The following is a 283,585-nucleotide window of genomic DNA, read 5'->3' on the forward strand; positions in this document are numbered from 1 at the left end:
TTTGGCTCGACATGGAAACATGGGTTCAGATCGCTTCATCATCTCACTTGATGCTCTAATTCAATTTAATTGTAAATCCTCCTGTTAACGGGTGAATTTGTACCTAACGAATTAAGACATAAGCACACACATAACACAAGTGTTTGAGTGGTTCACCCATAATGGGGCCACATCCACTATAGTTATAGCTTTGTATTGGTATTTGAATATGGAGATTACATTGTACATGAGAGAGATATGGAAGAGAGGCTTGAGAGCTCTAGTAGAAGAGAAATAGAAAGCTTGTGAGAGCTTTGGGCAGCTCTTGGAGAAGTGAAGAAGTAACAGCCGATGGTCCCTTTGCTTGGAGGTGGTGAGCTTTCTTTTATAGTCCAAGTTGGAGTAGATAAGGTTGATTGATGGCTGGGACCTTTGCATGGCTAGCTACGCCTTGTTTGGTGGGATGTGACTTATGACAAGAAGGGTTATCCCTTAATTGGTGGGATTTGCTTAAAGGGGGGAGGTGAGGTCAACAGAAGCCTCCAAGCTCACAATCGAGAAGAGCTTCTTGGCTGGGGACTTTCTAGTAAAACCAATTTTGACCGAGATGAGCACATATCTGTTGAGGTGGTGAGGCCAAGCCGAGCACACATGTGTGGAGATAATAAGGCCGAGCCGAGCCTTAATTAGTGGGATTTGCTTAAAGGGGAAGGTGAGGTCAACAAGGTGCCAACAGAAGCCCCCAAGTTCACAGTCGAGAATAGCTTCTTGGTTGGGGACTTTGTAGTAAAACCAGTTTTGACCAAGCCGAGCACATATCTGTTGAGGTAGTGAGGCTGAGCCGAGCACACATATTGAGATAATTTTCCCTCTTTAAGTATGGCGAGACATATTGGAGATGGTTTGGCCAAGCCGAGCTCACATATGGAGATAATAAGGCCGAGCCGAACACATATGAAGATAAAAGGGACCGAGCCGAACACATAAGGAGATAATAAGGCTGAGCCGAACACATATGGAGATAATAAGAGCCGAGCCGAACACATATAGAGATAATAAGGGCCGAGCCGAACACATGGAGATAATAAGGGCCGAGCCGAACACATATGGAGATAATAAGGGCCGAGCCAAACACATATGGAGATAATAAGGCCGAGCCGAACACATATGGAGATAATAAGAGCCGAGCCGAGCACATATCACATGATTTTGTGATGTTGGTGTTGTATGATGATATATGCCATGTCATAATGGCGATGTATGTTGTGTCATGGTTGCAATGTATGCCATGAAATGACAGCGATGTATGCTATGTCATAATGGCGATGTAATGGATTTGTATGTCATGTCATGGTGGCGATGTAATGTAGATGAATATATGTTATGACATGATGGTACGAAGATAATGCACACTAGTTAGTAATTTAGATAAAAATAGGTATGTATAATCCCTTACTTGCGTTGAGATAGTCATTACCCGAGCCGAGCGAGCGCATATATGGGGAATTTTCCTTCTTTTTTAGCATGGCAAGACATATTGGAGATAGCGTGGCCGAGCCAAGCTCATATATGTCAAGATGACGAGGCCGAGCCGAGCATATTTCCATAGATAATAAGGCCGAGCCAAGCACATATATTGGAGATAATTTTCCTCCTCCTTTAAGCATGGCTAGACATATTGGAGATGGTGTGGCTGATATACATAGTGTCCCCCGAGCAGTGGCGGATCCAGGAATTTTTCAGAGGAGGTGCAATATTTGAAAGGCTAAAAACTAAAAACTAAAAAATAAAAATAGACAACCAATACCATGACTAATTGAAGTCTATATCAATTAATATGAACAAAATCCATGCCAATTTACATAATTAGTATACCAAAATTCATATCAAATTATCAATTAATCTAACAAAAATCAATATTAATTAATCTAATCAAAATGAAAATCAAATTATCAATTAAACAAATAAATCAGAAAATAATAAATAATAATAATAATAATAATAATAATGAAAGACATATTTTTTTTATTTAAAAAAAACATAAGGAAAAAACCCATAAGAAAAAACAACATTAAAAAAAAAACATACGAAGTCAAACTTGCAACTTGGTGGAGAGGATGGGTCTTCTGTATCAACAAGAGCCTACTCCCCTTCAACGCCACGCCCAAGCCAGGCTTCTCTTTTTTGGTAATTAAAATCAAATTAAAGTCTTCTTTCAAGACTCCTATGCGTGGAAGGTAGGGTTTCTTCTTCATCTTGCTTTTTATTTTTATTTTTTATTTTCAAATATTTGGCTTGGTCCAAAAACGCATCGTTTTGGCCAGGATTATTTTTTTTAAAAAGAGAGATGCGCAGCGCGCACAGCAAAGAAGAACACAAAGAATGTCACTCAGTCATTTGGTCAAACAGTTGGTGGGCACTTGCAAAGACATCTGGTGACTCCATAGCTTTTTCCGACGAGGGGAGGTGCAGCTGTACCTCCTTGCGCCTCTGTAGGTCCGCTAGTGCCCTCGAGCCCCCAAGTTCTTTAGTTAAGAACTTGCTATCGACTGGGAACCTTAAAGTAAAACCATTGTTGGTCGAGCTGATCAACTTGTGCTTTGGTGGGGAGAGCTTTTGATCGAGTAATATGACATGGAGATTGAGCATGCGAGATGGTCGAGTAGGTCATGCGACCTGGTGGTTGGCCATGCAAGGTGGACGGGTCGGTCGTTTGACGTGGTAGATGACCATGCAAGGTGGTCGGGTCGGTAGTTCAACGTGATAGATGACCATGCCAGGTGGTCGAGTCAGTCATTCGACGTTGTAGATGACCTTGCAAGGTGGTCGAGTCAGCCGTTCGATGTGATAGATGACCATGCAAGGTGGTCGGGTTGGTAGTTCGACGTTGTAGATGACCATGCAAGGTGGTCGGGTCGGTCATTCGACGTGATAGATGATCATGCAAGGTGGTCGGGTCGGTAGTTCGACGTTGTAGATGACCATGCAAGGTGGAGGGCGACCATGCAAAGTGGTCGGCGCTCATCCTCGGTGGTTGGGTCTGCCATGCAAGGTGGAAGGCGACCATGCAAGGTGGTCATAACCTGGTTCATGTATCGACACATAATAATAATAATATAATATCACAAGATGTTATGACATCCCATCACAGATATTAAGTTGAGATATCATACCTAGATATTTATGTTTAGATATTTATATCTAGATATTTATGTTTAGATATTATTTTATGGTAAAATCACTAAATGAGAGAAGAGATTTCTCATCTTCTTCGAATGGTGTCAGACCTAGCACAAAGGAGCATGGAATTGAGGAGGTGGAAGGCACATGGTATTGATCATGCCTAGAGAAATGGATGAGATTGCCGGCTGGGTGTTTGTATTTGGAGAAAAGCCCCCAAGTCCAGTAATGGTAGGATCTATCTTGAAAAGTTTTGGCAGAGGAGACACATGGATGTCTTCATAGTTGCTTGGTGTATGGGTCTTTTTCTTCCGGCAGCTACAGATGGGCTGGGCCGCCGTAAAGAGCGAAATATGAAATTATCCCCTTGTGTTTGAGTTCGAAGATTAAGCCCCAAGGATGTCTCGAAAGGGTAGTGAGGCCTTAGAAAACTCCTTGGTTACCCTCACCAATGAAAATAGCAACAAATTACAGATAATTTCTTGGCTTGGCATGAGAAGCTTGTGGTATAGGAGCAAAATTGTCATGAGTTTAGCACTGAAGAGAAAACTAAGTATTCCTGGGGGGGGGGGGGGGGAAGGGGTATTAATGTAGGAGATGAAGAGTTTACAGAGAGGTTTGGCTGTGAATGAGGAAAAAGAGAGGAATGGGTGGCTTGAATATTATTTCCGGCAACTTGACAGCGACTCTGTCAAATGCTAGAGCAGCCTGCCAGAAAGGGAAAAATGAGGGGGATGAGGAGTAGAGCACGAATTTTGCTGAGTTCTTGCAGGTAGGAGAGGAAGCTTGCTCCTGGATTTGTGGTTATGGCTAGTGGTGAAGTATTTGGTGTTTTGGGTAATTTTCCAGTAGCTTGACAGAGGCTCTGTCAAGTGTTAGAATAACATGGCAAGAAGGAAAACTGAGGAAGGAGATGAACTAAGCACGAAAGTTGTTGGTTTTGAAAGTAAGAGAGGAAGCCTACTCTCTAGTTGTGTATGATTCTCGTTAGGTGGAAGAGGCCCTATTTATAGCCGTTGTAAGCCATCTATTTTCAAGAAACCCTAATGACTTCCCTCCTATTTTACCAAGCTTTCCCCTTCCTTTCTCTCCTCATCCTTTCAACCATCTTCTTGTGGTGAAATTTACTCTGCTCCTTTGCATAAAATTAGGGATTTTGGGAGCTCAAGGCCCCCTTTCCCGCGGCTGCCTCTGTGAAGAATGTCTATTTTCATATATCTCTTTTCTCCTCTTTCCTCTTCTTTCCATGGCCAAATCTGATGGAGAAAGGAAACGGGTATGTCTGCTGGTTCAAAGGATGGCATCTTCCCCTTCGCGCCACTATCCCTTGGTCCTTCGGATGTTTCAGCTTGGAACTTGTTCCTTTGCCTGCGCTGGAGCCTCCCAGCAGCTCTGCATAGTGGACCTCCAAACTTCCCTTCGTGGCTTCTGTTTTTTCAGTAAGGGGCTGAGGCTTTTGCTACTTCTCATTTCTAATTGTATGGGCCTTCTAAGATAATGGGTTGGTTTGTCAAAATGAATGGGCTAACCTCAACAAGTGTTGGCCTATTTTTTGTTGAGGTGTTGGGCTAATTTGGTTAAGCTAATGGGCTATTTCAGTTGGGCTTTTTGGTTGGGATATTTTCTCTTTGTGCTCACCCACATGTTTGGGCCTAAGAAATGGGCCTGAGTTCCGAGGCTCCCAAGCAACCCCGGGACTTCCATTTCTTGGCCCATCAATGGGCCTCATGTCAACTTATTACCATCCATACCACAACCCACTCAAGCAAGCCCAAGGCATTTTGCGTGGCTTGGGCCCACTTAAGTTTGTAGCGTGGCGTGTTGCTTATTTGCTTGGCGTGGCATGTGTGCAAGCGCATATGACGAACTTTCGCATGCCCAAATCGGGTTTCTTCTCGGTAAGGTATTGCATTGGGTCGAGAATTTATTTGGGCCGAACCGTGGATTTTTTGGGCCTCAACACTTGGCTAGAGCAACAGGTTGGGGTGTTGTGATAGAGAAGGGCATTCTTCATGTGTCACAGGCCTTGTTCAAACCAAGAGATGAGGGGCTGCCTCCAATCAAAACAGATTTTCTGGTGAACCTCCTGCCTGCTCAAGGTGCATCCCGGCCAGTAACAAAAATGGTGAAAACAACATGGATCTTTGTTGCGCTTCCCACAGACGGCGCCAAATGTTAACGGGTGAATTTGAACCTAACGAATTAAGACATAAGCACACACATAACACAAGTGTTTGAGTGGTTCACCCATAATGGGGCTACATCCACTATAGTTTATAGCTTTGTATTGGTATTTGAATATGGAGATTACATTGTACATGAGAGAGATATGGGAAGAGAGGCTTGAGAGCTCTAGTAGAAGAGAAATAGAAAGCTTGTGAGAGCTTTGGGCAACTCTTGGAGAAGTGAAGAAGTAGCAGTCGATGGTCCCTTTACTTGGAGGTGATAAGCTCTCTTTTATAGTCCAAGTTGGAGTAGACAAGGTTGATTGATGGCTAGGACCTTTGCGGCTAGCTACTCCTTGTTTGGTGGGATGTGACCTATGACAAGAAGGGCTATCCCTTAATTGGTGGGATTTGCTTAAAGGGGGGATGTGAGGTCAACAGAAGCCTCCAAGCTCACAATTGAGAAGAGCTTCTTGGCTGGGGACTTTCTAGTAAAACCAGTTTTGACCGAGCCGAGCACATATCTGTTGAGGTTGTGAGGCCGAGCCGAGCACACATGTGTGGAGATAATAAGGCCGAGATGAGCCTTAATTGGTGGAATTTGCTTGAGGAAGGTGAGGTCAACAAGGTGCCAACACCTCCCATATGATTTCAGGTTTGGTTTCATTAGACCTGCAACTAAGCTTTAGTTTTTATGTTACCCACATATTTTAGTCACATAAGGTTTGAAGATTATTAGTTTTTAGTTTTTATTTTTATTTTTGAATTAGAGTTTAACACTATTAGATTGAAGTTGAGTAAAATGACATCTCATGGAGAGAGCAGCTGGGTTACAAGTGAAGAGAGGTAAATCTTCAAATCTAAAGCACTGGGTTACTACTTTATTTGTTTTCACATTCTAGTGTTAAAAACCTCATAGATTTGACATATTTGTTTCCACGATTCATTGAATAAGAGAGATTTTTTCATGGCCTGAATTTGATGTGATGTTTTGGATTTGAAAAAAAATTATAGGAATGCCTTAGCATTGCTTATAGGGTTGCCAGTGCCACACCCAGTGGCGGATCCAGGAATTTTCCTTGCAGGGGTCAAAATCTAAAAGGTAAAAAAATTCTATACAAAATAGAACAAAAAAATACGATAATATTATAAGAGATGTCTTTAGAATAAAAATCTATCATCTTTGATAGCTTTTCATTACCTTCCTGAAAGTCTAACGCTTGGTGCCTCCAATCTTCCAAGCAGAAGATTTGCATTGCCCGGAAGAGAGAGAGATTAATTGGGTCAGGCTTTTAAATAAAAAGGATATAATTGTCTTTTCAGTGATTAATATATGGTGGGCCAAAGAATCTGGGCCTCCCCTTTGACCAAATCCAAAACAAAATTCAATTCCTAGGTATTAAAAACAAAACAGAAATATTGTTTGTCTCAAATACTAATTATTAAGGATAGTTATGTCTAATACCTAATTTTTCAGGCCTACCCCGCATTAATATCCACATAAAATAAACGATGAGTTTTATGTATATTTATCATCATTATAAATACCGAGTACACGTGGGCAACAAAAACAAAATACAAGCACTGCTTCACCTTTTCAAAAGTCATATTGTCAAATTGACTATCAACACACAATAGCTAGCTTATCCAAAAAAATGTAATCTTGAATGAAAGTTCATTTTAGAAGTTCCAGACCTCTGTATCAGTAGTGAGGGTGTAAAATGTTCGACCAAGAATTATGACCCAACATTGTAGAACACCTTTGTGGATCCTTTCTTTGTTCGTATTTGAGAAACCTGAACAAGCAACGAAATACCTCACTTCATCGACGGAAATAAGAGTAGACCAACATATTCCTACTTTAAACACTCAATTCATTTCATGCTCATGTTTGAGAGAAATTTTGAACATCGATTTATAAAAATGTTGAAGCCAATGGATTCTTACTGTAACACTCTTGATCTCTGAAATATCAGAAACATGGGTGACACCACACGGGCAGCCAGGACTTTCCCCTAGCTTCACAATGCGAGGAGTGCTGCCCTGGAAGAGATCGGAGATGTAAAAACAGTAAAATTGCAGTTATTAGTTAGCTCTAAAATTTGAAAGCTCCTGCAAGTTCATGTCTATAAAACAGGCCTAGTATAAGGAATAACCTTGGGAATGTAATCGGGAAGGAAATCACCACACAGTTAACACGCTTCTGCATATGGTAACAAGGCAGCAGAAACCTTAGAGAAATATAGTAAAGCATTAGAGCCAAATCCATTACCACCAACCAAGCAACTTTAAATAAATATTGCAAGTTTGCAACTCACTTTCCCTCCTCTCGATATTAATGCATTAGCTTCTAGCTCCATATCTTTTTGTGGAACGGTGCCTTTGTATTCCACATATGGCCTGGCAAGAAGTACATTATAAGTACTAATTTCAACCAAATTACAAAGGATTTCCAAACAACGACAGCATTGTGTCTCAAATAACAGAAGTTGTTCACATATTCAGGATCATTGTGCTGCTTAAGGCTTGGGGGCTGTTGCTAGGCTTAAGAGGAAGGAACATTGTTCTGTTAGGTGGAAAAATTTTAGGACCTCACATTTCCCATATTTGGATTGAGAGGAATTGTGTCTTAGAAAAACAGCTCATAACTTCTTAAAGGGTTGTGGTCGTCATAGACTCTGCTCAATAGTTGCCGCCTAAGGAATGTAAAAAGAATTTCATGAACGTTGTCGTCAACGGTGAATTTGATACAAACACAGAGAGAGTATAAGGGAAGGTGTGGGAGCAAATTTTCCACAAGTTCTTGATTTCATTGTCTGTAAGACCTGGTAATCTTCCAGCGATGAGGGACCACCTAATCATCACCTAATTACTTAGTATTCAACGTGAAAATATATTTAATATGCATCTTGGGTTCTTAGATATATTAATTGGTTGAAATAAGACAATATGAGTTCGATCTCTCTTTGTTGTTGAATGTTTTGAGCGTTTTGGGTTATTGAGATTTGTTCGATCTCTCTAACAAAAACATAGGGACCAAGAATTTAAGGGAGCAAGAACACGTCTTGTCTTTTGAACAAGTTAATTTCAAATCATAACAATTGTAAAATTTGACAATTTGATATAAATGAAGGGAAAACACTTGATGCAGGATGCCTGTTCTACATCAACACTGGCCTATCAATTTGAAATTCAAAACAAATAATGATCAACTACTCAAATTTGCAATAAACTCTACCAATAGCAACGAGCATATCCTAAAATTATATATATACTACAGCTAAATCCAACCAGACACTGTTCTTAAGCACAGTATAATTACTAAAATGCCCCTCATTTTACTGTTGTCTCCCATTTTATTGCATCCTCATCGCAGTAAATTGGCGAAAATACCCTCCACTAAACCTTTCCTTCTCTTCCCTATTTGCCCTTTCCCATTCGTATCTCTTCCGTTGTGAACGATTCGTTTGCTCAGAGAAGGCGTCCAGTTCGAACCAGCTGGTTGGGCTGTTTGGGGGGCAGCCATGGAAGATCTACGTTCACTATTCTGCATGCGTGGGGGGCCGTTGATTTTCATTTAGGGAGGCGGCGCTGCCCTTTTGGTCTTCGTCTCATGGATTTGTCTTTGGTTGAGATAGAGATTTGTCTTCGTTTCTACAGCCTTCGTCTCATACGTCTTCCATCTTTATTGCTTGCGAATTTTCGCATCATTTGTCTTCAGGTATGCATCCGTCAACTTTTTAACAGATATTTTGGTCTTCATCTCATGAATTTGTTTGTTGGCTGGTAGATTTTTCATCCTTTGTAGAGCGTTGGTGTCAGCATGTCCCATCTTTAGGGTATTTTTGATTTATTTTTACGAATTTGGGCTCATTTATTTGGTTAATTTGATTTCAGGTTCTTGGGTAATCCCTAATGCTATATAAGAGCTAAGGTATTTATATATCACAACATATTGGTGAGCTAAGGTATTTCCAAGGTGCTCACTTTCCGACTCCCCTGGGTCCTATCAGGAAGGGGATTGAATCTCACAGATTAGCTCAGGTATTTCCATCGTTCTTACTATTAATTTTTTTAATCAATTGTCGATTCAATGACTTTGCTCTCTGGAGAAATCTTAGAAATGGAAATCATTCCTAATTTCTGTTTTGGTTGCCGATAAAACACTGGAAAGCAAAGACCAAGCATGCTTTAAAAAAAAAAAAAAAAATCCTTTTTTTTTATCTGCTTTTGGTTGCTGTATCCTAAATATGGAGAAAAAAAATTAATGATAAAACACAAGGAAAAGAGAAGTGAAGATTAATCAGGTTTTGACAAAATAGAAATTGGGAATGATTTTATCTTAACCTCTATTGAATTTGGTTTTCATTCATTGTCCTTTTTCTTTTTTATTATTCTGGGGTTCTTGTCAATCTATGAGTTAATAATCATGTTATTTGGGTTTATCAATTATGTTGTTTGATAATAAAAAAAATGAGCTTTCTAACCCTAAACCCTCTAATATGAGTATATTGTTGAATCTTTTGGGTGTTTTGTTGAGGTTAATTTTAGGATAGAGCAATGGATTGAAACATCTGAGCATGTTGTTGAATGTTTTGAGTGTTTTAAGACTGATGGAGAGAGAAAAATAGAGGAGAATAGTATCTGTATAGAGTTTTTTTTTTCAATTACTTATAAGATTTCTTCATATAAAGCCCTTAACTTAATATCTGTTTCTATTGAGATCCCTTAGTTTTTGGTGGATGTTGGCGAGTAAGTGTGTTTTCTTCCTGTTATTGACACTGAACCCATTTTTCTGGGAGGCCATAACGGTATAAAGTAGGTATAAATTCAATAAAAATGCTTCTGTAGAGGACTGTTGTGTATGTATGGAATTTTGATCTTTGTGGAAATATGAATGGTTTGTTAGAAAGTGTAACCTTAAATTCATATGGACCACATAGTTGGAATTTTGCGTTCTTAGGTTTATTTTTGTGCAAGTCTTCGCATCATGGCAGCTGCCTTTGTGCAATTTATGTTTTACTTTGAATCACCTGAACCTGATCATCTTTAGCAGTACAATTACCACCTTCATCAGCGCCATCATTTTTAGCATTAATCTTGATGCGACGTGGTCTTGCCTCTGGAACTCTCTTACTCAAATTAATTTTCCAGAAGTTCTTGATTTCATTGTCTGTAAGACCTGGTAATCTTCCAGCGATGAGGGATCACCTAATCATCACCTAATTACTTAGTATTCAACGTGAAAATATATTTAATATGCATCTTGGGTTCTTAGATATATTAATTGGTTGAAATAAGACAATATGAGTTCGATCTCTCTTTGTTGTTGAATGTGTTGAGTGTTTTGGGTTATTGAGCTTTGTTGATTGTTGAGCTTTGTTGTAATGATTAAACCTTCCGTAAAATTCATGAACATACTTTGTAATGAAATGTGACTGAGCCCCAGAGAAGAAGTATGGTCCATTAAGAAACTTCAACAACTATCATGTGGTCAGAATTTGCTAACTCTAAGATCTTTCAATAATTTATAGAATCTACTCTCGGATTGACTGAGTATATAAGAAGACTAGGGAGTCCACTATGGCAGCTTTACACTGATTATTATATTATTTTTTTGCTGTATGACATTTATATTATTTTCTAGCTCAATATTGCTACCAAATATCATAGCCAATATACAAATCAGCATTGTGGAATCATGAGTCAACCAAACGTTGTTGTAGTAACTTTGGAGTCTCTAAGACATTCTCACACAGCAATGGTTGTTGTAGTAACCTTTCTATTTATATATATACTAAAGCTCAATGCAACTAGACACTGTTCTTGAGCACAGTGAATTTACGAGAATATCCCTGTTTTTAACTGTTGAGCTAGCTAACTCATTTTCTTTCCTCGCACAGTAAAATCACGCATTTTCCCTTGGCTGATCCCTTTGTGTTTTGCGCGTTTTGCCCTCCCTCATTCCAATCTAACCTAGCGCCTGTTCTTCAGAGGCGCTTGGTTGGGTTGCAACTGGCTGGTTTGACAGCTTCAGGGGCAAGGATTGGAGAGCCGGGTTGCTTCTTCGATGTTCATCTGGAGTCGAACATTTCCCTAATAACAACTTTATGTTTCTTTTCCTTCCGAACCCATCAAAGCCTCCTCCTCCTCCAAAACCCTTCCAAATTCCCAAACCCCCTCCATTGCCATCTCCACTGCAAATTTCTTCGATAACCAGATCCAGCGGCTGAGGCAATATCTTGAGGTTGGACACGATAACAAGCATCAATTGGCGCAACAATCTTGGTAATCTTAGAGACCGAGCTCGCCTTTTATTCTTCCTTGCACATACAATCTGTTTTTGGGTCTGGATTTGATGACAGAGTGAAAGCGAAACGCTAAAAACTGGAGATTTTGGTACAAAGATGGCGTTTTGAATCGAAGTGTTTCTGAAGAATTTGTTTGTTGGCTGGGAGATTTTTTGTCCTTTGTATGAATTTGGGCTCATTTATTTCGTTAAATTAGTTTCATTTATTTGGTTAATTTGATTTCAGGTTCTTGGGTAATCCCTAACGCTATATAAGAGCTGAGGTATTTATATATCACAACATATTGGTAAGCTTCAAATCAGGTTCAATTTTCTCTATTAATTTTAGTTTTTATTCTTTGACTGTATTCAAATCTTTGATGACAACCACGATTGATTGTTGCATGTCTTCTTTATACGTGCATATTCTGTCTGTAATTATCTATTTCATAATTGATTTGATTATCTGTTTTTATCCTTTGGGTTTGTTGGGATGTTAATAAAATTTTGTGCTTTTGCAAAATATTGGTTCATCCTTTCAATTTATATGATATGAATGTGTACTGTCTGCATATGTTACTCGGTTATTTTTGGATTTGTCTTTGTTTCTCACACTCCATCGAAGTTTCACATCACTGAATGTACTTTGTGGTGGTTTCGTTATGATTCACAGAATGAACGGGAGCTAAAAAGGGAGAGGAGGAAACAGTCTAATCGAGAATCTGCTAGAAGGTCCAGGTTGAGGAAGCAGGTATGAAAGTTGTGAAGGTTCCATGGTCCAATATTTTTCTTTTAGTATGTGTTCATGAATGGAGATATGAAGCTAATGCTTCTTCCTTCCAGGCTGAGACTGAGGAACTTGCACGAAAAGTCGACGCCTTATCCGCGGAGAATGTGGCACTTAAATCTGAAATAAGTCAATTGACTGAGAATTCTAGCACACTGAAGCTAGAAAATGCTACATTAATGGTACATCCATATTCTACATGCTATTTCCTAAAAATTTCTTTCCTCGGAGATTGATAAAAATTTCTACCTCATTTATTTTTGGCTAACTTACCCTTTGTCTCAACATACTAGGATAAACTGAAAAATACACACGTAGGACGAATGGAAGAGATTATGATGAACATTGATGATAAGAGGTCCAACCTATTAGTACTGAGAACCCACTGTCGAGAGTTAATAACTCTAGTTCCATTGCGAGGGATGCTGAGAAAGAGGGTGACATGTATGAAAAAAACTCGGGGGCTAAGCTGCATCAACTCCTGGATGCGAGTCCAAGGGCTGATGCAGTTGCTGCTGGCTGATCGATCGACCAGCATACATGCAGTTTCTTTAATTCTGTAGTTTTGGCATATTACAAGCCCAAAATTACTGCTAACAGTAAGCAGGAGAAATGTGACAGCTGAACAGGATTGTTACCATGGTGAAAGTTGAGGCCCCTAATTGTTATTTGTGATTAGTTATCTCATTGCAGAACTAATGTTTTTTCTTCCCTTTTTTCTTGAGTAAGAGACTAGAATTCAGATGTGCTGAAATGGCCACAGAAAGGTGATGATGTACATTGAAGAGTTAGAGATTTAGAATAGAAAAACCTTCATTATGCTGTGTGAGTGTGGTGTAAAATTCAGTTACCAGTGATGTGATGACTATGCAATTTGAATGAGCATATTGTATGTTTTTTTATTAATTATTCTTTCTGTTTTTAAGATTTTAATTAGTTACTTTAATCCCTCAGTTTGTATTGCTAATTGCAAATTGTGCTGGGCATATCCTTAGAGCTTTGTAGTTCATGATACTCAAATTAACTGGATCCTTAATCTCATTAGTTAGTGACTTGCACACTAGACACAACTTAGCAAAAAACTTTTCTGTAGCATCAATGTTGTCATTCACGTAAATTAGTATCACATTGCCAGATATGCACGTTGTTTGACGATTTATGAGCTGAAATGAGATGTGCCACAATTTGGTATGTACATGCTGCCGCTAAGTTGTGGTTTGATTTGATATTTGTGGAAGTTTTGCAATGATTTGATATTTTTATCTCACCCACACATTTGGTATCATCAAATTACTGCTATAATCTGCAGTCAGTCACATCCTACATCATTGAATGTTCTCCAAATTGATTACAATGCCAATGCCTCATTGTATCTGTTTTCAAATAATTGACATCTTTCTTTCTGTATCTGTTTTCGAATAATTGACATCTTTCTTTCTGTTGGTCCAATACTCATGAAGAATTTATAATGAATGTCAAGGAAAGTGACAGTGATTGTTGGAGATGTATGTTTTTCTCTGTTATTACTTTCTTTGTGTTGTATTTTGAATCCTAAACACATGAACTCACAGCATCTTTCCTTTCCTTTTCTTCTAATATAATTAACGTCCAACTACTATTCTCGTTTGTTTCCTCCAGATAGAAATGATATGGCATGATGCTGCAGATACTTCTGGTTTTTCAAATTTTAGGAAAGGATCCACAGACACAACCAAGTGGCCTCAGTGGAAGTGACGACGGTTATGTGTTATTTAACTGCTAACATATCAAAGAGAAAGGTATTGTATTGATTAACGTTCAAAGTCTAGGCATTTTCATTCATATTAGCATTACGATCTGATGATCTCAAAACCTCATATTTTGTTTACTCTTCCTCTTCCTCGAGGTTTCCTAGCTAGCTAGCAGCTATTCTCTTCCTTCCTCTTTGCTTTCCTTCATCTTCCTTCCTTGTCTACTTTGACTCCTCGCAATCTTGCTAGGGTTTAGGCCATGTCTTTTTGCGCATTACGTACAGTGAATGCTGTTGATTATCCATTTGAAAACCTATTGCTTTATTCTTGTTGGGTAGGGATGTTGATGATATGGTGGAGGCTTCTAGTTATTACATATGAGCTTCCATTTCATTCCGTACGTCCTTCATCACTTCACTTGGGTAGGCCTATTAATCTTCTGGGCAACTTTATAATGAACCCAATAACTCGCTCAGCCTTTTAAACCCTTGCTTGTTGCCCCTCGTAACTCCCCACAAGCTTTAATAATCCCTTTATGTGTTTGAAGAAATAGCCTGTTGATGGACTTGGGGAGTTACAATTCCTCCTCTCTTTTTTCTTCCCTCTTTTGTAATGCACCAATGCGTACATCATTTTCTCTAGTATGTTCATAGCTGTATGTAATGGAATTGGAGTACTTTCATCTTCCCTCTAACAGTTCATCAAACATCAAGTTGGCATATGTTTATGGTGTGCTATTATATTGCTGCATTAGAACAATCTCATAGTGCTTAGTTTTAGGAACCTAATAGGTCTTCTGGCTGGAATATTTAGGGTTTGTGTTAATCTCATTAGCTTGTCGGATTTGCACTCAATTGTAATTGCATGAATACTTGTAAAATGGTGGAAAAAGTAATGAGAGAAACTTGGTAGTTTCTTGAATACATTTCTTCGACTACTTTAAGAAGGGGAACCTGGTAAAGGCTGGATGAACTAGAAGGGTGTGAAATACGTGATGATCATCCTGAAAAAGTCAATACCGATTTCACCAACTTATGTACAATGCATATATGTGTATGGGGAAACTAATGCATGTTTTTTATGGAAACTTGACATGTAATGTAAGGACTGGAAAACTGTGAAGCAAGTACTTGACCATGTTTTGATTAAAAACAATCATATATGTATGACAGTATTTGTGGGAGTTTCAATACACGAATGTTGTATGCTTGTTGGTTGATGGAGTTTTTTGAACATGTGTCTTTGGTATTTTTGGAATACACACTGGTGGAGTTAGGCTTATCTTCCTTTTGTTACATTAGAAGTCAAGGGCACATTCATAACTTGTCGGATGAACGATGAATAATATTACATAACATGAACTGAGTGCTTGGGACAAGACATAGGCTAGTTTCTTCTTTTTTTTTTAAAATCAATAACATAACATGTCAGTGACATATCCAGAGATTTCCCTGGAGATGTCTTCTTAAGGTAGGTAGTGGGGCAAGGGTTGGCTACAAGCTAGAGCCCAAATTGTGCAGGCCTTTGTTGCCTTTGGGGGTCCAAAAAGAAGTCAGTTAAACTACACCCCCTTCACATTATCAACTGAGAATGGTTTCTTTCTGTTAACTTTCCTTTCATATGAACTGACTATATTTAGCCTAATTCAGCACCGTAGCATGTACTGATAGTGATACTGTTGATGACATTTTGGTGAAGTATCTCATCATTTTTTTGGCAGGATGGACATGACACAGATGACCCGAAACAGAGCACTGCTGATATGACAGCTTTTGTGAGTTCCAGTTCAACTATCTTTCTTATTTTGTTCATTATAAATTAATTGTACTACTTCTACATGGGCATGTGGATGAGTGTTATGCATGTAAAGATTAATGACTGTGTGGCCCTATTTGTGTCTAGTAGTCTGGAGAAAACAATTTTATATATAACCATGTTGGGCAATGAAACCGTTCAAAATGAGGGTGAAAAAATATTTAGAACTGAACGATGAAGAGGTTATCAATTAGTTAATGTTGATGAATTCGTTGGTTTGCCACTATTCCCAAATGTAGGTATTTTATTGGTTAATCAATCATTGGCGTTTACTTTATTCAGGGATATACTAGGTAGTTTGATTTAAATGTGTATGTGATAATTTGTCACTCCATTTGCCTTTGCTCAATCTCTGTTTTGGTTTTTGCAGGTACAAAATCTTCTTCAACAGATGGTGAGTTTGTTATGTGTTTGTGATGACTGACTCTGTTCAATGGATTGTATGGCTTATGTTTTTTAATTTTGCAGCAATCCAGGTTCCAGACAATGTCTGACTCCATCATCACAAAGAATATCCTTTGTTGTTTTGCTTGCCAATTACAAATTGATATACATATTTATTTTACATTAGTTTTATGACTTATCTTTAGCTAGTTTTATGATTACATATTAGAAAACAAATTTTTTGAATTGGCCCGTGCTAGCAGTTGTTCTTTCAGTAGTGAAGCATGTTCATTTGACATATGTTTTTTTTTTCTTTCTTTAATCACATTTGACTTATTCTATGTTGGAGATTTTGAATTTCTTTTCAAAGGGCTGCAATGGAGATAGATATGAAACTATTATTATTAGGTGTTGCTCAAATATAGAAACTTAATTGATCTCATTGATTTGAATTATGTTGTTACTTGTTTCCTTGACCACCATGATGCACTCGATGAGATGGGCAATAGGATCGATGAGTTGGAGCAGAGCATCAATGATCTCAGAACCGAGATGGGAGTCGAGGGCTCACCATCTCCTTCAGCCCCTTCGAAGTCAAATATCGAACCCAAGTCAGCTGATGATTCAACCAACGAGTAGCCACGGCATGCTGTGTTGCTTTAATCAAATAGTGTGTCTACTGCCCGGCTTTTGAGTGTTTATTTTTACTCTTTCATTTGAAATGGAAATCATACTATACACAGTATCTTGGATCGGATCAATGCTCCATGGATTTGTAAGACAAGGCCAAGTTTTAATTCTCATTTTGTAACAGAAATGTAGGAAGCCCTTGGATGGATTATCTGTATTCAAATATGCTGAATTCCTGGTTCATTTTCAGAGATAGAATTGCTCTCCCTCATTCATATTTTCGTAATGCATCTTTACAGGTGTGTGTGATTGCCTGACAACCCATTTTCTACATTATAATTATTGATGAAGTTTCTTATTTTATAGCACATAATCAGGGAAAATCGAAATAAAATAATTTGCTAGGAAAAATAAAAAGAAAGCTTGCAAATTTGTGGCCGTCCAGAACTATTGATTGTGGTCCTGTGATTCTAAATGTTGATTTTTATGATTCATATGGGTGGGTTTATAGATGGCTAATACGACAGAGACATATGAGGTGTCGATTAGATTTGTCTCTCACAAAAGGCCTAAAAGATGCCCATAACATAATGGTGTGTGAGAGAGAGAGAGAGAGAGACCTCACACATTCACTCATTTCGACCGCCGACGAGTGCTTTACTGCATGTGGTGTGGAATTTGCTTTTAATTGTGGAAGGCAATATAATAAGATTCCATAATTTCAAAACATCTTTTCATATTTTGAAAATGCCAATGAGAATGCGCTGGAATTGACCGTTGGCCAACAAGAAGTTCCATTTTTATTTTCTTTGTGCGCGTGCGTGTGTGTATGGCTATTTCCATTGCTTTCAGAGGAATGACACAACCATCATATGCATGATTTTTTTGAGAATAACAATTTTGATTTGAAACACGGAAGCGTCAGTTGCACGTGAGCACGTAAAATTTATTTTGGTAAGGTTTACCTTATTTTTCATAGGACAATATAATAACATTTTCCTGAAAATAAAAATTTGTTTAATAAATATCCAGCCAAAAGTGGCAATTTCTCATGATTTCAATCTCACAGCCGACACCCCCCCAAAAATAGAAGAAGAAAAAAATCCATAGCCAAAACAAAAATCATCTACATCTACGTGTTGTTGTCCTTGTTTGCACTATAGCAAAGACAGTTGTATACTGCAAGGATACAGATGCCTCGAAATCAAATCTCAGTCATTATTTGCTCATTGCCTCAAAAGCTCACAGCTAGCAAAGCACCTTTCCAACCCAATACACACACGCGGTTTCTGGAATTTAGCTCAGCCCCCCATATATGTTTTTTTATTTATCAACAGCCCACAAATATTATTTTCTCTAATTTTCTTAATCCAATATTAAGAAAAAACTTGTAAGTTCGAATCCCTTTCCGTAATGAAAATTAAATAATACAAAATGAAAAAGAAATCATACCCAAAATTATATATGACAATAATGCTAATATTACAAGCACATCCATCCACAATTCAACCAAATAAAAAAATAAAAAAATAAAAAGAGAGTAGCAAATTTGGTATTTTAACATTACAATATGACACGTCAATAATTTTGTCTAACCATTATTAAAATCTCATCAAGTATATAACACACAATAAGATAACCCCATAAATAATATAAACTTTTTTTTTTTTTAAATAATAACAGAAAAAGGGAGGGTAAAAATTAAACAAATAAAATAAAATAAAAACAAATTAGTGCCTGCAGCGAGTTATGGCGCTACAGCCGCGAGAGTAGGGATTTGCCTGAGCTCCAGGTCGGCAGTTGTAGTAGGACGCGCCACGTCGCGAGCAGGGGACAGTGTTCCTCCTCAGCGCACCGTAGCTGATGTACCGGTTCGTGGCTAAGATGCGCCGGCTGATCTCCGACTCCATCGGCAGCTCCAAATCCTCGTCCTCAGCTATCAGTCCTCCCGCTGATCTCGTGGAGACCCAGCTCAGCTGGCCCAGCTGGTGGCCTCCACTGAAATCGACGGCTGCAGATGAAGCATGTACTAAATGAGCGGCCAAGATTGCGCAGATGAAGATGAAGGCAAAGAGTGGCGGTGTTCTTGAGCTAGAGCTTCCCATTTTGGGGGTTTTCCAATCTGAATTTTGTTTTTGAGAGGAAATGGTTTGTGGGGTGGGTTTGGGATTATAAGTGACCGTTGGTTTGGAAATGCCACTGGTTTGGGGAAGTATTTACGGGGACATGCCACTTGACCTTTACATGACTGATTTTGCTTCAAATTTAAGAATGTCAAAGACTTTATAGACATCCACTAATCACGCTTTTTGACTTCATTTTGTACATTTTAATTGAAATTGGGACTTTTGTCCTAATTTATTAAAATTAAAAATTAAAAGTTAAATACAAAAAAACACAAACAAGAGCATCGCAATCGTGATGGAATTTAAACATTAAAAGCCAGTTAGTGGCCAACCAATGTGACAATGAAGGAATGAGAAGAAGGTGGCAGTTGATAATGCCATTTGGTAAGAGATAAAACCTCCAACTTCCATCTTCAATATGAAGTAACCTAATGCTCATTATTTTATATTTTGTTGAGTAATTTCTTGTGCTCCATATCTTATATTTTGATCACATGAATTTAGTAATCGATTACGTGGTTAAATAATGGTAATTGCCTCCATTTAATAGGAAGATGTCTTATGTTCGGCTCATATATATAAATGCAAATATGATATCTTGTGATAGTAGTCTCCACTTGGTTGGATATACTCTCAAGTTAAACTCAAGTGGCTGCAAAGACGATATGTATATTTATATGAATTTGATATCTAGTTGTGACTAGTCTCGTTAGGATAATTATTATGTGTGCATTATTCCATCATAAAAGCATCTGTATAAATATAGCAATCGCAGCCTTGAAAAAAAAGTTGATAATTTAAAGCTTGAACTTGTAAATGCGATCTCTCTCTCTCACCCACTTGAGTTAGTGTATTAGGGTTGTTGGAGAACTCATAAATCTAGATGCTTGAGATTGATTTGAGCAATCTAGAAGAAGGGAGAATATTTAATCCCACAACCATATACAATATTGAACCAACGACTCAATCTCAACAAACTTGCAAACCAAAATTTACTGACTTGGAATCTCCAACACAATCTAACTAAGCAACTTCTACAACTGCAAACTATATGCCAAGCTTAAAAATAAGTTCTAAATTGCAACTCTTCCTAACTGGGCCTAGAGTCTAGTAGACCCATGATACCTATGCACTTGGGCTGGGTGTTGGGCTGGTGTGACAAATTCAATATCCATAAGAGCATGTCCAGCGTTAGCATCAAACCGGGCAGGAGGCCCCCCAGTCAAGCCCAGCGCGAGAGAAGAAGCCCAGGCAAGCCCTGGTCCCACCAACCTGGGCAAGCCCACAGGCAAATCCTGCCTGGGCTTCAGCCCGAAGGTGCTGACGTCAGCGTGATGTTATGTTGACGTCAGTGAGCCAAAAAAATATTCAAAAAAATCGAAAAAAATTTAAATTTTTATATAAAAAAAACCAAAAAATTATGGATGTTTTCCCAATAAATACATAACAATTTTATTCACTTTCCACACCAAATCTTCATACAAACTCTTCTCCTTCCAATATTTTTTACTTTCCACTCACATTTTTCTACTACTTTCCAATAAAAAAAGCATGAAATAATATGACTATTTATTAAAAATATTTGCACATCAACATCACAACAAATATTAATTAAAACAAACCTTCATTTATTGCAAACAACACACAAAATAAACCATAATTAAAATCTTATCTGAAAATTTAATTTGAAAATTTTATCTAAAATTTTAGGTGATAAATTTATAATAAATAGTGACACGTGGCAACCGAAAATATTATATGAAAAGCTTATCAACATTAATGGTTTAAAGTATAAAAAAATAGAAAATAAAGTACAATGAATAGTATTTGCCCTTGCCTTAGCCTTCCAAGGGTGGAGCCAACTAAGGCAAAAGCTGCCACTATTCATGTGAATAGTGGCAGCCCTTGCCTTGCCTTAGCCTTCATTGGTGGACATGCTCTAACAAGTGGGAATTTTTTTTTACCTATAACGGGAATAACATTGTTTTGCTATTTTCGGCTAATAACACAATGACATGTGAAAAAGTTATTCTACGTGTCACTGCGTTATTGGCTAGGGATAGTAAAAAGTGCTATCCCGGTTAGATGAGAGTTTCTCTCAACAAGTGGGGATGCTTGTATATTAATGTTCTAAATCCCTGTATCTTGAATGTGAAAAACATAACTTTTTTTTTTTGAAATCCAAAAAAAAATTACACATGAGATTCCCTAGGGATCTTAGTTCCAAACATATCCATACAATATAATTAACATCTACCGGAAAATGACTAAACCAAATACAGGAGTGCTGATAATGATGTCCTTTAAAGCATCTACCACCATATTAGATTCACGGAAAATGTGAGTGAAGGAAATCTCCGAGAACTTCAGGGAAAAGAGAAAAGTCATTTGAACCGTTGGGTGCTCTAGTTGCCAACTTAGAACAAAAGCTAGCTCTTTTCTGTGGGCTGTTGACCGTCTAGCTAGCTCTTTACTATGGGCCTTTTTAAAACCATCTTTTTATGCTGAACTTCCTCTTTAGGTGGGGTTAGCAATTGGTTGGAACTCATACTGTGTTTACTAATTAAGAATAATTCCAATTACAAAGGATTTATGCGTTTATTATTCCACATCAAAGAATTAAAAAGTAAATAAGGCTCGTATAAAATCAGGAATTCAATTTTTGATCTTCGAGGAATTCAATTCTTAGGTGGGAGGTATATTGAAAATTCGACTTGAGCACAACTATGATGTTGTGGAGATTCGAACCTGAGACCTCTGGTCTGTAAATCAGGACCCTTTTTAACTAACCTAGAGCCCATTGACATAAACTAATACAATTAAATTGGAAAAATAGTCCAAAATCTCAAGCAGCATCAAACATGAGATAATACTTTTGAATTATAAAAATATTCCTTCCCGCCCCGCTCCTTATCTTCTCACCTCCTTTACTATAGAGAATAGACATAGATTGCAGAAAAAAAAATTCCCATAATTTTAAGCATATGGCCCTCCAAACATGATAGTATCTAAAATAGGTAAAAGCCGTGGCATTGCTAGGTCATTAGATTATAGTTTTCACATTTGTCCATCTAGTCCTGGTTTTAAGTTTATGTAAAGGAGTAGTGTAGGGGGAGCACACGCCTCTGAATTGTTTATTTGCATGTTGTGACTTGTTTACTATAATTTTCAGTCTTGCTCACTGCAATTGCTGTCTGGTTTCAAATATAAATTAATCCAGTATGGGTTTTTTTCCTCACACTTGCTTCTATAAATAGCACTACGCGCAAGCCAGCCTCAAGTGCTCAATCAGATCAAAATGGCAAGCTTATTGTTTACTTCCTTAGCCTTGTTGCAGATCATCATGGCAGTGGTTCTAGATCTAGTCAAACCAGCCATCTCTGTGCCTTTGAAGATTGGTTTCTACCAGACTGCATGCCCCTCGGCTGAGACCATGGTCAGAAATACAGTCACTAAGGCACTTGCCGCAGATCCTGCCATGGCTGCTGCCCTCATCAGACTCCATTTCCACGACTGTTTTGTAAGGGTATGTCACTTCTGATCATTTTCTTATTATATGCAAAATATTTATTATATTTTCATTCGTACAAAAATGCTTTCTTTACCAGACTGATTGCCTAGATTATGACCATTGGTCCTATATTTGTTTTTTGGAATGTGTAGGTTCACGTATATATATACTTTAAAAATCAAACGTACAATACAAGCGCGAATACACATTTGTTACTAATTTTTGAAAAATACAGATAAAAGTCACATATTATATAAATAAATATACTATACATAAAAATTATAAATGAATAATATTAAAACACTATATAGGGGCCGAATTTTTATCAGAGTTTTTAAAATATTATCGAATAATACACCTACATATTTTTATTTTTCTCTTTTCGTATTTTTTTAAAAAAACTATGGTCTAAGTTTAGAGTATGACAGATGCGATCGTGTTTAATAATATTATGCAGGGTTGTGAAGCTTCTATTCTGCTTGATTCTAAGCCGGGAATCCCAGCAGAGAAAGAAAGCACGATGAACAAAGGCGTCCAAGGCTTTGAGGTGATAGACGAAGCCAAGGCGGCGATAGAAGCCCAATGCCCAAACACAGTTTCCTGCGCAGACATCATCGCCTTCGCGGCCAGAGACAGCGTTTTTGGTGCCGGCGGCCTCCTCTATGCTGTCCCTGGCGGAAGGCGCGACGGCTTGGCTTCGTTGATCGACGAAGCGGCCGAAAATCTCCCCGGTGCATTTTTCAATTCGACAGAGTTGAGGGGCAACTTTGCAAGAAAAGGGCTGTCAATGGAGGAAATGGTGACGCTCTCTGGAGCTCACTCCATTGGAGATTCTCATTGCTCTGCCTTCTCCAAAAGGCTTTACTCTTTCAGTGCAAGATTTCCACAAGACCCTTCGATGGATGCGGCTTATGCTGAAACTTTGAAATCTAAATGCCCAAGGCCTCGGAATTTGACAGATTCTGTTGACCCAGTTGTGGCTTTTGATCCCTCAACGCCGGCTCTGCTTGATAACAACTACTACAAGAACTTGGTGAGCCACAGAGGGCTTTTGGCTTCTGATCAGGAGCTTTGGAGCAGTGGGTTGACGAGGAAGATGGTGAAGTACAACAGGAACCATCCAGGTGCATGGGCCTCTAAGTTTGCCGCTGCAATGGTGAAGATGGGTTCCATTGATGTGATGGTGGGGAGAAATGGAGAAATCAGGAACAACTGCAGGGCTGTGAATTAGGAAGCTCTTGTTGTGTGTGCCTGCCTGGCTACGTAGTGCTCGCTCAAAATCTTATTTCAAACTAGAATTTTATATTTTAAGAGCCATGTAATTTAATTTGAGTTTTTTCAATTTTGGGCATGTTCCCCTTGTTTTGGGAAGTTCATTTTGATTTGAGATTGTGGACGTGTATGTTATAGTTTGTTTGATATAATAGTTACATGTTTGTGAGGTTTAATCAAGAGTTTATCTTACTTGTCGTGTGACACTATTTGTACCATATTTACTGACTACATTGCTTATCACCTCTCTAATATAGTTAATAAATATGGTACAAATAACATTATTGATTCGTAAATATGAGTTATACCAATTAGCTAAGGTAGCGTGTTGAATCTGAGTTGAATCTCCTTCCCCATATAGGTTAAGTCAATTGACTAAGACAATGTGTCCACCCTTTTGCACTTGAATTCAATCTTCATTCCTGGAGAGTACAATATCACTTTGTCAAATAAAAATTATAATTGAATATTCGAATTTGGGTTTCTCATTTAACAGTCCGCTAACATAAAATTGATTATTTTAAAATCATAAATTTAAATAAATAATTTGATGTTTGAATTTTAAAATATTTAATTTTGATTTTTTATTATTATTCTTAAATTCATGGTAAAGTTAGAAGCAACTTCTATACAATCAGCCCATTCAAGATGTGGTCAAGATGGGCTTTTAATTGGAGAAGCCCGACCTTTTTTTTAAGTTCTCTGGTAGGCCCAGTTTATAGTTAGCGCAGCACCAGTTCTCGCTTCACATTTCATATAAAACCAAAAACCCCTTCAGAGTTAGAAAACCCTAACGAACGCAGAGCACTACAGTTCAGCAGCTGCCGCCACCACTTCTCAATCTCATCTCTGTTCAAAGGTAGATTCTTTCTCTTCCTTACATTCTGAATCTTTCAAAAATATTATCAGTGATCCATCATCCGACCAGTCCACCGATTTGAGAAAATTGAGATTTGTTTGTGTGTTCGTTGGATTTGGATTTTTAGGGTTTCAACTCAATCGACAATATGCAGAACGAGGAGGGACAAATCACTGAGCTTTACATTCCCAGGAAATGGTATTAAATCTTATTGCAATTGAAATTTTTGTATCATTGTTTTGTTTGTGTGGTTGTGATTTTTAGGGTTTGGGCTAAAATTTTGTGGTGTTTGGATGCAGCTCGGCCACAAACAGGCTGATCACTTCAAAGGACCACGCGTCTGTTCAGATTAACATTGGGCATCTGGATGAGAATGGCATCTACACTGGCCAGTTCTCCACTTTCGCTCTCTGTGGCTATGTCCGCGCTCAGGTTCATCTTCTTTCTTTCATTTCAGTACTATTATGGTAAATATTTGTGTTTTTTTTTAGCATATTGTAAGTGTATATGCTAATAGGAATGTAGAATGATTGTGGGTATTGATTCTGTTGTCTTTTCATTAAGATTAATCTCGTAGAATGATTGTAGACTGCACTTCTCATCCTGACTCTGAGGAAAATAACATACAAATCATTCAAGTTGGATGCGTATCTCAGCACTTAGTTTCTTCATTACATTAGCAAGCAGTTGCATTTACATCGTCAGAATTTTTTCAACCACTATGGATTCACTTCTAATTCGAGGATGCCTTTTACCGAATCGAATATCAGAAGAGCCAAGTAAACACAAACATATGTTGGGATCCCATAATCAAACCGAAAACCCCAAATAGTACACACAAGCATCTAAACTTTTGTAAACTTAGTTGTCTTAAGATTTTCCATGCTTCTAATAAAGTTTAGATTATGAGGGGTCGGTTAATTAGGTTTTTGAATGGTTCTTTAATGACAATGTTGTGTTCGCTTTTTTGAGTTCATAAATTTTTCACTTTGGGGAGCCCATTGGTTCCAGTTCTGATTCGTTGCATGATTTCTTTTATTTTTCAGGGAGAGGCTGACAGTGGTCTGGACCGTCTCTGGCAGAAGAAGAAATCTGAAGTTAAACAACAGTAGAGAGAGATGATTTTTCTTATGTGGTTTCTTTTCTGGACGTCTCTTATCGACAATGGAAGTGTTGTTTTAGTGAACTAAAATATATTATCTTGAGCGTTTTTCTTTTCCAATTAGTAGTGAATGTTGCAACTAGCTCCCAACTTTTTGGTGTTCTTGAATTGGGCTGTTCTTTTGACTGCGAAGTAGTGAAACTTTTACTCCTTGGAGTATTTTAAATATATGCCTCTGCTTTACGTCGCTATTTACACTGGTAATGCATGATGATTGAAGTCCAGGGCAGTATATGTTTTGAGAGCTTGTGACTAAAGATTTGTAGTCGGCAATTCATATCTATTGCTTGTTGTGCCTGCTTTTGCCAGTGGCACAAATTAAGCTACCACCCTCTGCCTTTGCCTTTGCTTATTATCTCTTGTGGGCTGTTAATTGCTTGTAAAGATTCATGTGTTGACATAAAAAACTGGTATTGTTATTGATCAAATAGCTTAGGAAATCATATAGAAATTGGGAGAATCTAACATTCAAACGTTGGTGAGTTTTAAATTGATTAAATAGCTTGCAGATGAGCTTACTGATTATCTAAAGTTTACAAGATCACCCCAATAATTTAGAATGCCATGTGGGCAAATGTTGCCCTTACAAAAACATTAGCGTGCAACAGAGAAACTGGTGTGGATTACGCATCCTATCCATACACATCAATCCATTCAATACAGAGGGGTGCAACTGTCGTTTAATATATCACAGAAAATATTTACTTCTTGATGCCACCTACAGGAATTGCAGCTGCTGAAATTTTCATGATCAAGAGGATCCCATCCTCGCTCGACTGTGAAAACCTCCTGTCTATTTCCACAGTCGCTGCATGTTTTCGAAACGGCACTCTCATGGCGGGCTTGTACAATTTTACCCACCACCTTCCTGTCAGACCACATGTTCCAAACAAGTCCTTTAACCCTCTCCCTGCATTCTCTCACGCTGAATCCTTTCGGTTTGTAATGATTGAGAGAATACAGAAGCTCCAGGCCTTCCTGCTTCGCCTCTCCCCCGAAACACACCAAGATGGTGCCGTAAACATACGTCGCTTCTACATGACCCTTCGAGGCTGCTTTCTTCAGACACATGATTCCTTGTTGCACCCTCTTGCCTCTGAAAAGATCTCGAAGCCCTTGTCGGTACAAGGCCTCCACGTTGCCGCACTTTTTGCAGCGTTTCAGAAATTTGGAGAATTTGTCGTCAAACCTCCAAGAATCCAATGGGAATTTGCTCATGTCAACGCACTGGAATATGTAGTCTTCTTCAGCCGTTTTGTTGAAGTCCTTGCAGCTTAACTTTGCCGAGTAGAGATCGTTGAAAGAGTTCGAAGCCACCTTTGCAAGAACTTCTACCAAAAGCTCCTTCGGAAGAGATTGCATGATGCGACTCTTGCTGTTTGCTGCTTTCTTCTTCATTGACCTTGTGAGAGGCGCCATTGATGCCTGATAACAAGAACATTCTAGTTATTCATTAGAACAAATTAAAGCTTCCATATGTTTGTAAAAAGGGCAAATAAAAACCCTTAAATTTGGCAAACTCAAGAATATATTAAACTAAAAAGAAAGCCAAAAACATGGAGGTAGAGAGAAACCACAAATTATTTCGGTGAAAATAAGCTTAAATAAGCTTCCTGATCAGAGTTGGACAGCCTGACGTTGTTCTGCTTCCTAACGCGACGTCGTTTTTGCTTTCCAATTTGCCGTTTGCTGGTAGTCCTTTCAAGTTGGATACTGTTTTTCTTGTAAGTTTGGCGTGTTATTTGCGCTCTGGTCTTATGAATCCCAGTTCTTCACCACCCCCAAAAAAAAAAAAAAACACCAAAAACTGAAACCAGAAGACTTCCCCAAAGACATGGGACAACCGACACCAGCATGCAAAATAAAAGAGGAATGTACGTACGTGTGATTATATATCAGACACAAACACAAACCCTTGTAGGGTTAGGACAAGAAACACCGAAGTCATATGAAAATTGGATTTCCTAAAACAAAATTAAGGCGGTGGTTAACTTGGCTAAATTGGTTTTCTTGCATACTAATAATACTAGATTCTTAACTTATCTAATTAGGACTGTTTAATAACATTATAATATACTGGACCGACCAATACCATGACATGCCTTCGTTGGGCGGCCTGATTACTAATAATATTAAATACTAAGTCTGAACAAATGAAAATCTATCTCTTTCTTTTCTTGCAAATTTTTGTGTTTTTGTTTTTGAAGAAAAAAGAAAACACAATCTCAATTTATATGGGATTCCTATGCTCATTATGAGATCCACATTCATCAATGACCGATATTAATTTAGGCCATGCATCCACTACTCGTCAATAACCCCAACACATTCTGTGTCAACGATGAATTTTAATAGAGTTGTGCTAACATCAATTGCAACACAAGTCATAGCGTGAAACATTTTCCTCTTTTAAATTTCTAGGTCATATCAGAACTCACTCCTCAACTGCTGAAAAAGCTTCACAAGCTGACAACCAAAACGTTGAACATCTTGTAAAAAAATATGGCATAAACATAATATGGTCACAAAGCTCTTCTCAAAAATATGTGCGCAGGTTGACAAGTCTCACCAATTGGGTTGCTTCAGCTCATTCAATCATCAACATTATAACTATATTATATCTATATAACACACAATTTTCTTACTATATGAATCGAAAGAAAATGTTATTTTCATTATAACATTATAATTATAATTTGTAATTTTTTTTATACAATATAAATGATATTTTATTTTAATTTAATCTAAATTACGGCGAGGGATTTTGTGGGGATGATCACATCCACTTTAGTCAAATTGTACAACAAACCAACTACGTAATTAATGGTCAAAAGTTCAAACATGACCTTCTATATAGAGCCGTCATTGCTACGCAACGATTTCCGAGTTCTGAACGCGGTAGTGACTCAGTTTTGAAATCGGTGTTCTGTGAAAGCCATGGCTTCGAGCAGCTTGATCCCCACGAAGCTCGATTATTTCGACGACATGTGGAAGCTCCAGTCCAAAGCCACAGTGCTGTCTTTATCCAAAGTTAGTTCCTTTTCTTCACTTCAGTCTCACATACTTCTTCTTTTTCAGCTTCACTTTCTCTCTGATAAAATCTTAGGGCTTTAATTCCTTTCTGTTTGTTTTCCGAGAAAGTTCAGAGAAAAATTAGTGCCATTCGTTAAACGAAAATCGAAAATCACTAATTGAATTGTGGTGTGTGCTTTGTGGTTTTGAAGGGTGAAGATGGACGAACCGCTTTGGTATTGGACCGTACGATTTTCCATCCACAAGGTGGTGGCCAACCTGCCGACACAGGCTTCATCGCCGTCGCAGATTCCTGTCTCAAATTCGTAGCAGAAGATGTACGGTCAAAAGACGGAATAGTAAGTAATCAAAATTTTAATATTTTCTTTATTTTTGTTATGAAAAAAAGGTTATCTTTATGATTGGTGCTTCACTCAATTTTGGTTAGGTTTACCACTACGGTTTTGTTGAAAATTCTGTTGAGGAAATGGAATCAAAATTTGAGAAAGGGAAAGAGGTGTTCTTGCGTGTTGATGAGGCTAGGCGCAAGCTAAATTCTAGGTACCCATATACACAAAGAAATAGGCTCATTTGATTAGTTAAATTTATGATTTTTTTTTTTGTGTGGAGAAATTTGGAACTTGCTTGTGTTGTGTTGATTATAGGCCATGTTAAGTTTTTGAGCAAGTTTGATTGCTTACTTGCTGATTCATTTTTCATATTTTAATCATTATGTGCAATTGTTTTTTGCAGGCTTCACTCAGCTGGGCATTTGCTGGATGCATGTATGAGAAATGTGGGATTGGGTGATTTAGAGCCAACCAAAGGCTACCATTTCCCTCAGGGGTATGATTTTGTTCTGCTTTATTGTCTAATTCTTGGATTAAAAAGTGTGGGTATATTCCTTCTTTAGTTCTGCTTCTGCAAGAGGATTTCTTCGTTAAGCTATTTAATAGAGAAGCTAGCCTCTACAATTCCTCTTTATTTTCTCCTCCCACTCCACGCTGCGTCCTCGCCTTCCCTTATACTCTTTCTGTGTTTGTATCAAATTCACTGTTGACGACGACGATGTTCATGAAATTCTTTTTACATTCCATAGGCGGCAGCTTTTGAGCAGAGTCTATGACGACAACAACCCTTTAAAAAGTTATGAGCTGTTTTTAAAAGACACAATTCTTCTCAATCCAAATATGGGAAATGTGAGGTCCTAAATTTTTTCCACCTAACAGAACAATGGTCCTTGCTCTTAAGCTTAGCAACAGCCCCAAAGCCTTAAGCAGCACAATGATCCTGAATATGTGAACAACTTCTGTTATTTGAGACACAATGTTGTCGTTTGGAAATCCTTTGTAATTTGGTTGAAATTAGTACTTATAATGTGCTTCTTGCCAGGCCATATGTGGAATACAAAGGCACCGTTCCACAAAAAGATATGGAAAGTAAGCAAAAGGAGTTGGAGCTAGAAGCTAATGCATTAATATCTAGAGGAGGGAAAGTGAGTTGCAAACTTGCAATATTTATTTAAAGTTGCTTGGTTGGTTGGTAGTATGGGATTTGGGTCTAATGCTTTACTATATTTCTCTTAGGTTTCTGCTGCCTTGTTACCATATGAAGAAGCGTGTAAACTGTGTGGTGATTTCCTTCCCGATTACATTCCCAAGGTTATTCCTTATACTAGGCCTGTTTTATATACATGAACATGCAGGAGCTTTCAAATTTTAGTGCTGCAAATTGTTGAGTGCTAACTAATAACTGCGATTTTACTTTGTTGCATCTCCGATCTCTTCCAGAGCAGCACTCCTCGCATTGTGAAGCTAGGGGACAGTCCTGGCTGTCCGTGTGGTGGTACCCATGTTTCTGATATTTCAGAGATCAAGAGTCTTACGGTAAGATCCATTCGCTTCAACATTTTTATAAATCGATGTTCACAATTTTTCTCAATCATGAGCATGAACTGAGTGTATAAAGTAAGAATCTGTTGGTCTGCTCTTATTTCCGTCGTTGAAGTGAGGTGTTTTGTTGCTTGTTCAGGTTTCTCAAATACGAACAAAGAAAGGATCCACAAAGGTCTTTTACAATGTTGGGTCCTAATTCTTGGTGTAACATTTTACACCCTCATCGATACAAAGGTCTGGAACTACTAAAATGTGACGTATTTTTGGATGAGCTAGCTGTTGTGTGTTGATAGTCAATTGACAATATGACTTTTGAAAAGGTGAAGCAGTGCTTGTATTTTGTTTATATACATAGAACTCATCGTTTATTTTATGTGGATATTAATGTGGAAAGCCTCAAATGGATAATAAGGTTCAAGGTACATGATTTGTAAAGTTGAAAAAAAAGTTCCGGGTTATTCGCAGCAATGGTCCCTCAACTATACCCGTAGTTACACTTTGGTCCATCAATTCAATTATTAGTTGCGGGGGTCACTCAACTCTGTGTTCCGTTGCACCAGTAGTCCTTCCGTCAAGTCTGTTAGTTTTTTCCGTTTAAAATGATGACGTGGCAAGTATCTGTGAGAATCTCATAGATTCGTGAGGGGCAAATCTGACTTTTCAGTTAGCCTTCTTCACCTTAGCAGCCTCCAACCCTGCCATCGTAACCTCCAATCTCCCCCACCTTAGCCGCCTCCAAGCCTTCATACCCAGCTCAGTCGTTCAAGGGCTGGTTTGTAGTTTTCGTGTTGTGCTCATTCTGCAGTTTTCAATTTGGGGGTTTGTTTCACTCCCGACACATGACAAATTCTCCACCGTCAGATTCCATCTCAACAAGCACAGATCCAAAACCATTGGTGTAGAACAATGGCGAAACCCACAAAGCTCAACTCCATCATCAACCTCCAGATGCAATCTTAACAGCCAAGCCACCAGGTTCTGCAGAAAAGACCCAAGAAGAGCTCTTGCTCTTCCGCTTCTTATAGTCCCAGCAGAAGAACAAATCACAAAAGAAAGGCCCAAAATAAAAAAGAAATGAAGGGATTGAAATGGGAATTTAGGTGGAAATCAAAAGACCCAAAACCAGACATAGAGAATCATCAATTACGAGGCATGAAACAATCATCAATTAACCAAGTTCATTCCAAGAAAGGGTAAACAAACCTTTTTGATTGAGTGCTTGAGATTGATTTGCAAGAAACAAAAGAGAAAATAAACTTTGAGAGCTGAGAGAGAGAGAGCGAAGAGGGAGCTGAGAGAGAGAGCGAAGAGAGAGTTGAGAGAGAAGAAAAAAGTGATAAAAAGTGTTCAATAGGCAATAAGACAGTATTTATAGATAGTATTTGATAAATGATTATAAGGTGGGTAGTTTTTGGTTATTTATTATTTGATTCTTGTGGATGAATTTCCAAATTTACCCTCACTTTTGACAGAAAATTTAACAGACTTGACAGAAGGACTGCTGGTGCAACGAAACACAGAGTTGAGTGACCCCGGCAACTAATAATTGAATTGATGGACCAAAGTGTAACTACGGGTATAGTTGAGGGACCATTGATGCGAATAACCCAAAAGTTCCTTGGCAAAGACAAGGAGCATACTTTGTCTCAGACATGCCGAGGCCAAAAGCATCGCCATCGTAAATTTGGATTTCATAGTTTGACCTTCGGCCTCAAGTTTCGATCAACACTTGGAAATTTTATTCGGCTGCTGGAAGTTGCAAGGCATATGCTGGGGTACAAGGAGATTTACCGGTGTGGTCCACAATCCACATCTGGAAAAAAATGCATGGAAAATAAAATATTTTTATTTGAGGTCCATATTCTTTAGGTCTTTTTCGTAAATTTGCATACGACGAAATCATCGGAAATGTATAAATGAAAAAAATTTGGTACGCACTTCTGGTTTTGTTTTCTTTCCGGTCAAACACTCTCTTTTGTCTCTTTTTCTTGGGGTGGTTCAGCTTTCTTTGCGGTTGAAATCTGCTGCTTTTCTCAGCGGCGTTTGGCCAAGTCAAATCCACTTAAAACACAGAAGGTTTGATTGGGGAAGTTTAAAGCCATTTTCTTTCTTTCATATGGACCTTTGGTCGACAGTAGCAGCCACTATAACATCTCATGAACTATTAGCAAACCCAAATAGATCATTTGATTGAGACGTTGGTTGACCTTAAACACTTAACCCGAAGTTTAAATTTACCCAAATGAGAAAAGAAGGAAAAAAAAAAAGGTGTGCAAATGACTGCTAATAAGAAATTATCTTCAAATTAAGAGCTTTCTTTTTTATGCTTAATTTTTGTTTATGAGCTCATCAGCCCAATTGAATTATTTAATTGGAAAAACTATAATAACAAAATCCAATGGGTATATAAACACAATTGTAGTCTAGCTGTGATCCTTAAAAGAAGGAAAAATTATAATAACGAAATATCTAAGTGCAAATTATGATGTCAATGTTAACAAACCAAAATTGACCTTATTCAAAACTAGATTTGGGGTGTAGATTTTGGGAGGGTGTGCCTGCAGGGTTTGGACATTATCTACTGGAAAATTTGAGTGGGGTTGCTAGAGCCAGAAGTTTGTATATATAGTTTTATTTCTGAGTTTCGGCACCCTTAGAACCAAAAAAACAATAATTCGACCTTATTTAATTTCCTGACCTTGTATGGAAATATAACTCCAAAAAATCTATAACCATTTAAATAAATCTGTAACCATAAATAAAACTTTAATTAAAATAAAAGGAAAAAAATAAAAGGCAATCTTAATAACAATAATATTACGAGGTTGCATCACCGAGACCCAGTTTTTGTTTTTTTTTTACTTGTATTTTGAATTGTGTTATTTCAATGAAATGTTCTTTTTCTGAAAAAAAAAAAAAACAACAACAACAATATTATCTGGAGGAGATATTTCAGTTTATTTTCTTTTCTTTTTTCGTTTTTTTTTGTTTTTTTTGTTTTTTTTGGGAAGGGAAAGATTGGAGAAAGAGAGTTAAGAAAGGAATAATAGCAGGAAGGAAGCAAAATATCGATAGAGTTCAAATAGAACTGGGAAAACGGCATTACCGGTAGGAGCGAATAGACAAAAAGCCAAAACGCCAGCCAAAGAAATTCCGCTAAATTCAGCAAAGACCCTTCCTCACCATCCATTCCCTTCGTCTTTTATGTACCACCCAGATACAGATTCTCCACTACCTCTTTCTATCTCTTTCTCGGTTTCTCTCTTTCTCAGATCTGCTCTTGCTTGTGCTTTTCTGCTTTTTCTTTCCAAAGTCTTACCCTTTAACACTCCCTCTTACTATACAACAACCCATCACTCTTTGTATATATAAGTTACATAGCACAAGTCACATTCTGGGTTTGTTTCCATTTCTCCTGTGGGCGCCTCTTTGTTGAAGACAAATAAGGTGAGGTGGGTTTCGAATCATAACTCTGTTTGTTTTGTTTTTGTATGATAATGCATGATTATGTTGTGTGTTTTGTCACTGTTGGATTGTTTCTCTTTTGTTTCTTTGTTTTTTGATTCAGTTTTAGCTTACTGTTTTGGTTCTTAATAGACGGTTGTTGCGTCTGGTTTAAACTATCTTTGCTCTGTTTCTGAACCTTGTATTTGATTGAATTTGCTTATTCTTTCACCCTGTTGGTTTTGTTGGTTTTTGTTGCGTTGGAAGGAATCACTTTTGAACCTTACATATATAGCCAAGTATCGATCTTTTGGTGTAGTAAAAGGTGCATTCTCATACAGGATTGCCTTTTGTTTTTGAATTGTAATTATTTTCTTATCCAAGGGAGCCCAAAGGGGATTGCTCCAAGTTTAGTCTCTTTCCCTTTGGAGGCCAAAGGGCAGGGCGTTTCAAACTCTGGCCTTGGTGTAAATGTTCTTGACCACTAGAGCTGCAAGGCTCCATAAGCTCCACGTTCAGTTGATCAGATAAATTTAATTCCTTTTCTTTGTGTGTGTTATTCTTTTGGTTTTGAACACGCGTATTCTTGTGGCTTATAGCACACAAAATTTCCCTTTCAGTGTTTCACTCTCTCACACCCAACACAAAGAACACACGTTTTACATCATCATCACCAATCTGTTTAGTTGATATTACTCTAAAAATGGACTTTGGAAAAAGATTGGATTCAATTACATGTTCATGATATTTGAAGAAAATTTGGTATTTGTGCAATAAAATATGATCAGATCAATTCCAAGTTTCTTACAAATGTTTGAGGTAATGAATAACCTAAACGTTTGTCTTTTTTCAGCTATAGACCATGCGAGGAGGAATTATGATTAAACCTGAAGGAGAACTAAAAGTAAGCTTTGGCTATCAATGCAATAGCAACAGAGACAGTTCTTGTGAGGATTCTGATGAATATGAAACCCTACCTGAACTCCGAAGGAACAGTAGTTTCTCTTGCTTGTCTGGTGCTGCCTTAAGTGCCAATGCTACTCTGGCAAACACAAATATCTGTAATGGTTTGATAGGGGCAGAAATACTTCCCAGTTGGGACTCCCCTAATTCATTTCGTAGGGTTCCCTCTTCCCCAACTCTTTCAAGGTTGGACATACTATCATCTTCTCTTCAGAGTAGTATGTCAAACTTAAGTTGCAGTCCATCTACACCTGATTCTGATTCTTACTTAATGAAATCCATGAGTCCTCCTTCCAGAAGTGAAGGTTTTCTTAATGCCATGGAAGTGCAAGTGGCAGGTGGAGCTGCTGGTGAAGACAGGGTTCAAGCTGTCTGTTCTGAAGAAAATGGGTGGCTCTTTTGTGCAATATATGATGGCTTTAATGGAAGAGACGCAGCTGATTTTCTGGCTGGGACACTGTATGAAACCATCGTGTTTTACTTTAAATTATTAGACTGGGAATCAAGTCAGGAATCCATCAAAGCTTCTAGTGGTCTAGATTTAGATGGGTCCCTTCCATATATAGAAGATGATAGCAATACTATTAACGAAGAAAGATTTCTATCCCAAATTTACACAGACAGGGATTCAAGTGTTGACAATGTCTCCAAGAATGCTCCATGTGCTAAACCAAAAATATCCACCGATTCATTTAGGCATGGGGTGCTTGACAGCCTCCAACGTGCTCTTAGTCAATCTGAGAATGACTTTCTATACATGGTTGAGCAGGAAATGGAGGATCGCCCAGATTTGGTTTCTGTTGGTTCTTGTGTTTTAGTTGTGCTTCTACATGGGAAAGATTTGTATACACTTAATTTAGGTGACAGCCGAGCTGTTTTGGCAACATATGGTAATGGTGATTTCATAAATGGGAGTGAGAGGCTAAAAGCTATTCAGCTCACGGATAGTCATACAGTTGATGACGAAGGTGAAAGAATGCGAGTTTTGTGTGATCATCCTGATGATCCCATGACCATTGTGGCTGGAAGAGTAAAAGGGAAATTGAAGGTCACTCGAGCTTTTGGGGTTGGTTACTTGAAAAAGGTGACTACTCTTACCGTTTAACAATTATGTACCAATGCCAAATTGGATATTTTTTTTAGATTAACTCTGACATTATCTGGTTAGTTACTGATTCTATTTTCCTACAGAAAAAACTGAATGACGCATTGATGGGAATTCTTCAAGTTCGCAACCTTATGAGCCCACCATATGTTTCCACTCAACCATCATTGAATGTGCATAGAATATCAAAATCTGATTGTTTTGTTGTAGTTGGGAGTGATGGTTTGTTTGACTTTTTTACCAATGACGAGGCGGTAAAGCTTGTCCATTCCTATATCTTGAGCAACCCCTCTGGTGATCCAGCTAAGTTTCTGCTGGAGCAGCTTGTAGTAAGAGCAGCCAATTGTGCAGGTAGACCTTCTGACATTTCATGTGAAGATTTTGTTGTCATTCCAGTCAAATTACTTATAAGTTGTTTCAGTTTAAATGTTGTTTGTTAAATTCTCGCATAATTTCTTCTTCTGAACTGTTTGAAGAGAACACTTTTGGGGATGGCTCAACAAAACTCCAGCTTTGATACAAATATCTTCCTGACAACATAACTGATTGAAACATTTTATACCAAATTTAACTAAGATGTTATTTGACACTGATCATACAGCCCAGACACCACACCGCACCACACCCTAAGGCATGCATACACATTTGATTCCAGAATTTGGTATACCGTTTTCAGAAAAGTAAATACCAGTACAGAGTTGTTTAAATTTTATTTTAACTGAAAAACTAACTAGTCTATGTAGCCAATAAACTAGTCTATTATTTTTCACTGCCCAGGTTTTTAAGCACTATATTTTTGTTTCAGGTTTCAGTATGGAAGAATTAATGAATATTCCAGCAGGAAGGAGGAGGAAGTATCATGATGATGTACCTGTAATTGTGATTATTCTGGGTACAAATCAGCGTACTACGAAGGCATCAACGTGCGTGTAAGATTTTTTGCGGTGTAATATTTTTTACTTTTGGCATTCTAGTTTTAGGTTTCAAATTGTATATATTGGATATCAGATATGCCCTTCCTCCTGCTCTATAATGATCGTTATCATTATCCATTTTTGTTTGACAAAAACTACTTGATTGCATTGATCTGCAAATTGCTGATCTTTATTATCCTTTGAGAGGCTTGTCAAAGAAGGCACATAATTGTCTGAATCTTTATTATTGTTCACAAAACTTGCAAGCATATATGTATCCCATATGAAGCAATTGCTCTCAATAAATTAAAATTTAGTGTAAAATGCTTTTTAAGATTATAAAAATCTGTTCCCTCCTTGTAATTATGTCAATGTGATCGCAGTCTCTCTCTTGAAATCTGTTCTTTGGCTTACCAGCCTCTCACAATTCTGAAAGTGGAACTACTGTTGATACATTGCTCACTCTTTATTTTTATTTTTTGTTGTTGTTTTTTCTGCTACCTAATTGATTTCTTCCTACAAGAGTTTAGGTCCACAAGCAAATGATGCACTGATGATCAAGTGTGTGCTTCAGATTTCTGATATTTGTCAATGACCAATAGAACTGTGGAATTGGAGATGATCATGGATGCCTCTTTTTTATGATAGACAGGACAAGTCCTTCAGATAATTAGCAAAAAAATTAAGTTTCTTTAGACCTCAAATAGAAATGAGTGGCATGAACTTCTGTGCCAAAATGGGTGGCCTTCATTCAACATGAGAATCACAAGCACAAAGTTGTCTTTCATGTGCTCAGATCAATCATATCATATTATTGTTGTTTATGAATCGTCCGGTTCGTGTATCATTCCCAGCCAAAGGCCCAAAGTCAAAGTGTTTCCCTTTTCCCACTACTTCAAAAGAATATGTTCTAGCAAATATTCAAGTCTGTGGGGCACATAACTAATATGTTAATAAACTTAGTTGTGATGCTGTTTTTTTAACCTAAGCTCTATTAGAATCTCAAATGGCAATTCAAGGGAATCAATATATTCTGTATTTTCCAAATTTCACAATGAGGAACCTGTAGTGAATATTCTACCCTGGAAAAAGGTGAAGCAAAGAGAAAAATGTTGTTGATGTTAGGGGGGACATAAGACCCCACTACTATTCTTCACTGCTGGAATTTTTAGTAAACTGTGTAAATAACGGATACAGTTGATTCGAACTTTCGAATATTGAGAAAAAGAAAGTACCACTAAACTTAGAGCAACGCGAAGCCTGGCTTATCTAGTATAAAACATGAAATTAACTAATCAAGGACTAGTGCTTACATGTTTTGTCAAGTCTTAACCGTTCTGATTACTCCCATTACCTACTAAGTCCCTCTCTTGTGTTACATGTTACAAAATCATCTACCTTCCATTCCCTACAGCTGCTTCTGCTTCTATTATTAACATTGACTTGCACTAATTTTCAACAAAGCCCAAAGGCAAGCCAAAAATCACATGATAAAACACCCATTAGCATTTTCATCACTGAAAATCTGCAAAATGTCCAGACATGTTGCCTTCTTCATCACCCCATCAATCTCTTGATGACTAGTTGTTGCCCACGTGTACGGTGGTGATGGAACATGATAAAAATTAGGAGCCAAGCTCATGCTAGCACCTGCACTGCCACTCGCAACATGCACCAGAGGAGAGTTGTAATCCATCGGATACAGGTATGCCTTCTGACATGTATGGCTGCGATCACCTGGATGATCCAGAGGCTGAGATCCTCTGCTTGCAGGTGCACCAGAGCCTCCTGTAGAACCCAAATTACCCCCCCTGCTGTTCTCATAATCTTTTGGCTCTTTGCTTTTCTTCTTTTTGCTGACACTACTTTTCTCACTTTCACTGCTCTGAAGCTTCATGGCCGGAAATTCCTTGCCGCCGGCGGTCATTTCCGGCGAAATATCACCGGAAACCTTAGGTGGGTCGGCCTGAGTAGCAGTACTTGCTCTGTTTTTGGCAGAGCTAAGCTTGAGCGCTCCAACTTTCTCACATGGGTTCTGCTCATCACTGTGATTTGGGCCTTTCTGTTTGTCCTTGTTCTTGGCTTTCACGGAGTGTTGGTCTTTGCCAGTGAGATTTCCAGGCCATAACTCTGCTTTCTTACCTGCTTTCATGATCAGCTTCTTGATGAGGGTCTGAACGTCGACGTTTCCAGTGACTGTAACTCTGTTTTGCTGTGAGTCAATAGCTGTGGTGTAAACACCTGCAGAAATTATTAGTCAAAGAAATATAGTCCAAATCTTATGTTAACAGTAACTCTTTTTTTATTTGTTGATTTTTTTTTTTAAAAACAAACAAAAAAGAAAGTTCTTTTCTTTTTCATCCAAATGTGTACCATCAATTTTTTGTAGAACTTTCTTGACTTTCCTCTTGCAACCTTCACAGTGGATAGAAACTCTCAATACCCATGTCTGGAAAAACCAAAGAGAAGTAAAAGTTAAGGACTAAAATGGTAAATATCAAGCTAGAGAAAGAAGAACAGTAAAAACTCATGCATCATCAAACAGAAAAACAGCAGAACAAGAAAGAAGGAAAGATGAAGAGGAGAAATGGGCTTGTTTTGTGCATGTAACAGAGAAGTGTACCTGATATTTGAGTGATTCTGAGACTTGTTGAGCTGAAACTAGGGAAGCCATTGGAAAGAGAGAGCTAGCAGCAGCATTTACCAGAGCTTAGAAGGAGAGCTAAAGACACTGAAGAAGAAGGTTCAGACTGGAAGAGGAAATTAAAAGGCGAGTTTTGAGTGAGACAATTAGAGTGTAGTGGCAGAGAGCATGGACGATGTGGTCCGCAATGTGTACACCTATGTAACATCTAAAGCTGCAAGGAGCTCAGCTATCAAAGTTTTTTTTTGGGAAAAAGGATTTTCTGCAGTTTTGCCTCTTTTGTATATTGTCAATTTAGCTCTTTAACAGTTTTTTTTAGTAAATTAAGAACTCCAATTGTTTAAAAATCGCCAATTGAGGACCTACCGTTCATTTTTTCAAATTCCATCCAAACTTCCGTCTAAATTAAGGGTAAATTCGTAATTTAAAGAATTTTTATTTTTATTTTAAATAAAATGAAAAACCTCACCTACCCAGCCCCACCGTTGATGCATCTCTACCCTCCACGCCCCTCTCTGTCTTTCTCGCCCCTCCCATCTAAATTCTAAACTCACCCACAACCACCACATCCAACCCCATCACCATTTTCAACTTAAAGCACACACACAACACTCTTCCCCATAACCCCAAGCTCTCTTTGTCTCTGTCTCTGTCCCTCTCATTTGTATATAGAAGATAGTTCAAGGTTTGAAACTATTACCATATAGTGCATATCAGGCCCATCATCATCAATTACTACAAGAACACCACCTGTTGGTGCTCCAGTAGACACGATTTCTACCTTTCCCCCAGTATGCATATGCAATAATGCACTCTCAATTAAATTGTTCAGAGCCTGTCGCAAAGCAGGTTCTTCTACAGCAACTTGCAAGTTGATAGAGGGGGAAGAGAGAGAGAAAGGGAAAAGATAGAGGGGTAGAGAGACAGAGGGAGAGAGAAAGAGGAGGGGATGGGCAGCGGCGATGCTAGGGTGGGGTGGAGGCGGGCGTTCATGAGAGGGTAGGGTGGCGGTGGCTGGCGATGAGAAGATGGTGAGGTGCTAGGGTTTGGGGATGAAGATGAGGGATGTTTTTTAAAATTTTTGTTTATCATTTTTCATATTGTTTTTAAACAACTATTTAATACCACTATTTATTGACCCAAAAAAAAAAATACCACTATTTAATTTTCCGCAAAATTACAAATTTACCCTTAATTAAACGAAAAAGTGAATGGCGTTCTTAAGAATCTGACGCAGAAAATCCTTGAGAAAATGACATAAAGATACCCCTATTTTTCTCAATCTTTACTTCTAGCTCTCAAGAAAAATGATGTATATTATAATTTCCAAGAGAAGCAGGGGTAGTAATTTAGATGTTTTACTTGTACAAAACCAATATGTCTTTGTTTATAGTTCAACATGTTATGTCATTGTATCGTTGAGATAACTCAGTACATTAAGATTGTTTAAGGTGAAACTAATATATAGCTCAGATATGTTTCCATATTTTTGCCCCAAACTACAAAGCTTTGTGGATCACATGCACTTATGTCAGGCTCCACGGTGCAAACATGACAATAGTTTGGATAAGAAAATTAACTAGCATTCTTTTTTTCCTGCAACGCCTGTAAATGGAAAGCTAGTTTGGTCTTAGTCCTTTTTGTGACAGCACCTAATCTGTTGCTTCCCAAGGAGATTGAATTCAAGTTCAGACCTACCCGCTCAGTTGTCCACCAACAACCACAGCCTCTCAAAAAACAACCAAAGATAATACAAATTATAGGAAAGTGGCTCGTAAGAAACTTGTAACTCAAGTGATTAAAAGCATTTATTTATGTATTTACAACAAATTTAGATCCAGAAAATAAAGCAACTCAAAAGCAATAAATGGACCTAGGACTAGACAACTCGTATTCAATCAACAGTAAAGAAAAGGAAAAAAAAAACAGCTACATTCAATTTAATTTCCTCCTTTGGATTTTGGATATAAATATTCCAACGACCCCCAATTCCTTTTCATTATTAACGTTCAGGGAAGCTAAAATCAAAATGCTTTGCATGTACCAGTGCTGATGAATGGGGCTTACATAATCATTACGACAACACTAAATATATGCTCATGCATTCATGAAGTTCATTTTATACCATTGTAATTTGTATTGCATTGATGATAGTAGGAAAAATGTTGATCGCTCACCAACCATCCTATTGACTAGAAAAACCGTCTTGCAACAGGGTGTGTATATCCCTCTTCCTATCACTCGTCATGTGACTCCGGTGTATGTAAGTTTTTCTTTTTATCGACCTAAGTATATCACTCGCAAGTGACTAGTGACCCCTATATATGTAAGTTTCTCTCTATCGACCCAACCCAAGAGTCAAAGCCACATGTGGTAACTTCACAAGTTACAACCCCAGTTTCAAAATGGTGTCACTACTTCTCCCTATCTGCATGCAAAGAACATTAATTAACAACTGTTGACCTAATTCAATTGCATTTTCACAAGTTGATACAAATTTTCTGGACAAACAACTGACCAAAGATGCTACGAGGGCGAAAAAAGAAGATGGATTCTTGAGGGATTAAACCGTTAAGTAAACACGCTATGTTTTGCAAAACACTAATTAGCTAATGTGTTCTCTATCTTTAACATTACTCAAAAGAACAAACCATAATCTAGTAAGGACCGAAGGAAAATTGATGCTTTGCATTTTGCACCCAATTGTAACACTGACTGATCGCCCAACAATGCATCTATTTTTCTTATAAAAATCCAAATTGAAAAGCATTTGTGAACCATGAAATGGTAGCATGGATGCAAGTTCTAATGGAAACCCATGATCCCATTGATTACCGATAACACCGATAATGAGTATTAATTGATTAAGCATTCCTAAAACAAGAAAAAGTAATTCATCTCATATTCAGTGTGTATTGGCAATGGAAATCCACAAATGAGAGTAGAAGAAAAGCTGCATAGAGAGAGAGAGAGAGAGAGAGCTGCTTAAATTGAGGATACTGCATGCTCAAGGGTAAAGCCTATCTAGCTCTCAGCTTCTTTAGTTCCAACCTCCTTAGTTGAAACATTTGATTCTTTGTCACCATTTTCTTCAACCACAGTATCTTGGGTCTCTTGGCCTTCTTTTGTTATCTCCTGAGGAACGGCAGGGAGAGGAGCGATTGAGGAATCAGAAGAGTTGGCGGCCATTTGAGATCAGCAACGATTTCTTGTGTTATTTGAGTTTTGGGGTTTTTGAGTTTCAGTGGGAGAGTCAGTGGGATGGGAGTAGAGGTGTCAAACGGGACGGGCCGGCCCAGCACGGCACGAGCCCAGCCCGTTTAAATGAGGCACGGCACGGCACGAGCACGAATATTAATGGGCTGTGCTCGGCACGGCACGAAAACTTGGGCCGGGCCGGGATCAAGAAATAGGTCCAATGGACCAGGCCGGCCCATGGCTCGACATGGGCCGGGCTTGGCCCGAGCCCGCTTCAAGCATGGCACAAGCCCAAGCACGGTCCAAGCACGGCCCATTTAGCATTTTTTTTTCTTCTCAAAAAGTCAAAATGCAATAATTTGACATCTAATGTCATTGTTTATATGTTTTTTTTTTAAAAAAAAAAAAATCATAAACATATATTTGATGTCTTTCATTTTAGGGAAATTACTTGAGTCCTTAGTTAATTAAACATATCAACTACAAATTAATTAAACAACATTGGACTTGATATCTAATCAATACATATGACATATACGCTTCTCCTATAATCAAAGCAAAACATTTCTTCACATATAAAATAATAAGTTGTTTAAAGATAAAAAGTTCAAGTGGACTTTGCGGAGTTGGACATTTTTTGCCCTCCGCCCCTTCATATTGTTTGGATGTTTGATTGATTAATGTTTTCAAATAGTTCATAATTTCTTGTCTCTAATTATATTTTTAATGTTTATAATTTGAATTATCTAATGGAAAAAAAAAATCAAGTGAAAAAAATTCAAATTAAATGGGTTGATTCTTGGGCCCGAGTATGGGACGAGCACGAGCACGGGCACAGCATGAGCCCGGCCCGGCCCGTTTGAATATGGACATGGGCTTTGGGCTGGGTCGGGATTAATGATCTTATTAAATGGGCCGGCACGGCACGGCCCGATAAATTAAATGGGTCGGCCCGGTACGGCACGAAAATGTTAAAAGCACGAGTTTAAATGGGACGGGCCGATCCGGCACGGCCCATTTGACACCTCTAGATGGGAGGGAGGAAGTGCAGAGAGAGAGAGAAAGAGAGAGAAACAAGTTAAATTTAAAATTTTGAAGTTTTGGAGATGTCAAAGAAGTGTTTACTGTTTGACTTTTTGACTGTTTGATTCACTATTCGACTTTGTGTGGAATTAATTTGTCGGCCTTGAGATGGGGTGACGGAGGGATCGTACCATTCGAGCCTTATTTTTCATGCTTTTCCCGAAGGTCTGGAGAAAGCTGCAATCAATAGGATTTTCCTAATCCTCCCTTCCTGAAAGGAAGAACGTGAAATTATTTTTTCTTTCCGTAGGGACCAGAAGATTGGATCTAGCCGTAAGAAGAATGCTTGGCTGATAAATTACTCACTTCTTGGTCTTCGTGTCCTCTATGTCCAAAAACTAAGAGAAGAAAGACAATCGTTAGTCCTTGAGCCAATTTATTTGGTGTGAGCCAATTTATTTGGTGTGAGCCAAAGGGTCTTTGATGCGTAAATTAGTACGATTATACAAAGAGAATTAGGGTTTATTAGTTCAAGGATCAATTCCCTTTTCCAAGAGATGGAGATTGGTTTATATTTGGTAATTTAGTGGTTGATTTACCACCGTAGGAGGCTACGTGTTCGATGTGGATTGGGGGTGTCAAGACCCGTTGATGCGCACGTCAAGTCAATTAATCGTTTGACTTGGAATGTGTGAGATATTTACCCAAAGTGAGTAAGCATAATCTCCTTGATTACCACATCTACAGTTATTGAGGATATACTCAAGATTTAAAATTTGAGCTCATCTTTTAGCGGTGTGCTGCATAAAGATATGTCATGTTGAGCTTATCCCCTTAAGCCTTGTATGGCATGGCCAAGGTTAGACAGATGTCCGGGCCCGCATTGGACTAGCTTGTCCATGGCTTTTGCCCAAAGAAAGGCATTGGAGGCATTCGTGGGCAGTTTGGACTCAAGCAGAGCTCATGCTCTCATTACCATGGTAGTGGAAGTGACTTCTACTAGCTTTGGGGTGATAATTTTAACTACCCTTATTTAATGCTTGATTAGATGCTCCGTATCTTTGCGAAATTCTATAGAGAGAGTGCCATATATAGACTCCTTATGTAGACCTTTATATTAGCCACATGATTATTTCATTAAACTTAAGTGAAGTTGCGATTCAGATGAATCATGCGACTAATATGAAAGTCTACATCCATGATTCATATATGGCACCCTCATCAAAGAACGACTCTCGCATCTTCTCTCGCTCTTTATCAAGGAAAATTTAGTCCACGTCGTTGGTTTTTTTAATTTTTAATTTTGATTATACATGACATCTTGTTTAGCATACGATTATTTGCTCACACAGAAGTCATATACATCCCCTCAACAACCGGCCCACACATGAAATCTAACCAATACAATAATTTTTCTTTCAAAAAAAATAATATTAAATATTGTTCTAACTATAAGTAGTGAGAGCCTCTCTCTAATGTGAGATAAAGGGACCAATTTATGATTGTGTTGGTGTTTTTTTGTTGGAAAATTTGCTTTATTCAAAACATAGAAGGCATCTTAAGAAAAGAAAAAAAAACCCAAACGTAAGAGACAAGAACAAAAACGTAATCTTAAAAAGACATTGGCGGCCCTAAACCATGATTGGGTTGAAGTTGGGCTACGCATACCTCCACTATCCTCCTCACAAATTATCCAATTACTTCAAGCCTTCATGGGATTGCATAGGAAGTTGCTAAAGCCCAATGCTACTCTAAAGTTTGTTGTTGTTTCGCCTTCATGAGTTGTTACTTAATCTCTATAAATAATAAACAATTACAGTCTTTTATAGACGCATAAAAACAATAGATTATTATAAATAAACCCAATTCTAGACATGTATTTATAAAAAAACCCACACACTATTTAAACATAGAAACACACCCAAAATCAACAATTGTATATTTTTTTGGGTGTGTTTATAAATGAGTTTTGAGTGTGTAATGATGGATTTTGGGTGTGTTTATAAAGTGTTTTTGGTGTTGGGTGTTTTTATAATTTCAGCCCCCATTTTGGGTGTTTTAGTGAAACCCCCTAAAAACAACAATAATGATAATCGAACGGCTATAAAATTTTGAAAGGTGAGGAAAAAGCAGAAAGGCGCTAGTGCATTGCACGGCTGCCCCGCTGCCGGCTTTTTATAATTTAGTAAATCAATTGTGTTTTCATTTTATTTATTTTCCCATAATACCCTCCTCTGGAAACATCGATCGCCATTTGTGTAACATTCCACTTTTCGCCCAATCAGGGGTGTTGTCGTCATTCCACTATAAACCAGTCAAAGCCGAGACATCAACGGCACAATATAATTACAGGTCCTTTACGACTCAGGTCCACCCAAAATTAATATTCTAAAATTAATCTCTTTATCATTTTTTTTTTCCCTGTCCCTTTTTTTTTCTTTTTTTTTTTTAGTCAAATAAAGTAAAACCAAAAGCTAAATTCTTACTTCACAGGAAAGAAACAAAACCAACCAGAGCCTACAATTTGTCTGCTTCCATCTCCCTCCTTTCTGATCTCCCTCCCCCCAGCTGAGAGCGAGCTGACTCAGTGCGAGGAAATGAGTCAGGAATCGTTCATATACAGCTTTGTGGCCAGGGGCACAATGATCCTGGCCGAGTACACTGAGTTCACCGGCAACTTCCCGGCGATTGCGACTCAGTGCCTTCAGAAACTGCCGTCCTCCAACAACAAGTTCACCTACAGCTGCGATCACCACACCTTCAATTTTCTCGTCGAGGATGGCTATGGTGCGTAATTCAATTCTCACCTTTTAGCTAGCTGATCTCCCTCTATGTATCATTTTCTTTTTACTTTCTCTCGGTTCCCAGGAAGCAAACACTCTGGGAGCTTGAATTGCATGTGGAAGTAGTTGGATCTAGTGCGAAACAGTACAATTTTAGTATGTATGATCTGGTTGTGCTTGGTTTGTTGCTGAAACTTGAAAAGCAGTGAACTTTTTTAACTGGGTTTTGCTTGGTTTTCTGAGCTTCTCATAAATTTTGGTTTTTTAGCTGTTTGAACGCTGAGAAATGGAAAAAAAGATTAAAATTTCGAATTTTGAGTTGTTTTGCTTTCCGACAATTTAAAAGAGTTTGTATTTCAGCTCAGTTTAGTAGGATTAGAAATCAGTTGAGTTCTGGCATCAAGCGTTAGTTAAATTGTTCAAAAGAATGGAATTCTATGCAAGTAATTGTAGAAGTTTAAGGATGGAAGAAGTACTGATTTAAGGAACACCTTTTGTTTAATAAAGAATGCGAATAAGCTCGTCCTTGTTTAGATTCTGGAAATTCAACTCCTATTGTGAATTATTATTAATTCACTTTCAACAGAAGAAAAACAATTATGTTATTCTCTAGGATTCGTATCGCAGTCTGTTACTTTATGTTCGTTTAGTACTAGAACCTATATATCACATCACACCATGCATCCCACTAGTATGCAGCCTTGAATATAAATGAATCCTCCACAGAGTTTTAAACCCCTCACCTCACTATAAATAAGTATCTATTAAATTAAGGCTTATGAAAATGAGTATCAGTTTGTGGGGGATCAACAGCTTAGTTGATAAGACATATTACCCCACATCTATGGTGGGAGTTCAAATCTCGACTCTAGACTTTTGGCCTCCTTCAAACGAAAAAGGAAAAGTAGTTTCAGTTCTAGCATTGTGCGGTTGTGTCAGTTGGCAATTGAGATTACCTGTGAATTCATGTAAACATAGCACAAGCACAGGAGTTTTGTCATACAGGTCTTGGGGTTGAACCATTTAAATAGCTAGATGTTTGTTTTTATGATGTTTTATGCCATTACTCTTTGCATACAAATCTTTCATTGAATAAAAGCTTTATGTTATTTCTGAAGCAACCATTAATGCTAGTTCTTAGTTTCTAGATGAAATGGTATTTAACGAATCAGTACTGCAATCTGTTATTCTCTTTTGTTTTCTGTATGCGTCTATGTGTGTGTCCAAGTCAGTGCACTTTCAATCAGTAAGTTTTAGTGGGCAATGTATGTGGCATCAAACCTTATATACAGTGTTTTATTGAATTTGCAGCGTACTGTGTTGTTGCTAAAGACTCTGTTGGCAAACAGATATCTATTGCATTTTTGGAACGAATGAAAGCTGACTTTAGAAAAAGATATGGGGGTGGTAAAGCAGATACGGCTATTGCCAAAAGTCTTAACAAGGAATTCGGGTATGTTCATTCAAGATAGACTTTATGTAATATATGCAAGTATCTCTATGCTTTTGAGGGCATTTTTCTGTCCAAGTGGTCAACTAAGATGGATTTGTAAATTACAGACCAATTATGAAAGAGCACATGAAGTATATTATCGATCATGCAGAAGAGATTGAAAAGCTATTGAAAGTGAAGGCGCAGGTTTCAGAAGTTAAAAGTATAATGTTAGAGAATATTGACAAGGTAAATAAACCTCAATGAGTTAAACGTGGTTTCTGTTCTCAATTATAGTGCATATTTTGATTTTTCTTTTAGTTAGTAATTTTCCATCTGCATCTACACTACATGCTTTTTTTTGTTTCTGCTAACATACACATAGGTCTAATTAGTGATGTTGCCACACAAAACTTTTATTTTCTTTAGTAGAAACTGTAGAAACTGTTTCTTTTAGCATACATGGGCCTCTCCCCTGTTTCTAAAATTTGGCCTCCCTCAACATTTGTACTCAGAAGACACACTGATCCTCACTAAGATGGAGACAAACAATTAAGAGTAATGGCGTTATCAAAGAACTAAAATGTATTTATTATCTTTAATCAAGTAAGTTGACGAATTTAGCCTATCAAAAATCTATGAAATATTGTATAAAGCAGACTTATATTAGACTGCTGAGGTCACAATGGATCAAAATCTTCCGGTTAACATTTATTTGTAAAAGAAAAGTACTTGAGAGAGTTGTGACCCACCAGTTGTGGTGTCAATTGGCTTCATCATGAATGTATGTGATCTATTCATGGTGGTGGTGTTGGGGTTTTCTGAGGCTGGTGGAAGTCATCCCACATCTATGGTGGGAGTTCAATTCGCAATAAAAAAGCACGGAGTATCTTTTGGAGATTAACTTTTCCAATAATTCTTTTGGCAAGGGAGTGATCTGCGTTTCAACCCATACCTGCCAAGCTTTTTCATAAAGGCAAGTTAAGAAGTCTCTTTATCATAGTCTGGCAAAAAAAAGAAGTCTTTTAGATTTAGTTCACAACCTCTTAAACAGAGGAATCTCAAACTAAGAAGGAACATAAAGATATAGAGAGGCAAGGAGATCTTGCTGGTTCGTTAGTCTATTCTTTGAGTGTGGTTTTGTAGTTCACAGATTCCATGGATTGTTGGAGAGGGGCTACTGGGGCTTCTGTGATGCTGTAAATGTTGCTGTGCTGTGTGCGTTGTCATTTGATATTCAGTTAACTATTTAAAATTCACCTGAGTATAATTCTTAGAAACAAATGGGAGGTCCCTGTATTTGTACTATATTGCAGTGGAGTTTGGAGTGATTTACTTGTTTAGACCAAACCATTTCATCCAAGGACCAGAGCATCTGGTGCTGTAACTGGAAGATGCTCTCTCTGCTTGGAGGTAAATTTGCAAACTGAGTGTTTAGTTAAAGAGGAGGGGTAAACTAAGTTGCCCTATGCTACTAGCATTAAATTTTAATTCATTTTTCCTTTAACTAGGCCTGGTGGTGCTGTATGCGTCTCTTCTTTTTTGGCAGTCAACATCTTGCGTGTATCAACCTTGCTTTATTAACTTCATTTCATCATTTTGAAGGTTCCTTTCATCTGTGTCGGTTTATTATACCCTCCTAACTAGGAAATAGATGTTGCATTTCATGTTAATTCCTCCCGTACATGTTTTTCAGGCCATTGATAGAGGGGAAAACCTGACTGTTCTTGTTGACAAGACTGAAACCCTTCGTTCTCAGGTAAGTTGAGGCAAGAGAGCAACCCTGCCCTTTTATCTGCCATATATATCTTAGTTGAGTACTGAACACCCTTGTGTGTTGCACTTTTCAGGCCCAAGACTACAAAAGTAAGGGGACTCAAATCAGAAGGAAAATGTGGTATCAAAACATGAAGATAAAGTTGGTCGTTTTCGGAATCCTGTTGCTTCTGGTCTTGGTAATCTGGGTTTCAATTTGTCATGGATTTGACTGCACAAACTAGTAATAATTAGTCACAAAGCTTTGCGTTCAAATTATACCATACATGGGCTTCAATTCAACTTGTGTTGAAAAAGGAGGGAGGGAGGGGAGAGACAGTGAGAGAATTCTTACATTCTGGTCTTTATCAAATTGTTCGTTATGTTTCTAGATTTTATTTCAATACAGCAACAATGCGAATGCGGTTTTGGTGATTTTTTTTATTTTTATTTTCAAAATTTCAGTTGACTGATTAGATCAGAAGATCCCGCATGTGTTCCAAAAGAAAATTTTGTGAAGATGTTATACAATTCAATTCACTTCAATTTTTTCTTCCCGACTCTTTTAACATATAGTGTGACTTTTATGATATGGGTTCTACAAACAAAGAGTTGGGGAAAACAATCTAGTTTGGCAGGTCAAACCAAATAAATGTTGTTGATGAAAAACGCAGTCTGGTTTGTTTGAGACATCCGTTAAAATTGGAACGATGCATAGAAGATTAGCATGGCGGGAAGCATAGAAGATTAGCATGGAGGAACCATACATGGAAAATTAGCATGGTGAACGATACATAGAAGATTGGCATGGCTCATGCGCAAGAATGACGCATGAATCGGAAATGGTCCAAAGTTTTTGTTTAGAAAAAAGAGAAAAAAGACAACAAAATGACAATCTAATGAGGGACTGATTAAAAGCGGACAAATATTAATGACAATCTAGTGAGAGACTGATTAAAAGCGGACAAATATTAATGACAATCTAGTGAGAGACTAATTAAAAGCGGACAAATATTAATTAGAGTATTCAACTCAAACATCCGATTCCTTCTTTCATCATCATCTTAAGAAAATTTAAGCGTGAAAGAATGGCAGCACAAAACGTCGGAAGGTATAAAAGACAAATAAGTAGAGCTATAGGTTATGATTTAGCAGCACCATAAGTCATGGCCTGCCAACCACACCACTAAACTCTTTAACTAATCATTTTCTTCTGTAATGTACCGACCTTAAAGTAGTGAGAGAGTCCCATGAAATCAAGGCAGGCGTAGCAGAAGAATATACGGAAGTAAAAGTTTGAAAAACAGAACACTCGACCTCACAAATTCAAACTCTGGAACACAACTTTTCTGAAACAAATATTAAAATAAACTCGAGTCTACATCTCGCCCTAATACTACATCCTAATCAATTGGAAATTTCGCACAGAAAAGTGATTTTGGAGCTAGGTTTCCCTTTTGGTGAGTAGGGTTTGGTTAGGGGAGAGACTTAACGACCCCCTAAGAAACCATGGAACTTGTTTATATATATATCATTATTTATATATATATCATTAACGACTTATAGCCAGATATGGATTAGGTCAGTTGACCAATACATGCAGTGTGTTCGTCCTCTTCCATCTCAGTTAGATCGAACCTGATAATGAGTTCATTATTTCTCTTTTCTTTTTTCTTTTTTTATAAAAAATTGGTGAGATTAATAGATGAGGCAAAATTGAAACTGTCAGTTTGTTGACATTAGTTAATACAAACATGTAATGCATATGCTTCCATTTTTCAACATTCCTTTTCTTGCCAAAAGGATAATATATTCAATGTGTGTAGTCCAGTTGGGTCTCATGTGCATGTATATATATATATATACATATCTTCTTCCAAACTGTTTGACAAAGTATTGCATGGCAATGAATCAATGATGGCATTGATATGACATAAGCTTTGACATTGCCGTCAAAATCAAACTCACACATAAGAAGACAGAAAGGATCCCTCTCCCCATCCTTTGTGGATAGGAATCGGATGATATAAAGAAGAAAACAAAGAGCTCCCTTCCCTTGCTAGCTATCAGTTGGCGCCCGATCCTTTCATTCATTCATACTTTGTTGCCCTTTGGAATCAGAAGAAGACCATATCATTATTAATTTGGAGGAACTGACCACTCAATGAAAAGTCAATTCTAGCCCATTCAAACAAGGGATGGGGGATGGCGGCTTTTTGCCAGACGAATGAGAAAACAGATGAGCTCGAATTTGTGCTCTCTCATGACCCTTCATGCATCGATCATGGCCTCTCGCCCGTACGATCTTTTTGACACACGTTGATAAGCCTCTTATCCACACGAGTTTTTGGTGCCTCTCTCTCTTACTTTCGTTTTAGGGTTTGGATAGTGGAAGATCTCTCCTCCATAACGTTCTTTAAAGCACATGTTGCTTGGACATGCATGGCAAATTGGCAAATTGTCAAATTGGCATGATATATGGCTCCAAAAACTCTGGATTAATTCATGCATGGCCATATATCTCGGAAATGAATATGAGAATGTTAGTAGGAAGAAGTAAATTGTGTAAGGATATTAATAGCCTATTAGGGCTTTGATGTCCTTCTCCTTAGGAGGATATACATGTCTTACGGCATATTCCACTACTCTTTGGTGTCCCCTAATATCTTTGTCCCTACTTTTTTTTTAGTAAGGGATCCATGTGTCGTATTCAACTATCATAAATAATGCTAGGTTTATCAAATTTGTTCATTTAATTTATCTATCAGATGATTTTTCATTATCTAATTATCGCATCATTTGGTGATGAGTACGTAGCAACTCTAACTATCTTGCGTCCTTTGAATTCAACTTTCTAAACTTAAAAACAGAATTTGAGTCCAAAACTCATAAAATTTGTTTGGTAAACTTAGTTTTGAAAACCCAAACTAAAAGATAACTCAAACTCACCCAAATACTTGAAAACAGACAAAATCTGTTTTTCTAGAATTTTTTTTTATTCGAGAAACTATTTCCAAGTTGCGTACTAAACAAATTTTTGAATCTTGAAACATGAATTTTAGAACTCCTTGTTTTTAAAGTTTTTAAGTTCCTACTTAGATTACCAAACTCCACCTAACTCTTCATGTTAGCCTAGATTATATACGTTCTAGGTCAAAACAATGCTTGCTTTGTAGGATGAGACAGAGCTTTCAAGAGTCGTGTTAGAGTTGGCAGAGGCAAAAATTTTCAATTTCAATTTCCATTTCTGGCAAAATTTTCCGTTTCGAGTAAAAGAATATTTCAATTTCCCTAAACCCCTGATAAAGTTTCGATATTTCAAGAAAAGACTTATTTTTGTCTCACCCAAAATTAGCCACTTGCTGACTTTGCATGTCCATGGCTTTGTATTATTCCCACTTTTGGGCTAGGAAAAACTCAATAATTGCCTCTCACTTGTTTGATTTGTGTAGGGTAATTTGGGGATTTCAATGAATTTTCTCTGAGCGGATAGAACTGGCCATACACACGTGGTGGCACCACGTTGTTGGTAAGCAAAGCAAATGGTTGGCCTAAACGTGATTCACTTTCTCGCACTCCAATTTTTTATTTTTTATTTCTGTTTAATTTCATATTTTGCCCATTTGATTTGGCTTTAAGGTATTGATTTTTTTCTTTCTTTCTTAGATTGGTATTGATTCAACCTATAAGTTGGCTAGAAGCGATATGCTCCCCTATTAGTTATTATCCCCCTTTATATAGTTTAGTATTGTATACTATCAAAAAATGTATAATAATATACAAACAAATTAGATGACATGTCATTGCCCCCTCATTCCCTCTCTTAGTCAAGGCCAATCAACGTGCATTTCTCCAAGAAAATTGAGGAGGAGTTCCTTCTTACAACCAATGTCGTTTTGGCTCCTTAAAATTGAGGAAGAACTCCTCCTCAAAACAAATGGAGTTTTGACACTTGTCAATTAATTCTTTTATTTATTGTGAGGATGTGCTCCTCCTCAATTTACATGTGGTATTCCTAGAACATATAAAAATTTCTCCAATTTTAAGGAGCCAAACCATACTCCAACATAAATCCCATAAAAAAGATAGAATTCATGTGAAATTTTTTCCATGGCGTCTTGCAATCTTACCTATTATGTTACCGGATTCTTAATTTGAACTATAAGGCAAGAATTTCAAACTGGCTATAGAAAGGAAAGAACAACACCAACATAATTTTCATTTAGTTTAAATTTCTTTCTTTTCTAGTTAGAATTTTATCAATAAGGGGCATGGAAATTGCTGGCTCTTCTGATTCTTTTCAAGGAAACAATAGGGCATGTAAAACAAATAAAGAAAACCCAGCAAGAGTCTAGACCCAATTTTCATTTCACAATGATCCTTGATTAATTATAAAATTCAATTTGTACATAACCACAGCACCCAGTGAGCAAACCCTAAACTAAACCCAATTAAATTTCATCCACAAGCCAAGTCGAATCAAACCAAATCAAACCAAACTAAACCAAACCAAAACTCAAAAGTGAACCCCAAATCAGAAAAAAACATACATAAATTATATATTAACACACAATTAAGTCATCACCAAGCACATGCAGCAGGGTAGCTATATATTACAAGTACCAAGGAAGGACTACATGTCCCTCACTTCAAACACATTGCGGTTTTTAACAACGATGTCGTACATGTGCATGGACTTGAACTTGCTGAAATCCTTGGGGAGAGAGATGAGATGGACGGTGGATCTTTTGTGGAACTGGAGAAGGTCTGGGTCGTCGTAGTAACGCTCCCAACCCAGCGACGACAGCTTGCGCTCGAGCACGGCGTAGGAGCTGATCACTTCCTCACTTGGGGTGTGGACCAGCACCTTGCGCCTGGCGTTGGAGCCCTGCATGGAATCCGCCCCGTCCACGAGTCGAACGACGCCGTTCTTGAAAACCCAAACCCCAGACATGTTTGATAATCAAGAGCTTAATTAAGTAAGAAGGCAAAAAGCTGGTAGTGAGTGAGAGAGAGCTGAGAAGGAGAGAGAGAGAGAGTTGTTATGAGACATTGAGCCTGGAGATGTAGTGTATATATATAGAAGAGCGATGAGATGGAAAATGTGATGTGGTTATTATTATTATTTTTTTATAATTTAGGAGAAATAAAATTATGGGCATGTTTGGATGTGGTTATAGTGGGGTAAGGTGGGGCCCACTTGATTGTGGTGGTCTTAGCCAGGATACAATAGGGGTCATGGTGTTTGGGACATGCAGCCATGGACCAGTACCAATCACCTATTTAAGTGTGGGCATAACTCATATATCCTCTAGGAGAGAATCCTTGTTATTTTTCCCCTTTTTTTTCCTTTCTTCTTTTTGTTTTTGTTTTTTTTTAAGGCTTTAACCCCACATTGGGAATCTTTGTTTTGTTTGTGGAAAAAATATTAGGATGGAGACTAGTTATTCTCGAGAGAGCTGGCTAGCAGACTAATAGAAAATGATCATGACTTTCATATTATTTGTGGATTGAATTGTGGGCATAAAAAAACACATATAGCTATCAATATTTGAAAGCTGCCGACGGATTAACTCTGCGGATGTTTGTATGCGGGCATCGGTTAAAGGCAGTTTGATGTTGATGGTTTTGAGTTTTGAGTGAGAGGGTCTCATATGCATGCATGATGTAATTCAATTAGCTAAGGCTACATCATGTACCTTTGGAAGGTGGAATAGTTTGAATTGGGGATGATGAAATTTACACTTATATTCCATCTTCAGAAACAAAGCGAATAACGGAATTTATTTTCTATATTTTAAAAAACACAGCGAATAACGGAATTTATTACATATGTATAGTAAGAGTAATGTTCTCTTGTTATATGTATGTTTCCGAACAAATATTACTTCTGTTTTTCAAAAGTGAACTTAGATTACAAGTTTTGAAAAATATCAACTTTGAACAATGATCTAATTCCCATGCGATATAAGATCTTGTAGATGAAAGGTTTTTGCTTTACTCATTTGAAGTATCACTTTGAATAAAAGAAAAGAGGGAATTAGTGTGGATTTTAATTAATATATAGGAGAAGAATTGGACGGTCATGGAATAAAATTTCTGTAAGAGGGAAATTTGAGATGCTCAAGGCATTGTAAAAGTTTAATGTCTTTTTCCAGAGAATGTGAATGGTTGTGGCAGAGAGATGACTGATGAGCTGTGAAGGGTGGGACCAAAAAGAAAAGGATTCTCAACTCTAGTTGTTGGGAGGGATATTTGGGGAGCTCAGTATAATTCACTTTCCGTATAGATGACCAATGTGAATCCTGCACAGGCCCCCTCTGCCTAACTGTTGACTAGCTACTTGCCTCACCATTTACACATGTGCTATAAATTAAAGAACTTTCCTACGTGGAATGTTAATGTGTCGGTATCTCAAGTTAATTATGTCTTATAATTTTTTATTATATGATAGTGTGTAATTGATTGGGATACAACCGCAGTGACATCCCGGTGTATGTCAGTTTTTCTCTCCCAGTCTCTTCTCCAAATTTTTGTTTTATCTATTAGGCAATTAGGTAATGTCATCATCATGATCTTAATTTGCATTATATGAAGAGACCTCTATAATTTGCATTTTATATTTTCACTAGCTACTTAGAGCTAGGAAATTATGGTATGTGTCTGAGGGGGAGTAACCAACAAAAACTAGGAGCTAGGGAATTCAAAAAAGCAGTTATATGGATTCCAGAATCCAATCCAACCCAAACCAATGGATAGATGGTGTGATATATGCATGGAGTTTGTTGCCCTTTAGGACACACATTCTCTTTTCCACAGTGCCATGATCATGCCCTTGTTAGATTTTGCTTCTTCCTCATCCAGCCACTTGGCCCTGTGACACAGACCCCAGCCAGACCAAACCCAGCATTTTCCCTTCTCATGACAATGAGCTCTGCTTAATTGGGTTTCCAATTTTGTCACATCTTCCTTCATATTCCTCTCAATCTCATAGTTTGGACCACACCAATTTTTCTAAGTACTTTTTTTCCTTCAAATTACTTACCCAAGTACAATTCAATGTCTTCTAGAAAATTTCGGAATATTAATTACCTTTATTATTTATAGATCATTGATGTAGCAATGTCTTCTAGAAATTTCTCTTTACCATTGTCAACGTAATATGTTTATGTCGTCACTTTGTATCTATAGATCATTGATCATGTTGGTTTTGCCATAATATATATAGTTTAAATTCATTGACAACGTAAGTCTGACAAGAGAACATTATGAATATAAATTTACGAGAATTTTATTCCTACCTGTGTTTCATCAAGCCTAGCCTAGAAACTTTCAATTCACCCACGAAAGAATAAACCAAAGGGAATGCATCAAGATCATCATGATGTATATACAAGTGATGCCCCATAAAAGGGAAATTTCCCCCAAAAATAGGTTTGCAGCATGCCACATCAGCTGGATTGAATCTTTTTTCTTCAAACTTTTTTCTGGGAATTCCAAGTGATCTGAGGGAACATTTCTATAGCCCCGACCAGCTTTTTTCATAATGCATAGTTGCTTGGCTTTAACCCTCTATATATCATCACAGTGTCAGTAAGTATATATATATATATAAGAGTCTCCATAAAGTATGGAAAGCTCTATTTCGTGTAACATATATACAACATGTCAACATGCCCATGTGATTGTCCTCCACAATGGCCAATTTTCCTTTTTTCCTTCTTCTTTCAGGTCCTCGATTTAACTAAGCAAGATATTTGTATATCGCCCTTTAAAGAAAAGCAATAACGACCTCTCTTAATCACCAAACAAAAGGCAGTTTATGTGTTCTCTCCTTGTTCACGTAAGTGCATATAACTATGACTATGTGTACATCATGATTCGAATTTAAGGCTCAACATTTGAATGAGTGGATATTAGGATATAATTCCTTTGGAATTCGATTATAGATGACCGTCTAATGAGGTCGGTGATATGTCAAAAAAATGTATATTCTCCGTTCTTTGTAATTAAGCGAGATTTAAATTTGATATCTCTTCCAACATTATTATAAAGAAAAATACATCAGTACTATACGAAGAGCAACATGCCTTGATTTCTCCTAGTGGAGAGGCAAGTGGATACCATGTATAGTGTAAAGGAAAATGGAGTGCCTAGTAATCTTTGTTTACACTTTTTTCCCCTTAAAGTGAGTAATTCCAAATGATTATCCCACTTAATTTAATTAGTAGTATCTTCAATATAAATTACCAATTGCTTTTCATGCATGTGTAGTGAACCTATTCTCCATTATACTTATATAATAATACAATAAAAACTCATTGGCTATTTGGGTTTTTAAAAGGGTGAGTGTTTTGCGAAGATATCAATGGGAATTTGTCTTATAGTGAGATATATAGAGAGAGAACTTCGCTATAAAGAGAATAAAATAAAGCAATAGGAGAAGGATTTGCTTATCTAGTATTAGTTTATGCCTAACTTTGAATTAGAAAGATGGATTTAGGCCAATTACACTGATTTTGAGAATAAAGTAATAAACATTTGGAATGTAGGATCAATTCCCACATAAGAACATAAATTAAGGGGAGCTAAGCTAATTCTTTTAATCATATTCCAAATTCACTGAAAATGACAAGATCGATCATTTTATTCTAATTCTACTAATTACAAAAAGTTTAAAATTGATTTCTTATTATATTATTGGTAAATTATACTAAGTATGGAACGTGACGTTATCTTTGGTGGTATAAATTATTTGGTGCACATTCAGTGGACTAATATTTATAAAAGTAGAAGCAATGGACATAAAATTGGGCTTCATACCTCAAAAGAACATGCAATGCACAATCCCACCTTGTTTGTTAGGGAGGATTAGACCACTGGTGGAGCCAATGCATGCCCAGGGTGGGTACTGGCCCCCTCTTAAATATTGTATAGGCAATTATATGTTAATGATATTGTAAAAATATTATAAAATTCCTCACAAATTCTTAAATGTCCACTATTTTCTTTGCTTCTCTTTCATTCTCATGTCTAAATTTCTTTTGAATTGCATGTATTTTGTTATCACAAAAGAGTGATAGGTTATTCATACAAAAAATAAAGAAAAAAAAAATAGAGGAAAGTGATAAAATTACGGATTTCTTAAAAACTAGGTTGATTTGTCATAAAAGAAAGTGTTTGAATTTTTAAGGGTGCCCCCTCTTACTTAAATTCCTGGCTCCGCCATTAGATTAGACTAAACTAGATTAAAGTGCAGTTTTTATAATGAGGGGTAAAAGTGAGGGGTTATAATGAGGGGATTCAATCCAGTAGTCCAATAATAACTATGCACTAGATTAGATAGCTATTAAGAAACCCCTCATTATAAGCCCTCACTTTTACCCCTCATTATAGCCTCCCTGTAGACTAGACTAGCAAAGTGGCTACATTTCATGTGCAATTAAGGTATAATATGGATATTATTGTCTAAACTTGGAGGGTGAAGGATGACTTATAAGAGGTGATGACTAAAACTTATCCCTTATAATCCCGTCATTTTCAAAAGGATTATGGGGGATAAGTTTTAGTCATCAATCTCTTATAGATAGTCCCTATTCTTAGGCAATATATTTATATTATGTCTTGAATGCACAAGAAATGTATGCATTTTTCTAGTCTAGTTTAATCCAATCTAGTCCTCCCTATTAGATAAGCTCTCAATAGTAAAAGAAGTTATTTATTCACTTACGTAATACGTAATACACGTGAGAAGAGAGATAAAGAAAGTAGGACGTGAAACTAAAATACATAAATTCTTCCCTGAATGAATGAACTTATAAATTAGTAAACTGTTTTAAACAAAAAATTGAGATATGAAAAAACATGTAATTGGGCTTGCGTAAGAACATGGACAAAGGCGTTCGAGGATCAACTCCTGTTAGACGAAATCCACAAAGGGATCTTAGTACAATGAGAAGCAAAGGCCCAAACTCCAAAAAGCTAGCTCAGAATGCTTCTTTGCCTCATGCCTGTCTCTCCTCCCTCAAGACCGTATCTTGGATTGAAGGAGGTCAGCTCCCATGTCCTTGTATTTGAAGACTTGCCAAAGAGACTGAGATTTCCATCTTCTAATGAAGGCATATCTGCCCAAATAGCCATTGAAAAACATAATTCACAATTTTCTTACTGTTGCAAACATATATGTAAGACTTGTTTTTCTTTTTTTGGGGTAAAAAAAATGGTGGCAGGGAGTGTCACCTCTCTGAGCCAGGCACAGGTTAAGAGAAAGCTCTTCACAAGAGGTTCTTTACACATGCGGATGATCGAACTTGGAACCTCATTAAGGATTCCGATCACATTCGCCCAACATGTCTGGCCTAGCCTGTTCAATTTCCCTGGTTGGGCACAAAGTGCAAGAGCATCTCCAACAGATTCTCTATCCTTTAATCCCTAGCTACTTTGGTTAAAAAGAAGGAAAATCCTCCTCCAGCAAACTCCCTACTTGACTCTCTTTTTTGGAGAACCAATTTTTGGCTCTCCACATCTAGCAAGGAGGAGAGAGAATTTGGCTAGGAGGAGAGAGAAAAAGGGAGGGAGAAATAGAGACATTTGGGAGGTTGGTGGGGTTGGTTTTTTTTATTTTATATTTATTTATTTAATATATTTGATTTGCAAGAGAAAGAGGGAGAAAGAGAAGAGAAAATAATAATAAAATATTTCAGATTAGCCAAAATAGAGAACATTGCTGGAGGAAACACATTTTAAGTGGTTTGTTATAATAGCTAGAATTTGGCTAAAATTTATAGACTCTCCTAGAGATGCTGTAATGTGACATACAATTGGCGAGCGATGTTTCCAAAGGAGGGTATTATGGGAAAATAAATAAAATGAAAACACAATTGATTTACTAATGCACTAGCGCCTTTCTGCTTTTTCCTCACCTTTCAAAATTTTATAGCCGTTCGATTATCATTATGGTTTTTTTATGCGACTGTAATTGTTTATTATTTATAGAGATTAAGTCCAACAACTCAAGAGGGCGAAACAACAACAAACTTTAGAGTAGCATTGGGCTTTAACAACTTCCTATGCAATCCCATGAAGGCTTGATGTAATTGGATAATTTGTAAGGAGGATAGTGGGAGTATGGGCAGCCCAACTTCAACCCAATCATGGTTTAGGGCTGCGAATGTTTTTTTAAGATTACGTTTTTGTTCTTGTCTCTTATGTTTGGGTTTCTTATGCTATCCACTGTATTTTCTTAAGATGCTTCTATTGTTTCGAATAAAGCAAATTTTTCAACAACAAAAAACATCAACACAATCATAACTTGGTCCCTTTTATCTCACATTAGAGAAAGGCTCTCACTACGTATAGTTAGAACAACATATATATATATATATATATTATAAAGAAAAATCATTGTATTGGTTAGATTTCATGTGTAGGCTGGTTGTTGAGGGGATGTATATGACTTCTGTGTGAGCAAATAATCGTATGCTAAACAAGATGCCTTGTATAATAAAAATAAAAAAATAAAAAAAACCAACCACATGGACCAAATTTTCCTTCATAAAGGGCGGGAGAAGATGCGAGAGTCGTTCTATGATGAGGGTGCCATATATGAATCATGGATGTAGACCTTCATATTAGTCGTATGATTCATCTGAATAGTAACTTCACTTAAGTTTAATGAAATGATCATGTGATTATATAAAAGTCCACATGAGGAGTCTATATATGGCACCCTCACTATAGAATTTCGTGAAAATGTGAAGCATCCAATCAAGCATTAAGGCCATCTCCAGTCATAGGGCTAAATGTAGTCCAGGGCTAAAAATTTAGCACTCCAAAATATTAATTTTTAAAAGAATAGTGTAGGGCTAAATTTTTCCATCTCCAGCCATTCAGGGCTATATTTTAGGATCCTTTATATTTTATTATATATATCTAGCTATCACATCAACTTACTTTACTATTGGCTTTTAAAAAGCAAATGCATGGGCCCACAAAAATTTGGTCTAGACTAAAGGTGGGCTATATGTGGCCTGGTTGGAGGGCTAAAGGGCCAAATGTGGCCCTCCAAATTTGGCCAAAATTTTATTTAGCCCATGGCTGGAGATGGGTTTTGCATTATTTTAGGGCTATATTTGGGATATAGCCCATGGCTGGAGATGACCTAAATAAGGGAAGTTGAAATTATCACCCTAAAGCTAGTAGAAGTCACTTCCATGTTAATGAGAGCATGGGCTCTTTTTGAGTCCAAACTGCCCATGAAAGCCTCCAAGGCCTTTCTTTGGGCAAAAGCCATGGACAAGCCAGTCCAATGCGGGCCTGGACATTTGTCTAACCTTGGGTCATGCCATACAAGGTTTAAAGGGATAAGCTCAACATGACATATCCTTAGGCAGCACACCGCTAAAAGATGAGCTCAAATTTTAAATCTTAAGGATATCTTCAATAACTGTAGCCGCGATAATTAAGGAGATTACGATTACTCACTTTGGGTAAATATCTCACACATTCCAAGTCAAATGATTAATTGACTTGACATGCACATCAACGGGTCTTAACACCCTCAATCAACATCGAACACGTAGCCTACTACGGTTGTAAATCAACCACCAAAGTACTAAATATAAACCAATCTCCATCTCTTGGAAAATGTAATTATTCCTTGAACTAATAAACCCTAATTCTCTTTGTACAATCGTACTGATTTAGGCATCAGAGACCCTTTGGCTCACTGTTTGGATGTGGTCACCAAATTTTGGCCAAGTCAAGTGGTCTCAATTCCAAATCAAATTAAGGAGACCAATTATCAAACCTAGTCAAGTGGAAACCCAATGGTCTAGCCAAAACAAAGATATTGTTATTCATAATAGCAATAGTCAAATAATAAATAAATAGAATGGCAAGACCCACAAGCTTGGCTTGGGGCCAGCCAAGGGGTTTAAGAGAATGAAGAATTCTCACCATCAAAAAATCAACTGGAATTTTGGCTTCCTTCAACAACAATGGCAGCTGGAATAGTAAAAAGAAAATGAGCAGCTGGGTTTCAGACCTTTGTGTGATATCAAGGAGGCCAAAGTTGGTCGCAACGTTGATATCTGTTTTGAATTGAAAAGATGGCCCCACGTTGATATTTGTTTGAGTTGAAAAGTTGGCTAGTCAAATAGCCAACTTGTTGCTGATCAAGTTGCAAACTTCAATGACGTTTTGGCTATATATATAATACTATATCTGTATATTACAAATCAATTCTCATAAAAGTTGGCTATATAATATAATATAATATATATATATATTTATATATTATAAAGCAAATGGCATTAGTTGGCTAGAGTTTGAACCAATTGGCTGGAGAAAGTTGGCTGGAGTCTGAACCAATTGGATATATATATATATATATATATATATATAAAGCAAATAACGTGAGTTGGCCAAAGAGTTATATATAAAGCGAGTAACGTGAGTAGGCTGGAGCGAATTGGCCAAAGAGTTGGCTGGGGGAGAGTTGGCTGTAGAGATAGCGGCTGGATGGAATGAAAATGTTGGTTGATTTGGAACTGATTGAAACTTTAGTGCGAATGGAGTTGGGCTTTGGTGGTTGAGGTTTTATTATATATATATAAGGGCGGATCCGTGGCACTATATTTTTTACACAAATTTTGACATATTTTTTGGGCCATTAAATTACTCCACTTTTAATGATTGAGATTAAATTTGACATGCGAAATAGTTTTAATGTTTTAAATAAACAATTATTAATTTTATTTTCTCTCTCATAAAAATAAAATAAAATTATTTTCTCTCTCATAAAAATAAAATACAATTCATCTAGCATATTAGTTCCTAGAAAGTTTTGAGAACATGATAATTAAGCATATCCGCTCGCCTGATCAATCGTGGACAATGGGAGGTTGTGCTTGGTAGACAGTTGCTTAAGAGATTTTGGTACAAGTATTTATGCATCGACTGTTGGAGGTTTTCAATTATATGTTGTAATTGTTTGAGGCTATTCTAGTGAATTACTGTAGCTTATTGAAATTGTCTAATATGAGATGCTCCGCTCCAATTATTGTTTGGCTGGGAAAAACAGATTCTTGAAAGAATTGGAAGCTCAGAGAGTAGCTCAGACTATCCCTCCCAATATTATAAAGGGAGCTTCACTAATATACCCAAAATGGGTGTTGAAATTATAAAAAAACCCCATATGGAAAACACTTTATAAACACACCCAAAACCCATTTATTAAATAACAAATTGGTATTGAAGTTACTATATATTACAAGGCTGCCACTTATAAGCCCAACAGAAAAAAACTCAAAAGACACCCAAAATCAACCCAACCCAAATTTATAAACAAGCCCAAACATTTTAACCATCTAGAAAACCGTAACTTTTATCCAAAAAAATGGAAAACAAAACCGTAACTTCCAGCAACTTCAATTAACCATCTTTGCCAAACGTCCCTTCAGTCATCGTCTTCATCAAAGCGTCTTCTTCATCTCTCGAAACCGAAACTCCATAACCACAACCAAGCTTGATATACTTTCAAAAACAAACACCACACACTGACCTCACCTACAAAACCAAGACAAAATTTCAGAGAATAATTTCAACAAGAAAACGATTCAAAGGTAAGACATTTACAAACCAAACCTATACTGAAATTTCAGACATTTACTATCATTATTTTAGTTGCTAGTTTACTGAAATTTCTGATTAATGGCTGTAAAGTTCCAGTATAGGGTAATAACACTGCTTGTTTCCTTTGAAATCCTATTTCTGATGCACGTCTAGCACTGTAAAGTTCCAGTATAGGGTATTAATACTGCTTGTTTCCTCTGAAATCCTATTTGTAATGCATGTCTACCACTGTAGAGTTCCAGTATGTGGTAATAACACTAGTAGACGTGCATTAGAAATAGGATTTCATAGCAAACAAGCAGTGTTATTACCCTAGACTGGAACTTAACAGTGGTAGACGTGCATTACAAATACGATTTTATAGCAAAAAAGCAGTGTTATTACCCTATACTGGAACTTCACAGTGGTAGATATGCATTAGAAATAGGATTTCATAGCAAACAAGCAGTGTTATTACCCTATACTAGAACTTTACAGTGGTAGATATGCATTAGAAATAGGATTTCATAGCAAACAAGCAGTGTTATTACCCTATACTGGAACTTTACAGTGGTAGATATGCATTAGAAATAGGATTGTAAAGTGGTAGATATGCATTATAAATAGGATTTCATAGCAAAAAAACAGTGTTATTACCCTATACTGGAACTTTACAGTGGTAGATATGCATTAGAAATAGGATTTCATAGCAAACAAGCAGTGTTATTACCCTATACTGGAACATTAGAAATAGGATTTCATAGCAAACAAGCAGTGTTATTACCCTATACTGGAACTTTACAGTGGTAGACATGCATTAGAAATAGGATTTCATAGCAAACAAGCAGTGTTACTACCCTATACTGGAACTTTACACTGAAAAACAGAAAAAACACGAATATACTCAGATTCAACTTAAAAAGCATACCTCAATTAATATGAAAACCAAATCGAATATCACAAATTTCTAACCACAGCTCAAACAACAAATCCACAACCAAACCGAATATGAAATCAATCCAAATTATAAACAAAAAGAAACTAAAATCACAATTTAAAACTCAAACGAATATCTAAATACAAATTAGAATGAAATCATAAAATCCAATAGCTTGCCTCCAAATCGGCAATAACAAAAATAAACATATAAAATCAAGAAGAATTGGATCTACAATTGCATATACATAAACACCACAATCTAGGGTGTATTGATTAATTTCCAAAACTCCAAAATCTATCATAACCACATACATAAACAGCTAGAGCACGAAAAGTAGATGAAGTTTCATACCTCGATTGACGGAAACAACCGCCGAAGTCGCCGGAAATGACGTCGAAAAACTCGAAATCCACAGACCTTTCCGAGCTCGCAGCGGCGTCGTGAGTGGTTGATGTGGCTGGGCTTTAGCCCAGACTTGATCGTCGGCCCTGGCCGGTCCTTTTCTGACCAGTCTCACGGCTGGCTGTGGCCGGAGCACCAAGATTGCTGGAGAGAGACGGGAGCGAACGCAGAGAGACGAGAGCGAACAGAGAGAGATGAGAGAGAGAGCGCCCAAATTTTTTCAAATAAACTAATTTAATACTAAATGGGTAATAAAGGTATTTCATTTATCTAATTAAATTTAAAAAGGTAACAGCTGTCAGTTTTGGGTTTTTTTTTTGGTGTGTTTATATATATTGAATGGTATAGGATATATTTATAGTTTTATGTCTAGGAATGGGTATTTCACTAAATTTCTATATTATAAAATCCATGCATAATTATTTTAAGGGACAGCATTTGAAAGAATTAAAAAGTAAAAGTAAAATTTACAGTGCAATGGCAACTTGGCCACAAGTCTGATATGAAGCCAAACAGAGTCATAAAGGAATTGAGAAAACCAGATCGTTTTGCACTTTTTTATTTATAATATTTGTTTTATTAGGCTACAAAGTTCATAATGGAATTGAGAAAGACAAAGTCAGCTAAACCAATCTCGTGCGTGTAACTCTTGAGGGGTGAAGGCGCGGCCGAGTCCAAGATCGGCGATCTTCAAAATCCATCTTTCCTTGTACAGAAGCGATGGTGTTACTGGAGAGGAAGGAGAGAGAAAGAGAGAGTCCCTGTGATTTGTGGTTTAGGTTAGGGTAGGGGTTGGAGTGGTGGTGGTGGTTAGGGTGGCTTTGGGGATGAGAATGGGACGAGAGAGAGAGAAAGAAGAAGCAGAGGCAGAGGAGGAGGCGTCAATTCTCTTTAGAAGAAAGAGAGAGAATTAATTAATTAAAGATAATTAATGAGATGAGAGGGAATGAATTCTTAATTAATATGATATCAGAAATTTAATCCAAATGTATAAATATTAATTAAAGAAACAAATATTGTTTTGTCATGTGAGGTTTAATCTCAACCATTAAAAGTGGAGTAATCTAATGGCCCAAAAATTGTGTCCAAATTTGTGTCAAAAATATGGTATATATATAGAGTAAAATAATTGGTAAGGCCAAACAATGGTCTCACGGGTCGACTTGGAAAAAGTGGGGAGGCCTTTGTGCCTTGAATTCTCTTTATGCCTACATGCAAGTCATGGCCTTATGGCCTATTTGATAAATGTATTATATTTTAAGTAATAATTCATATTAAGACGCCTTGAGGAAGCATGTGGACTCATTGAATTTCCAGCAACATCATGGGATTATTTTCTCAAGATTAGAAGTCCGTCTCACCAGATCGCAAGACAAGTCTCGAAGGTGCGAGCCCAGCCCATAGGAGTAGACCCAACACTTTCGGATGATTTCATGCACATAACGAGATCCATCCAAGGAAAGCAATCAAAGGGAGTGATATCAATTTGAAACATTCCCAAGAAGGAAAGAATCAAGTGATCAAATTTGTAATCCAATGATTTCATTCGAGTCAATTCCGCGAATTTAGGAAGCCACACAAGGAAAGATTTTGAAAGAAGTTGACCTTTGGCCATTTAATGGCCAGCCCATGGGCTAACGAATGCCCCTATATAAACTACATCAGACAAAGAGCAAAGGACCCCCGACATCAGACACAAAAACCTACTTTTTGTCTTTCAATTTTCTATCCCTAGACTAGGTTTTTATTTTCCAAGCAAGTAAACTAGATCAGTTCTTCACTTTCGTTAGTGTAAGTTTAATTTCTTGCATTTTCCTTTACGTTGTTTTAAGATTCAAACTTATCGCTTTATTTTTAATTGTTATTGAATTCTCTTTAAGTTTAATTTAATTTCATATCAATTTATTTTATTGTCTTTATCATTTATAATGTTCTTATTTCGTTCTTCGTTTCATTTACGTTTATCTATTGTTTTGATTTACTTTATTGCATTTTAATTCTTGTCTTTAAGTTCAATCGCATCTTTTAATTTAATTTGCATCATTATCATTAAAATCTCAAAAAATACTAAAATACCCATACGAAACTTAACCATCTTTGACCCCGAGGAAGTGAAAGGACCTAGGCCAAGAGGAGGTTCCTTGCTTGGCCGATCAATCGGTTGGTTAGAAGTCAGAAGCGCGAACATAACAATCCAACTCTTTCCATTCAAGCCAATTAGTGGCTTGGTGGTGGCACACCTAAGCAATCCAAGAGAAGGACCAAAAGTTCCTTTCAACGACCACCTTGGCAGAAAAGAGGGAAACACTCACACCAAATTGATTGGCTCAAGGACTCACGATTGTCTTTCTTCTCTTAGTTTTAGGACATAGAGGACCTTTCTCAAGGCCAGCAAATTAATTCCCCACAAATACTCGAATAAAATAATGTCTTCTTCAATTATTGTCATTGCATGTTCACATGACAATTTGACATATCAATTGGAGATGATCTTAATAGTGAATAATAACAGAAATACCGAAATTCAATTACTAAATGAAGTGGCAAATGAGATAACATTTAGGGTTAATTACAGTTTAGTACTATGTGGTTACACCCTTAAGACATGTTAGTCCCTATGTTTTTAATTTTTACAATCACATATCTCGTTCTTTCTAATTTATTACAATGTGGTTCCGCTGTTAGGGTTTCCGTCAAATCTCTCCGTTAGTTGCCTATGTGGCATTATGGGGCCCACATCTTAACTTTTTTTAAATTTTAAATTGATTAAAATATTAAAAACTTCAATAATAATAAAAATCTTTGTCTCTCCCCTCTATGCTCTCCTCTCCCCGTTTATTTCTTCAACACCCCAGCCAACAACCCAGACCCCCTCCCCCTCCTTCCTCCCGATTTCTCCCCCTCCCCTGATTTCTTTTTCCCCAAACCTTAGCACCCCACCCTCGACCTTAATAACCACCATCTCTCACTGACTTTATCCCACCACTTTCTCCTCGACTTTACCGCACCACTCTCCCCGACCTAACCCCGCCACCAGACCTAACCCCCATCCACCTCACTCTTCACCTTTGACGAAACCCAACTCCAGCCGCACCCCCACTCATCTTCCCAACCTTAGCCACAAAACCCTCCTGCAAAACAACCCAGTTATATATGTTTAATTATGCAGAGTAATTTTTAGGTTGATGGATAGGTCTGATTCGATTTGGTTCCTTTGTGTGAGAATAGGGGCAGCGGGAGATTGAGGAGAGTTGAGGAAATAGATTTGTTGGGCTTTGAGAAAATGAATATGTCGGGAGAGGGAGGATTAGGGGTTGATAGGTAGAGACTGGAGTTTGGGGTTGAGGTAAGGGGAGAAGAAATCCGAGGGGGTGGGGGTGGGTCTGTGGGTGAAAAACCATAAGAGCAACTCCACCCATTTGCCCTTAGCCATGGCAATGGGGGAGCTAGGGCAGTCACTATTCACGTGAATAGTAGTTGCCCTTGCAAATAATAATTTCCGTTTCCACCCGTTGCCATGGCAAAGGGCAATTATTTTCACAACTTTTTTTATCTCAATAATTAATTTGGATAATATTTTCGGATAAGATTTTCGGGTTCCTACGTGTCAATACTATTCATATCTCATAATCGGATACAATTTTCAATTTCAATTTCAGATAAATTAAAAAAAAAAAAAAATTGGCTGGTATTTATAGAAAAAAATTCATTAATTTTCGGGTATTTTTTTAAAAAAATTCCGAATTTTTTCCAGTATTTTATTGCAAAAAAATTGGCTGCTGTTGGATTGGAGGAAAAAATCAGATCGGAGAGCCTAGACGATGCCACGTGGCAACAGAAAAAAAAAATCAAATGAGTGGGCTGACGACAGCACCAGCCTGCGTTTTGGACCTCGGGCCAGGCCGAGTTGCGTGGGACCCACTCCAACCTGTGCTTGGGCTCACCGCTAGAAACCTATTTTTGCAAAAAACTCCCCCAGCCCGAGGCAAGGGGGTCTTGGTGGAACTGCTCTAAGGGTGGGGGGGATGGGTTTGGGGGTAGAGGGTGGCTTGGTGAGTGGTGGTCATAGGGCAAGGATCAGGGTCTTCAATATGCACATTGAAACTGGAAGTAGTAATATAAATCCATCGTTACAGTCTTTATGCTTTTGTAAAATTGCTCCTTGCCTTTTGTTTTTAGAACTTCAAATGAATTTGTAATATTGGTTTCTGTTTATTGTGCAGGTATTTTTTTCTTTTTTTTTTTTCCCTAAAAAATTAATATTTTAATTAATTTAAATTTTTAAAAAAGTGAACATGTGGGCCCCATAATGCCACATAGGCAATTAACGGAGAGATTTGACGGAAATCCTAACGGCAGAACCACATTGTAACAAATTAGAAAGACCGGGGTATGTGATTGTAAAAATTAAAAACATAAAGACTAACATATCTTAAGAGTGTAACCAAAAGTACTAAGCTGCAATTAACCCCAATATTTAATTGTATAAGTTGGGATACGAATTTTGAAATTTGATTAGCTATGTTTGGACCTATTGGAGAGGGCAAGAAGTAGGGGTGGGCATTTCTACCGAAAAACCGACCGAACCGCCCGAATCGGACCGTTTTAGGTGGTTTGGTTCGGTTTTAATACTTAAAAATTAAAGAACCAGCAAAAAAACCGGCCGAACCGGAACTGAATCGGGTTGGACCGGTTTTTTTTCATTTAAACCGTAGAAAACCGAACCGGACTGCATATTTATATTTTATTTTTTTTTATTTTAAAAAAACACGTGTCAGCATATTATTCTTCGAGTCTACTCCATTCCATACTCCTTGCTACACCGGATCCATAGAGAAACTCAGAAACCCTAAGGTTTCGAAAAAAATTTCATTCCGCCTCCTCTTTCTTTCTTCTTCGTTCTGTCTTCCTCTCTCTCTCGCCTCCTCTCTCAGTCTCTCGCCTCGCCTCCTCTCTCAGTCTCTCGCCTCCGCCTCTCTCACTCTCTCTCATCACGATCTCATCACGAACCTCTCAAGTTCTTCCTTCTTCTTTGTTTTCCAGATTTTTCTCACTCTCACTCAGTCACTCAGTCACTCTGCCTCTCTCATCACTCGACTCTCTCGCCTCTGCCTCTCTCAGTTCCTCTCAAGTTTTTTTTCCAGATTTTTCTCACTCAATCTCTCAGTCTCCCTCAGCCGGTTTCGCCCTATCTTTCTCTCAGCCACTCTCGCTCTCTCTCAGCGGCTCTCTCTCAGTCTCTCTTGATCTCTCTCAGTTTGATTTGAGGTATTAATATCAGTAAACCCTAATTAAAAAATTTGGGGATTTTACAATTTTTGTTAATTTTGCTTATGTGATCTGACTTTGTTGTGATTTTTGGTGGACAGAATTGATTTTGGGATGATAGGAAACGATTGGCTTTCTTTTGGGACAGAATTGATTTTGGGATCACAGAATTGATTTCTACGATTTTGGTAATTTCTGGTGTTGTTTCTAGATTGGCTTTTTATATATTTGGGTAATTTCTGGTGTTGTTTATGGGATCACAGAGTTAATTCTATTTATATATTATGACTTTTTATTATTATTTTTTTTTTGCGCAGAACTGATTTGAAGACAAATTTTTTCCAGATTGGCTTGCTGGCTGTGCATATTTTCTGGTATGGAATTGTTGCTGTTTTATTTGCTATTTTTGCTGTGTTTTTGTTATTTTTGGTATGGGTAATTTCTGGTGTTGTATATGGGTTCAACCCATGTTGTTTTTTGTTGTTGAAGTTGATGTTGGGTTTGTGATTAATATATGTTTTCTGTGTGGTTTACAGAGGAGAGTGCGTTTTGTAGCACAGAATGCAGAGCAACGAAGATGATGATGGATGAGAGCAAAGAACGGTGCAGATCAGAAGCTTTAAGATCTGTGGAAGTTTCAGGGTCATCTTGTTCAAGAGATCAGATCTTCTCAACTGGGATTCTTGTGATTTAGCACTGTCAGTACATAGGCGGCTTTACCCTAAATACATTTATTTGTTTTTATTTGGATTTTCTTTTGAACTTTGCAAATATGCAGATTGTGATTGAGATTACTCTCACAATTTGCAATGGTCTGTAATAATGATTTCTGTATTTGGACTTGTGGCGGATGTTGATTTTCTTAGGTTTTATTTTAAGGTATTTTTTAAGTATTTGAATGATGATAAACTTTAGATATGCAAAGCTGGAGAAACTTGAAAATATAGTATATACAGGAAATTGGAAAATTTGAAATGGTCTGGAAATCTGACTTAAAACAAAACAATGGGCCTGGGAAACTTTTTATAAAAAAAAACCTTCAATTGTTGCTTTTGCTGGGCCTCGGCAGACATCCAAACTGACCCAACCCAACCCGCCTAATTCGGGTTTCGAACTAAGTCGAAAATGGGCCTAAAAAACAGGTGCAAGGTTTACATTTGGGCCTACCGACATGACCTATTTTGGCGTACGGTTTGGGCCTATAACCGACCCAACCCGCACCGTGTCCAGCCCTAGCAAGAAGAGTACTGCCCAACGGACAACCAAAACAAAAAACAAAACAAAACAAAGGAAAACGGCACGCATGATGCCCCCGCGCCCGGTTGCATCGGCGTGTGAAAAGAGTGAAACAAACAGTCAAAACGTCGAACAGTAAACACTTCTTTGACATCTCCAAAACTTCAAAATTCAAAATTCAACTTCTTTCTCTCTCTCTCTCTCTCTCTCTCTGCTCTTCCTCCCTCCCATCCCACTGACTCTCCCACTGAAACTCAAAAACCCCAAAATTCAAACAACACAAGAAATCGTTGCTGATCTCAAATGGCCGCCAACTCTTCTGATTCCTCAATCGCTCCTCTCCCTGCCGCTCCTCTTCCACTCTCATCCGTACGCTCATCTTCCCCTTTTTTTATTCTTTCAAATTTTTCTTTAATTTGTGTTGCTTTTATGAATGCTTTAACTTGAAATTTGTGAGGTTGCAGACGAAGGAGAATCTGACCCCCATTGGCTCCAAAATTGCGGTAACTTGTTTTGATCCATTTTTTACAAGTATTTTCTAAATTATGCTTGATATATTCTGTTTGGGCGCTGAGAATGTTTACAGAGGGAATTAGAAAACTGATTATAACTTTGGGTTCAACATTATCAAGGAACTGGAAACAGATGTTTGGTATTCATTTTAATTTTGCCCACAATGTTGTGTTTGTTGCTAGGAATTGAATGAATCGAGGTCTGAGCTGCTTGGCAGAATTCAAGGGTTGAAGCAGGTGAAACTGAGCAATACTTTCTCTCTTTATTGTTTCCTTTTTTCATTAGTTTGTAAAAAAATGGAAGGTCTGAGTTTAAATTTGTGGCTAACTGCTTACTTGTTTATCTGTTTGTTTGGGTAATTAGGATTTGCAAAGTTGGAGGTCAAAATTGGACACTCAAGTTAAGGTCTACCGCGATGTAAGTGTTTATATACTGTGTTTCTTCACACTTGAAAAGCATGCATTTGGGTTTCTGGGTTCCTTTTTCTATGCCACACGGCATTGTCATTAATAGTTCATCTTGGTGGGATGATTTGTTCTTGCTTATAGGATTGGTTAATGTAGATTTGGTTGCTTGTTCTTTGGCATTTTCCATGATCTGTGTAGTTCTTAGTTATGGGATCGTAATATGATTAGTTGTAGGGTTAACTCATCGAAGTTTTTATTGGAACATTAAATCACAGTGTTGTTGACTGAAGGATTCTTTAAGAGACAGAATTTGAAGTTAGGTTATTGATTGTCTACTGGTCCACAATGAATGTCAAGTTGTTTGGTATGCATTTGACTAATTAGCATTTCTAATCACTTTCTGCCTCCATAACTTACCTAATGATGTTGATGTTGATTGTGTGTGTGGGTGTGTGGGTGTGCGGGTGTGCGCATGAGAGTAAGAGCGAGAGGGAGAGAGAGGAGATGCTTGAACTTCTCACCTGTTAAGAATACCCGTCAATAAACCAATGCCTTCTTTTCCTATTTTGAAACTTGGAAAAGCCACAGCGGTTGGTGTCTCTTCCTATTAGTTTAGGGTTATATTTTGAACTATCTCTTCTGCTTGGACCTGAAACTTTCTTTTTCATAAGTATATGGCTTTCTTGTTGCAATTCTTTTTCTCTTCCTTAATGCAGGAGCTTTCGGAACTTAAGAAATCACTCAACACTGAAGTGGATCAGCTTCGATCCGTAAGTGTTGCTCCAGCAAAATTTGTCCAAGTTTAATTTTCATATGTGAATGTTGTGTTAAATTGATTTATTGAAATGAAACTAGGAATTCCAAGAACTGAGGACCACTCTTCAGCAGCAGCAAGAAGATGTTACTACTAGTCTTAGAAACTTGGGGGTATGTTTTCATACCTATTGCTGTGTCTTTGGAGTGAAAAAACTACCACAAGAGCTGAATTAACTTTTTATTAATTGCCGCAGCTGCAGGATGTCTCAGGAGATAAAAAAGAAGGCCAAGAGACCCAAGATACTGTGGTTGAAGAAAATGGTGACAAAGAATCAAATGTTTCAACTAAGGAGGTTGGGACTAAAGAAGCTGAAAGCTAGATAGGCTTTACCCTTGAGCATGCATGGCTTATGTTTATTCCTGAAGGGAAAGAAATCTATGGGGTTGATATGTTGGTTTAGTTAGAACTTGCCACAACCTTGTTGTTGTCTTGCAATAGTGTAGAACTCTCTTTCTGAATCAAATTATGTGGAATTTTGCCCAGTATCCTCAATTTAAGCAGCTCTCTCTCTATGCAGATTTTCTTCTACTCTCATTTGTGGATTTCCATTGCCAATACACACTTAATACTCATTATCGGTGTTATCGGTAATCAATAGGATCATGGGTTTCCATTAGAACTTGCATCCATGCTAACATTTCATGGTTCACAAATGCTTTTCAATTTGGCTTTCTATAAGAAAAATAGATGCATTGTTGGGCGATCAGTGTTACAATTGGGTGCAAAATGCAAAGCATCAATTTTCCTTCGGTCCTTCCTAGATTATGGTTTTTTCTTTTGAGTAATGTTAAAGATAGAGAACACATTAGCTAATTAGCGTTTTTCAAAACATAGCGTGTTTACTTAACTGTTTAATCCCTCAAGGTTGTTTGTCCACAAAATTTGTATCAACTTGTGAAAAAGCAATTGGATTAGGTCAACCGTTGTTAATGTTTTTTTGCATGCAGAGAGGGAGAAGTAGTGACACCATTCTGAAACTGGGGTTGTAACTTGTGAAGTTTCCACATGTGGCTTTGACTCTTGGGTTGGGTCGATAGAGTGAAAAACTTACATATACCGGAGTCACATGATTGAGTAATCACTTGACGAGTGATATACTCGAGTCGATAAAAAGAAAAACTTATATACACTAGAGTCATGTGACGAGTGATATAGGAAGAGGGATATATACACCCGGTTGCAGGACAGTTTTTCTAGTCAATGGGGTGGTTGGTGAGCCCCATTCATCAGCACTGGTACATTCAAGCATTTTGATTTTAGCTTCCCTGAACCTTAATAATGAAAAGGAATTGGGGTCGTTGGAATATTTATATCCAAAATCCAGAGGAAATTAAATTGAATGTAGCTTTTTTTGGTTCCTTTTCTTTTCTTTCGATTGAATACGAATTGTCTACGTCCTAGGTCCAGTTATTGCTCTTGAGTTGCGTTATTTTCTGGATCTAAATTTGTTGTACTGCCTCTTGGGAATCGGATATAGAACCTCAAAAACTTATGAATAAATACTCTTAATCACTTGAGTTACAGCTTCCTTGCGAGCTACTTTCCTCTTATTTGTATTATCTTTCTTTGTTTTTTGAGAGGTTGTGGTTGTTGGTGGACAACTGGGCGGGTAGGTTTGAACTTGAATTCAACGTCCTTGGGAAGCAAGAGCAACAGATTAGGTGCTGTCACAAAAGGACCAAGACCAAACTAGCTTTCCATACAGGCGTTGCAGGGAAAAAAAAAGCTAATTAATTTTCTTATTCAAACTATTGTGGAGCCTGACATAAGTGCATGTGATACACAAATTATTGTCATGTTTGAATGATTTTCTGTGCTTATGGTTTTATTTATATATTTTAAAATTAGTATTAAATTACTGAAATACCCTCGGATGTAGAGAAAATATGAATGACATATGACAAATTTTAACAGAATTTCGGATGAAGTTGGTCCCATATGACAAGTCATGAATTATTAAAAATTAAAATGACATCTCTCTTAAATTATTTGTAGTAAGTATTATTAAGAATAAAGGTGGTTTAGTGTTCGAAAATTCAAAATCTAATTGGAATTATTATGACTTTTTAATTACTGATGAGTTGAGCGGGAGCTTCTAGGTTTTCTATCCAGGAATCAATTCTCATTAGAAGCTCTAGATGACTTATGGCGGTGTCGTGTTTGAAATGGCATCCATGTGTCGTCATTTTTTCTTCTAGAAAAAACGTATTTTGCTTTTGGTTTGGTATACAAGCTATGTGCTTCTTCGACAGAAAAAAAAAAAAGAAGCAATGTGCTAAATAATGCCAAAATTCCTAGTCGACGTTGTCTTCCATACACTTCACCCTCAGATGAAAGCAACAAAATCAGCCAATTAGAGGTTGATATTCTAATAATACTATTCTTGATTACTTTCTGCAGTGACCATATATAGATATTTTTTTTGGGATATTATCGTGCGAATGTCATTGTAATTAGAGAGGAAAGCAAAGAGAGGTAATAGAAAATACATGACGTCCACACGATGATAACATCTATACATCCACATAAGAAAATTTATGTATATATATATATATATATATGGAGGAGGACAAAGTCCTATTAATTTTAGAATAATAGGCCAAGCAATAACACCCTTTCATATTTGATTAATGGCCTTACCTTGAGTTGGTTCCAAAAGGGAAAGGAAAAGGAAAAATATATACTTGACCTGAAAAATGCTTGTCCTTGAGTGTGCAGCCATACATAATATATGTAAACTAAAAAAAAAGATACATAATATGTCATGTACATTATTTTAAAAGTCTTCATTTTGATATTACAAATAAGATGGTTACAAAATAATTGCTATAATGGGGATTTCCCCAAATTAAGCATTTAAAATGGGAATTGGAATTTTGAATTGAGAGGCTAACCATTGTATTTGTATTTTTTTATTCAGGATGCCTTGTATATCCATATTATACCTTGAACACACAAGAAATATATGCATTTTTCTAGTATAGTCTAGTCCAATCTAGTTCTTCCTATCAAACAAGCCCTCAATGATAAAAGATTCACATACATAACACACGTGACGAGAGAAATAAAGAAAGAAGAACGTGAAACTAAAATACATAAATTCTTCCCTGAATTAAAGAATTTATAAATTAGTAAACTGTTTTAAACATAAAATCGAGATATGAAAAAACATGTAATTGGGCTTGCATAAGAACATGGACAAAGGAGCTCGAGGATCAACTTCCTGTTAGACAAAATCCAAAGAATCTTTGAGGGATCTTAGTACAATGAGAAGCAAAGGCCCAAACTCCAAAAAGCTAGCCCAGAATGCTTCTGTGCCTCATGACCGTATCTCCTCCCTCAAGACCGTATCTTGAATTGAAGGTGGTCAGCTCCCATGTCGTTATATTTGAAGGCATATCTGCCCAAATGGCTGTTGAACAACATAATTGACAATTTTCTTACTGTTGCAAACATATATTTAAGAAGCAATTAATCCCTTGGAGAATTGAGGCATTATCTGTTCACATTGTTTTTGAAGTTTTATATTACGTATTGTTTTTGAAGTACTTATTTATACTTTTTTGAGTTGTGCTACCGTCAGTCGTGCGTGGACGCATAATAGAATCTGAGTCATTGATAATAGCATTTATCATGCAATCATGTCGATCATTTGACGATAACACTTACAAAGACGGCTGAATTGAAAACCAGCCTAGATTAAAGAAATAAGTAACAAATAATCATATAATTAATTAAAGAGAGGGAAAGGTTATAATATTGATGGGCGAAACACATCTCTTACATTCGAAGATAGATAGGGCTGCTGTTTGTGAGCACCACCAATGGAGGATGGCCACACCCACAGATTGTTGAACCAGAATTTGATGGCGTCTTAGATTAGCTTATTATTTTATTTCTATTCAACTTCTGCCGGCCTCGCATAGTTTGTTCAAATTGGAACGATCTATATGGATGGATCAACTTCGAGCCAACCGAGGAATGTAGTTGTAGAGTAGATGCAAGTCACAATCTATTGACAAATATAATCAGATTCGGATTTATAAAAGTTAAAATCCAACTTTTCCCATCAAACAAACAAAACGATCTAAAAGACAACTACTCCAAGCCCTTCCCCATTTTAACGCCAAATCCTTGTAAAAAAATCTAATCTGTTTCTTATATCTTAAAAATACCATTTAATTATGTGTTCCCTCCAAAACTCAATTCCCTTCAAAATTTAGCATAATTTGGGGATCTCCAAACATGCAACTTAATATGATAAATTATTTTTGGGATTTCTTAAATTTGAGGAAAGTATAAGGATGGATTGGAGTTATACCTGTCAATGGATGGAATTTTGATCAAAATCCGATAATTAATAGGAGATGGATTGGACTTCTGAATCTGATAATCCGATTACAATCTGAATATGATAATCTGATTATAAATGGATTCATATATGGATTATTATAGTTGATCCGATCCGACTTAATGTGAAGTATAATTTAGTTTTTTTATGCTTTATATTAATATTTTATATGTGTAAATGAGTTATTTTAGTTTTATATGAACTAAGATTACAATTAAAACTAATTTTTATGATAAAATATCAAAAATTGATATAAAAAGTGGGTAAATACAATAAAAGAATGACGCTACTAATGAAATTTTGATTTTTTGTACATCTAAAAATAAATTCGATAATAATCCGATCAGATCTGAATCCGATGTGTAACAAATATGGATTGATAGGTGCAATCCGAATCCGATAGTCCAAATACGATCCGAATAAGATAATCCAATTATAAATAAATGAATTCGAATTTGGATTGAGGTATATCCAATCTGAATCCGACCCATTACAAGTCTAATTGGAACACACCTTACGTCATTTTATCCTAAATTTAAAAGTGGAAGTGGGGAAGAATTTGACGAAGAATTGGAGATGCTTACTAAAAAAATGACATTCAAAAATTAAGAACTACAACTATGCCACCATAACCACCGCCACCACAACCACCACCGCAACAACAACCAAGACTAGCAACACAGCCGCCACGAGTAAATAGTTACATATTTCTAAAGTACCAATATAAACCATTTTGTGAGCACCATATCAATACAAGCTCCTTCTGTGTGGACATCAATACCCAATTCTCATTGATCTTTTTAGTAATTCCATTCATCTATCGGGCTCGAGATTGGGTATCGCTATTCCGGTGGTGCTGAAGGAGTGTAATCATATCCGCGTGGCGGCAGAGCAATCGGAGGCAGAAGAGGATCATACGGTGGCGGAGCATATGGCGGGTGAACATACGGCGGCTGAGCATACGGTTGCTGAGCATCCATCAGCAGATGATGCGGCGGTGGTGCATAAAGCAGTGGAGCGTGCGGGGGGGCCGCCGGTGCAACGGTGACTTTATCGCTGAACTTGTAAGAGAAGTGGAGTTCACCTTTGGGCTTTCCTGATGGTTTTCTGACAATCTGGTAAGCCGCAAACGTCATGGTGCACTTACTGGGGTCAGCCATGGCATCGAAAAGCTCCTTAATGGGAGCAACGACTTGGCCTATGTCCTTGTCGCCGAGGAGGCGGTGCTTGCAGACGAGCCTGAAGAGGAGGGCGAGGCGGTTCTGCTGGGCCAGGCACTCGTCGACGGTGAAGTTCATGGGAAAGTTGTTCCACTTGGGATGAGTGCCGCAGTTTCGGACCGCCAAGGTTTTGGTTTTCTGCTGGCTGCGGGGGTCGCAGCCGAGGACAGAAACTACGGCGTATACTGACATCTTGGTAAAGAAATTGACATCTTTGAGGTCTTTGGCTGAGATGAGTTCCAGTTGTACCGTCCTCTTCTCCATCTTTTTCACAGAGAGAGAGAGAGAGAGAGAGAGGGATTAATTCAAGTATATATGTACTCAAAGCGGCTAAAATAATAATTCGAGTATTTTGGTTAAAGTTAAACATGATTCTTTCAGTAATGGCTTTTTTTTGTGGCTAATTTGTTTAAAAACGGATTCATTATTAAAATCGTAATAAGAATGTAATTAGTATTATATATTATCATACACGAGTCTATGTTGTTACAAAAATCTAAAAAATATATGGTTGACTAGTCTTTGTTTTAAACATAAGAAGGAGGGTAATACAAAAAAAAAAAGAAAAAAAAAAGAAAAAAAAAAGAGAATCATTTGCATCCAAATTCTCCTTTTTATTTTTATTTGTGTTATTGTTATTGTTTTTTGTTTTTATTTTTATATTGAGAAATGGCCAATCAAACACACAACTTTGGATACATGGATGGATACATATACTCTTAATCACTTGAGTTATAAGTCATTTTCAACTTTTACTTGTTAGTTACTTATAATATTTATCTTTCTAAAGAATGATAAAGTAACAACAATTTCAGTATGTATTTGATTCACGTAATAAGTTAAAGAAACATGAGATTTCAATGCCCGTTGTTGAGAATGAAAGTCACAAAATACTCTTGATCCATTTTTTCAATCATAGATAGAGGGATTCAAATTTACATATAGAATTTTATGATCAGCTTGTACATGTATCAATGGATTTGTAGCTCAAGCGATTAAGAGCATCCAATAAGAACCGTTGGATTGTAAAGTACATTTAATCTGAATTGTTGTTTTCTTATCACGTTTTTTCACACAATTCAAGATCCGACATGACAGGATGTGATATCATCTTAAACTGTTGGATCAGATTCTCGTATCTTCATCTCAACTCCCTGATTCTTATCTCAGATGTCATCAATTTTTCTATAAATATCAAAGACATCTTTACCATTACACTAAAAACATTCATCTCATATGAATATCTCTCTCCTCCTCCATGATACAATGAGCCAACAAAACTTGTTTGATATCAATCTGAAGAGGAAATGATGGAGGAGAGATGATCGTCAAATGAGAGATATCACATAAAAAGAATATTCAGAGAAGGCAACACACGCTGGTTAAATTTAGTGAGTTAATGAGCCCTTAAAGCCGCATTATCATCATCAAGACGAATAGTTTGAAAGCAGTATTGTTCCTTCATTAGGGTGAAGACATATGTATCAGAATTAGGACAATATATGGGACGCATGATTGCATTGCCACCCAAGTGCTGAACCATCAATTTTTAAATAGGTGGGCTGGTTAAAATTTTTAGCTTAAAATCTAATGATTTTTTTATTAAAAAATATATATATATATCTTACATTTGCAGTGTGAATCCCTAAAAATTTATTGCCATCAACCAAATAAGCTTCACAAATACAAAGTGAAAAAATATAAATAATTATGTTTCATTTATATATTAGTTGTAAACACAAGAATAATAGAATTGGGTTAACATATTGTTCAATTCTTAAAAGAGAATACAATTTAAATTGAGAGTGGCCCACTGGTTTGTCCTCCATTTGGGTAAGGCTCGGGGGTTCAGCTGGGTTTGCTCCCTAGTTCGAATCCCAATAGTTGCAACACCTGGTGGCCAGCGGCAGGCTCAGTTCCGCGAGTGGGGATTAGTCGAGGTGCGCGCAAGCTGCCCGGACACCTCATGGTACTTACAAAAAAAAAAAAAAATTTCCCTAATGTGTTGTAGTTGATGGTGAACCATATAGGCTTTTTTTTTCCTTATTCAAAATCCTTTTGTCAAAGGTAACAGATAGTTTCCAAAAAAAAAAAGAAAAGAGATATTGGTTTATTATTGTAGTGGGCCATATAGATATAGGTTTATTTTATTTTATTTTCTTCAAAACTTCCCTAGGCTATAGCCCACCACAGCCTTGGCTATGGTTCTGCCCATGTTGCCGCCTTTGCATCAGCCTCTAAGAACTAAGATAGACACACATGTAGGGCCGGCCCTTGGTTAGGGCAACTAGGGCCATTGCCCAGGGCCCACAATTGATTGGGGCACACAAACATTTATTAGTCCACATATATATATATATATATGAAAAAATAAAATAAAAACTAAAAGTGAAAGGGCATATGTGATATTAGTTGAGAGTTTTACTTGGTATTATAAAACAATAATAAAAAGAAGGATGCCAACAGATCTAGAAGAAAAGGAAGTCAACATCCTTATTGTTTTCTCGAGAAGCAAAACCTCTCCATCTGCTGCTTTGCCATGAAATCGATTTTAAATTCTAATTCTCTTTGAAACTAAGTGTGGAAGGAACAAAGCCATACTTTGAGTTGGAACCTGATTATTCTCTCCGAAATTGGGATATGTTTCCAAATGTAATAATTGCTTATAGGATATTACTGACTATATCTGTGACTGTGGCATCTTAAAAAAGAAGTTTTTCTAAATTAAAATTATTAAAATTTTATTTGCGGACCACCATGGCTCAAGATAGACTAAATGGACTAGCTATATTATGCATTGAAAGAGATACGTTGGAAAACATTAAATATGATAATATAATTGATGATTTTGCTTCTAAAACTGCAACAAGAAGACATTTTAAATGATCTTTTGTGATTAGAATTTCATTGCTATTTTTATTTTGTAGGTGCATATGAAGGTGAAGCATAAGATTTCATTATATTTATTTATAAAGGGCACATTCTTAAACTTTGGCCCTGGGCATCAAGCCAAGCTCAGCACCAAGTCTGTGTATATACCTTCAAGCACAAGCATGCAGCACATGCAGCCTCTAAGTTCATGCCAATTGGAACAACTTAATTATGATAAATTCTCCTATGCGCTCAACATATTACATTGAATGCAATACGGGGGGTATAAATGAAAGTTACGAAACAAAATCGATGACTAAGAAATTTTCGATACACTAACTTGGACCTTTTTTTGGGAGCAAACCCTTCTAGCTCTCCAAATCACATAACATTCGAAATTTGACTTTCACACTTCATAGGTTAAGTTTAGAGAATGATTTAAGAGAGAGGAACATACAATCCAAAAATTAACAACAGCCGCCGCAACCACCACAAACACCAACACTAAATACTGACAAGAAGTGTGAGTGCATATCAAAGAGTTGTAGTGAGTTTTACACCCACAAAGAGAGAAACCTCATATCTCCCTAAACACTCTCCTTTAGGCAATTCACCAAGAGCCTTGGTCTTGGGTACGTGGAATCAATGGAGTAACTTTCATAGCCAATCCAACGACCTTGGAGACGAGGAACGTGTAGAATCTTGTTGGCGTGTTCGTGACGTGGAAGCATCTCGGCGGGCTAGTAATTGCAAGCGGTTTTTCACTTGGAATCTTCCGCAAGGTATGCAGTACCTTATTCCGAATATATATTAACGATTATTAACAGTGGTATCAGAGCTTGTATGCTTGCTTTTCGCCATGTTATGATGCATGAGAATGTGTTTTTTTTTTTTTTTCTTCCGCAAGAACTACCATGAAAGCATGAACCAAGAAACTTCGTTTTTGTTTGATTGTTTTTTGATGTTTTCTTTCCATGAAGTATGTTCCTCTATGTGATGAGAACTTACCTTTAAATTTTCGTACAATTTAAAGAAGTGGTTTAGGAGAAAAATTGAAACCAAAGAGCATGAAAAACAGTTTGTTTTCGAGTTTTTTAGAGCATGTTTGTATGCTGTTAAATTGTTTTTCAATGCTGTTTCTTTGCCTTAGCATATTCTCTGTTGCATGAGCTTTCCAATGATATATCGTATGCGTCATTTGGATGCATAACGAAGGAGATAGAGGTCTCCAAAGATGGCCAAATGATCATGAAAATCTGGAAATTTTTTCTGGAAATTTCAGCAAGATGAATAGTGTTCTTCGTGAACAGTGTTCTTTGTGAACACATCCTCTTTGAAGGCGCGTGAGAGCACGTATGCCCTTTGTAGAGCTTCATCTTAGACATACGGAATCCAATCGTGGACTCCTTCCGTCTATTTTTCTAAAAATCATTTGGCTAAGTATCACTTGGAATAAATGAATAATTGTTTGTTTATGAAGTTGCAACATAATGACATGTCATTTAGAAACTAAATATGTTATTAAGTTGTTCATATTTAGCATGCCAAATATGGACTTAAGATTGGTTGAGTTAATTTATGGGTCATACTAGTGGAATTGACTACCCAAAAATGTGTGATGTCTAGGCAAGTTATTTAGGAAACACCTTTGGTGTTTAAGAGGAAATGGTATTTAAGCGAGTTCATCTCCACCACTACTCCCGAAACTTACCTGGTCACATTTTTTCGGTGGACTTTCATTGGTTAACCTATTAAATGGATTCCCAATTTTAGATCTATGAGAGGCCCATGCGCTTTTATGAAACTGCGCAAACATTTGTTTGGTTGGAAACTTTGTGTTTTCTAAGTAGAAATTTGTTTAAAAGTAATTGAAAATGTTTATTTTGACTTGCTTTTTTGGGTGATGATTATAAGCATAGCAAATTTTCGAGTCCAAATTTGTAAGGAAGGATAATTCTTTTCAATTTATTTTTGAAACAAATAGAAATGTGCAAAACGCTAATACTAAAGTCAATCCTTGTGTTGTATAGATAATGGCCACCAAAAATGTTGTTGCTGACCTAAATAAGGGAGACAAGCTTGAGGGTACCAACTATGATATTTGGCATAGGAAAATTCAATATCTCTTGAATGAGCAGGAGTTATTGGAAACATTAACCAATTCAATGGTCGAACCTGAGGTTGGGCAAACGGCCCAACATCGCCGTGATCTTGAAGCTTATCAGACTTGGTTCAAAAAGGATCGTTGTGCGCGCTTTACTATGCTAAGCAGCATGCACAATGATCTTATTGGGGGATATGAAAGCTACCCTACTGCCAAGGCTTTATGGGATCAACTAAAGTTTGATTTTGGTGGTACGTCCACCACTCGACTTAGAAGTTTAGTCCTGAAGTTTGAGGTATACCGCAAAAATCCTAAGCACACGATTCATGAGCACTTAAGGGTGCTTTCTAGCATGATACGTGACTTAAAGGCTGCTGGAAATACCCTCACTGATGAGCAGCAAGTGCAGGCAGTCATCAGATCCCTGCCAGATTCATGGGGCTCCATGAAACAAATCATGACACATAATGAGAATATCAAGAATTTTTCTTATATTTCTCGTCATGTTGAGCTAGAATCGGAGCGCCAAGAGGCGACCAATGCTACTGTCCTTTTCACCCAGGGTGGCACGACTAAGACTAAAGGGTCTAAGCGTAAAGGAAAAGGAAAGACAGATAAGCAGGATGGGGCAAACAAGCTTGCACCAAAGGATGACAACAAAACCAAGCGCTGTCGGGGCAAGCGTGGTGGGAAGAAAGACTTGTCCAAAGTCAAATGCTATAACTGTGATAAGAAGGGTCACTTCGCTCGTGATTGTACTGAGCCGAAGAAGGTATCTTTCTTGACTAAACCTTCCCACATATATGTATGTGAGCATGTTTTAGTTGCTAATACGTCCTCTGGGTGGATTGTAGATACGGGAGCAACCAAACATGTGACTCGAGATCGAGAAGGTTTTTTGGATTATTGACGAATTCCAAAGGGCACCTCTGGTGTGTTCATGGGTGATGGAAGCCGTATAGAAGCTTTGGGAGTTGGTTCATATCAACTTCAGATGCGCAATGGGCGCACATTGCTCCTCAATAATGTGCTCTACGTTCCTGGAATTCAGCATAATCTATTTTCAGTTTTAGAGTGTTTGCGTGATGGATATTGTTTTAAGTTTTCTGCTTTTGGTTTGGATGTGTTATTGGATGGTACAATTGTTGGTCATGGTTTTTTAAGGAGTAACTTCTTTTATTTGGATTTGAATGATTCTGATTACTCATCTTCTTATATAGCTTATGCTGATGTACATGTTGATTCTGCAACTTGGCATGCTAGACTAGGACATATAGGACGTGACAGGATGACAAGGTTAGCTAGAGAAGGTCTTTTAGGCTCACTCGCTAAAGTTGACCTACCTATATGTGAATGTTGTCTGGCTGGTAAAGCTATAAGAAAGCCTTTTGGTAAGGCTAAGAGAGCTACTCAACCGCTAGAGTTAGTTCACTCGGACATTTGTGGACCTATGAGTGTGAAGGCACGTCATGGCGCCTCTTATTTTCTCACATTTATTGATGATTACACGCGATATGGTTATGTCTATCTAATCGCTCACCGCTATGAAGCCTTGGATTGTTTCAAGCGTTTTATAGCTGAGGTTGAGAATCAGACAGAGAAGAGTTTAAAGGCTCTTCGCACAGACCGCAGACGCGAGTACTTATCTGAACAGTTTAAAGAACTATGTGAAAATAAGGGGATACGCAGACAACTTACTGTTCCTTATACACCGCAACAAAATGGTGTTGCGGAAAGAAGGAATAGAACTTTATTAGACATGGTTAGGTCTATGATGGCGCAAGCTAATCTCCCAATTTCGTTTTGGGGAGATGCAATATTAACTGCTGCCTACATTCTTAACCGAGTGCCTTCCCAATCAGTCACTTCAACCCCTTACGAATTATGGAAAGGCGAAAAGCCCAATTTGGGGCATTTGCGCCCTTGGGGATCAGCTGGTTTTGTTCATAATACTTTCCACAAGCATGGAAAGCTTGGCCCTCGAGGTAAAAAACATATCTTCATAAGGTATTGCGAGCACTCGAAAGGCTATGTGATGTATGGTGAACATGCTGATGGAGGAATGACTGAAATAGATTCCCGAAATGTGAATTTCATAGAGAATGATTTTCCTAGTATTGGTGATGCCCAAAAGAATCTTGACCTCCATGAGTTGGAAGGAAGTGAAGATATTTCACAATCTTTAAGCGAGGATGGGGAATTGATTCCTAATCCAGTAATCGCTAAAGAAAGTGACAATGATCTGCAACCTAGTGGGAGTATACCAAAGGATGGTACACCACTAGAAACTCAAGATTTAATGGTGCGCAAGAGCAAACGAGGAAATATTCCCCGTCGATTTTTTGAAATTGAAGGGGAAACTTTCTTGTGTACTCCAATAGATGAAGAAGAGCTTGCTTCTTATAAGGAAGCGCTATCATCTTTAGCTAGTAAAGAGTGGATGACTGCTATGCAAGATGAGATAAGCTCAATGGACAAAAACAAGGTCTGGGAGTTAGTTGACCTTCCGCCTGGGCGCAAGACCGTTGGAAACAAATGGGTCTTGAAAATCAAACGCAAAGCGGACGGTTCAATTGACAAATACAAGGCACGTCTTGTGGCGAAAGGCTATACTCAAAGAGAGGGTATAGACTATGATGATACTTTCTCCCCTGTGGTGAGATTTGCATCTATTCGCCTAATCCTCGCTATTGTCGCACAAAAGGATTTGAACCTTTTTCAAATGGATGTTAAGACTGCATTTCTCAATGGAGATCTAGACGAAGAGATCTATATGGATCAACCAATGGGTTTTGAGGTCAAAGGACAAGAGCGCAAAGTTTGCCGTCTCAAACGTTCTATTTATGGCCTCAAACAAGCGTCTAGACAGTGGAACATTAGATTTCATACCTCAATCATCTCCTTTGGTTTTGAGATGGTTGAAGAAGACCACTGTGTGTATCTAAAACGATCCAAGGAAAATGTTCAGATTCTTTCATTGTATGTTGATGACATTCTCATAGCAGGAAATGACATGGATTCCATTGTCGCCACTAAGAAGTGGTTGTCCGCAAAGTTTGAAATGAAGGACATGGGTGAAGCAAATTATGTGCTAGGAGTGAAAATCATAAGAGACCGTTCAAAAGGACTTCTTGGTTTGTCTCAAGAGACTTACATTAAGAAGATACTTGAACGTTTTCGTATGCATCACTCCAAACCCATAGACACGCCAATGGAAAAAGGATGTGTCCTAACCCTTGACCAATGTCCTAAAAATGATTAGGAAAGAAACCAAATGACCAAAGTTCCTTATGCATCTGCGATAGGAAGTCTAATGTACGCTATGTTGTGTACACGGCCAGACATCTGTCATGCAGTTGGTATGGTGAGCCGTTATCAAAGTAATCCTGGACCTGCTCATTGGAAAGCAGTAAAGAGAATTTTTCGATATCTGCAAGGTACCGCTGATCTTGTCTTATGCTACCATGGTGGCGATTTGAGACTTAGAGGTTACAGCGATGCAGATTGGGCCAATGACAGAGATGAACGCAAATCCACCTCTGGTTATGCTTTTATACTTGGAGGTGGAGCTATCTCTTGGTGTAGCAAGAAACAGTCTTGCATAGCCCTATCCACAATGGAGTCGGAATATGTTGCTTGCTCAGCAGCAGTTCAGGAAGCTGTTTGGTTAAGAAGATTCTTGCAACGACTAAACTATACAGCCAAAACTTGTGAGGCAGTACTTGTTTACTCAGATAGTACATCTGCTTTGGCATATGTAAAGGATCCGAAATACCATGGAAAATCCAAACACATAGATGTCAGATATCACTATATCAGACAGAGGGTAGCACAAGGAGAGGTTATATTAAAGCATATCTCAAGTGGCAATATGGTTGCTGATCCTCTCACTAAACCCATTGCTAGAGATGTGTTCCTTTCTCATATTAGGAGTATGGGACTACGAAGGTTTTAATATACCTATTTTTGTAATTGACTTTATTATTAATGCAATGTTAATCGTTTTTTCCATGGTACTTGTTCTAGAATGATTGATATGGTTTTTGCACAAAGATTTGTCACCAGGCTTGAGTCAGCCCACTCACATGGGAGATTCGCCTTGGCGCTGAGATAGCGAGCAAGATGAGACATTTGTGTTATGTTCTAAAAAGCTTAGACAACATATTATGACATATATGTATATCTGCGCCCAAGTAGGCAGCAAGATAAAACACTTCTCTAAATGTCGCCTTAGTTGGAGCTAAGATGAGACCTTGAAAAAGGAAAGAGGTCGATAATAGAAAATTGCCATAAAATCTATGAAGCCTGTATTGAGCCGAATGTGAGATTCCAGACAGGCACCGAGAGGGTGACTGAGACTAGAACTCAAGTTAGACATTTGTGTAATGTCTAGACTAAGATTCGTATGACGTATGTCCAATTCTTGGACAAGTGACATGCTCATTTTATGAGAATACGTCATAGCATACATTTTATACTGTATGTGCTAGATGCGATCGACAGTGGGAGCGATGAATGAATCCCTGCTTCATCACTATGTGAGCCACTTGGATCATTAATTAAGATCCTAAAAATGTACCCTTAGTTGACTTTAGCCTATGGCATGAAGAGGATGCTTGATGTTGCTACTTTAGCTTGTTTTCCTAGGATCAATTATAAGGTCTCAAGGGGCATGTCTAAGAAAGCAGTTAAGTCTAGTTGGATTGATATAAGCGCTTAAGGAAGGCTGTTCGACAATACACCATGTTTTTGTGACTCATAGCTGGCCAGCGTCTATGTCATATTTGTTGATGACATGTCATGAGTACAAAACATATTTGGGGTGAAGCACTGCTTTTATGAGGGGTTAAGAGTGCTGATACTGGTGTAGTCTGAATAAGTCTGGGGTATGTACGAGATGATTTCAAATGATGCACTTTTATTAGTTTGGTGATGACTTAATAAAATGTGCTCTTGTAGCTGTACGTTTTTTCTCGCAAGGTCGCACGACCCATTTCCTGTATGAGAAGAAGAGTGTATACAAGAGGTTTAAGATGATTATGAGGTTATCACACCCTATGTGGGTGAGTGGGAGATGTAATAAAACAAGGTTATCACACCCTATGTGGGTGAGTGGGAGATGTAATAAAACAAGGTCATCACACCCTATGTGGGTGAGTGGGAGATGTAATAAAACAATGATTATGCACTAATCCTTGTTTTATGGCACTACACAAATTAAGGCACTTAGCCTTGTTTTATGGCACTACACAAATTAAGGCACTTGGCCTTGTTTTATGGCACTACACTAATCCTTGTTTTAAGGCACTAAACCTTGTTTTAGTGCACTACCAACCTAAGCACTAGTGCATGTTTTATGCTCTCTTGAGATGAGCTAAAACAACTCCTATAAATAGATGGAGTGTGTGCAAGTGAAGAGATGATGAGAAGCATTAGTGCATACTCTCTAAGTTGGTGTGTGTGAGACAAGAAGTGTGAGTGCATATCAAAGAGTTGTAGTGAGTTTTACACCCACAAAGAGAGAAACCTCATATCTCCCTAAACACTCTCCTTTAGGCAATTCACCAAGAGCCTTGGTCTTGGGTACGTGGAATCAATGGAGTAACTTTCATAGCCAATCCAACGACCTTGGAGACGAGGAACGTGTAGAATCTTGTTGGCGTGTTCGTGACGTGGAAGCATCTCGGCGGGCTAGTAATTGCAAGCGGTTTTTCACTTGGAATCTTCCGCAAGGTATGCAGTACCTTATTCCGAATATATATTAACGATTATTAACAAATACGAACAGAGTTATCCTCAGCAGCAGACCAATACGCCGGTGGGCTCGGAGTTGCTGGCGTTGCCCCACGGCCAGGGGAGGGTATTCTGGCGCGGTACCGGTACTTGTAAATGTATCCCCGCGGCAGTGCAACGGTCACTTTTTCCCTGATTATAAGCTCCCCACAAATGTTAATGGAGTACAGGACCCTATAGCAGTGGAACTCAACTCAACCATTAGCCATAGACTTGAAAGACATGAAACTCTTTACCAAGATGTCCGTATATGCAGTGTCGTTTCCATCCAGGGCGGCGACTCACACGGGGGAGCAGAGACTCATAAACTCCAGTGGTCCGAAACTGCGGCACTCATCCCATCGTGGATCAACATGCCCATGCAGTTCACCATGGACGAATGTCTGGTCCAGGGGAGCTACCTCGTCCTCGTCTTTGACCTCGTCTGCCTGTGTGATGTCGAAAAGATCTTTCAGGGGAGCAACCGCTTGGCCTATGTACTATGGGGCTAAAATTTGGGCTAATTTCTTTCAAACGCATGCTCTTAAAATCATGTACGAAGTAATAATGCAAATGACTGAATGTTGTTAAAAGATTACAAATTTTAAGAAAAAAGAAAAAAAGTTCAGGTTAACTTGTCTTTTCTGAGCATAGAAGAAGGTTAAAAGAGAGGGGAAAACGCTTGAATAGTATGATACTAGAATACGGTCACATAACATAATTCGTTCACGGTGTTATAAATGGGTGAACAATAGGGTTTATATTTCATACTTTTAGAATAAATTAATAAATACTCATTTATATCATAATTAGTGAACAAATTATACCAAATAATTGTACTCTAAAACTACCCATACTAGCATTGAAATTATAAAATCTAATTCATCGTCAACGACTCACCGTCAAGGCAACTCATGAGTCAAAATCCAAGTTAAATTGATAGATTTTGTCACTTAATTAATTGTAATTTTTACCTTGGAAAAGAATATTGTTGCCACCCCTGATAGAAACGACGGTGCATACGGACATCTTGGTAAAAAAGTTCACGTCTTTCAGGCATTTGGCTAAGTTGAGTTCCACTTCTAGTGTCCTGTCGCTGTACTCCATTTTTTTTTTCACACAGATAAGGGAGAGCCAGAAAATAGGATTTAAGTTTACTCAAAGTTGAACATTATTATTCAATAATGGTTATTTTTTTCAATGTGGTTAAATATGGGCTAATTTATTTATAAACTCGCCTATTATTATTATTATTTTTTTTTTTAATGCAACTCGTCTGTTATTAAAATCATCTGAAGTAATAACAATATAGTTTTTTTTTTTAATACAAGCGAGACAATATTGGATATTGGGGAACGAGAGAATCAAACCTAGTTAATAATAGAAAAATTGACGAATTGTCACAATATTTTTTTTAAGCGATAGTCTAAACTACAGGGGGAGGGAGTTTTTTTTTTTTTTTTTGTAGTTTAGACTATAACTTGTACTCAAAAAAAGAAAGGGAGTATTAGAATTTGTATGATTCCTGACTTTTATGTGTTTTTGTTTTTGTTGCCAAAGTTATTAACGAGAGAGGGGAGGAAAATGCTATGAAATGATTAGCATGATTTTATGTTTGGAAGCAAAACTAGGGGAGTATTTTCCCCTAGTGTTTGGAAAATGCTATGAAATGATTAGCATGATTTTATGTTATTTTTTGTGAAAAGAGGAAACAAAAATAAGGGAAAATATTAGAAATGTTACCTGAACTGATACACCATTTTAATTTTGTCAACTTAACAAACAATTTAAAAGAGATGTCATCTACATTTTTGAAAATCCATGATTTGGCACCTAGCATCAACTCCATGATTTGAATGATTTTCTGTATTTATGGTTTTATTTATTTGTTTTAAAATTAGTATTAAATTACTTAAATACCCTCAAATGGAGTTAGTCCCACATGGCAAATCATGAATTATTAAAAATTAAGATGATATCTCTTAAATTATTTGTAGTATTATTAAGAATAAAGGTTGTTTAGTGTTCAAAAATTCAAAATCTAATTGGAATTATTATGACTTTTTAATTACTGATGAGTTGAGCGGAAGCTTCTAGCTTTTCTATCTAGGAATTAATCCTCGTTAGAAGCTCTAGATTAGAATGGGCCATAAAATTTGGCGGGTTTCAACTTGCGTCCAAGTGTCTACAATGGGGCAATGACTTATGGCGGTGTCGTGTTAGAAATGGCATCCATGTGTGACGTGTCGTCATTTTTTCTTCTAGAAAAAACGTATTTTGCTTTTGGTTTGGTATAGAAGCTATGTGCTTCTTCGACGAAAAAACAAAAGCAATGTGTTAAAATAATGCCAAAATTCAAAGTTGACGTCGTCTTCCATGCACTTCACCCTCAGATGAAAGCAACAAAATAATCAGCCAATTAGAGGTTGATATTCTAATAATACTATTCTTTGATTACTTGCTCCAGTGACCGTATATAACTCTTTATTTCCGGCACAAGATTTTCTTGACCGTATATATATAGATACTTTTTTTTTTGGGATATTATCGTGTGAATGTCATTGTAATTAGAGATAAAAGCAAGAAGAGATAATAGAAAATATATTGACGTCCACACAATAATAACATCCAAACGTTTGCATAAGAAAATTTATGTATAAATATTATATAGTAATATGGAGGAGGACAAAGTCCTATTAATTTTAGAATAATAGGCCAAGCAATAACACCCTTTCATATTTGATTAATGGCTTGACCTTGAGTTGGTTCCAAAAGGAAAAGGAAAAAAATATACTTGACCTGAAAAATGCTTAATCTTGAGTGTGCAACCATACATAATATATTTAAACTACAAAAAAAACATACATAATATGTCATGTACATTATTTTAAAAGTCTTCATTTTGATATTACTAATAAGATGGTTACAAAATAATTGCTACTTGAGTGCAATTATAATGGGGATTTCCCCAAATTAAGCATTTAAAATGGGAATTGGAATTTTGAATTGAGAGGTCAACCATTGTATTTGTATTTTTTATTCAAGATTGATCGGGGTCAAGTTCTTTTACCCCCAATGTACTACTTAAGCTATCAATAAATTACTATCGAAGTTTTGAAAAATATTTTTCCTCGCCACTTTAACTCAAGGTATATACTCATCACATTTCTTAATACTTGACACGTGTCCATAAACATATTCATGGTTAATTTTTTGCTTTGATTTATATACTTATAGTTATTCTTATGAATACGTGTCAAGTATTGAGAATGATAGTGAGTGTACACCTTAAGTTAAAGTGATGAACAAATATATTTCCAAAATTTCGAGGTTCATCTAAAAAACAAAAATACAAATATAAAGCATTGATGATGTCTTGTCACATTAAATTTTTTTCAAAGATAAAAGTTATTATTACATTGACAAAAAGTCAAAATCCAATTTTACCATCAAATACAAACAAAACAATCCAACAAAACTTATACTCTAAACAAGAAGATAAAAAACATACCACACCCGAAAATTAAAAACCGCCACCGCAGCCACCGCCACCACATCCACCGCCGCCACCACAACCACCGCCGCCATCAGATACAATATCTCCGATCAACATCCCACCAAGCACCCCTCCTAACAATCCAGCCCCCAGCCCCATCCCAAACTTATTCTTCTTCTTCTCTTGGACCGGGGGTTGCTGCACCGGCGGGTATCCATACCCCGGGGGCGGAGGCGGGTACCCGTACCCGGGTGGCGGCGGGTATCCGTATCCAGGAGGAGGTGGTGGGTACCCGTATCCAGGAGGCGGTGGTGGGTACCCGTATTCAGGTGGCGGCGGCGGTCCCGTTGAGCTGCCAGCTGGAGGCGGGTAAGCGCCGTATCCCTTCACTGTCGGCGCAGATGGCCCAACCATCGGATACGCCGTCACGGCCTCATAACCCTTCGGCGGCGCTGCTGTTACGGACTCATAACCCTTCGGCGGCGCTGCCGTCACTGGGACGGGGACTTTGTCGCCAAATTTGTAGGAGAAATGAAGTTCGCCTTTGGGTTTTCCGGATGGTTTTCTGACCTGGTAAGCAACGGACTTCATGGAGTTGGGATCAGCTGCTGCCGCCGCCACGGAGGCGAAGAGCTCTTTAACGGGGACGACGACTTGGCCTATGTCTTTGTCGCCGAGGCTGCGGTCGCAGACGAGCTTGAACTCGAGGCTAAGGCGGTTAAGAAGAACCTCGTCGAGGGTGAATTTCATGGGGAAGTTCCAGGTGGGATGGGTCCCGCAGTCTTTCGCCACCTTGGTTTTGGTTTTCTGCTTGCCGTGCGAGTCGTCGCCCTGGAGTGAAACGACGGCGTATACGTCCATCTTGGAGATGAAGTTGACATCTTTGAGGTCCTTGGCTGAGATAAGTTCGAGTTCTAGGGTTCTCTGCTCCATCTTTGAGAGAAAGAGAGATGGGCTTGGAATTTGGAGGTGAGGTTGGGATTTGGGGGGAGAGAAAAGCTGGTAGAAATGTTTATATTGTGGAAGTCTGAAATATTAGGTCAACTCTTGGGAAAGGTGATTTAGGTTAGTTGGCTAAGGTCAAGGCTTGCTTTTGTATAAAATAAAGAAAAGTAGAGGCATGGCTCATTGCTGGGAACATGGGATGAGAGATACCGTAATTAACAACATGCTTAATAATAATAATATATGTTAATCACTATAACACTAGAAGCATTAGGGATAGAGACAGGGAAAGTAAGGTATATTTGATGAGAGGGAATAAGTTTAGTGATGCAGTTGAATCCAAAAAAAGAAAAATAAGAAAGAAGTTCAAAACATGGCAAAAAAATGTTTGATGTTAGCTAGTAGTACTTATTAGTAGATAAAGTGGGGTTTGAGTACGTTAAAAAGGGATTCAATTATATATTGTCACGAGTTCTTTTTTAACACAACCAACTGCATATAATTATGTGTGAATTCACATGACGAGACAGATAAATACATTGTTGTATACGACTCATATTGTTAGTAAGACAAATGCAAATGTGAATTAGCGTTGTGAAAAGTAGTGAACTACACGTCACCAAACAAAAATGCTTAAGGTTTGGTTGACTAGTCTTTGTTTTGAGCACCATACATACGATGCCATAAGAAGGGAGAAGGAAACAGCAGGGCAGGGCACAGTAGAGAAAAGAAGGCGTAGTTGCATTCAAAGTTGAACATATTTTAGGCGTCGCTATCAACTATGGAGAAGTGAAGGTCCATCTCAAATTGATTCCGTCTTCTTAATTGTTTGCTTGTAATACTTAAACTTCGGAGAGAATAGTTAGTATTAAAGTAATAGGACTTTTAAATGTAAATGCTCGGAAAAATAAAAGTTAATAGGTTTCATTCTCGGTAAAGAGATACTCCTTTGACACATATGAAAAAATAATTCATCAAAAACACAAAAAGATAAAATTCTGCACACATGTCACACTATTAGTGGCGGGAATGTAGAAACTCCTACTTACATGGTAAAAAGTGAAGTATTTTCCATAAAGATAGAGGGTCTTTGAAAAGCAAACGAATATCAGAGAGAGGCTAACAAGGCCCCGTGAACTTGCAGGCCCATCTTCCCGCCAATACCCAGTGGGGTCAAAGCTTCTCATGGGCTTCTCTGGTCTTTACGAAATCTGGGTTTGTTGTATCCTAAGCTCTATTTTTATTTGTCCATATATGATTCATTTATATATATATATTTATTCTTTTTTTTTTTTAAAATTTAAAATTTTAAAGAAAGATACTCAACATGACACAAAGGAAAAATTGAAGTGGTATATGAAGGGAAACTCTCGTTTTATAATGTACTAGCCTCTTCGCACGCGCTTCCGCACTTGCAAGAGGCTTTTTTTATATATATATATAAAAAAAAATTATTTTAGAATTTAAAAAGATAATGGGTAGTTGTGTTCCATAAAAAGAGAATCTATTATCTGATTTTTCTTTTTAATTTTAAAATTTTTTAATATGAAAAAGTGTGAATTTACCATATTATCCTCATTTAATCAATAATTTCAATTCTTAATGTTTGCATTAACCAAAGACATTTTCTGGTATTTTGAATGTTTCACCATTCTCTGCATTTTGCTTTATATATATAGATAAAATGTTAATTATATATATTCGACTCATCGTTCTCGTACCTAATATTATTGTTATTGTGACTCGATAAATGAACTTATGAAATAACCCAATTGTGAATCTCTACTACGCAATTAGAAGGTGATTCCATTAGTAAGATATTCGTAAAAAAACCAATAAATATATACGATACACCACGTGACATAAAATTTATCAAATTTTACTATCATGACTCATGTTTATAGTAAGACTTTGATTCTTGCATTTCTCATCTTCGAACAGAACAAATTAATTGCAAACGACCGCTCTAAAGAAAACGTGGAACGCATTCGCGTCTTTAACAATAGTGGCATAAAAAGAGATTGGGCCGTGCTACTTCTTATTTACTATAAGGAAATAAAAAATAAAAATAAAACGAAAGTGAAAAAAATGGAAACAAATATCTGGTTTCAGGAAATAATAAAATATCGTGTGCGGGGTGGGTGCTAAAATGGATCGCTATTGGCGGACGGGAAGGATTCTGTGAAGTGAAAATAGAAAGGCAGGGCTTCCGTTGCCCACCCGATTATCTAGCTGGCCCACAAAAACACCGCCCACCAAAATATAATATCTCCCTCCCTCTTCTTTCTTAAAGGTCGCCGCTGTCTATTCTCTCTCTCTACCCCCCCTCTCTCTCTCTTCTCTCTCAATCCAATAAGGCGGCAAAAGGCAATTCAATGGTGCCCCCACTCTCTTCATTGCCGATTTTGTCCTCTCCAGGTTCCTCCCTTTCTCTATTCAACTTTACCTTTTTCGCGTATTATTTACTCATTGGAACCCTAATCATCTAGCAGGCTCTTGGATTTTGCTTTTGGAATTGGATTTTTGATGTCTCAACTGAATTGCATTTGAACGGTATTGATTTGTTAGGTGATAAAGCTTAGATTTTGTACCTGAGGGAGGTTTTCTTGGCAATGGAAGAGACAGGGCAGCTCAAGCGAGCCTTCATTGATGCTACGGCGGGTTTAATCGCCGGTGGTATATCGCGAACAGTTACATCGCCGCTTGACGTTATTAAGATTAGATTCCAGGTCCGTGAAACTTAGCAGTTAGTAATTTTTGCAGTTTCTGAGCTTTGCCTTGTTTTTTACTGTAGAAAATCCATATTTTTGTTCTTGTATTTGTAAGTTATGCATAAGTTGACGTGCTAAAATGAAAGTGAGAAAAAAAGGTTGTTGAGCAAAATGTAGTGGGTTTTGGGAATGTTTATTTATCAATTTGGAGTTTGGGGTATGCTTATTTCCGTCTATATCTTAAAGGTTGGTGGTGAATTGAAGAAGTTGTTCTTTGTTTTGGTTGATAGGTTCAACTGGAGCCCACCACTTCATGGGCTTTGGTTCGTAAAAATTTGTCTCAACCGTCAAAATATACTGGGATGTTGCAGGCAACGAGGGATATTTTCAGAGAGGAAGGCTTACCGGTACAGTGACTCAATTTCTAATCATGGAACTTGCAATGTAATCGTTATCCACTTGCTCCTTGTGGCATTCTATAGAAGGAGATTTCATTCAGTTTTGCGAGGAAATTTATGTTTTCTCTCAATTTTATTCTGAGAATTTCTTATGACAGGGCTTTTGGCGTGGCAATGTCCCAGCTCTACTTATGGTTATGCCGTATACCGCTATACAATTTACTGTGTTACACCAATTGAAAACATTTGCTGCTGGTTCCTCCAAGACAGGTACTTTGAGAATAGTCAATATCTTTTCCTTCGATGTTATCTTATGTGAACTCTTCACTTCACTGGACTAATAATTTCAATAGTACATGATTCTAGCAAGGGTATGGTAACTGGGACTCAGCATTTGTTTGAAACCCTTGGACTCAACTTTGGATGTGGTTATATCTTATCTTCCCTTATTTTCTTATATGTCGTGATCGTTTGTTTGTTTGTTTGTTCCGATGCAGGGGATCACATACATTTGAGTCCTTATTTGTCTTACATCAGTGGAGCATTAGCAGGTTGTGCAGCCACTGTCGGATCATATCCATTTGATCTTCTAAGAACCTTATTAGCTTCACAGGGCGAACCTAAGGTATAGAACTCAAGCTAATGCATTGAATTTTTACTATGTGTGTGCGTGTATGTGTGTAAATTAACTTTCAAACTGGTTCTCACTATCTATGACTGCAACTGCAAATCTGAGAGCATAGAAGTTAGTGTTAGAATCTTAGATCCATGTTATTCTTTTTAATTTCTTACAAAGTTCTGCATCTTACAGTAAATGAGCTGTCCTTTATGCAATCAGAAGCTTTGAAAAGTGCTTAATATCAAATGTTCTAAATTGCTTTCTTGTCTACCATGGGCAATTCTACTGCTTTTCATATATTAATGGCCAAAAGTTTCAAACTTGATGTTGTAGCTTATTTATGGATTGGACTTAGTTCTTGGCATGGTGGTCTTGAGAGTTTGCTGTGGGCAAGTTTGGTTGGTTTGACCAAGCTTGGGTTGAGACCCTGGTGCATGACTGTATATTAATTGCAAAAAGAATTGGTTGACCGAGACATTCTACACACTTTTGGGATTTAGGGAGGCCTGGTGGGCCTCTTTTTTGCAGGCCTATGATGTCTTTCAGAGGATTTGGTTTGCATACAGCTTTTAGACTACACAGCCTTTAGCTGGCCATTTTTGTTTTTCACTTTGAGGTTTCTTTGGGGTTTCATGTATGTGAAGTAATTAAAGCTATATTACCAATAAATATTAGTACCCTAACTCAAGCCATCTTTAAAATTGGTTTCTGCAAAAACACCAATGTGAAGAGTTCTTTGGCATAATAGGACCGTACTGATATTTACCTTGATTTAGGTGTATCCAACTATGAGGACTGCATTGGTGGAAATAGTTAAAACTCGTGGATTTCGAGGATTGTATGCTGGATTGTCGCCAACACTGGTTGAGATTATTCCTTATGCAGGCTTGCAATTTGGTACATATGACACATTTAAGCGCTGGACCATGGTAAGGTTCAGGTTCTGCTTTATCATTTTCCTTTTTGTGGGTATGAAGTAGATTACTTTATGTCCCCATGCCTTGATGGGATGGGACTATATCTTTTAGACTAGGAAATCAGATTTGTAAATGTTTTGGTTGAAATCAGCTTTGTATGTATATGCTGTGTGCACGTGCTTTCAAACTCACCATGACATGAAGTTCAATAGCTAGTTGTAAAACATGACAGTTTTAATACTTGAATTCAAATAGTGTCAGTAATTGGAATAAAATTGCCCATCGCTTCCAATATGTATTTGTGTTGTGAGGAGGGTTCTTAGATTAAGGAACATATTTTGCAGCATGTTTCTTTCTGCTTAATGCACAACCTATTTGACAACAGTAGCCAGTCATAGTAAGATTTCACGTATTTTGTTATGTTCATTGTAGGCATGGAACCAGTATAGATCCTCCAATACAAACTTACACAGTAGAGAAGATGGTCTCTCAAGCTTTCAGCTTTTCCTCTGTGGTCTAGCAGCTGGGACATGTGCCAAACTTGTCTGTCATCCACTTGATGTGGTCAAGAAAAGATTCCAGGTAGATATTTAGACGTCCTGAGCTCCGTCTCTACTCTAGAACTTTCAGTTAATCTGGATTTTCATGCTGTTTAGCAATCATCCCCGAAGAAAACATCGGAAGGGATATGTAGATCAAAATGCTTTCGTGTTAATGCAATGAGGTTGGTTATATGAATCTTGTTGTTCTATCCCTGCAGATTGAAGGACTACAGAGGCACCCAAGATATGGGGCTCGAGTAGAGCATCGTGCTTACCGAAACATGTTTGATGCCTTGCGAAGAATATTGCAGAGGGAGGGCTGGGCTGGTCTTTATAAGGGAATAGTTCCATCGACGGTCAAGGCCGCTCCTGCTGGCGCCGTAACATTTGTGGCTTATGAATATACATCAGACTGGTTAGAGTCTGCATTGACTTGATCGAACCGTTCACTTTTAGTTTCAGATATTATTTTTGGATTATGCGATTCTTTTGCCCTTCAAGACCTTGCAAAGCCCTCCTCAAAGGAAAGGAAGTGGGCACATTATTTTTGTCACGACTACAGGCCATAAGATTGTAATTAGACTGCAAAATGTTTGAAGATGAAAGTTGAGATTTGGAGCACCAAGATTTTTGTATCAGCATTTTGAGTCATGATTGAATTGTTTCTTTTTCTTTTTCTTTTACTCGTGGAAATTAGCTGGTTACTCACTGCCTCAAAATGAACTTATAAAACAAAATAAAACTTTCCCATAACATATGAAACAGATTCTCAATTTGTGTTCAAATCAAATACCTCAACAAAAGTTATAAGTTCGGTGATTGCCTTTCTCAGAACCCAAACGCTAGGTACAAAATTTCCTACATGTTACAGATGCTGCCAAAGGACAGATTCTCTGATATTTTTCAAATTTGTATGCGAGCCAGTTTTATTCAACAGAAAACCCAACCGGTAGTGCGAGTGTTGCAAAGGAGAATGGTAGACACCAAAGTTATCTACCCATGTCTTCTTCAAGGATTGTTCTTCTGTTTGCTGCTGTCCTCTGGGGGCAGTGATACAAACTGCAAGATCCTCCGAACCTCTGCGACATCAACCCGGAACTTGTCGGCGATTTGGTCCGCCTCCATGGGGCCATTGTGATCCTCAGCCTTGCCCTGATGGAGGAGGATGATGTGGCGCAGCTGGGCCACATTCAGAGTTCCCGGAGCAGCCGGACTCTCCTCGTACCTGCCTGAATCTGGCTTTGTATCTCTCAGCTTCGGTAGAGGCCTCTTATACTTTTCCACCACAAATGCCTGCACCACAATTACATCAATTACATAACCAAAACATGTAAAATACAACAATCAAATAACTAAACTCAAATTCAAAGACCAAATTGGAGCTACTTAGTTTGAACTTAAAACGAGAAATTAAAGAACATGAGAGAGAAACTGACCTCACCCATCTCCAGTTTTCCTCCGGGCTTTGATTTAATTCTACCCACCATTTGATTAAGCATGGCGTCGTAGCTTGGATCTCGTTCTTCAAGTACATTCTCAACGTTGGCTGCTCCTGCTTCTGCGTCTGCTGCTGTTGCTGCACTACCATCTTCAGACAAAAATCAACGAAAACGACGCCGTAAATGTAATGAAATTGAGCTGAGAAAGAATGCGTGTAAAGAGGGAAGGGACAAATTAAAGGCGACAACTTTATATACCAGAATTAAGAGCGTCGCCGGCCTTGGAGATCTCCGCCGATTCGGTGGGGCCCAGAGGAGGAGGCCGCTTATCGACGACGACGGTCTTTGGCTTCGCCGACGTCGGTTCAATGCTGGAAGAGGGTCGGATTCTTCCAGCAGCTCGGCGAAGTGCCTGACCCATTGCCGATTTCTCCTTTGTATTTTCTAATTTCTCCTAAAAATCTTGATTAAATAGAAAAACCCTCTTTAGTTTTTTAATGAATAGAAATTAGAATATAGGGTTTGGAAAATTGGAAAAGGAGGTAGGAGAGCAGAAGATGAAGATGAAGAGCAATGAAGATGGAGCTGTAAGTAGTACACACTGGAGTGGCGCGTGGTGGTCTCCTTATGGACACACGTCTCGCTTCTGCTACTTGGCCTATTGTCCTACACAAGATACCAAAAATTACCATGGCATGCCCCCCATTTCTTTTATTTTTTGCATTTTCGCTCCCTTTTCACCTTTCTCGAAATTTTTCCATCTATATATTTATTCATGTGCACATCTTATTATTATTATTATTATTATTACTTTTAGAGATATTTAGTCATATATTCATTCTTAATACTAATAATATAGATAAACAATATACCATTCAATTTCTATTAAAAAAAACTCAAAAAAATCCAACAAATAACAGCTGGCCCTATTGAATTTAATTTTGATTATTAAATTACTTTGATGCTCTATTGAGTGTTTTAGGTTTTTTTTAATGAAGTTTTGGGGTTGGGTTTGTTTTAAAAAATCAATGGCAGTTTTGTAATTTAAAAGAAGTTAAAAATCTTTTTGTTATGTTATAAATAGGTTTTGGGTTTGTTTCTAAAGTCCATTTCATATATAGTTTTTTTAATAATTTGGGCTCCAATATTTGGTATAATAGTGAATCTCCCTTATTTTTATTGAGCACATCTTCTCATTTGAAAAACTCAGTTTTGAGTTGTTTTATTTTTTCTTGTTTAAATAAAGTTTAGACTATCGCTTGTATTAAATAAATAAATAAATAAAGTTGGAGTTTTGATTTTCGTGTTCATATGATAAAGCGTTGTGCTTCAAATGTTGAAAGTTTGAGAATATTTTGATTAGGTTTAAAAATCAAATTCGGTTTATCAATCATTCACATTTTTATACTAGTTAAAAGCTATTGTTAAAAACTACAATTATCGGAACACCTATAGTTTTGGATATTGAAATATAGTTTTTACGAATCGAAACTAAGCTTGAAGATCATGGGTTTGACATGAGAACCCCAGTTTTTTGCAACTTGGAAACCATTGCCTCTTTGAAGGATTATAACAAAACAGACTAGAAAATTGATTTCTTAGGTATGTCCATTTGCTATTTGGTCCCTCCCCCTGTCAATTTTTCACTTTTTTGTTATAATGTCAAAAAAGAAAACCAAAATTAAACTGCTAGATAGCTAAATGGACCAATCCTGTACATAACAATCTGCAGAATAGTTGGTTTCACACAAAACAAGCTTGATCTTAAAAATAAAACAAAATTAATAGAATTGCATATACAGTTCACCATGTAACATGAGTGATTAAATGGACCAACTCTTCTATCAATTTGAAGATATGTTTTAAGGAAGAATAAAAAATAACTTCATTTTGCATCACAAAATATGGGTAGAATGAATTTTCAATGAAATTGTGTAATCAGTGAAACTGTAAATGGGGCTTTCACATGAGAACGCCAGTAGCCGAGTTCGTTTCTACTAGCATTTTTCTACAAATTACGGGACAAGGACATTCATAAACTCCATGCATTCTTTCTTATACTGTAATTTGCAAGGCACTGAACTGTAATAGGGAAACTTAAACGCTCCATTTATCTTCTGCATAACACAAATCTCTACTCATTATGGATAATTTCACATGTAAAACGATACGAAACTGTTGTCATCGATCTAAATTCAACCACAATGGTTGCTACACTACTATTATCAACTGACAAGCATGTGTGCAGACATTTGATCAGAATGCAAGCAATGCAGCAGTCACCTGACTTTCGTTGACATTATGGGTTGGTATTGCAACCAAAAAAAAAAAAAAGAAGACAACCACTTTAAAGCAAATTGTACATGAGATACAGTAATGATTTATCAAATGCTGTTGAACTAAGAGTTGAGGGGAAGGTAACTTTTAACTCTCATCTTGGCTTTCCGATTCTTGGTGCTGCTTTTTCTGATGTAATGTCTCTTGCAAAGACACTACTAATCCGACTCCCCTATGTGAAATTTGTATGTAACACCATATACAGTGCAGGAGGAAGAAGCGATTGTTAGCTTTGCTATATATCATAACGGTTATGATAGCAGCCAAAACCAGCAGTCTCTGTTGTATCCAGAAGCTCCATGCTCAACTTGTAAGTTGGATTTTCAGCAACTTATGAAACCACGTCAACCTTGCTGAACCCATCTGCAGTACTATTATGGATAGCGGCTGTGGTTTCCTGCATATTGAAATCTGCGAGACTAGCATCAAAACTGTCAGGAACCCTCTTCCTAGTACGAGCACGACGAGATGGCTTGGAGCTGTCCCCAGGAAATGCATCGGTACTCTTCCGCTTCTGCTTTGTGTCTAAAAATCCACAAGCAAAAGCTTCCAGTACCTTAGTGGTCAGTGGTCGATTTCTTGTGCTCTGTCTCCGAGAGTTAATTGTAGGCTGCTGTTCAGAAGTACCCCTACATTCGGAGGATATCACTGAATGGGGTTCATCCAGTTCCTGGCTTGTTTGATCATCTTGTCTTTCTATCATTGTGAAAGGTTCATCAGTTTCAGCATCTAGAGAAATGGGGATGTTCAAGTCAATCAGTGTACGGGGCTGAGGAATCTCATGAGGTTGTTCCACATGCAAATTGTTGCGGCCAGGAATGCCTTCACAACTAAAGACTGGGCTGCCACCTCTAGATGAAGTACTGGTGGATGATAACTTCTCTTCAGATGGGTCCATTTGAGAGGGAGTTTTCTCACTAAGTTCAAGATGGCCTCCAGAGCTGCATGCATCTTGTTGTAATAAGCGACCTTGCAAGACGTGGTCCATGCTGCGTGTGGTCTCTGCTCGACTACAAGCAGCTAATCGACGTCGTTTTGAAACGGGGGCAACATGATTTTTATTTTGAGACACCATTTTCCGGCTCTTTTGGCACTTCATGGCTTTTCTAGGTTGCATGTCATTGCACAAACCTACGTTATCATCCTCGGGAATATTTGCACCTTGGACAAAAACTTGATGCTCCCACTTTGAAGTATCATATTCAAAATATTTGTCATCTTTTCTACCCAAGCGGATCTTTATGGCCTTGGGAACATTGACTTCATCCCTATGCGAACACAAGTTATCAGCAGAAATGGATTTATCTGTTGACTCAGAAGCATCCCCATCATCATCTTCAGAATCACTACTGGAGGTGGGAGTGTTCAATTCAAATGGTAAGCTTCGCAGTTCCCTCACCTTAGATGTCTTCCCATTAGACAGACTTGTATCCACAACCGTAAACTTCACAACATCTCCATTACGTTTTGGAGTACGAGGCTTCAGATAACAGTGGCGTTGCTGATTAGGGAAATCTTCTTCATCCAGCTTTGTTTCATCTGTCCACCCATTTTCATCCTTGCTTCCGGAACTTTTATTTGCTCCCATATCAAGCTCAAGAAGCTCGGGGTCTGAAGCAACTTTACTCAGGACGTCGGTTACAGAATCAAAATAGTGGCTTCCCTTCACCAGTTTCCTTCTTGAGAACTTCTTAATCCCAGGGATTAGAAAGACCAATGAATGCTTGGAACCAGTGGAAAAACCATGGCTAGGCTGCTCAGAGTGCCACCCTCTTGCAAGCAAGCGAGGCCAGACAGCTTCCCAAAATAGATCACTTGATCGGGCTTTGCTTAGCCGGAAGTCCCCTGTTAGAAAGTTGACTATTTCCAATGGTGTAAGTGTGGAGCATGCTTTGCCAATTGGTATTTCTGGGCGAACAGGAACAGCCTGATTGGACTTTAAAGTCTCTGTGGCAATGCCTGTGAGATCTCGCTTCCCTTTACCGATTCCCACTGCCTCCACAAGAGCATTCAATCCAAATCTAGCCTTTAAAATGAATACATACTCTTCTAGTAAAATTTTTCCTTCCCCAAATGTCTTCGATACCTAGGCAATTGGTCAAACAAAATTAGAAGGAACCATACCCTGATATGAACAACTAAAGAGCAAACAGTCATAGCAGCAAAATCCGGGGCATGTCCCAGCTGCCCAATATCTGATTATCTGCATTATAGGATTTCATTTTGAGCAATCAATGTTATATGTTACTGTTAGTGAATCACATGTTACTTCCACATTGGGTAATTAGAGGTATCGTGTCTCGCATCAGAAAACATCTGAAGGACGCAAGTGGCAGATATGGATCCACATGCATCGCAGGCATTTGCTTCTCTTTCTTCATCAGAAAATACAAAGTTCTCTGCTACATTATACATTTCTTATAAAACTCTTTTATATATAATTCATGAATTTTCAAAGGTTCGAAAACACAAGCAAAACAACTAGTTTAGCATACTTTTGTTTGTTTACTTATTAATGTGTATGTGCAGACAGGTTGATATAATTCAATCCACATACCTCAAGCAAAGTATTTTGGCATTCTACTGACACATCAGGAAGCAAACGAGATAACAGCTCCTGTTGCCTTGACCCTGTAAATATTCTGTGTCCAAATATACATTTTCTACTCCTTCTTTTCTGGCATTCTGACCATCTCCTGTATCTGTCAGACCTGTAAAATTTCCCATAGTAGAACGATAATATATCGCCCATCTTTTTACTCCCAACAAATTTCTTCACCAGAATGAGGTTCTTTCCAAAGATATATAAACCAAGAAGAAAGCTGGCTTCTTCTATGTCACTCCAGTTGTCACCAGCGGAACCAGGAACCGGATACCCTCTTCCAATATCGTTCTGATGCATTTCAGTTATCACTTCTTCCTTCAAAACAAACTTTGTTGACTCACCTGATATTACCCCATGATCGAACTTAACATCCATTGGCTCAACTTTGCATTTTATGTTGTCACTTGCTGAAACAATCAGGGTCTCTCTGACATGTTCAGATTTCAGCGACTCATTTTTATTGGATACATAAACTGCATCATGAAAAGCAGTCTCTGGTTCATGCTTTTTGCCATCAACTCCCTCATTGATCCACATTACTGGTATGGGCAACCCCGCTATTAAACCATAGGAACCGCCAGTAGCACTTTCTGCAACAGTTGGGTTCTTTAAAAGCCAGAGATAGTCTGAAACGGCTATTAGAGAGGGAACTTCAACCTGGTACTCATCTCCAACTCTAGGAAGTATCTCAGGGTCACCAAGTACACCAGATCTATCAGAAGCTTCTGGAGAAAATGAATTCTCAGCAAATTCATCCTCATTGAAATCCCCGTGGTGATTTCCTTCAACTGAATCCATCTGCCATATGAGATTGAGGGGAAGAGGGGGTGTGAAATGGTATTGTTAAAGTGGCTTTCTGAGACAACAAGAGAATTAATTTTTTTCCTTTCTTTTCAACAAACAATATATAAGGCATGAAGTTCATAAGAATTTTGAAAATTAATAAATTTTATATGTCAATATGAAATTTTACATTGCTATCCTGATCATATTTTGATACCATATTAAATGATGGCCAACTGGAAAATATAGAAAATAATACGAAAAACATTGCATGCTAAACCATGAAGGAACATCTCCTCTTTCATTATACAATAAAAAGAACATAGCTTTCTTACTAAAATCCCCCAGGATAAAAAAACCGATGACAATATTTTACACTTTTCTGATACCTTCGAAAATTTGCCAGACTCAAATTTTTCATTCTGTTCAATGTAGCCAATCTAAAGGCTTCTGTTTCTAGGATAAAAAAGAACAAGCTAGACATGGTGGTCATCCCTATTTTACAGTCTATCGAAAACGAAGCAGTCCAAAAGCATTTGAACTATTACTGTTGCAGGCTCGTCAAAAACATGCCAGGTAAAGCATTGATTCTAATCCTATCAATACACATTGAAGTTCTCATGCAACTGACAGCAATCAATCCTAATCCTAGTCTATTCACAGATAGAAAGAGATGGGGGTTTTCTACAAAAGAAACTGACAAGTACCAATGTCAAAATTTCAAGACGACTAGATGCAAAGTTACAAAAATATAATGCTATGTACCACCAAATAGAAGAACACACGTTCAAAATAAGCAACAGTATTTCGTGGATAGAAAATAAACAACAAAACAAAAAATATTTTCCTGCATTTATTTTTTAAAAGTTTATTCATACACCACGAATTATCGTAATTTTTTTGTTGGTAACAAATGATCGTAAATTTTCAAAAGAAATAAAAATCCACTAACATGTATTTTTAAGCATCACCCAGAAGAAATACAAGCAAATAGAGCATGACGCAGCAAACTCATAAACAAATAATCAACCCCAGATCCATTTTCGAATCCAGTCTAAAACCGACGCAACCCCACTAGGAAAAACATAAACTTTCATATAAATATCACAAAACCCATTAAGCACATTTATGACAAATAACAAAACTAAACATAATCACAACCAAAACCAACAAAACATCCAATCCAAAGCTTTAAACTTGAACAAAAATAAATAAAACCAACATAGAAAATAAATGACAATAAGCATAGCAAGCACACTTAGACAAACAAAAATCACTGTCCCAGTGAGAATTCCAATACGATCCCATAAAATTCCACTTATTTACTCAACAATGACCCTTAACAAACACAGAAAAAACTGCATTGAATCGTACAAATAAGAAAAAACAGCAGCCCAAAAAAGAAAAGATTTGGTTTTCATTACTATACCTCCATGGACAAAGAAACGAAATTTGAGGCCGAAACCCACGTGAAAGAGCAAGCCTGAGAAAATGGGTCTTCAAGTTTGAGCACCAATTTGCAAGTTATAGATTAAAAATAAACAAAGCGTGAAGCGCACACACGCAGAGACACACAGAGACACAGAGTCTCTGTTTAGAGAGAGAGAGAGAAGAAGACACACATACACACACTTGTACATGAAAATAGAGAGAGAGGAGAGAGAAAGTTGTACCTGGGTTTTATAGAAGCTAAGCTTTCATGACCACGAAGGCTGATTTCGAAGAGGCCTTGAGAGAAAGAAAGAAAAAATATATATGAGAAAGCAAAGTCGTTGTTTCCTTGGAGAGAGAGAGAGAGAGAGAGAGTCTGAGTGTTTTCTCTTTTAGTGAGAGAAAGAGGGGGCTGTGGACCGTTTAAAGAGGTACGAAAGTAATCCCTCCACGCGCCCCACGGCGCGTAATGGATGAGTAGCTTGGATTATTTGACACGTGGCACTAAAGATTCCTACTGCGATCGACCGGCCCAAATTTGCTACATAATGGCCTGCGTAGCCCTGGGCCCAGGCAATAATCTTCTGCCACGTATGTGGGTGGTACGGAGGTCGGGTTAAACGACAGGTCGTAGTGATGTGATTAGAAGCCAGAATTGCAAGCCATGGTGTTTGTTGCATATTGTGGCCCTACGCACTCTATGGCGCGTATGGATAACTAATAGTTGTTTGGATTGCATTTAATTGTAAATTTTTTATTTTTCCAAAATAATCATTCGGAGGGATTTCTTAAATATTGTTTGCGGAATTTCTTAATAAGGAAAGGCTCAACGTTCAATTCACGTGGGGTTTGGTTATTAACTGAGTCAAGCTGTGGCTAACTCGGAGGACATATCCTCTTAAACATGGAGTTAGGTAAAGGGTTAACTTGGGCTTAACTTCATAACTCATACCAAAATACCACACAATGTTGCCAATTAACAAAGGAGAAGAGGTGATTAGCAGCAAATAATATAACATACCAGTAACGAACAATGTGAAGTGAGTAACTGATTATCTGAATAGATAACGTTACGTATGCGTCTGGTTTTATTCTCTTTAACTTTCTTTTTTTCCTTTGCATGTACTGACATTGGATATAGAAATTTTGTCGTGTACCATTAATGGCATTTGAATACGTAATCTGGTTTGTGGATTCGGTTTTATGACACTGGATAGTGCGCACTAAAGCGCATACTGCCAACAAAAGATAAACTTGCATTAGTGTGTGAGGTAATGCTTTCTTACCAAATGATTTGATATATTAGGTTACAAACTACCAACTATGCATTGAGTAGTGTATGAGATATGAGGCAATGTTATGTTATGAGGTTATGAATCCATATAAAATGGTAAGATGGAACATGTTTGAATGTATGCAATTGACATTCTTGAGATATGGTGTAATAAATTGTCTTTGTATGAGATATGAATTCTCTTTTGTTCTCCTTGTTCTTTTTGCTAAATTCAATTATGCCTTTTAAGTATATAATTTGTGACAAAATCTCACAGAAGTAGCTAAAATCACTTCCTAGTTTATGGAGTGGAAGAGTCATTTGTTGCAAATTGCATCCACCGTTAGATCAAATAAACGGCTGTGATCTACCCATTTGCAAAGATGTAGTTTTACTCAGTTTTAAAAAGATAAATCCCTTCATGCTTACCTGAAACCTTTCATGTCTAGTTTCATTTTTTTAAAAACCATAATTACATGCTTAGTTGCTTTGAGAGAGTTGTTTCTATTTTTGGAGATCATTTTATAATGTTGACCTATCTTCTTTGGGAAGGAAGGACAGCAGCAGCCGAGCCAACTCTCTTCTCCTTCTATTTTAAGTAATCGTCTGTGAAACTTGTTGCCTACTCAATTTATTTAATTAGACAAGAAAAATATGACAATAGAGGAATTAAACCAAAATAATAATAATAATAATAATTCACAAACTAAAATAACAATAGAATAATTAATATTAGAGACTTATTACACTGACTTTTGGACATTAACTGATGTGACAATGGTTTCTTTTGTTTTCATTTTATAGCCTCAATATGGATTTTCCACATCAGCTGGTATTCATGATCAAAAGTTGGTGTAATAAATGTGTGTTGTTTTTTGGTACAGGTGATTGGGGAAGGGGGTTGAATCAAACATTCAGGTCTCTGGGTTTCGAATCTTTGTCCACATAAGAGCATCAACATTGGTGAAGGTCATTTCAATTTTATTTCAATAAATTGAACTTTTAATTAGCAATGGTAAAATTCAGTTCATTTTAGAGATCAATATTTCATTTTAGGGATCAATAGTTCATTTCAATGAGCTAACCTACAATAATAACTCTACAACCTCTCTCTTATTGACACATGGACAACATTAGTTTTTAATTTATAAGCTATTTGAACTACACTACTGCAAATGAAACTACAATTCAGTTCAATAGCTGCTAAAAAAGTTCAATAAATTGAACTATTGAACTGTTGAGCAACCATTGCGAATGTTATAAGTAGATATGAAAGAGCTCAACCAACTAATTTATTCCCCATTCGCACGTATGTGCGTGTTTAGTATTATTGAACCGATTGAATGACATCCCAGGCTTACGACACTAATCCTCCTCCATGTATTTGATGACGTTTGCATTACTGTCGGTGAGTTTTCATAGATTAACAGTCATTTAATTACTTGTAGTTGAGTAATACATGATCAATTATTATATTGTGAAACAAATCTCTCTCTCTCTCTCTCTCTCTCTCTCTCTCTATGTGAGCATAGGATAACTCTTTTTTCTTCTTTTTTTTTAACTTTACGTTAGTGAGGAAATAAAAAAGGGGCTGCAAATATCTTCCAAGAAAAGAAGAAAAAAGAAAAAAGAAAAAAGAAAAAAGAAAAAAGAAAAAAGAAAAAAGAAAAAGTTGGTGTGGGTGTCTTAAGTGTCTTTAGTCAATGAAGCCACTCATTCGCTTCTTCCATTCTGTTCGTCTCCCTGCATTTTCCTTTCTTCCTCCACTGCAGGTCACACCACATATCTGCGAAAGAACAAAAAGAACTTCGTGTAGAAAAATTATATTGAATTGTCCTTTTATTTTTATCAAGAAGGATTTCATTCAAATAGAAGAAGAAACAGTGGGATTAACAAACGAAATAAAAGAAATTTGAGACGCTAAAATCTTCACATCATCGATAATAACACGATCAAATGTTTTTTATTTTTGCAAAAAATAAGGTGTTTTTTTATTTAGTTATTTACATTATTGACTATTAGGATATTCTAAATATCGACAAAATATGATTTACAAACTAACACAACGATAACATGGATCCATGCATGATGCATCCATGCATTACATGCATCATGTAGCCGCGCTTCTTGGCCTCTACTTTGAGTTCAAGATTGCGTGGATGTGCTCCCACTCTTCTGTGCCTCTACTTTGAGTTGCTTCTACTCATCTCAACTGCTGCCTGCTCTCCATCCCCGAGCATGATCCAGCTCCGAGCTGAACCTGGTGAACTTGGCTTTCGCCTCAACAAGATCCTTGCGTTTTGGCCGGTTGTCCTTGGATGAGACGGAGCTACGTCTTGGCTGCAGTAGCCTTGTGCCTATCCTGTTCAGCTTGGTCACGCTCAATAATAAACAAGGCTGGCCTCCAACTCCATCTTTGCCCCTTGGTCATGTTTTTCCTTCAGGATCTTGATGGTCTCTCTTGATGAGCTTGGAAGAAAGTGAACAAAGCCTAAAAAACACAGAACATGACATATTAGCCAGAAGCGAATATAAGCAGCTCTGACTGAATGATCTCTTCAGCAGCTCTTTAGCTTCCAGGTTCTTGGACTTGGATTGCGCCACTTTTAGGTCCTTGACTGCCATCCTGACCCAATTCATAAATATTGGGCACATAAAGATAATGACAAAATTACAACACCAAAAATTCAAATCCAGGGCACATCTTCTGCCCATTATCTGATTAACGGCATAAAATGGCTTCATCGTGAGCAACCAATTTCTATGTTTCTATTTTGTCAATCATAAATTTCTTAGCTATCACATCTACCAACATAAAAAATCTGATGGACACAATTGGCAGATAGGATGGATCCACAAACACCACATACTTGCATTTACCTCCCTTTCGTCATCCGAAAATGGAAAGTTCTGTGTTGCATCAGTACATTTTCTCATATGGTTCTTTTATACAATACAGACAAGGATTTTTACTAGGATTTACATAAAATGTACAAAACATGCAACCAAAGATATCTATAAATTCAATTTGAGTAGGCAAGAATCGATAGCAAAAGTTATCAGTTAAAATTGAACTAATGCCCACGCTTATATTGCTATTTTTCCATCCTTGAATATACATAAAACTAAATCTTCGTACAGAACAATATCCAAAGTCCTGTATTGCAAATCAGATGAAAAGAGCTTCAAGTTTTACTAGAGAAAAATTCATACGCAAAGAAGTCATCACATCAATGAAACTCGTCTCTTGCTAATGCTAACAAAAGCATAACTCATGTTGACCAGCATAAGAGTATTAAATTCGCACATTAGAGCAAGAACTTTATAAAAGGAAAGAAAACTTAGGAAAGTACTGGTACAAGGAAACTTATGAAAAAAAAAACATTAGAGAAGTTCAGAATTAAAGGGATGTTAATCTGCCTAATATTTTTATGTATGAAATAATAACGTACTTATATTTTCTACTGTTCTACAATCTTGGACTCAAACAAAAATGTGGCAGACAGTTCACACAGAATTTGAAGTAGAGTAATACTCTTTAAAGTAAATAATTAGTTTAGAAAACTTTTGTTGGTTTGCATATGATTATATAATACAAATGTGCAGACAAGTTCCTATAATTCAATTCACACTGCAAAGGTAAATCGTAGCATAAAAGTTTCAGTAAGATATATTTCCTCAAGTAAAGTATTTTGACATTCTTCTGCCATGTGAGGGAGCAAATGAGATAACAACTCCTGTTGCCTTAATCCTGTAAATATTCTTGGTCCAAATTTACATCTTCTACTTCTCAATTTCGGGCATTTCGCCCATCTGATGTTTCTGTGAGACCTGTAAAATTTTCCGTAGTGGAATGATAATACATGTCCCATCTGTTTATTCCCAACAACCTTCACCTGAATGAGGTTTTTCCCAAAGATACATAAAAACCAAGAAGAAAACTAACTTCTTCTATGTCACTCCAGTTGTCACCCAAGTATCCAGGAACGAACCAGAAAGTACACTATTCTACTACACTTCGGATGCATTTCAGTCATCTTTTCTTGTTTCCAAGCTAACTTCGCCGAGTCATCTGATATTGTCCCATGATCTGACTTACTATTCTTGGTTCAGAATTGGGTTTTAAGTTGTCACTTTCTAGACAACCCGAGTTTTTCCTGACATGTTCAGATTTTTTAGACTCTTTATTGGATGCATTAACTACAACATCAAAAGCCTCTGACTCACGCTCTTTGCTCTCAACTTCCTGATTGATCCACATTACTGGTAAGGCAACCCCATTAGAAAATTATAGGGGCCATCACCAGTGATTTTTTGCATTAGTTAGGTTGTTTATAAAGTAAGATATAGCTGATAGAGGTGGAATTTCAACCTGGCACTCATCTTCAACTCTAGGAAGTGTCTCAGGTTCACCAAAGACATCATATATCAGAAGCTTCTGAAGGAAATGAATGCTTACCAGATTAACCTCATTGAAATCACCATGGTGATGTTCTTCAATGGAACCCATCTGCAGAAAAAAGAAAAAAAAGAAAAGGTACAATTAAGTTGCTGTCTGAGACAACAAAAAACTTAGTTTTTCCTCTCCCCCCCGTTCAATGAACGATGAATTACGCATGAAATTCAACAAAAACAAAAAAAATTGAAAATTGTAGAATGATATAAGCCAATTTGAAATATTCAGTGTCATCCTCACGATGTTCTGACACCGTACGATAGCCAAACAAAAAGGAAACAAGAAGACATGAGAATGCATACTAAAAAAGAAAAACCCATGAAGGAACACTTTTTCTTCCATCTTACTATGAAAAGTGTTAGTTCTTCATCAATCAAGCACCAAGAAAAAATCAAAGACAATTCTACATTTTTCTGATACCTTTCCTTTCAATGGTTCAGTCACACCTAGTTTCAGTCTATCGAAAATGAAGCAATCCGAATGCCTTTTAGCTACTACTATTACAGGCTCATCTAAAACATACCGGCAAAGTACTGATTCTTAGCAAATAGTAATACACATTGAAACTCTGCACTGACAACAATCAATCCTAGACTAGTCAACCACAAATCACAGAGAAGAAGAGGATGAAATTTCTACGAAAGCAACCGAGAAGTACCAATTAACCAAGTTTCATGAGTATTTGATGCAAAACAAAAAGTATAGCACTACGTACCCCCATCTAGAAGAGCACATATTTCTATAAAGCAAGCAACACCCCAGAAGATACATGTGCAAATAGCATGAGGCAGCAAATTCATAACAAAATAATCAACCCCTGAATTTGTTTTCGAACCCAGACTAAACTCAAAGCAGCATCACTGTCAAAACCAAAACTTTGAAACAAATATCTCAAAACCCATTAAGCACATTGATCTCAGATAGCAAAACCAACATAATCTCAACTAATTACACCAACATCATTCCGAGTTTCAAACTTCATGATAAATGAATTAACTCATCAGAGAACAAAATAATGCAAAACAATCACTTACACAAACAAAAACCTTCGACTTCCCTCTGAGAACTCCAACACGATCCCATCATTCTCAAGGAACAGTTCAGAACACACACAGAACGTTGAATCTATATATATAAAGCAAAAGGCAGAGAATGGTGAAACATTCAAAATATCAGAAAATGCCCTTGGTTAATGCAAACATTAAGAATTGAAATTATTAATTAAATGAGGATAATATGGTCAATTCACACCTTTTCATATTTAAAAAAAATTAAAATGAAAAGAAAAATCAGATAATAGCCTACTTTTATGGAACACAACTACCCATTATCTTTTTTAATTCTAAAATAAATGTTAATTTTTTTTAAAAAAGCCTCTCGTAAGCGCGGAAGCGCATGCGGAGAGGCTAGTGGTAGAATAAGCCGAAACAGCTACCCAAAAATAAAAGCTTTCGTTTTGGTGTTAACTTTAGTTTCTTGGGTAAACTGCCGAATTGCCCCCTAAACTTGTACATAACTATCAATTTACCCCCTGACCTTTTTTTTTAGCGAATTAAGGGCTCGAATTAAATTTTATTATCAATGTTCCCCCTGCCGTCTAAATCATCAACATTTCATCCAATTTGCCGTTAAATATGAGGGCAAATTGGTCATTTCATATGTTAAAAATAATTAAATACTATAAAATACAATAGTATGACATATAAAATGAAAAAAAAAATCATTTTAATAAACTCCCACCCTTTCTTCTCTCTCTCTGCAACCAAACTTTTTCTTCCCTCTCTCCCTACGACTCCCTCTCTCTCTCTGCAAACCAAACCCTTTCTTCCCCCTCTCTCTCTGCAACCAAACGCTTTCTTCCCTCTCTCCCTACGATTCATCCAATTTTCAATTAAATCATTTTTAAAAATTATTTTTTTAGAAGAAGATTAAAGAAAAAGAAGAAAATTGACCCAAAAAGGGAAAAAAAAAGAAAGAACCAGCAACCCTATTGCCCCCTCCCCCAGCTCTATCTCCTCCAGCACATCAACCCATCAACCCTAAAACCCCCAGCTCTTGGCCCAGCATTTAACCCCATTTAACCTCACCTGATATGTATGTTTTTGAAAGCTTGTGCTAGTAATAGTAAGAGTAGACAATGGTGGCTCTTGAAATTGATTTGACCAACAAGTAAGAGTAGAGAATGGTGGCTCTTGAAATTGATCTGGAGCTGACCAAACCTTTTGCCATGCGGTTGGACATGTAGCCACTGGACATTAGGCCACCATGCCTTTTATTTCTTTTCTCCTCACAGAAAATTGAAACACTCTCTCTCCCATCCCCATCCCTTGCCCCCAAGATCCAGACCCATCCCATTCCCCAGCCTTGCCCCCCCAACCGAGACCCATCCCCCAGCCCCATCCCCACGCAAGATCCATCCCTAGACCACCACCCAACGCCACCATACAACAACCTCCATCCCCACTCGAGCCTGCAAAAAGAGAGAGAGACACGCGAGATCCATCCCTAGACCACCACCCAACGCCACCAAACAACCACCTCCATCCCCACTCAAGCCTGCAAAAAGAGAGAGAGAGAGAGAGAGAGTAAGGGGGGATAGGTTGGAGAAGAAGACGCAGGGGGTGGGGTGGGTCCATAAGATTTTTCTTTTTCTTTTTTTTCTTTAATTTTTTCAAAAAATATATATATTTCTTTATTTTTTTAATGATTTGATGGATTATTGGATGAAATTTTGATGATTTAGACGGCAGGGGGAACATTGATAATAAAATTTAATTCGAGCCCTTAATTCGCTAAAAAAAAAAGGTCAGGGGGTAAATTGATAATTAGGTACAAGTTCAAGGGGCATTTCGGCAGTTTACCCTAGTTTCTTTGTCCATAAGCATAACATACATCCATGGACAAAGAAACAAAACACCAAAATCCACCTCAAAAGGAGCAAAGCCTGAAACTGAGAATGGGCTTCACGTTTTAGCACGAAAAAGTGTTAAGTTCAAACTCGTTGGAGCACCTCGCCAAGGTTTGACACTATTCACTTGAATAGTGGCAACCTGTGTTGCATTCCTAAAAGGACACAAATTAATGTGCAAACAACCAATTAAAAATACCCGCAAGTGCATGAATCTATCGAAGTATAGATTATGTAAGTACGGGGTCGATCCCACGAAGAACTTGTCGGCTTCCTATAAGTTCTAGTTTGAGTACGTAAAGAACACTAATTTAACACACCACAAATGCACAAATGCAAATTGGAAACTAAAAATGAGTAAAGAAATGTAAAAGAAATGAAACAACAAAAGAAACCAAAGAAAAACAGAAACAGCACTTTCTATCACCCTTTTATCAACCATTTATCACCTGTGAACAGTACCGGTGAACAGTGAAAATGAACAGTGACGACCGGTCGTTTTTGGGCAGATTCATGTGCGACCGGTCTCTGAACAGTAACGACCGGTCGTTTTTGGGCAGATTCGTTTCTCTGTTTTTCCAGTTTCGACCTATATCCAGTGTTTTGCCTATAACTTTCCAACCGTTTATCCAAAATTCACATTCTTTATACGGTTAGATTCAGCACAGAAAATGGAAGAACACAGGGCGGACCAAAAGTCTAAAACAATTACGGAAACAAAAAAAATCAGTAACAAAGACACATAACGTGTCAAACACGCAACTCACACACACATTGGGGGGGGGGTTTGATTTGTTTGAAGTGACATATTTCTATTGCATGAAAGTAAATGGACTTTGAAATTAAATGAGAATGGCAGAGATGAATGATCAAGAGTGGAATTAAAATGTAACAAACACTAGGGTTTCGGAATCCACCCTAAACAATTCTACCACTGTTCATGAATACTCAAGTGATGAACTCTAAACATGTTGTTGAAGATGTTCGCAATCAAGACCAGTACGAGTGGCTCAAGACGCATTGATTCTCTCTAATGTACGTAAAGTGCAGTACGAGTGCTACAATACTTGTGCCTTCCCTATAATCCAATCTAGGTGTGCTTAGTACTTTGATTCAATTACAAGAAAAACCCATTAAGTTCAAAGAAAATATGAACATCACAAGAACCCTAATAGCATGGTGTTTACATTAGGTATTCAAGAAACCAATTCACATGGATGATTCTTACTTTATCCATTTATTGCTTAGGATAACATGAAGATACACATAATCCCAACAATCTCAAGAAGCATGCTTTCAAAGGTGATCAATCAAAGAAAAACATACATCAAGGATAGATTAATTTGGTGAATTGGAATTCATCAACAATATCTAGAAATTCATACACTCAAGCATCAAAACAATAAGGTAATCATGTTTAGGGCTTCAACCTAAGCCCTAGCTATGGAGTTTAGTTGCTCATACTTATTCCAAATACAAACTCAAAACAAAATTAGAAAGAAGTTACAGATTTTGTGAACATGGGAGCTCAAGGTCTTCAATGGTGGAAATCTCTTCCACTCTTTGCTTTGTTGCCCTTGTCTTCCTCCTTGAGCTCCCTAGCTCCAAGCTTCATCTCCAGCTCCAAAATCTCTCCAAATTGTGGAATAATAGAATGCCCAGGTTACCCACGTTCAAAAGCCTCTCATACTTCAGATTGCACTCACCTTTCCCTTGCCCATCAATTTACAGCTCACACTTTGAATATAAAAGTCATTCTTTCCTCCAAAGCCTTCACCCATTGTCCCCTTGCCATGATGAAGCTTTGTCCTTGAAAATATGCTCTTTGCCTCAGAAAATATCTCTTTCACTAAGGTAAATTCTTGTTACCAAGTGTTATGGTAACAAGAAGAATCAAGTGACACATTGGAGGTAAAAGCTGGACTACTTCGAATTTCCAGAGCTGTGGTAACATGCTGGATTGGTTGGATAGGCAATACTTGTCCAATGGAGCTCAAATTTGGATATGTTGTAGTTAACATCCATTGGAACAAGTTTCATGAAGATCTTCACCTCATCCGAGTACCAGAGCATGTTGATCCCGGGCCAAGAAGTTGACCTACGAAAATGAACAAAAACAGAATTTATAACCAATAATGCACTTTTAGCTCATTTTCATTCTAACCAAGGTAAAATCTAAGAAAACACAAAAAGGAAGTAAAAAGCTATAAAATGTCAAGAACTAACTCAAAATAGTGGGTGAATAACATGAAAAATCATGTGTAAAAATGAACCGAACAGCCTGCCTTTTTCGGTTCCACCCCAAAGGGCAAATACTATTCACTTTACTTTATTTTCTATATTTTGTATACTTAAACCATTAATTTTGATAAGCTTTTCAGATAATATTTTCGGTTGTCAGGTGTCACTATTTATTATAAAATTTTCACCTAAAATTTCAGATAACATTTTCGGATAAAATTTTCAAATTAAATTTTCAGATAAAATTTTCAAATTAAATTTTCGGATAAGATCACATGTCCATCAAATTTCAGATGAGATTTTTGGATAAGATTCTCGTTTGCCACGTGTCTTATTTTAGATAAGATTTTCATATATTTATTAAAAAAAAATTATAATCTTAGATTTCAGATAATCTTAGATTTCAGATAAGATTTTCACCTTCTAAAATTGCTCCACGTGTCCCATGTCAGATAAGATTTTCAGATATTTATTAAAAAAAATTATAATCTCATATTTCAGATAAGATTTTCATTCTCTAAAATTGCACCATGTGTCATCTCTATCTTCTAAATCCCTCTATAAAACTACACCCTCAACTCATACCTCTCACACCATATCTTCTCTATTATTTCATTTATCATATTTTACAAAACACATTCTACTCTCAATGTCTAACCTGAGGAGGGTGTTGGAGAGGCAAGAGCAAGAAGAGGAAGAAATCAGACGCAGATGTGCTGAAGAAGATCGTGAGGCTGATGAAGAGGAGGAAGAAATGGTTGTAGCGGTGTGTATGCTCAATGAATCAAGGCAACACCACCGTCGTCGTGCCCCGAATGTGGACCGACATAGACAGTATTGGGGTAAGAATCTCTTGGAAGATTACTTTATCCCAAATTCGTTATATCATGTTTCTTATTTTCGAGAGAGATATAGAATGCAGCCTCATTTGTTCCAAAAAATCATGCATGATATTTGTAATTACGACACATACTTCGTTCAAAAGTATGATGTTGTTGGGGTTTTAGGTCTTCTTCCTGATCAAAAACTTACAACTGCTTTACGGATGCTTGCTTATGGGGCATCTGCAGAGCAGGTGGATGAGATTGCGCGGATGGGAAAATCAACTATCCTAGAGTGCTTGATGAGATTTTGTGATGCAGTAGAAAATCTCTACAAGAAGGAGTACCTTCGCAAACCTATGGCTAAGGACCTCCGAAGGCTTGTACAAAAAGCTGAGGCTCGAGGTTTCCCAGGAATGATTGGAAGTATCGATTGCATGCACTGTCAGTGGAAGAATTGCCCAACTGCTTGGCAAGGAGATTATGAGAATCGAAAGGGCCAAAAAAGTATAATTCTGGAGGCCGTAGCTTCATTCGACACTTGGGTTTGGCATGCCTTCTTCGAAGCTGCCGGATCTCAGAATGACCTCAATGTGCTTGGTCAATCTCCGGTGTTCAATGATGTATTGCGAGGTCATTCCCCCCAGATCACGTACCGAATCAACAATACCATATACTCGAGTGCGTACTACCTCGCCGACGGAATTTATCCTAGGTGGACAACATTCGTGAAAATAATTCCTAATCCTCAATCCGAGAAGGAAAAAAGCTTTGCTGTCTTTCAAGAATGTTATAGGAAAGACGTGGAAAAGTATTTCGGTATCTTGCAAGCTCGTTAGGCAATTATTAGAGGTGCTACTCGGATGCTTGATGAGGACGTGTTGCGAAACATTATGATGACTTGCATCATCCTCCATAACATGATTGTGGAGGATGAGTATGATTATGATGCTCCAGAGGTGTTCGAACCCAATCCCATGAACACGGCGTTGACAAGAATTTATGAAAGGCCGATGAGACCAAATGGATAGCCAATGGAGCACGAACCGTTAATTCGGGATGGTCGATACAATAACCCCATGATTGATCGTTATTAGGAAATGCAATCTTCATATGTTCATGAGAGATGTCAAGTTGACTTGATCGAGCACTTGTGGGAGATGAAAGGCAATCATAGTGGATGAAGTCAATTAATGCTTTGTTTTGAATTATGCTTTATGTTGTGTGTGGTGTGTTTGGAATTATGCTTGTTTTTAATTATGCTTTGTTTTGTGTGTTGTTTGCAATAAATTAAGGTTTTTTTTTATAATTAAACTTTGTTTTGATGTGCAATGTTTTTAATAAATAGTCATATTATTTAATGCTTTCTTTATTGAATAAAAGGGAAGGAGAAGAGTTGTGTGAAGATTTGGTGTGGAAGGTGAATAAAATGGTTAGGTATTTATAGGGAAAAAATCAAGAATTTTTTGCTATATATTTTGTTTTTAAATTCGAATTTTTTTCAATTTTTTAAGCCAAAAAAATGAAGACCGTTAGATTTCTGGAGAAAAACCGATATGAGCGTTCGGGAAGCGCCATGTGGCGTCTTCCCATTGGGAGCTGTCAAGGCTGACTTCACACTGACATCAGCGACTTCGAGCTAAAGCCCAATCAAGAATTGCCCTTGGTCTTGCCCGGGCTGGTGTCTGCCGCGCAAATCTCACGGCATGGAGTTCCAGGCCGAGGGGATATGCGTTGGCACGCGGCTTCCTGCTTTTGGGTGCGGTGCGGTTGTGCGCGGGCGTGCCAGCACGGTCTACCGTGCGTCGAGATGTTGATGAGTGTAGGATGGATAAGTGGTGCGCCTGTTTGAACTCGTCTTCTAATCAAACGATTGTAGCCGAGAGAGGAACTAGTCTCGGCTGTTAGGTTCACCGCCTGAACTACAAGGCCGTTGAGTGATGGTGTTGGTGGTGGGTTTTGGGCGGTGCTCCGGCGCGTCGCTCAGGGAGCGACGGTCGTATGATATATGGGGTGAGTGAACGAACAACAAGGATGGTGCTCCGGCGCCTTGATAATCAAGGGTCGTATGATATATTGATGAATGAATTTTCCTTACAGTCTAACACTACTCCTAGGAAAGCAAGTAAAGATATTGAAAGTGCATTACAGGAAAAAATAAGTTGCTCCGTGGGAGGCTTTGGTTTGGTGTTTGAACCCTTTGAATGTAGCTTGAGCCTTGTATTTATAGGAAGAGTTCCTGGAGGAGTAATCGAGGCTGAAAATCTGCATGGTGGAGCCTGATTAGAGCAAGTGGGTAGTCCAATCGACATTTGGGATCGTGAAGTATGGTGGTGTGACCCCATAAATCCTGGTGAATCTCGGCCGCCGCCCCGATCATGGACTCTGCGCTTCTGGCCGTGGAGACGCATTTATGGCCTTGATAGCTGGTGACCTAATATCTCAAGCTGTCAGAATTCTTGTGAGAATGTCTACGTCTAATCACTCTGATCCTCATCACCAAATCCTGACCTCAATCACTTCCCACCTTTCCTCGTGCATTAAATGCTTATTCGTGGTCAGTGGGTTTGCTGCAATAAACAGAGGCACTACTTCATTAAATGAAGCCTGGGACCCTGTTGTCACGTGATGATTCGCCTTTAATGCCTTTGGCCGTGATTTTGCTCGGCCTCGGCCTCGGCTTGCACTCGAGGCCGAGATGATCATGCCTTAGCATTTTTCTTTTGTCTTCAGGAAGGCAAAGCACCCTGTTGAAACGCTGCATTTCAGTTTTACGAGCAAATGCCAGGGCCGAGAAAAGGGGCTCCTTCGGCCAGCTTATGGCCGTGATTTATTAGGCACAAACAGCTGGTGGGCCCCAGGGCTTGCCCAGGCTTCAGGCTGCGCGCTAGAGGGTGTAACTTGGGCTTGGGGGGCCTGTTGCCAGGGTTTGGGTCTAGCGGTGGAGGTGCTCTTAATAAGCTATACAGACTTATGGTTTGGCCCAACTTTAAAGTGCTAATTATGAAAAAGTGCGTTATAAAAATGTAGGGTAAATTTCACTTTACTACCAGCAAGTTTCACGAGATTTAGAATTTGTTACATTAAGTTTTTTTTGTGTCGACTTCGTATCTAAAATTTGATATTCTTACCACTTTCATACCTCAATTAGTATATTCGTCAAATCCTTCATTAATAGGCTCATAAAGATCCACATCCACTCATATTGCGCCATGTGAATGGACAAATATAAAAGATAAATAAATTAAATGAATTAATAAACCTAAAAATAAACGTTTGTATTTCCCTTCGACCTTTCACCAACAAAACAAAAAGAGACAAATCACATTTTCCTTTCCTTGTGGTTTGGCCCACTTCCCATTTTGATCCTCTTTACAAAAAAAATACAAACAGTAAACTACTCATTTTTTTAAAGAAACGATAAATTACTCTGAATTAATCTAATCTACAGGAAATGAGATTCAAATTTGGGAGCTAATCCAGATATGTGATTTTTGTGTAATTTTAGTCTTACAGTTTTGTTTACTTAACGATCAAATATGAAAGCCTAACATTAAAAAATAAATAAAGAAGAAGAAGATAAAGCCTACATTTTTGGTTGATTGCGATTTCTAATTTCTTTCTTTTGGTTGATTGCAATTTCTAATTTCTTTCTTTTTAGTATTTTTTTAAAAGATTCATACAGATGTCACAAGTTCATTGGTGGTGGGGATGGTTTGACAAAATTGCACCTAAAATTAACACAAAGTTCGACAGAATTGGACAACATCAACAATATTGGTGTTGGGGACAAAATAAAATATAGAAAACGACATTGATCCATTTTGAAAATAGATGACCAAAATGATGACTTTTGGAAACGTAGAGACCATTATGCCTGAAAACCCTGAATTAATATTCCAACTAGCTTTCACTTCAATGTGAATATTTGCTATAACACTGAACTACAACAAGTGGAGAATATTTCTTTGGGCGCAAAACTAGCAGCGGCCGCTAATCAAGAAGAAAGGACACCATCAAAGGATATATTCTTAAGATTCTCAGTAGATCTTCAACTCATCCTAGGATTTTACTTTATTTTTTTGTTTTTTCTGTTGAACATCCTAAGATTAATTTAATTTAGAGTATTTGCAGTCTATGTGAAGTCTTAATTTGTTTAATTAAGGTTATTTCCACCGAACACTCAATTTGTCCTACGTGCATACCGATTTAAGTGCCACTTAAAGAACAAATTAATTAATTAATAATATGAAGCGTTGCAATAGAGTTAAACATGCTTACGATAGCAAAGGACTCATTAGTATAGTAGTTTGGAGCAATTATTCTTCCAAAAAAAAAAGGTATATTATCGCCCCTATCAATAAAAAAGGTCCTAAAAAAAAAAGTCTAAGATATATTAGCACAAAAGAGGATGTAGTTTAAAAATCACAATCAGTGGATAAAAAAGGTTTTGGGTTGGCAATGTTTATCGGCATAATCATCCTCATCACCTTCAAAACAGGACAAGTGAAAATGTCACCAAGATTAGTCAGTTTCACAAAAGGACAACCTTTTTTATTTATTTACATTTAAATAATAATAAGAAAAACTTGTAACTTGCAGTAACCCAATAAATTGAAATTGAGTTTGAGACAAGCTTTCAAACAATAATATTTGGATATATATTGCTTCCCTTCTTTCCTGTAAGGAGATACGCATTCTTTCCACGAATCACAGTTTGACATATGCAAAAATAATTCACCAAAAACACAAAAAGAAAAACTTATGCACATATGTCACACTGTTATTGATAGGGACGTATAAGCTCCTACTTACACGATAAGAAGGGAAAATATTTTCTGTAATGTTTATAACTAAAGAACCTTTTTCTTTTCCTTATGCTAGGTGCTAATGTCTCTTCATAGCCCAAAGGGAGCCATAAAACTAGAGAGTATGTATGGCTGACTGGATCTTAAAATACTTACTTCCCCACTCATCAGCCGATGAGGAATCTGAGTGTATCTTCTTTATTATGAAATGGAGCCATTGCTCCAATTATATATACAAAGATTGCTTGTCGATTCGAGTGCATCTCCTTTTCATCATATTTACGGGAAGCTAACTTTGTAGCAGATGCGATTACAGATTTCAGCCGTTCTAACTATTTTTTGTTTCTACGTTAAGGACAGACTGGGCAGTCTTGTTTGTGTCTACATCAACTTCTCCTCTTCTGTTTTTCTCCGCAGTTATTTTATTCTTCTTCCTATTTTCTTGTTTTTCTCTCTTCTTGTCAACAATTATTCTTCTCATTATCTCTTATGCATCTTTAATTTGAAATTGAGTATTCTAGGTTTAATTAGGAATGAATTATAATTTGGGAATTTTGTTGAAATTAATTAGGGCTTTGATTTTACGAATTTTGTTGAAATGTTTGATTTGTTGTTGGTATTGTTGAGATGTTTTGCATTGATGATATTATGAGAATTAGTTTTATTTTTTTAGCGTGATTCATGATTACGTTGTCTAGTTTTAGTTTTTGTATTTGTTAAACTTTTATTTATAAATAGAGATGCATTCGAGAATAAAGCTCCTAACGTACCCTAACTAGGTGTATCTTTTTATGTTTATTAATGAAATTCACTTATATTGTCGAGTTTTAGTATGTAAGTTTTACTCAGACGGCATTCGAATCCCGGAACAGCCACTGCGTGCGATCTTTGATTTCCGTTGGGACTTATAATCATTCTAGTAATTTTTATTATTATAAAAACTACCAACTAATTCTAAGTAGCTGCACTGTCCATTTCTACATAACATTACACCCTATTGCCAAGTTTGCCTTTGGCTTTGTATGCGTCTCCCACCAACATGAAAAATAAAACAAATATGAAACGTACTAATTAAAGCCATAAATATGCTGTCGCATGGAATGATGTAAACTTAAAACCTATGTTGCATGATCATTAATTAACTCAATTTCCGTACATAATACAAATTTTCAAAAGATTAAGTGCTTAAAGATTTGGTTTGAATATTATCCACGTGATCCACATGAATTATTATTGTTTTGCATTGACATTAAAAAAATTAAAAATAAAAATTCTGCATCCACATTCTACATTCCACAAACTTTTAATTATTATTTAAACGTATAAAGTGCTCTAAATATTAATGCGGATGGAGGCTGGTATAATTGCAAACATTGATGAGACGTACACCTTGTTTTAAATTAATTAACTTTTATAAAAAAAAAATAAAAAAAATAAATCACAAAAACCTTCTCAGCATCCATTAACAATTAACTGTTTGCATGTAAAGGAATTTTGGTTCACCGAACGGATTTGAGGGTAAATTACTTCCCATGTAATTTTCCAAGGGATGAAAAATAAAAAATTCATTTTCCACGTTTGGTAATGTTGGGAAAGTAACCGAGAGATACCACTTTGTTTCCTTTCCAATGTTTTTTTTGAGTAGAAATGGAAAACAAAGTTTATATAATTTTTCAATTGTACCCATATTAAATCAAATAAAAAAAGAATGCATTTAATGATATATTGTAATTCTAAATTGTTAATGGGGACAAACTGATCATAAAAAATGTGTATTTAATGTTGGCTAATTTTCCCAAACTTCTACATAAGGAGAGAAAACAAAACCCAAGTTGTGACGAGGGCTTCACTCTCCCCCCTACTTTCCCATGGGCCAGACAACGATTTCCCATAGCTAGACTTACCAAACATGAAAAAACAATTTATTTCTCATCCTCAAGTCTCCTTTCCCAGGAACCAAATGGGACCTAAATTTAAATAAAATAAAATACCAGAGATTAATTTGCATAATCAGGAAGGTATCGTTGACATGGTCCATAACCAAATAATTAATTTTGCAGAGAACATCAAACTATATGTATGTGTTAATCGTAAATTAATTATGCGATCCAATTAGATTGAGCTCGATCGAGCGTGGCCCCAACACTAATGCTGACCAGGTCGGCATCAAATATCACATGCCCTATAGAAGAACAAGACATAAGTCACAACTACATGCGCTATTAAAGGTGGAAAATTTTCTCTTTATATATTTCAGATATTTGGGCATGATTCTAATGAAAATTAGATTGTCATCCATACTCTTTTTCTTTTCATTGAACCTAATTAAGTAGATTGGATTTTAGGTTTTGTCCAATTTTTAATTTTTTTTAACTTTTTGAGGTGGAAGATATGATCTCGAGATATCATCCAACAAAGTTGAGAGAAATACCACTAGATCAATGACTACATGTTACTTTTGGTTATTTAACTAGATACAATGCGTACTTTGAAACATATATATGTAATAACAAACAACTAGGTATATTATATTCATATCTAAAAAAATAAATGCTTCAGATCATTAAATTAAAAATACATAATTAACCTCATGGTTTGACTTACAGACCAGAAGTCTCAAGTTCGAACCCCCATGGCATTATAGTTGTGTGTGTGAGAGAAATTCATCTCCCTCTGTAGTTTAGAGTATCGCTTGTAAGTTGTACTCAAAACAAAACAAAAAGACATAATGAGCCCTAGAAGGTATACTCAAATAATAACCTTATTTTCCTTAATTGAAACTTACCTCTACCTTTCGACCAAAAAAAAAAAAAAAAAAAACTTACCTCTATCTACATATACATATAAATACAAGTATTTGATGTAGAGCGTCTACATACATACACATCCATGACATGAATTTGTATATAAATAGGGTGTTGACCTCCCAAGCCACAGGTACAAAAGCTGCAAGTAGTAGCTCATCATATATCCAGAGAAATAATGGTCGACAATAATAATAATATTGGAGCAAGTGGTGCTGCAAATCATGATGAGGACGGCGCTATGATGAAAGACCATGACCAGTTGCTGCCAATAGCCAACGTTGGGCGGATCATGAAGCAAATACTGCCACCCAACGCCAAGATCTCCAAGGAGGCCAAGGAAACCATGCAAGAGTGTGTCTCGGAGTTCATCAGCTTCGTCACCAGCGAGGCGTCGGAGAAGTGCCGCAAGGAGAGGCGAAAGACCGTGAACGGCGATGATCTCTGCTGGGCTCTCGGAGCCCTGGGTTTCGATGACTACACCGGCCCATTACGGAGGTACTTACACAGGTACAGAGAGCAAGAAGGAGAGAGACTATCATTATCAGCTAATAATAATAATAATGAAAATAATCAAGACAAGGATAACAACAACACCGAAGATCAACAACAAAGGATATTGCTCAACCATCCTCATACACAAAGACCTAATTTTTACAAAGGATCAAGTACTAATGGGCTGTAGATAAATTCAGTATGCGCGTGCGTGTGTTTGCTCAAGTATTGAACCCAAATTACTGCGTCTACTTTTTTTTTTTTTTTTTTCCATAAAAGGAAAATTAATTAGTGTCATTGAGAGAGGGAAGTGATTATATTACTAAGGTTGTTTTGGAGTTTCATGGGATTAATTAGGCATGTAATTAAGATACTGATCATGTCTAGTTTAGCCATGATTTTACTGATCATTTTGCTTTTCCATCATGTGTGGGTTGTTTCTCTCTTTATTTTGAGATTTATAAATCTTAATTGGCTTTATTTTGAGATTTATTTAGAAGCTGAAGCAATTACTTTATGGGATATTCGATTGAATTTGCAGTCTATTGCAATTGAAGGTGATTCACAGGTGCTTATTAATTTTACAAAATTCAGCATGTTTATAGAGAAGCCAATATGGTCGCAGACGTGTTAGCACAGCATGGTCATAGTTTAGGACAACCTTATATTTGGTTCTCAAATCTACTTTCCTTGGTTTATCACAGAATTTTGTATGATATACGAAGTTAATTTAGGGTTTCGAAAGATGAACCTGGTTGTAATTTAGTGTTTTGGTTTCAAAAATAAAAAATCTTGAAAATTATTTGGAGTTTCTGCTTCTTGTAGTGGAGTTTCATAGGATGTATAGTTGCCAATAAATTTAAACATCGTCATTAGTCTGTATTTAGGTTAATTACCTATATATATAAGTATTAACACAAAAGTATACTAATCCAATCGAAATGATACTTCATTTTTTAGTTCATCAACTTCAATGCAACTCGTATCATGATCACCGACGCATAATTAACATCACTCTCTGTGATATATATATATATTGACTATAGGACAAGCGTCTAACGTTGGAGTTTGTTTAAATTAACCTAAAATGTGGGAGCTGCCAGGTTTGGGACCACAATATTCAGTGGCCAAAACCCAATTTAATTAGGCCATGTTTACGTGATTCATTGTATCAGGTCATCTTCCTAAACCACATAAACACAAAGGAAGAGTTAAAGAAACAATTAGGGTTTCTGGCTATATATATATATATATCCTTTAAGTGCTTCTTACAAAAGTATTCTCAAAGCAAACATATCCCAAATAATCTAAGCTAAATACTCTTTTATTTGTTTTAGTTTTTTTTGGTGATTCAGCGTAATTAGATTATAAAGTTATATCAATTTTTGTAGTGTTTCATTTTCTAGCACTTGTATTTACATGAACTTTTCAAATCTAATAGTTATGTGAAATGAAACATAGCAATTTTTATACTTGAAAGCTGAAACAATGCATCAAATATTTTACTTCTTATAATCTTATGAAACCAAAATCATCAACCTAACAATCTTCAATCATATAAAACAAATATTCCACATTCAATTGCAGTTGCTCTTGTTGCTAGTAGTGGGCCGTTGGCAATATCGACACTAGCAACCAAAACTCTCTTCTTTTTTCCTTCCAATAAAAGTGCACCCAAAACTCTCTTCTTAAATTGTTGCTACTCATTTGCTGAAGGTTTGATGCACCAACAAGAGTAGATGTTCTATAAAGCGCTAAAAAAATGTTGAAGCGTTATAAAGATGTCCACGCCAACAAGAACCTACGTATGTCCCTTCACTCCATGGTTCAAGATTATCTTCAAAGGAACGAATCAACTCAACGAGAGATGCAACGTAACATTGATCTCGAACACATTAAGAAGAACATTAATAATGATGGGTCGGATATTGCCCCTCTCCCACCTTTATCAATACAAGAAACAGAAGTATATGTTGAGGTGTCCAATATTCCCAGGGAAGATGTGAAATTTTTTCTTAAAAAATAGAATCGATTGTGTTGTCCAATCCTTCCAAGAAAAAAAAAAGACTTCAAATTCACTGTGCCTTCCAGAGGTAAGAGTCACACGCTCTTCAAGCGTCACTTAGGCCGTAGGTTGTTGACCAAACATGATACAAGACATTCCTCCTATGGTACAAATTCAGAGTTATGCATGTCTACCCTTTTCATTTTGTTGACCATCTATAACCAATGCTTCATTGGTAAACCATAGTACATAAAGAAACGTAGGATTTATTATATTGATACTAACCAATTTAAGAGTAAGTACGATGTATATAGAGTAATTGATGATGTATGCTGTTTGCTAAGCTGCACAAGCCCGAGTCTTAAGGTTATCGGTCCATTTACCTTCGTGTGCGATGATACTCCTCATGATTGTTCTTCAAGTGCCGAGGAGATCACATCTTGTCATGGTATAGTTCATACTAGTTTCAACAACTGGAAGGTATCATTCATCTTATTGGTTGAGAAGAAAACGGTGTTCCACGATTTAGCCTAGGCAAAATTTCATGAAAATGCACTACACCAAAACTTGTATTCAACAACGGGCAATGAACATTGCGAATGCCTTTTGACAATGCACTTGCGAATGTCGTGTACCTTGATGTTGTTAAAGTCTTGCACTTTTAACAACGTCTTTTTGATGTTGTCGTACATATTAATGCATGTTGTTTAAACTTATTTCACAACGTTCGAAAACTTATTTGACAACCCTCCAAGGATGTGGTAAAAACTACCACCCTCTTATTCTTTTAACATCTTATGAGCGTTGCAGATCATGTTTTCACAACACACTTTCAACGTTGTCATATTGTTATCCACAACATGAATATGAGCATTGTCAAATCCTGGTTTTTATATTAATAAATTAAATTAAATCTAAAAATCATATTCATCCAAAACATGTTCCAAGTTTAAGTCATTCATGCAAAATGTCTAATATCATCCATATGACTTCCAACAATATGATTCATAAATAAAGTATAATTCAGATCTATTAAAAAAAAGTATTAACACTCATATAATCATACAAATGTCATATGAACTCCAATACCATTGCAATTTATACAAGCTTTCCTTGTGCTTCCAACTTCACAATCAAACTGCAAAAGCAGCTTGCAAAGTAAGCTTGCTTAACAAGGTGAGCTTGGATAGATGATCAACAGAGGGAGTTCCACAATTGCAAACTTGCTTCATGTCAGCTGATCGGTTCATAATTGTATATCATTTTGTACCCTTCTAGCTTATGATTTGGTTATGTTTTTGAGTTAAACTTGTGCTTTTAATCCTTTTTGTATTTATCTTTCAGCTTTAGGTAACAATGATGGCTTTGGATATGAAATGATGTAATCCATGTATGTTAAAGCCTGATTTGGATAAAGGGATGAAGAGCTTAAAAGACAAACTCATTTTGGCTACAGCCCCCTGCCAGTCCAGTTCCGTAGGTCATATTGTAAGCTTTGTTTCAGCAACCTACACAGCTCGGATGAGGCAGCATTCTTCATGAAAGTTGTTCCAATGGGTGTGTACTATAACATATCCAAAATTCAGCTCCATTGGATAAATCTGGAGTCCGTTACCTAGCAAACACAGAACCATGCTCAGGATGGATCTTATCAGCGCGGAAAATGAGTTAGCAATTTGTTTCGGCCTTAACTTCTTCCTCCGACCTTGGATTGGCCCAAATAACATATGGCTGGAAAGAAGACATTCTGAAATTCAATTTCGAGTGCTTAAAGTCCTAATTTGATTAAGAGAAGCCCAAGTTGTAAGCCCTTGAAGTTGCTGGTCATGCTGACCTCAGCATGTGCTGGTTGGATGCTTGGTCATGGTGAGCTAGGTATGAGCTATCATTTCTGGTTGGAAGCTTGGTCATGGTGACATGAAGATGAGCTAGGGCTGCAGGTGGGATCTATTGGTGAAGTGCATCAACCAATTCATCTTTTATAATGCAAGTGTTGTATGCATTAGCCATATTGAATTCAGATTTATCACTCCCCTCTCCCTATAAATACCACATCCATTCCACATTCAAGACACAACAAATCCTAGGATTCACAACCCCACAATTCACTCCAACCATCCTCAAACACTCTCAAAATCCCAAACACTCCAACAATCACCAAAACAACTCCAGCAAACCTCTCTTCCATTTCCCTACGAATTTCATCTTCCTTAGCCATCACCACTCACTCAAACTCATCCCAAATCACCTCCATATCCTTCATCATCTTTCGAGAAGTGGGGAAGCTCTTGGAGAAGCATTAGAAGTGGAGAAGCACTTGGAGAAGCCTTGGACACCACAAGAACTTCAGAAAAAGGGTTTTTCTACTCTTATTGCATTCATTATGTTTTCTCATTTCTGTTCAAGTCTCTTTTCCATTATGAGTAGCTAAATCCATAACTAGGGCTTCAATGTAACCTAACATGAATATTCTGGGTTTATAAGTTTGGAGTTTCAAGTTTGATTCATGATTCATGTTCTTATTCATTATGCTTATAAGTTAACATGCTTGTTTGAATGATTGATCACCATTAGAACTTGTTTGTTAACTATCTTGGTTTGAATTAAGAGTATACACCATGCTTTAATTCGAATTGAACTATGAATAGGAAGAGTATGTATGGACATTCGACAACAGGGATTAGATACATACTTGGTTGTTTAAAATGTTCTTCTATGCTTAATGGGTTCCTAATGCTTAATTTTAGGTTAGACAACAAATGATCAAATTAGGGAATTAGGAACACAAGGTTAGGACCAAACACCATGGCCTAATCATACTTTAGCTAGAATCAATCTTTGAATCTGAATTAGACTTGTTACTTGAATCTTTATAACCCAGAATTGAATTGTTATGGTGATTCGAATGCCCTAGTCTCAAAATCTGTTTTCCAACTCTTAAAACCACTCTTTGTTACATTTGTTTACTTGTTTTTGTTTGAAATTTCATTTTGCTTCTTTTGTTCAACAATCACAACCACTCTTGTTTTAAATTATGTTTTAGACATAACCTCCTACTTTCTTGAATTTGGGAATCTAAGTACATAACTAGTTTTAACTTCTCAGTCTTCGTGGGTACGACCTCGTACTTGTCTTGCTATACTACTAATTGCCCCGTACAATTGCGAGTTAACATAATATTAACAACAAATTTTGGCGCCGTTGCCGGGGACTGAACGAAAGTTCTTCCCTGGTTATGTGCCCAAGGTTACCCTATTCTTTTTAGTGTTTCTAATTAATCTAATTTTCTGTTTCAGGTAGTTTATGTCTAAAAAGCCATTACTTGAACAAGTGAGGTCTTCGTTCCAACGTTCTAGATCTTTGAACGCAGGACCATCATTGCAACCCAGACGAGTGACCTCTGAAATTCAGAATCGTCTAGAAAGGGAGTTGTCAACTACAAAAGAGCAAGCTCTTGCTACATTTACAAGTCTTGCTCTCCACACTGAACTGCCTGGTTCTTCACTTTCAAATTCGGAAGCAAGTTCAGACCAAGAAGAAGAAGAAATGATGGCTGCCATTGAGTTCATGGGAGAACTTGATATCCCAACAATTCCAGCATCTCCTTCAAGCATTTTGCTGCCCACTGTAGCTCGAAATTATGAGCTTAAATCTTCTCATCTTAATATGCTGCCTTCCTTTTATGGTTTACCTAATGAAGATCCATTAACCCATATAAAGGATATTTTTAATGTTGTGAGTTCTTTTCCCTTGACAGGTGTGACAGAAGATCAACTTCGAATGAGAGTGTTTCCATACACTTTAAAGGATAAGGCGAAGTATTGGTTGAATTCTTTGAAGCCTGGTTCACTCACTACATGGTCTGCCATTCAAAAGAAGTTCCTGGAAAAATACTTCTCCACGCAAAAGACCGACATGCTTAGGGATAAGATCTTGTTATTTGCACAGCAAGATGATGAATCGTTTTGTGAAGCATGGGAGAGATTCAATGGGCTGCTCAACCAATGTCCTCATCATGGGATTCCATTGAAGCTTCAAATGCGTATGTTTTATAAAGGACTAACCCCTTCTAGTCATAATATAGTCACCAATTTTGCAGGTGGTTCTTTTAAAACCAAAACTCCAGAAGAAACGTACGAACTCTTTGAGGAGATAGCAATGGAGACCCAACATACGGATACAAGAGGTAAACGTGTTATTAGTGGTTCTAATGATGCTTCTAGTATGCAGATTTCAAAACTGGAACAAAAGCTAGATGCTCTTCTTGCATTAAACTCAAGAAGCCCTCCGAAGGAAGTGTGTAGCATTTGTGAATCTCATGACCATTCTACCACAGCTTGTCCACTTGGGGCTGGATATCCAGAATTTGTGCAAGAGCAAGCTAAGTTGGTAAATTCCTACAACCAAGGTCCAAGAAATGATCCATACTCTCAAAGTTATAATCCAGGTTGGAGGAATCATCCAAACTTTTCATGGAGAAATACCCAGAATCAAGCAAATCCCCCTTCATTCCAAAGGCCACAACAATCATCATCATCATTGGAAGATATAGTGAAGCAGATGACAATCAACCAATCCAATTTTCAGCAAACTACACAAGCTGCCATCTCCAAATTGGAAGTCCAATTAGGCCAAATAGCTGCTGAAATAACTCAAAGAGTGCCTGGGAAATGGCCAAGCCAAACTGAGATCAATCCAAAGAACCCAGAAGCCAAGGCCATTCATGTGCTCAGATCAGGTAAGATCATTGATAATAATGATAATTCTAATCTTTCAAATGATGTTGTGATTGTAGAAGATAAAGACGAGGAGACCATGGCCACGGAAGAAGAACAACTCAAAACTTCTCAATCTGCTCCTAAGGCCAAATCAGATTCTCAGAAATCCGATCAATTCCAATTGCATAAAAGGGATGACAAATTTGTGCCACCACATCTTCAAGAAGATAGATACGTGCCACCCGCTCCATATGTTCCACAGATTCCATTTCCAGGCCGTCTTAAGAAAGCAAAGCAAGATAAGGCTTTTAAAGAGATTTATGATATTTTGAGTAAAGTTAATATCAATTTGCCTTTGCTTGATCTTATTGAACAGATTCCTGCATATGGAAAATTCATCAAGGACTTGAAAACTCACAAGCTCAATTTCGCTCCAAATGAAGGAGTAAAGCTCGACCAGAATGTAAGTGCTGTGTTGCAAAGGAAGCTTCCACCAAAACTAGATGATCCTGGCAGCTTTGACATTCCCATTAACATTGGAGGCAAGAAGGTTGGAAGAGCCATGTTGGACTTGGGAGCAAGCATCAATGTTTTGCCATATTCAGTTTATCAAGAGCTTGGCTTAGAAGGGATGAAGAAGACTTCAATGCGACTTGAACTAGCTGATCATTCTATAAAATATCCAAAAGGTATTGTAGAAGATATTCTAGTTCAAGTTAATACACTAATTCTCCCTGCTGATTTTGTAGTGATGGACATGGAAGACAATCCAAATGGAGATCGTGTTGATCCCATTCTCCTAGGCATGCCATTCATGGCCACTGCAGACACAATCATCAAAGTGAAAGATAGCACCCTCTCCATGACTGTTTTGGGTGAAACTGTTGAATTTAAAATGCTTAATGCTCTATCTCAACCTTCTATCTCTCTTGATTCTTGCTTTTCAATTGATGTTGTGGATCATGAGGTTTCTTCCAAAATTTTGCAGAGAAAGTCTAATGATGCTCTAGAAGCTGTCTTAACACAAGAAGAGGAAGATCTTTGTGAACCGGAGTTCCAAGAAGTGGTGGCTGCCTTAGAAGTGTTTCCGCCATACCCACCATCCTTTAGGCCACCAATCGAGCCTCTTGGACCATCATCCATGAAATTGGAGCCATCCATTGTCATCCCACCAAAGCTAGAACTTAAACCTCTTCCCAATAATCTTAAATATACATATTTGGGTGCTAACGAAACTCTCCCTGTTATAATTGCTGCAGGTCTCTCCTCACATGAAGAAGAGAGCTTAATTAAAGTTCTAAAAGAGCATAAAACAGCCATTGGGTGGACCATAGCAGACATCAAAGGAATTAGTCCAAGCATGTGCATGCACCGGATTTTAATGGAAGAAGACAGCAAACCATCCCGTGATGCCCAAAGGAGGCTAAATCCCAACATGAAAGAGGTGGTTAGAGCTGAAGTTTTAAAGCTACTCGATGTAGGAATCATCTACCCAATTTCAGATTCTAAGTGGGTGAGCCCTGTGCAAGTTGTTCCAAAGAAGTCCGGAATCACCGTTGTGAAGAATGAGAAGAATGAGCTAGTTCCTACACGAACTGTCACTGGTTGGAGAGTTTGCATTGATTACAGGAAGTTGAACACATCCACTAGAAAAGATCATTTCCCCTTGCCTTTTATTGATCAAATGCTTGAACGTTTATCTGGCCATGCTTACTATTGTTTTCTTGATGGTTTTTCAGGTTATAATCAAATTCTCATTGCTCCGGAAGACCAAGAGAAAACCACATTCACATGCCCATTTGGTACGTTTGCTTATAGAAGGATGCCATTCGGTTTGTGCAATGCCCCAGCAACTTTCCAAAGATGCATGATGTCAATCTTTTCAGATATGGTGGAACGATTCATTGAGGTATTTATGGATGATTTTTCAGTTTTTGGTTCCTCTTTTGATAATTGTCTTCACCACTTGTCTCTAGTGCTTAAAAGATGCCAAGAAACAAATCTGATTTTGAATTGGGAGAAGTGTCACTTCATGGTGAGACAAGGCATTGTACTAGGCCATGTGATTTCAAGCAAGGGAATCGAAGTGGATAAAGCCAAGATCGATCTCATCTCAAATCTTCCACCCCCTACCTCTGTTAAAGGAATTAGAAGCTTTCTAGGTCATGCTGGATTCTATAGAAGGTTCATCAAAAATTTCTCAAGCATTACAAGGCCATTGTGTAATCTCCTTGCTAAGGATGCTGTTTTTGAGTTTAATGAAGCTTGCATGGAAGCTTTTTCTACCTTGAAGAGGGAGCTAACTTCAGCCCCTATTATCATAGCTCCGGATTGGTCTTTACCATTTGAAATAATGTGTGATGCCTCTGACTTTGCTATTGGTGCAGTTTTAGGTCAAAAGAAGAACAAGCTGCCCCATGTGATTCATTATGCTAGCCGGACCTTGAATGATGCTCAAATCAACTACTCCACAACAGAGAAGGAGTTGCTTGCTGTGGTTTTTGCTTTAGAAAAATTTCATTCTTACCTTGTTGGTTCTAAAGTAATTGTTTATTCTGACCATGCAGCTCTTAGATACTTGCTCACTAAGAAGGATGCCAAACCACGCTTGATTAGATGGATTCTCTTGCTGCAAGAATTCGATTTGGAGATTCGAGATAAGAAGGGATGTGAGAATGTGGTAGCTGATCATTTGAGCAGAATTGTGGTTGAAGAAAAAGGAGCAGCTATGCTACCCTTGAATGAGACTTTCCCTGATGAACAACTATATGCTGCCCAAGTCAAAGAGCCATGGTATGCTGATTTTGTTAATTATCTTGCTTGTGGTGTTCTTAGAAATGATCTAACTTCTCAGGACAAGAAGAAGTTCTTTTCCATGGTGAAACATTATGTCTGGGATGAACCTTTCTTATTCAAGCATTGCCCGGATCAACTCATTAGAAGATGTGTTCCAGAAGAAGAGCAAGAAAGCATACTTAGGCATAGCCACGAATTGGCTTGTGGAGGTCACTTTGGAGCTAAGAAAACAGCACTTAAAATTCTGCAATCTGGTTTCTTTTGGCCCACTCTATTCAAAGATGCGTTTAATTTTTGTGTTAAGTGTGATAGGTGCCAAAGGATGGGGAACATAAGTCGCAGGAATGAAATGCCATTGAATAACATACTTGTTGTGGAGCTCTTCGATGTGTGGGGTATTGATTTCATGGGACCATTCCCATCTTCCTTTGGTTATACTTACATACTTGTTGCTGTTGATTATGTGTCTAAATGGGTGGAAGCCATAGCCACCAAAACCAATGATTATAAGGTGGTGCTGAAGTTCTTGAAGGATAATATTTTCACAAGGTTTGGTACTCCAAGGGCTGTCATTAGTGATGGAGGCAGCCACTTCTGTAACAAGCCATTCGAAGCACTCATGAAAAAGTACAACATCACCCATCGAGTCTCTACACCATATCATCCGCAAACTTCTGGTCAAGTGGAAATAAGCAATAGAGAAGTTAAGCACATCCTGGAGAAAGTGGTGAACAATACAAGGAAAGATTGGGCAGCCAAGCTCAATGATGCATTATGGGCTTATAGGACTGCATATAAGACTCCCATTGGAATGAGCCCTTATCGTCTTGTGTTTGGGAAAGCTTGTCACCTGCCAATGGAGCTTGAACACAATGCTTTTTGGGACATCAAGAAGTTGAATTTTGATCTAGACAAGGCAGGCCATGCAAGAAAGTTTCAGCTCAATGAATTGGAAGAAATTAGACATGAGTCTTATGAGAATGCAAAGCTTTACAAAGAACGAACCAAGAGTTACCATGACAGAAACATTCAACGGAAAGAGTTCTCCAAAGGTATGTCAGTTCTTTTGTTTAACTCACGTTTGCGTCTCTTTCCAGGAAAATTGAAGTCTAGATGGCAAGGCCCATTCACCGTGGTCAATGTTTCTCCCTATGGAGCTGTGGAGATTCAAAACCCTAAAGATGGCTCAACTTTCAAAGTAAATGGACAACGTTTAAAGCCATTCTATGAGGGAGTTTCAGCTGGCATCCAAACTGGCTATGTGGTAGATCAACTTCCCTTCGTACCATCAACTTAGCTGATTGCACAATGTCTTGCCAAGACAGTAACTAAGGCGCTTCTTGGGAGGCAACCCATGTGTTCAAGAAGAAGGTGCTTGGTAGAAATCGACCTAATCGCATCAAGGGGAAGCATTTCAATCCTTTCTCTTTACTTGTTTTGTTTTTATTTTAGTCATTTTAAGTTTCTGTTCCTTTTTATAAATAAATAAATATAAAAATAAAAAAATAAAAAATAAAAAATAAAAAATAAAAAAAATTTCTTATAAGCTAACTTTTGGTAACCCCAGTGAGCACCTCCGTCAATACAGTGTCTAGGAGTTCTTTAGGCGACACCTTCGGTGTCTAAGAAGTTTGGGTTTTAAGCGGGACCATTGTGACCCCTCCAACCTTCCCGGATCCCCTGGCTGTGTTTTCTGAGGCCCTTAACTGGTCATCCATGAGTTGCTTATATATTCATTTATTTATTTATTTTTTTTCTCTAAACCTTTTTCTTAACTTTTCCCTTTATCATTTACTTGTTCTCAATCATCTTTACTTTGCTTTAACATTGAGGACAATGTTTAATTCAGGTCTGGGGGAAGGTTTTCAAATTTCATTCATTTGTGTTTCAATTTTTGTTCATTTGTCACTAATTTTTTTGGCGAAATGTCATACAATCGATGCTATGGAGCTGCCATTGAGGTTTTCATATCAGAATTTTGCACTTCACAAAGCTTTGGCTCTTAGAATTCTGGTGGCTAAAGTACCATGCTCAAATTCTTGAAGGAAAATAGTGGAGACTACCCTAGTGAGCTATATCGAGCCTAATTGCTTTCTTGAGAGGGTTTAAAGTGTTCTATTTCTCATCCATACTTATTTTCTTCAATTCACTCTAATTGATCTCATCATTTCATTTTGATCGAATACTAAGGATGATTTTCTTTTGCAGATATCATATGCTTGCTCTCATTCATGAATGAACTCATTGAAGTGATGCTAGGCTATGTGTGTATAACCATTCTATATGCTTTCTTTTCACCCTACCCATATGTGTGTTCCATTAGCCCTCTTGAAGCCAAACACTCAAAGCCTTTTCTTTTATCACCCTCATCATTTTCCCTACCTTTGTATCTCAATCTGAGATACTTAACCTCTTGTAGCCATACCCTATAACTTAGAAATATACCAAGGTGTGCCAAGATAAAGTTTGATGCAAGGAAGTTGCTGCCGTGTACCTAAATGAAATTTGGTGTGAGTCTGTGCAATAAAGTTAAAGAAGTTGCAAATCAAATCAGCAAAGATGAAAGTGTTTCAATATGATCTAAGTGTGAAAAATAAAGTCTATGCCAGGTGATACCATGAAGTTTGCTGCCATGCCAATCTAAATCAATGATGCCTTGCAGATTAATGAAGCATGCAACCTTGGTATGTTCTTAAGTTATTTGTTTTTCCTTCCAATTCTTCCATTTCCCCTAAACCTTAGCCTTTCATTACAACATTGTGAAAGACCTAGCTGATCTTTGAGGATGTATTCATGGGTGCTGGTAAGTATGTGTGTATCTCTATTCTTAGTATTTAATTCCTTTCATGAGATCTAACCAAATTTGTGCTTCTATTTCATACACTCACTTATGCTTTCTTGAGAGAATTAAAACATAGGTTCTGAGTGATTGAGTGTTATCTGTGAGAATTAGAGTCGAAGCATGTTCTCTATTCAAGGTTTGAGTATGCTTGCTTTGAAACTGTGTGCCTTTGAGCTATAGCTTCCACTTGTACACACTGATTGATGACCTATCTTGGCAACTCTATGGTGTTGGAGGTATGACTAAAGTTTTCTTTCATTTTCATTAGTTGTTTTTCTAACCATTTTGTTTTGTAGAGTTAGAAAAACGTTTGTGGGTATCGTATCTGTTAAACCCTCAGGAGACACAACTCCTCCTACTAGGGATGCCTAGAGGTTTAAAGGCTTGTTGCATACGCTCAATGCAATCGAGTTACCTACGAAAGTGGTCTAGTTAGTTTTGTTTTTAACTTTGTTTTGTGTGGTTTTGCTCGAGGACTAGCAAAATCTAGGTTTGGGGGTATTTGATCGGTTCATAATTGTATATCATTTTGTACCCTTCTAGCTTATGATTTGGTTATGTTTTTGAGTTAAACTTGTGCTTTTAATCCTTTTTGTGTTTATCTTTCAGCTTTAGGTAACAATGATGGCTTTGGATATGAAATGATGTAATCCATGTATGTTAAAGCCTGATTTGGATAAAGGGATGAAGAGCTTAAAAGACAAACTCATTTTGGCTACAGCCCCCTGCCAGTCCAGTTCCGTAGGTCATATTGTAAGCTTTGTTTCAGCAACCTACACAGCTCGGATGAGGCAGCATTCTTCATGAAAGTTGTTCCAATGGGTGTGTACTATAACATATCCAAAATTCAGCTCCATTGGATAAATCTGGAGTCCGTTACCTAGCAAACACAGAACCATGCTCAGGATGGATCTTATCAGCGCGGAAAATGAGTTAGCAATTTGTTTCGGCCTTAATTTCTTCCTCCGACCTTGGATTGGCCCAAATAACATATGGCTGGAAAGAAGACATTCTGAACTTCAATTTCGAGTGCTTAAAGTCCTAATTTGATTAAGAGAAGCCCAAGTTGTAAGCCCTTGAAGTTGCTGGTCATGCTGACCTCAGCATGTGCTGGTTGGATGCTTGGTCATGGTGAGCTAGGTATGAGCTATCATTTCTGGTTGGAAGCTTGGTCATGGTGACATGAAGATGAGCTAGGGCTGCAGGTGGGATCTATTGGTGAAGTGCATCAACCAATTCATCTTTTATAATGCAAGTGTTGTATGCATTAGCCATATTGAATTCAGATTTATCACTCCCCTCTCCCTATAAATACCACATCCATTCCACATTCAAGACACAACAAATCCTAGGATTCACAACCCCACAATTCACTCCAACCATCCTCAAACACTCTCAAAATCCCAAACACTCCAACAATCACCAAAACAACTCCAGCAAACCTCTCTTCCATTTCCCTACGAATTTCATCTTCCTTAGCCATCACCACTCACTCAAACTCATCCCAAATCACCTCCATATCCTTCATCATCTTTCGAGAAGTGGGGAAGCTCTTGGAGAAGCATTAGAAGTGGAGAAGCACTTGGAGAAGCCTTGGACACCACAAGAACTTCAGAAAAAGGGTTTTTCTACTCTTATTGCATTCATTATGTTTTCTCATTTCTGTTCAAGTCTCTTTTCCATTATGAGTAGCTAAATCCATAACTAGGGCTTCGATGTAACCTAACATGAATATTCTGGGTTTATAAGTTTGGAGTTTCAAGTTTGATTCATGATTCATGTTCTTATTCATTATGCTTATAAGTTAACATGCTTGTTTGAATGATTGATCACCATTAGAACTTGTTTGTTAACTATCTTGGTTTGAATTAAGAGTATACACCATGCTTTAATTCGAATTGAACTATGAATAGGAAGAGTATGTATGGACATTCGACAACAGGGATTAGATACATACTTGGTTGTTTAAAATGTTCTTCTATGCTTAATGGGTTCCTAATGCTTAATTTTAGGTTAGACAACAAATGATCAAATTAGGGAATTAGGAACACAAGGTTAGGACCAAACACCATGGCCTAATCATACTTTAGCTAGAATCAATCTTTGAATCTGAATTAGACTTGTTACTTGAATCTTTATAACCCAGAATTGAATTGTTATAGTGATTCGAATGCCCTAGTCTCAAAATCTGTTTTCCAACTCTTAAAACCACTCTTTGTTACATTTGTTTACTTGTTTTTGTTTGAAATTTCATTTTGCTTCTTTTGTTCAACAATCACAACCACTCTTGTTTTAAATTATGTTTTAGACATAACCTCCTACTTTCTTGAATTTGGGAATCTAAGTACATAACTAGTTTTAACTTCTCAGTCTTCGTGGGTACGACCTCGTACTTGTCTTGCTATACTACTAATTGCCCCGTACAATTGCGAGTTAACATAATATTAACAACATCAGCCCTAACCTTTTCTTGCCAGGAGGAGGTTGCTAGCTAGTAACATGACAGTCCAAGTGAGTAATAACAGGGTAATGGTTTCATGTCTTGCAAAAAAAAAAACATACATTCTATCTAATGTTCAGTATGGATATGTAAAAGGGCATTCATTTTAATGCAATCAAACAAAACCACCAAACATACTAACTTTTGTAAGCATCCACAACCAAAAAAAAAAAAACTTAAAAGTTGAACACTTCTCCATCAAACATGCTGATCCTAAACTGGCTTGGATTGCTACAGAGGTATCAAATAACTTAGAAAGAGTAATTACTTTGAACCACCTCAAATGCCATTCTTGATAAACTTGTGATTAAAAAATATATCCTTCAATTTTCAATATACAAGCACAATACCCCTTATTGTTGCATCAGACTTTACACATATAAACAAGGATGCAATTTTGTATTATTGTGAATGTAGTTTGAACGTAGTCTCTTATCAACTGTGAAATTCAAAGTAATAGATACCTAAAGTTTTCAAATTATGAACCACACAGGCAGATTGTATACTATAATTTTTATTTATTTATTTAGGAAACAAACATATAACAAAAAAAATTAATGGCAAAAAAAGGATATAATATCAGTTTCTTGTAACTTCTTATGAGGCCTAAGTAAAGTCATCTCAGCACTTAGTAACTAACCTCAGTTAGAGGAAACAAGTTGATTTGAGAAAACACTTCATTTATGTGAACCATTCAAATGAGTCATTCAAATAATTTTACAATTAATAAATTCTCATAAATTATGGGCCATATAATTTTCTAGTCCAGACACATACCCATCAGATTTTGTTAAACACAGAGAGGAGCAGTTTACCTTTAGAAGAACGCAAACAACATTGCAAGGATCTTGGAAGGCAAACTGTAAATTGGCATTTCCAAGGGCCCACGACCAGATAGAAATGGCATGAAAACTTCACAATTTGCTTGCTAGATAGAAGAAACAGAGTAACTAAAATTGCTATAAAATAAATAGCAATAAAGGAGGTGAGGGAGAAGAGAAGAGAACCTGTTCCATGTGATTTGAGGGAACAGATTAGACTGAGATGAAGTGGGTCAGTGGGAACAGGTCGGCTTATCCCATCAAGAGTCCTCAGAGTAGACATGTCAAGGTTCCAAAAGCTTCCGTCCATTGCTAATCTCAGCTCCTTCATCTCAATTTCCATATTACTTGCCACAGAGAGAGAGAGAGAGAGAGAGAGAGAGAGAGAGAGAGAGAGAGAGGGTATGGGAGTTTTAGGGGTTGGGTCTGGAATTGGGGTTGAGGAATTTGGGTTGTTGGGGTTAGGCTTGAAAGGCTATGGAGATATGAAGATGGAAGAGAGCAATAGAAAAAGAGGGAGAGTGCATTTTGGCATAGGATTTTAGGATTTTTGGTTTTTAGGCTAGCGCCCATTTTTCAGTTTGATATTTTGTTTAGCACCAAATATTTGGCATTTGGGGTTGAAATATTTTAATATTAAAAGGATTTCATTCAACAACGTTCATTGAATGTTGCAAAACAGTATTTTGCAACTTGCGCATGAATGTCGTATATGTTTAACAGGAACTACAATGCGCGCAATAAAGTTGTATGTGAAACTGTATTTCGCAATGAACACATGAACGTTATATATGTTTAACAAAAACTGCAACACACACGAGAACATTGTATATGTAAAATAGTATTTCGCAATGTGCACATAAACGTTGTGCTATCCATTTTTAACAATATCATATTTGCACGTTGTGAAATGATATCTAGTAATAGGATATGACAACGCACGCTTAAAGAACGTTGTCGATTACTATTTTCAACAACGTTTAAATTGGGCGTTGTGCTTTTTTGAGTTGTCGTATCTAGTGTTTGTTGTAGTGATGCTAAATGCATTATGGTGTCCAACAAAGGATATGGTGATAGATCTACCAAGGTATTCTTGAAAAAGCTTTATTATGACTTAAGGCTTCCAGTACTAGCCATTGTCGATTGCAATTCATATGGGCTTCAAATGCTTTTCTATTATAGATTTGGTTTGGCTCATAAATCATTTGACAGCGTTAACGTAGTGTTGTGTAGATACAGCTGCACCAAAATGGATTCAGTTGCATCCTCAACTTGTGATACTCGCAAGTGCACGAGCCGTTCGGTAGTATAGCGTATGTAAGTGCGAGGTCGATCCCACGAGGATTGGTGATTGAATGATCCAATTCATTTCTCCTACACAAAACAGAAATGAAAAAGAAAGGAAATAAATAAAACAAGGAAGAAAGAAAATAACTAACTCAAGTAGATAAGTTCCCAAGTTCAATTAGATTAATGGATTGATTCTAGCTAAAGTATGATTAAGCCATGGTGTGTGGTCATAACCTTGTGTTCCTAATTCCCTAATTTGATCATTTGTTGTCTAACCTAAAATTAAGCATTAGGAACCCATTAAGCATAGAAGAACAATTTAAACAACCAAGCATGTATCTAATCCCTGTTGTCGAATGTCCATACATACTCTTCCTATTCATAGTTCAATTCGAATTAAAGCATGGTGTATACTCTTAATTCAAACCAAGATAGCTAACATGCAAGCCTAAATGGTGATCAATCATTCAAACTAGCATATTAACTTATAAGCATAATGAATAAGAACATGAACCATAATTGAAACTTGGAAACTAATCAAACTTGAAAAAACTAAAGAAAAGAATTTACATAACAATGAAAATTAAAGTAGAACTTGGAAAGACTTAAAGGAAAATTTAGTAAAAGGATTTTTGTTACAATCAATTGAGAACTAGAAAGGAAAACTAAGAGAATTTGAGGGAGAGAAGGGAAGGGAGCTCTAGAGAAGTGTTTGAGAGCTCCCCCCCTTGGGGTGTGTTTACAAGCTTGGGAAACCTCACTATATATAGGCCTAAGGAAGCTGAAAATCTGAATTAAGTATGGCTAATGCATACAACACTTGTTTTATAAAATCTGAAATGGTTGATGCACTTCACTAATGCATACAACACTTCCATTATAAAATCTAAAATGGTTGATGCACTTCACTAATAAATCCCACCAGCAGCCCTAGCTCATCTTCATGTCACCATGACCAAGCTTCCAACCAGAAATAATAGCTCATCCTGAGGTCAGCATGACCAGCAACTTCAAGGGCTTACGAATTGGGCTTCCCTTAAGCAAATTAAGACTTTAAGCACTCAAACTTGAAGTTCAGAATGTCTTCTTTCCAGCCATATATCATTTGGGCCAATCCAAGGTCGGAGGAGGAAGTTAAGGCCAAAACAAATTGCTAACTCATTTTGCGCGCTGATAAAATCCATCCTGAGCATGGCTCTGTGTTTGCTAGGTAACAGACTCCAAAATTATCCAATGGGGCTGAATTTCGGATATGTTATAGTATACACCCATTGGAACAACTTTCATGAAGAATGTGGCCTCATCCGAGCTATGTAGGTTGCTGAAACAAAGCTTGCAATATGACCTACGAAACTGGGCTGGCAGGGGACTGTAGCCAAAATTGAGTTTGTCTTTAAGCTCTTCATCCATTCATCCAAATTAGGCCCTAACATGCATGGATTGCATCATTTACTATCCAAAGCCATCATTATTACCTAAAGCTCAATGAACTGAAAGATAAACACAAAAAGGATTAAAAGCACAAGTTTAACTCAAAAACATAACCAAATCATAAGCTAGAAGGGTACAAAATGATATACAATTATGAACCGATCAAATACCCCCAAACCTAGATTTTGCTAGTCCTCGAGCAAAACAACACAAAACAAAGTTAAAAACAAAACAAGAAGTTAACTAGACCACTTTCGTAGGTAACTCGATTGCATTGAGCGAATGCAACAAGCCTTTAAACCTCTAGGCATCCCTAGTAGGAGGAGTTGTGTCTCCTGAGGGTTTAACAGTTACGATACCCACAAACGTTTTTCTAACTCTACAAAACAAAATGGTTAGAAAACTTATTAGATTTGTTAGTTCTTAAGCAAAACCAAAACCAAAAACAAACATAAAAATAAAAACAAAACACAAAACACAAAAAACAAAAAAAATCAAAATCAAAATAAAAACTCAAAACAATCTTTCCGAACATTTTGTGAAGAGAAATGACTCATGCACATGACTTAAACGTTTTGACAATAAAAGCTCAATTTTAGACATTATTCACAAAGCGGCAAAGTTCAAAACATAATATGCTCAAAGTGTAGTAGTGTGATAGCCAAATGCAACAAATTCCCCAATCTTAGTTTCCACACAATTTCAAAAATCATACCAAGCACAAATGCAACTTCAAATCTCACCAAAGTTGTCCTCTCACAAATGAATCACTCAGAAGAGGGCTACAATGCAACACTCAGTTATAGACATGGGATTAGAGTTAAACCATAAAGGAGTTAACTCAAAATAGGAAGATGAAGAACTTGCATTAATATGATCTCAAGAAGGATGCCAAACACTTAAAAGTAATAAAATGCATGCAATTCAACCACATGACATTTAAGATCAATTTAGGTCTTTAGCATAGGTTGTAATGGGGCCAAGGGTGTAAGGTGAGTAAGAAATGAAGGGTATGGATAAAACAAAGTCCAAGAAACTCAAAATATAAGAGCATAAAACAATTGTTTACAAGACTTCGAATCATCACGATTAGATTTTTTCTTTTACACGATCAAAACTCCTTATACCTTCATTTACAATTATTCATACTCCTTTCCTTGAATTGAACAAACACCAATTTATTTAGAAGGCTCAAAAATGAAACCCAAAAATGAAATTTCATTCAACCACCATTTAATCATAACTTTTTTCTTTTCTTTTCTTTCACCAATTGTGTGATTTTCTTTTTTTTTTCTTTTTTTCTTCTATGTAATATCCCTTCCCAAACTTAGCATGAAAAACACATCCGAATTAGAGCTCATGAGTTCCTTAGAAAGGTAAATATTTGTTTTTCGGGCTAAGGCGAGGAAATATAATTGGTAAAATGAAAGAAAAGGTTTACATGTAGGCTCAAAATGGTTAACAATGGAAAATCATGCTTAAGCATGCATAAGGTTAGCTTGAAAGGCACAAACGATCCAAAGAAGGCCTTAATATCATTTCTTTAAATGTCATAAAATCAAATTGCATAAGAATGAATGACTTTTAAGTGTTCAACCAAATCAATGAATAATGAGATCAAACAACAACTTTGATGACAAGAAAATAAGAGTATGTGTATAACACTCATGAAATGAAGCACAAGGCTCAAAAGCTCACTTTATATAGTTGGTTAAATAAGTCTAATTTATGATTCATACAATTCTTTAGATCATGCAAATCCTTCAATTGGAAAATTATGAAACAAATGGCAAGTGCAAAGAAGGTTTCGAACATGTCATGCTAGAACGATGCCAAATTAATTAATTAATTAATTATTATTTTTTACAATAAAAATTTACAAGGAAAAAAATAAATAATAAATAAAATTCAATTTTTTATTTAAGTCATGCAACATTTATCACAATCTCATCAAATGTGTTCGGAAAGTGACTCAAAATCAAAATCAAAATCAAAATCAAAATCAAAATCAAAATAAAAGCAAGACTTAACAAAATAAAAAAAATAAAAACAAGCAAATAAAAAAAAATTTAAATTAAATTAAGGAAAAACCAATTTTACATGCTAAACTCCAATACCCCCAAACCTAGAAATGAACATTGTCCTCAATGTTTAAAAATTAGGAACAAGCAATGTCATAACAAGAAATGAAAGGTACTAAAGTAAATATAAACCACAAAAAAAAAATAAAAAAAATAAAAAAATAAAATAAAATAATTACAAAAATAAAAATTACAAAACAAACAAACAAATAACCAAAAAAAAAATAAAATGAAACAGTAAAACACTCGAAACAGAAAGCCCTAAACAGACAGTCTTACGCAAACCAAAACCCAAACAATTGAAAGCCCAACCCAAAAGAAAGTTAACCCACCTTGAAACCTAACAACGGTGAAAACCTAACCCACAATGAAATCTGAAGCCCACACGTTTGTTATTATTATTATTATTTTTTTAAAAAATAAAATGAAACTTGAATTGGGAGCGCAAAGGCGGGATTTCTGAAAAGAAAGTGTGTGGTCCCTGATGCCTTGGTTCCTGGGAAGTCACGGGTGAAAGGGGTGAGGGACGTGTCGCCGCGCAGAAGCAGCTGTCACATCCCCCAAGCCAGAATTATTGGCTTCTTGGGTGAAGCGGGACGACTTTTTCACTAGAAGGTGGTGAAAGGTGAAAATGCAATTAAGGGGGGTTGGGAAACGGGTGCGGCGACATATAGAGATAAGCCGTAAGGGCCGCACAGAACTCAGAACCGCAACGGCTAGGGTTTAGCAGACTAAGTCTATAAAAGGTAAAAAGAAAGGGTAAAAAAAACACAAACTCAGAAACACACAAAAGAGAAAAGAAAGAAAGAAGAAAAGAGAGTGAGAAATCAAATGGCCTCTAACTACCCATTTTCGTTGGATCTCAACCTAGCTCCACCGACTCAGACATTGGGCCAAGCAGCGGCACCAGTATGGATGCCCTACTTTGGCTCCTCCCGGGGGCCTGTGTCAGTAACTGACTCAATACTCCTGGACAACGATGTTGCCATTGGAGTGGCTAGAAATTTAGTGACCCCTAAAGATATACGTGTTCTGGGGACAAGGGATGACAACCGGGTCGTGAGCGATGCCCTGGCACTGAGCGTGCAGAGTACAGCAACAGTCGCAAGTTTGGGTCATCGCCTACTTGCGAAGTCCCATGAGGTAGAGGTGCTGAAAGGTCAGTTGGCGGCGGAGCGAAGTATGGTTGAGGAGTGTCAGACTGCTATAAAAAGCTTGAAAAGGGAGAGGTCAAGGATAGTGGAGGTGAATCGACACCAGCTAGAAGTATTGCGGGACGAGAATAAAAACCTATCAAAAATGGTAGAGTTGTACTCTCGCGACATGCGAAAACAGCTGGAAGACCTAGACCGACCGGGTAAACGCAAACAAGCAGATCGCGAGAGTAGTTACGCTCAAGCTAAGATTGCGATCTTTGGGAGCTCAAGTGATGAGCCCCAAGAAGCTATGCGTGAAGCCCCGGAAGAGGACAGCCAGAGGGCCAAACTCAAAGCTCCAATGGTCGAGACACCAAGCATCGAGAAGAAATGATTTCCTACTGCATTATTGTTGTTTTTATTTTATTTTGTTGTTTTTGTATTTTCGTTATTTTGTTTCGGAAATAAAAGAGTAAGGTTACAGAAAGAAAAAGAAAAAGAAAAAGAAAAAGAAAAAAAAACGACAAACGGAAAAGAAAACACATTTCCCTAACTAAAATAAGATAAAGATGATAGCCGAAAGGGAAAAGCAAAAACACAAAGCTCTAGAAAATGAAAGTAACGGGCAAAAACATAAAACACCAGAAAACACGGAGAAAAGAAAAGTAAAGTGAAAGTTAATGTGCTCCCCCTTGAAGCGATTAGGTCGAGCATGCCCGGGAAATCCGAAATGGTGTTGGCTCTCTCTCATCAGCATATGTCTATTTAAACCACACCTCTGCAAGCGGATGATACCCAGCATTTATTCCTGCAAACTCAAGGAAAAACATCAAAAAATCCAGAAACAAAAAAAAATGGCATCCTCATGCACTCACCTTGATGATCTCAACCTTGAACTCTCACTTGCACCACCGAATGCCCAGACAAGGGCTCCTCCAACTCCTATCTTCCCAAACTCCACATATCATCACGGCACGGCCTCAAACTTTGCTGAGGCAATACCGAACTTTTCTGAGGCACTGTCGAACAGAGCAGTGCGGCTAGGAGGCATGATTAGCAGCAAGCTCACTCCGACAGATCATCTGCATGTGGCACAGAGGTCTGATAAGGCAGCGGTAGAGGAGTCCCACAGTTTGACTGTGCTCCACGCGGTCTCCGCTACCAATTTGGGCATGCGATTACTGGCGAGGACAAGGGAGTGTGCCGCGATGAGCGAGGAAATAGCTTCCTTGAAGGCTATGGTGGCGGACTTGCAGAAGCGGCTCTACTGTGCCAATCAGCACGTGGAAGCACTGCAGAGAAAAAATGAGGACCATGTGGAGCTGCTGCAGATTCTACAAGTGCGAGAAAATAGAGGCAAGCCATGATGATGATGGAGATGAAGAAGATGAAGAAGATGATGAAGAAGATGATGATGATGTTGTTTTTTTATTTTTATTGTTTTTTTTTTTTTTTTGTTGTTTTGTTTTTATTATTATTTTTTTTTTATGCAATGTTTGAATTGAAATAAAGTTTGTTTTTAACACTCAGAGAAAAAAAAACTAACTAACCATACCACGTAAATAAATACATAAACTAACTTAACAAAACAAAAACAAAAACAAAACAAAAACAAAGACTTAACAGAAAAGAAAACAAAGAAAATAAAAATAAAAATAAAAAAAACTTAATTTAAAAACACACGAATATACAAGCAACTCATGGATGACCAGTTAAGGGCCTCAGAAAACACAGCCAGGGGATCCGGGAAGGTTGGAGGGGTCACAATGGTCCCGCTTAAAACCCAAACTTCTTAGACACCGAAGGTGTCGCCTAAAGAACTCCTAGACACTGTATTAACGGAAGTGCTCACTGGGGTTACCATAAGTCAGCTCATATGAAAAATGTTTTTTTAAAAAATTTTTAAGATAGAAAAAATACAAATTAAGATAAAATGAAACAACAAACCATAAACAAAAATGAACTAAGTACTGTAAACAAATTCAAACAAACAACATAAATTGTTGTACTAAAAGAAACAAACCAAGAAACCAAAGAAAAAAAAAAAAAAACAAACAGCACTTTCTATCACCCGTTTATCACCATTTGGACAGATTCGTTTCTATGTTTTTCAGCGTCGACCTATGTTCAGTTTTTAGGCTATAACTTTCCAACCGTAAGTCCAAATTTTACGTTCTTTATATGGTTGGATTCAGCATAGAAAAACAAAGAACTCAACACGGACCAAAAGGCAAAAACAACTACGAAAATAAACAGAATTCAAAGAAGAGAAAGGATTGAAATGCTCCCCCTTGAAGCGATTAGGTCGAGCGTGATGCACTTGGAGGTCGCGACTTCTCCCATTGCTCCACACTTCCCATTCTTATGATTGAGGTTGCCATCTCTCTCCATTTTTATTAAGCTATCATAAATTGCTAAAACAAACACACAAACTTGAAATGGAATTAAAAGGATTAGGAAATAAAAACTAAAATGAAAAGGAAAATCAACACACATCCAATTCCATGCTTCAAAACAACAAGCACCAATGGGTTGTGTAAGCTAGGACTTAAACCCAGTTCTCTTGCTTGTTGGGCAATTGTCCTTTTCTGTTGGACTACAAACACAACTTGTCCATTAACGTCATTAACTTTAAAACTTGAAATTGTCTAGTTAAAAAAAAAAATAAAGTAGGAAAGCCAAATAGAATCAAACAATGTTACCGATCCCCGGCAACGGCGCCAAAAACTTGTTGTGTAGATACAGCTGCACCAAAATGGATTCAGTTGCATCCTCAACTTGTGATACTCGCAAGTGCACGAGCCGTTCGGTAGTATAGCGTATGTAAGTGCGAGGTCGATCCCACGAGGATTGGTGATTGAATGATCCAATTCATTTCTCCTACACAAAACAGAAATGAAAAAGAAAGGAAATAAATAAAACAAGGAAGAAAGAAAATAACTAACTCAAGTAGATAAGTTCCCAAGTTCAATTAGATTAATGGATTGATTCTAGCTAAAGTATGATTAAGCCATGGTGTGTGGTCATAACCTTGTGTTCCTAATTCCCTAATTTGATCATTTGTTGTCTAACCTAAAATTAAGCATTAGGAACCCATTAAGCATAGAAGAACAATTTAAACAACCAAGCATGTATCTAATCCCTGTTGTCGAATGTCCATACATACTCTTCCTATTCATAGTTCAATTCGAATTAAAGCATGGTGTATACTCTTAATTCAAACCAAGATAGCTAACATGCAAGCCTAAATGGTGATCAATCATTCAAACTAGCATATTAACTTATAAGCATAATGAATAAGAACATGAACCATAATTGAAACTTGGAAACTAATCAAACTTGAAAAAACTAAAGAAAAGAATTTACATAACAATGAAAATTAAAGTAGAACTTGGAAAGACTTAAAGGAAAATTTAGTAAAAGGATTTTTGTTACAATCAATTGAGAACTAGAAAGGAAAACTAAGAGAATTTGAGGGAGAGAAGGGAAGGGAGCTCTAGAGAAGTGTTTGAGAGCTCCCCCCCTTGGGGTGTGTTTACAAGCTTGGGAAACCTCACTATATATAGGCCTAAGGAAGCTGAAAATCTGAATTAAGTATGGCTAATGCATACAACACTTGTTTTATAAAATCTGAAATGGTTGATGCACTTCACTAATGCATACAACACTTCCATTATAAAATCTAAAATGGTTGATGCACTTCACTAATAAATCCCACCAGCAGCCCTAGCTCATCTTCATGTCACCATGACCAAGCTTCCAACCAGAAATAATAGCTCATCCTGAGGTCAGCATGACCAGCAACTTCAAGGGCTTACGAATTGGGCTTCCCTTAATCAAATTAAGACTTTAAGCACTCAAACTTGAAGTTCAGAATGTCTTCTTTCCAGCCATATATCATTTGGGCCAATCCAAGGTCGGAGGAGGAAGTTAAGGCCAAAACAAATTGCTAACTCATTTTGCGCGCTGATAAAATCCATCCTGAGCATGGCTCTGTGTTTGCTAGGTAACAGACTCCAAAATTATCCAATGGGGCTGAATTTCGGATATGTTATAGTATACACCCATTGGAACAACTTTCATGAAGAATGTGGCCTCATCCGAGCTATGTAGGTTGCTGAAACAAAGCTTGCAATATGACCTACGAAACTGGGCTGGCAGGGGACTGTAGCCAAAATTGAGTTTGTCTTTAAGCTCTTCATCCATTCATCCAAATTAGGCCCTAACATGCATGGATTGCATCATTTACTATCCAAAGCCATCATTATTACCTAAAGCTCAATGAACTGAAAGATAAACACAAAAAGGATTAAAAGCACAAGTTTAACTCAAAAACATAACCAAATCATAAGCTAGAAGGGTACAAAATGATATACAATTATGAACCGATCACGTAGCCACCCCATATATTAGATGGTTGAGAGTGAGGCCTTCAAATTTAGAAAAATACAAAATTAATGTGGAAGGCAAAGATTTGGGAAAGAATGTTGTCTACATATTGGAATAAGATTTTGTGAAGATGGATGACAATTGGGTTAGTGAGATAAAAATAATGTTGGAGATTGGAAAGAGTATAGATATTCATAGTTTGTATTGCAAAGGGAGTCAATGTTTGTCAATGGAATTCTTTGCCATAGCAAATATTGTATAAAGCGCTTAAAGGCTTATTTTGAGAATTAAAAAAAAAAATCGATTTTGTGTGATAAAGATGTCCATGCCAACCAGAATTTATGTATGTCCCTTCACTTCATGGTTCAAGATTATCTTCAAGGAGACGTATCAACTCAACCAGAGGTGCAACCAAGGAATGAAATATCGATATTATCGCCGATATTTCGGCGATAATATCGTTATTTGTGGCTGTCGATATTTTCCTTGCATACCAGTTATGTTTCGTCATTTTATCGAAATTATCATCGATAATATCGGTGAAATTTCGGGATGGATATTTTCGTGCAAATTCAAGCTGAAATGGTCAAAATATCGCGATATTATCGATAATGTCGCGATATTTTGACCCAAACACATGAAAAATGCTGAAAATTTTCTGAATGATATGATACGTCAATGGACAGATGACTGAAATTATGTACAACATCAGATTATTGCAATCAATAAAATAAAAATATATTATATTACAGCAATAGATTAAATACCTTCCACATCTCAGAAGAAGCTCTCTCAGATCTAACTTTTCTCATTCTCGGATCCACCATGGGGTTTAGAGGTCCCTTGTTGGCCTTGGCAGCCATGGGAGACGACCCCCATGGAGAAGAAGATGCAAGTTGCGAGGGAGAAGAAAAATGGAGGAAGAAGAGAGAGAGAGAGAGAGAGGGAGGAAGAAGAAGAAGACAGTGATTGAGAGGGAGAAGAAAGAGAGAGGAAGAAGAGAGAGAAATGGAGGAAGAAGAAGACTAATTGAGAGGGAGAAAAAAGAAAGCACGTCGCAAGAGCAAACACAATTTTTTTTATAAAAAACGAATTGATCTGTTAGGGTTTTTAAAAATATTTTTTACAATTATGTTGGTTAGACCTATAAATACTAAAAATATACATAAATAATATAAAGCTATCACTTACCATAGTGGCCTCTGAATTGAAAAGAAGTTTTTGGTCAAGGGTTCAACACCCATTGTGCTCTTTTTGTTGTAATATTCCAGATATTTTATTATTTGGGTTATTTTTTGGTGTGTGTATTTATTATTTGGGTTGGTTGGTGTTATTATTTCGATTAAATTTATGGTTTACATAATGGGCTCAATTTATTGAATGATGTTTTTGTTAATTGGAATAAGTTTGGTGTGTTTTTTTAATTTTTAGCATTGTTTTTATCCTTTAAAAAAATTCAGAATTTTAACACTAGTATTATGACCCCATGGGGTAACAATTTGAACCCCTCCCATTTTACTCCTTCAACACCTTAACCACCATATCACTTATGTTTTTGTGAAAATATGCTAAAATATTTATATATATACATGATTTTGTTTTGAATTTTTTTTTGCAAGAAACAAATTGTTTTGAATTCTTTTGACCATTCCTTTTCAAGTTTCTACTTTTGATTATGGTGTGTTTAATCTTTTTTCATTAATTACTACATATTTTCTACACTCACAGTGTTTGCCAGCTCACTATATAATCAACTTAAATCAGTTAATCCATCATGCAATACATTTCCTTCCAATTTTTTATGATAAACTAATAGATAATTGACTAAATAAACATCATGCAAAGTTTCAATAAAAATTTCCAAGTTTTTCTTACAATTTCAGTGGTTTTTATTCAATTTTTATCGATATCGATAATATCACGATATTTCCATCGAAATTTCTGTGTTTTTGGCCTACCGATATTTCCGATATCACCGATATTTTTGACCTTGGGTGCAACATAACATTGATCTAGAACTCATCAAGAAGAACATTAAGGATGATGAGAAGGATTTTTGCCCCTCATCCACAAGAAAAAGAAGTATATGTTGAGGTGTCCAAGCTCTGAGGGGAAGATGTGAAATTTTTTTATTAAAAATAATCGATTATGCCATCCAATCCTTCAAAGAAGAAAAAAGACTTCGAATTCAATGTGCCATCTAGAAGTAAGAGTTTACATAGATGCTCAATATTGAATGACTTGAAGGAATTACGAGGATCCAATGATGAGCTAAGAATAAGAAGTTCAACTGTTTGCTCTCGAAATATGTCATTTAACTCCCTCAACATGCAATCTATCACATCATTAAATACATCAACGTGAAAGTAATGTTCAACTGTAATAATTATTTGTTGTTGACAAGAACAACTTGTGCCCGTCATATAATGAGAACCCATATCAGGAACGTCAACACTATGTAGTTCACAAAATGATACCACACTCATAAATAAATCATCCCAGTCATGTGCCCTCATATCTTGGAACATCATTTTTGTATTTTCAACAAAATTTAAAGAACTTATAATATCTTGAGTTTTTGTTTGAAATACTTGACAAAGAAAGTTGGTCAATCCCATAGTTTTATCAATCAAAACCAATGAAAACACAAACTCAAAAGACATCATAGCAATATAGTTACTCTTTGTACCGCCATGAAATTGTTGGTTAGGTCCATAATCACTGATTTCCTGATGAAGTAATTTAATCTTGTTAAATAAACTCATTAAACTTGTAATAGAGGCAAAGTGAGAGCCCCAATGAGTGGCTCTAGGTCGTTTCAAACTACGAGCTTGATTAAGTCCTCTGCCTGTCTCAAGTTCCCCAAAATCCAACAACTCTTTGAGTTCAGCTTTTCAAATTTAATTTAACTCATTACGGCGCTTAGCTTATGAAGAAAATTCAGCATTAATGATTCAAATGCAACTTCTCAAAATAATATATCTTAGTCCAGTATTTATAAAATCTTCTGTCCTCTATGAATCTACTTGAATTTCAATTCCTCAAAGTTGTTGTTTGGTTGAGCAGGGTCAACTGGTCTCTCATCCTAAAACATTTCCACCAAGAATTAAAGCTCTTGCTGATATATACATGGAAAAGGACTCAAGCTTGGAATTTATTCTGATGCTGGCTAGGTTGAAATTTTTATGTATTATCTTATTTAGTGTGTTATGCTCATTACGACTTCCTCACTATTCATCACTATTCCGCAATGCTTGTGGCTTATAGTACTATCATTTCAAGTTTTGAAATTGCCGACTAATTAATGGTTAGAAGTATATTGTAGTGTTTGATAAATTAAATAGAAAATGTTCTTAAATTTTTGATTCAAAAAAACATTTAGTAGTGCCGAAAAATGTTGTTACTCAATTTGTACAAAATAAATAAAATTTTCACATAAATAAATCTGCCAGTCTATTTTCCTTGCATGCCAGCTACTTGAAATTTGACCTCAATTCATTAATTGTGCAGCTTTTACTAATGTTTACCATTTATTATTTTTATGAAAATACTTACAATTTATTTAACTTGACCATCTCCATCTTCTTCAAATTTCTCATAATAGAGCAACCACCATTGCATCACACTAAAAGAGAGAGGATGTACAAGTCAAGGCTGTATGAGTTGTGCCAGCAGAGGAAATGGCACTTGCCTGAGTACAATGCCACAAAGCTTGGCCTCGACCACAATCCTCGCTTCTCAACCTCCGTCACCATAAACGGCGTCGCCTTCAACACGGTGCAACTCTTCATGTCCTCCAAAGATAAGAGTTACATGATCTTCAAGCGTCACTTAGGTCGTAGGTTGCTGACTAAACATGATACAAGATGTTCCTTCTTTTGTACAAATTTAGAGTTATGCACGTCAGCCTTTTTCGTTTTGTTGACGATTTGTAACCAATACTTCATTAGTAAACCACATTATATAAAGAAGCGTGAGATTTATTATATTGATACTAACCAATTTAAGAGTGAGTACGATGCATATGGAGTAATTGATGACGTATGTTGCATGTTAAGCGGCACAAGGCTGAGTTTAAGGGTCATTTCTGATTCAACATGTAAGGTTATTGGGTCATTTACCTTCGTGTGCGATGATACTCCTCATGATGGTTCTTCGAGTCTTGAGGAGATCCCGTCTTGTCATCGTATAGTCTGTACTAGTTTCAACAACTATGAGACATTATAAAAATACAATATTCCAAGGTTTAGCTCAAGGGAAATTTCATGAGAATGCTAAATACATTATGGTGTTCGGCAAAGGATATGGTGACACATTTACCAAGGTATTCTTGAAAAAGCTTTATTATGACTTAAGGCTTTTGGTACTAGCCATTGTTAATTGCAATCCATATGGGTTTCAAATTCTTTTTTATTACAGATTTGGTTCGGCTCACAAATCATTTGACAACGTTAACATAGCCATCTCATACATTAGATGGTTGGGAGTGAGGCCTTTAGATTTAGAAAAATACAAAATTAATGTAGAAGGCAAAGATTTGAGAAAGAATGTTGCCTCTACAACAAAAAAACCTTATTGGAACAAGATTTAGTTAATTGAACGACAATTGGGTTAGTGAGATAAAAATAATGTTAGAGATTGGAAAGAGCATAGATATTAATAGTTTGTATTGCAAAGGGAATCGATATTTGTCAATCGAGTTCTTTCTCGAGCAACTATTGTATACATCGCTTAAACTTATTTTGAGAATTAGAAAAATCTGTTTTGACAATGTTGAAGTGTGATAATGATGTCCTCGCCAACAAGAAGTTACGTTTGTCCCTTCACTCCATAGTTTAAGATTATCTTCAAGGGGACGTATCAACTTAACCAGAGGTGCAACCCAACATTAATCTCGAATTCATCGAGAAGAACATTAAGGATGATGAGTCGGATTTTGCCCCTCTATAAGGGTTGTATTTTTCCATGTATGTTATTTGGCTCTTCTCTTGTAATTCACAAAACCATTGTATTAAGTTCTTAGTTTTTTAGGATAGATTAGAGGATAGGATTGAAATGGGTTGAAGATGATTCCAAGTCTTCTCGTTGTTGTCAAAGGTAAAATCATATGCATGTTCATTGGATTAATACATGCTCACGTATGTTGATCCAAACTTTCATTTTTGCATTTGTTACAACTTTTTTCTTTTAAATTTGTTTTCGAAAATATAGATACATTATGCGGATGTTTTTATCCTCTGGCCCATGAGTCCTTAGTATATTTATTCATTTACCTTATCTCTTCTAACTGATAGGCTTTTTCAAAACGGCTCCCTTTTCTAAGTTATGGGGTATGAGTTATTTATTACATCGTTTTAGACTTTGGACTATGAATTGAATATTTTTTATTCAAAACCCATGTGCAGCTCTTTGTTGTTCCAACTTATCAAAACACTGATGCGTATTTTATTTCATCTTTAATAAAAGTGTTTTGTTAGTTCACTTGGTCCCAAAAAGAATTTAAAAATCTTTTGTCTTCTTTGTTTCTTGAGCCGCTCCTTCCTTAAGAGATGTTGGTATGTTTCCTTTTGAAAATAGAGTTATTCAAAGAATCTATATATTCTTCCCTGGTTGATGTTTTCTTTGCAACTCACTCATGCATTGAAACTATTTTTCTGCTACACAAGTTATATTATCTGCAGAAACAGTTTCATAAAAACTTTTGGAAAAACTATTTTTCTTTCTCAGCCAATGTTTTTAAACTCTTGAGGGTTATGTGAATGAATGCATACACATAAGTTCTTCCCCAAGCTGATTTTCACTCTTTAAACGGCTAAATGTTTTCATTGCTTTAATTACTTCATTATTGTTTCAGCTAGTTTATGTTACTTGTGAGTATACGATTGATTGTATACATATAGCTTTCTACAAGTACATTTACAAGATTTCAACTGAACGTTTATTTATTCATTATTGTTATGTTGATTTAAACTATATGCTTCATGGGTCATTGCTTTGAGTTTAAATCATCACAACACTCAGGTTTCATTTGTCTAGCTCAATTATAATTTGTGATTAAGATAGATGAATCAATGAAACTATAACTCACTTCATACATCAAACTACATGCAACTTGAGCTTGGTGCTCTTGAGAGGATTTGTTGATAAGAGATAAAGAAAAGGTGCTTGCTGAAAGGTTGGGTTGTAGCCGCCTATAGGTGATAGATTGAGCTAAGTCTTCTTTCGTTTTTCTTGTATTTCTTAATTGAGTAGATTAGATCTCTCCTAGCTTGATGCTCTCAATTTTTCATCCTGTTGGGTTTTCTGGGTCAACAATTCTCGTGTGTTATTTACATTCCATTATTACTACTTTTAATTTATTAACCACGAAATTGTTTCTGTTTGTGCTTGTGTGCCTTTAAAGAACTTAAAATCTAAAAAGGTAGGTTTTTGTCCCATAACCTACTTCACCGCCCCTCTGTAGGCTTTTAGAGCTTAGGGCCTTGTTTTACACCCTCTTCTACCTTTTTCAATACAAGAAAAAAAAGTATATGTTGAGAAGTCTAATATTCTCGAGGAAGATGCGATTTTTTTTTTAATTATAAAAAAACAATCAATTATGTCATCCAATCCTTTCAAGAAAAAAAAAAGGCTTTAAATTCAATGCGCCTTCTAAAAGTAAGAGTTACATGGTCTTCAAGCGTCACTTAGGTCGTAGGTTGCTGACCAAACATAATACAAGATGTTCCTCCTCTGGCACAAATTCAGAGTTATGCATGTCTACCATTCTCGTTTTGTTGATGATCTATAACCAATGCTTCATTGGTAAATCACAGTACATAAAGAAGTGTGAGATTTATTATACTGATATTAACCAATTTAAGAGTGAGTACGATGCATATGGAGTAATTGATTACGTATTCTGCGTGCTAAGCCACACAAGGCCTAGTCTTAGAGTCATTTCCGACTTAATAGGTAAGGTTATTGGGCCATTTACCTTCGTGTGCGATGATACTCCTTATGCTTGTTCTTCGAGTGTTGATAAGATTCGGCCTCATCATTTGGCCCGTGTTGCGTCGATTCAGCTGCACCAAAATAGATTCAGCTGCATCCTCAACTTGTGATACTCGCAAGTGCACGAGCCGTTTGATAGTATAACATATGTAAGTGCGAGGTCGATCCCACGAGGATTGGTGATTGAATGATCCAATTCATTTCCCCTACATAAAACAGAAATGAAAAAGAAAATAAATAAAACAAGAAAAAAGGAAATAACTCAAGCAAATAAGTTCCCAAGTTCAATTAGATTAATGGATTGATTCTAGCTAAAGTATGATTAAGCCATGGTGTTTGGTCATAACCTTGTGTTCCTAATTCCCTAATTTGATCATTTGTTGTCTAACCTAAAACTAAGCATTAGGAACCCATTAAGCATAGAAGAACAATTTAAACAACCAAGTATGTATCTAATCCCTGTTGTCGAATGTCCATACATACTCTTCCTATTCCTAGTTCAATTCGAATTAAAGCATGGTGTCTACTCTTAATTCAAACCAAGATAGCTAACATGCAAGCCTAAATGGTGATCAATCATTCAAACTAGCATATTAACTTATAAGCATAATGAATAAGAACAAAAACCATAATTGAAACTTGGAAACTAATTAAACTTGAAACTTAAGAAAGAATGTACATTACAATGAAAAGTAAAGTGAAACTAAGAAAAACTTAATCAGAATTTCAGAATTTCATTACAACAATTGAAAACTTAGAAAGAGAAACTAAGAGAATTTGAGGGAGAGAAGGGAAGGGAGCTCTAGAGAAGTGTTTGAGAGCTCCCCCCCCTTGGGGTCTGTTTTGAAGCTTGAAGGCTTCTCTATTTATAGGGCTAAGAGGGAGGAACATCATGATGAACTCCCACACCATCCTTCATCTTTTGTTGCACCTCAAGCTTTCATCACATGGGTTCAAAGGTGGTCAGATGTGGCTGCCCTTTGCTGCCAACCCATGTGATTGCCTTTTGCTGCCAACCCATGTGGTTGCCTTTTGGTTGCTGAAAAACGAGTTTTCTGAACCAGTCTTGGTGTAGGAAGGCCAGAGGTTTCAAAACGTATCCAATGGGGCTCAAATTTGGATATGTTATACTAGACACCCATTGGAACAACTTCTATGAAGAAAGTATTTCCATCGGACCAGTAGAAGTGTGCGTTTTGGCCCTTGCAAGTTGTCAGCCGAACAGAGACTGGAATTGACTTCATTTCATCTTTTCTTTCCTTTTTGATTCACATGCATGCACATGCTTTCTCTATAATAGCTCCAGCATGTACCAACTTGCTCCTTTAGATTTTCATAGCTGGAATGCCTCCCAACTTCACTCATTATGCTGGGTGCAAAGTCAGTTGCAGCATGGGTGAGGCACATGGCTAAAAGGAGGAGACAAGGCTCCAAGCTGGCAGCTGCAAATCCTGCTGAGCAAGGTTGAGTGTTGGGCGGGCTGAGCACTCCACAAATGTCCAATTGGGCTGAAATTTGGATATGTTGTACTAGACACCCATTGGAACAAGTTTCATGAAGATCTTCACCTCATCCAAGCCCCATAGCATGCTGATCCAAGGCCAAGAAGCTGACCTACGAAATTGGGCTGGAAAGGAGTTGTAGCCAAAATGTGTTTGTTTTTAAGCCCTTCTTCCATTCACCCAAATCAAGCCTTAACATGCATGGATTGCATCATTTCCTATCCAAAGTCATCATTGTTACCTAAATGTCAATTAACTGAAAGATAAACACAAAAAGGATTAAAAGCACAAGTTTAACTCAAAAACATAACCAAATCATAAGCTAGAATGATATACAATTATGAACCGATCAGCCCGCGGGCTCATGGGCCGATATGGCCCTGCCTGACCCATCCAAAAAAAGCCCGGCTCGGCCTGTTATGGGCTTTGAGATGGCCCGGCCCGCCTTGGGCTGGGCTAGGCTTGGGCTTGGATGTCTGAAGCCCAGCCCGGCCCGATTAGGCCCAAGAAAGCCCGGCCCGACCCGCCCAAGAAAGCCTGGCCCATTAAGCCCGCATACATATATAATTATGTATAAATAAGTGTTTAGGATTATGATTATATCACTTAAATCACATATATGATTTGTTTCATTTCATTTACTTTTCTTTACTCATTCCTAGTTTATAATTGAATGATTAGCACATTAATTTAATTTGTGTCAATTATTAATACAACAATTTATATATATATATATATAAATAAGATGAACAACATATCATATCACCAAATATAATCATATAACGAAACATAATCGTACCACCAAATATAATCATGCTTTTCTTGAACACATCACCAAACATTTGCATATTTATTCATACCATCCTTTAAATTTTTTTTTATATTTTTATACTTATTATTTTTTAAAATTATTTCTTAAAACATATTACAGTCTAATTATGTAATAACCTCAAAAATAATACTTGGTTTTATTATTTTTGTGGAAAATCTTATTAAGTTGTATGACTTTATTAGATGTTTTATGAATTTGGTTTGATGTGAAAATATTGGAATTAAGTGAGTTTAATCTCAAATTTGGACTAAAATGCCCTTATGATTAAGTTTATGATTTTTTTCGATTGAAGTAGGCTCGTTTCGGCCCGGCCCGGCCCATGGGTTGGGCTTGGGCTTTGAACTTTCTAAAAAAACCCGGCTCGGTATTTTCTCTCTCCTCTTTAAAGCCCGGCCCGGCCCAGTGACGAGCCCTAGATAAGATCGCATCTTGTCATCGTATAGTCTGTACTAGTTTCAACAGTTGTGATGCATTATTCATCTTATTGGTTTAGAAGAATACGGTGTTTCACGGTTTAGTCCAGGTGAAATTTCATGAGAATGCTAAATGCATTATGGTGTCCGGCAAAGGATATGATGACAAATCTACCAAGGTATTCTTGAAAAAGCTTTATTATGACTTAAGGCTTCCCGTACTAGCCATTATCGATTGCAATCCATATGGGCTTTAAATTGACTTACATATTCAATAAACATAAACCTCAATTTAAAAAAAAAAAAACTCACTTTATAAAACTTAACCACAAATACTCACTTTCCAACCTAAACGTAACAAAGTACCCTGCATATAAATACTTCAATATTGACCTTTTATCCCCTAAAAAATTCATTTGGCTAATGTCTACGCTCTGAACACATCTTCTCTCACAACTCTCACGAACACAGTGCTTTCTAGTTCATAATGTAAATCTGAGCCCAACTTTCCCAACTCTTTTATCCTTTATCTCAATCATCCATTTTTTGAATGCCAAGTCTGAAGGCCATGCTCTAATTTCAAGCTTGTGTCTTCTGTCGCCCTCATCCCTGAACGAAATTTCTTTTCATCGACTAGAGTTCTTATCTTTTCAATTCCACATGTAAAAGCTTTGCTCTTTTGGTTAACCACTCGAAAGTTTGATCAATCAACTGGTTGTGGTTGTACATATGTAGAATAACTCATTTTGTTATTCTTGTTTAATAAATTTGGAGAAAATTGAATATGGGTATTGATTGGGTTTACGAGTTTGGCTCTTCACTTGCAATTTCTACAATTGGGTTTCTTGTTTACTATTTTATGTATTCTTTTCTTTTCTTTTTTGGGTTGTTTCAATTTTGAATGATTTCTTTTTCAAGATACTCATTTTGTTTTTGTTTGGACAATGATTTGTTGAGTAAGACAGCGTTGGAGGAGTTAAAATTTGTATGAGTATTCGTAGTTTAAGAAGCTTTCATGGGTTAATGTGTTTATGTTCTTCATTTTAGCAAAGGAAAGGTATTGAGGTTGGAATCGATTTGTTTACTATAGTTGTGTATTGTTGTTTGTTGTGGGTTTCGTTTTCATTTTTCTGTATATATTTCTGTTTGGTTTATGGGGAAATTAAATTTTTTAGTTTTTATTTTTGCCTTGGTTGGTTGATTTGGTTTATATTTTCAATTGTATTGTCTAAGATTTAAAGACGGTGCTTTACTGATAATGCATTTCTATCTACAATCGTTACAAGAAGTCAATATATCAACTTAAATGACAGAGGTGCAGGCATACTTTCGTATATACCAAAATCCAAACAAAATACTCTAGTTGGTCATGCCCTTGATAGATTATACACATCATAGTTGATAATAACTTATTCTTGGAATTTTTATGTACTTGCCATTTCCATTTTGTAGGTTGTCCTCTGACAACCAGAGCAATACAATTGGTTTTGAAGCCCCATAAAGAAGTTATGAACTGGAAAAGTTTGCAGCAGTAGTTCTTGCTACAAATTGGGTTGCTTTGGAGATGTTGTTTACAACATAGTTTGTTAACGAACAGCCTATGAGTTCAATTGTACTTTATCAGTTCTAACTATGCTATTATATGGATTATATGTTGGAATTTTAAAAAGGTTTTAGTATAAACCACTTAAAGGCTTATTTTGAAAATTTAAAAAAAATCTATTTTGACAATGTCAAAGCGTGATAAAGATGTCTCTGCAACAAGAAGTTACTTCTATCCTTTCACTCCATGGTTCAAGATTATCTTCAAGAAGATGAATCAAATCAACCAGAGGTGCAACGTAACATTAATCTCGAACTCATCAAGAAGAACATTAAGGATGATGAGTCGGATTTTGCACATCTCCCACCTTTTTTAATACAAGAAAAAGAAGTATATGTTGAGGTGTCCAATCTTCCCGGTGAAGATGTGAATTTTTATATATAAAAACAATCGACTATGTAGTACATTCCTTCAAAAAAGAAAAACCTTCGAGTTCAATGTGCCTTCTAGAAGTAAGAGTTACATGGTCTTCAAGCGTCACTTAGGCCGTAGGTTGCTGACCAAACATGATACAAGGCGTTTCTCCTCTGGTACAAATTCAAAGTTATGCATGTCTACCCTTTTCATTTTGTTGACCATCTATTACAAATGCTTCATTGGTAAAAAATGATACATAAGAATCGTGTGATTTATTATATTGATACTAACCAATTTAAGAGTGAGTACGATGCATATGGAGTACTTGATGACGTATGTTGCATGCTAAGCTCCATAAGGCCGAGTTTTAGGGTCATTTCCGACTCAACATGTAAAGTTATTGGTCCATTTAACTTCGTGTGCGATGATACTCCTCATGATTGTTCTTCGAGTGCTCAGGAAATCCCGTCTTGTCATTGTATAGTCTGTACTAATTGTAACAACTATGAGGCATCATTCATCTTATTGGTTGAGAAGAATACGGTGTTCCACGATTTAGCCCATGCAAAATTTCATGAGAATGCTAAAGGCATTATGGTGTTCGACAAAGGATATGGTGACAGATCTACCAAGGTATTCTTGAAAAAACTTTATTATGACTTAAGACCTCCGGTACTAGCCATTGTCGATTGCAATCCATATGGGCTTCAATTAGTTTTTTACTAAAAATTTGGTTTGGCTTACAAATCATTTGATAGGGTTAACATAGCCACCCCCGTACATTAGATGGTTGGGAGTGAGCATGCGACCTATACCAGGCAATCGGGGCAAGTGTCAATCCCTGATGAGTAGGAGGGCATAGCGGTCGCTGTAAAACCTGGGGCGCGAGCCAGGGTGGAGTGGTCGTCAGTGTAGATCTTGGTGGTAGTAGCAAATATTCAAATGAGAACTTTGAAGGCCGAAGACGGAAAGGTTCCATGTAAACGGCACTTGCACATGGGTTAGTTGATCCTAAGAGACGGGGGAAGCCCATCTGATAGTGTGTCTAGCGCGAACTTCGAAAGAAAATCGAGTTAAAATTGATTAACTGGGACGTGGTGGTTGACGACAACGTTAGGGAGTTCGGAGACGTTGGCGGGGGCCTTGGGAAGAGTTATGTTTTCTGTTTAACAGCCTGCCCATCTTGGAAACGGCTCAGTAGGAGGTAGGGTCTAGCGGTTGGAAGAGCACCGCACAAGTACCATTCACGCTTGACAACCCTCGAAAATTCAGAGGATCGAGTACCATTCACGCTCGGTCGTACTCATAACCACTTCAGGTCTCCAAGGTAAACAACCTCTGGTCGATGGAACAATGTAGGCAAGGGAAGTTGGCAAAATGGATCTGTAACCTCGGAAAAAGTTTTGGCTCTGAAGGCTGGGCACAAGGGTCCTAGTCCCAAACCTGTCGGCTATCAGTGGACTGCTCAAGCTGCTCCCGCGGGTCATCGCGTGCCTATCGGGGGACAGACTGGGAGCGTTCCTTTGGGGACTTTCCTCGGACGTCAAACAGCTGCCTCAAAACTAGTACGGATAATGCCAACGCAATGTGATTTCTACCTAATGCTCTGAATGTCAAAGTGAAGAAATTCAATCAAGCGCGGGTAAACGATGGGAGTAACTATGACTCTCTTAAGGTAGCCAAATGTCTCGTCATCTAATTAGTGACACTCATGAATGGATTAACGAGATTCCCACTGTCCCTGTCTATTATCCAGCCTTCAGATTTAGAAAAAAACAAAATTAATGTGGAAGGTAAAGATTTGGGAAATAATATTGTCTCTACAGCAAAAAAAACTTATTGGAATAAGATTTTGTGAAGATGGACGTCAAATGAGTTAGTGATACAAAAAAAGATGTTGGAGATCAGAAAGAGCATAAATATTGATAGTTTATGTGGCAAAAGGAGTCGATATTTGTCAATGGAATTATTGCCAGAGAAACTAGATTCAAAAGATTGGATGTAGAGGAATAGTATATATGCAAAGGCGTTTAGGGAGTGTGTTGGCTATGCTGGAAGAGCTATATATTATTGTTACTTAAGAATGGTTCAAGCTGCGAACTAGCTGCTTGATATCAATATTGCAGACTTATTGTTTACTATGAGCATTGTTAATTCTAGATAGAGTAGAAAAGTTAGATGTATTTGATTAGTACTATGGGGGCATAATCTAAAGTCGAGGTTAAAGTTTGCCAGTAATGGGCCGCTGGCTCGTCTATCTGAAACTTAACAAGGTATGAGAGTGGGTTGATTGACCCGGCCTAGATTATTTGGCCTTTAGCTTTACCCCTTATCCAACATGTGGTGTTCACATGCTGGGCTTGAATGTTTATCCTTACTCAATATGTGGTGTTCATGTGTTAGGGTTGAATGATTGACTTTGATGTTGACTTGGCTCCATTTGTGGCCAACTATATGGTGGTTGTGGAAAAATATAAAGTCTCACATCGAAACCTTGACTAAATAAATAATTAAATACCCTGGATGCATATTGTAGTTGTGGAAAAATAAAGGTAGTTTTTGCACCACTAGCCACTTTACCAAACCACTTAGGGCCAATTCTCACATGTTTTGCTAAACATAAATCTTCCATTTCAAGTGCTCGGAAGTTTTCATTTGGAGGCTTTGTGTTTATTGGCAATAGTGATGCTGATTGTGCACCTAGAGAAAATGAGGAAATTTGTAGTTTTATTATGTTACCTTGACTTGGAGTATTTGTGCACTTGTGTTATATTTCTTTTTTCTTTTTTTTTTTTATGTGAACTATCAAACTAAGTTTTAAGTAATCCTATCTTAATGGAAACATCGGGCTTGGGCCATTTTAACAAATTTAGGGCCCGTTTGATAACCATTTCAATTTTAGTTTAATTTTCATTTTTTGTGTTAGAGTATAGAAGAAAAAGAGGGAGAATAGAAGTGAGAATGAGAGTGGAGATGGGATTGAGAGAGAACATGAGAGGAGAGGATGGGAGAGAGAAGTAACAAAAGTTAAAACAAAAATGTATTTGAAATTGTTTTCACTTTCAAGTTTTTGTTTTCACTTTTGTTACTCCTCCCTCTTATCCTCTCTCTCAATCTCATCCTCACTCTCATGTTCCTCCATACTCTAGCACAAAAAATGAAAACTAAAAAATAAAATTGAAATAATTATCAAATGAGCCCTTAATTTTCGTGCTTGATTTGGGCAATTTTCTCTAGTATATTTCTTCTCTTTGAGTTCGGATATTTGGGCTAGAGTTTCGTGTGCTCCTATTTTGGGATGGAAATAAGTTCTCATTTATTTCTTATTTTGACTGAGTGGTTTTTAGTTTTTATTGGTTTTATCCATTTTCTTGTTGTCGGAATTTTCACCAAAAAAATAGACGATGAACCACCAAACTTTATCACGAACCTCTTATCCTACTGCCACAAACAATAAGGCCCCGTTTGGGGTTGCTTTTTTTGGCCAAAAACCTGCTTCACTTTAAAGTTAAGCAATTTAAGGTGTTTGGTAAAAAGAAAATATCCCGATTATTTTAAAAGCAATGGCTTTTTGACAGCAGCTTTTAAAAGCAGATTCTGGGTTGCTTTTCAAAGCTGCTTTCAAAAAAAGCAGATATGAACATTTAATGAATTTTTTTAATTCCCAAAATACCATCATTCATTTTAAAAAATGACACCACCCCCACTTTCACATCCAACTCCACCACTTGCACCACCACATTCACTACCTCCACAACCACCACCACCACATCCTCTTCCTCCTCATCCTCCACCACCACCACCACAACCACCACCTCCACCACCACCTCCTCCTTCACCTCCACCTCCACCTCCACCTCCACCTCCACAACGACCACCACCACAACCACCACCTCCTCCAAAACCTCCAAATCCACCACCACCTCCACAACCAACATCACCACCACCACCACCTCCTCCTCCTCCACCACCACCTCCACAACCACCATCCCCTCCACCACCAACTCCACCTTCATTACCACCACCACCTCCACTCCATCACTACAACTACCACCATGCTGCCACTGCCACCACCACCACCACCACCACCTCCACAACCGCCATCCCCACCACCACCAACTCCACCTTCATCACCACCACCACCTCCACTCCATCACTACAACTACCACCACATGATTAATACATAACACTTTTAACACCATGTCTATTTTAGTCATTATTCACAGTTACAACAATTTTATATTAAAATTTACCAAACGCTTTTACACTGCTTTTTGTACTAACAGCACTTTAAAAATATTGTTTACCAAACATGGAGCTGCTTTACTTTACAGCTAATTATTTTCAAAGCACAGCAGAAGCAACTTTTTTTAAAAGTGACAGCAATCCCAGACTAGGCCTAAGTATGAGAGGAGCTTTTAGACCAAAAGAAAAAAAAAACATTTATTTAAAAAGGAAAAGAAGAACTGGCCAAAAAAAAAAAAAGGAAAAGAAGAAAAAGCGAATTTAAAACAAAAAAGAAAAAAAACACGATTGCAGAAGTAGAGGCAGTGGATCCGAAACCGAAAGAGCTCCACATCTGAGATCACTTTACACCGCCAATTACCCAAACTCTTTTGTCATCCATTTTCCCCTTTTCTCATTATCGGACTTCGTCGTCTTCGTTCACCCTCCTCTTCTAGCCCTCTGCTCCCTCTCTCTGTCTCCTCCGATTAGAGTTTCTTCGCTTCCTAACTCAGGTGAATCCGTCTACTTACTTGTATAAATCGTGATTCTTGATATTTATTCTGATCATGAATTCATTTTATATGATTTTCTTCAACTTACTGTTAATTGTGAACTTGAGCTTGTCAGCATTGATTGGGGCTGTGTTTTTATCAATTTTGATTTTGGAGTTCGATTCGGGAGGTTTGGAGTCTTGAGCTTTGTTTGATTGTTGAGAAATCGTGGGAAATCATTGTTTTCGAAATCTCTCCTGTGTTTTTTTGGCTGCCAAACAGAGCATTTAGGGTTTGTGGTTCCCCAGCTTCAAATTAGAGGGGAAGTTGATTGAACTAGTCGAGTTAGGGTTTATTGAATGTCTTTGGTTTATGTATTGGGAAATTTGACTTTGTCTCAGTCTTTGACAATTCGGTGATTGAGTCTTGCAGATTTTCATATTGCGGTTGAGAATTCGAGTGTCGGAAAATGACGATGAACGAGCGTAAGACAATTGATTTAGAACAAGGATGGGAGTTTATGCAGAAGGGGATCACAAAGCTGAAGAACATTCTAGAAGGATTGCCTGAGCCGCAGTTCAGCTCAGAGGACTACATGATGCTCTACACGTAATCTTTTATCTATTTTGTTGTTGTTGTGGTACTCATTGTCATTTTTGTTGGTTCTGTATGCTCCAAAGATTAATGTTGCTGATTGTGTTTTTGTTATCTTTGCAGAACCATATACAATATGTGCACTCAAAAGCCACCACATGACTATTCACAACAGCTCTATGACAAGTATAAGGAGTCTTTTGAAGAGTACATTACTTCGACAGTGAGGAAGCTTTTAGCTGTTTTTGTTTCGTTCAATTCCCAACTCTTCCTACTGTAATATAGGTTGCATTATTTACACTGTCACGAGCTCTGTAACGTCCTGTCCTCAGATTGAGATTCTGTAATGTCCTGTACTAGAACTATTAGAATTAAATGTATATTAATATGATATTCAATGTGACATGTGTAGTAAGGGCTAATGTATGCCTTCCCCAACTCCTAGTGTTTGAGATATTGGACAATAGTTTTTTCCTTCTTTTCACTTACGGATGCTATTCGTGATGCCTATTTCTAATATAATTTAATGTTATATGCTTATTATCAGGTGTTGCCATCTTTGAGAGAGAAGCATGATGAGTTCATGTTGAGAGAGCTTGTGAAGAGGTGGACAAACCATAAAATCATGGTTAGGTGGCTCTCTCGTTTCTTTCATTATCTTGATCGCTACTTTATAGCTCGAAGGTCGCTTCCTCCCCTAAATGAAGTTGGACTTACTTGCTTCCGAGATCTGGTAAGTCGAGTCGGAACTCTTACTCATCTTAAATCATGTACTTTGGTGTATTCTTTGGATTGCCTCCTTGAACTGTAGCCCAAACTGACTTCCATATACCCATTTTGATACTCCCATGTTGATACTTTTGTTTCTCTACTATCTGTTCTCCTCCCTCATCCCTAAACCTAATTTTAGTAAAATTTGAATGAAAGATGTCCTCCAACCTGATCCTTTCACAGCTTGATGAGATTTTGTTGTGTAATAGATTGTAATATGATGGACATATGATTGTGGTTTTCAGGTCTACCAAGAATTAAATGCGAAAGTAAGAGATGCTGTAATATCTCTGGTACGTTTTCAATTTTACCAGAGCTGCATGTCCTACTAGTGAAGTTGTGGAATAAATATAATTGACCGTATTTTTTCAAATCAGATTGATCAAGAACGTGAAGGAGAGCAGATTGATCGAGCTCTATTGAAGAATGTTCTGGATATATTTGTTGAGATTGGCATGGGACATATGGATCACTATGAAAATGACTTTGAAGCAGACATGCTTAAAGACACTGCAGCTTATTATTCGCGGAAAGCTTCCAACTGGATCCTAGAAGATTCTTGTCCAGATTATATGCTGAAAGTAAACTTCGTTATGTTTGTTTTATCAGGTTAAAATGTATATGAGTCTATATGAAATTATCACCAATGGACTTTGTTCTTTCGAAATTTCAGGCAGAAGAATGTTTAAGGCGGGAGAAAGATAGAGTTGCTCATTACTTGCATTCTAGTAGTGAGCCAAAGCTGCTTGAGGTTTGTACTTTATTATTTCTTTAAATTCACCTTGTACGCATATCTAGTCTTTTGGAAATTGTAATTCTAGGTGAGTTGGAATACAGTTATCTGTAGAATATGAATACTGGCTGTTAATATTGTTATTATTTTCTTAATGTAGAAAGTTCAACATGAGCTGTTGTCTGTGTATGCAACCCAACTACTTGAGAAAGAGCACTCTGGATGCCATGCATTGCTGCGAGATGACAAGGTACTCTCTGAGTCTGTTAAATTTACGGATTTGTTGATTAGATCGAATAAAATCAGAAAAACCAGACAAATGTTGCTTTCTTCTTATCATTTCTCTTCTGTCTGTTTTAGGTGGATGATTTGTCTAGAATGTTCAGGCTATTTTCTAAGATACCTCGAGGCTTGGATCCAGTTTCAAGTATATTTAAGCAGGTTAGCACTCTTCCTTTGTTTTTTTCTGGGTTATCTGGTGTGATATATATTTCATTTTCTGTCTTTTCTTTCATTTGCTAAACATTACATGGCGTGCCATGATGCAGCATGTTACGGCTGAAGGAACAGCCTTAGTCAAACAGGCGGAAGATGCAGCAAGCAACAAGAAGGTTTGTGCCCTAACCTTCATTTGGTACAGATTATTTGCGTATGTCATGGTAATCGACAGTTAATTGTACTTGAATGCTGACTTCTTGTTCCCCCCACAGGCGGAGAAAAAGGACGTGGTTGGTTTGCAGGAACAGGTAATTTCACGAACGTTGCACATCTAGAACTTTTGATTTGCTTGAGTGAAAGCTAATATGATTGTACTTTTCAGGTTTTCGTTAGAAAAGTGATTGAGCTTCATGACAAGTATCTAGCATATGTCAATGATTGTTTCCAAAACCATACTCTTTTCCACAAGGTTTGTATTTTAACAAGGTATTAATGTTCCTATTGTCTCTACTGACTACTTGTGCACATCTGACAGTATTTTTTTTGTCAATCTGTAGGCCCTCAAGGAGGCTTTTGAGATCTTTTGCAACAAGGGTGTTGCTGGAAGCTCAAGTGCGGAACTACTTGCCACTTTTTGTGATAACATTCTTAAGAAAGGCGGGAGTGAGAAATTGAGTGATGAAGCCATTGAGGAGACACTTGAGAAGGTCTGGACTCTTGATGTGCCATTACATTTATTTATGTTACATAGAAATATTAATTTTTTTTTTGTTTGGATAAACAATATTCATTAATAAATGCCAATCAAACTACAGGTAGTGAAGCTGCTGGCGTATATTAGTGACAAAGACCTATTCGCTGAATTCTATAGGTGTCACTTCTATTTTTCAAATTGCTTGATTTCAATCAAATATGTTTTGGGGAGGTCTTAGATGATTACATTAAGTTTGAAACTAGAAAACATTAGATTAACTTTAGATGTTTAATTGATGGCAGGAAAAAGCTTGCCCGACGTCTTCTTTTTGACAAGAGTGCTAATGATGACCATGAGAGATGTATCTTGACAAAACTGAAGCAACAATGTGGCGGTCAATTTACCTCAAAGATGGAGGGGATGGTCAGTTGCATTTGCTAATCCTTCGAGAAATGCTGTTTTGAATGTTCTGTTCATGTATTTCTGGGTTGCTACTGGGGATCTGACCAAAGAAAGAAAAATTGGTTGTTTTGTTTGCAGGTTACAGATTTGACATTGGCTAAGGAGAATCAAGCCAGCTTTGAGGATTATCTGAGCAAAAATCCACAGGCGAATCCTGGTATTGATTTGACAGTTACTGTGTTGACCACTGGCTTCTGGCCAAGCTACAAGTCCTTTGACCTCAACCTTCCCGCAGAGATGGTACACAGATTCTACTGAGAAAATTTGAAATTTCTTTCCTAATAAAATTTATATCTGCTGGGTTAAGTATCTGATGATGTTGCTAACTTCTCATGTATCACTCTTGCTTTAGGTTAAGTGCGTTGAAATTTTCAGGGAATTCTATCAAACAAAGACAAAGCACAGAAAGCTTACATGGATGTATTCACTGGGTACTTGTAACATCAGTGGAAAATTTGAACCCAAAACCATAGAGCTTATTGTGACAACTTATCAGGTGATGTGTTCAACATTTTATTCCAACTTTCCTAATCCATAGATCTATTTTTCATATTTTCCTTTTGGTTTCTGAGATACAGTTTCAAGTAGAGATTTCTATATTTTCTAAGACTGATTTCTCTTAATCTTACTTTAGGCATCAGCCCTGCTGCTATTCAATACCTCAGATAGACTGAGTTATTCAGAGATCATGACTCAATTAAATTTGACTGATGACGATGTTGTTAGACTGCTCCATTCCTTGTCATGTGCCAAGTATAAGATCCTTAACAAGGAACCAAATACAAAAACTCTCTCTCCTACTGATTACTTTGAGTTCAACTCTAAGTTTACTGACAAAATGAGGAGGATCAAGGTACTTTGATCTTTTCACTGTCTCGTGTTCTTTTCTTGTCTTCTAATTTTGTGGTTTATGTGAGTGATGAGTTATAACTGTGTTCACCATGCAGATTCCCCTCCCACCTGTGGACGAGAAGAAGAAAGTAATTGAAGACGTTGACAAGGACAGACGGTATGCCATTGATGCCTCAATTGTGCGTATCATGAAGAGCCGTAAAGTTTTGGGTCATCAGCAGTTGGTTATGGAGTGTGTAGAGCAGCTTGGTCGCATGTTCAAGGTTTGTGTAGTCCTTATTTTTCTGCTCTTATAAGATATTGAGATCTTTTTTCTTGGTTCTAAACCAGTGGTGTTTATTTCACTCTCCCTCTCATTCTTTCAGCCCGACTTCAAAGCAATAAAAAAGCGGATTGAAGATCTAATCACAAGAGACTACTTAGAAAGGGACAAAGATAACCCTAATTTGTTTAGGTACTTGGCATGATGTGGTCTAGTTGATTATCCTTGAAATGAAGCAGTACCTTTTTCTGCTATAGTTTGCCCAAGAAGTGGGTCAGGCGGTGGAAGAAGTGGCACAATCACATGTAAATGCCGGTGCACCAGTGACTAATAGTGATTGCTTAAAGCAGGAGCTGAGACTGCTTTGTACATTTTGCCCTTGGAGCAAGGTATGGCTGACTACTATGGATAGTGCACCCTTGCTGGAGAAATTTGTAATTGACTTCATAATACGGTCCGGTGTACCACAGGACTGTCTGGTATCTTTGTTTAATTACCCCAATATCCGTCGTCCCATGACTACATTTTCCGTTAATTGTTTCTTCGCCCTCACTGGAAGGAAAAGTATACTTTCGTTCCCAGTATGTCCACTTGAGTTGTGCTAGCTGACGATGGAATATAAAATTGATCAGGTGGATGCTTTCTTCTTTGATTGCGAAACGCATGGCTTGTAAACTCTGAATTTGTCTATAATCATCAGATGCTTATGCACTTGTGCTTCACGAGTTGTTTGGTCTGACTCTTGTATATTAGTTCCGGTGATGCTCTTTTTTCTTTTCTGAAGTTGATGAATTTGAATAAGATTTTCTCAGGAATGTTTTCGTTTTTATTCAGAGAAGTTAGACTTGGAAGAGAATAAAATCTCATATTCGGTAGGGACAACCCGTTTGGACTCTTCCTCGAATAATCCCAAAAGTAATAACCACTCATAATCTCAATCTGCAATTGGTTCCCCAAGGCTTAATGCTTGTGAGAGTTGAGTTTAAAAAATATAAGCAGTGGGGGTAAAAATGATTGCTAAAGGAGTTGATGTCATAATATTTGATATCATTCCAACCCTGACATTGGGAGAGGTGGAAGCACCTTGCTGTGAGATTTTTGCGTCGTTGGTCATAATATTTAAAACATGAGTGCTGTTTTGACCAAGTTGACACGCAATCAAATCTTAATATAATATAACCACCGGTGGGAAGCCGAACAATTAGGTTACACAATAAATCAATATGCATTAACGGCTCAGTCATTGCGTCTGGACAAATGATGCTAACATGATTTATAAATTATATGACAATGGAAACTCGATTTCCATTCTGATTACATCTTGCTAACGTGGCAGAAATAGTCACCAAAATATAATAAGTTCTTTTAAAAAATATATATTATACATATTCTAACAAGAGTGGAAAAGGAAAAAGTGAGATTTTCAGGTTTGGTGATGGTGATCAATGTTTTGGAACTTTTGTATTATAATACACAAAAGAAAAAACAAAACAAAACAAAACAAAAAAGGCAGGCTTTTTTCTAGGAGGTTCAATGAATTCCCATGCCAAAGTGTAGAATGGTAATGGAAGTGAGCTAAGCAAAATTAGCGGTTCTCTTTCACAAAGGGAAAACCAGAAGTTGCTCTTATGAATGAATGCCAATTTGGGTCCCCATCCCTACATTAATTCTGAGCTTCCTCTTCCTCTCATCCCATTGGTGCTTACTTTTTCTAAAGCCTGCTCATTCTCATTACAAAATCACTTGTTTAATCATGTTTGGGATTTGCAGCTTATAAAGTTCGCCAAACTTGGATTTTGGGACCCATTTGCTGAGATCACCCTCCTCCAATTATGCTAACCAAACAGAGGATTTCTTGAAAAGGATGCATCATTGCCTTTGGGGGAAAGAGGGGGTGAAGTTCCCACAATTGCTGATGGTAATGGCCAAATTAGAAAGAAACAGAACAAAACTTGCGTGAGCACTTTGGTTATTAGTGGGTTTCATTTTGTCAAAAGTCATAAAATGTGGTTGAGCTTTGCTTTTCTTTTGCTCCTCATGCATGAGTCTAGGTATAAACTCAGAGATTTTGTGTAAACTTACGGCTCTTGTCAATCTTTTTCTCTATAATTTATTTCATGGGTTTTTTTATCAATGTGAAAGGGAGAATTGAACTTGAGACCTCTTCTAACACTAAAAATAGAAATATCATGAGATTAAGAGTTAGTCGGACTTTCATGTCTCCATTTTTTAGCCTTTTTTTAAGGATATGAACGATATTGGAGGAGGGGGAAATCCAAACTAGGAGCTCAAATACAGGAGTATATGATCTGAATCACTCGAGTTATAAGCCTCTTAATGTCTTAAATAGCTTGTTACCAAATAGTACTTCCTCACTCATTGACTACCCATCGATAAGAAGTTTGTAATGAAATATTTATAAAGGGTTTGATGAAACTCGGAATAAGAACACTTATTGACACTTTAAAAAAAAGTCATCATGCTTTCCTCCAATATTTATTATTGTAAAGAAACTGCACTTAAATGAGTGCATGATGACTTTTCTGAAGTTGCCTAGTTCCTTTCTGAATTCTCTGAAAATTACATACAACCATTAAATTGTATATAGAAGCAAATGGGAACAGATTCTTGAATCTGTGTACAAATTTCATCAAACCATGTCTTGGTTAGTTAATTAATTTATTCCACTAAACAAATTGCATCATCGATTTGCTTTTCTTAGTGACATTGTTCAAGTTGCATAGGTCATGCTTGATATATTGGTCTGAATTTTCTCACGCCCGTACTTCCTTTGCCAAGTAGGTCTCCAGCTTTGTTTTCACTTTAGCATTATTTTATTTACACGAAGAACTTTGTAGTGGGCACAGAGCAATTATAAGCAGGCAGCAAACAAACCTTGTTTCTTCTGTTTACCTCACCTCTCATGTCATGAATGTTTGAGCTTAGCTTTGTGCTCTACTTGTTGTTAGCACTCACTTGTCATTTCAGTTTTGAATCACCCCAAAAAAAAAAAAAAACCATTACAACACAACTTGCTCAGTGCTTCTTTCCTTCACCCCAATAATGTGAACAACAACAAAAAATTTCCAGACATTTCCCACCATTGAGAAAAAGCTCACCCTCTTTTCCCTTCAGCAATGGAAGACCGATTATTGTTGTCCATTTTCTTTTGGTGTTTGGTCTTTGATTCCTCCATATGATTGCATTGCATGCTTCTTTTTTTTATATATTAAGAATCTTATATAGAAAACAGTAAAAAGTGACATTTTTCTGTTTGATTCTTGTTTCCTTGTGCTTACAAGTACTGCTAGTTCAATGAGGCCATCAAAGACAAAGACAAATTGACAAGAAAAGCTTGTAAACACAAAGACCCCACAAGGCTTCAATTGATTGGTAGGCTTGTACAAATTGTGTTGCACATGAACAGTGCAGCTCGATAATTTGCACTTGTTTGACATACATAAGCACCAACTAGCTTTTTCCTTTTCGGCCTGAAATTTAAAAGATTTGGGGAACTGGGAACAGATTAAAATGATACAGTGTGTACAGAGTTTAATGATGGGGTTGGGGACTAAATAGGGCCTTCATTAACTAGTTCGAGTTTTTGGTTGGAAATCTTGGCAAACTCCAAGGTTTTCTTGCCTTGCAACTTGTTGGTTACATAGTGTTTACTGTATTCTCCATGATTGTATCTTCTGTACTTGCATGGGTTGTTTTCATCCACCAGTTCTTCCATAGGTGCAAGCTCTATCTCATAGCTAGGAGCATAAAATGTCACAATTGAAAGGCGGTCTTTCTCCTTATGAGTCACTGCTCTGTGCTCCACACTCTTATATTTCCCATTTGTAAGAACCTGCATTTATTTTGATATTAGAAACTAATATATCCAAGATACGCCAACAGGTTCTAGCCTAATGAAAAAGGACAGACTTCTAGTGATTTCAAATTTGAACTCCCATGACACATTGGGGTGTATGTGTGTGAGAAAACCCCCTCACCCTTGTAGTTTAGACTATCGCTTGTATAAAAAACAAAAATCATAGATACCAAAATTTGAAAAAGAAACTATAACAAGATCAAATAGAAGATATTTTCTCACTTCTAGGGTGTCACCAATGTTGAGTATGAGTGCATTAGGGATGGGCTTAACAGGAACCCATCTGTCATCTTTGAGAATTTGAAGTCCTACTGACGTGTCCTTCCCCTGCTGCAGCACTGTGAGGGCACTTCCATCTGAATGTGGGCTTAGACCCAAAACAAGGTCAGGTCTTGAACATGGAGGGTAATAGTTCATCCTTATGGCTTGCACAGTCTCCCCAAACATCTTTTCAAACACATCACCTTTTAAGCCAAGGCTCATGGCTATGTATTTCAGCAGATTCTCGCACAGTTTCCTTACTTCTTTTGAGTAAACCTCTACAGTTCCACTTTAGTGAAAGAAAAAGGTTTAGACTTAACACTATAGACTTAATTAAAACCAAGAGACTAATAAACTTCGAAGCATAGCAAAACTTTTTACCTGAACTTTTCTGGTTCTGTTGGCCATAACAAGGGGTTCCTTATAAAATTGGGTTCAACCCCAAGAGCAAACATGTTGCACCAATCCAGTTTTTGGTCCTCTGATAGCACAAAAGCCTGCCCATATCCCTGAACAGTCCCAGGAGCCATTGCATACTTCTTTTTCTCTTCCAAAGGTAGCATGAAGAAGTCCTTGGCCACTTTCTCTATGCTCTCAAGCAGACTCAGATCAATCCCATGATTTATCACCTGTCATGTACAGTTACCACAGATCATTAGCCTCCATTTGATAATGTTTTTCAAAGCCAGAAACATAAAAAACTTTAATGTAAATTTGTACCTGGAAAAATCCCCAATGCTCACAGGCAGCTGCAAGCTGAGAGATTTCACTTTTGAGTTCATCTTTGCTTCCTTTTGAAAGCTTCGAGAAGTTGATTGTGGGAATGTCACTAGAGCATGGCATGGCAGGGGCCAGAGTTGGTCTCTCAGCCATGTCCCTTACAAATCTTTCAGGAATTATGGTGGGCTTAGTCTTTCTCAGTTCTTGGACATCATCAATCTGGCCAACCTTGATGGAGGAGATGGGTATTGGGGCCATGGAAGCACAAAATTCGGAGGCAACAAAATTAATCAAATTCTATTGATTGCTAGTTCTACTTGGTAGCTCAAGTGTTGTGGAAGCCTGTATTTATAGAGAGAGAAAAAGCATAAATGTAGGCAACTTTGTTTATGGGGCTTCTATTTAATATTGGTATTGTTGTTGCATCAGAAATTGGTTGTGTGTTTTTGGGGACCTACATTGTGCACTTTACAAATTAAGTCATACATGTATCATCCCATTAGACCAGAGGCTCAACCAAATGACTAATGACAGGCAGGGTATTGGTTAATATCAAAGTTTAGGTGCGAAGATTTGATGGACATACTAACGGAGGTATGAAAGTTGTAAGAATATCAAATTTTATTTATGAAGTAGACTCGAAAAAAAAACTTCATGTAGCAAAGTCTGAATCTCGTAAAATTTTCCGGTAATATAGTGAAAGGGTGGTGCTAGAGGCACCAATTTGGGCACCAACTCTCTAATAGAGGTGGAGCCCTCTAATACAACGGATCCCACGCTCTATTGGAGGGTTGATGCCTCTAGCATTATCCTATAGTGAAATATATCCTATTTATTATTTTATTTATCTTTGTTATGAAACATGTGATGTGATGCAGTAAAACTTTCTTCTGAGAAAAAGGAATCTAACAGTGGTGGTAGTACACTCAATTGTCTGTTGTGGCAGGCTTATATGGGTGGTAGTAGTAGGGGCCTATCCCAATTGCTATTCAGATGCCTTCATTTTTGGCAGACCAAAATACAGTCTTGTCATCATTTCTTTCTCCACCCTTTATCTATTGGCTCGTAAACTTACACACATTTATCAAATAATTTATTAAAAACGCATAAAAGAAAGTTTTTGCAGTAATTTGCGGATAAGGAGGAATGTCTCCCTCCAGATGAAGGGGACAAATACTTTCCCATTTATTTTTATTTTACTAATTTGGGTTACTCAAGGCAATATAGTTTATAGAAGGCAGGAACACACAAGTGGTTCTCGTTGAAGGTCTTTGTGTTAGTTTTCGTTATTTATTTATTTTTTATTGTAATGATTCAAAGTGACTTGAATTGAACTCTCTTATTAGTCTATGACATGTGTGGTACTTTTCCCTCTCTTGGAGTTTGTCCCATGAGCCAGTGTATCATGCCGTTCTACGTCTTTAGTTGTATAAATGAATTCTCTTTCTCAAAAGTGGTTAAATTTGGTGAATTTGAAGAAACCGTTTGGACTCAAAAACCTAACTAGGAACTAGATTTCGGTTTTAGACATTTTCAAATTCTGAATGTGCCCAAGATGAAGTCCAAAAACATAACGAACTAAAAATTGCCCTAACAAAATTTTAGGAGAGAAAAGTGGATGAGGAATTGAGGAAAACGTATAGGGGGAGAAATTCCAAAGCATACATAAATAGATATGCATTGCTGACTCTAATGGGTTGCTTTTTTGACGAGTTATGGACAGCAACCTACCTTTGGAAGATTGTGCATTCTTCTTTTTCTGAAAAGATAGAAGACTTGGGCACTATCAATCAACCTCCAATTAAATGATTAATCTTGTTGTTTGCGCAAGCATTGTGAGCCGATTATATCAAAAGCTAAAGGCAAGGTAAGGTTTCACGTTCTTCCAATTTGGAATTTACTTCTTCTTTTTTGTCGTTGGAATAGATGCTTTATTAAAAATAAGAAGCACTATAAAAATGTATAGAAGATAGCACAACTTAGAATTATCTGTTTACGCTTTAATTGTATTTTTGACTCGGCATCTACTTGTTTACGCCTTAATTGTGTTAATAAATAAATAAAAATAACTATTAAAATCTCTCATGCTAGTCTATAAGTGACATATAAAATCATTTTACTCTAATGGTTTTTACAAATGATATTCTTGAGAAGTCATCATTCAATTAATAATTTCAAAAGAAAAAATTAAAAAACAAAATAACATATCCATAGACTAATACATTAGCCTAGTAAAATCGAAAAATAATAAATAATAAAAAATCAGTTAATAACTTCTTTAATAAAGGTATTTTTAAACAATAATTGAATTACGATCCCATAAATTAAAACTATTCTCTTTCAAGGCAAGGGCAATATAACAGCTACGACCAATCCGTCGTCGTTTAACTCTAATACGATAACATAAACCAGAAAGAGCTTCCATTGCGAGAGCGCGCGAGACAGATGAGAAAGACGTTAAACGAAAATCTCATTTCTGCCCTCACCGCCTCCAACCTTTCCCGCCAAAATCAACTGTCACCTTCTCATCTCATACAACAGCTCCGGAGCTGCAAAGATTCCGATTCTGCAAAGTCGTTACATTCCAACGGTATAAAGTCTGGGTCTTTATACGACACATTCACCACCAACCATCTCATCAATTGCTATGTCAGACTCCGAAGAATTGACCTTGCAAGCCAGTTGTTTGTTGAAATGCCTGAACCAAACGTTGTGTCATGGACTTCGCTCATGGCCGGTTACGTCGATACGGATCAGCCCAGAATGGCTCTGTGGCTCTTTGGGAAAATGCCCGAGTGTTCTGTTCTGCCCAATGAGTTCACTTTTGCCACTGTGATTAATGCGTGTTCAATTCTTGCTCACCTTAGAACTGGCAAAAAAATTCATGCGCTTGTTGAACTTTTGGGATTTCAATCCAACCTTGTTGTCTGCTCTTCGCTGGTTGATATGTACGGGAAGTGCAATGATGTCGACCATGCTCAGCGGGTTTTCGACTTGATGGGTTGTAGGAATGTTGTTTCTTGGACTTCAATTATTGCTGCTTATGCCCAAAATGCACAGGGTGATGAAGCGCTCCAACTTTTCACAGAATTTAATCGTTTGATGTTGGAGCGTCCGAATCATTTTATGTTAGCTAGTGTTGTCAATGCTTGTGCAAGCTTGGGTAGGTTGGTTTCTGGGAAAGTTGCACATGGAGCGGTGATTCGTGGTGGCTATGATTCGAATGATGTGATTGCCAGTGCATTGCTGGACATGTATGCTAAATGTGGGTGCGTTGAGTATTCTGACAAGGTTTTCAGGAGAATTCGAAATCCCTCTGTAATACCCTACACTTCAATGATTGTGGCTGCTGCAAAGTATGGACTCGGGAGAATGTCTCTTCAACTCTTTCAAGAAATGATCGATAGAAGAATAAAACCCAACGATGTCACCTTCGTTGGGGTCTTGCATGCTTGTAGCCATTCAGGGCTTGTTGATGAAGGTCTCCAGCAGTTGGAATCTATGCATGAGAAACATGGAATAACCCCAACTGCAAAGCACTACACATGCATTGTTGATATGCTTGGTAGAACTGGCCGGCTTAACGAGGCTTACGAACTAGCCAAATCTATCGAAGCAGAGCCCAACCAAGAGGCCTTGTTGTGGGGCACACTTCTTTCAGCAAGTAGGCTTCATGGAAGGGTAGATATTGCAGTTGAAGCTAGTCGACGACTAATAGATTCTAATCAACAAGTAGGAGGTGCATATGTTACATTATCAAATGCTTATGCCTTGAATGGGGAGTGGGAAACTGCACATGATCTTCGGTCAGAAATGAGGCGTACCGGGGTGCAAAAAGAACCCGGTTGCAGTTGGGTTGAGGTTAAGGATTCAAGTTATGTGTTCTATGCCGGAGATGTGTCATCGTGCGCACGGGGGAGTGAGGTTGTGACTTTGTTGAGGGAGTTGGAGGGCAAAATGAAACAAAGAGGCTATGTAGGAGGGAGTAGGGGATTGGTATTTGTTGATGTGGAGGAGGAAGCCAAGGAGGGAATCGTAGGTCTGCACAGTGAGAGATTGGCATTGGGTTTTGCGTTGGTAAGCATACCAAAAGGAGTCACCATTAGAATAATGAAGAACCTGAGAATGTGTAGGGACTGTCATGAGGCTTTCAAGCTCATTAGTGATATTGTTGAGAGGGAATTCGTTGTTAGAGATGTAAACAGATTTCATCACTTTAAAAGTGGTTCTTGCACTTGTAGGGATTTTTGGTGATGAACATCCGATTTCTGTGTATATCCTTAACAATCTCAATGGCAGTAGGAATATTTACTGTTTAATTAATTCCACAAAGGACATGAAAATTTGAAAAACCCATGAACAGATTTGAAAATGCAACAAAAAAGCACCATTTTTTTCTTCTCAAGTTGTCATTTTAATCAAATACCTGAGTTGAAACCCTGGGAAAATATTTGTGAAAGACAATGCGGGGCAGAATTAAATGAACAACGATAAGAACAAATAACTCGAAGGTTAAAGAAAGCCCGACAGCTCTATTATTACTTTAATCATTATTGTTCATGAATGATACATATTGCACAGAATTCTGGAGGCAACTCAGCAACCGATAAAAACAGGCTAAAATCACCTTAACAAGCATATGCTTTTTATTCAGCCCGCACTGAAAAGAACATTGAATATTGGAATAAAAACAAACAAGCAAAAGTGTACAGAAAATACGTTATGTCAATAACAAGCAAATGCTGCTGCCTGCAACGAAGTCAAAGCACCCATATCCTCCTTCCTAAACCAACCAAGATACCTCTTTCGTTGATCAAAATCATCACAATAACACTGCTTCAATACCTGTATGATCCATTGGAAAATATCCTGCTTCCCCATGATAAAAGAACAAATTTAACAACAATAATAATCATCTTAAAAAGGATGTCTTATCATTTCAAGGCAAAACTGAAATCAACAAACTGTTTGCCTATCTGGTAAGACTGGTGTATTAAACCTACATAGCAAAATAAAAATGGGTATTTTCAAATGACAGGAAAGTAAAACACCACACCGCGCCCACACCCCCCCCAAAAAAAATATAGTCTTTAAGGATTGCTACTTTTAACATAACTTACTAGCTGTACATAATCAGACACAAAATCAGAGAGAGAGAGAGAGAGAGAGAGCACCACCATGGAATTACAGGAGAGTGATTAGTGAAAGCGGCGTACATGATCACCCTCCTCAATGCAAGCTGCCTTAAAAGCTATTGTTAAATAAATCATAACCGGACTCCAAAATTGTTGCGCACTGAAATTCAATGTAAAGCAGCCACATGAGTTACCAACATACATAAGATCTACAACATCATGAAACATATTCGCCAGAACCTCATTCCCTCATTATAAATATAACATTGATAACTCAAACAATCAAATGGCATGTATTAGCACAATACAAGCTTCTAAAATCAACGAATGACACTGCATGAAATATAAGTGAAAACAGTATGAAAACCGATCACTAGAGTGTGCCTGGAAAACAATGAGCATTTGCACTCAGTTACTGCACGTATAACTAAACTGTCCAAAATACTGCCACCAAATAAGCATACCAGTGTGACCAACACTAGGACCAAATAAGTGAATTGCAGTTATGGTTTATGAACACAGCATATAAATCTTCTTACTGAAAATTAAATAGCAAGTATATACTTGAACTCACATGCAATGACGGTCCTAGAGTGCGTACTCCATGTAGGTCACAAGTCTGAACTTCTCAGCAACTGCTCAGAGCCCAAGTAAAGCAACCAAAGCTCTTTAATTATCACGGTCACCTACACTAACATAAAAAATCCCACGGTAAACTCAACATACTGAAAAGTTTATTATGGGAAAGAGAGTTCCTCCATTATTGCCTATATATAGTGAAGTAAAAGATTACGTACCTGAAGATTAAATTTCATATCCTTGGAAAGCTGGCACAATCTATACACGAAAGCTTAAGCTTGATGATTTTCCTAGAAATATAAAGGCAACCTTGTCCAAGAATTTGGTTTCCATTCGATCAAAATTTTAATAAATAGTAACAAAACAGAAAATGCTTGATAGAGCATTGACCAGTCACCACTATATCAGTAGTCAACCTCCTCAAAATGGTTGCCTAAGAGTATCATCCAATCTCTATAGATATTTTTTTTTACCCTCAAGCTCCGAAACACAGGAGCCCAAAAAAAAAAAACCTTAACTATTACATAATCTCCGAGCTGTGCTGGCGAACAATTAATTCATTTACTCTTTTCCCAATCCATGAAAACTATGGGTGAGCATGCTGTGCCCTTATCCACGTCAAGAATAGACTTAACTTGCAAAAAAAATACATAACAAAATTTGCTAATCAATCTCACTTTGTACACATGTACAGAAGGGTAATGAACCGTCAGTGACTCGCCTCTTTGCAGATTTCAAGTGACGGTCCACGTAGGCATCCTGCTGTTTAGGAGAGAAACCATAAAAACGTCCAATATATACAGGGTTGACTCAGTCTCTAGCACCACCAAATTTGGATCGACTTATGGCCTCCATTGCAAGCTTAACCAGACGGATGAGTTCCTCTAAATCTTGGAAGCTGAAATCAATGACCCGCTTAATAGAACAAATACAATCATTCTTATGTGCATCTTCCAGCGTTGAGCACGCAACTGCAAAAGCATTCTGGGACTTTCTTGTGGCTTCCATTGCAAAATTTACATCCTGTGTCTGCAAAATAATACACACTAATCTTACCCTCTTGTAACACCCTGGTAAAACCATGCCATACAATCTGTGCGTCAATATCTTACTGGTCCTACATGAGATGCCTATGACTTCATAATCCAACTAACCATGTAAAAAATGGAAGCAAAAGAAATCCAGTATGAGCATCAAAAGCCAACCAACTAAAAGTCATAGATATGCATTAAATTGGCTGTCCAGAAAGAGAGTTCATATAGCTGAAAAATAATTTTCATGATAATTGCAAGTCACTCAATATGCTTGTATTTTATTTTCTTAAGAAAAAAAAAAGGTCAACTTGGAGGCTTTCATGCATTAAAAGGTCTTTTGTCCGCTGAAATTCCAATAACAAACAATTGGCTAATCTAGGACAACATGCACTAGCCAGTAGCTGGCAATTCTCATTCGGATTTCTCGACACTGACACTTTTATCCAGTATACATCCATGATTCATAGTACTGACTCCTTAGTCCTGAATAAGTGAGTTTAATACCTTGAAAGAACAATTCTTTAGGAAGTTAACAATATTCATGTAGAGACTGAGTGCAAGATCAAATCAACTTACAAAGTCAAGCAGCCTGACAAAATTCGGGCGGTTTCGAGCAACAACAACATGGTTTCCAGAAACATGAGAACCAGTACCCTTGGACAATACAGCCTTTTCTGCTATCACTTGGTTGTTCAAGTTATCTACATCTGATGCAGAAGACGATGGAGACTCACCTAAACAGTAAAGGGTTTTAAAAGAGAAAAAAAGTGTGAGTTGCTTGGTATTCCATTCTCAGTGAAAAGCAAGAGGAACTACATGATTGTTTGGAAATATCGATGTTTAAACTAGAACAAATGATTTACAACTTCAAATCGCAAGCATCTCCTAAGGAGAGAACAGAAATGAAACTAGGAAACGAAATCTAAAGATCATCACATAAATCAGCCAGGAACCCTGAATATATTCATAACCTGCTCCATTACCTGGAGGAGCTATATTGAGAGTAGCTTGCAACTCATGCTGATCTCTGTTTGTACTAAAATGTTTGCAGTAAACCACCCTCATGTATGCCACCTCCATGCATTTATAGGCCAGGGCAGCGGAAGCCACTTCGTTACGGGTTTCATATTCATGGGCACATAATCTGTGAATTCAAAAGGTTCAGCACAGAGCCAGGCACGGGAATAGCAACAAAGAAATGAAAACTTCAAAACAGTATAGTACGTTACATATTAAGTAAAGTTATTACATATTATGTAAAGTTAAAAGTAACCATATCCAAATTAAATGATAGCTAATTGGGCAATTGACAAGTCAAATAAATAATGAAGAACTAATATGAAACTCATAAATATAAGCCGAATGTATCTATCATATATTAGAAATACACATATCCATATGTACATGGTGAAATTCAATAAGGGCTTGCATCTCAACTATTAGATCATATATAAGCAGCCGAGTGTAATGGCTGAGACATAAGTCTCAGTCCTTGTTAGACCACATCCATATATGTGTGTGTCTATAGAGAAACTCCAACTTGTTTCTCAATTGTTAGATCAGATATGGATAATTGAGAGGCTTGTTGCATGCAATACATCTCAAAAGTCCATTTTTGCTTTAAAAGCTAATAAGCAAGACCTCGTTTAAGAACTTTATTTAAGCACCCTAAGAGATATATATACTTCAAGGCGTTTTATGGCGCCTCACCACGTTGGGGTGTAAGCCTTTCATGCTTAGAAATATTATAATAAATATAAATATATATTAAATATAATGAAAACCAAATAATTCAACAACTAAGGTTTGTCATTTAACCAAAATTCTATACCAATCAAGCAAAAAACATATATTTCAACAAGATCCACCAAACTTAAATTTAGGGATGATATGGAGAACTGGTCCAAAATTCCCTTGAATATGCCGAAATCTATAACTATACGGGTGATAAAGAATTTAGGGGTTTTAGGGTTGATTTAGGGGGAAGAAATCGCGCACAGCAAAGAGGGGAGAGAAACTCATGCTTCGGTCTGCGAGAGGAGAGTTTTTAAAAATTGAAAAACAGGGTCAAAATGATGTCGTTTTGGCCCTGGGAACCTTTTTTCTAAACTAAAAAAGGGGAACAAAACCCTAAAACGTGGCGCCGTCCGCCTCCGGCATGCCTCAAGTGTGCCTCCGCCACACCTCAATTGCATCGCGCCCTGCTTTGGACGCTTCGCTGCATTTTCGGACGCCTATCACTTAGGCACGCCTCAACACAGGCCTTTTAAAACATTGATATACTTAGCTCTAGTAAGGATCTAAGGACGCAATCCTGAGCTGTTAGATCTCTTTTATAAACAACATTAAAACACTGAAAATAGGGACAAAAATGAGCCGATGCAAGAAAAGCCATATACAAGTTGCTTGGGTTTGGCTTAGAAAATGGAGTACCAAACGAGGCCAAGCATGGCTTAACAAAGGTCGCTTGAGCTCTGATCAAAAGAAAAAACTCCAACAGTGGAGTAACCATGCTTTGTGTACCTCACAGAACATTAGAAGAAGCATCTACTAGAGTCAAACTTATTCCAGTGTTAATATTTTCTTAAAACTCAAAACCCAAGAAGTTAGTATTAAAGTCAACTCAATCAAGGAGAAGAGTTTCAACAATCTAATTATAGTATTAGAATGAGAAACAACTAGTTTTCTTAAACTTAGGGCATTTAACTTACTCGCAAAGTTTAGCTGTAGTACTGTACACTTGCAACTGAGTCATATCTCCATGTTTGCCATTCTCACTACTGCAACTTTCTAAAAGCACGGCTCCTTGGAGAAACTTCAGAGCAGCTTGGAAGTAAGCCTCACTACTTTCGAAATCAAACCCAGAGTTCTACAAAACCAAAGTATGGATTAAGAGAACAGAAAAACAACATCGTATTAATCCTGTAAAGATAAGCTAAAAGCCAAATAAGAACAAGAAGAAACCTTAAGATAATCAGCATAGTCTCTGAGCCTTTTAGCTTCTTTTAGGGAATTACTAGCAGTCTGCCCAGAGGAGCTTCTCACAGGACTTGGCGAACTGACATCTATTGCTCTCTGTTGATCAGGCATGAAGTGTACCAAATTGCAATTAATTCCATTCTTGTTAGCCGAAGTCCCAGACAGTTTTACTGACTTCGATTCATCACCATTGACAGTGGCATTGACTGGAAGCCCCTGAAACACCACTTCTCTCTCGGACCCTGCAACAGGTCGGGAGCAAAGAGATGGTGTTTCTTCTTTCCTTTCACCTTGGCAATGTGAAAACAATTGTGGTTTCCCGCTTCTTGGGTCATTTTGAATCTGACTGTCCCCATGATTCTGAATCAAGTTCTGTTGCAGGGCAGGGGCACCCTTCCTATTAGGGCTCCGTGTAGCGCTAAACTTCACATCTGACACATCATATTCTTTTCGTCTCAGTTGAGTTTCCACTCCACTGTCACTTGACCCATTTCCTGCATTATCTCCCCGACTAACATGACAGTTATCATCCTTGACCTTGACCGACTTAGTGCTACACTTTTTAGGAAGATTGTGTCTAACATTATTCCCTTTTTCAAGAACAAATGCCTGATGATTGCGTTCAATCTCAGGCTCATATCGTTGACTCTTCTTCGAGTGATCATTCACTTGATCTGAAACTTTCACCTTGTTCCTATCTAAATCAGAAGTGCAGCTTCTAACATTGTCCTTTGACTGCAAAAAGGAACCCTTGCCAGATTTCTGCACACAAACTGCAACTTCAGTTTGCTTCTTGTTCTCTCTATCATCATCGTTGCAACGATCCATGCCATGCTGATTACTGAGGCACTGACCATGTGGTTCCAAACTATCATTACCACTAAGCAAATGGCTACTCCAAACTTCAGAAGAAGGTTTGGCTTTGACACTGAATTCACCATTAGCATCTATATTATGGCAGCCTACTGATGAAAATTTATGAGATTCAGGATGAGTACTGCAGGAAATCTTCTTCTTCCGGGTAGTCACAAATTTATCAATATTACCAGTTTCATCCCCATCCCAAAATCTTTTGGGAGTATTTGATGGAGGGAAATCACCATAAACAGCATCATCTTTCCCAAAAGCATCTCCCCTAGATGAAGTAAGCCTGTCTGAATGGGAGGTCCTCAAAGGAGATGATGAAACTGATTCCACAGGTGAGCCTTTTACTTCTTCAAAGTTAACTCTAGTTCTATGGGAACCCGAAACCTTTGAAGAGCTTGAAGTGGCAGCCAAGGAAACAGACCCCAAATCCTTTTTTAATGAATTTACACCATCCAATGTTTGTTGAGATGCATTCTGTTTACTATGTTTCCCAGGTTGCTGGTCTTTCACAATACTCCTATCCTTTTCCATAGCATCAATTGAATGAACTTTTGTGCCTGACATAACAATTTGGGTCACTCTGCTTTTTCTGTTTGATTTATCATCTCCATTACTAGTACTGGACTCTTTACCATCAGTCTTTAAAATCCTCGACTTCTTTTCCTTCCGATATCCACTTTCACTACTTTCCTCCTTGCTATATACCTTCCCTTCATGCGCAAAATTTTGAAATGTCTCCACATTATTCTGAGTATCCTGCCAGTCTCTCATTTTCCTTTTCTTCATGGAACTATCGCCTCTGCTGCATTTTCTCACGTCCAAAGACCCACCAGGGCATGACACCTGAGTTTGGTCTCGCAGTTTCTTTGCAGAAACTTGTGCTATGTCCTTCACTACATCCTTTGTATCATCAGAATAACAGAGGTCATTGTATTTGACGTCCTGACCACGTGCCTGGGTCAGCAAACCAGTACTTGAACCAACACCAACCTTCCCAAGGTCAATATGAGCATTCCGATTTTTATCACCATGCCACATCTCTTCTCTCTTGAGTTTCTTTGAAGCTCCACAAGTAAATTGATCAGCCCCATTGTATTTCAATCTTACTTTCTTGGCATCACCTGCAGATATATAACAGCCCAAATAAATAAATACAGGCACAAGTTACCTAATTTTGCATAAATGTGTTATGGCATTAGGAAATGGAAACTTCATAATGAATTACATACCTCCACTTGTGTGCTTCTCCTTCTGCTTAGTTGTGCTTTTTTCCATTCCCAAGTTTTGCAGCTTGCTCATTTGTCGAGAACCAGATTTCTTCATCGGATTTGATTCTAAAGGAGGCCGGTTTATGTCCTTTGAGCTTACACTTTTCACAGCTTCTTGAAGGTGGTTCTTTGTAGCGTTCAAGAGACCACTACCACTACCTGTATTGGGTATTTCCTTTAAACCATGTTTCTTTTTCCCTTGATTAGACATGGCATGAGAACTGAGCTTCTGGTGATTCTGATCAAGATTTAAGACATCGACTGCAGATACTGCAGATGCTGTTCCATTAGCATGAGCCTGCAGCTTATTTAGACTTTCTGAAGATGGTTGGTACAATGCATTGAGTGCTTTTGTAGTTTCCTCTTCACTGATGTCACATCGGTTCATCCCAGGCCTACAAGACAGTGTCAATACTCAATACCACAGTGAAAAGGCACCAATACACATGCACACGTATGTAAATGTTATTAGTTGATTATTTACACATAAACCCAAAGACTTAAATGTGTGTGTGTGTGTGTGTGTGTGTGTGTGTGTAAGAGAGAGAGAGAGAGAGAGAGAGAGATGAGAGAGAAAAGGCAAGCAATACATTATTAAATATTCAAGTTAGGGTCTGGCCGCAACCATAAATCAATAAATGAGATAGAGCAGTTGCATATTGCTCAAACCCAAGAATGAGAAGGAAGCTTACAGCCAATTTAGCATGCTACACAACCATTTCTCAGGGAGTTGCTCTGGCTTGGTACCAAAGGGTAGAAGCCGCCACTTCTGACACTTATCACAACATACCCAATTTTCTTCTATAACAATAGGAGCTGCAGCTGCAGCTGCAGGTACGACCTCTGAAGCAAGTCCATTTTCCATTGTAGGTTGGCACGAATGAGGAGCATCTTTTGAAACTAACCTATTATCAATCTTTTTACCACTCAATTTTTCCTTTGGTTTATCCAAACATGCCTTCCATTTTACTTCAATATCATCAGCAGGTCTTTCTGCTAGATCCATTTTATTCCTTTGTTCCAAACTTTTGCCCCCAAATGAATCTCTTTGATTATCTATGACCTTATCCTTCTGTGACTTTAACTTACGAATTTTTCTACCAGAAGGAGGAACACCATGACCACCACTCAATTCATCTTTTGGTACTACACCCATTTCAAACCCCAAGCTTTCCTTTGTTGAGACAGTAGGTGGCTTTTCATTGCTTTGATTTTCCTTTGACTTAAGCCTGCCCTCTAATGATAGCTTTGCCCTCTTACCAGGATCATTAGTTTTTTCTTGCTCATGTGATGTACATTTCTTTCCAGCATTGTGTCTGTGCAGGTCTGGCTCTTCCTTGACTTTGGATACATCAGTATCATGTTGTGGGGCTGAACTTTTGTAAACCTTGCACTTGCCATCATCCCTGAGATGAACTGGAACATCCTTCTGTTCCCAAACCTTTTCCACTGAACCATACCTAGAATTTTGCTTCTCATTCTTGACACAGCCCTGACCAGATATCGACTCCAATGATTCTTCCTTCACTAATTCAGAGGAAGAAAATCTTCCTTTCACTTCATTCTCATTGGCTTCCCTCGAAGCTTCAGATGTCCTACCAATCCCTTTCAGAGGGTCACCAACATCACATACTAAGTTGGACAAAGGTGTTGCTCTCAAGTCATTGGGCAGAAGCTCCTTGCCTTCTAGGGTCTCAGTTTCTGATTTCTTTTTCATAAGAATTCTCGTGCTATTCTTGATACCATTCTCAAGCTTCAACTTAACCAAACTTTCACCTTTCCCTGCTACTTTAATTTTCGTCTCCTTCGACACTTTCCCATTGCCCCGTGTGGAAACTGACTCCTCTACAGACAAAGAAGAATGTTCTTGATGACCCTTAGATGAAGGCACCTTTCTCTTTCTTATTAAGCAAAGAAGACTGTCATGAAGTGGTGATATCAACGCATCTCCAGGAACAGGGAAAGAAGTCATAACCTGTTACAACAACCAAAAAAACAGAAAACAAAAAAATGCCCATGAATGCAACCAGATCATAGTCCATCCACAGAAAGAGGAACTGCACTAAAACATCTGACCTTACCTGAACAATGTTAGTGGGAGACTCGTCCACAGTCACTTGAGATGGAGGTGGCATATCTCCACTTTCCTCAGGGCTGTTCTCCAAGGATGAAGATGGGGAGTTAAGCCCAAGACCACTATAAATTGCTACATTCTTCCGAGCTGTGTTATCAGAGTTCATTTTGATTCGAACCTTCAGTGTCCTTAGATCAGTTGGATTGCCAGATTTGTTTAAAGTTTCATCTTTCAAGGAACACCTCTCAGCTACTTGAGTAGAAGGCACACATGAATCCTGTTTAACTGAAATGTCCCGAGGGGGGACCCTTGAATTATGTGACAACTGAGCACTGCTGGCAGTACCAAGCCTCGCAGTTGGGGGTGCACTTGATGAAGCTTTCAAATTCTGAGTAGCACCCTGTATGGTCACATAACCCACAGTGCTCAACTAAAATATAATTTTCCAATCTGACAAGATCTCAGCCATATATATATATCTCCTTCCTACCAAATAACAAATACGAAGAAATTTTTTTCCATATACCTCCATTAAACTTTTAGGAGATCTTGATGTGTTGTAGCTTTTCTGCGGTGTCTTTGGATGAGACCAAACGGCTGAAGACCTTTCATAGGATGGTAAAAATGAGCCATATCCACCATATTTTGGCCCTGACAGAACAATAAAGTCAATATACCTAATGAGCTATTAACAACTAAATTTTCAAGTACAAAGATGAACTTAGCTTCACTCTGTGATCTATTACTTTCATGTATGTCACTTACCAAGACTCTCAGCAAAAGCCCCGCCCTCAAAATCCTTCTGGAAATGGCCCAGAGCATGTTGAAGTCTCTCATCCTTGCAAAAATCAGAAGGTAGTGTCATTACATACATGAGATCAGAAATATGAACAATAACCAACAACAACAGGTTTTTCTAGGCACACATAGCGTTGGAGAAGAAAATCACACTTCAACTTTCTTTTTCTTTTTTTTTAAAAGAAGCCAATGATGTGAACTTGTTTTGGGATACTGATATCAATTTCCTGCTTATCTTATCAACATAATTGGCAACCAATAAGGTTGAGTCTTGAGACTGTCCTGGAATTTTTATTTTATTTTCATGAATGGTAAAATTGATTGCCAAGAAAACAAAAATGAGGAAATAAAAACTGAAAGTTATTAACTTTCATTGTTCAGAGACAAACATTTGGCACACTGAACTCAACTCAGCTGCTCAGGATTTGGAAATTTATAAGGGGGATTAAATACTTTGTTCTATCAGACACTGAACAAAACAAGTATTGAGTTCAAATTCACTTTTGTTTTCCTTGGATCAACAACCAGATAATCATCAATAATCTATGAAGTATCAAAAAAGAAAAGACAAAAAATGAACTTAAAAACTCTGAATACTAGAATTTATAGTACATAAATGATAGCTACAGAACACCTCCAGAAGTTTACTACAACAATGTTGTTGCATAATCAATTATTCAACATTCGGCCAGGAATGTGCACTTTTCCTATACTTAAATCAGAAAATAATCTACATTGTTTCCAAAGCCAGCAAAATATCCAGAAACTTCACTGGTAGTTTCCGAAGCTTTTTGCATATTACGCCCCATTGGAATACAGCACAAACTAAAGCATGAGTTTTAAGAATCTTAATTATTGCGTTCCGTATTTGTTTACTTTCCAAGTGATCAAAAATTCTACTTCACCAAGCCAAACAGTTGTCTGCAAGTCTAAGATTCCTGTTTTAACTCAATTTCTTTGTTATTCTTATATGTTCTTGGAAACAAAAACAAGCAGTTACAATCCACCATTGTATTTAATTTACAGATATATCAAACAAAATAGAAACTCAGTCTTAAGAACATTGTTAAGATGACCATTGTTAATTAACTCCAAAGCTGTTAAGCAAAATTCCGACGAAAAATTCAAACTTAATTGAATCAATGACACAAAGATGCCCTTACAATGTAAGAGAGATCGTTGTCCGGGTCAACGTTTTCCTCGTCATCCTTGTAATAGCAAGAAGCCTCGCCTTCTTCAAGCTCAGTATTATTCTCATCCATCTCCAACCCCATCAAACCCTAACCCTAACCCTAACCCTAAAACCCTAACCCTAACTCCTTCCACAACAACCTTCCCTAAAGTCCAGCATCAGTCCAATTCCCAGAAAACGCTCGCCGACCCACCAAAGCTTTCACAAAACCCAACAAAACCCAGAAACCAAATCTCCGATAACCGACCCTTACAGTGGAAATTTCACAGGCCCTCTATGAAATAAATCCCCAAAAATATCAAATAAAAATTAACTGAATTCATTTATGTTAAAACTCTTTCCCTTGAACACGACGATCAGGTTCTGAGATCGACGGTGGGATTGGGCGGACCGATCAGTGCTGAGTATTGATTGCCTGCAACGGGTTTAGACGGCGAGTAATCGTATTGATTCGATTTTACGCACACTGCCTCTCTTCTCTTGTTGCTCTATAATTTCTTTTGTATTTTATTTCTGTGCAGCACAAGGAAGCCCAACACCAAGAGCCTTTGCTTTCCCCTTCCGTCTATTTTTATTTTTCTTTACCTTTTCTTTTTACCTTAAATTTATTTATTTCTAGGGCCCTGTCTATCGAGAATAACTTATACGTAACGGGATGCTATCGTTGCGGTATTTCAAGCTTATCACATATTGCCATGGAAAATAACATTAACAATATCGGAAAATTAAAACACATAACAATAAATTATTGGCTCATAATAACGCTACCATGTATCTAGTATAGGTAAGTTTTAGCCCAAAAATTGAAAATTAAAAATTGAAAATAAAAACTTTTCTTTTTTTTATTTATTTAATAAGCAAGTAATAATTTTGGCGCGTGAAAAGGTGAGGGTGCGTGCCAATACATGATTGCTGAGCGACATTGTATTCAAAATTATAGGAAGTCGGAGGGAGGAGACAGGTTTCTGAAGGAAACGGCGCCGTTTGCCACGTGTTTGCTGTGACTCTTAGCAAATACCGCCGCAAACCTGTGTGTTGTGGACCTTGGTTTGGGACCTTTGGATTGGGACATGTTATGTGTGCATAATTTAGCATTATATAATATATATTACCTTAAACAAATTTCTAATTACGAGAATGCTAGCTATTTTCTCTTTACAACTTATTTTCTTTTCTTTTTTTTCTTTATTTTGCAATGTTATATTATAATCATTCGTATTAAGGTCATTCTTCAGGAAGTATTCATAAAAACGATTGACTGAATTGAACATCGTTTGGCCATTTTGATTAATAGTGTTTCATCAAAACACAAGGTTACTTGGTCTAATCATAAATGATTATATCAATTCCATATCAACATGGATAGAATTTCAAGGGTTAATGTCACTTTCTCCAACCTTTTCTATCTATCTTCATCAATGCTAAATCCAGCAACCATAGTTTTTATTTTTGTTAATTATAATTACTAATTTGATGAAACATGTGTTTTTTATTTTATGTTCCTTGTTGAATAATTTGTTTGATAATCCTTTATAATATTTAAAATATATATGTTGATGAGTAGTTTTAAGTGCCCGTTTGGCATTGCTTATTTAGGGTGATAAGTGATTTTTAAAAAAATTTAGGAAGTCCATACCGTTTGGTAAATTGTGAGAAAATCACTTATTGTTAAAAATTGCTGTGAGAGAAAGCTATAAAAGAAAGCATCTAATGAGGTGCTTTCATTTTCTGATTATGCAAGAATCAGTTTTGACGAGGCGCTGGGTTTAATGATTATGCCGCAATCATTTTTTGATTATGAGGAAATCAATACCAACAACACTTTTAACAAAAAGTTTACCAAACGCCAAACTGATTTCTTTCACAGCTGATTTCTCTCACAGCAAATCTGATAGCGATTATTTTCACAGCACATCAATGCCAAACTGGCCCTAAATCTACTATCAATATATATGGTCCAATTCTTTTTATATATTTTTGTTCAATACTATGTTTTAGGAGGCCCTATTACTAATTTTTTAAAGGGCCCCCAAAATCTCATAGTCGTCCCTGGTTCGAACTTGAGATTGCTGTTCTGCAAGTCAAAACCCATTTCCATTTGGCTAGACCCCGTTGACTTTTCATTACTATTTTAAGTTGAAAGGAAATTTGGGATTGAATTGTTTGTTGTGTTTATTCCATTCTCCAAAAGGATGTATTTATAGTACAATGGCGTAAACCCTAATGGAGTAAAACAAGTAAGTAAATATTCCAAATTATAAGATATCTGTACAAAAGGGATTGATCAATCACCTTTGTTGGTGCGTAGATATCTTATATGCCCAACTTGTCAAGTAAGTCATGAAACACATTTGTTGACACTACATGCATCAATGCATATGCCAGTTGTTCTTCAGATTTCACAAACGAGATATCAATCAACTTCCCAACAAGCTTTTCCTAGTTCGAAGAGGAGAGAATCAGAGTGCGGTGGTTATTGTGGTATGTGATATTCTGATCGTATATCAAATGTGAATGAGGAGTGGCCTTTTATAGGCATCCAAGATAATATAACCTTCACCATATTAAATCAGAAAATTAAGGCATTAATATAGAAATAATACTTGAAAATTAAATATGTATTAAAAAAAAGTACAGCAGGGTGGCTATACTATTTAATATTCTAATTTATTATATTTAAAACATATCTGTACTATTTAAATATTCAAATTTATTATATTTAAGGCGTATAGCCGGGCGGCTATACTCTTTAAATATTCCAATTTATTATATTAAAAAGTATAGCAAGGCAGTTATACTATTTAATATTCTAATTTATTATATTTAAAAAGTATAGCCATGCGGTTTACTATTTAAATATTCAAATTTATTATATTTAAGGAGTCTAGCGATCGGCTATACTATTTAAATATTTGAATTTATTATATGTAAACAGTATGGCCACTCGGCTATACGATTTCAATATTCGAATTTATTATATTCAATGCGTATAGCCGGGCGGCTATACTATTTAACTATTCGAATTTATTATATTTTTATAGTATAGCCGCACGGCTATACGCTTTAAATATTCGAATTCACTATATTTACAGAGTATAGCCGCACGGCTATACTATCTAAATATTTGAATTTATTATCTTTAAAGAGTATAGTCGAGCAGCAATACTATTTAAATATTCAAATTTATTATATTTAAAGATTATAGCTGCCCGGCTATACTCTTTAAATATATATAATTCATTGCTTAAGTATTTGAGTGTGACTATACTTCCTTAGAAAATTTTCATGGAGATCTACAATATCTGATCATAAGCATGTATAGCTTTGTCAAAGCAACGTCCGGATTCCTGCAAAATTAAGAGAAAAGCTTGTAAGAAAAAGAAAGTAAAAGTTTTATGAACTTTATCACAATTAGTCAAATAATATGGGTAGAATATTTTCAGATGCATTTCATTCTCCGAAAGGAGGTATTTATAATACAGGTTACAAACCCTAGTAGGGTTTAATTAGGAAATAAGTGGAATCCTAATTACATAATATCTACACAAAAGGAAAAATAAATAAAACCCAAATAGAATAGGATATGCTCTACTCGCCAACACTCCCCCTCAAGTTGGAGCAAAGACGTCACGCATGCCCAACTTGTCAAGCGAGTTGAGAAAGATACTCGTAGAAACAACTTTCGTAAGAACATCAGCTAACTGATACTCTGAACGGATGAAGGGGAAGGACACAATCTCCGCATCCAACTTTTCCTTAATGAAATTTCGATCAACCTCCACATGCTTTGTACGGTCATGTTGTACAGGATTATGAGCAATTGCAATCGCAGCTGTATTGTCACAATATAACTCCATGGGTTTATTAGGCCCAAAACCAAGGTCTTTCAACAATCTTCTCAACCATAATAACTCAGATACACCATGGGCCATTCCCCGATACTCGGCCTCAGCACTAGATCTAGACACCACCTTTTGTTTCTTGCTCCTCCACGTAACAAGATTGCCACCCACAAACATAAAATAACCAAATGTCGAACGCCTATCTGTGGCTGAACCTGCCCAATCAGCATCTGTATACCCTTCTACATTTGTATGGCCATACTTGGAGAAAATTAACCCCTTGCCAGGAGTTACTTTCAGATACCTTAAAATACGAGTCACAGCCCCCATATGATCTACACTAGGAGAGTGCATAAACTGACTCACTATATTTACAGCATACGCAATATCTGGACGAGTATGAGCCAAATAAATCAACTTCCCCACAAGTCGTTGATAACGTTCTTTATCAGTTGGAACTTGATCGGGATACAACCCCAACTTGTGATTCTGTTCACTAGGAGTATCAATGGGTTTACAATCCAACATTCCAGTTTCTGCAAGCAAATCCAAAACATACTTTCTTTGGGACAAAAAAATACCATGCTTAGATCTGGCAACTTCAATCCCAAGAAAGTATTTCAAGTCACCTAATGATTTCATCTCAAATTCAGACGCAAGATATTTCTGAAGACTCTGTATTTCCACCTGATCATCTCCAGTTACAATCATATCATCAACATAAATTATTAAAGCTGTCAATTTACCTCTGCGACGTTTCAGAAATAAAGTATGATCCGAGTTACTTTGTACATACCCAGACTTCCTCATAGCTGCAGCAAACCTCCCGAACCAAGCTCTTGGAGACTGCTTTAGTCCATATAATGATTTCCGTAACTTACACACCATACCCTCCTTAGAGGTTACAAGGATACCCGGTGGAGGATCCATGTATATTTCTTCTTTGAGGTCACCATGGAGGAATGCATTCTTGACATCAAATTGTAATAGCGGCCAATCATGATTAGCAGCTAAAGACAAGAGTACGCGTACAGTGTTGAGCTTGGCTACTGGAGCGAAAGTCTCTGTGTAATCCACTCCATAAGTCTGAGTATACCCTTTTGCTACCAATCTTGCCTTGTAACGGTCAATAGAACCATCAGCCTTATGCTTCAAAGTAAACATCCATCTGCACCCAACTGCCTTTTTCCCTTTTGGCAAAGGAACTAACTCCCAAGTAGCATTCTTGTTCAAGGCTTCCATCTCAATATGCATTGCATCTACCCAGTTTTGATCAGATAGAGCATCCTGCAACTTAGTTGGCACACATACACTAGATAATTGACACAAATATGATGCATATGACTTAGATAAACGATGAGTTGACATATAATGGTTAATGAGATATTTGGACTTGGCATGTATATCAGGAGAATATTGTATTTTAGGTTTCCCACGGGTAGTGCGTGGGGGCAATGAATAAGTAGGCACATCACTAGAAAGTACCTCATTATCATGAGTTGATTGGGGCAGTGGCAGGGCAGAGGGGGGTCTTGTATCAATTTCATCTGTACGAGAGTCGCTAGTATCACTGTTATGTCCTTCTGAGAGAGGCTCGAAAAATTCCAAAATATCACTTGGCGACCGGTCGTGACATTCCTGGCGACCGGTCGCTTCACTCGTATCGTCATTGTCGTCGCTTGTCGAGGCAGGCGACCGGTCGTTTCCTATGTGCGACCGGTCGTTTTCAGGCAGATTCGTTAGCGACCGGTCGTATCTAGGCAGATTCGTTCACGACCGGTCGCTTCCTCCATGCGACCGGTCGCTTCCTGTTCTTCAAAAAATCCTTCTTCATGTTCTTCAGAAATTCCTTCTTCAGGTCCAACATCTTCCATATTTTTCACTCCGAAACTCTTCAATTCACTCCCCTTCTCCCCTTGAATTGGAGAGGAGGGAGATACATAATAAGGCACTTCTTCATGGAAAGTCACATCCAAAGTAACATGCACCTTCTGGGTAGGTGGATGATAACACTTATAACCCTTATGAGTAGAAGAATAACCAATAAAGACACATCGCAGAGCACAAGGATCAAGTTTACTCCGTTGATGAGAGTAGACATGAACATAAGCAACACACCCAAAAACTTTAGGGGGCAACTTGGAAACGGAGACAGGGGAAACATGGTCACCAAACACATCATGCGGAGTCTTGAAATCAAGAACCCGGCTAGGAGTACGATTAATCAAATAGGAAGTAGACAGAACAGCATGCCCCCAAAGGTGATGGGAAACAGACATATCCAACATGAGTGAGCGGGCAACTTCAAGCAAGTGTCGGTTCTTTCTTTCAGACACACCATTTTGTTGAGGAGTAAAAGGGGTTGTCGTTTGGTGAATAATCCCTTGAGTACGGAAGAAAGACGCTAAAGTATTATTCACATATTCACCTCCGTTGTCTGTTCGAAATACTTTGACCCGAGCATGAAACTGAGTAGACACCATAGTACAAAAACTCTGGAAGGATGGAAACAACATCATGTTTATTTTTCAGCAAGAAAACCCAAGTAAGTCGGGTACAATCATCAATAAATGTGACGAACCAACGAAATCCGTTCGAAGTAACGCGAGCCGGACCCCACACATCAGAATGCACTAAATCAAAAGGCTTTGCAGCTTTACTGTCACTTAAAGGAAATACAGTGCGATGGCTCTTGGCCAAAATACATGTCTCACACTTAAAACTGGACTCATCACAGGAGCGGAATAAAGATGGAAACAGATGCTTAAGGTAGCCAAATGACGGGTGTCCCAAGCGACGATGCCATAACCAAATTTGTTGTTTGTCTTTGACACTGCAACTTTGAACAGTATTAACGACACGATCACGAACTGGTGCAGAAGGCAACGTCAAATAATATAACCCCCCTATCCGTTTACCATGCCCAATCATCTCGTGAGTCCTAAGATCCTGAAAAGAGCAATGGGTAGGATAGAAAGTAGCAGAAGCATTAAGTGTATCAAGTAAGCGACCAACAGATAACAAGTTACAATGGATATTGGGAACTAATAACGCATGAGACAAGGACAGAGTTGGGGTGAGAGAAATGGTGCCCTCGCCAATAATTGGAGAGGGCAAGCCATTAGCACTAGTTATGTATGGGTTACGGGTGTTACTAGACAACTCATCAAAAAATTTAGCATCATAAGTCATATGATCAGAAGCACCAGTGTCAATTATCCAAGTATTAGAGCCAGTACCTGGAATAGAGTCAGAAACACGCAAATTCGCAGAAGCAGCAGCAGCACCAACAATGGAATTATCACCCATGATTGTAGCAGAAACCCAACAAATCACGCAGAGTATACAACAGAACACAGCACAGACACAAATCCGGCAGATGTACGAAGACAGTAGAGGCACGAACACAGTAAAGGCAGATGCACACAGCAGAACACAGCAAAAGCACAGGAAATAGAGGCACGAACACGACAGAGCACACAGCGGAACACGACAAAGGCGCAGGCACAAGAACCCTAAAGAAATTAGGGCACACAGTAGAACACGGGTGGGCACAACACACACAGGTCACCAGAAAGTCGGTTCTGATACCAAGTCAAATAATATGGGTAGAATATTTTCAGATGTATTTCATTCTCCGAATGGAGGTATTTATAATACAGGTTACAAACCCTAGTAGGGTTTAATTAGGAAATAAGTGGAATCCTAATTACATAATATCTACACAAAAGGAAAAATAAATAAAACCCAAATAGAATAGGATATGCTCTACTCGCCAACACAATTTACGCTTAGTCATCTATCTTACTACCACAATACCTTCACAAATTTCCATTAGCGTAATTATCGTATGAGCTAAAAAAAGAACAAAGAATTACCTTTGCATCTTGCAGATCAAGTGTCATAAATTTTATCAACCCATCAACCAACAAGTACTCTACCTGTAATCCATAATTTTCCCACCAAATATTTAGAAAAGACATAAATAAACAGGTTCCCGTATAATGTTACTCGTAAATCTATATTTTGTATTTGGTTTCTCTGGGAATTGTTGAACCTCATATGTAAATATTCAAATTTATTACATTGAGTATAGCCGCGCGGCTATACCCTTTAAATATTCGAATTTACTATATTTAAAAAGTATAGCAGCGCGGCTATACTATTTAAATATTCAAATTCATTATATTTAAGGAGTATAGCCAACCGGTTATACGCTTTATATATACTAGGATCTGTTTTTTCTTTTAAATTTTTTTCTACGATTTTCGTTTATCAATAAGAATAGTTTAGAGCATTGTCTATTACTATTAGGCCATTACCCAACTCTCTATTGCCCCTTTTGATTTTTTACTTTTCCAAAGTTATTGCCCATATAAATAATTTAGCACTCTAGCGTTTAATAAAGTATTATATACGTAGTACGTATTTTTCAACAATAGATCCTTGTTTTGTACACATCTTAAAGACTTAGTAAAATTCATGTTTTTTTGAAAAGCAAACGTACAATACTCGTATTGTACATGTACTTACATATTTTTCACGTTTAATGCATGTATTTTTTACAAAATTTTCAATAAGACGCACAAAATTCATGTATTATACCCATAATTCTCACATATTATTGAATAAAAATAATATATATTTAAAAATGTCAATAAATTATATTAAAATATAATATAGTGGGCGAACTTTTAAGTTGTAATTTGCCAAAATTTTGCCGAATAAAACACGTATGTATTTTATTCATATTTTTTCCCGTTCCGTATTTTACTAACTATGAATAATGTGAGAGGCTAAGATTATTTCTTACTTGTTGTAACAAAAATGCAAGATGGTGATTTTGTAATCTCTTTGTCAACCAGAACAACAATTTCAAACAAATATTTATGGATAGTAATAAGAGAGGTGGTAGTATTCTTCATGTAAAGTGTTGTTTGAAAAGTGAAGCAATTACCAAGAATACTCCAACTCAGCATCTCTATGACAAATAATATGTGCAGTAACAAAATTTAGTAGAACTCAAGAGAATGAGGTCGATCAAATACAAACATTCCCATACCAAACAAAAAAAAAAAGAACTCTCAGATTGATTTATTGTGAAATTTCTCTCTTTTCAATATCTGCTTTGGATAGGTTGAAACTGGCAAATTAATATCTACTAGCCTCTTCGCACGCGATTCCGCGCTTGAGAGAGGCTTTTTTAAAAAAAATTTAAATTTATTTTAGAAGTAAAAAAGATAATGAGTAGTTGTGTTCCATAAAAATAGGATCCATTATCTGAATTTTCTTTTAATTTTAATTTTTTTTAATATGAAAAAGTATGAATTTACCATATTATCCTCATTTAATTAATAATTTCAATTCTTAATGTTTGCATTAATCAAGGGCATTTTCTGGTATTTTGAATGTTTCACCATTCTCTGCCTTTTGCTTTATATATATAGATAAAGTATAAACTAATGACACTAGGAGGGTCCTTTTTTCTTAATTTTTTAAAATTAAATCGTATAGCTGGGAGGCTATACATTTTAAATATAATGTATTTAAAGAGTACAGCGGTGTGGCTATACTTTTTTTGACATGTGGGCGCCTAGGAGCTAGGCAGGTCCACTTTTTTATTTTATTTTATTTTATGTTTTTATAAAGTATAGCCCTGCGGATATACTCGGTTTTTTTTTAAGTATAGCTGCGCGGCTATACTCGATTTTTTTGTTTTTTTTTGGAAAAAATAGTATAGCTACACTAACTTTAAAAAAAAAAAAAAAAAAAAAGTATAGCCAGCTATAGTATGCATATATATATATATATATTTAAAAAAAGAGGACTCGCCTAGCGCTTAAACGCCCCCTAGTGATTAGGTGCCCACATGTCAAAAATAGTATGGCCGAATATCCTTATTCACATTACAATACTCCTTATTCAAGTTACTAAATAATAGAATCTAATGTCGAATATCCTAATGTGAATTATTCTTTATATGATTATCCTGGTAAAATTTGAAAACTTCTTCTTTCAAATCTTATCCACTACGCTATGCAGCGATTTGATCAATCCTATTCTTGGAGTATTCTCTCTCCTTACTCAGAGTAGAGATTCCTTGTTGTACATTCATTTGTCTCTATGACTTTATTGAGAGTCCTGATAAACACCTTTAGGTCATGTCTTCTTCAACACAACTATATAGTGCCCTCAAAGACTAATAACATAGCCACAAGACATCTATGATCTCTCAGGTCGAAGGATTAGTTTGTACTATTGCAATTTATGAGTTTTAGTTTGACATGTGAGCAGCGGCGGACCCAGGAATTTTTCAGTGGAGGTGCAAATTTTAAAAGCTAAGAAATCCAAAAAAAAAAAAAAAAAAAAAAAGAAGACTACTAAAAATCTTTATAATTTAAACAATACTAATGTTATTCATAATTAATTGAAAAAAAAATAACATTACAATTAACCTACAATTGTTCCTCGAGTTTGCTATTGATCTTACTAATACATGGAGAGCTAAATAAGCAAAAAAAAAATATTAAAAAAAGAATAAACAAAATCGGCGTTTGCTCAAGAAAATATATATATGCATCTTACTTACTTTGGATTGGCGTACTCAAGAAGGAAAAGAAAAACGTAGGATTCTTGTGATGCATACACACTTTGATGAAATTGGGTGATGTTAAATTGATCCTTTATAAAGAGAATTCTCAATCCCACTTAAATAATGAATTCCCAAAACCCAATTAAATAAAGAAAACTTAATTGGGTTTTAATTGGAATACAAAAACTCAATTAAGTGAGGAATTACAAAAACCCAATCAAAACCCAATTTTTCTGCTAGATCAGTAAATATACACTTTGATGAAATTGGGTGATGTTAAATTGGTCTTTTATAGAGAGAATTGCTAATCCTACTTAATTAAGGAATTCTCAAAACCTAATTGAATAAAGAAAATACCCAATTAAAACCCAAAGAAGCCCTTTGAAAGGCCCTTTGAAAAGCCCAAAAAAAAGCCCGAAAGCCCACAGCCCAAAATCGTCCTTGCTTCTTCACATGCTGAAAGGCGTTTTTTCAAATCCACCTACTTTAGTAAATTCGAATGTTTACAGCGTATAGCCGCTCGGCTACACTCTTGCTTTTAGTAAAAAAAAAACAGGAGCACGCGTGCGCTGCGCGCAGCGCGCACAGCAGCAATGCAAGTTCTCTTGGGCATTTCGTCGAACAGCTTCTATGCATCAATGGTCTGGAGCAGAGGTGCAACTCCAGTTGCTCTAATGGACTTTTCCGGCGACCGGAGGTGCAGGTGCACCTCCTTGCGCCTGCACAGGTCCGCCACTGCATGTGAGTAAAGACTTCCATTCTAGAACTCATGTATTTGATCGCTTCAATATACTTGTTCTCCTGCAAGTACCTATACACATATCTTGGTGTCAATACACTCAATGACTTGAGACCTCGTCATTCTCTACATATAGAAAAGATACTGTGTGTATTGGTCTTGGCGAAATATCAACGCCAAATTAATACTCCTATGACCAGGAAGATATTTAGGATTAGGGATCATGATAAGTCTCAGTGTATGCAATCTCATTACATAGTTCTCATGTCCACTTATATATTCCTAGGACTATAGTTGTTTTACTGTTATAATAATAAACTAAATCTCATGGTTGAAAACAACTAGTCTTGCCCATGAATAACTTAATAATAAACTAAATATCGTGTTGCATCCCATTCTTTTTGTGTTTTTGACAGTTCAATTGTCGTGGGAGTTTGCTTTTTATCGTCTTCATCTGGCTGCTTTTTTTTTTCATGACCTTGTGAAGCTCATTTCTATTTAATTAGGCACCAAAAAGGAATGAAAATGAAAAAACAGCAGGATCGATGCACATTCGAAATTTTTGGGGTTGTTTCTATTTTTTTGTTCAATTATCGTTGGGTAGGCTCTATAGCCCATTGGAATTGGCAGATCGACAAGCCTACACATGACGCAAGGTGGGGGTGGCGACGGCAAGGCCTAACAGCCCATGCCATTTCATGTGACTGCATGCCATGTCACACGGGGGTCATTGGATAGTGAACCCATGGTCATATGGTATGGCTCAAACATGGCTTATATAGTTTTAGGAGTTTTAAGCTTATGGATGGGATCATACCAACTCACATGCACCAGATCCCATTAGAAGCGAGTTTGGGCGAGAGTAGTACTTGGATGGGTGACCTCTAGGGAAGTCCTCGTGTTGCATTCCCTTCTTTTTGCGTTTTTGACGTTTCAATTGTCGTGGGCGTTTGCTTTTCGTCGTCTTCATCTGGCTTTTTTTTTTTTCCTTCTTTTCATTACCTCGTGGATCTCATCTCTAATTAACTAGGCACTGGAAAAGAACAAAAATGAAAAAATAGTAGGACCGACACTTTGCCGAAATTTTTGGGGTTGTTTTTGTTTTTGTTTTTTCAATTATTGTTGGGCCTCTACAGCCCATTGGAACAGGAGGATCGACAGGCCTACGCGTGGCGCAAAGTAGGGGTAGGGACGGCAAGGCCTAATAGCCCATGCCATGTCACGTGGGCAGTGTTGGATAGGCAACTCTTAGTCATATGACATGGCTCAATCATGGCTTATATACTTTTAGGCGTTATAAGCAAATGCGATCATGCCAACTCACATGCACCGGATCCCATCATAACTTCGAAGTTAAGCGTGTTTGGGCGAGAGTAGTACTAGGATGGGTGACCTCTTGGGAAGTCCTCGTGTTACATCCCCTTCCTTTTGCATTTTTGACGTTTCAATTGTCATGGGCATTTGCTTTCCATCGTCTTCATTTGGTTTTTTTTTTAAATTTATTTATTTATTTAATGACCATGTGGAGCTTGTCTCTAATTAACTAGGCACAAAAAAGGAACGAAAATGAAAAAACAGAAGGACCAATGCACTGCTGAAATTTTTGGGGTTGTTTTTGTTTTTTTGTTGTTCAATTATCGTTGGATAAGCCCCACAGTCGATTGGAACCGGTGGATTAGCTGGCCTGTGCGTGGTACAAGGTAGAGATGAAGTTGGCATGTTGATATTGTTCAATAAAGTGTGTTATGTTCAACTTTAGAAGTTAAGAATTTTGCCGTCGGATCCATATATATTAATTGAAATGGAATCATACTTGAAAATGACTGAGTTTGGTCCACCCAATGCATTATTTTGATCCTTGGTTAAGTCTTTGTCGAATCATAGGTTATTGTTGACAAGGTTATGTACATTTTTTTCTTCTTTAGAAACTGAATCCATCAGTGTATTCCATGAGAGAAAGACAGGAGAAAACATACAACAAGTACAAGGACCTAAACCACTTAGGAAATAGAAGGTTATGTATCTATATAGTCATGCTAGGGGGATTTTCTCTTTGATTCCACATTTTCTCTACTGTGGAGAAATAACACCATTTTACATTAACGTCTATGATCTTCTCATTACTATATATATATTGGTGGTGATTTTCTCATTCCCTTTTTGTCCACTTACACTCCCTTTTTTTTAAATAAATATTTTTTACTATAACATACAAAGGAGTGTAATATATATATATGTATGTATATTTAATACAATCGATATTGAGAAAGGGGTGTCATTGAGTTTGAACTTGAGATTACTAGTCTGCAAATCAATGTTCTTTTCCACTGCTCTAGACCTCGTTGGCTTGTCATTACTATTTTATGTAAGGTATATGTTAACAAATTTTCATGCAATTTACAAGAAGCACAAACCATATGCATTTTGCACCAAACCTCCCTTCATAGAGTTACTATACTTTTTCTCACTAAAATCTATAAATGGAATTTTTTTTAAAAAGAGCAAAACATGAATGAGAGGTTAGAGTTAGTACTGAGAATATCCTTTAATTATTGAAGAAAAAGTTAAAAAAAAAAAAAGAATATGAAGTTTCCAATATTATCACATATTTCTTACATTATTAATTGTAAGAAATGACTACATTGTTTGCACAAAAAAAAATACATATATTATAATTGATTGGATAAGCTGGAATTTCACAAAATTTATTTATTATAGTAAAAAAACATGATCTTGTTACCTTATCTGTGCACTTATATTTTTATAAGTTGATTGGATAAGTTGGAATTTCAGAAAATTTATTTATTAAAAAAATGAAATGTTGCAGTTTAAACTAAAATTTCATTTTGGTAAAATTTAAAAAACAATGAAAAGAAAATTGGCCTACATATTTTTCTATTACCGTAAAGCCGTGCCACGTGTTCGCAGCACAAAAAAACTTCAACGATATCTGACGCCGTCCGAAATCTTTCAACAGTTTTTACCAGTTACGTCCACAGAGTCGCGGCAAATTCTCGAGCTCTTTGCTGTTGTAATTTTTTAAAATAAAAAAAGAAAAAAGAAAAAAGAAAAAAAAGAGAAAAAAGAAAGAAAGAGAAAAACACATCGTTTTATGATTTTTTAACATCACTATCAGAGTTTCTGTCTTTTAGGGTTCGAAATTAGATTCGATCGTGTCGCAAGCCTTCTCGATTTTCTCACCCATTTTTAAATTTATCCTAATTATTTCCGCTAGGGTTTCGTTTTCACTTGCCATTTTCGTCGATTTATCGAAATGGAGGGCGTTTCGCTGCTCTAATTGGTAGGTTTCTGCCCCCAATCTTAACGTGGGTAGGGCTTTTCCGGTACAATTTTAGCTTCTGCAAGTAAATTGCTAATACTTATTGAAACAGTTTCCTGTGTTTCTTATTAGAGTGAGTTAGATTAGCTGAAATTTTGTTTCATTTGGTCTGATTTTGGTACCATCTGCATGATTTTTAGCGTAATTTGGTTGAATTTGTTTTTACAGTTAATAAAATGAGCGGGCATGTCGTAGGGAGTTTATATTGCTTGGAGGGTTAATTATTTTTGAGAAATATTTATATAAAATTTGGGGGCAAATGTTTGCTACCAACATGGATTCGGCGCGGGATGTAGGTGGGGCTCCAAGCACGGTGTTGATCCCAATGCGGTTTGTGTGGCCTTACGGAGGCAGAAGTGTATTTCTCAGTGGTTCATTTGCACGGTGAGACTCGGAGTTTTTGGTCCCAAATATTATTACTAGTTGGAATTTGATTTCATGTGATTTGCTAGGCTGCTTTTATTTAGTTAAATTAAGTCATTTGTTTCTGAGTGTTTCTAAATGGGATGTTCTTCTTCAGCAGGTGGTCTGAACTTATTCCTATGACGCCGGTTGAGGGTTGCCCCACTGTGTTTCAGGCTATTTACAGCGTAACGCCTGGATATCACCAGGCAAGTTTTTCCTATTTGAATTAAAGCATTTGAGTTTTTGTTGTTGCATGAAATGATGTGCTTTCACCTTTGAGGCGAATATGAGTAATAGTGTTAATACTGACATTTTTAAGTCTATGAGATGTGGTAGTTGATATGAATTCTGGGCAATTGGCACGCAGATGTATACATGAATAGATAGGATTAGTATATCAATATGACACTATTTAGAATGGAGCATTTCTTATTCTTTTGTAGGCATGCTTATGTTAAGTGGACCACTGTTTTTGGAGTATATGGGTTGGAGTGATTGAATGCGTGAAATTTTACTAAGCCTAACGGATGCCTGTCATTTGATTTTAGAATGCTAGTACTGGGATCTTCTACGTTTTAAACTATTTTCATCAGAGTCTTGCTAACTTGCACATGTTTCTTTTACAACAGTACAAGTTTTTCGTTGATGGAGAATGGCGACATGATGAGCACCAACCTTACGTGAGTGGTGAATATGGGTTAGTGAACACCGTTCTCTTGGCTACGGATCCTAATTTCTTTCATCCAAATGTAACCCCAGAGATAACTTCTGGATCTAATATGGAAGAGGATACTGAGGCCTTTCGGCGTTTGGTAAGACTCATTCATTCCTTATCATTTAAGATTAAAGTTACCTGGAAAAGTTTAACCTCTTTCTGTTATCCTGTTTTTCCTTAAGAATATGGTGAACTCAGAGGTGCTTTAGCATTATTCCATCCATGGCTGATTGTGATTTGAGAAACTAGGATGCTCAAATATCTATGCATTGCAAAGTTTTGCACATTTTGAACCTTGCAGAGGGTCCTAGGGGCTACTTGGGCATGGTCTGAGTAACCTTTTTTCCCAAATAAAGAAAATTATGTTTTAAATTAGGAAAAATCGCGGGTGTGGTGTTTCTTTGGTCATTCTTGTATTTTAGCATTCATTTCTGCTCCTTTAAGCTGTGTTTATTTATCTATTTATTTTCAGTTCTTTCTTCTTCTATGAGTTATTATCAATAGTGGACTGGGATTCTGAATTATAATGCAGGTCCGGATTACAGATGGTAATTTAACTGATGTAGTACCGAGGATAACAGAGGGTGATCTGCAGGGCTCTCGTCATCGTATTTCTGTCTTCTTGTCTGCACATACCACTTATGAACTACTCCCCGAGTCAGGCAAGGTTTGGATGTCTTTTCATTGACCCTCCTTTATGCGTTCTGCATTTGGTTGTCTGTATGAATTTGATTCACTGTGAATTACTTCCGCTCTTCCCTTTTTTAATCACATCAATTTCACAGGTTGTCGCCTTGGATGTTGATTTGCCTGTAAAGCAAGCATTTCATATATTGCATGAGCAGGTATATACAAAGGAAAATACTTTCTCATTTTTTATTGAGCCATGCTCTGTATATTTGATTTTTTGAAGAGGAAATTGATGCATTGTAGTTGATTGTCATTGTCATTTTTCGTAATGGGCGTTGTGGTAGTTTAAAGTAACTTATATTAAGTTATAAGTTATAACTGGAGGATCCCTCAAGATATCTTTATACGTCCTTGGGCATTGATGCCGTAATAATGGAAAAGCTCCAAAATGTAGTAATTGGTGTTTTTTCTTTAGGGCCCTTTGTTCACATGATTCCACCCTTTATGTATAATTGTTAGTGTTGATCTTTTATTTGATATTCTCATGTCATTTTTGTAAAACAATTTCAACTAGGAAATTCGCCCAAGCTCTCCTAGTTTGTTGCCAAAGTTGCATGCTACCTTGCTTATTATTTTTGACATGCTTACTGATGCTGGTATAAAGCTTGCATATGCATATTTCTGAACCAAGCTTTTTTTTCCAGGGAATCCCTTTGGCGCCTCTTTGGGACTTCAGCAAGGGACAGTTTGTTGGAGTTCTAACTGCATTGGATTTTATATTGATATTAAGAGAGGTATGTTTGCTTCTGAAATGCTGATTTTTTTTCCCTACTGGCGAGTCCTCCAAGATGCAAATTTCTCATTGTTGTTATTTTGAATTCTTATCCAATTCAGAGATATTAATATGAGCCCGCCAGTCTCCTATACTTTCATTTTTTGTAATGTATATTCTTAGAAAATTGTGAATCAGACTGTTGTTAAACTTTGCCGAACTATTGATATGGTTATTTTATTGGCTAAATACTGGTTAAGTAGGACTTTACTATTTGATAGTTTTATGTAAAATTCATTTTTCACACATTATGCGCAGATATTCACCTTTTGAGTGATGTATGATACTACTTAAAGTGGCTAACTTACCTTTTATCTTTTAGCTTGGGAACCATGGGTCTAATTTGACAGAGGAAGAGCTTGAAACACATACTATAGCTGCATGGAAAGAAGGAAAAGCATATCTAAACGGACAAATTGATGGGCATGGGAGAGCATTGCCAAGGCGTTTCATCCATGTGAGTGTTTTACGTGACACGTTTCGAATCTCTGGCTTAAAATGTGGACCAGTAACCTTAAAGGATACTTTTATAGTGTGTGCATTTGTGCTTTGACGTAAACATTCTCATAATCATATATATACTCTTGTTTGAGAGTTTGACTTGCTATTCTAATGTGTGGTGATGCATAGTTTGACCACAGAACATACCAGATATCGTGCAAGAGAACATTACCCTCTATATAATTTATGCATTTCATATTGCACACAATATTTGTAATCTTTTATCTTAGGCATTCATGCATTAATAAGGTCTATATGTGTCCGTGCATATGTGAAATTATTAGTTCAAGATCTACTTTAAAACATACATGAAGAAACTCAATTTTTTTTCATGCCTTAGAGAATTGCTTCTTGAGCACAGAAGCAGTCTACCTTCATCAGTTGCACAATGGAAACTTGTGTATGACCATAACGAGAAAAACTAATGTCAATGCTAAAATTTGAAACGATATGGTAGTGCCAGAGACGCATGAATGGGCTATTTTACCTTCTTAATCTATACTGTCTTGCGAGCCCATATGGTAGTTAGTTCCACTTGTGTTGATAAAATTTGCTTTGATGGTTCATTTATGAATTTGTCTCTAGGTTTTTCTCACTGTTCATGTAGTTCTTTTTTTTCATTGGAATAATGATCATTCTTTGTTCCTTGGCCACACTGTTTATTTATTTTGCAGGCTGGGCCATATGATAATTTGAAAGATGTTGTTTTGAAACTTTTGCAAAATGAGGTTGCTACGGTTCCAATTATTCATTCATCTTCAGAAGATGGCACATTTCCACAGCTATTACATCTTGCTTCGCTGTCTGGTATTTTAAAATGTAAGCTTTCCAGAATCTTGTTATGTAAGACCATATGTTTGGTTCTTAATTGGTGCTGATGAATCTTAATTTTCAGGTATTTGCAGGTACTTTAGGCATTCTTCTAGCTCATTGCCCATACTTCAAGCACCAATATGTGAACTTCATGTGGGTACTTGGGTTCCGGAAATTGGAGAGTCAAATTGTCGACCATTAGCAATGTTGAGACCAAGTGCTTCACTTAGTGCAGCATTAAACTTATTAGTGCAAGGTAAGCTTTGTGTTTTGATCTATAGCTTGGATGTTTTAAAGTCATGATGCAGCAATTGCATATACATAGGCTGCCTTGTCCAATGGATAGTGCACAATATCCATGCATTGCATTGTCATGTGTTAGGCTTGCTCTTGTCAAAGTGGAATCAAGTTATCTTAACAGGTCTTGGATTTAAGGATTTTCTATGTTCAATTTTTTGGTCATAAATGCATAGGATGGATGACTTCATATGTAATTGGATTTGGGTGGAGGTGTGAATCTAATTAGCATCCAAATTTGAGAGAGAGAGAGAGAGAGAGAGAGTAATTTAGACTTATATTCCCACATCATGCTAACTCATACTTTTTTCGCGTTTGCTTTGCAGCTCAAGTAAGTTCAATACCTATTGTTGATGATAATGACTCTTTAGTGGATATATATTGTCGGAGGTTAGTTGTACTCTATTTGTATTTGATTACTGATTTTTGTCTTGATTCATTGTATTTAAAAATTAGCAGGCTTTTAATGAACCATTAGTGATATTTCTCCATTCACATCTTCTTTACAGTGACATAACAGCTTTGGCTAAAGATAGAGCATATGCACATATTAATCTCAATGAAATGACTATTCATCAGGTAATTGCTGCAATTTTCTTCCCCCATCCCTGAACATATTAATTTCCTAGTGTCCATACATTCTTGTGTGCATCATGAATGTCTTGTGGAGTGAGACTTCTTCAGATGCGCCAGATTTCTGATCAATTATTTATTTTGGGGATGGTGAGATTTAAGGTCATTATTTTGAGAATTATAAGTTGTGGTTTAGTAAGTGGGATTTTAAGATTTGAGGTGGCTCTTCTTTCAGTTTGAAGGATTTTTTTTCTCTTTGGCATTCTCTACATGTTTATATATTTTGGTGGAAGAGATGGTCTGGGTGTTTTGGCTTCAGAGAAGCTTGAAGGGATGTCATCTTAGTTCTTATATTTTTTTCTTTTCAGGCATTGCAGTTGGGACAAGACTCTTATTCTCCCTTTGAACCAAGAAGTCAAAGATGTCAGATGTGTTTGCGCTCTGATTCGCTGCATAAAGTGATGGAGCGATTGGCCAATCCAGGTATATGCTTATTTCTTCCATTTTTATTTGGAACCATCTCCTTTTCTTTCAGGTAAAGACGGTAATGTTGTGATGTTGTTGGGTAAAGGTGTGATATCCTGATCACATAGAGCACCATTTGGCCAGCTGATCTTTCCAGAACTTTTCTTTTGAACTCTTTGAGTCCAATCAGTAGCCGTGTGCTCTTGTTCAATCTTTGGGTGGCTCCCTTGATAACTTAAAAGATCCCCACCCGCTGAACTTCCCTCATAATTTGGATTTCAGGTGTCAGACGACTTGTCATTGTGGAAGCTGGCAGTAAGCGGATTGAAGGCATTGTTTCACTAAGTGACATTTTCAAGTTCTTGCTTGGTTAGCTCCTCAAAGCAGTAGTTGAAAAAGGCAGAAGGGGTTTGTTCAGTGGTTCTCGACTGCACCCATGTCTTCCCAACTGTTCATTAGAGGATCCAGTACCTTACCTGGTGACTTGGTCTGGTTTCATTCAAACATACAATTGGATTGGCCTCTTTGCTTCGCCTAGTTTTTTAGAATTTTAGGCTGAAGAAGAGGCCTGTAAATTGCGAGGAATTCGTTTCCTCTGAAATTTGTTGGTCATCGCCCTCCCTTTATTATTTATACATTGTGCTGCTGATGTAGATGCGATGTTACTGAATAGCAGGTTCCTGTATTAGTTTTCTGTTGAAATTAGGGGAAAAAAATGCAGAAAATGATGCAGTGGAGGAGGAACGCTATGAACAATTGAAGTTATTGGGTTCTATGCTTACTTGTTGTCATGTAATTGGTTTTTAGGTTCATCCATATCTTCTTGTGGTTTGATCTTCTTCAGACGTATTGTAAGTAGCAGGCAAATGGAGAACTCAATAATGAGAACCATATCATGCTGTGTATCTACTAGTGTAATGTTGATGAGATTGTGGTATCTGGGGTTGCATCTTGTCATTTATTTGTAAAAATAAAAATAAAAATTGGATCCCCCTAAATTCTCACAAATCTAGCTGGGATTTGGTACCTTATAAAAGGAGTTTGTTATTGTCATTTTTGCAACTCATTGTAATATTTTCTTTGGCTGGAACTCGTGTATTGATACAAAGAAAATCTTTAAAAAAAATCTATGAGGTATAAAAGAGCGACTCTTTAATTTTATTTTTCTGAGAACTAATTAAAAATAAATTGAAGAACGTCTTTATATGCAATTAATAATTTTCTGATTAATAATGTGGTCTGTAAAATGTAGTCTAAATAGCAACACCCTAGAGACCTAATCCTTTGGAACATTCAAATATCCTGAAAATACATTAAAACACCACGATGTAATATAATGAAATTAAAATAATAATGATTTCTTCACTCTCTTTTTATTCACTTACACTCTTTTTTTAGTTATAAAATGGAGTGTAAGTGGATAAAATTGGAGTGGGGAAATCACCACTCTATATAGACAACTAATTTATCAAATTATAAAAATAAAAAAACAAATTCCACATGAGTAATTAAGGGAAAGTTTGAAGAATCTATATATATAAAGCAAAAGGTAGAGAATGGTGAAATATTCAAAATACCAGAAAATGCCCTTAGTTAATGCAAACATTAAGAATTGAAATTATTAATTAAATGAGGATAATATGGTAAATTCATACTTTTTCATATTTAAAAAAATTAAAATTAAAAGAAAAATCATATAATGAATCCTGTTTTTATGGAACACAACTACCAAATATCTTTTTTAATTCTAAAATAAAATATTTAAAAAAAGAAAAAAACTCTCGCAGGCGCGGAAGCGCGTGCAAAGAGGCTAGTGAGGAATAAAAGAAGCAGTTTTGAGTAGAATTTTTAATCTTTAATTTTTGTAATGTGTGAAAATAAAATAAAATTGGGGTTTCTAAAGGAAATTATTATGTTTAAATATAATTTACCTATTTTTTTTGTCAGAAAAATAATTTATCTTTTGGAGCTTATTTCCGCGCACAATTAGAATATGAATATCAAAAGTCATTTTAAAAAAGTTTTATTTTTCTTTATTATTTAAGAAATGGGAATTTGAAAGCTCTAATTAGGAGTGACCCAAAAGGGGCCAAAAAATCAAAATTTAAAGGTTTGATTTGTGTTATTTTTTATCTGAATCGGAGTTGTGATTATTCACCGGCCGGTACACAGAGAGTGAGAGAGAGAGAGAGAGAGAGAGAGAGAGAGATGGTGAAAGAAAGAGGCGAAGAGTTAAGCGAAGAAGAAAAGAGAGCTTTAAGAGGTAGCAAATTCGCACCTCTCCCATCGTTACCTCCTCGTTCCCAACCCCAACCCAGGTTTGTTTCTTTCATCTTCTTCATCTCTTCTGCTAGGGTTTTTATTTATTTAATTATATATCTATCTATAGGTTGGCTCATCCTGGGGGTCCGTTGACGACGAATAAAGCAGCGGCCTTGGCGAAATTTCTAGAAAGAAAACTGCAGGATCCCAATGGATTGGACAACATCAACCCGCATCTTGTGGAACGAGCTGTCCAGAACGCCAAACGCACCGTTGTCGCCGGTAAACTCCACTCTCCTCTTCAATTCAGCATCTTAACTACCTACATTTGCTTTAATCACATTTGATTGATTTAAACTTGGTTTTTTTTTTTGGGGTTAATCAGGTGGGGCATCTAATTCTGGAATAACCATACGACATGTTGACTCTTTTGGTGATTCTGATTTTGAGGTGATTTTTTTTTTTCTTCTTCCCCAAGTTCTGCTTCCATTTTGATGAGAATATCAAGATTGTCTTGCCTCTTTGATTGTTTTTATGAAATTTGGTGTAAAATATACAGGAACCTCTGCAACAAGAAGAAAATGTGGAAAATTCTGAGCCCAAGAAGCTGAAGAAAAAAAATAAGAAGAAAAAGAAGAGTGAGAAGAAAAAGAGACAAAAGGTTAGTAACTCAACAGAGGGAAATGTGCCATTATCATTGATGGTTTTTTTCTTCTTCATGATTTGTTTTGTTCTTTTGTTGCCTCTTTTGCTACTAACTTGTGTTGTGCTGCAGATAATGGAGGACTCTAGGTGTGCTGTGGTAAAAAAGCCAAAAAAGAAGTTAGGATTGTGATTACATGAGATTATGGGTTTATTTTGGTTCCTGGAATTAGATAGAGGCTTCAAATTCAAGGCTAGTTGGAAGATTTGAGTTGTACACTTTTGTACGAAATGTTGAGGGTCAGTGCAAAGCCATACCAAGCACATTTGGATTTGTTCTGTTCTTCATTGCATTGATTGTTGTTATCGTCAGATTGAACAATTTCAGCTTTGTACACTTTGAATGAGGGAACATAAGGGGGATCCATTTTTCTGATTGATGCATGGATTTTCCTTTCTTTTTTCTTCTCCTTTTAAATGAGAATGTTCCTGTGATGTGTGTGCTTGTAGAACTTCATACTTGTTTTCAGCAGTGAAATCAATTGATCTCTGAGCATTTGCATTTTCTATCTGTTCTGTCTCATCCGAAGCGGATAATTAATCACTTTCAGTTTAGCTTTCTTGATCTTAATACCATGCCTGGGAGTTGGAAAGAGAAGATAATGGAAAGGAAGGATAAAATTTTGTTGCAAACTGTGCCGTTCAATTGGTAATTTGGACTACAAATTCAAATGGAAAATTTCTCCACGAAAAAAAGAAAAAAAAAAAAAAAGAAGAAAAAAAAAAGCATGAATATACTCCATCAATAGTTAAGAATAAGATTGACAAATGTTAAATTATTTGGTACAAAATGCTTTTATTTTAAAGAATTTAATAGTAAAACAGATCACATGGAATGATAAGGATTACACTTATCAATTCCTTTGGATGCTTAAAGCAGAAAGGAAATACGAAAAATTAAATTGCAATTACCATTATTGGTTATTTTAATAAGAACAGAAACTCTCTTTTACAACATTTATATTTTATACTATATACCACCTCATAACAAAAAAACAGCATGAACTTCATGTGCTAATAATGTTTATACATACAAAATGCTCAAGATACCTCTATACATGTATTGATTCTAGTGATAAACAAAACATTGATCACATATTTAGGCAGAGTGACTATGTAGGAACGAGCGCCATTATCTGATTCCTAATAATGCCCATGCACTTCTGTATTTCTCCGTAAACTGAAAGGTTCTGGGGGCAAAATGGCTGCAAACTAGTAACGGCATGATCTAATACCTGGGCGACATCAGCTGGCGGAAACTGTCGTGCTGTACATGTCTGCAATTCGTGTGGTAAAAATCAAAATCCAAGGTTATAAACAGATATAAGCTTCCTATCAGCATAACAGTGATGGACAAAATGATCATTGAAACAGGTAATGACTTGATAACAACAAACAAGTAATAAAACAAGTGAAAAACACTTGCAGACGAAAGGTGCCAAAGAGGAATAACCATGGGAGGAGATTTACCACAGCAAAATAATGCAACATATATTTAATTACCTGAATCATCATAAAAGCTGCTACACAATTTACAATAAGGTCTGAAAGGAGTTTTTCTTCACTTTGGTTGGATAGATTATTTGACTTTGAAGGATCATGTGCACACCCAGTTGCCAATGGTTTTGATGTACAGGAAGTTAACTGATCCTGGGAAACCGGAATTGGATCTGCAGGGGTAGTGGAAGATCCCATTGCTAGCATGCCAGCATCATCTGAGAGCCGATTACTTACAAAGTCTATAACCTCCTCAATTTTGTCAAAGTTATTTTCCTTCCTCAAGGATGAAAACGCCTGAAATAGTAATTAAGATGGCATTGTTGTCAGAGTACAAAAAGTAATTAGCGTTTTGCAGTATAGTTGCCATGATAGATTTGGTCATAGCAATAACTTCCTAGAAGGCCCCCAGGATATAGAATAACAGAGCACAAAATGCCCTTACCATACCTGCATAGCTGCATCAACCATTTTGTGAGCTTTTGCTCTTGAACTTTCAACAATTTCATGCATATGAGATGCTGATTCTTGAAAATCACAAGAATACCCATAGGAGTTTGAGTGGCTACCAGGGCCACTTAAATTGTCCATGGGCTTCACAACTGTATGCGGGGAGCTCCCTCTATACGTATTGCGTTGTCTCAAGCATAAAAGAGCAGAAGAAACCTGCACATGAAAGGAAATCAGCTTCCTTCTCTTTCCTCTCTCTCACTCACTCTCAAATAGTCACTTGATTGCTGCATAGTTGTAACCAAGATGCCACATGATAGAAGGAAAGGGAATGAAGCAACAGATGGGACGATGGATACCTGGTCATTGACTTGACTCAACTGTAAGAGTACTGCAGCATATTCCTTTTTAAAGGGCTCAGAATCCCTGATAGAGTTGTCTTCATCTCTTTGGTTCTCAAACACCTCATCATTCATGCGCCTCAACTCAGACACCACGGCTTCCTACAAGTTTCAACATGATCTGTCAACTCAGTTCTCAAATACCCACATCGACAGGAGTTGAATAGGTACAATCGCTCGTTTCCCTTCAAATACAAGACATTTTTCCAATTGTTAACGCCTAAAATTGATATAGAATTATGTATTAAGAACTTCACCTTTTTGTCAAGTGCACGAGTCAACTCATATATAGCTTGCACATCAGCTTCTTTTGCTTGGGTCTGTGAAGGAATTGAAGGCCGATAATTTGCAACTTGTGTACTAGCAGTTTCACCAGGCCCAACTTTAGCTTGCACATTAAAGCTTGATGACTTCACCTAACCAAAACATTTCCTACTTAGATAATAGCATATAATTATTCTGCATTTTAATGTTTCCTATTAAAGATACAGCAGCAATGTAAGGTCAATGGTTCAAGTAGTCAGCAAAAACAAATGACCAACAGAAACAATGAGTCCTAAAAACATGAAGTGAAAAGCATGCGGGGAATAGCAATATAGTTCAAGTAAGATGAACACAATTCGATCCCAAATAAATGGCAGATGTTCAGTTTCAGTCTGAACCAAATCACAAATTTTGGCAGTTCTCTTTATTTCTTTCTTCTTTTTTAGAGAGAAAAAGTGAACTTCTTGTTGTGTCATCAAGACATTGATATGCTTGGAAGAATGCTCCTCTTATAAATGGGGGCAGTTTCATGGTCATGACAATATCAGATACTACAAGACGATGCTTGAACATTTAATATTGCCAAATAAAGGACAGACAGGCACCTATTATAAGATTACAAGCCATCTTGCACGTAAATATAAAAGGAACCACAATATGTTTTGGCAGCTGGAAATCAAAACTAACCCCTGTCTGCTTTGATGATTTATTGATACAAAGATTTGATGGCAGAATATAACCTGGAACACCAGTGCTCACCAGCTTGTCACTAGAGGAAATCTTCATATATCCTTTAGTCTTCCCTTCTTTCAGTTGTTCATTAATCTTGAGCTCCTTAAGGTTCTCAATATATTTGTTGACAGTGACATTGTGCTTTCTGAAAGAAGCAGGTAAATTTTCTGCTGGATGTATAGGCATGCAATCAACATCCTGTGATGAAAGTCAATACACCATGCCATTAAAAAGGAACAACCGGAACTACAAACAGATCCTATATCTGCTAAAAGCATCCAAACAAGGGTAACTTGTAAGCTCTCATGGAAATGAAAATAAAGAAAGAAAACACAAACATGCTGTGAGAATTAGATTTAGTGCTATATGAAACAAAGAAAAGGATGCAACACGGTTTGTTTTGGCCATTGATGCAACATAGTTCAAAGGCATAAAAACTCTATTACAGTTTCTTTATTTTTTTAATAGAGAAAAAGAAAATATAAACAATGCATAAGAACAATTTCTAAACATTGAGAAAACAGGGGACTATCCGAGTGGTGCCAACAGAAAATTTCATCCATAAAACTTCCAAATGATTACTTCAGTTGAATGCTTACAAATACTTATGGCAGTTATCCCAACCGCTCTTCAGAAGTATTAAATTTCAGAGATATCAGAACCTCCTTCCTTACTTCCCCTCCCGCCTCTATTGGCCACCAAAGAAAGTTCCTCCCATGAAGGTTTCAACAAAATGAAATATTCTCCTTAAACAAAAATACATAATTATGTCATAAAATTCAGTGAGGGAAACTAATTACCATGATATATTCAACCCCTAGTTCAGGCTGGTCAAACTGCACAGAACACCTACTATGGTCGACCGTTAGTACAATTCCATTGTGGATCTCTCTTGCCCTGGGATGAAAAGCAATGACATGCTGTCCAACTGATAAAGGCCGAGCTAAGTCAGTCGGAAGTCCCTCCCTTGTACCAGCATTAAGTTCAGCATAATGGGTTCTAACAGATTCCCGGTACTGATTAAGCTTCTCTTTTTCTTCCTTCAAAAACTGTTCAGAAAATCTCCGTGGTCTGCCAAGGGAGCTGCATCAACAAGTACCAACAACAAAATTTGCAGAGCTTATCAATCTGAAAGGCAAGTCAAAACTGGCCAAACAAAAAGTTCCAGTCAAAGAAGCAGATCAGGGACATCTACCTCCTTATTACACCCCATTCAACACGAGTTAATCTTGGAACATGACCCAATCCAACATGATCCAAGTACTCCACAAACTCCCTTTTAGCAAACCATGGGTAATCAATTGCACTGTAAAACCATTCAAAAGCACACCATCTCCGCACTTGATACCGAGATAAGCAATTAGAAAGCTTTTCCTGTAAATGTAGAGGTACACTTATATATGAAACATAATCAAATATTCAAAAAATTCAGATGGCAATATAAATGATGACACATTTACCTTAATATTTAGTTCTCTGTTATGAACTGAAGGAACCAGTTTATCAGGTTGGTCATCTAAAATACTCTCAGGAGACTTTGTATCCTTCTGTATTGATGATTTCTGCATGTCCATCTCCCATTTACCCTTGTTTTTTGTAGGTAAGTTGGCCGGGTTTGCAGATGGAACTTGTACAGTTGATAAACCTGAATTGTTTTCTTCCCTTTTACGATCAGTAGTAGAAGATGCATTCCATAGAGTCTTCTTCACCAATTTCCCTTGCTTTGGGTGCGTAGTATAATGTGAAGATCGTTTACCTTTACTCGCGGACTTCTTCACCTCAACTGTAGCCTGAAACCAATTATAAATACCAAAAGTCAAAAGTGATTGTAGGCACATGAAAATTATAAAGAAATCAAATTGTGATTTGTGACTACCATAAGAAATGACATGAAACTTTTGAATAATTTCGATCTAAAGACTACTGAACTTCCAAAACAGCAACATATAAAGAAAGTTTAACCATCTGCTCTGTTCAAAAAACATTTTTTAAGGGATCAAAAGAATGTGCCATTCCCTTCTGAAGGTAACTATGCTAAGCCTTATTTCTGGTAACAAAAACGGCAAAAAGGAAAAAGAAAAAAAGGGAACACCTTCTAGACTTATAATTAATAACATCCAGACTTTTTTAAAACAACCACAAAGTCATCTGTAAAGTGAAAACACTGTGAAAAAGTCAGGGTGAAAGGACCCCATACCTCAATCTTTTCATTGTCACTCCCATAGCAGTCAGTTTGAGCTTCATTATATATCTGCAAATAAATAACGTCATACATGGTCATCAATTCCTGCCATAGCCAGATGGACCATATGGGGTAACACAAGTAAAGCAAAACTAAAGGAATTTGTAGGAAAAGTGTTATCTGTCCTTACCTTAAATGACAATGACTTCTGTTTTCCTTTTTGCAGCCCACTATTAGACTGATGAACTCCCTCTCCGAGTTTGCCCAGTTTAGACGTTTTAAAAGCAGCATGTTCAACCCCAGGAATTGGATGACTCCCTTTCAGTTTAGACTTGTTAGCAATATTGAAATTGTCTTCCTTGACATGTGCAGATGACTCTAAACACAGAACCAACAAGAAATCAAAATTTGAGTCAAATACATCAGTTAGCAGTTAAAGAGGATCTATAAAGTAAACTATAATACCGTTAACATCACCCCATGTTTAACTGATTTGCAATCCTCAAGAGACAAAATACATATTGCAGCAACAAATTGACACAAAAGACCCCTAGAACTATTGATAAGCACTAAACAGTACAGCTAAAAAAAGACAAACACAGCTTTATTCAAGCATGCAAAATGTAATTCAAGTTAAAATCTTCATGACATAAAAAGAGGCTTTGTTTCTTATACGAGAAATATAAAGAAAGACTGATGAGAAATTAATAATTCAAATGAAGCCACTGTATTTGATCAGAACCCCTTGATAAGGTACCAGGTAAGCTAGCTCTAACATGACAAGAATAAGAATGTTTCTGAATTTTGAAACTGAATACTAGAGATATAAGGAAAAAATGAAAGACATAAACTGAACATTAAGGAATTATATAAACCTTAAAAGGACATGATAAGAGATAAAACCCAGTGTTCCTAGCAAAATAGTGGTAGAAAATTGTACTTGTCAAAACACAAATGTTTTACCTGTATCAGCAGCTTCAGGCATCATCAAGGATAGATCTGCCAGAGTTTGTAGTGCATCAAAGGGAGAGCCTTCATCTGCATGGAGAGAAGAGTTAGAATGAGTAATAACTGGACATGCTTCAACAGATTGGAAGCCAGAGCAGTCAAATTTAAGATCATATCAAAAATCAAAAGTGGAAAAGCAATGCAACCCGATCATCAATACTACAATTTCCAAACGCGTTGGCTTGTATACAATCTAGATAATCTTCTAAATGGTTGGATATGCACAGAAAAACAGAAGCCAAAAATAACCCAGATGACTGTCTCAAAAAGAAATAAAAGAAAAAAGCAACACAAAATAAAACTACCTCAACTGTATCTGTACTACAAACCAAAAGTACCAAACTGGAAATTGCAAAGGAAACAAGTTGTGCAAAAGCATATCTGAATATCAGTTATAGAGGGAAAGCGAGGTATGAAGGGGGGAGGGAGCTTGGCTTAAATATTTGAAAACATACCTCCTCCAACCAGAGCTTTTTTACTTTTCTTTCTTGTATCCTTGTAGAAGGACCTAGCACTTTTCGCAACTTTAGTATCAAGTTTTCCTTTGATAGCACCTAATTTCTCTCCTTCCTCTGTTCCACTACAAGCTTCTTTTATGTCCTCAACATGTTCGTTTTTACTTTCGTCAACTTCGTTCTTCTTTACAAAGTATCTCTTCCTCCTCTGCTGAACTTCCAGAGTACCAGTCCCTTCTCTACCCATTGCATACTTTTCATTTCTGTCATAGTAATCATTGTCAGCTTCAGTGCTACCTAAGCTTAATTCACAACCGCCCTCATCCATTTCACAACCATGGAGCCTGGCATTAGTCATTTCTGATTCTGCACGCTAAATGTCAGAAACAATAATGAATGATTAAATTATCATCTTGAAATAAGTCTAGAAAAGCAATGAAGATTTTTTAAAAAATAATAATCTTACCATCCTTTCACCATTCCGAACAGGTGATGGTGTAGTGCCTTTGGCTTTTCTCTTAGGCGTCCAAGAAACTAAGGGAGAACCACCTCTATGCGAGGCCTCAGTCAATGCCAATGCTATCTCATGAGCAACATCATTATTGTTAGCATCTGCATTGAGTTTTAAACCTTGCCTGGCAGGTGAAGAATACTTTCTACTATTATCTTGATCATTAGAATATGCAACAGGGACTCGAGGAGTCCTTTTTTTAACAGCATGAGGCCTTATTCCTGAAACAAATTCAAAACATATTAATGGCAGCACCATTAAAGAGAACATATAATGTAAAATAGACCCAAAGGGGGACGATGGAATTTTTGAAGTAGAACCAAGAAGAAAATAGAAAAGTGAAAAAAGTAGAGAGAGAGAGAGAGAGAGAGAGAGAAGTGAGGAGTAGAATAAGAGCAAGACAAGTTAATCTCAATTCAATAAAACTCTTGAATTCCATTACAATAGACCCTATTTATAGTGGTAATCCTGCAATAGTAAAATACGTTAATAAATAACTTAATCCCTAAATTCTAATTTTTATAAATAAAAATTAATTAAAATAAACCCGTTTCCCACTTTTGCTCCTACACCATTTTCTTGCATCCACTACCAATTTCTCTTTTCCAAAGACAAGGGTCAAACATACATAAACAAGAAGCAACAATTGACATTTTCCCACCAAGTTGCACTATATTTTCCTATGAAGTATAGAAGCTTTGCTTTTCAATAATAGTGAGAAAATATGACTCGAGCAGCATAAAAAGGCAGCAGCAAAACAGCTTCGGTTCCAAGCCACAAATGAGTAAAAGATAACCACTAGGTAAAAAACAAATGAAAAAAAGATATGCAAATTGTACATGTGCTGACCCAGACACACACACAGATCACAATAATTTCCCACCTGAGCGCCTATTCTTCAGCAGTGACAAGCAGTCACTAGTTGATGCCATTGGATGGGACTGTGAAAAATCTGGAATATGTCCTTCTAATCCTTTTGAGGACTCACTCCGAAGTTTTGACCTTGCATGCTTTTGGGGCTTCCTAGAGGTTTCTGCATCCTCATTGTTTTCTTGTTCACTGTCACTTCCTCCCTGTAAGGCCAGAGTCCTCTATGTGAGTTCCATGTGGGCCATTTCCAATACATAGCCCAATTGATATCAACAGAAGAGTATTACTAGATCATTAAACTCATTAACAAACTAACACATATGTACATGCTGCTCACCATAAATGGATATTTCTTAAAATGGAACTTCATTACAGTTTCCTTTAGCAATATAACCAATGCCAGGTTTTCATTTCCCCTTAGAAACAAAGTTGTATTAACAGCTAGGAAACCCTTCAATGAATAGAAACAATGATGAAATTCAGACCAGTGAATTTCAACTATTCCTTTGGTTGAAAAACATGTTTAACCAGCCAACCAGAAAACAAAATAAAAAATATAAATAATCTGTATCCCTTGATGTTCCTTTCTTTTTCATTTTTTAAAAGAAATGGAAGCTTTATTGCAATGAAGGATGCAATTATAAAGCAGGGGACATGAAATCCTCTCTAATAGAACAATACAAACATATCCTCATTCAGCTACAAAATTAACTAAAGAAGAGGCACTCCAATTTGAAAAGCAAACTACAGGTTGGGGAACAAGGAGTATAAGTTACAGCCTACAGGAGACAATCCAAACCTCTGGTCAAAGAAATAGCAAAGGCCTGCACTATTGCCAAAGAAACCTTCTTTTTTTGGTCATAAAAGCCTCCTTTTTTCCCCCTTCAGTCAGCTACTTTTTGTTTTCATGGCAAAAGGTAAAGTTTCCCTTCCCCATGCAGTGTTTGTAGAAGCACCAGAACAACTAAACATGGATTTGCACTAAACAAAGGAAAACCATTTTGAAGTACCAAAATATTACCCACAAGAATAGTTCCTAGAAGGTAAGTGCACAGATTGATCTACAAAACCACAAACGTTCAATCTTACCAGTATACAATAGTGGTCAGTCATCATTGCTATTAGGCCAACCACAGAAGCAACGCCCTCAGGAAGAGATAAATAGGCCTGAAAATATAGAACAATCCTGAGTCACCCACATGGTATAAATAGGTTATGATTAAAACATAGAAAACATAGGCATTTATTAATCTCTTGGGGAAACGTAGATAATTCAAGATTATGGCATAAACAAAGTTTGTCAAATTCTAAACACAAAACTTAATGTCTTTACTGATTCTATGACAATTCTAATATTATTTTACTTTCATATTAGCTTGGAAAAAACTCAAAGAATGAGACTTCATTTTTTTTTGAATAGAAACACTTTTTATTCAAAATTGAATGGAAAAAATGATGACATTTAGGACACAGACCAAACAGACACACTTGCCAAAAAACAGACTCAAAGCCACTCAACACAGAAAACCAGCCAGACATGAGACACTCCTTAAGATACTACAGCTAAAAGATTTCGCATAATTGTAGGATAGGATATATCCTTAAAAGCGTGAGAAGTTGATGCCCAAAGAGCAGCCCAAAACTTCACTCTTTCCCATAACTCTACCATTCCCACTCCCTTATAATCCTCGAAAATTCTCCTATTACGTTCCAACCAAAGATTCCAGACCACTGCCTGCATCAAGCTGCCCCATAAAATTTTAGCCTTCTTTCCCCTTCCCAAAGAATGAGACTTCATCAAGCATTGACTGAACTACATTGAACTGATTATTATGTAGTTCAGATTTTCAGGGAAAATATCTAATTTACAGAGCTCAACAAATTAAAATGGTGCCAAATCTTATACATTGATGAAAATTAAGATCAGATTATTCAGTTTTTCTATAAATAAATAAAAACTCAAAACCCCATGCAATGGTGGACTTGCCACAACTTGGAAACAGAAGAGTTATGTGAGTGGAGGCAAAAGCATTCCACTATGCATAGAATTGCACACACTGGGGATAGAAGGAATTAACCATGACCATTTTTAGACATAAAGTTTTACGCATATGGACAAGATAGTGTCCAGTTGTGTTACAAGATAAAATTACACTATATCCCGCACATACCTTATTCATAGAGTAAAGGGCCTCCACCATTTCTACAGATCGGTGACGAACTACAGAAGCCACCTAAAATGAAAAATTATAAGTAAATAAGTAAGCTTACGGCTGGCCCAAACATGTTAATCAAGTGAAGAGTATCATAAAATTTGTACTAACCTTCTTCCAATCTTTCCCATACTTACGATATGCTTCATAGAAATTCTCTAGCTCTTCCTTGGTCCATTGAGGTCCTAACATGTTAGACAACTTTCTCTTCTGCACATGAGAGGACAGGGGGAAAATGCATACAGAACTGGTTAACAATTACTAATTTTAAGCAGTTCTAATACTTCAGAAGAAACTCGAGGTTTGCTATTTGAGATCTGCATATACATAACGATATGTAAACCAACACTGATCACATAGTAACTTCCTAGAATGGCAATGCAAAGTTGTTGCTTCAGGAGAAGGAGGAAGAAAATCAAGATTTCAAATTCAGTTTTTGTTGACTAAATATAGAACAATTCAGATGATAAAACATCCTCAGAACAAAGTCAGGACTCACTTTCTGCCCAGTTTTGTTAGCATTCTCTCCATACTTGTTAGAAGCAGCCTCATTCATATAAGAAAACCGCTTATTTACACTCCTTGATTTTCTCGATGGGGCCATGGCTAACTTCCTTAGTTACCTGAAACAAAACAAGTAGAAAAGCACAAGCCCACAAAGTCATATCCAAAATGAAGAGCAAGGTCATACAGTAATTAATGCCGACATCAGCAACAAACTATGCAAGTAATATGTGGGTTGCGTCAGATCGTCCTACAAAAGTTTAAGATTGCCTTATCGTCAAACTTTTCCTACCATCTTCGCGACTTTGACAACAAATTACAGGGAACTTTGGAGAACACAAGCCTTTTAGAAATCTACCACAAAGTTCTGATTCATAGTGGGTATAATAACTGACACTTTCCATAGCAAGATCAGTAAATGTATTTTTCACGTATCACGACCAACATTCTCATTATTGAAAAAGAAAAAGCATATCAAGGCCAACAAGGCAAAAGGAAAGAGACTAATAATCCTTCATAAGAAACAAAACTCAAATTCAGAATTCCCAGCTTTTATACTTCTGATACTTTTTTTTGTTTTTGGAAAAAGGGAAAAAAAATTTCTTCACTGTAAATCAATTTTCCCGCCAATTTTATGTATAACCTAGTGGAAAAAGAAAATCTTAGATCTGAACCATCCAGCTTAAAACTAAGCCTATCTCAACCAGATAACTCGGCAGTAGCCTTTGGGCTTCAAGAGTTACACAGAAAATCCACTTTCGAACACAAAATTTCTCATAATTCGAGGCTCCCTTACTTTAAAAAAAGTTCGAAAAGATTCTTAAACAACAAAATCGACCCCCAAAAAAATACACAGAGCCCAAATGTAACAATTTCGTCCGAGCTGAGGAAAATTTTCCGCTAAAAACAAAAATAAAAGTTAATAATGGACAAAATTGCGATTTCTTTTACTGTTCACAGTTTTCTCAGCAACCAAAGATCGAACGAAACCTAAAAATGTAAAGCGTTACCAATACACGGCTTGCAATTCGAAAACCTGATAACCCTAACATAGAGAAAAAGAAAAAAGAAAAAAGGGAAATTCACCTCTGGAGGAGTGTTTGCACGCCGATTAGAGCTCGTCCAGGTTCTGAGCGATGGAGTGAAAGCGCATTTGAGCAGCACTGGAACTGAGAGATAGTGGCAGTGGATGAGAAAAAAGAAGAAGACGACGAAGTTGAAGAAGAAGAATGAGAAATTGGGGGCGGACAGCCGCGAAACTTTAAAACACTGTTAATCGGAGTTGAGAATTTTGTTATTTTGCCCGGATTTTTCAAATTTGTGCACGTGTCAAATTTGTAAATGTGTGATATCACGTGTTTTTGCTTAATAAATCAGATCATTGAAAACTAGAAAATAAAGAAAATAAAAACTAAAGTTTAAAAACAAAAACGAAATAATTCATTATGCTAAAACGATTTCTTTATATTTTATTTTAACAAAATTTAATTTGTAATGTATTGAAACTGTAGGGATCTTTTTCTTATGGCAGCTACCAAATGGGCTGGGCTGTCGTAAGGAGCAAACTGAAGAAAATATCCCCTATATCTGAGTTCAAAGATCAGACCCCAAAATGTTTCGAAAGGATAGCAAAGTCTTAGGAAACATCTTGGTTACCTTCACCAACAAAAATAATGGCTGCTTACAGATAATTTCTTAGTGCTTACAGGTAGAATTTTAGCTTGGCATGAGAGGCTTGTGGTATGGGAGCAAAGTGCCATGAGTTTAGCACTAAAGAGAAAATTAAGTGTTCTTGGGGAAATATGGGTATTAAGATAGGAGAGAAAGGATTTTGAAGAGGGTTTTGGTTGAGAATGAAGGAAAGAAAGAAAAGGGTGGCTTGAGTGCTTTTTCCAGCAGCTTGACAGTGGTTCTGTCAAGTGTTAGAACATCATGTCAAGAAGGAAAACTGAGGAAGGAGATGAACTAAGCACGAAAATTATTGGTTTTGAAAATAAGAGAGGAAGCTTGCTCTCTGGTTGTGGGTGATTTTTGTTAGGTAAAAAAGGCCCTATTTATAGCCGTTGGAAGCCATCTTTGCTCTATGTTCCTCATTTTCTTCCTTGTCCCTTTATTGAGAAATTTTAATCCTAAGTGCAACACTCGCTAATTTTCTCGTTTGCCCCCTCATGAGAAATTTTAATTATCAACAACTATACCCAATGATTGGCCATCACAAGGTCATACAACCATGTATGTGGCATCCTCCTTACTAAGGGACACAATGCTATGCTTGAAGAAATGATGGTTTAAAAATGTGAAGAATAGCGGTGTTTCGAATTAAGATAGTTAAAACAATAAAAGTTAAAATATTAGTAAGTATGAAATAGAGAGAAAATTACTTCATTATCATTTTGATAGTAAATAAAGTTGGTTAAAATAATTATTTGGCTAAAAGTCACTTTTGGTCCATGTAGTTTGGCACTTCAACCACTTTTGACCCTGTAGTTTTAATTCCGTCAATTTTAATCCGATAGTTTCGTATTTGTAGCAATTCAAGGACAAGTTAGTATTCTTGTCAATTTCTTTGATGGTGCAAGGGGCAATTTTGTCAACCCAAAATCCTTGAGCATAAAAGCTCGTCTGAAACTTCCCTAATTTCATATTAGGGCTTGAAATTGGTTAATTGGGTTTAGGGTTCTTCAAAAATTGGGATTAGTGGTTGAATTTTGAGCCATAATATGAAATGGGGAGAATTTCAAACAAGCTTTTACGCTCAAGGGTTTTGGGTTGACGAAATTGTCCTTACATCATTAAAGAAATTGACAAGAATACTAACATGTCCTTGAATTGCTACAAATACGAAACTACAATGGCAAAATTGACAGAATTGAAACTACAGGGTTAAAAGTGGTTGAAGTGCCAAACTACAGGGACCAAAAGTGACTTTTGGCCTAATTATTAAGGCTAACAACAAAAAACACCCTGCAGGTTTGGGGTGGTTCTCAATATGGACCTCAGGATATCAATTTTATCAATTTACACCCTTACGTTTGCAACATCGTCCAATTTCATCCTTCTGTTAAGTTGATCGTGTGATCAATCTTTAAATGCTAACGTGTCTATTATGGGACCCACCTACTAACCAACCAGTACATAAATTTTTTTTATATAAAATGATAAAATAACATAATTTTTTTAAAAAAATAGACTTAAAAAATCACAGCCCCTTCCCAGGCCAACAAACCCAGCACCCGTTGTTCACACTCTCTCGCCCCACACCAACCCCAGAGCCATCCCTCTCTCTCTCTCTGGCGTCGGCTCGGCAGCGGAACACCAAAACCCAATTCTAGTAAGAAAAAAGAAAGCAGTGAAGTCCAACTCTTCATGTGCTAAAAGACTCAAGTCGATCAACTTTCTCTGATATGGTGCCTAGACAGATTATGAAACATCAAATACAGAGGGATTAGCCCAACCTGCAATCTCTCTCTGGAAAATTTGCTTAAACAATATCAAGTTGAAAAGACATCCATCTACTGCAAAATTCATAAAGTGGGTCTAGGAAAAATGTTGTTATAATCGTAAATGTCGGGTAGTGTGCACAGCATCAAGAACACAACTAACAAATTAAGCATTAAAAACATGGCTAGACAGATACTGTCATACTAAACTACAAGTCCCCATTCAGAAACAACCACAATAGCAATCACTTCAAGCTAACGTAGCTATATTATGCGCTCCAATTGCAAACTAATTTAGCTATTCGATAGAGAACAACAAGCTTACCCATGTTATGTGCTCAAATTGCAAGTAACCCTTGGCACCAAAGTTGAATTTTGTATTAGCTTCGTTGATTATAAGCATGTTCTCCAAATCTTATTCCAAAATTCCCATCCTCGTAATATCCAGGTTCCTCTTTCTTCCCCCACCCTCATTCATAACACTCCTAAACCCCATCCCCACCATCCAATTCTACATCAGATCCATCTTCGTCTCGGAACGTCTCGTTTAGCCGGCTGAACGCCCAGGCTCCCAAGTTCGTCCCAACTCGGCAACACACCCAATTGGAGAGTACGATTGATGAGCTTGGTCTGATTGGCATCGCAGGACCTGGACTCGTCAGTAGCCACGTCAGTATTTAATGATTGACCACATGGTCAACTTAACGGAAGGATGAAATTGGACGATGTTGCAACCGTAAAGGTGTAAATTGATAAAATTGTTACCCTGAGTCCATATTGAGAACCACCCCAAACTTGCAGAGTGTCTTTTGTCATTAGCCCTAGTTATTAATTACAATGAACACTAGAATATTTCAAAAACACAGAATTGCACGTACACCATGCATGCATCACTCACGCTATATGTGCTATTTCATTACGCCCTCTTAAACTTGAGTGCGGGAATATTTGATAGCCGATCCGAAAGTTTGCCTAACTTTTAGATACCAATTTGAATACTTGAATTGAAAACACATTCTAAATTGGTGAGATAAATAAAAGGCATGAATCAATTTAGTATTTAACCCTTGTTTGTTTTTTCTTCTTCTAATTTTATTTAGCATCACTCACACTACAAGTTTCCAGTGTCACTATTTTTTTATTTAACCCAGTCTTTCACTCTTGTTCTCTCCCTTAGGGCTTTGACTATTAAGAATCATCAAATCTCTTTAGTCACATTTAAGTCAAGCCATAATTGTAGGATCTGCTCTTATGCAATCTTTCCATTATTCTAATTGTAATCAGTTGCAAGACCTTAGGCACAAGTTTAGTTAACTTTACTTGTACAGCTTTTCCTTTCTTGTATTTAAGATTTGTATCAGCTTGCTAAAATATCAATGAAAACACAAGAAATTTCTCTGCAAGTTCTTCTCTTTTACCAATTTTAACATGGTATCAGAGCATCGATCTTCGATACTCTAAGCCTCATTCCATTCCGCTACAACACTTACTTTGAAGATGACGAGCGTTGACAATACGTCTCGAGATGTCAAAGGCAAATCCTTATTTTGCACATACTGTGAAGGCAACCACTCCTTGGCACACAATGCGCAAGGTACTCCTTCCAAAAGTGGCGATTCATTCCATGGAATCCCTCAATTCACAGCACATGAATACCATCATATCAAGGCTATGTTACGTGACGGTAAATTTCAGTTTTGTGAAAAAGTCATAGGTACATCCATTTCCAAATGTCATGTTGCTTCTTTTCATCAAGGTTCTAAGGATTGGATAATTGATAGTGGTGCCACTGACCATATAACATCATCACCTGATCTCTTGCATACATCGGCATCACATCCTTCTTTTGTCTAGTTACCAAATGGGTCACGTGTTGATATAATTTCTACTGGTTCCTTGAAAATTAATTCTGACCTTGTTATTAAAGATGTCCTTTCTGTTCCCTCCTTCAATGTCTTCAATGTCAATTTGCTTTCAGTGAGTAAGATAACTCGTGACCTTCATTGCACTGTCATTTTCTACCAAGGATTTTGTATTCTACAGGACCTGACAACGAAGAAGGTGATTGGCCTGGGGAAGGAGCATAATGGCTTGTATTATCTTACCAAGCCCACGGATATCAAGCCGCCACCTGCAGCACATACCACCTCCACCAATTCTGATTTGTGGCACCGTCGTCTTAGGCATCCCTCTGCTGCCCATTACAATTTCTGTCAAAATCCGTATATGGTATTCCTTTCAATTTAAATTTTCATTGTGAAATCTGTCCAATGGCCAAACAGACTCAACTACCATTTTCTTTAAGTTCTATTTCTACACTTGCACCCTTTGATTTGATACACTGTGATATATGGGGACCTCATCGCATTAATTCACATTCCGGTGCTCGTTATTTCTTAACCATTGTGGATGATTTTTCTCGTTACACATGGGTTCATCTCATGCAATTTAAATATGAAACACAGAGCCTATTAAAATCATTCTTTGCTTTCGTGCGAACACAGTTCCAATGTCATGTTAAACAGGTTCGTTCAGACAATGGGAGTGAATTTACTTACATGCGTCCTTTCTTTAATGATTTGGGCATCATTTTCCAGCACTCTTGTCCTTCTACACTCCAACAAAACGGTGTCATTGAACGCAAACATTGCCACCTCCTTAATGTCGCACGAGCCTTACGTTTTCAAGCACACCTTCCCTTAAAATTTTGGGGAGAAAGCATTTAAACAGCTGCATATATTATCAACCGTTTACCAACCCTTTTGCTTTCCAAAAGAACACCATATGAAATGCTCCATAAACATGTACCCCAATATCACCACTTACGAGTCTTTGGTTGCTTATGCTATGCCACCAATACCAAACCTTCTTCAAAGTTTGATTCCCGAGCAAGAAAATGCATATTTGTTGGGTATCCATTGGGTCAAAAAGCCTATAAACTATATGACCTTCAAACTAAGACATTCTTCTCTAGCCGAGACGTTGTTTTTCACGAACAAAATTTTCCATTTTCTACCTTGCCTTGTGACACCCTACTTGATCATTTTGAACATCTATGTTTACCTTTGCCTATTCACGATGCCATTACTTCCCACTCTACACCAATACCACCACTAGACACCCCAAGTCCTACACAACCTGAAACACCGCCACCTACACATATTGGCCCACCACATGAAACTCCATCACCTCCATACATTGACACACCACCTATTACTCAACCTGAACCAAACATATCACCTCAATCTAACGAATCTAACCAACATGACAGATCCTTATCCAATCCCACTCCTCAAGTTGCACCACGTCGTAGCCAAAGAGACCGCTAACCACCATCATGGCTCCAAGATTATCAATGCTCCCAGGTTCGTGTTACTCCCCTTGGCCCATCATCATCTTCACGGTCAGGTTCACACCACCCTCTCTCAAATTTTATTTCCTATAATCACTTGTCATCTTCTCACCGTTGCTTTCTCAGTAGTCTTTCTACCACTATCGAACCCACCACATTTGCACAGGCTAATGCTGATCCCAAATGGAAAGAAGCCATGCAAGCCAAACTTTTGGCTCTTGAGCACAATAATACCTGGACTATGACTCCACTGCCTTCTGGAAAACACGCCATTGGTAGTAAATGGGTCTATAAGATCAAGTATAATTTAGATGGCACAATTGAACGCTACAAAACACCTTTAGTGGCAAAAGGATATACTCAAACAGAGGGCCTCGATTATACAGAGACATTCGCTCCAGTTGCAAAACTTGTCACTGTCAAATGTTTGCTTTCCATTGCCGCTGTTCACGGCTGGTCTCTTCACCAACTAGATGTGCAAAATGCTTTCCTCCACGGTGATTTGGATGAGGAAGTTTATATGCTGCCTCCTCCTGGTTTTCGTCGACAGGGGGCGAATATGTGTGTCGACTCAACAAGTCATTGTATGGCCTCAAGCAGGCATCTCGTAATTGGTTCTCTAAATTTTCTACTGCTATTCAGAGTGCTGGTTATACCCAATCAAAGGTAGATTATTCCTTATTTACTCATGTATGTGGTGAATCATTTACATATATTGATTTATGTTGATGACATGATAATTACAGGAAATGATGACAAAGCCATACAAGACCTTAAAAAGTTCCTTCACACCAGCTTTCGAATCAAGGACTTGGGAAATCTCAAGTATTTTCTTGGAGTGGAAGTTGCCCATTCAAAGAAAGGCATTTCCATTTCTCAATGAAAATATACATTAGATATTCTTGAAGATGCTGGGCTACTTGGTGCAAAACCTGTCAACTTTCCAATGGAACAGAACTTGAAATTGACTCCAACTGACGGTGAATTGCTCAAGGATCCTTCACAATATAGGTGACTTGTTGGGCGTCTTATATACCTTACCATCACAAGGCCAGACATTACCTACTCAGTGCACATTCTTAGTCAATTTATGCAGCAACCAAGGAAGACGCATCTAGAGGCAACTCATCGTGTCTTACGTTATTTAAAGAAGGCACCAGACCAGGGTTTTTTGTTTCCCACACAGAGTTCATTACAGCTGAGGGGTTATTGCGACGCTGAATGGACTGGGTGTCCTACCACAAGAAGGTCAATCACAGGTTTTTGCATATTTCTTGGTGATGCACCTATATCTTGGAAGAGTAAGAAACAAACCACTGTGTCATGTTCATCAGCAGAGTCAGAGTATAGATCCATGGCCTCTATCACTTGTGAGTTGGTATGGTTGAAATATCTTTTGGAAGACTTGCAAATTAAGCATGAACAACCAGCAACCTTGTTTTGTGATAACCAAGCTGCCTTACACATAAAGGCAAATCCTGTATTCCATGAGCGTACAAAACATATTGAGTTAGATTTCCATACAGTGCGTGAAAGGATCCAATCAGGTCTTATTGCAACTACTCATGTACCTTATGCCCATCAAATTGCAGATATATTCACAAAACCTCTTGGGAGTGCACTGTTCCATCACCATCTACGCAAGTTAAGAGCTTTGGATATCCATGCTCCAACTTGAGGGGGCGTATTGAGAATCAGCAAATCTCTTTAGTCACATTTAAGTCAAGCCATAATTGTAGGATCTGCTCTTATGCAATCTTTCCATTATTCTGATTGTAATAAGTTGCAAGACTTTAGGTACAAGTTTAGTTAACTTTACTTGTACAGCTTTTCCTTTCTTGTATTTAAGATTTGTATCTGCTTGCTAAAATATCAATGAAAACACGAGAAATTTCTCAGCAAGTTCTTCTCTTTTACCAATTTTAACATTGACTACTACCTCAGACCTTATCAAACCAACACCGAGATATATGTTTGATTATTTTAAAAGAACAGAAGTTTCCAAAAAGGATAAGAATACAATTTTTATCAGTTGTGGATTAATCACAGAGGATAAAAACTATTATGGTTATTGTCATTATGTGCTTGGCACATATTTACAAAAATACCTATACATGTGATTGATCAAGTTAAATACCATTACTGAACATGAATATATAACAAAATAATACCCAGTAGACCATCTTTTAGGTCACAAGATATTTGATATGTTTATAGATTGCAATATAGTTACAGGCATCTCTGCTAAATCATCGATTCGACAACTTCGAATTTCTTGGGCTAGCTTAATCTGCTAAGTCAAGAGTTGAAAAAGTACAACCAACACATCATCTTTTAGGTCCGCAATTACATATTTTTTTATACCAAAACCCTATAGACCTGCTTGAGTTGAGTACTTCCCTCATGCTACTTGACAAGCTTAATACATGCCAACCCCTAATGTTCAGAGGAGACAGAAAGAAGATAAACATGAAATAACAGCTAGGTGTAAATTCTAACAAAATTCTAAGAAAATACAAATTGGAGGCCAGACATGGATGGATCTGCGCAAACACCACACAAACACCTACCTAGATGATGCAAGTGCACACAAAAAATCCACATAATCATCACATAGGCATGTAATTAAGACATATAATGAACATATATATAATTACGGAATCGTACAAGAACCCCATTGCTACAATATTGGGGACGTCTTATGCTCTCTTTCCTTTACATTATCTGGTAAATCATTGATTCGATGTAAAAAGTCTACAATTCGTAAGATCTGAACCAAAATATGTGTGTGTTTGAGCCTTTTCCCATTTGAAAACCGAAAATACTATGATTTTCCTTCATTTCTCTGGAGAAGAAGGCCAAATACGAAAACCCTAACCCAATAAGCTAGCTTTTGAAGAACGATAATCTCTATGAGGTCTTGCATATGACGGCCACCTCTACCATCATTAACCAATTTATAGTGTGTGTCTAGCTAGGTCAGGGAGATTTCAGTAACTACATTACACATGGCAGCCTTTGATTGGTCATTTTTTATGTCTGAAACATACAATGAGTGGTCACTTCATCATGACTCAAACATACAATGAGTGGTCACTTCATCATGACTCAAACATATAATGATTGGTCACGATGAGGTCATAGAACCATGTCATACTGGTTGACTAATAAAATGACATGGCAATATTTATGCTTCTATGTGAGTGTGTATGTTGTGTCTCAAATATATACAATAAGGGTTTTAAATAGTTACCAACAGAGTCTAACTCATTAGAAAATTGCCTTAATTTGCAGACTAGTGGTCTCATGTTCAAATTCCCAGGACACCATCATAATATGTGTATGAGAAACCCCCCATTCCCCCTTATAGTTTAAACTATTGCTTGTGTTAAAAAAAAAGTTAAGAATAGCAGGACGTAGTTCCAATTAACTTGTTATAAATGAATAAAAAACGATGGGAGCTTATATCTTGGTAAATCTAAAAAAGGGGAAACCCAAAAGAAAAAAGAGAAAAATAATAATACCAATTGTTTTGATAGTTAATAAAGCCGGTCTTGGTCACAATAATTCCAAAAAACGAAAATATTGCAATTACATATCACGTACATGTATCATACAAGTATAGAGAAAATATAATACCATGCATGCATCACTTTTAGAGAACACGTTCACTACTACATTTTACTATTTGCGTGACGAAAAAACTTTAGTCACACAAAGCTATGCGCGACAAAAACTTCGTCGCGCTCAATCCATTGCGCAAAGATCGTGAAGAAAGCCTCTGTGCGACGATAATTTAAAATTGGTCGCAAAAACCCAGAGCGACGGCTAATCTTTGGCGCACAAAACATTGAGCGACAACACTAATATTCGTCTCTCAACACGTTGAGCGACGACAACAGTTCGTCGCGATTGCACAGCGCGACGGTTAGCCTTCGTCGCACTGAAATGTAGGGACGAGAGGGCGCTTCGCCTCTCAAACCTTTGCGCGACGAAAATGTCTTAGTCGCTTCCTTTTTTCGCGAGACGAAGAGTTTCGTCGCGCAAAAATAAAATATATTTTATTTAATTTTAATTTTACCTTTTTTAATTTATTTAAATTGGTTTTGTTTTGGTAATAAAATGAAATTGCAATAAATAAAAAATGTAATGAAGAATAATATAAATGTATATAGTACAATAGTCATTTAAAATGTAATTAAGAAAGTAAAAAATTAATAAAAAAATGTTCCAAAATCTACGTGGTCGTCTTGCAAATGCGGCTCGGAGGTTCGGACATTGTCGACAGGGGTAGAGGTGTAGTGGCCATGCTCGGGTTGGAGGGGCTCGGAGGTCGACGAGGGACCAAAATGAGGGATTGGAATACCGGACCGAGCGAGGGACTCCAGAAGCTGTGACATCTGGGTACTATACGAGGCGACTTGGGTCTTAAGCTCGGCCACCTCTGTTGTCAAAGCAGTCACCTAACTGTTTGATTGCGACGATGAACGGGGTCTAGGTTCCCGCCGCCGGGCATTCCCCATCCCTCGACAATATGTCCCTGGCCTCCTCCCGATAGTCTAATCCAAGGTCTTCATCAAGATTTGAAACCCCGCATCCTGTGGAGGATCCACAGACTCGAGTGGAGTATCGAGAGGAAGTTGGGAGGTGGACTCTTGAAGAACCAACTGGCTTTTCTCCATCATCGTCGCCTGTTTAACATAACATAAAATATTAATTAAAACATTCATATAATAACCATGAAACTTGAATGCGTAAGATAATAATTAAAATTAAAGAATACTTACATGAAGGGAATTGACCAACTCATTCCCAGGTCGAACATAAATGTCGCCAAAGACGTCGATCTCCGGGAATTTGGACCCCCCCTGAATTAACAAGAGAAGAAAAATGTTAGTACAAAAAAAAAAACAAATTAATATTAATGACATATTAAAAATTGAATATAAACGACTTTATTATTACCCGCCGCCGCGCCTCCATCCTATATGAGAAGGGCCTGGAACCTGAATGGTGGAGAAGAGTCTTCTTGTCCCTATTGCCCTTATTTGCTTTCGCCTTCTTCTGTATTAGTTGAAATTGAAATGAAATATAAAAAATTAAATAAACATTAGAAAGAAATGTGTAATAATTTTCAACTTAATATTAAAAAATACCACATAATCGGGCTCCTGAAAATGACCGTAGAGCCACGCCCAACTATCCTCCCGCCCCTCAAGCTCCTTCGTGCAACCCTCCTGAATAGCGACATGCGGATCATCAAATGCCTAAAAATGGTGGTGCAGGTCGCACTTCCACTGCTTGTACCTCTCAGCAAAGAGTCTGTTGACGTACGCCAACGAATCGTCGTCGAGGTCCTCTAAATTGTAGTTCATCTGCAATAAATTAATTACATACATTAAGTAATAGAAATATATAAGGTTTGAAGGAAAAACAATTAAAATGTAGGATACATACCGACAACTGTCTGCGCACCTCCATCCTCATCTCGTCAGGCATGACCTTCCAAGACTTCCATTTCATCGGGCAATGGGTCCGAACGATGTGACCAATGTCGTGGGCTAATGAGCTATGCTGGTCCGCCGCCGTTGGTGCAGCCTGATGTCGCTCGTCGTATACAAGTTGATACAACTGTTGGTCACCCGGCCGTGATCTTCGCCGTCTTCAACTAGCGATAAGGTCCCCGGGTGTTCTTCTTGGCTGCAAAGAAACATAAACTTAACGTTAAATAACAAATGCTACTAAAATCTTAGTCCAAAACAGCTGGAGTTCAAGGAAATATTTACCTAGTTGTGACCCCGATGCACCAGTAGCAAATGTCGACGTTGTGTCGGTAGTGCTGGGGGGGGGCGGTGACGACGCCTGGCGCTAACAGGTTGCGCCACTGATGACACTAATGTCGCTGGCGCATGGGAGACCCCGGGACCAACCGGCAAGTGTTCCATATGTGCTGTAGCAGTGGCAGCTGACGACTGAGTCTGGGGAGGCGAACTCTGTGCAATTGTCACCGCCTTACGACTTCTAATAAGGTTTGACATCTTGCCCTAGGAACAAGCATCCAAAGTTACAGACATAGTTACTCTAATATGTGGTCTAAAACCATTTAAACATTTATTTCATTTTTTTTAAATGGGGTCAACGTCTAACAAAATAAAAATAAAAATCCCAACACCTAATAAAACAAAAATATATAAGAATCTTCACTAATTAACAAACATAAAAATTAATCCAATTTACCAAGATATAATCTAAGCATATACAATTTCATTAAGAATATTTACTAATTAATTAAAGCATATCTTGCCCTAGGGTTCGCGATTCCAGAGTATCCGGGACTCCGATCCATGATCCGTCGAATCCTATACGATCCTAGAAATACAATGTACAACATACGTGAGTTTGAGTTCAATCCAACGGTCCGAACATATCAATCCCGGAAATCCCACAATAGGCGAAATCCGTTCGAGGCTCAAACGGTATCCAAATTGGAATTCGAACATACCTACGCGCCCATGACAACTAGGGGATCGCATCGGGACACAATGTTCTTTTTCTGCAGTGCCCACGCGCCGGCAGCGCGTGGGTGTCCCAAAACAATAACGATCGCCGGAAAAATCTCAAAATCAAGGGCCAATCTTCCTACCCTAGGTTCAGGACATCGATTAGAGCCACTTTTGTTCTTGGACATACCCCGAAAAATGGCCTGAAGTGGCCGAAATTTCATCCCGAAATCCGGCCAAACTTTAGGTTGAAAATTGAACCACCTACGCTAGGAATTGATCAAATCCTACCCAACCATCGGCTAGAGCATGGAAAATCGTCGAAAATCCGTACCTTACTCGACTGAATTGGTGTCCGAAGGGGAGAGATCGAGAGGGGGGGTTGTTCGTCGAAAAACCAGCCAAATCTTTGGATTTTCCGATGGCTGGGGTCGTCGACGAGGGCAGCCGAGGCCTGTGATGCGACGGCAGAGTCCGGCCGGACGTGTTGGGTCTGGTCTTGGGGCTGGCCGTGGCTGGCGGTGGTGGTATGAAGGTTTGGGATGGCACGGTTGGCGGAAGAATTTGACAGGGGGTTGTTCGCGGGGGTAGAGAGAGAGAGGGGTTGAAGGAGAGAGGGTATGAGAGGGGTTGGAGAGAGGGATCGACACACAGAGGGTCTGAGGGGTTGAAGAAGTGAGGCCAAAATTTTCAGAATTAATGAAAAAAAACAGCGCCTTTTTTTGGCCCGCCAAAATGTTCACGAATTTGCGCGACGAACAAATTAATGCGTCATGCAAGGAGCTCCTTTTTTTTTTTTTGGCCTGCACAAATTTTCGCCAATTTGCGTGACAAACAAGAACGTATTCCATCACGCAAACCCTAAACCCGCAAGTTGCTCTCCTTGCGCAATGTAGAAGAACGTATTGCGTTGCGCAAACCCTAAACCTGAACCCTAAATCCTAAACAAGAATTGCATTTTAACCTGTCCATAGATGTCAACACCCTGTTAAGTTACTATATGTCTCCAAAACAAGTGTAAAGATAGTGTCACAAGTGGTAATGACCAATAAGAACAAAGCTTAGAACTTACTTGAGCTTCATCATAAACAATGTACTCGTTATACATTAGCTCAGAGGCCTTGATATTTGATGGAACTGGTTTTTCACAAGGCACGATGACATCGTCCTTCCATTTTACATACTCCGACTCCTGAGTTATTTTCTTGCCAAGCCCCTTTGTAAAGTGCTTTCCTTTAGGAGGTTTGTCCATATACTAGAGGATAGTAGCATAGAAATTAGTTAGATGGGCAAGTCACTGCAGAAATGGCAGGTTTGATGTATCTGTATTGGATTATTTTTTTGCTACACGCCAAAACTACAAATACATAGATAGACATAAATGTGTAGAGAGAGAGAGAGAGAGAGAGAGAGAGAGAGAGAGAGAGAACTGTAATTGACTGAATCGGTATTTCGATTGAATACACTCCTTGTATCTGAAACGGCTCTTGTATAACATTTGTATCTCGAAGTGTTTCTGCAAAAGATAACTTTCGTCACGCAAAAACCCGTTCATCACGCATGAACTCCAACTTTACGCGACGACTGTGACTTTCGTCACTCAAGTATTTGGCGCCAAATAAAATAAACCCGCCTTTTTCTTACGCAACGATAATGGGTATGGTCGCGCTATGTGTTCTTTCGCGACGATAGCTGTCGTCACACAAGTGTTTGGCGCCAAATAAAATAAACCTACGTTTTTCTTGCAAATTTTGCCCGACGATAACAGGTATGGTCGCGTTAAGTGTTCTTTCGCGACGAACTTTTTGGTCGCGCAAGTTTAGAAATATAAAATTATTATCCGCGATAGTTTGGGCTATGAATGAGTTTTTGCATCGCGCAAGTGTTTCTTGTGCGACAAATTTTTGTTAGTCGGTGATCGGTTCATAATTGTATATCATTTTGTACCCTTCTAGCTTATGATTTGGTTATGTTATTGAGTTAAACTTGTGCTTTTAATTCATTTTCTATTTTGATAAGTCCATAATTTCATACACTTGCATGCCTTCTTTACTTAGTGATTTTGCTTAGTTTCTCTTTATTTTGAGTCACTTACCTATGTTTGTGTGTTTTGTAGGTTAAGATAGCAAGAGATAACATTTGATGCAATCCATGCATGTTAAGGGCTGATTGGCATATGAGGAATATGAGCTTAAAGACAAACTAATTTTGGCTACAGCCCATTTCCAGCCCAGTTTCGTAGGTCAACTTCTTGGCCTTGGATCAGCATTCTCTAGGGCTCGGATGAGGAGACATTCTTCATAGAAGTTGTTCAATTGGGTGTCTAGTATAACATATCCAAAATTCAGCCCAATTGAACATATGTGGAGTCCTTAACCCGTCCAACACTGAACCATGCTCAGGAGGATTTGCAGCTGCCAGCTTTGAGCCTTGTCTCCTCCTTTAAGCCATGTGCCTCACCCAACTGACTTTGGATCCAACATAATGAGTGAAGTGGGGAGGCATTCCAGCTATGAAATTCTAAAGGAGCAAGTTGGTACATGCTGGAGTTATTATAGAGAAAGCATGTGCATGCATGTAAAGCAAAGAAATGAAATGAAGTCAATTCCAGTCTCTGTTCGGCAGCCAACTTGCAAGGCCCAAAACGCACACTTCTACTGCTCCGATGGGAATACTTTCTTCATAGAAGTTGTTCCAATGGGTGTCTAGTATAACATATCCAAATTTGAGCCCCATTGGATAAGTTTTGAAACCTCTGGCCTTCCTACACCAAGTCTGGTTCAGAAGACTCGTTTTTGTTCAACAACCAAAAGAAGACCACATGGGTTGGCAGCAAAAGGCAGCCACAATTGATCACCTTTGATCCCATGTGAAGAAAGCTTGAGGTGCAGCAAAAGAAGTATGGGATGAGATTGATTCCAACCACACTAACATAGACAAGATGAAGTGTGAGTTATGGGTTGTATTAAAAGAGGAATTGTGGTGTTGGATTTCATCATGTTGTTCCTCCCTCTTAGCCCTATAAATAGAGAAGCCTTCAAGCTTCATAAATCACACCCCAAGGGGGGGAGCTCTCAAACACTTCTCTAGAGCTCCCTTCCCTTCTCTCCCTCAAATTCTCTTAGTTTCTTTTCTAGTTTTCAATTGTTGTAATGAAATATTTGTGCTGAAATTCTCCTTAAGTTTTTCAAGTTCTACTTTACTTTTATTTGTAATGTACATTCTTTCTTAAGTATTCAAGTTTAATTAGTTTCCAAGTTTCAATTATGATTTTTGTTCTTATTCATTATGCTTATAAGTTAATATGCTAGTTTGAATGATTGATCACCATTTAGGCTTGCATGTTAGCTATCTTGGTTTGAATTAAGAGTAGACACCATGCTTTAATTCGAATTGAACTATGGATAGGAAGAGTATGTATGGACATTCGACAACAGGGATTAGATACATACTTGGTTGTTTAAAATGTTCTTCTATGCTTAATGGGTTCCTAATGCTTAGTTTTAGGTTAGACAACAAATGATCAAATTAGGGAATTAGGAACACAAGGTTTTGACCAAACACCATGGCTTAATCATACTTTAGCTAGAATCAATCCATTAATCTAATTGAACTTGGGAACTTATTTGCTTGAGTTATTTCTTTTTTTTCTTGTTTTATTTATTTCCTTTTTCATTTCTATTTTGTGTAGGGAAAACAAATTGGATCATTCAATCACCAATCCTCGTGGGATCGACCTCGCACTTACATATGCTATACTACCAAACGGCTCGTGCACTTGCGAGTATCACAAGTTGAGGATGCAGCTGAATCTATTTTGGTGCAGCTGAATCGAAGCAACAGTCGGGCAAAATATCGTCACGCAAATCGTAAAATGTAGTAGTGGTTGTACGTGCTATTACTTCGCTTACACTTCGGCACGCTCTTGGGCGAGAATATATGTTTATCTCCTAGGCTAAAATTTGCACTCCGCAATTTTGATTAACTTTTAGATGCAATTTTTTTTCCCTTCCCTTTATATGAAAGATAAATATGACAATACTTTAATAATTAACTTATCTTAGTTGCCTTTTTATGTTTATAATTTTTTTTGGTTACATTCAAAGGAATCAAAACCGAAGAAACTCAATGTTATTTTGAATGGATAGTAATTAACACAATAAGTTTTTTCTCTGGTCCTCACTCATTTCCTTTTTTTTTTCTGTCTCAGCTCTTCCTCCTCCCCCGGGCCATATCAAACCAACACCATGATATATGGTGGATTAATGATCTTATACTTAATTTTGAATAAAAATATTAATTTCAAAAAAGGACAACAGTTTTTATCAGTTGCGGGTTTGGCACGAATCACAAAGGAAACAAAAAAATTCAGTTATAGCGATTTTGCTTGGCACCTATATATAAAACGTGTATCTTCTATATATATAAAGCAAAAGGCAGAGAATGGTGAAACATTCAAAATACCAGAAAATGCCCTTGGTTAATACAAACATTAAGAATTGAAATTATTAATTAAATGAGGATAATATGGTAAATTCACATTTTTCATATTTTAAAAAATTAAAATTAAAAAAAAAATCGGATAATGAATCCTATTTTTATTGAAAACAACTACCCATTATCTTTTTTAATTCTAAAATAAATTTTAATTTTTTTAAAAAAAAGCCTCTCGCAGGCGTAGAAGCGCGTGCCTTGTGAATTTTCAAATAAAGAACTAATACATGTGATTCAAAAAAATACCAGCATCATGACTGAGCCTCTAGCGAAACAAATTGACATATTTACAAATTACAAAAGTTACAAGCATCTGATAAATCATTTATTTGACAACATTACATCTGTTTTTTTTTTTCTTTCAAGGAATTGTATTTAGATGGCACAACTACAGGTTTTGATGATCTTTTGGATGGCACAACCACAGGTTTTTTGACATCAAAACCTCTAGATGTGCTTGAGTTGAATACTTCCCTGCCGCACAACTTGACGAGCCAAACGTGATCAGAAAATTGTGGAGGGTAGACAAGAAAAGATAAATCTTAGGCCTTTATTACAAAATTAATTGTAACAAAACAAAAAATACAAACCGGAGGCCAGCCATGGATGGATCTGCCTACTCATCATATAAAGGCAAATTAAATAAAGATAAAGAAAAAGTAACGGCACCAGTCAAGCACATACATGAAAATAGCATGATCTCTCATCATCATGTCGCAAAATCTGCACACAACACAATTATCAGACCACAGTCTCAACATGCAAGTGTCGAATAATCTTGCTCATCACAAAATCTTACAATTGTACAATTGTTGCTAGGCAAGAGAAGTCTTTTGCTCCCTTCAAGTTACATTTTCTGGTAAATCATCGATTCAATGTAATGTCTGTGATTCATAATCTGAAAAGACAAATATGCCCTCATTTTTAACGGAAAAGTTGACTGAGATGACGGAAATGACGATGATTGAGATGACGGTAACAATTTAGCAATATGAGGGACGAAAAGTAAAGTTTGGTCTTAGTCCAGGGACCATTGTTATAATTTTGCCTAACCAATTTATAGTGGGTGTCTAGGTCAGTCCAGATTTCCCACGACCGAACATTACATTACACATGGCAGCCTTTGATTGGTCACTTCATGTCTCAAAACACACAATAATTGGTCAGAGGTCATATAACCACGTCATTTGCTGACTAGGCAAATTAGCAAGAATTACTTATGCTTTTTTGTGTGTTTTATAAGGATGTTGAAGTGGGGCATCCCCTTTGCTAAGGATGTAAGAAGAACTGAGCTTTAAAATAGTTAGAAATAGTGGTGTAAGCAAATATGAAAGTTGAAGTATTGGTAAGTCTAAAAATAAGCACTACAAAAAAAATTGCCAACAATTATCATTATTTGGTGACATTTGGTGACTATTGTGGGGGTTATTAAAGGCTTTAGTCACTAAAAAAAGCAAAAATGGTGACTAAAAGCCTTTTTAGTCACCAAAAAAGTCAAAAAAAGGTGACTAAAGCCTTTAGTAACCCTCACAACAGTCACAAAATTTGGTGACATAATGGTAACTGTTGCCATTTTTTTTTGTAGTGAAGATTTATTATTTTGATAGTTAATAAAGTTGGCGACAATAATTACAATTTGTACAATAGTTTGAAAGGAAGACAAGTATATATCACTTTACGTGCCACGCAAGTATAGATTACATGTATCATTTTCACATAACGTGCTATACGTACTCGTTCATTACCCCTCTTGCACACCACCGCGCTCTAGCGCGAGAATATGTGTTTAATTCCCAATGTTGCAATTTCGCTTAAATTTTATCTATAAATTTTATTTCCTTTTATATGAAAAATATTTATGACAATACTTTAATTATTAAATTCATCTTAGTTTTATTTATTTATTTACGAGTAAATAAGCTGCATATAGGACCTAGCTAGGATTTATTGTATAGTGTTGAGACGAATGCCTTCAGATCGAAGAAAAAAAAAACAAACGGTTTATAGATAATGAGAGACGTATAAAGTTAATTAATATGACGGTATTTTTAACTCCACGAAGTGGTATGAAATTTTATATGTCGTTAATTGAACAAACTGTCGTGGTTAGTGAAAATTAAGTAGGCAGTAGAGTTATAGATACCGTCGTAGTATACTGTAATTAAAAAGTCGATAAATTTATCTTTACCGTCGTGGTTAATTAATTTAATACAGCGAATTTTTTGTAATTTACGGTCGTTGATTCCTTTGAATTTATGCGTCGCTGACTAAGAAAATTTGGTCGTTTTTATTCATGAGTTAACATGGCAGTTGATTTTTAAACCGTCGTCTTTACTTTCTACGGCGGTGAGTTCATAGCTGCAGTCGTTGTTTTTAGGTTCTGATTTTAACTCGGAACAAAACCTTTTTAATAAGAAGACGCTTTTTTAATTTGGTGCGTCGTGTTTTAGAAATATCTATGCGGATCCTGGTTTTTTAGGTGTTTAAGTTATGTATCTACGACTGGTTTCTATTACCGTCGTCTTTTAAAAAATAACCACGGTTTTTTGATCTACCGTCGTTTTCTGGTCGTCTTTTGCCCTTTTTGTAGTAGTGAATTCAAAGACGAATAGCAACGTTTACATCATAAGCTAAAATATCAAAAAGTCACAACAAATAATAACTATTTGGCCCTTCAACAAATTACAAAGGATTAACTTTGTGGTATGCATATAAAATATAAGAAATTAGATTGTAATCCTTTAGATAAAGTGCTGTGGGAAATTGTGGTTATTACTGTACGTAATAATAAAGCAGTATAATATATACTTTCACATGATTCTATTAATTAGCTTGCAAATAATTTTTAACTTACATATTACAAAAAATCATAATCTAATTACAAACATCTGGAAAATCATACTCATTTTGCTCTTGATTCGTAATTGATTCATGAATATTCTTGTTAATAAAGAACTAATACATGTGATTCAAATAAATACTTGCAACATGACTGAGCCTAGCGAAACAAATTGATATGTTTACAAAATTACAAAAGTTATAAGCATCTGGTAAATCATTGATTCGACAACATCACATCTATTTTTCGTAAGAATCGTATTTAGAAGGCACAACTACAGGTTTTGATGATCTTTTGGCACAACCACAGGTTTTTTGACATCGAAACCTCTAGATGTCACTACACCAGAACATATCATTTACGGCACACAAAGCACGCCGTAAAGTGTCATTCACGACGCAAGGCTGCAAGCAGTAAAAGCCCTCGTCGTAAATGATATTCCTCAATTACGACATGTTTTTCCAGTCGCAAATAATCACATGAAAATCACGCCGTAAACCTTATTAAGGCGTACATATAACGTCGTTATAATTACTTTAGACGGCTTGCAATGTGAGCCGTAATTCAGTAGAAGCAATTACGACATGCAGTGTTTGTCGTAAATGAAGACTATTGACTAGCAATTACGGCTTATTATGTATGCCGTGATAGGGTTTTTTTTTCTTCTTTTTTTTCTTTTTTTTTTCTTTTTCTAATAATAAATCTCATGTTGATTGTGTCATGTCATTCAATACCTGTTACCTGTTAAAAAACTCAAAATTTATAAAACCATTGCCATCTAACCCAGTATTAAAGAAATAGATATCGAACGAGATTAATGAAGGCATCCTTGTGCTTGGATTAATCAATAGAAATTTTCAAATACAAAAACATAACATTTGATTGATGAACTGAAGCACCTAATGTCAATAGAGCCATACAAAAAAGACCAAGCAATTTCCATAGATACTAAGCAGCAGCGAGTGTAGTGGCTAACGCTTCCAGCCCTAGTGTTGGTAGTTGATCATTTCCTCTCAGCAAACCAGCTTCTTGCTGAAACATCACCCAGAAAAAATAATGAAAATACATGAGTAAATACATTCGAAAATTACTGAGCAATCTGTTAGTTGTTGATCATTTCCTCTCAGCAAACCAGCTTCTTGCTGAAACATCACCCAGAAAAAATAATGAAAATACATGAGTAAATACACTTGAAAATTACTGAGCAATCTGTTAGTTGTTGATCATTTCCTCTCAGCAAACCAGCTTCTTGCTGAAACATCACCCAGAAAAAATAATGAAAATACATGAGTAAATACACTCGAAAATTACTGAGCAATCTGTTAGTAGTTGATCATTACTAAGCAATGTGTTATTCTTAATCCATAAAAAAAGGTAAGCTGAAAAGTTATTACGGCGTGTTTTTATATGCCGCATATATAAGTTGACGAGCCAAACGTGACCAGCAAACTGTGGAGGGAAGACAAGAAAAGATCAATCTTAGGTCTCTATACAAGATGCAAAATTAATTGTAACAAAACAAAAAATACAAACTGGAGACCAGCCATGGATGGATCTGCCTACTCATATAAAGCAGATTCCAAACAACATATATATGTTAAAGGCAAATTAAATAAAAATAAGGAAAAAGTAACGGTACCAGGAAAAACACATACATGAAAATAGCATGATCTCTCGTCGCAAAATCTGCACACAACACAATTATCAGACCACAGTCTCAACATGCAAGTGTCGAATAATCATGCTCATCACAAAATCTTACAATTGTACAATTGTTGCTGGGCAAGAGAAGTCTTTTGCTCCCTTCAAGTTACATTTTCTGGTAAATCATCGATTCGATGCAATGTCTGTGATTCATAATCTGAATCAAAACATGTTTGTGTTTGAGTCTCTTCCTATTGGAGAAGAGAAGGATGCTTTGATTTTCCTTCATTTCTCTGCAGATCACAAGACCAAACAAGAGAACGGCAGCGAAATAATCAAGCTAACCTTTCTGAAGGACGATAGGGTTTTGCATATGACGGCCACCTCTTGCATCACAACCAATTTATAGTGTGTGTCTAGGTCAGGCAGATTGCCCACGTCTGAACATTTACATATGGCAGCCTTTGATTGGGCACTTAATGTCTCAAACACACAATGATTGGTCCAGCCATGTCATACTGGCTGATTAGGAAAATGATGATATAGAAGGAAATAATTATGCTTCTATATATGTGTGTGTGTTTAGGTAGCTAAGGAACACATTGCTAGTGCGAGGCAGCAAATTGGATGTATGAAGAAATTTATAAAATAAAAATAAAAAGTATGGTTAAGAAAAGCGGTGTTTCAAATTGAATTAGTGATTAAAAAAAGGATGGAAGTTGAAATATAGTCCTAAAATGGAGAAAAAAGACATCGTTTCGATATTTAATAAAGTTTGTCACTACAATTACAACATAAAAGACGGTTAGTAAGTATCTCATTTCACATACACGTATGGACAAAGTGCATGCATGCATCACTTTTATAGAACACACTATATATATACGTACTTTTTCATTACCCCTCTTGCACTCCAACGTGCTCTAGCACGGGAATGTGTTTATTTTCTAGACTTCAATTTCCCGTATGCAGTTTTGCTTAACTTTTACATGGCGATTTTTTTTTCCTTGTATAAAAGACATATATATATAACAATACTTGAGTTGAGTACTTCCCTGCTGCTGCCTGTTCGACGAGTCTAACATCGACGGAAATACATCTTCAGATTGAGGAATAGATTTCCTGTCACATCTTTCTGCAGCCAAATAGCTGTTAAGAGAAAGATCCAGCCCTTGATATCCATTGTTGCACTCGTCATTGGGTTGCAAAACCTGCTCACAAAAATCATATCCACAATCAGAACTCAGTCCAACATCCAATAGTGTAGAATCATTCTTACATGATCAATCCCATACTCGCAAAACATAGAGAAGTCTCCTTTCCAGCTTCTGGTAAATCATCGATTCCATGTAAATTTTCTGATTCATAATTTGAACCATAAACATGTTTGTGTTTGAGTCCCTTCCTCTTTGAGAAATGAAGGATTCTTTGTTCTTCCTTCATTTCTCTTCAGATCAAGGCCAAACAAACGAGAACCCCAACCCAATATAAGCTTTTAGAAAGAACGATGCTCTCTGTGAGGGCTTGCATGACGGCCACCTCTGCCATCATAACCAAATTTATAGTGGTGTCTGAAAAGTTATTATTTACTATTTGTTAAAGTTGTTTAGTTTTAGTTGAAATAAACCTTGTTTTAAGGAAGTAGATAAGGTTTGAACTTTTCTTTAGGAGGATCCCTTGATATCAGGGACTGTTAGTCATGGGATCGTGTTCTTTTGCTTTCTGTTCTGTAAGGCTATTTAAAAGCCACTTTCCATTCAATATATTATTCTGCATTCTCTCAATTATAAGTGATATTTCAACAATTGGTATCAGAGCACTAAATTGGGGCCTGAAGAGCAAAGAAAGCAGCAACTCTTGCCGTAGCAAGTATCAATGTCGACTGAAGGAAGCAGCTTTGTTCAACCATCAATCCCACGCTTCGATGGTCACTATGACCATTGGAGCATGTTAATGGAGAATTTTTTGAGATCTAAAGAATACTGGAGTCTCGTGGAGAATGGAATCACAGCATATGCAGGAGGAACGGTGTTGACAGAAGCTCAACAAAAAACCTTAGAGGATCAGAAGCTCAAAGACTTGAAGGCCAAGAATTACTTGTTTCAAGCCATTGATCGAGCAATTTTGGAGACAATTCTGAAGAAGGATACGGCAAAGGATATCTGGGATTCCTTGAAGAAAAAGTATCAAGGCACGGCTAGAGTTAAACGTGCACAGCTGCAAGCTCTTCGCAAAGAGTTCGAGATGTTGCAAATGAAGAATGGAGAAACAGTCACTGACTATTTTGCGAGAACATTGACTGTGGCAAACAAAATGAGGATACATGGAGATAAAATGGAAGATGTCACTGTGATTGAGAAGATTCTCAGGTCTATGACACCTAAGTACAACTATGTTGTATGTTCAATTGAAGAGTCAAAAGATATTGATGCCCTTTCAATTGATGAACTGCAAAGTAGTCTGCTGGTACATGAACAAAGGATGACCTGCCATGAAATGGAAGAGCAAGCTCTAAAGGTTAGTCAAGAGACTTATTCACCAGGAAGAGGAAGAGGTCGAGGCAGTTTCAGAGGTCGTGGAAGAGGGAGAGGTCGACAAGGTTCATTTGACAAATCAACTGTGGAGTGTTACCACTGTCATGAACTTGGACATTTTCAGTATGAATGTCCTCAGAAGGAGAAGGAGTATAAGGCTAATGTGGCTGAGACTGAGGAAGAAATGTTGCTGATGGCATATGTTGAAGACGAAGGTGATCAAATGGGCAGCACTTGGTACTTGGATTCTGGATGCAGCAATCACATGAGTGGGAGTAAGAAGCTGTTTGCGAAAATGGATGAATCTTTCATGGATAATGTGAAGCTTGGAAACAACTCCAGTCTTCGTGTCATGGGAAAAGGCAACATAAGGATTGAAGTCAATGGAGTGAAGCACTGTATAACTGAGGTATTTTATGTTCCTGAGTTAAAAAGCAATCTGATCAGTCTTGGTCAGTTGCAAGAGAAAGGAATTGTCATTTTGTTTCAAAAGAACTCTTGCCAGATTCATCATCCTGTTAAAGGTTTGATCATTCAAGCTGATATGACTTCCAACCGCATGTTTTTACTGAAAACTGAATCAGCAACTGAAAAGCAAATGTGTTTCAAATCCACAACAGAAGAGGACACGTGGTTGTGGCACTACAGGTTTGGACATCTAAACTTCAATGGTCTCAAAACACTCCAACAAAAAAATATGGTGAAAGGTCTTCCTCCACTGCAAGTCCCTTCAAAAGTTTGTGAAGAATGTATGGTGGGAAAGCAACATCGTGAGCCATTTCCTAAGGAGAGCAATTGGAGAGCCACACAAATACTTGAATTGGTGCATTCTGACATTTGTGGACCTGTTAACCCAATCTCCAACAGCAACAAAAGGTATTTCATAACCTTTACTGATGATTTTAGTAGGAAAACATGGATATATTTCCTTACTGAGAAGTCTGAAGCTCTAGTAGTTTTCAAGAAATTTAAAGCCTCTGTTGAAAAAGAAACTGGTGTGTTTATTAAAGCTATTCGAACTGACAGGGGTGGAGAATTTACTTCCAATGAATTTGTTCATTTCTGTGAGAAGAATGGTATACACAGGCAATTAACTGCAGCTTACTCACCACAACAAAACGGTGTGGCCGAGAGGAAAAATCGTACCATTATGAACATGGTAAGGAGCATGCTAGCAAGAATGAAGGTGCCAAAGAAATTTTGGCCCGAAGCTGTGAATTGGAGCTCACACATCCTAAACAGATGTCCTACTCATGCTGTGAAGAATGTAACACCAGAGGAAGCATGGAGTGGCAAAAAACCTCAAGTGAATTATTTTAAGGTTTTTGGTTGTCTGGCTTATGTTCACACTCCAGACAATCTAAGAACCAAGCTTGATGATAAGAGCACAAAATGTGTGATGCTCGGAGTTAGTGAAGAGTCAAAGGCCTACAGACTGTACAATCCAAAGACTCAAAAGATCATAATCAGTAGAGATGTGGTATTTGATGAAGCTAATGGTTGGGACTGGAACAATAAACAAGAAAAGAGAGCTGGTGTTGATCTTGAAGAAATTGAAGCTGTGAATGGTGTTGAAGAAGTCACAACCAGAGAAGTCGAAGATGAACCTGTTGGACACAATTCACCAAGAATTACTGAAGCTTCACCAAATGTATCAAGGCAAAGAAGACCCCCTGGCTGGATGACAGATTATGTGAGCGGTAATGAGCTCTCAGATAATGAGAACATTGCTCAAATTGCTTTGACTGGTGGGAATGATCCCACTACTTTTGATGATGCTGTGAAGAGTTCAAAGTGGAGAAAAGCCATGGACTTGGAGATACAAGCTATTGAAAGAAATGATACGTGGGAGTTGATTGACTTGCCTGAAGGGGAAAAAACAGTGGGAGTGAAGTGGATATTCAAGACCAAATTCAAAGAAAATGGAGAGATTGACAAGTACAAGGCCAGGTTAGTAGCTAAAGGTTATACTCAAGAATATGGTATTGATTATTCAGAAGTATTTGCCCCTGTGGTTCGTCATGATACCATACGCTTGGTTATATCCTTAGCTGCACAAAATGATTGGTCAATCTATCAACTTGATGTGAAGTCTGCATTTTTATATGGAGAGCTCAATGAAAGAGTGTTCATCGATCAACCCCCTGGATATGTGCAAAGAGGGGAAGAACAGAAGGTCTACAGATTAAAAAGGGCTCTATACGGACTAAAGCAGGCTCCAAGAGCTTGGTATAGTCGTATAGAGTCACACTTCTTGAAAGCTGGATTCACCAAGTGCCCATACGAGCACACTTTGTTTGTCAAGCATGGTAAAGAATGTGAGATTCTTATTGTATGCCTTTATGTGGATGATCTAATTTTCACAGGAAATAATGAAGATATGTTCAAAGAATTCAAGAAGTCCATGATGGAAGAATTCGAGATGACAGACTTGGGAAAAATGCACTATTTTCTTGGAATTGAAGTGAAGCAAACAAGCAATGGGGTCTTTATTGGACAGAAGAAATATGCTGAGGAAATTCTCAAAAGATTTCACATGGAAGATTGCAATTCTGTCCAAAATCCTATAGTTCCAGGAACAAAGCTTAACAAGGATGCGGGAGGAGAAAGAGTCGATAGCACTCACTTCAAGCAGATAGTCGGAAGCCTAATGTACTTAACTGCTACCAGACCTGATCTGATGTTTGCTGTGAGCCTTATTAGCAGGTACATGGAATCACCTACTGAACTTCATTATCAGACAGCTAAGAGAGTGCTTCGCTATTTGAAAGGAACAACAGACCTTGGTCTATTCTACAAGAAGGAAACTAGAAACAAGAAGGAAGCTGGGGGTGAGTTAATGGGATTCAGCGACAGTGACTATGCAGGTGATCTTGATGATAGGAAAAGTACATCTGGATATGTATTCATGCTAAGTTCAGCAGCTATCTCTTGGTCATCGAAAAAACAGCCAGTTGTTACTCTCTCTACAACAGAAGCTGAATTCATAGCTGCAACGTCAAGTGCATGTCAAGCTGTTTGGCTAAGAAGGTTGCTCACAGAACTGTGCTTTCAACAAGATAAGCCTACTGTGATTTTCTGTGACAATAGCTCTGCTATTAAGCTGTCCAGAAATCCAGTAATGCATGGGAGGAGCAAGCACATTGATGTCAGATTCCATTTCCTTCGAGATCTTGTCAAAAATGAAGTAATTGAGTTAGAGCACTGTCCAAGCAATATGCAGGTTGCTGATATCCTAACTAAGCCATTAAAGTTGGAGGCATTCGTAAAGATGCAGAAATTGCTGGGGATCTGCTCAAGTTTGTCTGTAAATTGAAAGCTTAATTGCTTTTCAATTTAAGGGAGGATGAAAAGTTATTATTTACTATTTGTTAAAGTTGTTTAGTTTTAGTTGAAATAAACCTTGTTTTAAGGAAGTAGATAAGGTTTGAACTTTTCTTTAGGAGGATCCCTTGATATCAGGGACTGTTAGTCATGGGATCGTGTTCTTTTGCTTTCTGTTCTGTAAGGCTATTTAAAAGCCACTTTCCATTCAATATATTATTCTGCATTCTCTCAATTATAAGTGATATTTCAACAGTGTCTAGGTCAGGCCAGATTTCCCACGGCTGAACATTAAATTACACATGGCAGCCTTTGATTGGTCACTTCAGGTCACAAAATACACAATGATTGGTCATATAACCATGTCATACTTGCTGACTAGGAAAATTAGCAAGAATTATGCTTTTATTTTGTGTTTTATAGGGAGGTTCAAGAGGGGCAACCCCTTTGCTAAGGATGTAAGAAGAAATATCAGTGTAATCAAATATGAAAGTTGAATTATTGGTAAGTCTAAAATATTTTAAAAAATAAGAGTTATTGTTTTGATAAAGTTGGCGACAATAATTACAATAATTTGTACGATAGTTTAAAAAGACAGCAAATATATATTGCCTTACGTGCCATGCAAGTATAGATAAAATATAACATTGTGCATGTATCATTTTCATGAAACGTGCTATAAGTACTAGTTCATTTCTCCTCTTGCACGCCAGGGGGCTCTATCACAAGGATGTGTTTTATTTACAATTTGCAATTTTGCTCAACTTTTATATACAAATTTGATTTCCTTTTATATGAAAAATATTTATGAAAATACTTTAACTAATAAATTCGTCCTCTCTTTATTATTTTTTTTTTACAAGAAACATACATTTTATTAATAAGCTACACATAGGACCTAGCTAGGATTTTTGTGAAGGACGATAAGGACTATAGCCCCCTCTAGGTGCCTATTTATTGTATAGTGTTGAGACGAATACCTTTAGATCGAGAAAAAAATAATAATAAATATATCTGGCCTTTGAACAAATTACAAAAGACCGTTTGGGAGTCCTTCTGGAAGGGTTAAAAGCACTTTTTTGCAACCAAAAGCGCTTCTGATAACATTTGGCAGAAAAATTTAGAAGTGTTTATGGTCCATAGAAGCGCTTTCTGGAGAAGCACCTGCCAAACACTCTAAAGTGCTTTTCTAAGAAGCACTTCGATTTCTTAAGAAAATTTCAACATCTTTATAATAAAAGCACTTTTACTAAAAGCGCTTATAAGCATAAGTGCTTCCTAAAAAAGTAATCTCGAACGAGCACTTTGTGGTTATTGCGAGTATGCTTTGGAGGAGCATATAAAATATAAGAAATTAGATTGTAATCCTTTTTTTTTGGAGAAAGATTGTAATCTTTTAGATAAACTTCTTTGTAGATTAATATATAATATCTATGAGGGAAATTGTGAGTTGTAATAAGGCCCCGTTTGGGATTTGTTTTTTTCGCCAAAAACCTGTTTCACTTTAAAGTTAAGCAATTTATGGTGTTTGGTAAAAATAAAATATAACAATTATTTTAAAAGCAGTGGCCTTTTGACAAAAACTTTTAAAAGTATGCTCTAGGTTGCTTTTCAAAACTGTTTTCAAAAGAAGTAGAGATGAGCTTTTAATGAATTCTTTTAATTCCCAAAATACCATCATTCATTTTAAAAAAATGACACCCCCTCCACTTCCACATCTAACTCCACCACTTGCACCACCACATTCACTACATCCACAACCATTGCCATCGCCACCACCATGTCCTCCTCCTCCTCAACCTCTGCCGCCACCACCACAACCACCACCTCCACCTCCACCACCACCTCCACCTCCACCTCCTCCACCTCCTCCACCTCCACCACCACCACCACCACCACAACCAGTGGCGGAGCCAGAAAATTCATCAAGGAGGGTCAACCTCAAAAATTAAAATCATCGCATAACAAGATAAATTTATATAAAAAAACAAAGTCTTTAGTAATAACTCATAAATCATTCGAATACATTCACAATCGTTCATAAATCAGAATATTTCTCTATAACTGTTTTAAAATTAAATTTCAGAAATCAGATGATAAAGAAATCATATAAAGATTATTGTTCTTGATTTGAGATAATAAATAAATAACTAATTAACAGACCACAAATACAATGAACTATAAAAATAAAAAAACTACACAAAAAAAAATTACACTATTAGGGTTAAAGACTTATTGGATTAGTCATCACAATTCAGTGAAACAAAGTTGAATTCTTGCTGTAGAGTTGGAGAGAAAAAAAGAATTGAATAATTGATGCAAACGAAGACTTTTAATTCACGCAGTGCAAAGTTGAAATAGAATAGGGTTAATTTAAGCAGTGCAAAAGGTTGTCTCCTTTAGCTTTTAGGTTAGTAGTTCTTTAATTAAGAAGTTATTAAAAAAAAGGTAAAGAAAAGAAAAAAGGAAAGCTGAGATTGAGAAGGGTCATATATTAATAATAATTTATATACAAAGGGTAAATAGTATTGAATGCAAGGTTAATTAAGGAATTTCAGGAGGGTCAGCTGACCCTTGTGGGCCTGCATTGGCTCCGCCTTTGACCACAACTACCACCTCCTCCAAAACCTCCATATCCACCACCACGCTGCCACTGCCACCACCATCACCACCTCCACAACCGCCATCCCCACCACCACCACTACCACAACCACCAACTCCACCTTCATCTCCATCACCACCACATGATTAGTACATAACACTTTCAATATCATGTCTATTTTAGTCATTATTCACAGTTACAACAATTTTATATTAAAATTTACCAAACAGTTTTGACACTGCTTTTTGTACTAACAGCACTTTAAAAATATTGTTTACCAAACATGGAGCTGCTTTACTTTACAGCTAATTATTTTCAAAGCACAGCAGAAGCAACTTTTTTTAAAAGTGATAGCAATCCCAAATTGAGCCTAAAGCAATATAATATATATACTTACACATGAGCACAACCATTCTATTAATTACGTTGCAAATAGAGGCGGAGCCATAGTGGGGTCAGTGGGGTCGCACGACCTCTTGGAAGCCATGGAAATAAGCTTAGAGGTCCCTTTGGAGCTGCTGGTGCGACCTCTTGGAGCTACACACCAAGTGGTCGACGACTTGGTGTCTGAAAGAACCAAGGGTTTGCAAGCTGAAGAAAAAGGCTGTGTGCGGGCTTCCTTTTTTAAAAAAAATAGCCTGGGCAAAACGACGTCGTTTTGGGCCAGGTCTTAAAAAAAAAAAAAAAAGGCCAGCGTATCCCTCTCTTCACAGACCAAATTCCTCCATTCTTAAACCCCAAATTTTTTTGTTTTCTCCTCCAACCCTAAGTTCCCAACTCAATCCCCCCCTCCCTCAAACCCTCAACTCCATTTCCTCCCTTGCTGCCGTCGTCGTCGCCATGTGGCGGTGCAACCAACTACTCTCTTTGTTTTTTCTCATTGTTATTGTGAAATTTCACAATTCAAGTAAGTTCTAAACCCTATGTTGCTATGTATGATATATTTAATTTAATTGAAACCCAATTCATATTTATTTTGATTATATTGTGAGTTTTTATTTTCATTATTTTGTATATGTAGAATATATATTTAATTTAATTGAAATCCAATTCATATTTATTTTGATTATATTGATATTTTGTTAATATTGTGAGTTTTTATTTTCATTATTTTGTATATGTAGAATATATTTAATTTAATTGAAATCCAATTCATAATTATTTTGATTATGTTGATGGTTTGTTTATATTGTGAGTATTTATTTTGATTATTTTGTATATGTAGAGTTATTATGGAATGGTTTTTTTAAGAGAAAGTCATCATCGGGTACGGGTAGTTCGGATAATGTTGATAGTTCAAATAATGTTGGTAGTTCAAGAACTCCAAGTTCAAGACAAAGTCAGTTAGATGGTGTTTTGGGTCCGAGTTCAAGACAAAGTCAGTTAGATGGTGTTTTTGGTAACCTTCAAGCGGACCCTGGATTAAGAACTCGAATGATAGATTATGATGCTAATATGAGAGATGAGGTCCGAAGATCATATCTACAAAAAGGACCTCGTCGTGGACAATTATAGCTTGTAATGTTTTTTCCGTTATGAATTATGAATGAAAGTACTATGATTTCATTTTCAATATTTTTTTTCCATCCTAAATTTTTATTGGGACTTTTACACTAACACCCCTTGTGGTAAGATTCCTGGCTCCCCCACTGGTTGCAAATATTGTGCTACAAAAAGTTATAATCTAATTACAAACATCTGGTAAATCATAGATTCGATGAATCTGATAAATATAAAATTACAAAGTACACCAACACATCATCTTTTAGGCCGCCCAACTACATACTGATGATTTCCAAACCATCAAGACCAGCCGTTCACCATGTAGTTTTTGCCCAGAAAATGCAAGAAGGTTCAGATTTGCAGCATAGATGGCTTCCGCATTTTTCCTTATAAACTCATCTAGTTTGCAAGTGCCATCTTTCCACAAGGAAGGAAATCCATCTTCAGATTGAGGAATAGATTTCCTGTCACATCTTTCTGGAGTCAAATAGCTGATCCACTGTCTGGTAAATCATCGATTCGATGTAAAGTTTCTGATTCATAACCTGAACCATAAACATGTTTGTGTTTGAGTCTCTTTCTGTTTGAGAAATGAAGGATGCTTCGTTTTGCCTTCATTTCTCTTCAGAACAAGGCCAAATACACGAGAACCCCAATCCAATACCAGCTTTGGAAAGAACGATGCTCTCTGTGAGGTCTTGCATGACGGCCACCTCTACCATCATAACCAATTTATAGTGGCGGCTAGGTCAGGTCAGATTTGCCAAGGGTGAACATTAATTGCCGCCAACTACATTACACATGGCAGCCTTTGATTGGTCAATTCCTGTATCAAAACACACAATGATTGGTTACCACAGGTCATATAACCTTGTCATACTTGCAGACTAGGAAATTGGCAAGAATTATGCTTTTATTTGTGTGTTTATAAAACATGTAATTGATTTATGAATATTCTTGTTAATAAAGAACAAATACAAGTGATTCAAATAAATACTCGCAATATAACTGAGACTAGCGAAACAAATTGATATGGTTACAAATTACAAAAGTTATAAGCATCTGGTAAATCATTGATTCGACAACATCACATCTGAATTTCGTAAGAATCATATTTAGATGTCGCAACTACAGGTTCGGATGATCTTTTAGGTGGCACAACCACAGGTTTTTTGACATCGAAACCTCTAGATGTGCTTGAGTTGAATACTTCCCTGCCGCACAACTTGACGAGCCAAACGTGACCAGCAAAATATGGAGGGGAGAAAAGAAAAGATCAATCTTAGGCCTTTATGATGCAAAATTAATTGTAACAAATCAAAAAGTACAAACTGGAGCGTGGATGGATCTGCCTACTCAACGTATAAAGGCAAATTAAATACAGATATGGAAAAAGTAACGGCACCAGGCAAACACATACATGAAAACAGCATGATCTCTCGTCATCGGGTCGCAAAATCTGCACACAACACAATTATCATACCACACACTACCACATTTTACTATTTGCGCGACGAAGATGATTTGGTCGTGCAAAGCACATTTGAGTCGCACAAACTTCAGCGCGCTAAATCCGTAGTGCAAAGATCGTGAAAAAAAAACTTTGTGCGACAAAGGTTTTTAATTGGTCGTGAAAACGTGAGCGACGATTAACCTCGTTGCACAAAAGTTTAGGGACGAGACAAATGTTCGTCTCTCAAACCTTTGCGCGACGACAGTACGTTCGTTGCGAGTACACAGCGTGACGATTTCTATTTGTCGCACAGAAATGTAGGGACGAGAAAACTGTTCGTGTCGCAAACGTTTGCACGATGACTTGTGTAGCGCGATGAAATTGTCTTAGTCGCTTTTTCTTTTTTGCGAGACGAAGCCTTTTGTCGAGCAAAAATAAAAAAAAAAAATATTTTTATTTTGTAAAAACGTGAATTGGCGCGACAAAAAGTGTTGCGTCGCGTAAAAATAAAATATATTTTATTAAAATTTTGTACAAAAAATAAATTTGGTTTTTTTTTTTTGGTAATAAAATGAAATTGCAATAAAAAATGGAATGAAGAGAAATGTTTTTTTAATAAAATAATATACATATATAGTACAAGAGAAATGTTTAAAATGTAATTAAGAAAGTAAAAAACTAATCAAAAAATGTTCCAAAATCTACGTGGTCGTCTTGCAAATGCGGCTCGGAGGTCTGGACATTGTCGACAAGGGTGGAGGTGTGATGGCCAAGCTCGGGTTGGAAGGGCTCGGAGGTCTACAAGGGACCAAAATGCGGGATTGGAATGCCGGACCGAGTGAGGGACTCTAGAAACTGTGACATCTGAGTACTAAACGAGGCAAGTTGGGTCTCAAGCTTGGCCACCTTCGCTGTCAAAGCAATCACCTGACTGTTTGACTGCGACGCACCAGTAGCAGATGTCGATGTTGTGTCGGTCGTGCTGGGGGGACGGTGACGACGCCTGACGCTAACAGGTTGCGCCACTGATGACGCTGATGACGCTGGCTCATGGGAGACCCCGGGACCAACCGGCAAGTGGTCCATTTGTGCTGGAGCATTGGCAGCTGACGGCTGAGCCGGGGGAGGCGAACTCTGTGCAGTCGTCACCGCCTTACGACTTCTAATAAGGTTTGACATCTGCACAACTGAACAAGCATCCAAAGTTAAAAACATAGTTACTCTAATATGCTAGGAATGGACTTTAAATTAAAGGGGGGAGGGAGCTTGGCTTAAATATTTGAAAACATACCTCCTCCAACCAGAGCTTTTTTACTTTTCTTTCTTGTATCCTTGTAGAAGGACCTAGCACTTTTCGCAACTTTAGTATCAAGTTTTCTTTTGATAGCACCTAATTTCTGTCCTTCCTCTGTTCCACTACAAGCTTCTTTTATGAACTCAACATGTTCGTTTTTACTTTCGTCAACTTCTTTCTTCTTTACAAAGTATCTCTTCCTCCTCTGCTGAACTTCCAGAGTACCAGTCCCTTCTCTACCCATTGCGTACTTTTCATTTCTGTCATAGTAATCATTGTCAGCTTCAGTGCTACCTAAGCTTAATTCACAACCACCCACATCCATTTCACAACCATGGAGCCTGGCATTAGTCATTTCTGATTCTGCACGCTAAATGTCAGAAACAATAATGAATGATTAAATTATCATCTTGAAATAAGTCTAGAAAAGCAATGAAGATTTTTTTAAAATAATAATCTCACCATCCTTTCACCATTCCGAACAGGTGATGGTGTAGTGCCTTTGGCTTTTCTCTTAGGCGTCCAAGAAACTAGGGGAGAACCACCTCTATGCGAGGCCTCAGTCAATGCCAATGCTATCTCATGAGCAACATCATTATTGTTAGCATCCACATTGAGTTTTAAACCTTGCCTGGCAGGCGGAGAATACTTTCTACTATTATCTTGATCATTAGAATATGCAACAGGGACTCGAGGAGTCCTTTTTTTAACAGCATGAGGCCTTATTCCTGAAAAAAATTCAAAACATATTAATGGCAGCGCCATTAAAGAACATATAATGTAAAATAGACCCAAAGGAGGACGATGGAATTTTTGAAGTAGAACCAAGAAGAAAATAGAAAAGTGAAAAAAGTAGAGAGAGAGAGAGAGAGAGAGAGAGAGAGAGAGAGAGAGAGAGAGAGAGAGAGAGAGAGAGAGAAGTGAGGAGTAGAATAAGAGCAAGAAAAGTTAATCTCAATTCAATAAAACTCTTGAATTCCATTACAATAGACCATATTTATAGAGGTAATCCTGCAATAGTAAAATACGTTAATAAATAACTAAATCCCTAAATTCTAATTTTTATAAATAAAAATTAATTAAAATAAACCTGTTTCCCTCTTTTGCTCCTACACCATTTTCTTGCATCCGCTACCAATTTCTCTTTTCCAAAGACAAGGGTCAACAAGAAGCAACAATTGACATTTTCCCACCAAGTTGCACAATATTTTCCTATGAAGTGTAGAAGCTTTGCTTTTAAATAATAGTGAGAAAATATGACTCGAGCAGCATAAAAAGGCAGCAGCAAAACAGCTTCGGTTCCAAGCCACAAATGAGTAAAAGATAACCACAAAGTAAAAAACAAATGGAAAAAAGATATGCAAATTGTACATGTGCTGACCCAGACACACACACAGATCACAATAATTTCCCACCTGAGCGCCTATTCTTCAGCGGTGACAAGCAGTCACTAGTTGATGCCATTGGATGGGACTCTGAAAAATCTGGAATATGTCCTTCTAATTCTTTTGAGGACTCACTCCGAAGTTTTGACCTTGCATGCTTTTGGGGTTTCCTAGAGGTTTCTGCATCGTCATTGTTTTCTTGTTCACTGTCACTTCCTCCCTGTAAGGCCAGAGTCCTCTATGTGAGTTCCATGTGGGTCATTTCCAATACATAGCCCAATTGATATCAACAGAAGAGTATTACTAGATCATTAAACTCATTAATAAACTAACACATATGCACATGCTGCTCACCATAAATGGATATTTCTTAAAGAAGGAACTTCATTACAGTTTGCTTTAGCAATAGAACCAATGCCAGGTTTTCATTTCCCCTTAGAAAAAAAGTTGTATTAACAGCTAGGAAACCCTTCAATGAATAGAAACAATGATGAAATTCAGACCAGTGAATTTCAACTATTCCTTAGGTTGAAAAACATGTTTAACCAGCCAACCAGAAAACAAAATAAAAAATATAAATAATCTATATCCCTTGACGTTCCTTTCTTTTTCATTTTAAAAAGAAATGGAAGCTTTATTGCAATGAAGGATGCAATTATAAAGCAGGGGACATGAAATCCTCTCTAATAGAACAATACAAACATATCCTCATTTAGCTACAAAATTAACTAAAGAAGAGGCACTCCAATTTGAAAAGCAAACTACAGGTTGGGGAACAAGGAGTATAAGTTACAGCCTACAGGACACAATCCAAACCACTGGTCAAAGAAATAGCAAAGGCCTGCACTATTGCAAAAGAAACCTTCTTTTTTTGGTCATAAAAGCCTCCTTTTTTTCCCCCCTTCAGTCAGCTACTTTTTGTTTTCATGTTCTTAAAGATTTCATGGCAAAAGGTAAAGTTTCCCTTCCCCATGCAGTGTTTGTAGAAGTACCAGAACAACTAAACATGGATTTGCACTAAACAAAGGAAAACCATTTTGAAGTACCAAAATATTACCCACAAGAATAGTTCCTAGAAGGTAAGTGCACAGATTGATCTACAAAACCACAAACGTTCAATCTTACCAGTATACAATAGTGGTCAGTCATCATTGCTATTAGGCCAACCACAGAAGCAACGCCCTCAGGAAGAGATAAATAGGCCTGAAAATATAGAACAATCCTGAGTCACCCACATGGTATAAATAGGTTATGATTAAAACATAGAAAACATAGGCATTTATTAATCTCTTGGGGAAACGTAGATAATTCAAGATTATGGCATAAACATAGTTTGTCAAATTCTAAACACAAAACTTAATGTCTTTACTGATTCTATGACAATTCTAATATTATTTTACTTTCATATTTAGCTTGGAAAAAACTCAAAGAATGAGACTTCATCAAGCATTGACTGAACTACATTGAACTGATTATTATGTAGTTCAGATTTTCAGGGAAAATATCTAATTTACAGAGCTCAACAAATTAAAATGGTGCCAAATCTTATACATTGATGAAAATTAAGACCAGATTATTCAGTTTTTCTATAAATAAAAAAAACTCAAAACCCCATGCAATGGTGGACTTGCCACAACTTGGAAACAGGAGTTATGTGAGTGGAGGCAAAAGCATTCCACTATGCATAGAATTGCACACACTGGGGATAGAAGGAATTAACCATGACCATACCAAATTTTTTAGACATAAAGTTTTATGCACATGGACAAGATAGTGTCCAGTTGTGTTACAAGATAAAATTACACTATATCCCGCACATACCTTATTCATAGAGTAAAGGGCCTCCACCATTTCCACAGATCGGTGACGAACTACAGAAGCCACCTAAAATGAAAAATTATAAGTAAATTAGTAAGCTTACGGCTGGCCCAAACATGTTAATCAAGTGAAGAGTATCATAAAATTTGTACTAACCTTCTTCCAATCTTTCCCATACTTACGATATGCTTCATAGAAATTCTCTAGCTCTTCCTTGGTCCATTGAGGCCCTAACATGGCAGACAACTTTCTCTTCTGCACATGAGAGGACAGGGGGAAAATGCATATAGAACTGGTTAACAATTACTAATTTTAAGCAGTTCTAATACTTCAGAAGAAACTCGAGGTTTGCTATTTGAGATCTGCATATACATAACGATACGTAAACCAACACTGATCACATAGTAACTTCCTAGAATGGCAATGCAAAGTTGTTGCTTCAGGAGAAGGAAGAAAATCAAGATTTCAAATTCAGTTTTTGTTGACTAAATATAGAACAATTCAGATGATAAACATCCTCAGAACAAAGTCAGGACTCACTTTCTGCCCAGTTTTGTTAGCATTCTCTCCGTACTTGTTAGAAGCAGCCTCATTCATATAAGAAAACCGCTTATTTATACTTCTTGATATTCTTGATGGGGCCATGGCTAACTTCCTTAGTTACCTGAAACAAAACAAGTAGAAAAGCACAAGTCCACAAAGTCATATCCAAAATGAAGAGCAAGGTCATACAGTAATTAATGCCGACACCAGCAACAAACTATGCAAGTAATATGTGGGTTGCGTCAGATCGTCCTACAAAAGTTTAAGATTGCCTTATCGTCCAAACTTTTCCTACCATCTTCGCGACTTTGACAACAAATTACAGGGAACTTTGGAGAACACAAGCCTTTTAGAAATCCACCACAAAGTTCTGATTCATAGTGGGTATAATAACTGACACTTTCCATAGCAAGATCAGTAAATGTATTTTTCACGTATCACGACCAACATTCTCATTATTGAAAAAGAGAAAGCATATCAAGGCCAACAAGGCAAAAGGAAAGAGACTAATAATCCTTCATAAGAAACAAAACGAAAATTCAGAATTCCAAGCTTTTATACTTCTGATACTTTTTTTTGTTTTTGGAAAAAGGGAAAAAAAAATTATTCACTGTAAATCAATTTTCCCGCCAATTTTATGTATAACCCAGTGGAAAAAGAAAATCTTAGATCTGAACCATCCAGCTTAAAACTAAGCCTATCTCAACCAGATAACTCGGCAGTAGCATTTGGGCTTCGAGAGTTACACAGAAAATCCACTTTCGAACACAAAATTTCTCATAATTCGAGGCTCCCTTACTTTAAAAAAAGTTCGAAAAGATTCTTAAACAACAAAATCGACCCCCAAAAAAATACACAGAGCCCAAATGTAACAATTTCGTCCGAGCTGAGGAAAATTTTCCGCTAAAAACAAAAATAAAAGTTAATAATGGACAAAATTGCGATTTCTTTTACTGTTCACAGTTTTCTCGGCAACCAAAGATCGAACGAAACCTAAAAATGTAAAGCGTTACCAATACACGGCTTGCAATTCGAAAATCTGATAACCCTAACATAGAGAAAATTCGAAAAGAAAAAAGGGAAATTCACCTCTGGAGGAGTGTTTGCACGCCGATTAGAGCTCGTCCAGGTTCTGAGCGATGGAGTGAAAGCGCATTTGAGCAGCACTGGAACTGAGAGCTAGTGGCAGTGGTTGAGAAAAAAGAAGAAGACGACGAAGTTGAAGAAGAAGAATGAGAAATTGGGCGCGGACAGCCGCGAAACTTTAAAACACTTTTAATCGGAGTTGAGAATTTTGTTATTTTGCCCGAATTTTTCAAATTTGTGCACGTGTCAAAATTGTAATTGTGTGATATCACGTGTTTTTGCTCAATAAATCAGATCATTGAAAACTAGAAAATAAAGAAAATAAAAACTAAAGTTGAAAAACAAAAACAAAATAATTCATTATGCTAAAACGATTTCTTTATATTTGACTAGCCCCAGCATGTGCCAATTTGTTTTCTTTTTTATTTTTTATTTTATTTTTAGAATTAAGAAAAAATAACATGCATAGTTATGTTTCATAAAAGTAAGACTTATTATCTGATTTTGTTTTTAATTTTAATTTTTTTAATATGAAAAATTTTGAATTTACCATATTATCATCATTTAATTAATAATTTCAATTCTTAATGTTTGAATTAACCAAGGGCATTTTCTGGTATTTTGAATGTTTGACCATTCTCTGCCTTTTGCTTTATTTATATAGATTTTAACAAAATTTAATTTGTAATGTATTGAAACTCATAAAATTCAATTAACGTTTTTTGAGTGGTACTACTAGTTTTTTCTATGTCACTTTTTCTAGAAATTTTAAGTCTGAGTGCAACACTCACTAACTTTCTCATTTGCCCCCTCATTTGTAAGAAATTTTAATTGTGATTATAACACCATGATGTGGTGTTATTAACTTACGTGGTTAGGTCACACATATTTTCCATGTCTGCACACTAATTGTGTCAACAACTATACACAATGATTAGCCATCACAAGGTCATACAACCATGTATGTGGCATCCGCCTTACTAAGGGACATGATGTTATGCATGAAGAAATGATGGTCTAAAATTATGAAGAATAGCGGTGTCTCGAATTAAGATAGTTAAAACAATAAAAGTTAAATATTAGTAAGTGTGAAATAGAGAGAAAATTACTTAATTATCGTTTTGATAGTAAATAAAGTTGGTTACAATAATTATTAATTACAATGAATACTAGAATATTTCGAAAACACACAATTGCGCGTACACCAGGCGTACATCACTCACGCTATATGTGCTCTTTCATTACGCCCTCTTAAACCTGAGTGAGGGAATATTTCAGTAACTACATTACACATGGCAACCTTTGATTGGTCATTTATATGTCTGAAACATACAATGAGTGGTCACTTCATGACTCAAACATATAATGATTGGTCATGATGAGGTCATAGAACCAATGTCATACTGGCTGACTAGGAAAATGACATGGCAATATTTATGCTTCTATGTGAGTGTATGTTTGTGTCTCAAATATATACGATGAGGGTTTAAAATAGTTACCAACAGGGTCTAACTCATTGGAAAATGGTCTTAACTTGTAGACCGGTGGTCTCATGTTCGAATTCCCATGACACCTTGATAGTATATGTATGAGAAACCCCCCCTCCCCTTTATAATTTAGACTATCGCTTCTGTTATTAAAAAAAAACAATTAAAAATAGAGGTACCTAGTTACAACTAACTAGTTATAAATAAATAAAAAACGACAGGAGTTTATATATTGGTAAATCTAAAAAAGGGAAACCCAAAAGAAAAAAGAGAAAAATAATAATATATACCTACTGTTTTGATAGTTAATAAAGCCAGTCTTGGTCAGAATAATTCCAATAAACGAAAATATTGCAAATACATTTCACGTACACCTATCACATAAGTATAGAAAAAATATAATACCATGCATGCATCACTTGTAGAGAATACATTGTACATGCTATTACTTCGCTTACACTTCGGCACGTTCTTGAGTGGGAATATATGTTTATCTCCTAGGCTAAAATTTGCACTCCGCACTTTGGCCAACACTTTACCCCTTACGGGCCGACCCGGTGTGAGTGGGGATTAGTCTGGGTTGTGGTTAAGGCTTAAAGGTGCCACCCATAGTTGGGGCCCATCCAGGACCACCTCATGGTTTAGACAAAAAAAAAAAAAAATTTGCACTCCGCAATTTTGCTTAACATTTAGATGCAATATTTTTTGGGAGATTCACTAATATACCCAATATAGGAGCCCAAATTATAAAAATACCCCATATGAAATGGATTTTAGAAACACACCCAAAACTCATTTATAACATAACAAAAAAACTTTTAACTTCTTTTAAATTACAAAACTGCCATTGATTTCTCAAAGCAAACCCAACCCCAAAACATATAAACAAGCTTAAAATACTCAATAGGACATCAAAGTAATTTAATAATCAAAATTAAATTCAATATGGCCGATTGTCATTTTTTGGGTTTTTTTTGGGTTTGTTTATAGAAATTAAATGGTGTGGGGTTTATTTATAGTTTTAGTGCTAAGAATGGGTATTTGACTAAATATCTCTTTTTTTTTTCCCTTCCTTTCGGTTATAGGAATTTTGCTTGGCACCTATGTATAAAACATGTATATAGTGCACTATGGATGGACTCCTTTTGCTCTTGATTCGTAATTGATTCATGAATATTCAAATAAAGAACTAATACATGTGATTCAAATAAGGGGTTCTTAGATCTAGGTCCAAAACGATTAGCTGTCATTGGGTCTAGTCCTCGAGTTTTTGGTTTTAGATGTAGGTCCTTTGACATTTATTACTTTTTTGTTGTGTCGATTTTACCCTTTAAGGTAAATAAGGAAAACACATTGAAAATCTAAATTTAATGCATTATTTCCTTGAAATTGAATTCCAAATTTTGAATTTTGAATTTTTTTTCCTTGATAATATTCCTAATATATAGATAAAATACAATTTAATCAATAAAAAGTAATGACTCACATATTATACCAATCGATCAGTAAGCATCCACATTAAATTATGTACCTGACATACAGGTAAATAATGTTAATACGTACAGGTATATATGTACCTGCCTTACAGGTAAGTGTTTTTTTCTTGAGTTTTCTTAAGCAGTTTTTTCTGGAGGTTCATATTTATATACATATGTACATGTCTTCCATGTAATAGTGTTTTTTTTTTTTCCAAAGAAATTTTGTATGGATTTTTATCTTAGTTGAGTTTAAAGATCCATACCAAGATATTATATGAGTTCAATTAGCTTGGCTAGAGGGTATAACTACCTAAACTAGAGGTAATTTATGGATTTAATTACCTAGACAATAGGTAATTTATGAGTTTAATTACCTGCATACTGCATACGAGGAGTTTAATTACCTGCATACTGCATACGAGGTGTATGCATAGGTATCTTACCTATTGTTAAGGTATGAAGTTTTTATGAACTCTTATTACAAATTTTGATGTCGGTATACCTTGGGAAAATTTTAGAATTCAATAAATAGATTTGCAATTAAATTCAAATCAAATATGATAATTAATATCCTACAAATCAATAACTTACCAGTTTTAGGAATTCATAATTTACCTTATTTTATGTTTTAGGTGCAAAATTGGAACAAAAAATATAATATATAAAAAAGTAAATATCAATAAATTGAAATAGACATGTAATCTTATGTGGCGCAAAAGTCAAAGGACCTGGATCAACAACAATTTCTGCGTGGATTGCACCCAAAATCTCTCCTCATAATTGGACTTATGCCAAATTTTCTATTCAAATAAATACCAGCATCTTGACTGAGCCTCTAGCGAAACAAATTGATATATTTACAAATTACAAAAGTTACAAGCATCTTTTACATCTTTTATTTTATTTTAAAGGAATTGTATTTAGATGGCACAACTACATGTTCTGATGATCTTTTAGATTACACAACCACAGGTTTTCTGACATCAAAACCTCTCTAGATGTGCATGAGTTGAATACTTCCCTGCCACACAACTTGACGAGCCAAACATGACCAGCAAACTGTGGAGGGGAGACAAGAAAAGATCAATCTTAGGCCTTTATTGCAAAATTAATTGTAACAAAACAAAAAATACAAACTGGAGGCCAGCCATGGATCGATCTTTCTACTCATATAAAGCACATCCATATCCAAACAACATATATATGTTAAAGGCAAATTAAATAAAGATAAGGAAAATACATACATCAAAATTACATGATCTCTCATCATCAGGTCGTAAAATCTGCACACAACACAATTATCAGACCACAGTCTCAACATGCAAGTGTCGAATAATCATGCTCATCACAAAATCTTACAATTGTACAATTGTTGCTGGGCAAGAGAAGTCTTTTGCTCCTTTCAAGTTACATTTTCTGGTAAATCATCGATTCGATGTAATGTCTGTGATTCATAATCTAAACCAAAACATGTTTGTGTTTGAGTCTCTTCCTATTTGAGAATAGAAGGATGCTTTGATTTCCCTTCATTTCTCTGCAGATCACAAGACCAAACAAGAGAACGGCAGCGAAATAATCAAGCCAAGCTTTCTGAAGGACGATAGGGTTTTGCATATGACGGCCACCTCTTGCATCACAACCAATTTATAGTGGGTGTCTAGGTCAGGCAGATTGCCCACGTCTGAACATTTACATATGGCAGCCTTTGATTGGGCACTTAATGTCTCAAACACACAATGATTGGTCCAGCCATGTCATACTGGCTGATTAGGAAAATGATGATATAGAAGTAAAAAATTATGCTTCTATATATGTGTGTGTGTTTAGGTAGCTAAGGAACACATTGCTAGTGCGAGGCAGCAGATTGGATGTATGAAGAAATTTATATTTTTTAAAAAAAGTATGGTTAAGAAAAGCGGTGTTTCAAATTGAATTAGTGCGTAAAAAAAGGATGGAAGTTGAAATATAGTCCTAAAATGGAGAAAAAAGACATCATTTCGATATTTAATGAAGTTTGTCACTACAATTACAACATAAAATACGGTTAGTAAATATCTCATTTTACATACACGTATGGACAAAATGCATGCATGCATCACTTTTATAGAACACACTATACGTACTTTTTCATTACCCCAAATTTAAGGTCGACAACAAGTTATTGAAAAACCAAATATACTTCGTGTTTCACCATCGAATAATAGATACGGTTTGGTCATATGATACCGAACCATTCCCATTTTACAGTGGAGTTCCACTGTATCCTAAGTTAACGACCGATCACATACAACCAAAATAGGTTCAATGTTTCAGTGGAGGGTGTAGTGAGCAAATTTAATTTCTATTTTAAATATTTTTGTCCTTAACGGTAATTATATACAAAGGTAAAATAGGTTATTTATGTACAATTAGTGTGGGTTCAAAAGAGCAGATTGTAGAGTGCAAATAAAATCTTTGCCTAGATTTTTCAAAATTGTGCACGTGCCAAAATTGTAAATGTGTGATATCATGTGTTTTTGTTTAATCATATTTTTAATTCAGCAATTTGCTTAATAAATCAGATCATTGAAAACTAGAAAATAAAACTAAAGTTGAAAAACAAAAACAAAATAATTCATTATGCTAAAACGATGGGTATAACATTTAAAACTATTTTCTTTATATTTTATGTGAACAAAATTTAATTTGTCATGTTGTTTGTGGATTCTAATGTATTGAAACTCATAAATTCAATTAACGTTTTTTGAGTGGTTAGTCAAACTACTAGTTTTTTCTTTGTTCCTCATTCTCTTCCTTGATAGCTAGCCGAGATCCGCAAGTTTACCTAACTTTTAGATACCAATTTGCATACTTGAATTGAAAACACTTATAAATTGGCGAGATAAATAAAAGACATGAATCATTTTAGTATTTAACCCTTTGTTTTTTTTTTTTCTTCTAATGTGTGTATAAATTGAAACAGAAAATTTCATTTAGCATTTTGGAGTGGACAGACTCACACTACAAGTTTCCAGTCTTCTCACTTTTTGTTCCCTCAGGGCTTTTCCTCCTACCTCAGGCCTTGTCAAACCAACATCGTGATTAGTTCTTATACTTATTTCGAAAGAATATGTTTATAGATTACAATATAGTTACAAGCATCTCTGGTAAATCATCGATTCAACAACTTTGAATTTCTTGGGCTCGCTTAAAATCTGCTAAGTCAAGAGTTGAAAACGTACAACCACACAAACACCTACCTAGATGATGCAAGTGCCGCCTTCTGCACACAAAAAATCCACATAATTAGACGAGTCTGAACATGAGATCATCACATAGGCATGTAATTAAGACAAATAATTAACATATTATAATTACAGAATCGTTCTAGAACCTGAACCAAAACATGTGTGTGTTTGAGCCTCTTCCTATTTGAAAACCGAAAGATGGTATGATTTTCCTTCATTTCTCTGGAGAAGAAGACCAAACACGAAAACACTAACAAAAATAGTTAATAATAATGGTAGTTCCAATTAACTTGTTATAAAAAGAAAAACTATGGGAGTTTAAAAAGGGGAAACCCAAAAGAAAAAAGAGAAAAATAATAATACCTATTGTTTTGATAGTTAATAAAGTCGGTCTTGGTCACAATAATTCCAATAAACAAAAATATTATTGCAACTACATATCACGTACACGTATCATATAAGTGTAGAGAAAATATAATACCATGCAAGCATCAGTTCTAGGTACACCACGTGTTTGGTGTACCATCCAATAAACATAGAACATGTGGAATTATTATCCAACTTACTGCATTTCTTCTTATTACATGTGGCGGATTGCATTGGACATATTATTGGATGGTACACCAACCACGTGGTGTACCGGGAACACTCAAAAATTACTCCACTTTTAGAGAACACCCTGTACGTGCTATTACTTCGGCACGCTCTTGGGCAGGAATATATGTTCATCTCCTAGACTAAAATTTGCACTCCGCAATTTTGCTTAACTTTTAGATGCAATATTTTTTTTTCTCTTCCTTTTATTTTAAAGATAAATATGACAATACTTTAATTATTAACTTATCTTAGTTGCCTTTTTATGTGTATAATTTTTTTTTTATACATTCAGGGCATGTTTACGTATCAGTAATGGGTATGGGAGGAAAGGGAATGATTTCCATTCCTGACTTCCTCTGCGTTTACTTGCAATCAGGAATGAAAAAATAAGTGGGCCCCACCTCAAAATTCGTAATCACATCCCCTCAAAACCGGGTATCAGATCACCTATGGGGGAGTAGTCGATACGATTCCCATTCCTGTTTTCTCTTAATAACTTCCAAAAATACCTTTACTACTTTACCATAATTCCGAAAACCCCCAAACCCTAAAAAAGATAAAAACTCACGCCAATAAGTTCCAAGACGCTCCAACTTCTTTTTCACGTTATCGGTGCAGAAACAACCTCCCATGAGCAGCAGCAACGCCTTGTGCTATGTAAATCATTCTATCTATCTATCTTCTTCTTCTATCTTTTGTCTTCACATTCATCACAAAACATAGTACGGTCATAGATAAAGACTTTTGTGGAGATTATATATATTTTTTTTTTGTAGTATGAAGATTATGCAGGTCATTATTATTTGATTGTTTACTAGTTACGTAGGTGAAAGATATATATTTATTGGAGTTTATTTTTTCGTTTGAAATTGGCTCTTGACAAAGGTGTTATAAACATTATCATTGAACCGGCCTCTTGCTGTTCATCTTGTTCAACATATTGATTCTTCATGTTTACACCGCCTTACTAGTTTGCTACCGGATTAGTTTGGTCTCCTTAGCCAATTTGAGAATTATATATGTGCTGTGGTGAAAATGTGCAGGGCATTTTAGTAATCAAATTAATTTGGATTCTGATTCATGAAAATTAGTAAACAATAATAATGGGAATCAACCCCATTCCTTTGCTAATTCCATATGTTTAGTAAACAACTTTATGGGAATGATTCTTCCCATACCGATTCAGTAGTTCCCCGATTCCTAAATTCTCTGATTCCTTACTTTCTCCATTACTGATACGTAAACATGCCCTCAAGGGAATCGAAACCGAAGAAACTCAAAATTATTTTGAACGAATAGTAACAAGAAGTTTTTCCTCTGGTCCTCACTCATTTCCTATCTCTTTTTTTTCGGTCTCAGCTCTTCCTCCTCCTCCGGGCCATATCAAACCAACATCATGATATATGGTGGATTAATGATCTTACACTTAATTTTGAAAAAAAATATTAATTTCAGAAAACGACAACAATTTTTATCAGTTGCAGGTTTGGCACGAATCACAAAGGGAAAAAAATTGTGGTTATAGCGATTTTACTTGGCACCTATATATAAAACATGTATAGTGCACTTTGGATAGAATCCTCTCTTGATTCGTAATTGATTCATGAATATTCTTGTTAACAAAGAACTAATTCATGTGGATGTGATTCAAATAAATACTTGCAACATGACTGAGCCTAGCGAAACAAATTGATATGTTTACAAATTACAAAAGTTATAAGCATCTGGTAAATCATTGATTCGACAACATCACATCTATTTTTCGTAAGAATCGTATTTAGAAGGCACAACTACAGGTTTTGATGATCTTTTGGCACAACCACAGGTTTTTTGACATCGAAACCTCTAGATGTGCTTGAGTTGAATACTTCCCTGCCGCACAACTTGACGAGCCAAACGTGACCAGCAAACTGTTGAGGGAAGACAAGAAAAGATCAATCTTAGGTCTTTATACAAGATGCAAATTAATTGTAAAAAAACAAAAAATACAAACTGGAGGCCAGCCATGGATCGATCTGCCTACTCATATAAAGCACATCCATATCCAAACAACATATATATGTTAAAGGCAAATTAAATAAAGATAAGGAAAATACATACATCAAAATTACATGATCTCTCGTCATCAGGTCGTAAAATCTGCACACAACACAATTATCAGACCACAGTCTCAACATGCAAGTGTCGAATAATCATGCTCATCACAAAATCTTACAATTGTACAATTGTTGCTGGGCAAGAGAAGTCTTTTGCTCCCTTCAAGTTACATTTTCTGGTAAATCATCGATTCGATGCAATGTCTGTGATTCATAATCTGAATCAAAACATGTTTGTGTTTGAGTCTCTTCCTATTTGAGAATAGAAGGATGCTTTGATTTCCCTTCATTTCTCTGCAGATCACAAGACCAAACAAGAGAACGGCAGCGAAATAATCAAGCCAAGCTTTCTGAAGGACGATAGGGTTTTGCATATGACGGCCACCTCTTGCATCACAACCAATTTATAGTGGGTGTCTAGGTCAGGCAGATTGCCCACGTCTGAACATTTACATATGGCAGCCTTTGATTGGGCACTTAATGTCTCAAACACACAATGATTGGTCCAGCCATGTCATACTGGCTGATTAGGAAAATGATGATATAGAAGTAAAAAATTATGCTTCTATATATGTGTGTGTGTTTAGGTAGCTAAGGAACACATTGCTAGTGCGAGGCAGCAGATTGGATGTATGAAGAAATTTATATTTTTTTAAAAAAATATGGTTAAGAAAAGCGGTGTTTCAAATTGAATTAGTGCGTAAAAAAAGGATGGAAGTTGAAATATAGTCCTAAAATGGAGAAAAAAGACATCATTTCGATATTTAATGAAGTTTGTCACTACAATTACAACATAAAATACGGTTAGTAAATATCTCATTTTACATACACGTATGGACAAAATGCATGCATGCATCACTTTTATAGAACACACTATACGTACTTTTTCATTACCCCAAATTTAAGGTCGACAACAAGTTATTGAAAAACCAAATATACTTCGTGTTTCACCATCGAATAATAGATACGGTTTGGTCATATGATACCGAACCATTCCCATTTTACAGTGGAGTTCCACTGTATCCTAAGTTAACGACCGATCACATACAACCAAAATAGGTTCAATGTTTCAGTGGAGGGTGTAGTGAGCAAATTTAATTTCTATTTTAAATATTTTTGTCCTTAACGGTAATTATTTACAAAGGTAAAATAGGTTATTTATGTACAATTAGTGTGGGTTCAAAAGAGCAGATTGTAGAGTGCAAATAAAATCTTTGCCTAGATTTTTCAAAATTGTGCACGTGCCAAAATTGTAAATGTGTGATATCATGTGTTTTTGTTTAATCATATTTTTAATTCAACAATTTGCTTAATAAATCAGATCATTGAAAACTAGAAAATAAAACTAAAGTTGAAAAACAAAAACAAAATAATTCATTATGCTAAAACGATGGGTCTAACATTTAAAACTATTTTCTTTATATTTTATGTGAACAAAATTTAATTTGTCATGTTGTTTGTGGATTCTAATGTATTGAAACTCATAAATTCAATTAACGTTTTTTGAGTGGTTAGTCAAACTACTAGTTTTTTCTTTGTTCCTCATTCTCTTCCTTGTTTGCCTCCCTTTTTTGAGAAATTTTAATTGTGATTGCAACACTCTCTTCCTTGTTTGCCCCCATTTATGAGAAATTTTAATTGTGATTGCAACACCCCCTTGAACTCGAGCGCGAGAATATTTGATAGCTAGCCGATTCGCAAGTTTACCTAACTTTTAGATACCAATTTGCATACTTGAATTGAAAACACTTCTAAATTGGCGACATAAATAAAAGACATGAATCATTTTAGTATTTAACCCTTGTTTTTTTTTTCTTCTAATGTGTGTATAAATTGAAACAGAAAATTTCATTTAGCATTTTGGAGTGGACAGACTCACACTACAAGTTTCCAGTCTTCTCACTTTTTGTTCCCTCAGGGCTTTTCCTCCTACCTCAGGCCTTGTCAAACCAACATCGTGATTAGTTCTTATACTTATTTCGAAAGAATATGTTTATAGATTACAATATAGTTACAAGCATCTCTGGTAAATCATCGATTCAACAACTTTGAATTTCTTGGGCTCGCTTAAAATCTGCTAAGTCAAGAGTTGAAAACATACAACCACACAAACACCTACCTAGATGATGCAAGTGCCGCCTTCTGCACACAAAAAATCCACATAATTAGACGAGTCTGAACATGAGATCATCACATAGGCATGTAATTAAGACAAATAATTAACATATATATAATTACAGAATCGTTCTAGAACCTGAACCAAAACATGTGTGTGTTTGAGCCTCTTCCTATTTGAAAACCGAAAGATGGTATGATTTTCCTTCATTTCTCTGGAGAAGAAGATCAAACACGAAAACACTAACAAAAATAGTTAAGAATAATGGTAGTTCCAATTAACTTGTTATAAAAAAAAAAACTATGGGAGTTTAAAAAGGGGAAACCCAAAAGAAAAAAGAGAAAAATAATAATACCTATTGTTTTGATAGTTAATAAAGTCGGTCTTGGTCACAATAATTCCAATAAACAAAAATATTATTGCAACTACATATCATGTACACGTATCATATAAGTGTAGAGAAAATATAATACCATGCAAGCATCACTTTTAGAGAACACCCTGTACGTGCTATTACTTCGGCACGCTCTTGGGCAGGAATATATGTTCATCTCCTAGACTAAAATTTGCACTCCGCAATTTTGCTTAACTTTTAGATGCAATATTTTTTTTCTCTTCCTTTTATTTTAAAGATAAATATGACAATACTTTAATTATTAACTTATCTTAGTTGCCTTTTTATGTGTATAATTTTTTTTTATACATTCAAGGGAATCGAAACCGAAGAAACTCAAAATTATTTTGAACGAATAGTAACAAGAAGTTTTTCCTCTGGTCCTCACTCATTTCCTATCTCTTTTTTTTCGGTCTCAGCTCTTCCTCCTCCTCCGGGCCATATCAAACCAACATCATGATATATGGTGGATTAATGATCTTACACTTAATTTTGAAAAAAATATTAATTTCAGAAAACGACAACAATTTTTATCAGTTGCAGGTTTGGCACGAATCACAAAGGGAAAAAAATTGTGGTTATAGCGATTTTACTTGGCACCTATATATAAAACATGTATAGTGCACTTTGGATAGAATCCTCTCTTGATTCGTAATTGATTCATGAATATTCTTGTTAACAAAGAACTAATTCATGTGGATGTGATTCAAATAAATACTTGCAACATGACTGAGCCTAGCGAAACAAATTGATATGTTTACAAATTACAAAAGTTATAAGCATCTGGTAAATCATTGATTCGACAACATCACATCTATTTTTCGTAAGAATCGTATTTAGAAGGCACAACTACAGGTTTTGATGATCTTTTGGCACAACCACAGGTTTTTTGACATCGAAACCTCTAGATGTGCTTGAGTTGAATACTTCCCTGCCGCACAACTTGACGAGCCAAACGTGACCAGCAAACTGTGGAGGGAAGACAAGAAAAGATCAATCTTAGGTCTTTATACAAGATGCAAATTAATTGTAAAAAAACAAAAAATACAAACTGGAGGCCAGCCATGGATCGATCTGCCTACTCATATAAAGCACATCCATATCCAAACAACATATATATGTTAAAGGCAAATTAAATAAAGATAAGGAAAATACATACATCAAAATTACATGATCTCTCGTCATCAGGTCGTAAAATCTGCACACAACACAATTATCAGACCACAGTCTCAACATGCAAGTGTCGAATAATCATGCTCATCACAAAATCTTACAATTGTACAATTGTTGCTGGGCAAGAGAAGTCTTTTGCTCCCTTCAAGTTACATTTTCTGGTAAATCATCGATTCGATGCAATGTCTGTGATTCATAATCTGAATCAAAACATGTTTGTGTTTGAGTCTCTTCCTATTGGAGAAGAGAAGGATGCTTTGATTTTCCTTCATTTCTCTGCAGATCACAAGACCAAACAAGAGAACGGCAGCGAAATAATCAAGCTAACCTTTCTGAAGGACGATAGGGTTTTGCATATGACGGCCACCTCTTGCATCACAACCAATTTATAGTGGGTGTCTAGGTCAGGCAGATTGCCCACGTCTGAACATTTCCAACAACCACGTTACATATGGCAGCCTTTGATTGGGCACTTAATGTCTCAAACACACAATGATTGGTCCAGCCATGTCATAATTAGGAAAATGATGATATAGAAGGAAATAATTATGCTTCTATATATGTGTGTGTGTTTAGGTAGCTAAGGAACACATTGCTAGTGCGAGGCAGCAAATTGGATGTATATATGAAGAAATTTATAAAAAATAAAAAAAAGTATGGTTAAGAAAAGCGGTGTTTCAAATTGAATTAGTGATTAAAAAAAGGATGGAAGTTGAAATATAGTCCTAAAATGGAGAAAAAAGACATCGTTTCGATATTTAATAAAGTTTGTCACTACAATTACAACATAAAAG

General features: G+C 37.0%; 24 protein-coding genes, 3 long non-coding RNA genes, 1 other non-coding gene and 4 pseudogenes across 49 annotated transcripts; 16 read left to right on the forward strand and 16 right to left on the reverse strand.

The window, feature by feature from the left end:
- The first annotated feature begins 8,774 nt into the window (after positions 1-8,774).
- On the forward strand, positions 8,775-17,234 carry LOC110754780 (heat shock factor-binding protein-like). Of its 7 annotated transcripts, none has more exons than XM_088245748.1 (12): positions 8,775-9,045; positions 9,222-9,368; positions 11,228-11,612; positions 11,861-11,921; positions 12,287-12,364; positions 12,457-12,582; positions 12,694-13,905; positions 14,039-14,178; positions 15,851-15,904; positions 16,316-16,339; positions 16,414-16,456; positions 16,820-17,234. In XM_088245748.1, the coding sequence occupies exons 8-12, from the start codon at positions 14,143-14,145 to the stop codon at positions 16,966-16,968; spliced, it is 306 nt and encodes a 101-aa protein (XP_088101874.1). In that variant the 5' UTR covers positions 8,775-9,045; positions 9,222-9,368; positions 11,228-11,612; positions 11,861-11,921; positions 12,287-12,364; positions 12,457-12,582; positions 12,694-13,905; positions 14,039-14,142; the 3' UTR covers positions 16,969-17,234. The 7 variants fall into 7 exon arrangements, with proteins under 7 accessions (XP_088101874.1, XP_088101883.1, XP_088101888.1 ...); XM_088245757.1 differs by having other exon boundaries at positions 12,694-13,225; XM_088245762.1 differs by having other exon boundaries at positions 12,694-13,167.
- A 1,160-nt stretch (positions 17,235-18,394) lies between these two features.
- Positions 18,395-19,115, reverse strand: LOC148297318 (rapid alkalinization factor-like). The gene has a single exon (XM_088247181.1). It carries the CDS (start codon positions 19,062-19,064, stop codon positions 18,690-18,692), a length of 375 nt encoding a protein of 124 aa, XP_088103307.1. The 5' UTR covers positions 19,065-19,115; the 3' UTR covers positions 18,395-18,689.
- Positions 19,116-21,095: 1,980 nt separating this feature from the next.
- LOC110746079 (peroxidase 5-like) lies at positions 21,096-23,982 on the forward strand. The gene is made up of 4 exons (XM_021946283.2): positions 21,096-21,165; positions 22,140-22,172; positions 22,412-22,611; positions 23,054-23,982. Exons 1-4 carry the CDS (start codon positions 21,096-21,098, stop codon positions 23,825-23,827), a joined length of 1,077 nt encoding a protein of 358 aa, XP_021801975.2. The 3' UTR covers positions 23,828-23,982.
- Positions 23,983-24,573: 591 nt separating this feature from the next.
- Positions 24,574-26,080, forward strand: LOC110746081 (small ribosomal subunit protein eS21y). Its single transcript, XM_021946285.2, has 4 exons — positions 24,574-24,727; positions 24,855-24,925; positions 25,027-25,159; positions 25,774-26,080. The coding sequence occupies exons 2-4, from the start codon at positions 24,876-24,878 to the stop codon at positions 25,837-25,839; spliced, it is 249 nt and encodes an 82-aa protein (XP_021801977.1). The 5' UTR covers positions 24,574-24,727; positions 24,855-24,875; the 3' UTR covers positions 25,840-26,080.
- A 308-nt stretch (positions 26,081-26,388) lies between these two features.
- On the reverse strand, positions 26,389-27,797 carry LOC110746080 (putative F-box protein At1g67623). Its single transcript, XM_088246246.1, has 2 exons — positions 27,464-27,797; positions 26,389-27,314 (listed from the first exon to the last, which is right to left on the reverse strand). The coding sequence occupies exon 2, from the start codon at positions 27,306-27,308 to the stop codon at positions 26,544-26,546; it is 765 nt and encodes a 254-aa protein (XP_088102372.1). The 5' UTR covers positions 27,309-27,314; positions 27,464-27,797; the 3' UTR covers positions 26,389-26,543.
- A 928-nt stretch (positions 27,798-28,725) lies between these two features.
- On the forward strand, positions 28,726-31,218 carry LOC110746074 (threonyl and alanyl tRNA synthetase second additional domain-containing protein). Its single transcript, XM_021946278.2, has 8 exons — positions 28,726-28,919; positions 29,114-29,260; positions 29,350-29,462; positions 29,655-29,747; positions 30,294-30,396; positions 30,488-30,562; positions 30,692-30,787; positions 30,933-31,218. The coding sequence occupies exons 1-8, from the start codon at positions 28,827-28,829 to the stop codon at positions 30,990-30,992; spliced, it is 780 nt and encodes a 259-aa protein (XP_021801970.1). The 5' UTR covers positions 28,726-28,826; the 3' UTR covers positions 30,993-31,218.
- A 2,604-nt stretch (positions 31,219-33,822) lies between these two features.
- Positions 33,823-38,224, forward strand: LOC110746082 (Protein phosphatase 2C family protein). Of its 6 annotated transcripts, none has more exons than XM_021946290.2 (5): positions 33,823-34,243; positions 35,100-36,287; positions 36,395-36,659; positions 37,114-37,237; positions 37,753-38,224. In XM_021946290.2, exons 2-5 carry the CDS (start codon positions 35,103-35,105, stop codon positions 37,766-37,768), a joined length of 1,590 nt encoding a protein of 529 aa, XP_021801982.2. In that variant the 5' UTR covers positions 33,823-34,243; positions 35,100-35,102; the 3' UTR covers positions 37,769-38,224. The 6 variants fall into 6 exon arrangements, with proteins under 6 accessions (XP_021801982.2, XP_021801980.2, XP_021801984.2 ...); XM_021946288.2 differs by having other exon boundaries at positions 33,824-34,248; positions 35,094-36,287; positions 37,753-38,223; XM_021946292.2 differs by having other exon boundaries at positions 33,824-34,243; positions 35,094-36,287; positions 37,746-38,223.
- A 215-nt stretch (positions 38,225-38,439) lies between these two features.
- On the reverse strand, positions 38,440-40,988 carry LOC110746076 (uncharacterized). Its single transcript, XM_088255194.1, has 3 exons — positions 39,846-40,988; positions 39,596-39,671; positions 38,440-39,463 (listed from the first exon to the last, which is right to left on the reverse strand). Exons 1-3 carry the CDS (start codon positions 39,894-39,896, stop codon positions 38,706-38,708), a joined length of 885 nt encoding a protein of 294 aa, XP_088111320.1. The 5' UTR covers positions 39,897-40,988; the 3' UTR covers positions 38,440-38,705.
- A 5,575-nt stretch (positions 40,989-46,563) lies between these two features.
- Positions 46,564-50,521, forward strand: VAMP724 (vesicle-associated membrane protein 724). The gene is made up of 5 exons (XM_021946282.2): positions 46,564-46,874; positions 48,182-48,323; positions 48,431-48,551; positions 49,999-50,061; positions 50,153-50,521. The coding sequence occupies exons 1-5, from the start codon at positions 46,685-46,687 to the stop codon at positions 50,300-50,302; spliced, it is 666 nt and encodes a 221-aa protein (XP_021801974.1). The 5' UTR covers positions 46,564-46,684; the 3' UTR covers positions 50,303-50,521.
- Positions 50,522-50,818: 297 nt separating this feature from the next.
- Positions 50,819-50,914, forward strand: LOC148297319 (U6 spliceosomal RNA; annotated as a pseudogene).
- Positions 50,915-54,418: 3,504 nt separating this feature from the next.
- LOC110746075 (flowering-promoting factor 1-like protein 3) lies at positions 54,419-55,110 on the reverse strand. Its single transcript, XM_021946279.2, has one exon. It carries the CDS (start codon positions 55,009-55,011, stop codon positions 54,691-54,693), a length of 321 nt encoding a protein of 106 aa, XP_021801971.2. The 5' UTR covers positions 55,012-55,110; the 3' UTR covers positions 54,419-54,690.
- Positions 55,111-70,873: 15,763 nt separating this feature from the next.
- On the forward strand, positions 70,874-72,198 carry LOC110760702 (uncharacterized). Its single transcript, XR_015836733.1, has 4 exons — positions 70,874-71,280; positions 71,382-71,468; positions 71,598-71,654; positions 71,817-72,198. It is a non-coding gene; the product is annotated as an uncharacterized LOC110760702 (long non-coding RNA).
- Positions 72,199-72,579: 381 nt separating this feature from the next.
- On the forward strand, positions 72,580-74,781 carry LOC110760681 (uveal autoantigen with coiled-coil/ankyrin). The gene is made up of 7 exons (XM_021962982.2): positions 72,580-72,885; positions 72,981-73,019; positions 73,212-73,265; positions 73,393-73,446; positions 74,153-74,206; positions 74,292-74,363; positions 74,447-74,781. The coding sequence occupies exons 1-7, from the start codon at positions 72,820-72,822 to the stop codon at positions 74,570-74,572; spliced, it is 465 nt and encodes a 154-aa protein (XP_021818674.1). The 5' UTR covers positions 72,580-72,819; the 3' UTR covers positions 74,573-74,781.
- Positions 74,782-79,167: 4,386 nt separating this feature from the next.
- LOC110760705 (protein SRC2 homolog) lies at positions 79,168-80,117 on the reverse strand. The gene has a single exon (XM_021963011.2). The coding sequence runs from the start codon at positions 80,086-80,088 to the stop codon at positions 79,447-79,449; it is 642 nt and encodes a 213-aa protein (XP_021818703.1). The 5' UTR covers positions 80,089-80,117; the 3' UTR covers positions 79,168-79,446.
- Positions 80,118-93,943: 13,826 nt separating this feature from the next.
- On the reverse strand, positions 93,944-95,340 carry LOC110760683 (uncharacterized). The gene has a single exon (XM_088252792.1). It carries the CDS (start codon positions 94,998-95,000, stop codon positions 94,095-94,097), a length of 906 nt encoding a protein of 301 aa, XP_088108918.1. The 5' UTR covers positions 95,001-95,340; the 3' UTR covers positions 93,944-94,094.
- Positions 95,341-97,176: 1,836 nt separating this feature from the next.
- On the forward strand, positions 97,177-100,882 carry LOC110760700 (mitochondrial thiamine diphosphate carrier 2-like). Its single transcript, XM_021963006.2, has 8 exons — positions 97,177-97,430; positions 97,581-97,741; positions 98,014-98,130; positions 98,280-98,391; positions 98,619-98,746; positions 99,517-99,669; positions 100,090-100,239; positions 100,418-100,882. Exons 2-8 carry the CDS (start codon positions 97,625-97,627, stop codon positions 100,634-100,636), a joined length of 996 nt encoding a protein of 331 aa, XP_021818698.1. The 5' UTR covers positions 97,177-97,430; positions 97,581-97,624; the 3' UTR covers positions 100,637-100,882.
- Positions 100,883-100,918: 36 nt separating this feature from the next.
- Positions 100,919-102,266, reverse strand: LOC110760701 (dynein beta chain, ciliary protein). Its single transcript, XM_021963008.2, has 3 exons — positions 101,897-102,266; positions 101,636-101,787; positions 100,919-101,492 (listed from the first exon to the last, which is right to left on the reverse strand). The coding sequence occupies exons 1-3, from the start codon at positions 102,057-102,059 to the stop codon at positions 101,208-101,210; spliced, it is 600 nt and encodes a 199-aa protein (XP_021818700.1). The 5' UTR covers positions 102,060-102,266; the 3' UTR covers positions 100,919-101,207.
- Positions 102,267-103,732: 1,466 nt separating this feature from the next.
- LOC110760703 (uncharacterized) lies at positions 103,733-109,174 on the reverse strand. Its single transcript, XM_021963009.2, has 4 exons — positions 109,037-109,174; positions 108,793-108,846; positions 106,533-107,378; positions 103,733-106,061 (listed from the first exon to the last, which is right to left on the reverse strand). Exons 2-4 carry the CDS (start codon positions 108,796-108,798, stop codon positions 104,307-104,309), a joined length of 2,607 nt encoding a protein of 868 aa, XP_021818701.1. The 5' UTR covers positions 108,799-108,846; positions 109,037-109,174; the 3' UTR covers positions 103,733-104,306.
- A 2,829-nt stretch (positions 109,175-112,003) lies between these two features.
- LOC110760682 (uncharacterized) lies at positions 112,004-115,645 on the reverse strand. The gene is made up of 3 exons (XR_015835369.1): positions 115,558-115,645; positions 114,527-114,577; positions 112,004-112,558 (listed from the first exon to the last, which is right to left on the reverse strand). It is a non-coding gene; the product is annotated as an uncharacterized LOC110760682 (long non-coding RNA).
- Positions 115,646-128,268: 12,623 nt separating this feature from the next.
- LOC110760704 (nuclear transcription factor Y subunit B-1 pseudogene) lies at positions 128,269-128,869 on the forward strand (annotated as a pseudogene).
- A 5,651-nt stretch (positions 128,870-134,520) lies between these two features.
- Positions 134,521-134,627, reverse strand: LOC148297320 (small nucleolar RNA R71). Its single transcript, XR_015833188.1, has one exon. It is a non-coding gene; the product is annotated as a small nucleolar RNA R71 (small nucleolar RNA).
- A 36,189-nt stretch (positions 134,628-170,816) lies between these two features.
- On the forward strand, positions 170,817-176,662 carry LOC110760709 (cullin-1). The gene is made up of 20 exons (XM_021963021.2): positions 170,817-171,048; positions 171,460-171,636; positions 171,745-171,844; positions 172,169-172,354; positions 172,638-172,685; positions 172,770-172,973; positions 173,066-173,143; positions 173,286-173,375; positions 173,486-173,566; positions 173,674-173,736; positions 173,836-173,871; positions 173,946-174,032; positions 174,121-174,270; positions 174,379-174,434; positions 174,560-174,680; positions 174,798-174,959; positions 175,072-175,215; positions 175,354-175,572; positions 175,667-175,834; positions 175,937-176,662. The coding sequence occupies exons 2-20, from the start codon at positions 171,497-171,499 to the stop codon at positions 176,036-176,038; spliced, it is 2,235 nt and encodes a 744-aa protein (XP_021818713.1). The 5' UTR covers positions 170,817-171,048; positions 171,460-171,496; the 3' UTR covers positions 176,039-176,662.
- Positions 176,663-179,188: 2,526 nt separating this feature from the next.
- Positions 179,189-181,181, reverse strand: LBO1 (2-oxoglutarate (2OG) and Fe(II)-dependent oxygenase superfamily protein). Its single transcript, XM_021963022.2, has 4 exons — positions 180,692-181,181; positions 180,353-180,600; positions 179,933-180,260; positions 179,189-179,686 (listed from the first exon to the last, which is right to left on the reverse strand). Exons 1-4 carry the CDS (start codon positions 180,947-180,949, stop codon positions 179,405-179,407), a joined length of 1,116 nt encoding a protein of 371 aa, XP_021818714.2. The 5' UTR covers positions 180,950-181,181; the 3' UTR covers positions 179,189-179,404.
- Positions 181,182-183,033: 1,852 nt separating this feature from the next.
- Positions 183,034-185,010, forward strand: LOC110760684 (Tetratricopeptide repeat (TPR)-like superfamily protein). The gene has a single exon (XM_021962984.2). It carries the CDS (start codon positions 183,137-183,139, stop codon positions 184,943-184,945), a length of 1,809 nt encoding a protein of 602 aa, XP_021818676.1. The 5' UTR covers positions 183,034-183,136; the 3' UTR covers positions 184,946-185,010.
- Positions 185,011-185,198: 188 nt separating this feature from the next.
- LOC110760689 (cysteine-tryptophan domain-containing zinc finger protein 7-like) lies at positions 185,199-197,177 on the reverse strand. 5 transcript variants are annotated; one of them, XM_021962989.2, is made up of 14 exons: positions 196,589-197,177; positions 195,393-195,465; positions 195,154-195,278; positions 194,635-195,027; positions 193,246-194,528; positions 192,515-192,948; positions 190,404-192,406; positions 190,151-190,308; positions 188,423-188,583; positions 188,016-188,173; positions 186,624-187,434; positions 186,401-186,512; positions 185,869-185,986; positions 185,199-185,560 (listed from the first exon to the last, which is right to left on the reverse strand). In XM_021962989.2, exons 1-11 carry the CDS (start codon positions 196,697-196,699, stop codon positions 187,216-187,218), a joined length of 5,118 nt encoding a protein of 1,705 aa, XP_021818681.1. In that variant the 5' UTR covers positions 196,700-197,177; the 3' UTR covers positions 185,199-185,560; positions 185,869-185,986; positions 186,401-186,512; positions 186,624-187,215. The 5 variants fall into 5 exon arrangements, with proteins under 5 accessions (XP_021818681.1, XP_021818683.1, XP_021818684.1 ...); XM_021962991.2 differs by having other exon boundaries at positions 185,199-185,563; XM_021962992.2 differs by lacking the exon at positions 185,869-185,986.
- Positions 197,178-209,092: 11,915 nt separating this feature from the next.
- Positions 209,093-209,211, forward strand: LOC148297321 (5S ribosomal RNA; annotated as a pseudogene).
- A 1,704-nt stretch (positions 209,212-210,915) lies between these two features.
- LOC110760698 (sucrose nonfermenting 4-like protein) lies at positions 210,916-217,414 on the forward strand. 4 transcript variants are annotated; one of them, XM_021963001.2, is made up of 14 exons: positions 210,916-211,091; positions 211,299-211,514; positions 211,651-211,741; positions 212,165-212,347; positions 212,783-212,917; positions 213,036-213,095; positions 213,585-213,674; positions 214,035-214,169; positions 214,888-215,032; positions 215,109-215,282; positions 215,650-215,713; positions 215,833-215,902; positions 216,265-216,379; positions 216,644-217,414. In XM_021963001.2, the coding sequence occupies exons 2-14, from the start codon at positions 211,390-211,392 to the stop codon at positions 216,733-216,735; spliced, it is 1,479 nt and encodes a 492-aa protein (XP_021818693.1). In that variant the 5' UTR covers positions 210,916-211,091; positions 211,299-211,389; the 3' UTR covers positions 216,736-217,414. The 4 variants fall into 4 exon arrangements, with proteins under 4 accessions (XP_021818693.1, XP_021818695.1, XP_021818696.1 ...); XM_021963003.2 differs by having other exon boundaries at positions 211,654-211,741; XM_021963004.2 differs by having other exon boundaries at positions 211,427-211,514.
- A 1,000-nt stretch (positions 217,415-218,414) lies between these two features.
- LOC110760685 (E3 ubiquitin-protein ligase) lies at positions 218,415-219,832 on the forward strand. Its single transcript, XM_021962985.2, has 5 exons — positions 218,415-218,679; positions 218,751-218,905; positions 219,009-219,073; positions 219,183-219,284; positions 219,399-219,832. Exons 1-5 carry the CDS (start codon positions 218,570-218,572, stop codon positions 219,456-219,458), a joined length of 492 nt encoding a protein of 163 aa, XP_021818677.2. The 5' UTR covers positions 218,415-218,569; the 3' UTR covers positions 219,459-219,832.
- A 381-nt stretch (positions 219,833-220,213) lies between these two features.
- ALY3 (DNA binding protein) lies at positions 220,214-231,692 on the reverse strand. 3 transcript variants are annotated; one of them, XM_088246961.1, is made up of 20 exons: positions 231,499-231,691; positions 230,408-230,531; positions 230,020-230,118; positions 229,867-229,929; positions 228,785-228,862; positions 227,709-227,898; positions 226,781-227,046; positions 226,315-226,687; positions 225,815-225,889; positions 225,042-225,229; positions 224,867-224,920; positions 224,130-224,459; positions 223,865-224,043; positions 223,470-223,752; positions 222,625-222,867; positions 221,931-222,089; positions 221,632-221,775; positions 221,273-221,488; positions 220,829-221,119; positions 220,214-220,602 (listed from the first exon to the last, which is right to left on the reverse strand). In XM_088246961.1, exons 2-20 carry the CDS (start codon positions 230,510-230,512, stop codon positions 220,438-220,440), a joined length of 3,501 nt encoding a protein of 1,166 aa, XP_088103087.1. In that variant the 5' UTR covers positions 230,513-230,531; positions 231,499-231,691; the 3' UTR covers positions 220,214-220,437. The 3 variants fall into 3 exon arrangements, with proteins under 3 accessions (XP_088103087.1, XP_021818689.2, XP_088103088.1); XM_021962997.2 differs by having other exon boundaries at positions 222,697-222,867; positions 231,499-231,690; XM_088246962.1 differs by lacking the exon at positions 220,214-220,602 and having other exon boundaries at positions 220,958-221,119; positions 221,268-221,488; positions 231,499-231,692.
- A 9,726-nt stretch (positions 231,693-241,418) lies between these two features.
- On the reverse strand, positions 241,419-242,778 carry LOC148297322 (uncharacterized; annotated as a pseudogene).
- A 9,069-nt stretch (positions 242,779-251,847) lies between these two features.
- LOC148297323 (uncharacterized) lies at positions 251,848-252,388 on the reverse strand. The gene is made up of 2 exons (XR_015833110.1): positions 252,129-252,388; positions 251,848-252,069 (listed from the first exon to the last, which is right to left on the reverse strand). It is a non-coding gene; the product is annotated as an uncharacterized LOC148297323 (long non-coding RNA).
- Positions 252,389-264,694: 12,306 nt separating this feature from the next.
- On the reverse strand, positions 264,695-270,410 carry LOC110760694 (protein ALWAYS EARLY 3-like). Of its 2 annotated transcripts, XM_021962998.2 has the most exons (9): positions 270,227-270,410; positions 269,135-269,258; positions 268,751-268,849; positions 268,598-268,660; positions 267,902-267,979; positions 266,807-266,996; positions 265,854-266,119; positions 265,389-265,761; positions 264,695-265,284 (listed from the first exon to the last, which is right to left on the reverse strand). In XM_021962998.2, the coding sequence occupies exons 2-9, from the start codon at positions 269,237-269,239 to the stop codon at positions 264,896-264,898; spliced, it is 1,563 nt and encodes a 520-aa protein (XP_021818690.2). In that variant the 5' UTR covers positions 269,240-269,258; positions 270,227-270,410; the 3' UTR covers positions 264,695-264,895. The 2 variants fall into 2 exon arrangements, with proteins under 2 accessions (XP_021818690.2, XP_088109605.1); XM_088253479.1 differs by lacking the exon at positions 270,227-270,410 and having other exon boundaries at positions 268,751-268,956; positions 269,135-269,260.
- Positions 270,411-283,585: the final 13,175 nt, after the last annotated feature.

This window comes from Prunus avium, chromosome 1, assembly GCF_965620075.1.
Source record: "Prunus avium chromosome 1, drPruAviu1.hap1.1, whole genome shotgun sequence".
In the NCBI taxonomy this organism is placed as follows: domain Eukaryota; kingdom Viridiplantae; phylum Streptophyta; class Magnoliopsida; order Rosales; family Rosaceae; genus Prunus; species Prunus avium.

What these genes read in the sequence shown, in the direction of transcription:
- LOC110754780 (XM_088245748.1), top strand. Translation starts at nt 14,143, where the DNA reads ATGTGTTATTTAACTGCTAACATATCAAAGAGAAAG. An exon ending in CTGCTGATATGACAGCTTTT is followed by an intron (nt 15,905 to 16,315) that starts GTGAGTTCCAGT and finishes TGGTTTTTGCAG; the next exon opens with GTACAAAATCTTCTTCAACA. An exon ending in TGACTCCATCATCACAAAGA is followed by an intron (nt 16,457 to 16,819) that starts ATATCCTTTGTT and finishes ACCATGATGCAC; the next exon opens with TCGATGAGATGGGCAATAGG.
- LOC148297318 (XM_088247181.1), bottom strand. Translation starts at nt 19,064, where the DNA reads ATGGGAAGCTCTAGCTCAAGAACACCGCCACTCTTTGCCTTCATCTTC.
- LOC110746079 (XM_021946283.2), top strand. Translation starts at nt 21,096, where the DNA reads ATGACATGTGAAAAAGTTATTCTACGTGTCACTGCGTTATTGGCTAGG. An exon ending in CCATCTAGTCCTGGTTTTAA is followed by an intron (nt 22,173 to 22,411) that starts GTTTATGTAAAG and finishes TTACTTCCTTAG; the next exon opens with CCTTGTTGCAGATCATCATG. An exon ending in TCCACGACTGTTTTGTAAGG is followed by an intron (nt 22,612 to 23,053) that starts GTATGTCACTTC and finishes AATATTATGCAG; the next exon opens with GGTTGTGAAGCTTCTATTCT.
- LOC110746081 (XM_021946285.2), top strand. Translation starts at nt 24,876, where the DNA reads ATGCAGAACGAGGAGGGACAAATCACTGAGCTTTACATTCCCAGGAAA. An exon ending in CTTTACATTCCCAGGAAATG is followed by an intron (nt 24,926 to 25,026) that starts GTATTAAATCTT and finishes GTTTGGATGCAG; the next exon opens with CTCGGCCACAAACAGGCTGA. An exon ending in GTGGCTATGTCCGCGCTCAG is followed by an intron (nt 25,160 to 25,773) that starts GTTCATCTTCTT and finishes TTTATTTTTCAG; the next exon opens with GGAGAGGCTGACAGTGGTCT.
- LOC110746080 (XM_088246246.1), bottom strand. Translation starts at nt 27,308, where the DNA reads ATGGCGCCTCTCACAAGGTCAATGAAGAAGAAAGCAGCAAACAGCAAG.
- LOC110746074 (XM_021946278.2), top strand. Translation starts at nt 28,827, where the DNA reads ATGGCTTCGAGCAGCTTGATCCCCACGAAGCTCGATTATTTCGACGAC. An exon ending in TACGGTCAAAAGACGGAATA is followed by an intron (nt 29,261 to 29,349) that starts GTAAGTAATCAA and finishes AATTTTGGTTAG; the next exon opens with GTTTACCACTACGGTTTTGT. An exon ending in TAATATCTAGAGGAGGGAAA is followed by an intron (nt 30,397 to 30,487) that starts GTGAGTTGCAAA and finishes TATTTCTCTTAG; the next exon opens with GTTTCTGCTGCCTTGTTACC.
- LOC110746082 (XM_021946290.2), top strand. Translation starts at nt 35,103, where the DNA reads ATGCGAGGAGGAATTATGATTAAACCTGAAGGAGAACTAAAAGTAAGC. An exon ending in GGGTTGGTTACTTGAAAAAG is followed by an intron (nt 36,288 to 36,394) that starts GTGACTACTCTT and finishes ATTTTCCTACAG; the next exon opens with AAAAAACTGAATGACGCATT. An exon ending in AAGAGCAGCCAATTGTGCAG is followed by an intron (nt 36,660 to 37,113) that starts GTAGACCTTCTG and finishes TTTTTGTTTCAG; the next exon opens with GTTTCAGTATGGAAGAATTA.
- LOC110746076 (XM_088255194.1), bottom strand. Translation starts at nt 39,896, where the DNA reads ATGGCTTCCCTAGTTTCAGCTCAACAAGTCTCAGAATCACTCAAATAT. An exon ending in CAGAATCACTCAAATATCAG is followed by an intron (nt 39,672 to 39,845) that starts GTACACTTCTCT and finishes TGGTTTTTCCAG; the next exon opens with ACATGGGTATTGAGAGTTTC. An exon ending in AGTTCTACAAAAAATTGATG is followed by an intron (nt 39,464 to 39,595) that starts GTACACATTTGG and finishes TAATTTCTGCAG; the next exon opens with GTGTTTACACCACAGCTATT.
- VAMP724 (XM_021946282.2), top strand. Translation starts at nt 46,685, where the DNA reads ATGAGTCAGGAATCGTTCATATACAGCTTTGTGGCCAGGGGCACAATG. An exon ending in TGTTAGAGAATATTGACAAG is followed by an intron (nt 48,552 to 49,998) that starts GTAAATAAACCT and finishes CATGTTTTTCAG; the next exon opens with GCCATTGATAGAGGGGAAAA. An exon ending in CTGAAACCCTTCGTTCTCAG is followed by an intron (nt 50,062 to 50,152) that starts GTAAGTTGAGGC and finishes TGCACTTTTCAG; the next exon opens with GCCCAAGACTACAAAAGTAA.
- LOC110746075 (XM_021946279.2), bottom strand. Translation starts at nt 55,011, where the DNA reads ATGTCTGGGGTTTGGGTTTTCAAGAACGGCGTCGTTCGACTCGTGGAC.
- LOC110760681 (XM_021962982.2), top strand. Translation starts at nt 72,820, where the DNA reads ATGGCCGCCAACTCTTCTGATTCCTCAATCGCTCCTCTCCCTGCCGCT. An exon ending in CTCCTCTTCCACTCTCATCC is followed by an intron (nt 72,886 to 72,980) that starts GTACGCTCATCT and finishes GTGAGGTTGCAG; the next exon opens with ACGAAGGAGAATCTGACCCC. An exon ending in CCATTGGCTCCAAAATTGCG is followed by an intron (nt 73,020 to 73,211) that starts GTAACTTGTTTT and finishes GTTTGTTGCTAG; the next exon opens with GAATTGAATGAATCGAGGTC.
- LOC110760705 (XM_021963011.2), bottom strand. Translation starts at nt 80,088, where the DNA reads ATGGAGAAGAGGACGGTACAACTGGAACTCATCTCAGCCAAAGACCTC.
- LOC110760683 (XM_088252792.1), bottom strand. Translation starts at nt 95,000, where the DNA reads ATGGAGCAGAGAACCCTAGAACTCGAACTTATCTCAGCCAAGGACCTC.
- LOC110760700 (XM_021963006.2), top strand. Translation starts at nt 97,625, where the DNA reads ATGGAAGAGACAGGGCAGCTCAAGCGAGCCTTCATTGATGCTACGGCG. An exon ending in CATTTAAGCGCTGGACCATG is followed by an intron (nt 99,670 to 100,089) that starts GTAAGGTTCAGG and finishes TGTTCATTGTAG; the next exon opens with GCATGGAACCAGTATAGATC. An exon ending in TGGTCAAGAAAAGATTCCAG is followed by an intron (nt 100,240 to 100,417) that starts GTAGATATTTAG and finishes CTATCCCTGCAG; the next exon opens with ATTGAAGGACTACAGAGGCA.
- LOC110760701 (XM_021963008.2), bottom strand. Translation starts at nt 102,059, where the DNA reads ATGGGTCAGGCACTTCGCCGAGCTGCTGGAAGAATCCGACCCTCTTCC. An exon ending in CGGCGACGCTCTTAATTCTG is followed by an intron (nt 101,788 to 101,896) that starts GTATATAAAGTT and finishes TTTTGTCTGAAG; the next exon opens with ATGGTAGTGCAGCAACAGCA. An exon ending in GAAAACTGGAGATGGGTGAG is followed by an intron (nt 101,493 to 101,635) that starts GTCAGTTTCTCT and finishes ATTGTGGTGCAG; the next exon opens with GCATTTGTGGTGGAAAAGTA.
- LOC110760703 (XM_021963009.2), bottom strand. An exon ending in GCCAAAATACTTTGCTTGAG is followed by an intron (nt 106,062 to 106,532) that starts GTATGTGGATTG and finishes CCAATTGCCTAG; the next exon opens with GTATCGAAGACATTTGGGGA.
- LOC110760709 (XM_021963021.2), top strand. Translation starts at nt 171,497, where the DNA reads ATGACGATGAACGAGCGTAAGACAATTGATTTAGAACAAGGATGGGAG. An exon ending in GAGATGCTGTAATATCTCTG is followed by an intron (nt 172,686 to 172,769) that starts GTACGTTTTCAA and finishes TTTTCAAATCAG; the next exon opens with ATTGATCAAGAACGTGAAGG. An exon ending in TTGAGGAGACACTTGAGAAG is followed by an intron (nt 174,271 to 174,378) that starts GTCTGGACTCTT and finishes ATCAAACTACAG; the next exon opens with GTAGTGAAGCTGCTGGCGTA.
- LBO1 (XM_021963022.2), bottom strand. Translation starts at nt 180,949, where the DNA reads ATGGCCCCAATACCCATCTCCTCCATCAAGGTTGGCCAGATTGATGAT. An exon ending in ACAGAACCAGAAAAGTTCAG is followed by an intron (nt 180,261 to 180,352) that starts GTAAAAAGTTTT and finishes CTTTCACTAAAG; the next exon opens with TGGAACTGTAGAGGTTTACT. An exon ending in ACATTGGTGACACCCTAGAA is followed by an intron (nt 179,687 to 179,932) that starts GTGAGAAAATAT and finishes AAATAAATGCAG; the next exon opens with GTTCTTACAAATGGGAAATA.
- LOC110760684 (XM_021962984.2), top strand. Translation starts at nt 183,137, where the DNA reads ATGAGAAAGACGTTAAACGAAAATCTCATTTCTGCCCTCACCGCCTCC.
- LOC110760689 (XM_021962992.2), bottom strand. Translation starts at nt 196,699, where the DNA reads ATGGGGTTGGAGATGGATGAGAATAATACTGAGCTTGAAGAAGGCGAG. An exon ending in GGCTTTTGCTGAGAGTCTTG is followed by an intron (nt 195,279 to 195,392) that starts GTAAGTGACATA and finishes TTGTTCTGTCAG; the next exon opens with GGCCAAAATATGGTGGATAT. An exon ending in GGAGAAGCACACAAGTGGAG is followed by an intron (nt 192,407 to 192,514) that starts GTATGTAATTCA and finishes ATATATCTGCAG; the next exon opens with GTGATGCCAAGAAAGTAAGA.
- LOC110760698 (XM_021963001.2), top strand. Translation starts at nt 211,390, where the DNA reads ATGTTTGCTACCAACATGGATTCGGCGCGGGATGTAGGTGGGGCTCCA. An exon ending in CTGAGGCCTTTCGGCGTTTG is followed by an intron (nt 212,348 to 212,782) that starts GTAAGACTCATT and finishes ATTATAATGCAG; the next exon opens with GTCCGGATTACAGATGGTAA. An exon ending in GCTGTCTGGTATTTTAAAAT is followed by an intron (nt 215,033 to 215,108) that starts GTAAGCTTTCCA and finishes CTTAATTTTCAG; the next exon opens with GTATTTGCAGGTACTTTAGG.
- LOC110760685 (XM_021962985.2), top strand. Translation starts at nt 218,570, where the DNA reads ATGGTGAAAGAAAGAGGCGAAGAGTTAAGCGAAGAAGAAAAGAGAGCT. An exon ending in CGTTCCCAACCCCAACCCAG is followed by an intron (nt 218,680 to 218,750) that starts GTTTGTTTCTTT and finishes ATCTATCTATAG; the next exon opens with GTTGGCTCATCCTGGGGGTC. An exon ending in AGAAGAAAAAGAGACAAAAG is followed by an intron (nt 219,285 to 219,398) that starts GTTAGTAACTCA and finishes GTTGTGCTGCAG; the next exon opens with ATAATGGAGGACTCTAGGTG.
- ALY3 (XM_088246961.1), bottom strand. Translation starts at nt 230,512, where the DNA reads ATGGCCCCATCGAGAAAATCAAGGAGTGTAAATAAGCGGTTTTCTTAT. An exon ending in CTCGTGCACTTGACAAAAAG is followed by an intron (nt 221,776 to 221,930) that starts GTGAAGTTCTTA and finishes TGAAACTTGTAG; the next exon opens with GAAGCCGTGGTGTCTGAGTT. An exon ending in TGGTTGATGCAGCTATGCAG is followed by an intron (nt 221,120 to 221,272) that starts GTATGGTAAGGG and finishes TTACTATTTCAG; the next exon opens with GCGTTTTCATCCTTGAGGAA.
- LOC110760694 (XM_021962998.2), bottom strand. Translation starts at nt 269,239, where the DNA reads ATGGCCCCATCAAGAATATCAAGAAGTATAAATAAGCGGTTTTCTTAT. An exon ending in CTAACAAAACTGGGCAGAAA is followed by an intron (nt 268,850 to 269,134) that starts GTGAGTCCTGAC and finishes TCTCATGTGCAG; the next exon opens with AAGAGAAAGTTGTCTGCCAT. An exon ending in TTCGGAATGGTGAAAGGATG is followed by an intron (nt 265,762 to 265,853) that starts GTGAGATTATTA and finishes TCTGACATTTAG; the next exon opens with CGTGCAGAATCAGAAATGAC.